Here is a 288,358-nt window from a genome sequence, read left to right as displayed (position 1 = left end):
CTGCTCGGTGTAAATGTCAAAACTTGGTATAGTTCCGGACGTATCATATAAAACACAACGAAAAGTAACCCTAGAACTTCTCTCCAAAATATTCCAAAAATACTGTTTTTACAGACATGTATTTTGTCTCTGAAGATCAAACTGAACCAAAAAAAAAAAAAAAAAAAAAAAAAAGGAAGTTAATGTCAAAATCTTCCCTCACAGAATCTCCAAAGGCCTTCTGACCAAAAGTTTGTTCTCCACTTAAAATATTATTTTTGCAGATTTGTCATATTTTGTAATGTACGAGCCCACTAAGCACAAACATGTGTTTTATAGTTCTAAATTTGGCCTTGGGTCTTAGGAGGCTAGAACTTTCTAAAATATTTTCAAAGAACATGTACATTTATCCAGAATTTTCCTTGATAAATTATTCAAAGCCCTTATATCTATTTACCTGAGTTTGTCCTCTTGAATTCCAACTTTTTCATCTCTTTGTTACCTTTATAAACTCCACTCAGGCTTACCCGTATACTAGTGTCCTTCCACGCCATCTCTCCACCGACAGTTTTCAAACTCCAGGTATAAGTTGTTGCTATGTAGCCATATTACCTTAAGGTACCTCGTAGCGTAATGGCTAACGCGCACAGCTCATATTACGAGGTTTTCAGGTTCGAGTCTTCTTTATGACGAACCCTTTTTTTCTCATTATTGGCGTTGTATTAATCTGTTTGCCTCTTTTCATACGTTCTTTTGTTAATAACATATTTCATTGAAATGTTTAATCACAATATTATGTCTACTAGGAAAATGCTTTATATGTGTGCTACTTAGGCTATAGAAAGTGATGATACGATTAATATAGCATACCGTATAGGACTGTCGCCCAGGTAGCAGATTCCCTATCAGTTGTTTACATAGTCTTCTTGTAAATTATTTCGAAGAAATTGGAAACTATTCCATTCCCGAATACATCTTCCTATGATGGATATTTACCCCGATTAGTTCTTTAACAGTACGGTGCCTTCCAACTTTATCTTCATAAACATTAGAATGAAATGCATTATAAATAAATGGAAGCATGTGGAACTAAACGAGGTCACAGAGCTAGTTGCAAATAGAGCATCGTGGAGATACTTAATCAATTCACAGAAGCCTGCAGATAGAATGCTCAAAGGCAATAAGTCCGTAAGGAAGATGTTGGGTGTTTATACGTATATGGAAGCGCGTGAAAAAGAGTTAAGAACAACGGCAGGGAACGAAAATATTTTTTTAAATGTAAATTAGAAATACGATGAAAGCCTGCATACCTTCTATTACGGAGCGAGCGACTTGACCAATCTACTACGAGAATACTTTCCAGAAACGCTGCCTTACATGACAGGTTATAACTGGCATAAGAAAATGTAATCTCGAGATACGAGAATACTTTCCAGAAACGCTGCCTTACATGACAGGTTATAACTGGCATAAGAAAATGTAATCTCGAGATTTTAATCCCAATTAGGTATTGATTTTGAAGCTCATACATTAAAATCACGAAAGCTTGACACAAATCGTTGTCCATAACTCTTAAGACTCCCCTTATTAGGCTTTTTGAAGATAATCAACAGATGCAAGCACAGGAAAATAAGACAATCGAAATGAGCTTCATACACCTGACGATAGATAGCAGCACACTCGAAAGCGAGAAGTCGCTAAAAATCAGTCTAGCCAACTCCGTATATCGGTGTATAGCTCCTCATAGCTACCCAGCGCTTGCGCGGAGGTGGTTGCACGCAACGCAAAGTACCAGCTGCTTTACACCCCCAGGTAGTTTACCTCCCGGGCAGCTGCCAGCCACTTTACCAGCAGATGGTAGAACCGGCCCTTAGTCGAGCACCTCGTCTCCTTGCTCCCAAGTCTTCCCAGCTGAAAGTTTGCAACATTTTCGTAATGCTACTCCTTTGTCGAAAATCTCCCACAACTAATTGTGCTGCTTGCCTTTGGATAGTTTCCAGTTGTCGTATCAAGTCACCCCGGCGTGTGTCACGTACAACGGAACCATACTCTAATTGGATCTTACCAGTGACTTCAAAGACGGTCAGATTATACCTAGCTATAAGGTCGCTTACATCCGAGCTATTGGAATATTTTACAAATTTAATATCTTTATCTTTCTCTCTTTTAAAATTTTCCCATGCCAGACTGTCAAACAAAGTCAATTTATAAGTTGAGATGAGGAGTGTGACTTACCTCACTATTCCGCCTCGTCAGTGATAGTGATCCTGGGCGACATGTAACTGCTGGTGGCGAAGCTTTAAGGATCCAACCTGCGTTCCGGCTGAAGATGGAGACACATTATACATACATACTGACCACCACTACCACCACCACCACCACCACCACTGTGTGTGGTACACGCATGCACAGAAATGGTGTCTCGATATAAACAAAGCATGGCGTCCGTCCACCTCTTCGCTTAACGCATTGTTGCAGGTACACAGCCCGCTACAAGACAAGTAGTGGATGCATAGCAATACACTTACTGTGCCTTCACCACTACCCGTTCACTCCCTTCCCCTCCTTTTCGGTACTGGAGTGGCCTTCAATACTACGCCTTCAAAGCCACCACACACAGAAAGCTAAGCTAATCTACGCTATGCTACGCACCCCCAAGGAAACAAATTGCTCCATTGAAGATACATGGAATGGCACACACAGACTGCTATGCGAAGGTACGCTAACCTAAGCAATACAAAGCTAAATTTTACAGATCGCCAAGGAGGTGATTCATAGCGCATACGCACGATCACTTCTTTGCCCGGCATGTAGCAAACAGTCGTTTCATGTGTTTGGCATTCGTGAATTACCTCGGTACATTAGCTATTATATTGCTTAATTGATTTTGTGTTTGTTAATTATTGTGGAAGGGGCACGAAAGGAAGAAAGACTGATTGAAGAGATACAAAAAATACACTTGTCTGTCAAATTATTGAAGATACCGGTAACCAGGAAAGACAATAGTTGGCAAGAAATAAATGAAAGTCTGGAAATTTATTTTACTTATAATTTATTGTTTTTACATACATTGTTCACATTCATTTTTCTTAATATCATCCTCATTAATACAGGGTAGTTCATCTTCCTCATTTAGCTGAAAAAATTATTGAATTCTTATCATTCCCATGTAATGCTTGGTTAAAATTCTGGGGTTCACCATGAATTATTCTCTTTCCAATTCCACATGTAGAGAATCTTCTTCTCTTTGTGTTTCTTTCTCTTTCTTAATCTTCCACGGCAGTGGCCAATAAAAAAGCCGCCTCTTCAATTAATCCGCCAACTTTAAACGGTTGCCTAGCATAGTTTAGCTAAGCTTTTTATTCGTGACATATTATACCATAGCTTGGCATTACTTAGCGTAGCGCAGCTTATCATAGCTTTGTGTGTGTGGTAGCTTTCACTCAATCCCCTCCTTTTCAGTACGGAATGAGGCATTGTTGATTATTTATGTCGGGACGCCATTTCTGTGCATGCGTGTACAATTATACTGTCGAGTTAACTTCGATTTATATTCTAGCGTCCCGGTAGGAAAGTGATTAAGAACTCGTGGATACATACATACATACATACATACATACATAAAACATTATATCGTCCTTGCTCTCGCGAAAACCGCTGTGTAAAATGTTTCAGCTTAGAACTTTCCCGATGAGGTTCAATATTGTGTGATGAATATCAAATACTTTTCGCTCTAATGATATATGTGCTCCAGGTCGATATTTCTTCCACGATATGATCATATAGAGGTTTTTTGCAGCCGCAGCAACTATATAATATTGGCTGTTACGCCTTGCAGTGTTCAGTCTACAAAACTCTGTAAACGAACTTGTGCCTCTCTAATACTGCGTTTGCAACTAGCCCTGTGACTCTTGTGCGAATATGAATATGGAGATAAGTCTACGAAAGTTCTTTCCTATCCTGGTTCAACAGGCGAGTAGGCCTACATCAGATTCTGTCCGCTGTGGTATACCACGAAGTTACCTTCAACAAAATATGTGACGGAAGTGACGTTACATTAGTGGTTACCGTGGGCCTTGGTCGCCAGAGACGCTGCGGCTGTGGATTTGTTTAAATAGTGTGTGTTGAGACAGAAAGTGTACCGTCAGTGACGTCACATTAGTCGTTGCCGTAGACCGTGGCCGAAAGACATATTCATGATCATTAACTTTTCCTAAAGGGAAAAGTTCGTTTTTAACATTTTCTCCAATATTTCGCGCGCTCGGTATATTTTCCTTCCATGCCTCCAAATGACTGCAGATCTGCCACATTTCCACGTATTATAGAGGCATCCAGTTGCCGCAAACTGCTCACATAGATTTCAGAGTGGAAAGAAAGTAGTTCTTTAGGATTGGTGGTGTGGAACCGGGACAATCGTAATATACGATCTGTGAATTATTATTCATGCCTTTGCGTGTGAACTTTTAAATAGTACTTACTGGATTACTAAACAATATCTGTGTAACTTTACCACCACAGTACAGTTTGTTCTCATAAATAGTGTGTGAAATTAGATACTACGCAGGACAACAAAAATAAATTGGACACGGATACATTGATTGCCTTCTCTCAATGCAGTATTTCGTGCGCTTGATAATTGGAGAATTCATTATCTGAGCTACGCCGCGCAGTCTTTCGGCATAAATCCTCTTCTTTCTCACTCTGTTTACCAGCGGAAAGATAAATATTATTCGCACAGCTCTGCACTTCATAAAGAACGTGCACTGACTAAACATCCTTCAAATTCTTGACTTCACAGGCGTACGATAAAAGGATTATACAGTGCTCTGGGTTTTCTGACGAGATCTATTGTATTCCAATATTCAAGTTACACTGTTTTAGATTGCAACTGTTTCCTCTTTTGTGTATTCACAAAGAATCTGAAGGAAAAAAACAAGCAATGAATATCCTCCGTTGTATGTTGGATTACCTGTCAGAATTTTCAAAAGCGGGACAAATTTTCATATTTAGACTAATATGAACTGACTGGCAGAAAACCCGGATGACTTCAATTTCTTAATGTTAGTGGCTTTACGTCCCACTAACTACTTTTACGGTTTTCGGAGACACCGAGGTGCCGGAATTTAGTCCCGCAGGAGTTCTTTTACGTGCCAGTGAATCTACCGACACGAGTCTGACGAATTTGAGCACCTTCAAATACCACCGGACTGAGCCAGGATCGAACCTGCACCGAGCTCGATAGCTGCAGTCGCTTAATAGCGGCCGGTATCCAGTATTCGGGAGATAGTAGGTTCGAACCCCACTATCGGCAGCCCTGAAAATTGTTTTCCGTGGTTTCCCATTTTCACACCAGGCAAATGCTGGGGCTGTACCTTAATTAAGGCCACGGCCGATTCCTTCCCACTCCTAGCCCTTCCCTGTCCCATCGTCGCCATAAGACCTATCTGAGTCGGTGCGACGTAAAGCAAAAAAAAAAAAAAAAAATCTAACCTGCCACGTTAGGGTCAGAAGGCCAGCGCCTCAACCCCTCAGCCACTCCGCCCGGCCCTTCATTTCTTATGTAAAATCGTAATTTTATTCCGCTAAAATATATCGTTTCATCAATCATCAAATTGATCAGCATTGATCTGCATTCAGGGCAGTCACTCAGGTAGCAGATTCCCTATGGGTTGTTTACCTAGTCTTTTCTTAAATAATTGAAAGGAATTTGGAAATCTATTGCACATCTTCCTTGATAAATTATTCAGATCCATAAGTCCTCTTCCTATAAACGAATATTTGGCCCAATTTTTCCTCTTAAATTCCAACTTTATTTTCTTCTTGTATATTTCCTGCTTCTTTAAACGCCATTCAAACTTACTCGTGTAATAGTGTAATTCCACGCCGTCTCTCCACTGACAAGTAGGGACATACCACTTAGTCAAGCAGCTCATCTCCTTTCTCCTAAGTCTTCTCAGCCCACACTGAGCAACATTTTCGTAACGCTACTCTTTTGTCGGAAATCACCCAGAACAAATTGAGCTGCTTTTCTTTGGATTTTTTCCAGTTCTTGAATCAAGTAATCCTGGTGAGAGTCCCATACACTGGAACCATACTCTAGTTGGGGTCATACCAGAGACTTATATGCCCTCTGCTTTCTGCAACCCCTAAATGCCCTCATAACCATGTATCCTTTATTCACAATCCCATTTATGTGATTACCCCAATGAAGATCTTTCCTTATATTAAGACCTAGGTATTTACAATGATCCACATAATGAACTTTCACCCAATCACCGTAGTAATTAAAACCGAGAGGACGTTTCTTCTTTGCGAAACTCACATCCTCACTCCATCATACCATTGTCTGCTCTCCGTCTCTCAACATAGTCGAGGTCGTTTTTGCAGTCGCGGACAATCTTGTAACTTATTTATTACTCTATATTGTATAACATTACCGAGGGACTTGGCCGTACGCTTAGGGTCGCGCAGCTGTGAGCTTGCATTCGAGTCACTTGTCCCGTCCACCGTAATTGTCTCAGTACCTAGTAAGTTTGTCCTTCGAAGTACGTAAATATTTGACTCGGTCATTCCACTGATGCGCAGGATTGATCTGACATTTCAGGTGGAAACGATCTAACATCTTGATGTGCAGTACCCTATGTTACTTCCTCTTAAAACTATAATTACCATCACCAGTTAAGCACACGCGACCGGGAATCGAATCCTGGATCTCTCAACCGATGGGCCAAGGAGCCCGTACCTTACGCTCAACAGTAAGAGCTATGATAATCTTGGAAACAACAGTCGTTGTAATGAATGGTTATAGGTGTCGTTGTGATTCAACCTGGGGAAATCTTGCTGCCCTACTAAACAGAGTTCCGCTGCGAGCATTGATTTGTTCCTGTTCTCGCTATAAAACAACAAAAAGAAGAAGCCGTGACCACTCTGTTAATCTGTATGTAAATGTAATGCAGGCTCGCCGAGTTTGTATATTCATGAAGTGAAAGAACTCCTTGCGCTTTACATTTATATGAAGTTAGATGGATTATTATTAATGTTAAAACAACCGACCTGAAACTGGAGAGAATGTGTTTTCGTAACATCCTCATTTACCATGCATCATATTTTGGCATAAATATGTCTTATGGCTGGGGGTCATCCGGAAATTTGTGCAGCGTGCCGCGACAAAATGTGTGGCGGAAGTGTAACCATAGCGACCGTGCAGGCAGTGATGTAAGGTATTGTTACGTAGCGACCGTACAGACTATGTCTTGTGCATTGTTGCCATCTGAATTAGCAGCCATGACCGGGAGCCATTTATGATCATTTGATTTTCGCAAAGAGAAAAGTGGTTCCTTTTTCTGTGGTCCATATATGCAGTGAGCTAAGTCAACTCATGGACGAAACTGTCTTTTCACGGCCTGTTTTCAGGCCGACTTTGCTGTACGGGAGTGAAAGCTGGGTGGACGCAGGATATCTTATTCATACGTTAAAGTCAGTCTTTGCGTAGGTGAACTGGTGAGCATACGTGTGTGGTAACGAACCGGAAGTCCACGGAAAGCAGTATGGTTGTAACCGTACAGTAGTATAGGAGTGCGATAGGGCGACGACACAGCCGGGTCAAATTGATCAAGACGGAGTGAAAAATAGGAGATAATAAAATATTAGGCCTGGCAGAATTGTTGCTGGCAGCAGCTACAGAGGCTACTTCATTAGTCATTGAAGGCATAGAGATGAGCCCAGGTCCGTTGTCATAGAAGGACATCGAGAAAATCAAAGAAGCTATGCGGAAAGCTTCTCAGGTTGACCAGACCAAAGAAATGCTCGAAGTACAGTCTCAGCAAATTAAAGAAATGAAGAACTGTTTAACAGAACTACTAACAGCAATAAGGGAGAAGATGAGAGAAGAGAAAGAAGAGCTAAACTGAATCAGAGGGTGGTAGAAGAACAAGTTCAGGTACTTTAATGGCACGGTAGCAGAAGAACGGAGGTGGAGAAGAGAAAAAACATTATTTACGGCCTGGAGGAAACTGAAAGAGAGTCCACGATGAAATTGATGAACTTGGTCTTAATAAGGGAAAATTTAGGCATTGACTGTATAGAAAGGAATATAGAAGATTTGTACAAGTGTGGAAGGAGTAGCGGAAGACGACCTGTCAGAATTTTGTCTCGTTACTAATGGCAAGCCGAATATTCTGAATAGTGCATGGAACCTGAAGGGCAGTAAGGTTTCGATAAAAAGGGATATGGACAGAAAAAGCCTCATAAGTTAGAAGTAACGGGCTAAAAGGTACAGAGATTGATCGCTGATACAAACAGATGGCATCAGTGACAGGAGGATACTCGGAATGAGGAAATAAAGGCTGTTAGGAATGAACTGGATTGACAAAACTCTACGCATAGACCGGCTTTGGTGGTGGGTTTGTGTGAGCTGAATGGAGGAGGAAGTAGGTGGGTCACGGAGGGTAAGAGATATGGAGGGGAACCAAGGTGAGTATGGTTCTGATGATTTAAAGATAAAATAAACGAGGCCACGGACCTAATTACTTCTGGACTTCTGGAAGCATTAAGCTAATTCACAGAGGCTTGCAGACTGAACGCTGAAAGGGGTAACAGTCTGTAATGAAGATGCATGTATGTACGTACAGGCTGTAACAATAAAGTAGGCCTAACTTTCAGGACGCACTCCTCACGTGTAGAAAAATAAAATGTAATATGGACATGAGTCCGGAAGCGCTTTGTTTACACGTTAGAACTCATTTTCTACAACTCGACATAATACATTAATGAGTGGAAATACACAGGAACAGAGCGAACCCCATAAAAGTTTCTCATACACGACAGATGCCGCCCGCCCTCGTCGGAGGGTCTGTCTTACAAGGGCTGCACCAGGCTAACAAAAGCCACACGAAATTTGATTATTATTAATAGTTGTAAACACATGCTACTGAAACCTACATCCGTAGCAAATTTTGTTCTATATCGTATCGTCGTTGCGCCTGGATAAATACTGACCCGCAGCACTTATAGTGATTATGAAGAATATTATCACAATATTGAACCGTAGATGGCAGAATCTTACCGGCCAAAGTTATAAGCTAAAATATTTCACACAGTGGTTTTTGCAGGCTCAACGACGTTATATAGGTGGACATTATTTAGCAGAAAGAAAAACTATTGGAAGGATTTTATGTGTAGGAAGTGAAGGACAAGGAACACTGAGTGGATTTATTCTTTCAACCTTCAAAAATGCGACTACCTCTTACTTTTTGAACCTGTTATCTTGGAATCTGGAGCCCGACATTGTGCCACTCGGCCGAAGGTAGACCTGCAGGGAGCAGTTATTTAAGGGTGAAAGCAATACAACCATTGGAGCTCGTTTAGGCGACGGCTGTCTAGACCTTTTCTTTCTTGTAACGTTTTTCAGTTTTGTCATTTTATGTCTTTTGTAACCGTAAAATAAACGCAGACATTGCATGTAAAATTTGTGATGTGAGTGAATGTTCATGTAACTCAGAATGTACAGTTAGAAATTCGGGCTGTAGCCTCACAATACTTCTTCGACATGCATATTTCCAGTTAAGTTATAGTACCCGAAGCGTGCAGTAACAACGCTGTGCTCAGGAAGTTTAGGAAAGGAAGTTCCGCGCTTGTTATGTTATATCCCGTGAAGAATCTGTTCGAAGTTGTCGGTAGTGTTAGCTGCGACTATCTGAGTATTGTGTGATTGGCCTCGTTATTCATTGTGTGGTTCTGTTGCGTGGCGTAGCACATGCAAGTGATGGCATGTTCTTCTTGTTACCTAGTATGGGGATTGTATATACCTACTCATCTGTCTCATCAAATGTGTCACATTAGAGGAAAACGAACATCTTTTTGATAAACTTTCTCGCTTACTTTCAGCTTCCAAAATCAGAGTCGAGCTTAGAAATCGTGAATTCTGGCGATGGTGTAAAGGAAAATGCAGAGTGCTGTTTGAACATTATAAACCCGCAGATAACTGGGTTAGAAATCATACCGGTTTATCAGTCAGTGAATGGTGTGGTGGAATAAAAATGAGTGCGTTGTTCGATCTATTCCTGGCAGGTCCCAGAATGGAAAACTCTGTCGGCATTGCCGAAGAAAGATAGAAACCCTTCCTCATGTTTTGGGATTTTGCCGTCATGGAGAGATGCTGCGGAACGCCAGGCATAACAATATTCGGTCCTTTGTAGCAAATTCCCTCAGAGAAAAGTTACAGGGTCGCCGAAGAGGTGTCCGGATTTACTGATAACGGTAGCTGCAGGAGAATGGACATCATAGCCTTCAAGGAATCAGAAGGTGTGGGATGTGTAATAGACCCCACAATTCGTTTTTAAATGTCCACATACCAACCAGAAAACGTTGATATGGAAAGGAAGCTGATATATGAACCGTCCATAATACTTTATTATAAATTTGGATTGAAGCATCCCTCCGTATAGGGTTGGCGTCGGGAAGAGCATCCGGCCGTAAAACAGGACGAAACCCACATGTGCGGCACAGTTCGCACCCGCGACCCCACAGATGTGGGAAAAGCTGTGGAATAAGAAGAAATTTGGATTGAAGGACATTAAAATGGCAGGATTAATGGTAGGAGGTTGAGGGGCTATTCCTCGATTGATTGTAAATTTTTGGAAGCAGTTTAATTTAGACGTTCCGGAACAGCTAACTATAGCTTTGTGTTAACTTTACGAGGTTCAGTTTCATTGCTTGGAAATGATTATGATGTACTAAAACGGTTGTAATTTAATGACATAAGAATAATGTAAATAACAAAATTACCACTGAAATCCGAAATGTCATTGTGTCTTTATGCTTTATCCTAAGTGGGAGCCGAGGGAAGTTTAGTAAATAAATTCCTTGTTATTGAGAATAAAGCGGATATATGAATGAGTTCCTCGCAGGTTCTCATTTATCAGAAACAATTTGCTTAATGTCTGTTGTGGGTCTCTACATGGGAGGTGAATTATATGTTAATAATAATTAAAATTAAGTCTGAGGCAATACTAAATGTGAGAAACATGCAGTGCCATGTCCTGATCCTGTTTTTGGGCGACATGACTACTTAACTAAGCTACAACCCTGTCCCGGTTAACTTCTGATATGGATAACAGTGGATATTTATTAGTATTTAGAGCATCGATCTCCGGGATTGGAGGTCGGTGTTGTGTAGTCGGATTTTCACACAGTTATTTTCTTACCTTTGTTTTACAAGACTGATTTTACCACACTTTTCTCCTTATTTTTGCTTTATAAGTTGTTTTTCACACGTTATCATTTTTGGTTTTATACGACTGGCCTTGCCATCGTTTTCCCTTATTTTTGCTTTATTTATAAGACCGGTTTTCCACGTTATTCCTTATTTTTGCTTTGACACCAGTTTTCCACTCTTTTTTCATTGTATGACTGTTTTTCCTCACTTTTGTCTTTATTTTTGCTTTATAAGTGTTTTTACACTGTCTTTTCTTACTTTAGTTTAATAAGGCTGGTTTTTCCATGTTTTTGCTTATTTTTGCTTCATAAGACTGGTGTTTCCACACTGCTTTAACGTTTTTGCCTTATAAGTCTGCTTTTCCAAACTTTTTCATTATTTGTGCTTTGTAAGACCATCTCTGCCACCCTTTTCCACTTTTTGTTTTGTAAGACTTTTTCCACACACTCTTCTCTTATTTTTACTTTGTAAGACTGGTTTTTCCACAATTCGTTTTCTTATTTTTGCTTTATAAGACTGGTTTTTTACACAGTTCTTTTCTTCTTTTTCAGGTGAGTGCCAACGCGACAGAGAATACTGAACCAAGAAATACAGAGTTGGTATTTTAATATTAATTTGTGATTAACCAAATATTGACGCTGGTGCTTGTCGTACACGCATACGCTAAGTGATTCATGAGTCATTCATTGTTCTGTGAAATCCTACTCGACCCATTCATTTTTCATCTGTAAATAGTTCATTATTGGTTATTTAGTGTCTTTAATTCCCCTCATTGTTCCATCTAACCCCCACTCCTGCTACCATTTTTCCTTGCAATATTAATTATAATACTTGTTGTTTAAATCACCGCTGGGTGTGTGGCACTCTTACGCTGCTTAATGACAACGAGTCGTTTCTGGCTAAATCGCACTCTCTGTTTTGTATGTTTTGCATTCATAAATGTTCCATTATATTGATGAAAATTGTGAAACAGTTACTACGAGCGCAAGTCAGCAAGTATCTGCAGCTTTGTTCTAATTGTCTGTTGGTTGGCTCTATGACTAGATGGCACCGTTGTCTACGTCTGTGGTACCTTTCAGCGTTATCAGGTCCGTACAGCTTGCGCTGTTGCTACGTAAAGATGGTCGCGCCAATCTCTGTTTCAACAAGGAAGAACAGCGATCCGTAATCCGTTCTTTGTGGTCTGAGGGTGTACCAGGAACGGAAATTCATAGAACAGTCACTTGTCTGTTATCCGGGATCATATCACACACTTTTTCCATTTTGGCAGACGCCCGGATCTTCCCTCATCCTTCGCACTGTTCAATCCACTGGCAAACACTTCGCTGTGACAAAACATTGTCACCGTATTGCGCTGAAAGTCTCCCGTGAATTTCCGCTCCTGGCACACCCTTAGACAAAAAAAAAACAACAAAAAAAAAAAAACACCCGGATTACGGAACGTTGTTCTTCCTTGTTGCAAACAGAGAGTGGCTCGGCCATCCTTACGTAGCAACAGAGCAAGCTGTACTGACCTGATAACGCCGAAACCTAGCACAGACGTAGACAATGGTACCATCTAGCGGCTGGTGTACACACAGCGCCATAAAGCCAATCTAAAAACAATTAGAGCAAATTAGCAGATTGTGGAACTATTGAGATCATCATTCGAGTTTTTTCCGGTCTTGCTCGACCATGCAGCCAGACTCAGTTTTGCATTTTTGATCTTGTCAGTGAAACTCATGTCTGCATGATATTCTACTGTTGCATGTATTTTTCTTATTGATTGTGAATTTGACGTAATGAAATGAAGAGATAAATACGAACACCCAGCCACCTCTCTTCATCCCCAAACCGAAGGCCATATCGAATTATCGGAGGTCTATTTCGGTGCGGCGTATTCCACAGTGATGCGACTTCTATATGTTGCCACTTTGTATAGCCCTGATGTTCCTAGAATTTTCTTCCATTCACGTGATGGGAAGACTGTTAATGTGAACTTCGTAGCTCCGTTGGTTAGTAATGCAAGGAGCATGGTGGTGTTACGTATTCGGCTATTTTTGTTATGGTATGCGGAGCTCTAATTAAGAGTAGTTTGTGAAGAAGTAATAATTTCAAGTAAGGTATGTAATAAAAGCAATGGAAGGACCGTAGAAGTTCCTAGAAGGAAACTATAATTTAAGTTCATCGATTGAAATTTTTTATGACGAGAAACTGTTGAATCAGTTTGCACGTGGTGATAAAAACTCATGGCTTGGTGATGTAACTTTTGCTTGTAAAAGTATATTCGCCCGACCTCCTGCAGACAGAAATGTGATTTTTAGCTGCCTGCGTCTCCCGGTCTGTGCAGTACTGCTGGATCGAGCCTAGGGTCCCGCCGGGAGCTGTTCTTCCCGAGACTGCTTGCCCCAGTTCATGTGTCTTGGGACCGTTAAGAGCAGTATTTCCTTGTTGTTTCTCAGATCCTCGCCAGTGTGCCTCATCTTACGTAGTAGCAATAGCTGTAGTCGTCACGTCATTGGATACCCAGCCGGCGTCAAAGTGAGCGGAGGGTCTTTGAAACCCGGCCACATCTTGCTTCCCTCTAAGCGATACTTGTGGACTCGTTCGAAACAGGCATTGTTGCCGAATAGAATACTCCCATTTCTCTAGTTCCGCACTAGCTGAAACTGGGGAGAGGACATTCATTTATTGCTTTAAATTATACTTACAGTAAACCGCCGGGCTGAGTGGCTCAGACAGTTGAGGCGCTGGCCATCTGACCCCAACTTGGCAGATTGGATCCTGTGTCAGTCCAGTGGTATTTGAAGGTGCTCAAATACGTCGGCATCGTGTCGGTAGATTTACTGGCACGTAAAAGAACTCCTGCGGGACGAAATGCCGGCACCTCGGCGTCTCCGAAAACCGTAAAAGTAGTTAGTGGGACGTAAAATATATATGTATATATAAAATGAACTATTTTATACATAAACACAATAGTGTTTATTGCCTCTTCTACTAATTATCAATTGTTTCCTTTTGTCCTAGATGTTGCTTATTCTACGACAAGAAACTCGAACGTAAATAATGTACTAGCATATATCCAGAACTTTGAAAAACTAATAATGAACAAAATGGGCATAACACTAATTATAACGTTTATCTAGACATAGTAACGTGAAGGGTTTGGGTACCCATCACACTACGTAAGAGAACATCATAGTAAATATCGTAAGACTCTGTCAGCATCCTAAAACACAATCTCTCTTAAAAGTAGGTCACGGCATCTTACAGATTCTGAATTGTGCTATTCACAGTATTGTTGTGGACCATTTTATTCTATATAGTAGGATGTACCTTTCTAATAATTTGGCCTCTATTTAGACATCAAGATCCACAGGGTCACTCACAATGTGTGAACTGATGTCTTGGAATATGTTGTCCAGAGACTGGCTTGATGCAGCTCTCCATGCTGCCCTATCCTTTGACAATCTATTAATTTCTACGTAACTAAATCCTACAATCTGCTCTAATCTGCTTGTCATATTCATATCTTGGTCTATCCTTGCCGTTCTTACCGCCTACACTTCCTTCAAAAACCAACTGAACAAGTCCTGGTTGTCTTAAAATGTGTTCTATCATTCTACCTTTTCTCGTCAAATTTAGCCAAATCGATCTCCTCTCACCTTCAGCATTCTTCTGTAACAACAATTCTTCGAAAGCTTTTATTCTCTTTCTTTCTGACATTGAGCTAGTTATCGTCCATTGTGCACTTCCGTACAATGCCGAACTCCATACGAAAGTCTTTAAAAACATCTTTCTAATTTCTATATCAGTGTTCGAAGTGTGAACATTTCCTTTAAGGCTCTCCTTGCTTGTGTTAGTCTGCATTTTGTGTCGTCCTTACTTCTACCATCGTTACTTATTATACTACCCAAGTAACAGTATTCATCTACTTCCTTTAAGACTTCATTTCCCAATCTAATATTTCCTGCATCACCTGATTTCTTTCGACTGCACTCCATTATATTTTTTTTTGCTAGGGGCTTTACGTCGCGCCGACACAGATAGGTCTTATGGCGACGATGGGATAGGAAAGGCCTAGGAGTTGGAAGGAAGCGGCCGTGGCCTTAATTAAGGTACAGACCCAGCATTTGCCTGGTGTGAAAATGGGAAACCACGGAAAACTATTTTCAGGGCTGCCGATAGTGGGATTCGAACCTACTATCTCCCGGATGCAAGTTCACAGCCGCGCGCCTCTACGCGCACGGCCAACTCGCCCGGTGCACTCCATTACTTTTGTTTTTGACTTACTTTCATCTTGTAACTCCTTCCCCAGTACCCTGTCTGTACAGTTCAGCAATTTCTCCAGATCTTTTGCAGTTTCAGATAAAATAACATCGTCTGCAAATCTCAGGGTTTTGATTTCGTCTCTTTGGATTGTGGTTCCCTTTCCAAATTCCTTTTTGATTTCCTTTACAGCCTGTTCTATACAAAGAAAAGAAGTGGGGGGGGGACTGCAGCCTTGCCTCACTCTTTTCTGGATTAGTTCTTCTTTTTTAAAGCTGTCGATTCTTATCACTGCGGACTGATTTTGGAATATATTTAGCCATATAAGGATAATTCTTCGGCTTTCTGAACCCAGCACCTAGGTAGCCCCCACATTGGATAAAATAGGAAAATTATTTAATATGATGCTTTTCTGTTCATCTAATGGATTTGTACTTTTATTTTTCACGATTTTGCACATGAAGGTTAATGCTCATCATCCCTTGAACCCGGCGACCGGAACTCCGTCGTTCAGCTCAAATGAACCAGTAACGCATCATTTATCTGCGTGGGCCTCAAGGAGAGGCAGTCGAAAACCGAAATAAATATTAATTGATCCTCTATATTCTGTTAACTCTTCTGTCTTTATTTAGAATGAACTACTACCTTTTTTGACGTGCTGGAATGACCTGTGGCTTTTTTTGTTCTGGTTTGACAGGTGACAGTTAGAGGCGATTTCTGTTATTGCTTTGTTAATCCTAATTGGAAGTCAAAGGGAATTTCTGTCATACCTCAGTGCAGTGGTTGGTAATTACTGTGGCCTGGTCGCTGAGAGGAGGGAGCTCTGTTATAATCTGGCTTGGTGATTAGCACTTGCCATCTTATTAAAGACTTTAATCTCCAGTGCTGAGAGCTGCTGTCAGCTGACTCTCAAATCGGCATCATCAGCCGTAATACTTCTGGGAACTCTAATCCGAAAAACAACGCGGATATTGTAATTCGTAGAACTTCAATGTTTTTCGTTTGTTTTCCAAACTGTACACAGGAGATAAGTGGAATGTTGGGAGAATGATAGTAGTACGTTTCGCTGGCCCTCTTTGCTCACTCACGTTGGCCTTTAACTGATCTAGCGCTTGGTTTCTTGTTCGAGTCCAGGTTTGGCCATGGATTAATGTATTGTCCTTGTGAGATGGGAGATATACCATGAACCAAACACGCACAGAGGGGAAGATACTTGCTTCCCCGCCTGTCCGCACCCCTCCCCTCCCCTACTGGCTCGACTCTGAAGATGCGCTAGACAGGGGAATGAGGGGAGGAACCACCCAATTTGCCGCCTCCGCTTTGTCCAGCACAAATCTCACATGGAGTGGCCGGGATTTGAACCACGGAACTCGGCGATGAGAGGGAAAAACCATACGCAGAATAACCGCTGTCTGCACGAGGACTGGAATCTCGGATCATTATACTGTACGAAGGTGGGTATTTAACGTTAGAGCGGTCTCTTTTGAAGAACGTTTGGTGCAGCCTTTTAAACGTAATGCTTTGGTCTTCTTGCGCATCGATCCTGGAGGGATGAATACATTTTTCCAGCCATCTTGAGCTACAAGTGGTGGATTGCGCATCGCTAATGAGGATATGTGCTCGCTACTGCAGAGATACACATGTGAAGAGGCTTACCTCAAAATATTTTATCTTTGCCGTCGTGCTCTGGGAATAAAAGCTTCCATGTTCAAATGTCCTTTTAAGTCTAAAATAACTACTGAAACCATGAACTTAAAATCCTCGAGCTAGGCATCCCGTATTTGGAGAAGTAAAAATAATGGAGGGTAATGTTGGAATAAGAAAACCGATATTATATGCGGTAGAAATTGAATAACCGATGCCTAAGTTTTATATTGTATTATGTTTGAAACAGTACAAATCTTATGTGGAATACCGTGTAGAGGAGAGATGTGTATACTGCAACAGCCGGGAACCCACCCTCCAGACCCCAGAAGTACATTTACTGTTATAACCTACTGTAATTTTGCACGCGCCATTCTCATTTGCTGAAGCACGCTGTAGCATTTCCATTGACTGAGATGCAATCGGATATGACGTCATTCCCAGCAATCAAGTCAAATGCATTCAGTTGCCAACCCGCTCACAATAAAACATAACTAAATGCAACCTCCAACGAAACGAAACACGTTATTCTTTTAACATTAGCTGCTCGTAACCAACGGCTACGTCAGTGTCAGCTTTTCGCTACTGTCCAATATAGAATGCGCTTGTATCACCCTACGGGATGCTAGAGGCCTAACAGCTGCATCCCCCCCCCCTCCCTCCCTTTTGTACCGCTAGTTAGTAAGTTCGAAAGTTGCGCTGCCGCTCCTAACAGTGTGCCAATACTTCTTACGTTAAAACGTTGGCAGCCTTGTGCACTGCATGATCATGTCGATCGCGAAAAAGAAATAAAGGACAGTGAAATCGCGCCTAGATGTCTGCGCTGAAAGAAGGCTGCAGATACTGAACTTATGCTTTGAATGCAAAAATGGGTATGTTCGTACCGTCTGCACACTTACTACATTATTAAACGCCATACTTCTCTTCTGAAGCTTGCACCTAAAGAAAAAAGAAACAATGCGATTTGGATGTGTCGTACGGGTCACGTAGTTGTAAACCTGCATTTGGGAGATGGTGCGTTCGAATACCAGCATCGGCAGCCTTGAAGATACTTTTCCGTGGTTTCCTCATCTCCAGATCATGAAGATGATGGAGCTGTACCTTAATTAAGACCTCCGTTACTTCCTTCCCATCCCTTTCCTATCCTATCGTTGTCTGAAACCTACCTTAGTGCGACATTAAAACACGTGCAGACAAATACATCTAATCTGCTAGAATCAAGCAACTAATTATTGAGCTACCTTGCACCGTGCATAACAATAAAGTTAGACATCTTTAGCCTAAGGAATCACAACGCGAATCGGCATCAATCGCTCATCCTTCTGGCTGTACAGCAGAATTTCGTTATAGCGACATCGGTTACAACGACAGTTCGTCAATAGCGTCAGCTATGAGGTTTCCAGTCGGCGAGCTTTGGTGTTAGAGTACCCAGAAGGGGGTTGGAATGTTAATACAGTAAAAGGAAGGCCTCCCGGCCAAGAAACAGATGTTGCCAATTCTATTATCTTTCACTCTGCAAACTAACAACTTTTTCTAAACTGAAATATGTCTGACATCAACTGACCAGACCGGAAGCCACTTAGAAGGGTTTGAGGGTTTGCATAAAATAGTGGCGGTATAACAAAAGGCCAAGCCCTGGAAATGAGAAAGGACACGGCATAGACTACTATACTAACATAGAGCCTATACAGTTGGGATGGTGAACGTATCCCCCGGGTGACAGCTCCCGATCCCAAAATGTGGCATGCCCTAGTGATAATTAAGGTTGTCAGTGGGTTTCTTCTTCGCGTTTCGTTTAAAAGGCAAGTGAGCGCTGTCAAGAGCATCGTTGCCATATTTTTCGTCGATTATGTGAACATGGTAGCATTTAATTTATTTTAAGACAAAATATTAATATAAAAAGCTGAGCAGGGACCACAGCACAAACCAATATCGCAAAATATTTTGTTTCGTGCATAACCTGTGCGGTGGTCGCAGATATTAGAAGGCAGACAGGCAGGCATTGGCAAGAAAGCTGTGAGGACTTCTGTTGGGGAATCAGAATTTCCGTTTTAAAGCCAACGTCTGTCATAAATCACCCCCGTGCCAGGCAAGGGAGGGGTCAGGAGATGAAACGTATGCCGTTTTCTTTGCTGCCGGCTGAGGGTCGATTGCCCTTCCCGACTCCAAGGAAAGCAATTCTCAGCCTTGCTTAATACGACACACACATAACCTTCTACCCCCTATATAACGAAATTTTATACCAAAGTATTTGAATATCTCTGTTGTGAGTTGATCATTCACAAGTCCAACATAGGTTGGGGGTTGGCATCCAGATAAATTCCTTACTCTCCCCTTCTGTCATTGACCTAGAGGCAGGCTCTCCATCCCATCGACAAGCTGGCTATTCGCACATTCTAACATCATAGTCAAGGTTGCAACGCTTCCCTGAAAAGTCCAGCATTGACACAAAAAGAAAAGTTTTAACTTTGTTACAAAAAAGTTGAAGTGACACGTGAAATTGAGAATAGAAGAAAGAAAGCTGACGTGTATAGACAGTTCGGTCTGAGTAATTTAGAAGACTAGAACTAATATTGTCGTGTATTTGAAGTGAACGGCTCCAAAAGCGCCGCTGTGAATTTGTACAGAGAACGTAATTGAGTGCATACATTGGTCAAGCATGAGTATACGGGCGATTTGTTATTCCTAAAATGAAGAAACTTCCTGAGTACTGGAGGATCTAAATATTTTTTTATTAAATTTATGCTGTGCGTATTTCAATATTGCGCTTTTTTTTGTCAAGCTTATAAATATATGTGTACAATTTAAAATAAGCCTCATTAAGATTTGTTCCATATCATTTCCCACCTCACTCGACTGATCTTGGTTACAGCGACACCCTTGTTTATAACGAGACAATTTATCTCGTTACTTGAATGTCGTTATAACAGAGTTTTTTTGTAGATACAATACGGGATCTGACAGTGCGGAAGTTTTAATTGGCTTCAGGTATAAAACCAAACGGCCAGCTACAAATACAAAGGAAAAATATGAAGTACAGTAAAATCTTGTGATAAATTTCATCTCATCTCAACCCGGAACCCATATCAGGAAACGAGACTGAGGGATAGGCATACGGCTGATTTGATCCGCTCTTGGAAATTTAATTAATTACTGGATTTATGGTAAACACTTTTCAATAAAAGGATACGTCGTCTATGTACAGGTCATAAAGCCCCAGAAGGAGTGAAGTGTAAAGGCTTCCATTCATTGGCGTATCGTGATTTTCGATCTGGGGCGTGCAACATATAGATCCTATTTTGGTTTGTATAAAACGTTCTTTTTGGGCCTGCACATCACGGAACGTCGCTGACATAATTGACTGTAACTATTAGTATTGTGATTGATCATCACATTAGTACCCACCTGTCATTCCACAATCAGCCCTGATGGGCCTTGGCCTACCAAGTGACCGCTGCTCAGCCCCAAGGCCTGCAGAATACAAGGTGACGCATGGTCGGTCAGTGCGATTAATCCTCCCGCTCGTTTTCCTTGGCTTTCTATGCGGGATTTCCATCTCACCCTCAGATAGCTCCTCACTTGTAGTTACTCGAAAACTATCCTCAGGTCCAAAAAAAAAAAGCTTATCCGTGCCAAGAATCAAACCCGGGACTTCCGGGAGGGGGGTAGGCATGCTACGCCTAGACCACAGGGTGGCCCTTGCGCGAACAACAGCAAGTGGTTCCAAACACGGTACAAGAATCCAGATAACTCGCTTTGCTTGCCAACTTCCAGTCTTTCAGTTCACTTTCCTCGTGTTCAACAAAGACTGAATTTTGTAACACTCATTTTTTTTGCTCGTTGTAAGCATCCTCGAGCTTATTTCTGTTCTTAAGAAAGTTGCTGACACGCCCACCATGACCAAAGACACTCCCTCTGGGAATTAAATCGATAGCGGAACAGTCTATTGTACCACGGGGTTCTTACGGCTGACTTCTCCCGCCATTACTCCAGTTTTGTAAATAGAAGGCGTGCCTTTCACCAGTCGTAAAAGACTAATCTACCATCTGTTTTGGAAATTATTGATTGAGCTTGTTTGAAGGAATTTGTATAAGTGACATGTCTTAGAATAGATAATTTAAACATTAGAATCTTAGAAATTGCTTTCGGGGGTAGCTTTTCTGAAATAAGTTTGTCTTAAAGCTGAAAAATGAGACACCCTGCCGACTGAGGTTCTGCAACTTGCCTATGCTTACCCTCGATATTGGTACTTCGTGAAACTGCACCTAGAGGGCATACTGTACCACAGTGCGGTGTACACGCAGTTCTGTCCACAATTTCACAGGAAATATTATTAGCTACCTAAACTACATAATACGTTGAAAGTTTATTTCTAGTACAGTGCGGTGGTGAAAATTAAATATTCAAAGAATAATATCACAAGTCATGGGGGCCGAGATTTGAAAATTAATGTACTCTGGCAGTCCAAAAATGGGGAATGGCACTGAAAATTTAACCTTCATGAAAATGCAGTTTTATGTGTTTTCGAATGAACAATACTTGTCGGAAAATATAAACTATTCTTTTATTAGGCGCTTTTTCAACAATACTGAATGAGTAGCCTAAAAAGGAATGTCCAATAAATCCACCGAAAACCTACATAAAAGGGAGAGGTGTGTTTTAATCATGAAAAAGTAAGAGATTTTACAATTTAAATATTTGTGAATTAAAAGGATGGAAGTTAAAGAAATATTGGTCAATTTGTTTTTTATTTCTCGATTCCGTTGTTTAATTTTCAGTGAGTCATGTTACCTCTGGATACCTCGCTTGTGATTTAGAACAAAATAAATATGGGCTCCTCAGCCCCGCCGTTGGTAACGTACATGACAAATATACCGTGGTATTGTTAGGGTTAAGACCTACGACGGAAAGATAAGATTTTTTCTTTTTCCTTCCTTTATTTTATTTTATGTTCTTCTGTTATTTAATTTTTATCTTTCTTCTCTTTCTTAGGGCGGGGTTGGGGGTGGTGCTGAACAGCCCTAAAACACTTCCACAAAATTTTGGGGATGTTCGAACACCCTTGCACCCCAGGAGTCGACGCCACTGTCACAAGTTGTTCTGATGTTCGTGGCCTGATTAACTACGTTTCTGCGTTATGGATGGTTTACCAAGGATTGAAGAATGTAATAGTGATAATAATAATAATAATAATAATAATAATATAATCACTTATTGGTCAATTACTAATCCAGAGAAAATGTAAGTTAGCTGTTGAAAGGAAAATTGTCAATATCGTTGCTGTTACAGCAGATGTCTCTAGGAAACGTAACACGATATACGTATGGGGCATGAAATTCATGTTAAGGTTACCGTTTATGTTAAAAATGAGAATATGTAGTTGTAACTTTTTATTAGTTTCGCACTTGATTGCTTGTGTACTGGTCCGTGCTTGTGTAGTGGTGTGTGTGTCCGTTTGGAGCTGACGGTCGTTCCAACTGACAAGAGAACTGTTCGGTTTGGGCCTGGCAGATTTCAATGAAGCTGTAATGAACGATCAATTAACATTTCTTGTACCTAACGGCAATACCCTCCGAAACTCCCGGCACTAAGCGCCATACGATAAATAAATAAATAGATCATGTTGAAAAGTGCAGTAACAAATGTCAAGTTTATTATGTTTTACTTGATAATCCTACCAAGTTTTTAAGGAGTTTTCTGGTACAAACCAAAAATGGCGTGCGATTGTGCTTAGCCTTAAAGAACTCTACTCTCGACATATGCGTTAACTCACGAGAGAATCACATTTAGCTCTCTTGAAGTTAAATTAAGTGTTATTCCCAAGGGCGATCATATGTTCAGCTCTTTCGATTTAAAATTACCGGAGGCACACGAAACATATTTGCAGTTCGTACAGCAGACTAATTACATTCCTGAAACTGTCACTTGTAAGTGCCAAGTTTGAAGCTTTTAAACCATTGATAAGCGAGAGAGTTGCGGAAAACGGAGAACTGGAGCGCATAGAACTTGATCTCTTTCTTGAGTGACTTGGTAATGTCAGTCCAGCTTTATCTTGGAGTGCAATTTACCGTCTTATGAAGGAATGGAAGATGAAATTAAGGTTTCAGTTACTACAGCAGTTCATAAATGTCTACGTTTATTGGAAAAACGAGAAATAATTTATCGTATATTGAATGATCACTAGGTTTCGTTTCGCGTGTCGTAGTAACGGATACGTCTGTAGTCGTGACATTGAAAGATTCGTTCTGACAGTTCTTAAGAGGAAGGTCCGTTTACTACATGCCTGTGTGGGGAGAAGGGAGTAGGGGTACGGTTGCCGTGGAAACGTGGGCGGACCCCCTGCGGTTGCCATGGAGATAAGCCTGTTGGTCGGCTCGTGCCGCTTGGAGTTGCCAAACCTCTCACGTCTGAGTTACATACAACAGAACACAACAGTCTGAACGAACGAACAAGTGAGTCGGAAGGGAAGGGAAGGAGAAAGGATTGCAGGAATGTGGCAACACCGTCCAATGACACGTCCTATCTTTCAAAACCTTCTGTTAATATTACGGGTATGGGGTATCAATGATGACCAATGGAGGGGTGTTGGGGATCCAACTATCCTTCGGGTTGAGTGCTAAACGAGACACAGAAGAGGTCTGAGGCATTCGAATAAACGGGAAAACTTTATATAACCCTGCATTGACTAAGCAGTTTTCTCAGCTTGTAGTGTAAGAGAAATCGGCGACAAGACAGCCTATGGCTCTCTTCTGGAGTTGAATATTGTTTTAAGAGACAAAAATAGGATGATATTGGGTAACGGTGGATGGAAAGTGATCATAATTGGACAGCATTAAGCAGAAATGTACCTACCCTAATAAATTAAAACAGAGGGAGTGAGGTTTACCATTGCCTATTTTCAGCAAAAGGAACCAGTCCTAAATTCATTCAATACTAAATAATATGTTTCACTATCTTCTAACATTTCAGAAGAAAACTTCCTACTCGTACGTCCCCCTCTCCCCCGCACTCCGCGGGAAACTATAGAACCATGGATATCGTCGTTGCGCCTAGAAAAACCTAGAACTCTGCCCAGAAAGGTTCTGTCACCCGAGATTCAGTATCCCTTGAACTACATCAACGAATTTTCGTTCTATGTGATACATGTGCTGCGGGTCAGTATTTCTCCCCTCAACATTGTCACATGATTTTGGGCTTAGAAGAGGAGGACGCGAGTTTATATCCACAAGTCAATGCTTTTCTGTGTAGAAAGTGTACGAGTGCGACGTGCAAGTGTCTCTAACAGAGTACAGGAGTATAAAGGTTCAATTAAGTACTTTATGAGAAGAAAAAATCCAGTGCTGATGCATTGAAACAAAAATGTACGGTATTTAGACATTATTGTACAGGTATAGATTTGGATACATTAGTTATAATCAGTAATGGGCGATGATAGGAAAAGTGTGAAAGGTACATTCATATTCGAAGGAAGACCTCTGAGTTTGCATCCGGGAGATAACGGGTTCGAACCCCACTGTCGGCAGCCATGAAGATCGTTTTCCGTGGTTTCCCCATTTTCACACCAGGCAAATCCTGGGGCTGTATCTTAAGTAGGACCACGACCGCTTTCTTCCCACTCCTAGGCCTTTTCCCTTCCATCGTCACCATAAGACCTGTGTCTGTGTGACGTAAAACAACTTGTACAAAGAACCACTTGTCGGTATATTGGAACTCGTGTTCCTGCCTTCTTTCTTCACGAATAAGAAAAGCTACACCCAAACACTACGCAGGAATTCACAATTCCGCCATTCTATACTTTGATGAAAAATAAATTGGATATGTTACTTGGGTAGTAAAATAACTAACCACGGCGGAAGTAAGGAGGATATAAAATGCAGACTAGCACAAGGAAGGAAGGCCTTTCTTAAGAAATGAAGTGTTCGAAGACTTTCGTACGGATGTGAAACATGGACAAAAACTAGCTCAGAAGGAAATAAAATAAAAGCTTTTGAAATGTGGTGTTACAGAAGAATGCTAAAGGTGAGATGGATAGATCGAATCACGAATGAAGAGATACTGAATCGAATTGGTGAGAAGAGAACGATTTGGCTAAATTTGACGAGAGAAGACGAGATAGAATGATAGGACACATCTTAAAACATCCAGGACTTCATTTTTGTTTTTGAGGGAAGTATAGGCGGTAACAACGGTAGAGGTAGATCAACGTATGAATATGAGAAGCAGAGAACAGATGTAGGATGAAAAGATTAGCACAGTATAGGGAGGCATGGAGAGTCGCATCAAACCACTCTGTGGCGTGATGGCTCAAACACAACACATGTGCATGAAACAACAGAAACCAAAGGTTCGCTTAGCACAGTAACTTATCTGTTTACAGTGAATTTGTAGTGACGTAAGATGGCGGCGGGCGCATATTTCCGGCTTCATTAGCTGTGTCTTGTCTATATTTACTATATGTCTGCGATTTTCAGACTTTGTTCTTGCTTGTCCCCCAGTTGACAGAGTTCCTCGCTGGAGTTATCGCCGTCGGCGGAAGGAGGAGAAAATGGGGGGACTTTCTTCGCAGCACCCTACTTAGCATTGCGGTCGGGCTTCTGACGTCAGTGGGCGCGGTCCGGTAGGTCAAGGGCGCCCTGGCCCTTTGACATTCATCTGCTGTCGGCCTTCATGTTATCTGGTTACTCATTGACTCCTCCTTGTGTAGCTATTCATTAAACTTACTGAGCTGATCGGGCTACATCCCACCCCCTCACACCGCTGGTGCTCCACTTACAAAGCTCCGACCGGCTAACGGAACACTGTAATTTGTCTCACTTCTGGTAGAATTTCTGAAAGGAAATTTGAGAGAAAAAATATTTTTTCCCTTGAACATTTCTGTACTTATGGACTTCCCTCGACGAATATTAGCTCAGAATATTTCGGTAATCAAACTTAATTGAATTCTTAGTTCCATTCTTGACCGTGCAAGTAGCTGACAGCTTGCATTTGGGAGATAGTGGATTCGAATCCCACTATCGTCAGCTCTGAAGTTGATTTATTTTTTACTTATTACGGCAGATCTGCATTTAGTACTGTCGCCCAAGTGGCAGGTGCCCTTATGTTATTTCGTTTTGTTACTTTTAGTTTGTAACCGTAGCTTCTAAGATAAAACCATGGATATTTTTCGTGTATGTACAACGTTAAAGAAGTGTGGTTAAGTGTAAGAGAAGACTATTAATCCTAAATTCGCCGCTGCGAATAAAGGCGAATATAATAATAATAATAATAATAATAATAATAATAATAATAATAATCAAATAGGTGAATACCAAGGAGTGTACAGGAAAGGTCGCTCAACAGCTGAACAGATCCAAAATCTCAAAACGGTCATCAGATATTGTACACTAAGGTCCAAGCAGTATGTGTCTGTCTTTGTGGACTTTTAAGAAAGCGTACGATTCCATTGACCGGGAAGTCCTGCTAAACATCTTAAATGAATTTGGAGTTGATTTGAAACTGCTGGCATTAATTAGAGCCACCCTGACCTATTAAAATCCAAGGTGAAGTTCCACGGATGTCTCTCGCATTCCTTTGACATCAAAACAGGAGTCCGACAAGGTGATGGGCTATCCCCGATACTCTTCAACTGTGTTCTTGAAAAGATCATCAGAACCTGGCGGGTGAGATTACAGGAAACCAACTACAGTCCATTGAGAATAGGAACCAAATCCAAGGGGATCGCAACAGACTGCTTAGCATTTGCCGATGATATTGCTGTTCTCTCAAAAGACATAGAAATCGCTAGAGCTCAAGTTGAAATTTTAAAGGAAATTGCCGTACAAACTGGTTTACAGATATCGTTTGAGAAAACAGAAGTAATGAGTAACATCAAAGAGGCTCCACCAAAACTCCATACAAAATACGAGGACATCAGCCGAGTAGACAAATTCAAATACCTGGGTGAGATCTCATGAAAAATGGACTGGACAAAGAAGCACTTCAGGAGCGAGTACGCAAACTTGGAAATAGCCTACCAAACATCCCGCACAATCTACAACAAAAAATGCCTTTCCCAAAACACCAAGATACGTCACTATGAAACAGTTCTGAAGCCGAAACCCTGTCTCTAAATGCCAATAAAGGACTCCTTGAAGAACTGGAGAAAAGAGAACGCAAAATTGTGAGAGGAATCTTGGGATCAAAGTACAGAAATGGAATCTTTCAAAAGAGATCCAACAAGGAAGTCTACACCAAAATAGAGAAAATTACGGACACAATCAGAAAAAAGACGGGCACGATTTTACGGTCATCTGAAAAGAATGGACGGAAGAAAGTTAACTAAAGAAATCTTTCACTTTTTTGATTCAAACCCCAAAATCACAATTCCCTGGCTTAGAAATACCAAAGAAGACCTGCAAATGCTACATATCTCAGCTGAAGACGCCCTTAACAGAGATCTCTTCCGCAAGAAAATATTGACGAACGGGCTAAACCGAGACGAGCAGCCGAAGAGAAGACACGGTGCCCCTTGGACAGAGGAGCGTAAGCAGGCCCACTCACAAAGAATGAGGGAAATTTGGGCTTTAAAGAAGGCCAAGTTCAGTGTCAAATGCAACAAGACTTAACGTGGTCCTTGGTGGTCCGAGCGAATTATATATTATAATAATAATAATAATAATAATAATAATAATAATAAAAAATGACCTCATAGTTCTCAAATAATGTCCTAAAATAACCTGAAACACCTAGTGTGTATTTTAAATTAAATTATATACATTTCTGGGTATGCACAGTATTCGTAATTTATACCTTTTTGTAATTCTTACATAACAATATTTCAGTTCTTTGTTTTGGAATCTTGGTTTTCCTTACAGGCAAAATGTATGAAGATCTCTAGGTCGTAATTGTTATGGCGCCGTGTAGTCCTTACAGAGAAATGATCTGAAAAGGAAATTAACTTTCCTATAAAGATAATCGTACTCCAGACTTCCGAAAATGAACATTCACATAAAATTTCTACAATAATATTAATAATGGCATGTGGCCTCCGAAATGGCCTTTCCTATAATGAATTCTAATGCTGAAGACCACGCAGCCCTCGAGCCGAGGAATTAACTAATGAAAGTTAAATTCCCCGACCCGACCGGGAGTCAAACGCGGGACCCCTTGGACTGAAGGTCAGCAAGCTAACCATTTAGCCATGGAGCTGGACAACTTTGTAGTACTGTACGTAGATAGACAAACTGGTGGGATGATGACGTAAAAGGTTGATAAATGTTAAGAAATAACCGCTAAGAAACAACAAACGACTAAGAAATGACAAAATAATGACCCATAAGGTGAAGGAAGTATCATAAAAGAAATTCTTATTAAACTGACGGAAAAATGATTGCATTTCTGCAATATGCGGGCCATGGGCAGGATTTATACTAAGTTAGCAATATCTGTGATGCACCAATTAAGAAAATGACATTTCATCAAATTCCATAATTATGGATTATAAACATCATATGGCAAATTAAAAAACAGACCTCAGCAAATATTAATAGGCAGACAGTTATTGTTAAGCTGTAGTAGGCTACACATTTTACACACGGAGCAAGTTGGCCGTGCGGTTAAGGGTGCGTAGCTGTGAGCCAACCCTGAATATGGTTTACCGTGGTTTCCCATTTTCATACCAGGCAAATGCTGGGGCTGTACCTTAAGGCCACGGCCACTTCCTTCCTACTTTTCTAGCCTTTTCCTCTCCCTCAATAAGACATATCTGTGTCGGTGATACCTAAAGCAAGGTGTAAAAAAATGTAAAAAACCTGTGTATTACATCAGTATGTGCGGCCATGTCCCGGACACAGCTCCGTTCGATTTTTTGAAAGTAGAAGCACTTTGAGATATTTAAAGTTGTTTTAAAAGTAAATGAGAATGTCATACGCTGCACATTTTAAAATGATTTTTCTTTTTGCTGGTATTCTGACGTAGACGTACCCACTCGGTTAGGTTCTTTGACGACGATGGGATAGGATTGAGAAGAAAGCGACCGTGGCCTCAGTTAATGCACACACGTGTGTGGAAAGAGGAAACCGCGGAAAGCCATCTTAAGGGCTGCCGACGTTCGGGTTCGAAGCCGCTGTCTGCTTGGTGCAAGCTCAAGGCTACATGGTCCGAGCCGCGAAACCAACTTGTTCGATATTTAAAATGAAGACGTGTTTATCTGCAACGATGTACACTATGGCAAGTAGTTTGATACATACATACATACATTATCATTATAGACTGTTATGCCTTTCAGCGTTCAGTCTGCAAGCCTCTGTGAATTTACCAAACGTCGCCACAATCCTCGATTTGACACTAGTGTTGTGGCCTCATTTAGTAGTTTGATATATTTTGTTAAAGAGTTCGCGCTAAACTTACTTGTTTCGGATTGTTCAGATAAGCTGTTTTAGAGAGCGTGAACTAAACAAGTAATTTTCATTTAGAATTAGCTGGTGTGCAGCCTTCGTTGACGGGTTAGTTTTTGTAATTTCAGCCACCTAGGGATGAGGAGTGTTGGGGCATTGAAGGTTTATCCTTTACACCTACGGCCCGCCTCGTTTTTTCCCTTGTTAAGATGTCTTTTTCTCGCATTCTTTGAGTGGTCCTTCATTCTTTTCTTTTCCTCATATATAGTCATCTTCATTATAGTTCTTTTCATTGATTTCGCGAAGTTCATAGAAGACAATCGCGACCACTACCTTCGCCAATTAGTTCGTCACCGTAACTACTAAACAGTATTTCTACGTCATTATTGCTCACCATTTCAGCGTTCTGGCCTTCAGTTCAGATGTCCCGTGTTTTCGATCCCTGCCTTGGTGACTCTTCGTCTTAACACTCATTTCTAATTACATGCAACAAAACACACCATCTCAGAAACACGCAGTAGTGAATAAATCCCTCCGCGTAAGGGTGACTTTCAGGAAGGGCATCCGGCCAGAATTCTGGTCCAAATCCACACCAAGTGCCGACCCCAGTAAAGTGGGAAAAGGACCAATAATAATAATAATAATAATAATAATAATAATAATAATAATAATACCTCATCCTCAAATACGCCAGCCTCGTGTCGGTTGATTTACCATCACCTAACAGAACTTCTGTGGGACATTATTATTATTACATACCTGCCAAGTATTCCGGGTTTTCCGTAAAATGTACGGATGTTGAGTGTGTTTTACGGATGAACGACGTTATTGTACGGATTTTGAATATCCGCGGTTGGTTTCGCTTTCTGCGGTCAAATCGGATTTGTTTGACTTTCTATAGTAGCTGGTAATACGAGATGCAATGTTTAAAATTCGACCGGCAAATGAATCGATTATCACCGTGCTTTTGTCACCTGTTCGACCTCAACTGCTACTTTATTTACTGATATGTTCCCAAACAAGTAGCAGGCTGTGATTTTGAAGAAAAGATATCCGTGAAAAGTAGCAGGCTGTGAATTTATATATAACAATTTTAGTAATTGTGTCGTGCTTCGTAGCATCTGCGAAAGGCTTTGTCTGTGTGTGGGTGTGGGTAACATTAAGGTAGTTATGAAACTTGTGGAAATGTGTGACGAATTTGTAAGCGATTTAGTACTTTTAGTGGTGTTCGTAATGAGCTCAACTAAGAAACCATATTATCAGTCTTTTAGGAAGGCGTATTCTGCTTAATTTCTTTGTTATACGATTACAGAAAGTGTTCCCAGTGTTAAGTGGAAACAGACGAGCACTCTTGAAGATGTAAGCTTGTGTAAGTATTTCATTTCACGGGTGATCATAACATATATTTGACTTGTATTAGTATTGTTTCTAATCTCCCCTCTTGCCGTCCTTTTTCATTATGTTTGCAGACTTTGCGGCGCATAGGTGTGTTAAAAACTTTCCACTTTAGGAATCTTCCGGATTTCTCTCTTTGAAAGTTGGCAGGTATGTTACTATTATTATTATTATTATTATTATTATTATTATTATTATTATTATTATTATTATTATTATTCCGGGGATTCCGTAGACCAGAGGTGTGTAAGAAAGTACCGGAGTGAATGGGTCGACAGAGAAATTACCAGAGCATAAGTTAAGAGTACTAAATTTTGAAATTGTATTTCTTTCCTTTTCTTATTTTAAAATATATTAGAAAATCTGAATGAACAACAACAACAGTATTATGATGAGCTCGCCAGCTCGGGTCACAACAGTGGACTATTAGTCCAAAAATAAGCTACAATAGAGAAAATTATCGACACAGTACTTTAGATGGGATGAGCATTGTAGCTCTGAAGGTACACTATTTTACAAGAGTATATTTGCTCCGCTCATTTACATTCCAGGAGACTGATCTCCAAAAGGTTAGTGCCCATATTAAATGGCCTTAATGTAAAATAAAAGGTTTAATAAGACGATCGGCCATGAACAAAAGACTAACAAGGAAACGTCGGCAATGGGTAAGTCGCCGATCGCGATGAAACTTGGAAAACACATTGAGGTGCACAAAAATGATGTCGGCATCAATTTTGGGTGCCAACATTCATTAGAGCGTTAACTACGGGGCCTAAAAGTTGCGGCATTTCAAATTCCGCGCGATCAGTGCTGAATACCTGCTGGCCAATGCTAAGCTGGTATACTGCGTACTTGGAGACACGCCTCTGCACCTCCTCCCCTCCCCGCTCCAATTGGTTCGCCACCACACGTTTCCCTTCTCCCCGCGCTTGCCGGCTGCGATGGTGAACCAATTGGAGCGGGGAGGGGAGGAGGTGCAGAGGCGTGTCTCAAAGTACGCAGTGTGCCAGGTTAGCATTGGCCAGCAGGTATTCATCGCTGATCGCGCGGAATTGGAAATATCGCAACTTTTAGGCCCCGTAGTTAATGCTCTAATGAATGTTGGCACCCAAAATTGATGCTGACATCATTTTTACGTGTACCTCAAGGTGTTTTCCAAGTTTCATCGCGATCGGCGACTTACCCATTGCCGAAACACTTGCACTCATTTTAAGAAAAAAAACACTTAAAATCCTAAACAGGCTTATGGCCCGAAGTTGCAGAGGCTAAGCCTATACTACAGAGGGGTGACTAAACGAAAAATATTAAGTATCGAAGCAGTGTGAAGAATTTAGAAGTTTAGAAAATCTTAGTACTATTATTATTAATTTTAGTCATCTTCATTACCTTCCTGATTAATATGGGAGAGCATTTTCGGGACTGGAACCAGTTTCACTGTTTATACAGGGTCTTTATTTATGCTTGGCAAACCGAGCTCGATAGCTGCAGTCGCTTAAGTGCGGCCAGTATCCAGTATTCGGGAGATAGTAGGTTCGAATCCCACTGTCGGCAGCCCTGAAAATGGTTTTCCGTGGTTTCCCATTTTCACACCAGGCAAATGCTGGGGCTGTACCTTAATTAAGGCCACGGCCGCTTCCTTCCCACTCCTAGCCCTTTCCTGTCCCATCGTCGCCATAAGACCTATCTGTGTCGGTGCGACGTAAAGCAACTAGCAAAAAAAAAAAAAAAAAAAAAATATGCTTGGCAAGGACTTTCTCGCTCGACCTTGGTCGCCGATGACAGGCCGCTACCGGCCGCTGGCGCGCGCGGTTTCCGGCACTCTGCAGTTGCTGAGAGCTGAGCTCTGAGATAGTAGGGTGTTCAATGAAGCTACTGCGGACTGTATGTCGTATTGTATAGTGTTTTGTTGTGATTGTGTATAGTGCTGTAATGCATGTGAAATATTCGTTACGTGAACGTGTATATCTGCACAATACTTACATTAAGTGCAGAAAATCGTGCGCTAGGACAAGATAAAAGTTTCGAGCGAAATTTCCAGGGAGACCCATTCCTATCATTCGGACAATAAAACAACTGGCCAAGAGATTCAAGCGTACAGGTTCAGTAAACAATAAAAATAGACGTAAAGGTCGTGATCTCCTTACTGAAGCGTGTTTGGTACGAGGATCATAAGTAAATATCTGTGGCCCCCTCGTAGCCCAGATTTAACGGCATGTTTTTTCTACTTGTGGGGAATGTTAAAAAACGTAGTTTATGGGAATAACCCTCACACACTAAACTTAAAGACAATATAAGAGCTGCAATTGCATCCATCAGTACTGAACAAACCGAGCTCGATAGCTGCAGTCGCTTAAGTGCGGCCAGTATCCAGTATTCGGGAGATAGTAGGTTCGAACCCCACGGTCGGCAGGCCTGAAAATGGTTTTCCGTGGTTTCCCATTTTCACACCAGGCAAATGCTGGGGCTGTACCTTAATTAAGGCCACGGCCGTTTCCTTCCCACTCCTAGCCCTTTCCTGTCCCATCGTTGCCGTAAGACCTATCTGTGTCGGTGCGACGTAAAACAAGTAGAAAAAAAGTACTGAACAACTTGGTAGAGTAACCGAAAACTTCATTAGGAGATGCCGATTATGTTTGGCAGCGCATGGAGAACATTTTCAGCATAAACTGTAGAAATGATGAGGATAATGTATGATAATGATTTTGAGCACCTATTCTACCGTACATACGCACGTGCGTTAGCCGGCAAATGAACCGTCACTGGCGGCCAAGGTCGAGCGAGAAAGTCCTTGCCAAGCGTAAATAAAGACCCTGTATATGAGACAAGTGTATAGACAGAATTATAAATTTAAGTAAACATCATATGTGAATTAAGTTCAACGTTTAAATAATTGCTGTTTCATGTGTTACGAAATCCGACATTCTCAATATAACTTGTACCTACAATATACTGTACGCATGGGTAACGCTTTATGCATGCAGAAGTATTTAGTTCCGACTTTACAGTGACGTAGCTACTGACATACTACCCTTCAGGATCAATTACTTTCTAGCTGTGGACTTTTGCGGTTTCCCCAGTCTGCGACATAAATTAGAGCTGGCGGTCCTCTGCTGTTCAAATATACATTGTAGTGAACGCGCTCGAATTATCTCGTATCAGTCTGTTGGTTACTCGCTCATGAAAGTTGAAAATTACTCTGACTGTACTGAAGCAGAGGACGAAATGTAATAACAGTAATTGTGAATGGGGAGAATGTAGAGCAAAAATGTTTTCTTTCATCGGTTATGTTGTTTTCATTATTACTGTACAGTATATACAGCGCATTTTCATTTAAAACACATACTGAAAGAACAAATAAAAAGGTGTTGTGTAAGCGTTTACAAGCCATCTGTCAGTACACATATTAACGCAAAAGCTGGCATATTCCAGAAGACCAAAAACAGTAACATTATTGAAGAGGGATAAAATAATGTTTAAATCAAATTCTAAGTTGTTCCAGTAATGTATGATATACATATCATGCTGTATGGCCGAGGCGGTAAAGGCGTGCTCGGTTCAACCGGAAGGACGTGGGTTCGATTCCTCTTCATGAAATGCACATTTTTAAGAAACGAGATTTCCACTTGTGGGACGGCACATGATCCTGAGGTTCACTCATCCTGCACAGAATACTGGTACATACAATATTCTCTGTGCTTCTACCATTCGTCCCTATCTTTCAAACGATCTTGTCCGAGATAGTGCAACATACAGTTAATTGCCATCTGTTGAGCATATTCAGAAGTTGGAGAAGGTCAGCGAATCAAATAGTATCTAGCAGAAAATGGTATTCTTCCGTCATCAGAGGAAGTGTATATTGAAAGTTAGTCGCTTAGCAACCTGCTAAGTACAGAATGTATTACGGGTTAGGCTAAGTCTTCTCCTGCAGTTATTGGAGCCATCATTTAATGGTTTGATCTTGAAAATATATTTCCGTTGACTTTTCAAGAAATGCAAGATTCTTCCTGAATTATTGAGACTATTTGGAAGCTGTGGGTACAAACCGCACCTTTTAACTCCTCTGGTTTAAGAGCTTGGGTTTTGTGAAACATACAAGTTAGTTTTTTATATTTAATACTGCAATTATTATATTTCAAAATTATACAGCCGTACAATACGCAATATTATGACTTCACGTCCATACAGCAACACACGTCTAACCTAGAAAATGGAATTGACAACCTTGCGCCCTACTGATGAGGGTTGTAGGGCAGTTGGTCTTTGTTTACCGTGTGTCCGTAACCATATATCAGAACGGCCAGGGTAGGGTGGATAACTCCTTTTCGACTCTTTGGTAACGGCTACATCTTAAACAAGTTCAGAACTAGAGAACCATACGAACGTACTATATTGAGCTTGTTAGCGTCGCGCACAGTCACGACTTCCATGGCAACAAACTGTGCGTTAGCACGTCATCCAGATGTTTTCGCTACAGCGCAACTATTCAGACTGCACTACAATCACTGCGCTCTTACTCGCATCGGCATGACCTCACTGACTGCAGGGACAACCAAGGAAGACAGCTGTCGGTCAGGTGGGCTCTGTGCAATCCGTGACATGAAAAAAAAAAAAAAAAAAAGAAAACACGCTTTCCTCTGAAGTACATTTCTTGACACAAAAAAATAATCGGTAAGAATATAAAGTACAAACTCGACCGAGAGAAAATAATAATAATAATAATAATAATAATAATAATAATAATAATAATAATAATAATAAACGTAAACTGGCGTCCTCATCCCGAGGTGGTGCAGCTCTTTTCAGGCACAACCCGAATGGAGGTGAGTTCCATGTACCATTTCAACCACATACCAGCTCTCTCTCCAAATCTTAAATTTTTGGCAGTACCGGGAGTTTAACCCGGGCCCTAGAGGACGACAGTTATTTTTTTGCTAGTTGCTTTACGTCGCACCGACACAGATAGGTTTTATGGCGACGATTGGACAGGGAAGGGCTGGGAGTGGGAAGGAAGTGGCCGTGGCCTTAATTAAGGTACAGCCCCAGCATTTGCCTGGTGTGAAAATGGGAAACCACGGAAAACCATTTTCAGGGCTGCCGACAGTGGGGTTCGAACCTACTATCTCCCGAATACTGGATACTGGCCGCACTTAAGCGACTGCAGCTATCGAGCTCGGTAGGACGACAGCTAACACTAACCGCTATATTACGGAGGTGTACATATTAATAATAATAATAATAATAATAATAATAATAATAATAATAATAATACATTTATTATTTTGGGATTTTCTACAGTACTACCTGCTACAGTACTGCAATACTCCTTACGCCTGCACAGTGCTCTATATTATCTGCACCCTCACTTAAAACTCTTCCAGCCATGCTTCTTCGTATACCATCTACACACTGTTCCGTAGGTTTTCTCAGTTTCCTGTTACCCTCGACTTTCCAGTTTAGCATCATCTTGGGAATTCTGTCATCTTTTTTGAGAATGAAAACCTACAACCTGTTTTCCAGACAATGACCGGGTCAGGGATGGGATGAATGCAGCCCCCGACTTGCGGCGAGGATAGGAAGAAGTTAAATTATAGTGGAGAGTGTTGCTGGAATGAAAGATGACAGGGAAAACCGGTGTACCTGAAGAAAAACCCGTCCCGCCTCCGCTTTGTCCAGCACAAATCTCACATGGAGTGACCGGGATTTGAACCACGGTATCCAGCTGTGAGAGGCCGGCGCGCTGCCGCCTGAGCCACGGAGGCTCTACCTGTCATCTTTTATACGTGTCTGAAATATTTTGATCTCATTTCTTCAGTGAGCTCCAACCCATTCTTCTCTACCTCCACAGTTTCTCTGATTTTAATGTTCCTAACTTTAACCCGCCTTGACTTTCAGCCGCTTCTTCCAAAAGTCCTTCTCCGTGGCTGATAATTTGTTTGCTTGTTGTCTGTTAATTGTCATAATTGATCTGCATTCAGGGCTGTCGCCCAAATGGCACATTCCCTATCAGTTGTCTACTTAGAGTTTTGTTAAATTATCCCAAAAGAACTTGGAAATTCATCGAACATTTCCCGTGATAAATTATTCTAGTTCCTAATTCTTGTTTCTATAAATTAATTTTTGCCCAACTTGGCCTCTTGAATTCCGATTTTGTCCCTTTCTTTTCTACTTTTAACAACTCCAGCCAACTTAATTCGTGTACTAATATCGTTCCACGCAATCCCTTCAATGCACTGACAGCTCGGAACATACCACTTAGTCGAGCAGTTCGTCTCCGTACTCACAAGTCTTCCCAGCTCAAAGTTTGCAATATTTTCGTAACTCTATTCTTTTGTCGGAGGCATTCAACGCAAATCGTGCTACACTCCTTTGGATCTCTTGCAGTTCTCTTATCAAGTAATACTGGTTAGGGTCGCATAGACTGGAATCATAATCTAATTGGGTCTTATCAGAGACTTAGATGCCCTCTCCTTTACATCTTTACTTCAACCCCTAAATACCTTCACAACCATATGAAGAGATCTGTAACTAACCTTTTTTTTACAAGCTCGTTGATGTGATTACCCCAATCAAAAGCTTTCCATATTAACACGCAGGTACTTACAGCGATCCCGTGAGGTTTTCCTTACCCCATCAACACAGTTAATAAAGCTGCTCTAGACAACACTACTGCTTCTACTACAGTCTCAGCTGCCGTGAGCGGCGATTTGTTCTGACGCCATTCAGGCTGCGTATCAAATTCTGCGTTTCGTTTTACTCAATTAGATTGGTGATCTGTTGCTGTGTTTTAATTCATTTTTTCGGTTGAACATAGATTGTGTTTTTTTTTGCATACCGACATCATATCAAAGATGAGTAGAAACTCCTGCTCGCGCTCGACCCGCCCTGTCAGTAAGTACTGCGGGCTTGTGCAGCCAGTCTCGACGCAGGCGAATTCCGCTCACACGCCTTACACACACGGACTTGCCTAGGAGACGTGTTATACGGTTTAGTTCCATTCTCAAATGTGTTACATCCAGTTAACATAGGAATAGCTAGAGGTGAAAGAGTGAGCGGAGATTCTATTAAGGTTGTCGCTCACGTTTTCCCATTCATTGTGCTGTTGATAGCTCAAGCAGTAGAGTGCTGGTCTTCTGAGCTCAAGTTGGCGGGTTCAATCCCGGCTCATTTCGGTGGTATTTGAAGGTGTTCCCCTCGAGTATTTTTATTTTTCACAATTTGCTTTTCTTCGCACCGACGCAGATAGATCTTAGGGCGACGATGGGATAGGAAAGGCCTAGGAGTGGGAAGGAAGCGGCCGTGGTCTTAACCCGTAACTTACATGGTTGGGTCCCTGCGACCCAAGACTATTTTCTTGTGTGAATAAATGTTAATACGTTGGCCGCACTGCGCTTAGCATCTCTTTACTTTCCTCCCTCTCAGTCCTCTGTCTGAACTTGACAGCTGCTGACACGTTTACAGTTTCCTTGTGTGCGCAATTAGTGTTCGGGTCCCTGGAACCCATCTGTGTAAGTTACGAGACATTCCGTAAATGTGTGTGTCTTAAATTCTTGCTTGTGTTTTGGGGCATATAATGGCACTAACTAACAATGAAGCTCGTGTTTTATTAGAGGAAGGTATAAGTGACATTTCGGACTGTGAGATGTTTCCAATGTCCAGTAAAGAAAGACAGAAAAGCCTGCCGAGCATGTGGCAAGTGCGAAACTCCACTCCATGGGTCTTGTAGAACTGTGGTTTGTTCAAAGTGCGCTGAAATGTGAAGATATTTTCAAATTGGTTTTGTTATTTGTTATTCCAATGTCACTACTTTCATGTTTGTTTTGCTTTTCTCATTGGTTGTCTGTATATCACCTCTGTTGTGAGAATACATTGAAATGTAAAAATTTCTAGTATGAAGAAAATGTTTGTTATTTTCTTGAGATATACTGGGTTATTTCAAAGACGATCTAAAACTTCCGTTATTTTGTGACAACATTTTGTAAATAATATGAATTTCAATCAACAAATGACTCCAGGAAGTGAATTTTTTATGGGCATGGTTTTCAAAATGAATATGTAACGTAAAAATTGATTTTTAAAAATGTGAAAAGAGCCTCTTCCTTAAACACCTCCATTTACAACTGACCTAATTCTACATTCCGAATTTCTTTTGCATTGAATAGGTTTTTTAAATATTCTTTTCATTTATCTAGATATTCGCTAGGATTAAAATTATGCTGAATTATCCTGAACCTTTTTACTCCATTTTTAAAAGTCTTTATTATCTCAAGGCAAGCTTTCTCTGAAGCCTGATCGAATATCTCCAAATCTTCAAAGTCGCTCCACAGTTTCATTTACTCATGGTTAACAATTCATCCTTCATGAATTGGCACCCTTTCAAACACGTCAGGGGCCGATGACCTTCGATGTTAGGCCCCTTAAAACAACAAGCAAGCAAACACGTTAGAGTTACCCTTAAGAAAGTTAGTGTGCTAACTGTGCACGTTTTTTGTGTGTTGCTCACTATTAGCCGTTCCAGAAAACCGTCCTCTCCGATCGACTGAAAATAGTTTAAGCTTATTGAGAATTATGGCTGGGTTGTACTGAAATTTGCTGCTATAAATTGTCGTTCTGTTTGAAACAAATCTGTCAGTTGATTTTGATATATGTCGATATTAATGTGCTTTTATGTAATTACGTATATCTTGTAAACTGTGTTTCGATTTAGGTCAATTAGTACATCATTTCATGCGTCCAGTGCATGGTGGACATAATGAGGAATTGAAGCATGAACATTTTGTTTCGGTCAGTTGATGACAGCAACTTTATGGAATGAAGTTGGATTCTGTGTGACAGTATTTGTGAATTGTGTTGGACAAATAATTGTATGACCTCTTACTAATGGGCTCTTGTGCATACAGCTCGCTGTAGAACTATCAAGTTTAGAAACCTCTGCAGAATGCGGAATTATGTCGCTTAAAGTTTATATAATAATAATAATAATAATAATAATAATAATAATAATAATAATGATGATGAAAAAATTAAATGGCGTATGGCTTTTAGTGCCGGGAGTGTCCGAGGACAAGTTCGGCTCGCCAGATGCAAGTCTTTTGATTTGACTCCCGTAGGCGACCTGCGCGTCGTGATGAGGATGAAATGATGAAGACGACACATACACCCAGCCCCCGTGCCAGTGAAATTAACCAATTACGGTTAAAATTCTCTACCCTTCCGGGAATCGAACCCAGTACCCCTGTGACCAAAGGTCAGCACGCTAACCATTTAGCCAATAATAATAATAATAATAATAATAATAATAATAATAATAATAATAATAATTAGTCGTCACAAAATCCCTGAGAAAATAGGTCTTAACGTGTCCTTTGAGAAGACAGAGTACTGTACATGGAATATAGACGCCAAGGGGAGGGAGGGAGAGAGAGAGAGAGAGAGAGAGAGAGAGAGATGGAACCTTCAAACGAACTGAGTTCAAATGTCTATGGGGAATGGGCTCGATAAGCAGGCAAATAAGGCAAGAGTTTGTAAACTGAAACTGGCCTTCATACTAAGTCGGAACAGAGACAACAAGTGACCAATATCCTCCTACACAGCTAAACTCAGACAATACAGCACAGTAGGCCTACTGTAGTAAAATCAGAGGGTCTGCGTGGCTTAAGAGTGCGTAACATCGAATGAGAAAGAGGAACTGAAGAAACTCAAAAATAGCATTATCGCTAAATGAACGATATATGTAAATTTCTCCGCAACACGGGAAAGCACACCATGGAGAGCAAGTACAGATTCTTTGGTTGTACCCTCTTGGTAGCCTCTTACGACATGCAGGGGGTACAGATAATGCATCTTTTCATTCAGCCAACAGGGGAGATAAAGAGTTCCATTAAATCGAAATAAATATTTAGCATCAAGATCTACGTCCAGCAATCTGCCAGCTGATCCAGCACACAACATTCTCATGCCATGTCACAAGATACGTCCAACAAAATGGCGGCCGATCCAGGACACAACATTCCCATGCCATGTCACAAGATATACCCACCCATAAAGATCTACGTCCAACAAAATGGTCACTGATTTAGTACACATTTTTATGTTCATAGATATTCGCAAGATACGTATCATGTGAAAAATTAAATTCCTCCGCTACACAGAGAAGCATACAACCATGGATATATTTTTCCTGTCCAGGTACGCTGGTTGCCATGGTTACTGTGGTGTCAAAAAATTATCGACGTAAAACTCTCAACTCTAATTCTATATAGACCCCAAGCCAAAAAACTATCTCTGCCGGGCTGAGTGGCTCAGACGGTTAAGGCGCTGGCCTTCTAACCCAACTTGGCAGGTTCGATCCTGGCTCAGTCCGGTGGTATTTGAAGGTGCTCAAATACGACAGCCCCGTGTCGGTAGATTTACTGGCACGTAAAAGAACTCCTGCGGGACTAAATTCCGGCACCTCGGCGTCTCCGAAGACCGTAAAAGTAATTAGTGGGACGTAAAGCAAATAACATTATTATTATCATTATTTTAAAAACTATCTATGTTATAAAAGAAAACAAAATCATGAGAAAAATTCTAGGATCACCGAAAGATGGTGATGGGACATGGAAGACAAGAAAGAATGAGAATGACTGTCTCAACGCGGAAACGAAGGTATGGTATGTTAAAAAGAAGGGGGCTGAAAATGTTCTTTGAAATCGGTTTCTAACGTCTGTGACATCATGACGACTGGTGAGCCCGTCCAGCATTTTTTGACATAAATGTCTTATGCCTATGGGTCATCTGAAAATTTGCGTTACGGAAGTTAGCCTCACGGAAGTGTAACCCTAGCAACCGTGCGGGCTGTGATGTAAAGTATGGGTGGATGGCCAGACAGTGTTACCTAGCAACCGTGCAGGTTGTCTTATAGCTGATGGTCATCTGAAATTAGCAGCCGTTGATGGACGGTCATAACCGAGAGACATTTATTATCATTCGATTTTCGCAAAAGGAATTTTCTTTTATCGCCGTTGTTGAAATTGGGATTTTCATGACGTAGTAAAATCAGGATAGCTCGCGCCTCCTTGGTGTTGGAGAGTTGTAAATGGTACCGTTACATTTGTCTCGTAGAGCTCCGTGATATTAGCTACCACTGATAAATTTGTAAAATGTATATATATCTTCGGTCTAAATTGATCAGGAACTATAGTGTTTATGAGGATAGAGGGAAATCTGAGGAACTGAGTAAGCCCAGGAAGTCTGCAGAAGAACGTACCAGAGAGTACCGGCAACGCAAGAAAGTGTCGTCCGTGCATCAGGAGGACGTACACCCTAGCACTTCTACCGCGCCTGTCCAGTCTACGGGCTGGGAGTCGGCTGTAGATGACGAAGCAGTCGCCGCGGACCTCTCGCAGACCACCAAACAGCTCGTCGAGGAGGTGCGTTGGGCGTTCGAGTTAGATAGGATTTGACAAGCTGTCACTAAGCACTTTGGTGTTGTATTTATAGAAAATAAGTTCCGTTTAAAAAATCCAAACTCCATGCGTAACAGCCCCGAAGGGCCTTGGCCTACAGAGCAACGGCTACTCAGCCCCAAGGCCTACAGATTACGAGGTGTCGTGTAGTTGACACGACAAACCCTGTCGGCCGTTGTTTTTAGACCAGGGCCGCTATCTCACCTCAGTTGTAATCACGTAGGTTGAGCCGGAATCAAATCCGGGGCCTCCGGGTGAAAGGCAGGTACGCTACTCCTACACCACGGGCTCGGCTGTGAGTTCGGTTACGGTTGTGATGTGTGCGGACAGGCTGTGGTACCGGTAGGACATGAGGCCCAAACAGCCTGGACAACAGACGTATTACTGCACGTCGTGTTTATCTTCGAAGATGTAACTTACTAGCTCCGTCGTATGCAGCTACTGCCGCACTCACCTCGTGAAAAGGAAAGTGTCTTCGCTTTCTAGTGGGTTCTATGCCTGACCACTTTCCATCTCTGCTCGCAGTATTGTTTCGTTTGCTGTTATTTTCGAGGGATAGTCTGTACACTAAGGTAAACTTGTACTTTTTATAGCAGTAACTATAATTTAAAGCCAGAAAATCTTTGCTTATGCAACACTGTATTATTGTGGCCGCTGGTTTTTCGGAAGTGACGCCTAGGTCAGAAGAAAATTTTTCGAGCCCTTAACTTAAGTGACTCACCACGTTGATCTAAGAAGGTACTGAACCTATCTGCTTTCGCTATTCACATATTTTGGGAAGAAACATCACTCGATCCCGGCTCAGGCGGGTGGTATATATTTTAGGTGCCCAAATACATTAACCTCGTGTCGTTAGATTCACCGACATGTACAATAACTACGAGCAAAATAATTAGGAATATTGCAACAGAAATTAAATTTTACGATTAACAGATAAAACACACTCTCCTCTACGAACTTCTGATATTTATCGCGGCAACCACCTCTAATGAACCTGTGTGAGGTTTCAAAGCGCGGGGCGACTGTGAACCCCTTGCATGGTAGACAGTCCCGTGAGACGGTTGAACCACACGGGATGCTTGCTACTGTAGCCTTCGTTAATATATTGATACTCACTAATTTCGGAGAGCTCTTCGACTTAAAACCCGATGCTCTCAAAATAACTTCAATATTGTGAAGGCATGAAATATACGAACATTTCAGATAATTTACAAACATGATTAAGGATATGTAATATTTTAAAATAAAGTTGGAAAAGTAATGTAGTTCTGCCGTGTACCATTTTGAAACTTTGGTTAAACAAAACCTATTATTGTTTTAGTCCAGAGCTAAACAATGGATTAATCACTTACGGATTTCGTGCATCCTACGTCGACCGCCACGATCAACGTTATTGGTGATCATGCTTATGTACAAACATTTCTGCGCCAAAGCTAACAACACAAATTGAAGTTTGGGAACTATACCGAAACTTTTAAATGGCTGTTTTGCGCACTGCAAATGATTTTATATGAATGAACAGAAACTTTCATAGATCTAATGTAACAGCGAATGAGTCTGTCATGCGGCCTCCAGATGATCATAGAGTACTAACCTTAATATGAAATACGACACTCTGGTGATTTAATACTTAGTTTCACTGTGGGGAAAACGTGTGGGTGGAAAGGGGGGTGAGTCCTAAGACTGATTAGTTGGTATAAAATGTTTCCAGATCATCCACTTGTTTTCCGCTTCTTTCATTGAAACATAATGTTATATCTGGACGTCAATTAGAATGTAAGGAAGGTATTTCTAGATCTTTCTCGTGAATGTTTTCCTTCAGAGAGCCTTTCTCATTAAATTAGAATGGTGCATTGTGTGACGTCACCATAGGAGACGAATGTTACAGGTGGTGCGAAGGATTGATCTCCGTTGTTTTACAGTGTCCAAAACTCTGACGTTTGGCATATTGTCTCCCCATGTCACATTTATCATCTTGCGATAGCACCACGTCTCAAAAGCTTCAAGACTGGTCTTTTCGTTTTCATTTAGTGCCCACATTTCACACTAATATAGTAGTCAATAAGTGTTCTCTCATTAATTGGAAAAATCTAAGAACTGTGTAGTTAATGGAAGAGAGGGTCAAGAGCCATAATTTCAAAATATAAATAAATAAATAAATAAATAAATAGTTAGTTAGTTAGTTAGTTAGTTAGTTAGTCCGCCTGGTGACCATGATCGTTAAGGCGTGAAGTCTAGGCTATATGGTTTAACATCGTGGTTATCCGGTTGGAGTCCTGTTGGTCGGAAGACTTTTCACCATCAGAATGTTGGTCAGCAGGGTAGGAGAAGTGGTGGTACACAATTTCTAATCACTAGACTGCGTGTCAAAAGCTTCGATTCAATTCCAAACCTCTCCGCACTGTTCATATGGCGTGGGGGCATATGACGCTGTTGATGGGCATTCGTCCGTCGGATGGAGACGTAAAGCCTTGATACTATTCAACACGAGTAGGCTGTGTGCCGGCACCTGATTTCACCCTCTTCCTTCCTGCTGTCATATATCACATCGTTCCTTTCATCTCATTAACTCCTCTGATGAGGTTGACGTCAGTAAGGTTGGCATCCGGTCGTAAAAACTCGCTACGAAGATTCATCTCGCTTCACACCCGACCCTGTAGAGAAACGGAACAAGGGTTGGACATATATACTTACATATAATAATAATAATAATAATAATAATAATAATAATAATAATAATAATAATAATAATAATAATAATACTTTTGTAGAACAAAAATTAACTACCCGTAGTATTATTAAACATCGAGTTGTACTACTACCCATTAGGAAAGGACCTAGGACCTAGGGGGATGTTTTCATTCCCCTTCCCTGCGGGCCTCCTAGAGGGTGACGCCCTCTCTCTGGCCATGAGAGGTGACGAGGTTGTGAATAATTGATGGAGTTAGGAGATGGGTAAAGGAGAATATATATTAAAGAGATGTAAAGATGTGGCGTCTTGGCTAAGGGGTGTAGTTTGTTCTGTGCTTTTTATTAAGATATCGTTACAGATACAGTACAAGTACAAATTATGGTTTCAAATACATGTTGGTGAGAAGGGGAGATTTAGTTTAAGGAAAGGACGCCAAGCACGATAAATAGAGGGCTGATGATGAAGCACTTCACGAGTCTTGAAGTGACGGGTTCCTTCGGATGAGTTCGTCACATTACCATACAGCACGTTTGTCGTAACATTCCACCTCCAGAAGCTCTGTTCAAACACAGCCGGGGTAATTGGAAGTGAATATTTTAGCTGCAACGGTCGAGATATTCTTTTTGTAGTGGTAAGCTCATACTTAAGTGAATTGAATCCGTGATCGACTTAATGTGCACATTGTTCTATTGTAATGAGTTCACTGAAGCTCTTTGTTTGGACAGCAAGAAACTCGCTCTTTAAACAAGACCAGAGTCCTTCTTTATTTTAATTGCCGTTACTACGATTAACCTGTATTTCTTGTTTGCGCAACGATTTAAAATGCATAAAAATCTGAGAAGCCTTCCTTTCCCCTTATTATTCCCCTTTTAACGTTCTAGCTTTAGTATTTGTAATCAAACATTGCTAGATGGTGTTTTCTAAGCATGTCCTCTCTTACGAAGAGGCACATCTGTGTTGTGTCGATCTACAAACAACAGTATATTTTCTTTTATACAGTGGTATACCAAGCAAACGCTGCTCAGCGCAAAGGCCTGTAGATTACGAAGGGACTCGTGATCAGGGCGACGTTCTTAGCTCTTTGGACCTGGACCCAGCCCACAGATACAGTCAAAAATCTTTGGGCTGCCCAGGAATAGAACTCGTGGTCTCCTGGTGTCAGGCAGGCTTGCTATCCCTAGACTACGGGCCCGGCATGTCCGGAATGTCTTTCATTTCCTCATAATTCATGAACCTTACCTCTTCAGTGATGCCTAAGCCATCGATGACAGCTAATGGTAGAACTGTTTGAGGATCCAACCAGCCTTCGGACTGAGGACTGAACATATATACATACCATTCTTTTGTGGGTACGCTGCGTGTTGTAAGAGGCTACTAAGAGGGGAACAAGCGAAGAATCTATACTCGTTCTCTCGTCTTCTAAGACAAGAAACATCCATTATTCAGTGCTTTTCCGTGTAAATGAGAAAATGTACGAGTGTGTTTATTTTTTATTTTTTTTGGCAGGTGACCGTTTTTATTTTACAGTCCCTTGTGGTATAAATTCCACATTTGATCTCGTATTAGAAACACATTAAGAAGAGGTTTACAGGTTGTAAAAAATGATAATAAGAAAGTACACGCGTTTATACATATTTCTGGTATTATGGCTCTGGCTGTGGGTGAGGGCGGTAGAATAACACCCACGGTATCCCCTGCCTGTCTTAAGAGGCGACTAAATGGGGCACCAGGAACTCTGAACTTTGGAGCGTGGGTTGGTGCCCACGGGACCCTTCTCTGAGTACTGGCATTACTTCCACTTACTTGTGTCAGGCTCCTCACTTTCATCTACCCTATCCGACCTCTCTTGACCAGCTCTTGTTCTTTTCTGACCCGACGGTATTAGAGCACTCTAGGCCTAGGGAATATTTCATTTTCACGCCCTTCCTGGCCCTTGTCTTTCTTTGGCCGATACCTTGCATTTTTCCCTATGATTAGTGTTATGTAGAAGAATGGTTGCCTAGTTGTACTTCGTCTTAAAACAACCACCACCACCACCACCACCACCACCACCACCTCTCTGGCGGAAAATCACCCTGTGGCTCGAATGATGGGTAATAGGCCTAGAGAATTTAAGGCAATTTGACAACAGTTTTCGTGGCAGTTCCTTTTCTTTATCGTTTGCTCGCTCTGGTTATCTTGTGAGTCACATCAATCGCCTGACCACGTCTCTCTCATAAATCACGGTACTTAGGTTTCGATCAGAGCTTTCAGATCTCCACGGGCTTGAGGCGTGCGACGAACTTTAACTACGTTTCAGAGTTGTGTGTGTCTGGTTTCATTTCCTTCTTCCCTGCCATCCAACCTTGCTTTTCATTCGGACATGGAAATACCGATCGAGGACGCTACGCAGATCGGGGCGTGTTACGTTTGCGAGTTGGTAGATTCGAACCCTACTGCCGGCAGTCGTGAAGATACAGTAGTTTCACGAAGTTTTCCATTTTTACACCGGGTAGCAGTATCTTAATGAAGGCCGCGGGTGCTTCCTTCCTAGTTCCTAGCCCTTTCCTATCTCATCGTCGCGTGGTTATAAGGTCTGTCTGAGTCAGGTGACGTAAGACCAGAGGCCTGTTCCACGAACGAACTTTGCAACTTTTCAACTTTGCACTTTGTACTTTTCAATGATTGCAAAGTGCAAAGTCTTTCTATTCCACTATTATCTAAGTATTACTTTTCAGTTTCTTCGCAAAGTGAAAAATCTTTGCGTAATACTCCATGATTTTAACGTTTTGATTTTTGATCATGGGAAAGAAGGATAATTTCGAGAAGCTGGCTGTGCTAGCAGTTGTCAAGGAGAAACGGCAACTTTAAAAATAGTATTGAGAGAATGATGGCCAGGTCTATCAACATAAACCTCTTCGTGCTCAGTAGGAGGATAAAAATGAACGAGAATGCCGTCAACACACCCACACACAGACGGAAAGCCACCCTTCATTAGAAATTATTTCGCTATATTATGTGGATTATCAGGCCAACGTACTATGTTAGGAAATGTTACAGTTAATATAGCATCTACGACTTTAGTAACAGTTCTGCAAATAGTTGATTCTGATGTCCCATGCATTACTGCTACACCTTGCAGCTGGGCACTATTTCCTCACAAATGTAAGCGTATACGAATTTGATCTTTTTCCGAAAGGGATTGGCTTCTTTTTGCTGCAGGTTTCAATAAATGACCAATCATTTTAAGAATATAGCCCGCTTGTATTGGGGTAACACGAAAACAGTCGCGAAATTCCGTCGAAGTGAGGTTATGAAAATTTATCTTGTCTTTGTACATTCTCTTGTTGGATTCTTCATCACTGTTCTTACTTGATAATAATTTTCACACCAGGCAAATGCTGGAGCTGTACCTTAAGGCCACGGCCGCTTCCTTCCCACTCCTAGCCTTTCCCTGTCCCATCGTCGCCATAAGACCTGTCTGTGTCGGTGTGACGTAAAGCAACTAGCAAACTTGATAATAAAAGCTCTGGTCGTAACATGTTTATATCAGTAAATCAAATTCTACGCCAAGGAACTAGTGTAGATACTTCTCAATTAACAGCTGAAAAGGTAATCGAATCGGCTCTTTGCAAGATTTCTGAAAACTTTTCGCTTCATGTCTTTGCACTTTGCATTTCTGTACCGATGGAGGAACATAACAGGCTTGAAGAGTGAAAAGATTTCTAACTTTTCACTTTGAAAGACAGATCTGAAAAGTGATGGTGGAACAATATCTGAACTGTAAAGTGAAAAGTTGCAAAGTTCGTTTGTGGAACAGGCCTCAGTAGGTAAGAAAACCTAGGCCAGTCTGGTTCCTTGGCTGAATCGATCCCGGTCGAGGTGGTGGTGATTGTCTGAGGAGGAATACAACTGGACAATCATAATCTGTTAACACTACTCAGAGGAGAAAAATGAAATGAATCAGACACTTAGAAAAATGAAGACCCCGTCTGATGGCCATGATCGTTAAGGCGTGAAGTCTACATGATCTGACACCGTGATTAACCGGTTCGAGTCCCGTTGCTCGAAAATATTTTCACTATCAGAATGTTGGCCCGCACGGTAGGAGAGGTGGTGGTATACAATTTGTAATAATTGGATTGCGTGCTAAAAGCCCAGATTAAATTCCAAAGCTCGCCGCAGTGTTCGTATGGAGTGAGGTCATATGACGCTGTTGATGTGATTGGTCCGTCGGATGAGTTGAGCAGACCCGTTGGTGCTATTCGACAGAAGTAGGCTATGTGCCGACACCGGGTTTTACCCTCTCCCTACCATCATATACTATATCATTCATTTCATCTCATTAATTTCCCCCGATGAGGTTGACGTCAGGAAGGGCATCCGGTCGTAAACACTGGTTACGAAGATTCACTTCACTTCATACCCGAACCCGTAGAGAAATTGGACAAGGGTTGGACATGTATATAATAATGTCACCACAGCCACCACCGTTAGAAAGTGTTCTTCAGTTCTGTGCGCATTCATAATTTTCTTGAAAAGATCAAGCAATGTCACGAGTCGGTTGTATCTATATAATTACTGAAAGAAAGAAGGGGGAAGCGCCAGATGGTAGCTAAGCTTTTAGAGAGAGACTTCAGATTGATTTCCCTTGTCGATCCAATCCCAAGTGAGCACTAGCGGTGTCTCCTTGCTTAAACGCCCCAGTGCTCTTCTGAGGAACTATCACCGGATTACAGTCAGGTTGGCCTGTCCTTAATGATTAGAACATCAGTTGGTTCAAGGAAAGACTTTACGGCAATCACTGGTGAGATTCCGTGAGTTTCTGTCTCAGCTTATTGAGTCGACTGCAGGCTTAGCGGGAATGAGGAACTTCTGTCTCGATGATATGTACTGTACATAGCGTATAGCTGTAATGACAGTTATTCCTTCCTTCTCTGTTATTGATAGGAATGTGTCTTATAGTTGGGTGTCGTCTGAAAATTTGTGAGCGTAACGCGACAAAATGTGTGACGGAAGCGACGTCACATTAGTCGTTACCGTAGGCCTTGGTCGCCAAAGATGCTTCGGCTGTGGATTTTTATAAATAGTGTGTTGAAGTAGAGTGTGTGCCGTCAGTGACGTCACATTAGTCGTTACCGTAGGCCTTGGTCGCCAAAGATGCTTCGGCTGTGGATTTTTATAAATAGTGTGTTGAAGTAGAAAGTGTGCCGTCAGTGACGTCACATTAGTCGTTACCGTAGGCCTTGGTCGCCAAAGATGCTTCGGCTGTGGATTTTTATAAATAGTGTGTTGAAGTAGAGTGTGTGCCGTCAGTGACGTCACATTAGTCGTTACCGTAGGCCTTGGTCGCCAAAGATGCTTCGGCTGTGGATTTTTATAAATAGTGTGTTGAAGTAGAAAGTATGCCGTCAGTGACGTCACATTAGTCGTTACCGTAGGCCTTGGTCGCCAAAGATGCTTCGGCTGTGGATTTTTATAAATAGTGTGTTGAAGTAGAGTGTGTGCCGTCAGTGACGTCACATTAGTCGTTACCGTAGGCCTTGGTCGCCAAAGATGCTTCGGCTGTGGATTTTTATAAATAGTGTGTTGAAGTAGAGTGTGTGCCGTCAGTGACGTCACATTAGTCGTTACCGTAGGCCTTGGTCGCCAAAGATGCTTCGGCTGTGGATTTTTATAAATAGTGTGTTGAAGTAGAGTGTGTGCCGTCAGTGACGTCACATTAGTCGTTACCGTAGGCCTTGGTCGCCAAAGATGCTTCGGCTGTGGATTTTTATAAATAGTGTGTTGAAGTAGAGTGTGTGCCGTCAGTGACGTCATATTAGTCGTTACCGTAGGCCTTGGTCGCCAAAGATGCTGCGGCTACAAGATTGAGTTTCCTTTATTGACAGACGAAATGTGTGTGTGTGTGTGTGTGTCAAATGTGGGTCTGTCGCAGTTTTACGGCCGGATGCCCTTGCTGATGCCAACACTACGTGGAGGGATGTATTCACAATGGAGTGTTTCTATGAAGATTAGTAGTGTGGTGTGCTGTGCGTGAATGAGGAAGAGTGTATTAGGACGAACAAAAAAGCCTAGTCCCCGAGTCAGAGGAATTATGCTGTCATCGGGGGCGGTAGAATAACGTCGACGGTATCCCTTCCTGTCGTAAGAGACCACTAAAAAGGGTCCCAGGGGTTTTAACTTGGAGGCGTAGGTTGGCGACCACGGAGCCCTTAGCTGAATCCTGGCATTACATCCACTTCCTTCTGCCAGGTTCCTCACTTTCATCTAACTTATCTGACCTCCCTTAGTCAACTCTTGTTCTTTTACGATCCGGACTGTATTAGGTCACGAGACCCAGGGTATCTTCATTTTCACGCCCTTCGTGGCCTTTATCTTTCTTTCCCCGATACCTTCCATTTTTCCTCTGGTCGCCCACTCGTACTTCTCAAAAAGAAAAAAGGAATAAGAAGTTAAGTGATTATTGATGTTCAGTTGTATTTCTTTAAACAATCACACACCGCCTACAGGAGTATTATCCAGCTGTACGTGAATGTACTAATTTATTTTCAAAAGATCAAGCCGAGTTGCGAGTCGATTGTATATGTATAATTATTGAAAGGAAAAGTGCGAAAGCGCTAAATGGTGGGTAAAGCTTTTACAGAGAGACTTAAGATTGATTTCCCTTGTCTGTCTGTCTTTGCCGTAATACAGACCTTGATTTATATAAAACACATCGCTCTACAAACCACCAGAGAAGCACAATAGAGACTGCATCTCTCCATGGGAGGAAGTGCATCCGGCCTTAAAACCAGCGCTTAATCGAGCCGCCAGTTGCTTACTTGTGAAACATTGCTAGAAGGAAGAAGAATATCGAGGATGTTTTCATGTAACTTACTATGTTATTTTCTGACACTCTGTGTTCTATTTTGGAGGTTTTATGGTCAGCAGTCCGGGACTTTGCTGGAGAAAAGGGACACGTATCAAAGACAGACGGCGGTGGGTGGTGTTAAGTTGCATGTGCTGCCGCTCTAGTACAAATAAACCCAAGTGCTGGCAGTAAACACTCGCATGCACACACATAGCTTCCAAGGTCGTCAGCAGCTCCGTACTCGTTCACAGATGTTGAGCTTAATGGCATGTCGCCCGTCACGTGCAGTGAGTGCTGCTCGCAGATTTCTCGTACTCTGTATCAGGTTTTATGCAGGAGTCGTGTTTCCCTCGTCACATTCAGTGTACTCAGCCATTGGACTGTTCGCTCCCTCTAGAAAGTTTTATGAATGACAGATATGCATGAATATACAGGTTGGTCGGAAACAACATGAACCGAGTTATGAGAGTTAGAAGGTTGGCCATACTGATAAGTAATTTTTTAAAAAATACGTCGATATCTCGCGCCGTTGTCATTTTATTAGTTAATCAGATCGCTTCGCGGGTAAATTCAAATGGGCTTCACGATGCGGTCTTACTAAATCTGCAGTGGGTTAAGGTCGGCTTGAAAGCGCCAATAAAAGAAATGAACTGCTCCAGGGGAGGCACTAGAACAAGGACTTCCCTGCTGTTAGGCTCGGCCCACAGCAAGCACGCTACGGTGGCATTGGCTGAAGACCACGGCGTGTTAGTGTTCGATGCTCATTTCGATCCCCGCGAAGCGATCTGATTGGCTAAATTCAGCAACTGGTAAAATAACGCCGCGAGATATCGACGTATTTTATTTCAAATTACTTATCAGTGTGACCAACGCTCTAACGCTCAAATACTAGGTTCACGTTATTCCTGACCCCCCTGTGCACTAAGCACAAGTAGAAAGTGAAGGAATTACGACCCTATCTGTTATGTCTGCACATACCAATTACAGAGCTGCCAACTATTACGGATTTCCCCTCACGGTTACGGCATTACGGTGAAAGGGAAATTATTACGGAAAAGTGACATTATCACGAAAGAGGATTTCTGCCGAAAAAGGAAAGAAGGAAAAATTAATCGTTTCGAGCATTACTGCTCAACCCTCCTCGTTTCAGTGGTTGTGAGTGTACTTCAATAATAATTTCCTTTTGCTACACGAAATTCATTGTGAATGAAGGAGATCTGCTCTGCTCTTTTCCACTATAGAACCTTAAGTAATGTTGTATTATTGAAGCATTAAGTATACTCATAGCAACTCTCCCACAGAAGGAGTTTTCAGTGTTAATATGACAAAAACGGGACTTCAGGCGGAATCGCTTAATATTCAGAAGGCGAAAATGTCATCACAGGGGGAAGGATGCTTTAAGAAAACCCACTCTGAAAAGCAGATGCTGGGTGCGAAACAAGCTACAATGTTTTAAGCTGAGTCTTGGCATTGCTTCTAACTATTTGTGCCAGGAACCTCACTTTCCTCTATCCTGTCTGACCTCCCTTTGTCAACTCTTGTTCTTTTCCGACCCCGATGATATTAGGTTGCGAGGCATAGAGAGTCTTTGATTTTCACGACCTTCGTGGTCCTTGTCTTTTTTGGCCGATATTTTAATTTTTCGAACTGTCGGATCCCTTCCATTTTAACCTTTCTGATTAGTGTTAATAGCTGTACTTCCTCTTAAAACAATAATCACCACCAATCACAAAACTAATTGGTAATGTGCAAGTTTAATTGCGTAATATGGTATTTTTTAGAATAGAATGCTATCGGGAAGGGCAGGGATAGTATCATTATCGAGAAGGGAGGACGATGCTTTGGATTTGACTCGAAAATTTTCTGAAAGGAGTGGGGGGATTAGTGAAAAGCCACTTCAAAGGTTGGCATCTCTGCAACTATCAGGTTCACTAGCTCAGATTCATTACTACATGGTCTGACTTACATCAGAACAAGTTAAACGCAAGCTTTGCATTATGCACGGGTGACTGTAACCTGAAAAGAAGAAAAAGGCATCTGTTGGATCAGAATTGAAAACTATTTCATTTTCATTTACTCTTACTCTCTGAAAAATAATTAAGATGCAACGAAGCTAGTGCCGTGAGCTGTCAGTTGCTATCAGTAGTATTCTTTATTAAAGAAGTCAGCCTTGGGACGTAATTATCTTTACATTTTCTGGAGTTGAAAACAGGACACTTACCAATGCAACCCCATCGTACAATATTTATTATAAATTTATTATAAGTTCTTCCTCCACCTACAGGATGCCCGAAGACAGAGAATACAAAATACAGTGAATATTGATTTAAATAGAAATAGTTTCTTAAGAGCTCACAAATTAAAAAATATTGTGAAATTCAAATCTTAAACAATACTAAAAAGCAATTAGTGTAAAGTTATAAGGACAATTTGAGAAATCATTTCCACAAAACTTAAAAATAAGTATGATTCGGGTTCGAGGCCATTTGGTCCTGTTTCGATGTGTATAGATGACGTCTCCCTCGAGAACCTTCAGCCTCCAGTCCAAGAGTTCATCAGTGCCCCTTGCAACAGTGATAAGACCCATTGCCTGAATATCCTCTAGCTGGTGTACAGTAGCCCATAAAAGGAATAAGCGCATGGTACTTCATAAGTTCCTCGCGGGAAGACTTTCCTCAGATTTAATGTTTGTTCTGGGTATCCATATGGGAGGTGAATCACAGTTTCTTCCTAAACATGTAGGAAGTAATCTGAGGGTGGATATTATACCCCAAAACAACGTATTGACATTATGTACGAAGGCTAGTTCATTCCGCAACAAGTCCACCGCCCGGTGTAATTGAAGACTAAGGATATGAAAAATGAGGTAGCTTTCCGTTGCTTTCCGTATTAATTTAGAATATACTGTTAGATCTCTGTCTCTCAAACATATTGAAACTTGCACACTAACTTACCCTATGAGCGGACACTTTCACACCATCCATCACAGGAACTGTCTTTGTGGGGAATAGTGTTTCTTGCATTCCTTTGCTGGCAGGACGTAGTGTTTACAGTGCACTATGTCTTCTGGTATGGACTAGAGCAATATTGTTACTTTCATTGATCTGTCTCAGCTTTATCGTTGGCTTTGACAAGATGAAAGTGACTGAGGTATGAGCGATGCTCGTAATGCCATTCCTTATGCAGCCAGTCCCTGCTATGAATGGTGTGAAAATGTTGCTCATAGGGTCAGTTGGTGCATGCATTTCAGTGGGCTTGGCTGGCTCGGTGAGGAAAGCAACGGGAAACTACCTATCTTCATTTCCCTAGTACGCCTCTTCAGTGATGCCTAGGCCATTTATGACAGGTGATGGCGGAGCTGTTGAGGATCCAACCAGCCTTCGGGCTGAGGACTAAACAAACATACATACATACATACATACATGCATAGTGTTTCTTGCATCACTTCTGTAGTGCCACACCCAAAGATCGCTCTAAGACGAATTGTTGAAACCAACAGGCTTGTTTTTGCCTAGCCGAGGTAGCAAAGACGTGCTCGGTCCACCTAAGACCTGGCTTCGATTCCTTCTCAGCAAGGCGGAATATTTATAAACGATATTTTCCACTTCTGGGGAGGCACACGGCTCTGAAGTTTCCCCAACCTACAACAACTGTGCGCTCACATTTTGCTTTGTATGCTGCGGAATGCGTTGACATGAACGAGAAAGACCTGGTAGAAAAATTGGAAATTTAAGAAAACTTAAGGAAAATTATTGGTCCAATTAAAGACACAAATGACTATAGACGTCGGCATAACCATGAGCGGTGTGCTCATATCCAGAAGATCTCTGATGTCAAGCAGAGAAGGAGATTTGCATTTTATGGCCACTTGTTAAAAATGAAAGCAACAGGATCATCGAATCAGATCTTGACCTGTTTTAAAGATAAGGAGATGAAAAGGAACCTACATGAAGATAGACAAGAACGCAACCCACTCAATAGAAAATAAGACCACCAGGGTTTTCAAGAATGGCCAAAGTTGAAGACGGGAAAAACGTGGACGGAGGAAAGAAAAAAAAGTGCAACACCGGCAACGAATGAAGGAGCGAAGCCCAGAGAAGACAGTTGAAATAACTTGGTCTTTAGTAGGCAGATACGAATAATAATAATAATAATAATAATAATAATAATAATAATAATAATAATAATACAACCACCAGCACTGTTTTTTTAATGCAATTCTTTGGTATTCTTTGATAACTGCATGGAGATTGCACCAGGAAGACGATATCTCAGTAAAGATAAATCTACAGTAGGTTGTGACATTCCATTCTATATATAACCAATGTATCTCAAAGGATCCTCGTTCACTGTGTATGCTGAATTGCCTTTGAAGGTTGACCAGTGCCAAAACCGGGAGACAGAGAGAGAGAGAGAGATATATAAATAATAAACAGGCTTCGAGACCTTACATTCGCGATTCCAAAGCTGGAGGCTATGAAAGATGCAGGTGATGAAAGTATATTTTATTCAGGCAATACCTGTCGGCCTGTTAGGTTTTAAAATGAGGCGATCTGGCGTCGTCGTGACGGCCAGTGTCATACATACACAATATATTGTCTCTCTCTTACCAGACCATGTGAGCGGATATGGTGATGTACTCCGTCTTTTGGATACATTTACACAGTTTCCTCCTCATCCATAAATTGGTACAAGAAAACCTTCCTCAACTACTTCTCAGTCAAGAGTAATTCCAGTATCCCCAGACCCCCCGATATTCTCTCCAGTGGAGGTTTGGAAAACCATGTTCTTAGAGGGACGAACCAAGCTGTTGTTTAGTGCGTTTATTAATTTACTAGTTGTTACCCACGGCTTCGCTCGCGTGGTTTTCGTAACTTGATAAAGGTAATTCTTCCTTGGTAATGTACTAGGACATTATCTGAACATTCCGAAAATATTAAAACTCACCGAAATATTGTGTTTCAAACCGCGTTTGTGGTAATGCCTTTTGAAGCTAAGATGATCAGGCTACTAGCAGAGCCACTTCTGGAACGTAGGACTCATTTTCCGAAAAAAGTAAAAATAAATGAAAAATGCGTATTTATTTTTAAAGGAGATTCCAAATAGCAGTCTTTACGTCTATAAACCTTAAGTTTCAGATATATAAATAAATGATACTTACTATTCCTGAACTGAGAAGAGATTGATATATACAGTTAACAGAAGAGGTCCTAGCACAGATCCCTGTGGGGCACCTGTTTGCATCGTCTTCCAGTCCGTGGTCAGAAAGTTTGTTATTATTATTATTATTGTTATTATTATTATTATTATTATTATCAGTGGCGAAGTTAGGGGTCTTGGCTCCCTCTTATACTTAACCATAACATAAAAATATGATCATGATATTCTTCTGTTCGATTTTGGCCACTATGGACCACGGAGTAACAGCTACGGTATCCTGGATCATCTTTTCCGTCCCCTAGCTTTGATCTTCTGCCAATATAGCTTCATTCGTTGGCTTATCTGATCGTGATATGTTAGAAACAAAAATTAAACTTAACTACGGTTATAATCTTACGTTACAAATGCAGCTGAATGAATGTAAATAGGCCTACTGTAAGTATATCTATATACTATAACTTAAAACTTTATGAACAAATACAGCCATTTACTCTCGCAGTCATACATCATTCATTCAGGTTGTTCTATAGTTTAGGAAATAATTTCGGCAAGTAGTTCTAGAGGTTTTCAAATTTGTAGATTTTCTTGGAAGGATCGTTTGAAAATATTAGTTTTGTTGTTGAGAATGACGGTAGTATGGGAAGTGGAATGTGTATTACGGTCATGAAAGAAGGAAAGTGAGGTAAACAAAGACGAAAGGTAGTAGGATTGTGGTTCATTGAACAACGATGCGTAGCATACGTACTTCGTCGAATTTTAACCAGCCTAGTCAATATGGTGTTAGTTAAGCAGAGTAATTTAGTGAAAACATGAACTTTATACAGTACATCTATTTAATGTTTTCTGTAGCTTACTGGTCTGTTCAATAGTCGCATCGATAAGCACATCATCCCAATAGTTACGTCATTTTTCAACACTTATTAGGTCATCAAAAGCCGTGCCCTGCAAATGACAAATGTATTCCTTAGATTAACACAAATAACTTTTAAAATAATAAGAAACAACTGTAGTATACAATAGAAAGTGCTGTTGTTGACTGAAAAGGAACGCTGTGGTGTGATATTAAAAAAAAAGACTGTTGGAGAAACGACGGGTCTAGAATGGCAGGAATTCTTGGTTTAGACCTTGCAAATATGAGGTTAGACATGAACAGTGTGAAAGAGAAGTCTGGTACTATATTTCCGGACCCAGCTAGGGGGCCCGTGGCCCTCCCACGCGTCTTGCTAGACGTAATGTAATCCCGTATTATGGCGTATCCTTCTGGCAAAGGAATATTTCTGCCATTAAGAGACGTGTACCCTCTTTCTCTATTGTGTGTGGACACTAGGGAGCGGTAGTTGTCAGTGAGGAGAAAACTCGCTCTCTTGAGTTAAAAGGACGCAATTCCGATTGCATCAGTGTTGGATGCAGACGGCTTAGAAAAGAAAAAAGCTCCCTTCATCCATCTGTCTAGGTGTCAGGCAACAAGACTGATTGCTTTGAAAGGGCGAGCCCTTATGCGCTCACACTTGGCTGCCTTCCACTCGCACTGCACACCAGACACTCTGCTCCCCCTTCGTAATGATCTTGTATTAGCTTGAGAGCAAATCTGAGAAGATTCTAATGAATCCACTTATCGCAACATGCTTATAAGGACTTGGGGGGACAGGCATTAATTCGTTGATTAATTTGTAAAGACTTCATTTCCATGTGAATGTTCGGAGTTTTAACAACAATGACAGTATCAAATTATGTGTGTCAAGTTTCTCTTGATGAAGGAAACATCAGCTACATAAGTAAATCGCGCACCCTAGTGGAGTATAATGAAAATGAACATCCACAGCCTGTTTCCAGTAATTAGACCGAGTGAGGAATGGAATGAATGAAGCCCCCATCTAGTGGCGAGGATGGGAATTGTGCCGGCTGCCGAAGCCTGTCGCACTCCTCTGGGGCAATGGTTAATGAATGTCAGATTAAACGAGATGATATTGGAGAGTGTTGCTGGAGTGAAATATGACAGGGAAAACCGGATTACCCGGAGAAAAATCTGACCCGCCTCCGCTTTGTCCAGCACAAATCTCACATGGAGTGACCGGGATTTGAACCACGGAATCCCGCGGTGAGAAGCCGGCGCGCTGCCGCCTGAGTTACGGAGGCTCTAGTCGAGCATAACGATTATTATTATTATTATTATTATTATTATTATTATTATTATTATTATTATGTGCGTATGGACCCAATGGATCACGCAAAGCTCTAACGATTCTGTTTTCTGAGTTGCCAAACAGCTCTCATCCTTTCTCCGTGGATCCTTCGTTCTTCTGTCCACTTTGCTCGAGTCTTCTTTTTCACTTCGTTCTCTGGTTGCACTTTCCATCCATTAATTTTTTTCCTGTAGAGGTTTCTGTCCGCGGTGTCATTTGAGTTCATCTGGGCTTTTTCCAGATCCTTCTTCACTTCCAGTACCCATGGAATATTTTTTAGATGTTCTATGTAGGTGAGAATCTTGTGTGTCAGTCTACTTGCCGGCAGTCTGCGGACGTGCCCATAAAATTTCAGACGTCTTTTGCGGATGTCTGCTGCAATGTTGGAAAGCTCTTCTGTCACTTTGCGTGACCTCAGTCTATATCCATCTTCTGTTTTTCGGGGGCCGAGAATTTTCCTCAGGATTCTTCTTTCTTCTTTTAAAATGTTTTCTAGGTCACCTTTCCCATTTTCGTATTTAGTAATCGAGACTTCAGATATTAGTTGCATGCAATACCATGCCCATTACAAGAAATAAAGCTGTAAACATTGTAATTTTTATTTTCAATAAGCGAATTTAAGTAGCTAAAAATTGGCTTAAAAAGTTTGTCAACCTCGTTATAACTCATAAACTTTTTTCTGTTAGCCCATCTAGTAATTTCGTTTTTCATTTCGAGAGCGCTCCCCTCACACCCAATATATTGCGGTGTTTACGGGTGTGTTTTATTACTGTAACGTAGCGAAGGTGCTCTTCTGTGATGCGGACGGAGTATTTACGGTTTGGTCTCTATTTATTAATGGCCCCGGTGGTAGCGGTGGACCGTCAGTGGCAGCATGAAGAGTGGTTGCGGGTCACGCGTCCCAGCCGTTGACCTCAACAAATGCAACAGCTCGGCTTATCTTTGTGGGTCGCACACCCAAACACGCTACATCGTACTTCACGAGTGTGGAGTGTTTCCATTTCCTCAGGCCGCTAAATATACCAAGTGTTGTAATCTTCTGACTAAACTGATAGATTGTGTGTTCGTTTGAGCCGAGCGGAGTGAGATGAGTCGGTTCGAACCCCGCCTTCGGCTGTCCTGAGAATGGTTTTCTGTATTTTCCCATTTTCACTTCCAGACAAATGCGGGACAGTTCCTAATTACAGGCCACAGCCGATTCCTTCATCTGCTTAGCCAATTGCATTCACCATGATTCATTTCTTCTTCATTACCATTTCATTCTAAACGTTAACTACTTTTGCGCCGGTAGACTAAGGCCCGGTATTATAATAGAGGTTTAAACCGTTGGTTCAGTTTAAACTTCGGTTTATCTGTTAGTCGCGTATTATAAAACTTAAGTTTAACTAGAGATTAATTTTACTACCACTCATCTACCGTTTAAACTAAAGTTTAAGAATACATAACCTTACAACATGGCAGAACGAATGGATCTCGAAGATATTTTTGAGGTGTTTGAAGAAATACTAAGCGATGAAGAAGAAATGGTTCAAATCATTGAACGACCACGGGAACCACGAGTTTTTCGAGCAAGGGCACGTCACTTTCATATATGGAATGAAACAGAGTTTGTAAATAGTTTTAAGCTTATAAAACAGACTGTCATAACCCTATTTCAGCAAATTGGTGCTAGAATAAAACATGCAACGAAAAGGTAAGAATGTAAAAATGACTTTTTGATATGTTTGAATATCAAAAGTGTAAATTTTAGAAAATAAAGTAACTTCCTTCTATTTCAGAAATAAGTTGTAGAACCCCTCACTCAGCTAGTAGTAGCATTGCGGTTTTATGCCTCGGTAGTATGTTTATTGCAAAGGGAGATTTCGGAGGAATTCATAAGACCACTGTTTCACGGACTATATACATATTTCTGTACTAATTGCAAAAGCAATTCTATTTCCTTAAAAGTAAAATTAGGACAACGTTTATTGCTTTATCCGCCATTTTACCTACAGGAACTAAACAAAACATTATCGATAGTCATCTTTTTTTTCAAGTCACTGCTACCAAGATCGTGTATTTCCTCCTTCACCTCAGTTTAACTTAGGCCGGCCATTATAAGACTCAACATCGATTTAAACTCAATTTACAGTTTAACTCAATCTTCACTTTAAACCTTCATTATAAAACCGGCCCTAAATAATCAGAAATAAACCCAAGTTATAAAGACTTAATTTTCCTAATTTTGTACATTTAACATGTTTTACAGCAGTTTCCAAGAGTGTGAGGGACAGTAGAAGCATAAATCCAGTTATAAAAAAGTACTTCACACTATGACGTAGTTGCCTTCTTTCCGTACGCAAGACAGTACGGAAAATACCGCTTAACCGTACTGTAATTACTGTTTTATTAAAAATCGTCTGATTGGTTGAACTCCACTTCATACGAATGTAAACACTGATCATCAGACGGAATATGAATCACCGAACACAAAACTTGTCGAATTGTTTCTCCGTTTGAATGCAGCACTGTCGATACGTACACATCTACACCAAAAATGTCACCTGTCCATTACCAGTTTAAGTATTCTGGCACCATCACCATGTTGACTGATGTCTAGGTTAATCCATTTCCGACATAAATATCACCTCCATCACAGTGAATCATAAAGTTCGTATTACCTTCATTAATCCACGACCGGAGGACCATGCTTACGACTCTGGTAGCCTAGTGGACTGTTCACTGCTTCAAATAACATTAATATTGATGTTTCATTACCACATAATTCCATGTACACACCTCTCATAACTTTCATAGCAATACACAACAAAACAAAAAAGTCACTGCATGAGTCAAACCTGGATGATTTGTTTGGCGACGTGCCAAAATTATTTATAATTATATATGTAATATAAAATACGTAAATTCACCATGGTATAATAAAATATTGTTGGCAACAGCCACTTAAGTGACAAGATTACGTTACTAGTTTCGAAATTCCGTAACTAAAAACATCACTTTCCGTGACAGTCGATTAAATTACAATTACAGCACTCCGGAAGGGTGTGAGCGACGGTACTAGAATACGTACACGTATACATAAGTTTTTACAAATCCCGGTCACTCCATGTGAGATTTGTGCTGGGCAAAGCGAAGGCGGGACAGGTTTTGTTCCGGGTACTTCGGTTTTCCCTGTCATATTTCATTCCAGCAACACTCTCCAATATCATCTCATTTCATCTTTCATTCATTAATCATTGCCCGTACGGAGGCTACGGCAGCCGGCACAATTCCTATCCTCACCGCTTCATTCCATTCCTGACCCGGTCGAATGACTGGAAACAGGCTGTGGATTTTCATTTTCACTGATCTGGAAATATCAATAAGGTGTGTTTTTATATTGTACGAATCACTTAGAATTTTTGTCTTGTCTTGTTTTGCTTTACGTCGCTGCGACAAAGACAGGTTTTAATGGCGACGATGGGACAGGACGGCACTAGGACTGGGAAAGTAGTGACCATGGTCTTAATTAAGACACAACCCCAGCATGAAATTGCAGGACAGTGAGGTTCAAAGCTATCATCTCCCGAAATCAAGCTCATACCTACGTGACTCAAACCGCGTGACCAACTTGCTCAGTAATTTTGTTTTTAAAGTAGGGAAAAACGAAACATGAGCTAGTAGCACATATCCTCTGCGATTGGAGTGAAGCTTCGTGATACTTCTTGAAAATGTTCGAATTTATATCTGGTCATTTATTGGTTAGGCTCTGCAAGGTTTTTGAAATACCTAATTTAGAAAGTGAAAGCTGTGTCGACTCTGGGTATCTTATTCATAAATTAGAAGTAACATACAAGAAAGTAGCGAGAATGATCGCTGGTACGAGCCGGTGGGAGTAGTGGCAGAATGTACTTAGAATGAGGAGATAAAGGTTAAGTTAGGAATGAACTCGATGGATGAAGCTGTACGCATAAATCGGCTTCGGTGGTGGGGTCATGTGAGATGAATAGAGGAGGATAGGTGACATAGAAGAATAATAGACTTGGTCGTGGACGGTAAGAGAAGTAGAGGGAGACCAAAACGACTGTAGTTGGCGTCAGTTTCCAATGATTTAAAGATGAAAGGTATGGGAGTAAACAAGGCAACAGAGCTACTTACAAATGGACGATTGTGGAGGCGTTCAGTAAATTCACAGAGTCTTGCAGACTGAACGCTGAAAGGCATACCAATCTATAATGAATAATAATACGTGTGTATTAATGTACTGTATGTATATACTTAGAATCGGGACAAGTCAGTGTCCTTGTCTAAATCTAGCCTTCGAAATCCCTTAAGGCCTCCTGCTAAGCAGGGCTTCGCTCGGATAACCTCGTTAGGTGAGCAGTCCTAAAGAGTGTGAAAGCAGTCCTGGAGAAGTGTGTTCTACCGGTAATGCTTTATGGATGCCAAACCTGGTCATTAACTTCGAAGCAAAGAAAAACGCTGCAAATAGCCCAACGCAGGATGGAAAGGAAAATCCTCAACATCACGCTGAAAGACAGAATGAGGAACGAGGAGATACGCAGAAGGACCGGTTTAAGAGATGCACTTAACCTAGTCGACAGATTGAAGCGGAAATGGGGAGGCCACATAGCAGGAATGGAGCACAAGAGGTGGACACACAGACTAACATTGTGGTATCCTAGAATCGGCAAGAGAAACGTGGGGAGGCAGAAGATCCGATGGGCTGATTCGTTCAAGAAAATGGCTGGTGCACAGTGGACAAGAAGTGCAAGAGACAGTGAAGAATTGAAGACCCTTGAAGAACTCCCCTAAGTGTCCTTGTACCGTTCCTTAATACCACGCCATATTTCGATGGCCGCCTGATGCTATTTCTTGATGTATGCAGCCATTTTTTGTCCATCTCTTGGTACAGACCAGAACAAAGTGTAGTTTCCACTGAAGTCCCAGTCTTATCCATGGCTGTGACAATATGAAGCTGCTGGGGTATGAGTGGTGCTGAGTGAAGACATTCAGAGCAGGACCAGTGTATCTGATTTTTATGAAAGGTGTTTACTCATAGGATCAGTCGTGCTGCAATACTACTTTCTCGTCCAGTGAGGAAAGCAATGGCAAACTACCTCACTCCTAATCTTGCCTAGTAGGACTCATTTTATCACCGCCATTGCGGTTTCCGTTATAACCACAACCGAGTAGCCTCTGGTATGATGAGCTGACAGACACATTGGAGATAGAAACCTCGCCCTGGAACGGAGCAAATTAGCCGTGCGGTTACGGACGCGCAGCCGTGAGCTTCGAATTCCACCGCCGGCAGCCCTGAAGATGGTTTTTCGTGGTTTCCCATTTTCACACCTTAATTAAAGCCGCGGTCGCTTCCCTCCAACTCCTAGCCTTGTCCTATCCCATTGTCACCAATAAGACCTATGTGTGTCGGCGCGACATAAATCTAGTTGCAGAAAAAAAAAACCTCCCTGAAGACTAGAGAATTGTAAGTACGCCTCCGAAAGCGTTACTTCACGCTCCGATTGAAGTTCGCAAGTTTCCTTTTCCCCGAAGGGGAAGAGATGAAGTTTGAATGTGCTCATGGTGCACTCTGTGAAGGTTCGAACTCTGACGCGCACATCTCAGCGGGATCAATAGGAACTGCAGAGTGGAGTAGAGAGTTGTGGCCGGTTGGGAGAGAACTGGGACACATCGCCTGCGGGGGTGGCCTCCGAACTATCGATTTTGTTACATTCCTGCTCCACTGCGCGCTGTCACACATTCCCGACTCATTAATCTTCTTTCGTAAATAAAAATTTGAAACGTAACCAATAAAATGAAATCTCTCTCCCCGTTAAGCGGATTCAAATTCTCGTGAAGTATTGGACATTATTGCTTTGTGCTGTGTTTTGACACACGTCAAGGAGATTTTTAAAATCCATCCGTATCAGCATTGGAATACAATGCTGGGATTGTATCCTACCTGCCTGTAGTCCGACGAAAGTGTAGAATATGGACATTTATTTTTACGGGTAACATAGCGATTGATGAATCAAGACGAGAGTTCCAACTCGTCGAAGAGTGATATTGATAATCTTTACATCTCTCTCTCCAGATTGCATTCAGTCAATCTCCGACATACAGGATGTCCCAGGAGGAATGGTCAATATTCAGGGATATGACCAGAACGATCATTTAAAGCAAAAAGCTTCATATGCCCATATGCCCTTGTCCGAATTTCCGAGATAGAACTCATTTAATGAAGATAAAGTTGCAATTCAAGAGGATAAAATGGGGCAAATATTAATTCATGGGACGAGGAATTAGGAATTGGAATTATTCTTCAAGAGAAATGTTCGATAAATGTCCAAGTTGATTTTAAATGTTTAAGAGAAGGTTTTGTAAACAGGTGATAGAGAATCTTCCTCCTGGGCGACAGCCTTCAATACAGGTGATTGATTGATTGATTTATTGATTTATTGATTAATTGATTAATTGATTAATTGATTGACTGATTGATTGTTTGATTACTTAGCTGTAGAGGCAACGTAAAGTGGTCTTGTGGTCCTCCTGAGTGGTGCCCGTTATTACCCATTTGTGCAGCTGTGGTGTAGGCGACTCTTCAAAAATAAACAACCTTGGCAAGGTTCGAACCCCCTGGCTTGATATTTAATTATTCTTTCACTGTTCGACCAAGGTATGATCATCAACGTAACAGCACAGTGAAGTACGCCTACCTAACTGAAAATTACATTACAGTATAGACATGATTGGCTTTTGGGCTTATGCCATGTCAAGAAAATAAGGTGAAATTCTTTACGTTTCGCAGAGAACTGTGCTCTGCGTCCTCAGAAGAAATCTCGACTGCCCACGAGAAGGGCTTCTTATACAATGACACTTTGAATTTAGACGTTATAATAGAAGTGGAAATGGTACGTTCATTCGCCACCAGATGGCTATCAAGTAATATCTGGTTGCCAGCCATTAAGAATTTACGTAGGTAGTCCCCTTCAGATTGAAGATGTACTGGGATTCCTGTGTTAGCAAACGTGTAGTTCGTTCAAGATAAAGATAGGCCTATGAGAATGCATTGCTCAGAGGCAGCAGTACAGTCACCCACATTTCAAATCTAATATTATTTTTACCGTTTACTTAAGCCCGCCTGGTGGCTGTGATTCCTTGGAAACGAGATGTTGAGCAAAAAAAAAAAGGAATAGTGTAATTCGAAATTCTACTCGTGAGATAATGAAGCGCCACACAAATCATAGTTTGCTAATTGTTACTATTTTAACAAAAAAAGTACGGCCACAAAACTTATGTAAGAACTTCGAGAGGGAAATTATTAGCAACTCAGTCCTTTAACTCGTGTGCACTTCGAATAATATTAATGATTAGTTTACTGGTGATTTAAGAGTTAAACATGATAGATTATCAGCTAAATGCATGTTTCAGCTATTATTGTTTAGAAATACTTAATCAAATGAGATACTCTGCTTTCCGTAAGAACTACCGGTTAAATTCTGTACACCAAAACCGTACACATGGGGGAGGTTAGGAGGGTTCAAACCCCCTCCAAAATAAAAGTGAAATTGGCACATATAACAACAAACTTTGCAAAACCCAGAAAATCTGTGCCATCTTTGTTTCTCTATGAATATAGTTAACAAAATTACTGAAAATATAAATGACCGGGCGAGTTGGCCGTGCGGTTAGGGGCGCGCAGCTGTGAGCTTGTATCCGGAGATAGGGGTTCGAGCCCCACTGTCCGCAGCCCTGAAGATGGTTTTCCGTGGCTTCCCATTTTCACACCCGGCAAATCCTGGGGCTGTACCTTAAGGCCACGACTGCTTCCTTCCCATTCCTGGGTCCTTCCTGTCCCATCGTCGCCATGAGACCTATCTGTGTCGGTGCGACGAAAAGCCAATTCTTTTAAAAAAAGTAAATAAATGGAAATTTTAATTTTGGTGAGATATACGGATTGTTTGCTTTTTATGTTCCACATTTTGCACCACAATAGTTTTCAATAAACATATAGAAGTATATTCATGTTATTGAGCCACTAGAAAATTTAAAAAATTATCAAACCTCTAAATATTTTGTAACTCGTCTACCTGCAAGTGAAACCTATTGTTACCTTCATTTAAAAATAAATCTTTGTGTTGCGCTGCTGCCATGTGTTAAAGCGTGTTCTGTCCACCAGACCGCTATTACCTTTCTCCTTCACCCGTTAAATTGTTACAAGGTTCTGCTCTAAAAATCAGACTTCTTTCTGTAAGATCTATTTGAAAGTTTTAAAAAGTTACTATATTTTTTGTTTTGTTTTCGGAAGCACCCACGCAAATCCTAACCCCTCCGAAAAAAAATCGTTGGTACGGCCTTAGTCTTCAGTGTCGGAAAGCCAGATCTAGTGCTACATAATGATAACTAAATTAGATGTTACATTAGAGGTACAGTATTGTGCTTTGACATTCTGTGGACGGAGAATACTTGTGATTCATCCCTCCGTCTTAAGAGGACAAGCATAAGAAGAGAATTGGACTGGTTTCCCTGATTATTTTGCCAGTAACAAAGAAGGGTTTTGAAGAACTCTTTAAACACCGTCGCAAGATACTTGTAATCAAAGAGGGTGTTTTCTTTTAATTTCCTCAAAGCCATCCTTCGCATAAAAGTACGATCTTATTATTCGTCATGGAATATTAAATAGATCGTTGAAGTGGCTTGGCTACTCGCTTCGCATCATGTAGCTGTAAACTTGCGTTCAGGAGACAGTGGATTCGAACCCCACCAACGGCAGCCAAGATGATGATCTTGCGTTTCTCATGTTGACATCAGGCAATTGCTGGAGCTGGACCTTAATTAAAACGACTGCCGCTCGCCTTCCCAGTCCATCGCCATAAGCAAAGTGAAAGAATTCCATGTTAAAACAGTATTGCTCTTACGACAACAGGGTTGCCATATCGAACGACTCTGCTAAACACCATCACGGGAAAACGGCGGCACATAAATTTGTGAAATTTAGTATTTAAGTTCAAGACAAAAGGCGAAAGAAACTCAGCTACAAATCGTTTTTATGAACTAAAGGGGGCAGGGGCTATTTTTGGTTTGTACAGAATCAGAGGTAAACTGCGGCACATAAAAAAAAAAAAACTCAGCATTGAAGTGTAAGGCAAATTGGGGGAGAAAATAGACAAATAATATTTATGGGCTCTAGGGGTGAGGAATGCATTTAATTGCATTTAATACATTTCTCCAGGCAATAAAGGCTAGAAAACCGACGTATGACTGTACGAAACATCACAGTATTACTGTTAAAGACAGAAATCACACACGTAGGCTTATCGCATAACTCTTATCCTACACAAGACAATTACTCGCTGAATTAAAGCCTAAAAACACACACGCAACAAATAAATACTGCACATGACTTCACAGAGTGAGGGACTACACGAGGCTTGTACCAGAGCAACACAGAAGAAGGAACATGAAGGAAGGCAACGAAGCGCTTCCTCCCTACAAATGTATTTATGAAAATAAAATGTTACGTAGTTATTTTAATAACTCACGGGCAAAAATGCCTCATCCTTTTTTTATCTATCTTTCATAATACATTACAAAGTACAGTATAATATCCCTTAATCACGAGAAATTACGGGTGTCTTGGGGGGGGGGGGCCTTGTAGGTCCATAAGAGCAATACTATTTTTTGGTTCTTAACAATAACGAAAAAAATAAAACAATGTATTGAACTCCACCACATTCTTGCACATTATAATACACGAGACGACGACGTACGGTAGTAACACGTGTCCGTTGCTATCGCATTCTAATAAACAACTGTGTCTTGATATCCGCTCCCTAGCACAGAATGTGCTGAGCTCGCGTTCTGCCCGCTTTGTCTTGAATTGAGGCTGCATGTGGGCAAATTAAAACTTGCCCGGGAAAAACAGGATGACCCAAAAGTCTGTTAAAATTTGACGAGGCAATAATGCACGGAATGTTGGAGGTAGAGAGGTAATAATTCACACACATGATTGGCGTGACATGGGATTTTATTGACACCCAAATATAGTACACATAAAGTCTACTGCGATCGTCCGACCTCATTAGGGATGATAAGACAACATCCGATGGCATTTTCTGACCATACCTACAGATGTGCTGTACAGTGCTGTTCACAACATTGTCCCTTGACTACAGGTACAGCTGCTCGCATACGTATTTGTCCACGTACGTCATGTGAGGACAATAGCCAATAGCACCAACATCATGAAAATGAAAACCTACAACCTGTTTTCCAGTCATTGACCGGGTCAGGAATGTAATGAATGAAGCATATATAGGCTGTTAGTACGATGGGGTCGCCACTCCCAAAGTGATATATTAATGACGGATAGATGCTATGAAATGAGAATGGAGAGTGTTGCTGGAATGAAAGATGACAGGGAAAACCGGAGTACCCGGAGAAAAACCTGGCCCGCCTCCGCTTTGTCCAGCACAAATCTCACATGGAGTCACCGGGATTTGAACCACGGTATCCAGCGGTGAGAGGCTGACGCGCTGCAGTCTGAGCCACGGAGGCTTCAGCACCAACATCCTAAAGAAGTTAATTATCAACAAATATAATAATAATAATAATGTTATTTGTTTTACGTCCCACTAACTACTTTTTAAGGTCTTCGGAGACGCCGAGGTGCCGGAATTTAGTCCCACAGGAGTTCTTTTACGTGCCAGTAAATCTACCGACACGGGGCTGTCGTATTTGAGCACCTTCAAATACCACCGGACTGAGCCAGGATCGAACCTGCCAAGTTGGGGTTAGAAGGCCAGCGCCTTAACCGTCTGAGCCACTCAGCCCGGCTATAAACAAATAATAGTATGTTTTATTTGCCTTCTGAACATCTGAGACCATAATGTATAGCACTGTAAGCACTGGCATTCTGAAAAACAAAACAAAAAAAAACAATCACACGGCTGGCAGAAAGGTCACGTTGCAAAAGTACTCGTCGACAGTAAGAACTCGAGGAACGTAGTAATTTCCTAGGTATCAGCAGCTGTTCGAGTGCAGGAAAGCCTGGAATGAAGACCAACAAAATCTCAACGCCCTTTATCTGTTCAAAGGGGTTTAGGGGATCGTCGTGTCGAAACATTATCTGCATCTGTATGAAAATTCACAGCCTGTTTCCAGTCATTCGACCGCGTCAGCAATGGAATGAATGAATCCCCCATATAGCGGTGAGGATAGGAATTGTGCCGCCTGCCGAAGTCTGTCGCACACCTCTGGGGCAATGATTAATGACTTGACAGATGAAATGATATTGGGGAGTGTTGCTGGAATGAAAGATGACGGGGAAAATCGGAGTACCCGGAGAAAAAGCTGTCCCGCCTCCGCTTTGTCCAGCACAAATCTCGCATTGAGTGACCGGTATTTGAACCACGGAATCCAGCGGTGAGAGGCCGGCGCGCTGCCGTCTGAGCCACGGAGGTTCTATCTGCATCTCTATCCTTACAAATTTACTCTTACACATAGCTCGGTGGCCATGATCGTTAAGACGTTGAAGTCTAAACGGTCTGACACCGAGGTTAACCGGTTCGAGTCCCATTGTTCGAAAAGAAATTCACTCAGAATGTAGTGGTATACAATTTCTAATCACTAGATTGCGTGCCAAAAGCCTAGGTTAAATTCCAAACCTCTCGTCAGTGCTCATATGGAGTGAGGGCATATGACGCTCTCGATGGTGATTAATCCGTCAGATGGAGATGTTAAGCCTTGAGCAGACCTCTTGGTGCTATTCGACAGGGTTAGGTTTTGTGCCGGCACCGGGTTTCACCCTCTCCCTTCCTACTATCATCTATCACGTCATTAATATCATCTCATTAACTCCTCTGATGAGCCTGGCGTCAGGAAGGGCATCCGGTCATAAAAACCCGCCACGACAAATTCATCTCATCTCATACCCGACTCCGTAGGTGAACGGGACAAGGGTTGGACAAACAAACAAATAACAGACGAACCTTCGCATGTTGAGTTCTGTCGGTGGTGTCGGGGTGAAGTGGAGTCAGGACTTTTGGAATCCCTCTCATTTTTTTCATTTCAGATGAGGCCATTTGCAGAATTTTCTGTGATATTTATTAACAAAGGCCAATCCCGCGTCAGTGCTATTTTAAATATTTTTCGGGCCAATTTTATTTTGTACACCCGGTGTTATGGTTTCTCTTCATAGAATCTACACAGCACATCATGATATTGATTAACTGCCTGACCACGCTAAGGTTTCGAAAAAGGGAATTCTTTCGTACAATGAAATCTCACCTGGCCGATATTATTAACAGTTTTGAAAATTTTCATGTTTTAACAGTACTGTACGTTGTACCAGTCTCAATTATCGCACAGGTTTGCATCCCTTCCCGGCCTACTTTCGTCTACATGCAGAAAAATTATGTCGTTTCAGTGTTGAGAACATTTCATAGCAGACAGAGAAGGACCCCTCATTCTTCGACAAGCGTAAAATTAAACATTTTCTTCAGTTGTGCCGAAAGTTGAAGGGCTAAAGGGCCCGGAAAGGTTTCGAATTAAGAGTCTTGGATAGCTCTATCAAATTAAAAAATCGAAAAATAACTTCAGGAGTTTTTTGATTTTTGAAAAACGTCCGCACCGAATGTAGTTATTTAGTGAAACTTTGCATTGACTCACATTAGCGCTCGTAGTGGTAGAAAAAGGCAAACTGCTAATCTAATCGACCGGATAAACAGGATTAAGAAAAATATTGTAATTTTTATAAATAAATAAGTAATATATTCGTATACTTTATTATATTTCATTTATCTAGAATTCGTAGCTCGTATCCCTAGGACGTTTCCAACATTGTGTTGCTCACCTGAAGGGCTGAAACTGTGGATTTTTGTTTCTGGGAGCGTGGTGGTACATTCTGGCGGGGATACACCCCTGCTGTTAGAGGTGGATGGGAGTTTTGTGGTTGTGGAATTGTACGTAACATCATCCTGTTGTCCTCGGTGCTGGCATTTTCTGAGTAGGGAGGTTTTGAATGCGATGTGAATGTGACGTTGATGGTAACGGAATAGCAGCTCACTAATTACTGCAGTGGGTGTGGACAAATGTTGGGCGATTAGCTTACAGTGGCAACCTTTTATTTTTCTGGTACAACACTATTCTTTGTTTTACCGGTGAAACAAATGAGAAGTTGTATTAAAGTTGATTTGTAGATAAATGGCCTGCATTTAACATTTTGTTTAAAACGAGTTGGTGTTTGAATTAATTAATGCATGATTAAATAGAATACTGTTATCTCCCAGTTGATCTGCGCACGGTACTATCACCCCCATCACCATACCTCGTAGCTTCCTCACCCTGACCGTTCAATGAGCCTCATTTTGGTGTCTCATTTGGTGCCGATGCGCTATACTTTGAATAATAAACACCAAATCCCGTTGTACAACAGCTCCGAAGGACCATGATCTACCAAGCGGCCGCTGCTCAGTCCGAAGGCCTGCAGATTTCTAGGTGTCGTGTGGTCGGCATCACGAATCCTCTCAGGCCGTTATTCTTGGCTTTCTAGACCGGAGCCACTTACTCACCGTCAGATAGCTCCTCAGTTGTAATCACGAAGGCTGAATGGGCCTCGAACCAGCCCTCAGATCCACGTAAAAATCCCTGATCTGGCCGGGAATCGAACCGGGGCCTCCAGGTAAAAGTCAGTTACGCTACCCCTACACCGCGGGGCCTGCTGTTGAATAATAAAATAACGTATAATAATAACGTATATTAGAATATTAGCCTAGGCTGGCCACCTCTAATATCGTCTAAGGTCTTAACCATCTTTTTCCACCTAGCTAAATGGTAATAAGGTACATCTGATTGAATTTAACCACAGATGTAGCGATTCCTTGAATAAGAAAGTTCCTGATTTTCCTTGTCACCATAATTATTCTCAAGATATTTCGACGGGCGAAAATTAAGCCAAGAAAAGGTAGTGGTGATGATCATTATTGTAAGGAGAACTACAATTAAATAACATCCGACTCGTAAGATTAATCAGAGGAGAAAACAAGGTCCGACCCGTGGAACATGATGGTATTCTTTAGCCGATACCCCCATTCTGCAAAGTTTGGTAGTGTTAAAGATAGTGCCTTTTCACTGTCCTTCCTCTGTAAACAATCACCACCATCACCAGACTGTCATGACGAAGTGGAATACCGGGCGAGTTGTTGGCCGTGCGGTTAGGTGCGTGCAGCTGTGAGCTTGCATCCGGGAAATAGTGGGTTCAAGCCCCACTGTCAACAGTCCTGAAGGTTGTTTTCCGTGGTTTCCCACTTTCACACCAGGCAAATGCTTGGGCTGTACCTTAATTAAGGCCACGGTTGCTCACTTCCCACTCCTAGGCCTTTCCTATCTCATCGTCACTATGAGACCTATCTGTGTCTTTGCGACGTAAACCAAATTGCAAAACAAAACAAAAAACTATAGTGGAAGCAATGCCAGATCGCGCTGAATATTTTGTTAATATTTAAGAATGACATTACCGTAAAAAAAAATTGACATACATTGCTGTCTTGTGGAGGTAAACTTTGATGTCTACTTGAATTGTGATACAACGCGACCATCATTAAATACACGTTATTCAGGATTATAGGAGTGAGTTTGTGTCACTACGTAAAGCTAACGGCTCTATTACGCCCTAGAGACGATGCTGTTAAACACTTTGCTGCTCTCCCCAGCTACTTTCCGTGGGCCTTGAACTGGCGCAGTCTGGCATCGATCTCTCGGTCCGCTTACTCCCTTTCAATGCACCTGCTACCCCCTAGCAGTTGGTGTCCACCACTGAATTATTTCACATTTAAATGAAACGCTAGAGACCTGCTGTTACAAGTTCTATGGGGCTAATTGAAAAAAGAACTGGTGGGTTGGCTGGTGTTCCAGTGAATTATTCGAGAACATTTGGGAAAGTAAATCGTAATGACTACCGAAGTTTTAATTGTAATCGAAAGAATCAGCGTCAAACTTTGCGTGCCTCGCTTCGTGCTATGCTCTTTCGTGATAAAGTACGTCTTTCCAAAATTAAGTTTTCTGTAGGGAACCGTCATTTTTATCACCGATTGAGAATGTTAATTAGTAAAAATGTATGGTGTTCAAAGTTTCTCACCCTTCAAAAAATCTAGTGTTTCGATGGAAGCGGGCTTGTCAGTTTGATTGCCACAACTTTCCAAGACACTGGCTAGCATACTATTTAGACAGCACTGCAAGTCTTTATATTGTGCTAGAACAGTGGCCTCCCCTAGTATACTGTGCTACAAAGGACGCTGGCGGTGCCTCTTGTATAATAATTTCGTGTGGCTATTACTAGCCGAGTGCAGACCTTGTAAGGCAGACCCTCCGATGAGGGTGGGCGGCATCTGCCATGTGTAGGTAACTGCGTGTTATTGTGGTGGAGGATAGGGTTTGTGTGGTGTGTGAGTTGCAGGGATGTTGGGGACAGCACAAACACCCAGCCCCCGGGCCATTGGAATTAACCAATGAAGGTTAAAATCCCCGACCCGGCCGGGAATCTAATCGGAACCGAAGGCCAGTACGCTGACCATTCAGCCAACGAGTCGGACAAATGCCTCTTGTAAGATTGTAACAATCAAACTGAAGAGCCCGCTGCCACACTGGGGCGAAGCGCTGGATTTTTAAGATAGAGAAGTCTGAAAACTATCAGTTGTGATTGAGCTATTTGTCTTCCAATAAATTTGAATAGTTCCATTGTATTAGAAAGTGAGAATCATCCTTCAGGGCAAATTGCAGCCAGTGTTATCGCACAGAGTAATTCCTACCGCGTAGAAGTGGTCTTTATTTATTGGCAAGTTGTAGATAAACCTCGTTGTATTACTTAGCCAGGAACATTCTGTGATAGTGTGCGCCTTCCTTTCACCCGTGCTTGTACTAAGAGTTTTACAAATTTTCATTTGATCACTTTTTCGTTCAGGAAGTGTACAAATAAAATGTTAAATTTAAAACATCGTTATATGGAGAATTTCAATTTTGAATATAATTTGTCACAAATTGCCACTGTGGCCAATAAGCCTTTTTCTGTAGCATCTACATTGAGTACAATAACTTTAAGGCTACGTGGAAGAGAAACTTCTACTAAAAACTTTATAAACTATAATATTACAAAATCACATGTTTTTTAAATGAGGAAAAATCGAAATGTGAGGGTAAAAAGTAAATTTTGAGTTAAATCAAGATCCAAACTGCATATAAAGACAAATTACTGCTGGTTGATTTCGAGAGTATGTAACAAAGATCTTCACTAACTCATGCCGTGAAGAGCACGTAGGTATCCCAATTAATGCACTTACCAGCTAAGAGCTGTAGAATAAAAAACTGACCGAAGTTTGGCTGGTTCCGGCTTGCTGTATAGTGAACATCTCTCCCTTGACTGCGTGGACTCCAGGCGGTTTCTTCGATACCCACGTGATGACATATTTCGAACTCATTCCTAAAGGCGGAACTGTCACTAAGAAGACGTTCTTCGGCGTCTTCGTAATGCAGTGCGACGGAGACGACCTTATTTGTGGCAGGGACAGAATTGGGTTCTTCATCGTGACAACGTCCCAGTACACCAGTTGCTCCTCGTGAGGTAATTCCTTTTCCTTCCTATTTCCCTGCGGTTACTATGTTTTTCCAACTTAAATCCTTGTTCAAGGAGCGGAAGGGTCTCGTCGCCTGTAGAGGTGAAGACAAATGGGACATGTGTTTTGCTAAATGATGAGAGATGGACTATAGGTCTGTTTGTGTATGTGGTACGGACACTGACAGAATTGTATTACTGTCCAAGAGACTTACTTTGAAGGTAGTGTTTTGTAAAATGTTCCACGACCTCTGTAATAAAATGGAATCACTTTTCCATTTGCGAAAATCTATCACGATCATACAAATGTCTCGGGCCATCCGTCAACAGCTGCTAATTTCAGATGGCAAACAGCCATAAGACATAGCCTGCTCGGTTGCTAGGTAACATTGTCTGACCATCCATCCGTACCTTACAGCACTGCATGCACGGTTGCTATGGTTACACTTCCATCACACATTATGTCGCGTTACGTCACCAAAATTTTCGGATGATTCCCAGTCATAACACATTTATGTCCGAAGTTTCTACACATATTCGTTTACTTTCAGACTCCACTGGTATTCCACCAAGAAAACATAGTGTGCGAGCTTGACAAACGTGTACAGGCAATGCCGGGATCGACTGGGATCCGTGACCGCCATTTGTGTGCTGATGAGGGTTGGTTACAGTGACTGTTGTGGAAGGCTTGTCGATAGTATTGCGTGCCGCTTTGAATTATTGATTAGCATACCTATTAAATATAATGAGAGGCAGTAAGCTGACATATTTTTCCAGTAGGACTGAGCCGCCGTAAATAAAGTCGAACAGTTGTCAATTTTTGTGTGAAATTACTACTCATGTACCTGCAAATAAACATTTCCAGAAACATTTTGTTGATCAGTATTCCATTTCCTTAGACTTCCAGTAAGAGGTAATATTTAGCGATCAATTTACTTCTGTAATTAAGGACTCAGATAATACGTCCCCTTGGATTTTGATATCGCACTGCCTACTAGGTAACAGCCGCCACTTTGTTTTCATTCCACCGTTTTCTATATTAGAAACATATTCAAATAGCCACAAAGACTTCGTAACATTCTTCATACCGGGCGTGTTGGCCGTGCAGTTAGGGGCGTGTTGGCCGTGCAGTTAGGAGCGCGCAGCTGTGAGCTTGCACCCGGGAGATAGTGAGTTCGAACCCCACTGTCGGCAGCCCTGAAGATTGTTTTCCGTGGTTTCCCATTTTCACGCCAGGCAAATGCTGGGGATGTACCTTAATTAAGGCCACGGCCGCTTCCCTCCCACTCCTAGGCCTTTCCTATCCCATCGTCGCCATAAGACACACATGTGTCGGGGCGACGTAAAGCAACTAGCAAAAAAAAAAAAAAAAAAGAAAAAAAAAAAAGATAAATCTTCACACAAGCTGGTGCTGTGGTTATTGTTTAAAGGGGAAATAGAACCAGACAATCATCCCCTTCCGGTTGCGGCTGTGGCCTTAAGGGGCTTCTGTGAATATTCGTTCGAGGTGCCAAAACTTTCACTTGTTGAATTTCTTCTTTGTTTATGGTAATATGGAGTACCTGTGAGAGTTTACTTATTGGAATTTCCTTCTTTTTGAAGCTGATTTTCATATCAAATTCTGTGACTTTATTATTCTCGCACTGTGTCAATTTTGTTAGTGTATTTAAATTACCTGCCAACAAAGCCAAATCATCGCAAAATTTAATATCTTGAATAATTCTACCTCCCAACTTTATCACCGTTATTGGTTTTCTGCATTTAGTGAATCGGAATGAACTCCGGCAAGAGGGATAGGAGCAAAATATGAAAATCCGTTAATACGCAAGGGCATCATACAAAAGTATTTTCTTCACTCTGTGTGAAGCGCACAGTAATAGTATACAGATTATCCCAGGAGGAATGGTCAATATTCAGGGATATGATAGGAACGAGCATTTGAAGCAAAAAAAAAAAAAAAATCCTATGGACATATAACCTGTTCCGAATGTTTTCTGAGATAGGACACATTTAATGCACATTTGTTTTTGGGCTAGTGGTGCGCACGTGTGTGTGCCTTATCCACCCAACCTCTTTGACTTTTTATTCTAGTCCAACCCACTTCGTTGCTTTCAACCTCTTTGCTCGGGATGTATTGCTGCCATTAAACTAGCCCGTTGAACGTGCAGTTGTCCATGGTGTGTTGTGAGTGAAGTAGTGCGAGGGATTGAGAGCAGCCACAATTCTCATCGGTGCCGGGAAGTCCCGGTACTAGTGAGTAATTTTAGCCCGTCGACCGAAATTGGGTCTTGAGTGCTATTTCTTGGTATGATACTAGCTAATAACTGCATTTTTGTTGGTGTGGTTGTGGACCTTGAAATTTTAAATCACGCTGATCAGTGTATGGTCTGCACCCCTCTATGGGCTGGGGTTTAGGTGAGGATGTCCTTAGGTCTTCGGTACCGAAGACCTACGGTGTTCCTGATCAGCGGATTTTTGCTCTCAGTGAGCGCGTCATAAAATTTCGTGGCTGTGATGCGAATCCTGCTATGAATGGTGGGGAGCTGGTATTCGTTCATGCAGGTTGTCATTTGTTTCGTACCAATGGGCACCTGTCAATCGGCGCAGCGCACGGTTCTGCAGACGCTGTACCTTTAACAGGTGCGTCTTAGCTGTAATGCCCCAAATAGGGCTGGCATACTCTAATATCGGTCTGATAGTCGATTTGTAGAGCAGGAGTTGGTTTTCTATTGTTAGCCCATTGTCGGCTCTAATCATCGGTAGTAATTTAAATAGGCGCACATTTGCCTGCGCAGTGATATTAGAAATATGAGAGAAGCATCGGTTAAAGGTGTTTATACGAGCGCTGGCTAAAATGCCACATGTCTACACTAATGAAGAATATGCAGATACGGTGTGTGTTTACGGCTTCTGCGATGGTAGTGCTCCTGCTGCTGTCGAGGAATACTGTCGGCGCTTTCCGACACGTCCAATTCCTGATCTTAGAGTGTTTACCAGTTTTCAGCAAATTGCGTGGAACAGGTATTATTCCAAGTTCCCATTTTTTTTCTGAACGTATAGTTCAACAACCTGTGCAGGAAAAGCTACACATTGTTGAAATGGTTCAGCACACGGTGTCTTTCTGCATATATCAATGTCCCACGAACACGTGTATGGTGAACAATAAATGCTGAAAACTTGTACCTATTTCAATACGTCATAGACGTTGGGTGGGTAAGGCACACACATGTGCACGTTACTAGCCCAAAAACAAATGTGCGTTAAATATGTTCGGTCCCGCAAACCATTCGGAATATATGTCCATATGAAGTTTTTTGCTTCAAATGATAGTTCCTGTTATATCGCTGAATATTGACCATTCTTCCAGGAACACTGTATAGTCGCTCAAAAAGAGAATGAGTGCATGGTATTCGATGCTCCTCGCATTTATTATCAGACTTACATCGTGATATTATTAATGTGTAATTCACGTACCGTAGATACAAACTCTGTGGATAACCACGAACCAGTTCATTGGTTCAGTCTTTTTTAGAAGTGTGTCTGTGCGAGGAACTTGTACCATAACCTGCGTTTTTTTGAGAGAGAGACTGTACATAAGGGCTACATTTCGAGAAACAAATTTACGGCAACCACTGACCAATCGTACCAATATTTCCACTCATTAAACATGCAATAATATTCCTTCTTTCGCTCCCGAACTAGCCATGACTGATAATACTCCTCCAGTTCCTCTGTTCCACATGCGGTACTGAATTGTTATTAAGACCGCGATGTTGATGCAACGATGCAAAAATCTTCTATCCCGGCTTGATAATAATACGTTTAACTCAACACCCACTGTGGGTGGGGACGGTAGAATAATACCCACGGTATGCCGTGCCTATCGTAAGAGGACACTAAAAGGGGCCCCAGGGGTTCTTAACTTTGGAACGTTGGTTGGCGACCACGGGGCCCTTAGCTAAGTCTTGATATTGTTTCCACTTACTTGTGCCAGGCTCCTCACTTTCATCTATCCTATCTGACCTCCCTTGTAAAACTCTGGTTCTTTTCCGACTCCGGCGGTATTAGAGCATTCGAGGCCTAGGCAGTCTTTCATTTTCACGCCCTTTATAGCCCTTGTCTTTCTTTGACCGATACATTCATTTTTCGAAGTGTCGGATCCCTTCCATATAGCGTTATATAAAGGATGGTTGCCTAGTTCTATTTCTACGTTAAAACCACCACCACCACCACCACCACCACCACCGCCGTTTAACTCAACCTGATAACGTCTGGTAAACGAATATGGATACATTGTTTGAAAAATAAAATGTTATATAATTATTAGTGGATGTGACTTAATTTGTAGGGATATTTATATTCTCGGGAGAGGGGAGATTACATTTGATTTCGGGAGATTCCTGGCCATTTCGGGAGAGTTAGCAAGCCTAGTATTGGCATTAAGCACTTTTTCGACATAAATATGTCTTATGTTTGGGGGTCATCCAAAAATTAGTGTAATGTAACGTGACAAAATGCCTTTGCTAGCAAGACGTAGTGTTTACAGTGCACTGTGTCTTCTGGCATGGGCTAGAATAAATCTGTTACTTCCATTGGCCTGTCTCAGTCTCATCCTTGGCTTTGACAATAGGAAAGTGACCGCGGTATGAGCGATGCTTAGTAATACCATTCCTTCTGCAGCTAGTCCCCGCTATTAATGGTGTGAAAATATTGCTCATAGGGTCGGTTGGTGCATGCATTTCAATGGGCTTGACAGACTGACATGTAAGAGCAACTTCTGGCTCAGAGAGGAAAGCAACGGGAAACTACCTCACTCCTCATATCCCTAGTATGCCTCTTCAGTGACACCTAGGCTATCTATGACAGCTGTTGGTGTAGCTGTAGAGGATAACCAGCCTTCGGACTGACTGAATACCCAACATACAAACGCGACAAAATGTGTGACGGAAGTCTAACCTAGCAACCGTGCAGGCAGTAGATGAATAGTCAGATAATGTTACCTAGCAACCGTGCAGGCAGTAGATGAATAGTCAGATAATATTACCTAGCAACCGTGCAGGCTATGTCTTATGCCTGTTTGCGATCTAAAATTAGCACCCATTGATGATGGCCATGACAGGGAGACACATTTATGGCCCTTTGATTCTCGCAAAGGGAAGAGTGGTTTCTTTTTTGCTAGTGGTTTAACGTCACAGTAACACATTGAAGGTTCTCGGCGATGCAAGGATAGGAAAGGAGTAGGATTGGGGAGGTAGAGTCGTGGCCTTAATTAAGATACAGCACCAGCATTTGCCTGGTATGAAAATGGTGAACCAAGGAAAAGATCTTCAGGGCTGCCGACGGTAGATTTCGATCCCACCATCTCCGAAATGTAAGCTCACAGCTACACAACCTTACCCACACGGCCAATTCGCTCGGTTCACTTGTTTTAACTAAAAACATTCTTAATAGGAAGTTTCGAATGTTGGATGTTTGCATTTTTATTTTATTGAATACTATTGTTCATATCGTGAAATATCCTTCTACTTCCTAAGAGGTCAACATCTGCAATGAATTAGAAGTTCGAACTTGTTTCGTATTCACTCTGTGTAGGCAGAGGAAATGAGAGAGTAATTATTCCCGAAAGCAAATGTTGGTTCTTGAGCGGGGAAGTGAGGGCGCGGGCTGTACAGTACTTGTGAACCTTCCACTCGAGCTCGTCTGAGCACTGGAAATCCTTTTCTAACATAACAGTAATTTGTGTGGATGGATGCACCGTCGTTGTTCCACGGTTCGCTGGTTTCTCGCTGGGAACGGTATGACTCAAGAGGTCGCAAAGGCTGGCGGTCTGTCTCTCCTCTTGTTTTAACGGTAATTAATATAAGAGAGAACTTTGAGAGATGTAGCCTGTCAGTTTGGTGGAGCAAGGTGGATGCTGTAAACTGTATAATATTAAGTGGTTTGTTCTGTATCCCTTGTTTTCATGTGCAAGTTCCAGTGAACCTGATGATAGATAATGTTACTTCTTACTTTCCTGTAGGCCTACGTGCTTTAGTAAAAAAGGAAAAAAAAAATAGAAATAGACTCCTCATATAAGGAAAAAATATGTCGTACCAGCGAGGTCGCCGAAATGCTTAATTTTTGAGTTGGCACTCTGTCTAGTATGAATTTAGTGTCTGTTCGGGTTTATCCCACTGAATCTCAATTTGTAGTGTTCCAGCAAGGTATAGCAGATATCCTAGATTTAGGAGGTCAAATGGACTGTATTCTAATGTTGCCAACTAATAATTTTTCCCCGTCATACCAAAGAGAGACCGGGCGAGCTGGTCGCGCGGTTAGGAGCGCGCAGCTATGAGCTTGCATCCGGGAGATAGTGGGTTCGAACCCTAGACAAATGCTGAAGCTGTAACTATCTAAACCAGTTGATAGGTTAGATCAAGGGAGACTACTGGCAAAAATAAGTGCAATTGGACTAGACAGAAGAAAGTGACTGAAAGGGTGGCTAAATTTTTAGAAAATAGAACTCAGGTGAAGCATTATCTGATCCTTTAACCATTAAAAAGGGAATCTTCTAAGGCAGTATTATTGGACCGAGCTCGATAGCTGCAGTCGCTCAAGTGCGGCCAGTATCCAGTATTCGGGAGGTAGTAGGTTCGAACCCCTCTATCGGCAGCCCTGAAAATGGTTTTCCGTGGTTTCCCATTTTCACACCAGGCAAATGCTGGGGCTGTACCTTAAGGCCATGGCTGCTTCCTTCCCACTCCTAGCCATTTCCTGTCCCATCGTCGCCTTAAGACCTATATGTGTCGGTGCGACGTAAAGCAAAAAAAAAAAAAAAAACAAAAAAAAAAAAACAACCTATTATTGGCTCTTCGTGTTTTCTTATATAGCCAGCCCCACGGTGTAGGGGTAGCGTGCCTGCGTCTTACCCGGAGGCCCCGAGTTCGATTCCCGGCCAAGTCAGGAATTTTTACCTGCATCTGAGGGCTGGTTCGAGGTCGACTCAGCCTACGTGATTACAATTGAGGAGCTGTCGGACAGTGAGATGGCGGCCCCGGTCTAGAAAGCCAAGAATAACGGCCGAGAGGATCCGTCGTCCTGACCACACGGCACCTCTTAATCTGCAGGTCTTTGGGCTGAGCAGCGGTCGCTTGGTAGGCCATGGCCCTTCGGGGCTTTTGCGCCATAGGAGGGGGAGGATTATTATATATAAATGATATGAGTAAAGAAGGCTTGTTGCGGAAGACGTTCTACTGTATAGAGTAATAAATAAGTTACAAGATTGTGTGCGGCTACAAAAACAACTCCATAATGTGAGACGGACAGCAGGCAATGGTATGATGATGAACGGGCTTAAAAATCAGGTTGTGAGTTTCACAAAGAAGAAAAGTCCTCTCAATGATAATTACTGCGTTGATGGGGTTAAAGTTCCTTATGGGGATCACCGCAAGTACCTATGTGTTAATATAAGGAACGCCGGGCTGAGTGGCTCAGGCGGTTAAGGCGCTGGCCTTCTGACCCCAACGTGAGAGGTTCAATCCTGGCTCACTCCGGTGGTATTTGAAGGTGCTCAAATACGTCAGCCTCGTGTCGGTAGATTTACTGGCACGTAAAAGAACTCCCGCGGGGCTAAATTCCGGCACCTCGGCGTCTCCGAACACCGATAAAGTAGTTCGTGGGACGTAAAGCAAATAACATTATTAATATAAGGAACGATCTTCATTCCGGTAATCACATAAACGGGATTGAAAAAAAAAAGGCTACGGAACTCTGCACTAGTTATGACGGTATTTAGGGGTTGTGGTAAGGATGTAAAGGAGAGGGCATATAAGTTTCTAGTAAGACCCCAAGTAGAGTATGGTTTCGGAGCAAGGGACCCACACCAGGACTACATGATTCAAGAACTGGAGAAAATCCTAAGAAAAGCGACTCGATTTGTTCTGGGTGATTTCCGACAAAAGAGTAGCGTTACGAAAATGTTGCAAAGTTTGAGCGGGGAAGATTTGGAAGAAAGGAGGCAAGCTGCTCGACTAAGCGGTATGTTCCGGGCTGTCAGTGGAGAGATGGCGTGGAATGACAGTAGACGAATAAGTTTGAGTGGTGTTTTTAAAAGTAGGAAAGGTTACAATATGAAGATAAAACTGGAATTACCGAGCTCGATAGCTGCAGTCACTTACGTGCGGCCAGTATCCAGTATTCGGGAGATAGTAGGTTCGAACCCCACTGTCGGCAGTCCTGAAAATGGCTTTCTGTGATTTCCCATTTCCACACCAGGCAAATGCTGGGGCTGTACCTTAATTAAGGCCACGGCCGCTTCCTTCCCATTGCTAGCCCTTTCCTGTCTCATCGTCGCCATAAGACCTATCTGTGTCGCTGCGATGGAAAGCAACTAGCAAAAAAATAATAATAATACTGGAATTCAAGAGAACAAATTGGGGCAAATATTCGTTTATAGCAAGAGGAGTTAGGGATTGAAATAATTTACCAAGGGAGATATTAATTAAATTTCCAAATTGTTTGCAGTTATTTAACAAAAGACTAGGTAAACAACGGATAGGGAATTTGCCACCTGGGCGACTGTCATAAATGCAGATCACTATTGATTGATTGGTTGATTGGATTGTCATGCGTTCTTTGGCTGGATTGAATCCGAGATATTGGTGTATTACAATGTGTGTTTATCTTGGTTGGATAAAGCCTGAATTTTCTTGTTATATCTTAACATTATTGGTATTTTAAATATGTTGTAATCTGAGAAAATGGTGTTTGGTCATTTGACGTTCTACTGCGGTTCTTTTAGTTCTTGTTTTGCATCGCTTACTAACCAACAAAGTTGCCATTTAATGATTCGATTCGAGTTTAAAAATTCAGTGTAGTGTAGAATATGGTATTTTTTAACAAATTTTATTGCTCATTTAATGTCAGTCAGTCACGACTTTTCTGCATTTATGGCAGTCGGACAGGTGGCAGATTCCCTATCTGATATTTACCTATTCTTTTCTTAAATAATTGCAAAGAATTTGGAAATTTATTGAACATCTCCTTGGTAAATTATTCCAATCTCTAACTCCTTGTATAAACGAATATTATATTGTAATCTTTCCTACTTTTAAAAACACCAGTCAGACTCTACTAATATAATTCCACGCCATCTCTCCAATGACAGCTCGGAACATACCGCTTAGTCGAACAGCTCGTCTCCTTTCTCCCAGGTTTTCCCAGCACAAACTTCGCAACATTTTTCTGACGCTACTCTTTTGTCGAAAATGACCCGGAACAAATCGAGCTGTTTTCTTTTTTTTTTAATTTCTCGAATCAAGTAATGATGATGAGGTCCCATACGCTGGAAATATACAGTACTCCAGTTGGTGTCTTGCCAGAGACTTATATGCTCTCTCCTTCCCTAAATACCCTCATAACATATGTGCAGAGGTGTGTACTCTTTATTTTCAATGTGTTTACCCCCAATGAAGATATTTCCTTATATTAACACTTAGGTACTTAGTGATCCCCATATGGAACTTTCACTCCATCGGTGAACAATATGTGAAAATAACTCAGCTGGTTGTGTGTGTTACCATGTGTAATATTACAAATCACACATGACAAGAGAGTATCGTTCTGCAGTTCAAAGGTGGCTCCTAATTAGGAAAACAACTAAGAATGAAGTCGCGTTGATACAGAGGCAACTTTCTGTTTTTACTCAGTATCGATAATTTCCAGTAAAATGAATTAGAAAACATGATGTCATACGGGCTGGGTTATGTTGTACTTATATTTATTGTCTTCTTTGTATGCTTGACATTGTTCACCTCTTTGACATTCACTTTGTGTGTGGTGCCTCAGGGACTAGCCCAGTTCCTTGTGTGCTGGTTGAATCCAGAATGACCTCTACGTATAGCGTACGAATAATACAGCACATTATTTCATAAAATGTTCGATAGTGCATTTTAACACACGATCTCCTTTCTAGCGTCGTGCTCTACTGCACCGACTTACTTCACTCTCTTCGAGCTGCAAATGTGCCCGTTGCTAATTAAACAGCTTCTAGCCTCAATTGTTCTGATGTTAAATAAGCTGTTTCCGTAATGTTCATTGAATTTTGTATTAATGTACTTGAAGTCACGGAAATGCTGTAAAGGGTGTTTCCCTAATCGAGTTTGATTATAAACTATGTTAATTTTTGTAATTGACGCTTGCATTTCACCTTCCACGACCCCGTATCAGGAAACAGGACTAACGGGGAGACCAACAACAACTACGTCATTCCTTATTTATTTATTTATTTATTTATTTATTTATTTATTTATTTATTTATTTATTTATTTATTTATTTATTTATTTATTTATTTATTTATTTATCGTTAGGAAAACCAGTGATGAAGTGCTTAAAGAAATAATCATTCCGAGGTTCTTCTGGCAACAGTAAGGAAGAGGAAAACCTCGGCATTTGTTTATCTTCTCCGCCATAACAATTTCCTGCAGAGTATATTTGAAGGGAAAGCACTGGGTAAGAAGGGCAAAGGAAAATCAGGCGAGAAGATCACAGAGAGGCAGCGGAGGTCATTGGGTGCCAAAGTTACGCATATACGAAACGAACTGAAGACAAAAGAGATCAGTGGTTGCAGCGACAAGGCGTAGCTTTTAGGAAATTATGATGGTGAATTGTTTTTGAGTGCAGAATTTAATCATGTAACCAAAAATCAAGGAAACCGTTAGGTTTATTCTGGCACTAAATGCTTTTCATTCTAAGTCTGTACCGCAAAGAGCTTTGAGACGTCGTGACGTGACTGAGGAAGAGTGGTTCTCCTTTCAAATCAGAAAATGCAGAGATTAGTTTCTTTTGAATGGAATTGGTACTAAGTCCAAATAACGCGCATGAAGAATATTGTTTTTGCTTTTATTAATAATAATCAAGTTATATTTATTCAAACGAACTCGTACGCGTGACGAAATTACAGTAATACGAAGTTCCAAAAGGCCCGACTTAGAAGAGCCCTCACGCACGTGCTGTTATCGCCACACATTTCCTCGTGAGTGGATGAGTCGTGACTGATCGGTTTGTGTGCATCTGCCCTATTCATGTCTCCGTGAAACTAATAAAATGGTGTTAAATATCAAAATGCGGCCGGTAAGCAGCCACGCGCTAATGCTGCTCCATTACTTTTTCGTCTTTTCTCAGTACTATCGTTGTAGCAGTGATCTTTTTGAGTGAAAATTTTTGTACATCATCTGTCAATGTGAGTGAGTGGTGCTTCTCAAAACGTAAATTAGTATAGGAGCGACCATGTCTTCAGCACTTCCGCCACTTCTCCTAATATCTGGTGATATACATTTAAACTCTGAGCCAGTGAACATCTATTACCAGAATGTTCAAAGTTCGAAAACAAGGTATCTGACATTCATACGCTTGCCCGATTTGTTGATGTCCACTGAACATAATTGAACAACGCAATATTGAGCCCAGAAATATGTTTCGGTGAAGACTTTGAAGTATTTCGCCGGAACAGACCACAACATGTGTGACTTACTGGTCACAAATAAATAAAATATTAAAATATTCATGAAATAAAGTACTCAATCGCCGGACTGTGCACTCACACTTAGTGCTTACCTGATTACATACACATACAATTGTTGATGGGCGCCAGCTACAGATAAATGTAACGATAATACAATTAGAATCTTGAATATCTCTAGGGTGTGAGGTAATAAGCTTACTTTGACAGCATAACATATAGGTTCTGGGAAAAGGAGATTGTCGTTTGGTTTCCCCATTGAAATTTGAGGTTATCTGATCTACTATTGAAATAAAACAGTTAATTGTATTTGATACTAAACAAAATATATTCTTTAAATTCTTTAAATGACATCACTCCCACCCAGCTCCAAAGTGTTACAGACTGTGATGAAATAGCCTCAGGCAAAGTACAAACTCCCCAAATTTAAATTTATCACTTGCTGTGATAATATAGATGATAATATAAACTGAAATTACAACTGAAAGAAACTCTAGGCATTAAATTTGAAATCCTCTTGACCGGACGTTTAAAAGTTGTACAAGAAATTTATCCCTCACGGGTTCACTTAATTGTACCTTGAACACTTTTGAGTATTATTATGACGTATTCCTTTGAATTGGTATCAACTGTAGGCATCTCAAACCTAATTTGGTGATGTATCCGGGTACGATGCGCAAAGGTATCACCGAGATATCACTATAAAATTTGTCACAAATGGAACCTAGCAATTGCTTTTACACATATCAAGTGAAAAATTCCTGGCACATTAAGAAATATTTCATTTTTGGAGTATATTATGTATGCGTACTTTACCACTTTACAAGTACATTTGGTGTTACGCTCACAGTGACACACGTATGTCTTTTGTCTCACACGTTGAACAATTTCGTGTGTAATGTCTTTGTTCGCTGAAGTTCTTTGATCACGACGAGTTGTGGACTTGTGCCCTAACTGATTCATTAAGTTATTTATTGGTCCAGGGATCATGCTACTTCGGCAATAGCTTAAGGTCTTGTAATTTAACAATAACCTGTTCATTTGCCTCATCGAAAAATGAATACTGTTCACCTCCATTTTGCTTTTTGAACTAGCCGCTCTACTCATAATGGACAAAGATAATGAGAATCCACAGACATAGCACTCGCATTCCTCGGTGCTAGCCCTGGACCTCAAGAAAAGAACAAAAGACGGCATCAGCAGCGGAATACGACATAAACCAGTCCTGTCTACAAGCCTTAAGTATGTTTTCATATTTCTCAAATAACGACGGTATTTCTTAATGTGCCAGGAATTTTTCACTTGATATGTGTAAAAGCAATTGTTATGTTCCATTTGTGACAAATTTTATAGTGATATCTCGGTGATACCTTTGCGCATCATACCCATGTATCCTTTCAGTTTCACAAACGAGATATAGCATGGCTTTAAATTATATTCACACTTCGCAATCAACTTGACAAGTAATTCACTATTAGTCTGCATTACGACGACTCAGTATTCGGCTGTCACCGAACTGACACAAGAACTCGACCGAACAGATACATGAAACACACTACGAACATTTAATCCATTTGGTCACTGACGTTTACGTATCCATGTGACTGCTTCTTCATCTCACTGACTCACTGACCAATTGTGACCTCACTCCCCATACGACTGTCTCACTGTTCACCATCTGTCCCCTTTTAATTGGCTCCAGTTGACTACAACACTCCATGGCAAGTCTGTCCTTCCAACTGAACTGCCGCTATAGGATACTGCAGCTTATATAGACATTAGTTGTCACACCCACGTCATCTCTAAAAGAGTACATGACATCACTCCCTCCCAGCTCCAAAGTGTTACAGACTTTGATGTAATAGCCTCAGGCAAAGTACAAACTCCCCAAATTATCTCATTCTAAATGCATACAATGACAGAGCGATGACTCTACAGTTACTGTAACAGTATTGCACCATAGTAATGTTTTAAAAGCAGTATCACAAATAATGTATCCATATCCGATATTAGGCAGCAACTTTCACTCTACATAATTTTAATGCTAACATATACACACACACACATCTATATTTATACATAATAATCGCTTGCTTCATTGTATTTAACTTATTAATACATAGCGAAATCAGATTAGAGAATTGAACCAAACAATAATAGTTACAATAATAATAATAATAATAATAATAATAATAATAATAATAATAATAATAATACAGATGAATATTTGTAACGGGATTTGAACCGTTACACATGGCAGAACAAAGCAAGGGGGTGGTACATTAATAATCGCCGCTAAGGATAGTTTATAAGCTAAAATTGGGACAGATATCGAAACTGCGAAACCATATGGATAGATATAGGCACTAGCCCTAAAAATATACTTATTTAATTTGAAAAGAACTTGTTAAAATTTTAAGTCCCTTCTTTGTTAAATATTATTGTTTTTCTTGTATGTATGTATGTATGTATGTATGTATGTATGTATGTATGTATGTATGTATGTTGGGTATTCAGCCCGAAGGCTGGCTTGATCCTCCACAGGTACACCAACAGCTGTCATAGATAGCCTAGGTGTCACTGAAGAGGAATACTAGGGAAATGTGTGAGGTAGTTTTCCGTTGCTTTCCTCACTGAGCCAGAAGTTGCTATTACATATCAGTCTGCCAAGTCGACTGAAATGCATGCACCAACCGACCCTCTGAGCGATATTTTCACAACATTCATAACAGGGACCGGCTGCATAAGAATCAGTATTACTAGACTCGCTCATACCTCGGTCACTTCCATATTATCAAAGCCAAGGATGAGACTGAGACAGGTCAGTGAAAGTAACAAATTTATTCTAGCCCATACTAGAAGACATAGCGCACTGTAAACACTACATCCCGCCAGCAAAGGCATATTGTTTTTCTTACTTTTAATATTTTATATTGTTTTACAGCCAGTGTAAAATGGTTTACTTCGTAAGTGTATCTGACTACTACTACCCTCTGCCATGGAGACCAACGCAGAAAAATCGAGCCCTAGCATTTCTTGAGGTGATGCAGCTCCCTTTTGGCCACATTCCCAATGAAGGTGCCTTTTGATTAATCACATAAATGCGAGCCTTCCTGCCAATCTTAAATCTCTGGTAATACCGAGAATCGAACCTGGGCGTGTGAGGACAGCAGCTAATAGTGCTAACCGTTCCGCTGTGGAGGCAGATCCTTTGTAGATAAGACTGGGGAACTTCGATGTACACACTGACCAATACATAGCTTGCCACCGAGCTTGAACTTAAGAAATATACGGCACCATAGACTAAGAAGAAGGATGGCTTTCGAAATACAAAAACCACTTCGAAGTTTATGGAGAAGTAACCTGTACCATGTCCATGACCAATAGAATACCTAGTGTGATCACCCCGCTCTCTCAACGTTGTCGTTGGTGGCCCCGCCAGTTTGTGGCGCTGCAGTCGCAACGAACCAGCTGCAACGACACGTGCGCCAAATTGTGGCGTGCGTGCGTGAAGTCATGGTAATAATTTTAAAGCCTATCGAGGGAATGCGTTTGTTTTGATCTTCTACGAATGTCTGTACTAATATATGTGCAGTGTTTTGTGTAGGCAATCAACGACTTCTCTATTATTTCGAGAAAATGTCGAACTGTTTCGTTCCTAGTTGTAAATTGGGTTACGGAAGGAAGCCTCGTGGCAGACGATTTTTTTAAACCGACAAAATAAAATAATGTTTGCGAAGTGGACGAGACTTATTCGGCGGAAAGATAAAAAATTGTCGGCCAAAAGCAGAATATGTGACCTGCATTTTTCGGCAGATTTACTCATACTTATAAAGCGGACTGTTTCGTTGTGAACGGTGAAAACGCTGAACTTCCTCGTGTGAGATTGGAATTAAAACCAGGAGCCGTGTCTGATATTTTTCCCAATTTGCCGAAATACCTATCCACTGAAGTAAAATCGCGAAAGGCATCCAAGAAGAAAAGGAATGAAGACAGTATCAAGAGGAGAAGGAACAAGAATCACGAACCGGGAGAGTGGCCGTGCGGTTTGAGGCGCGCGGCTGTGAGCTTGCATCCGAGAGATAAAGGGTTCGAATCCTACTGTCGGTAGCCCTGAAGATGGTTTTCCGTGGTTTCCCATTTTCACACCAGGCTGTACCTTAATGTTTTTGCTATTTGTTTTACGTCGCACCGACACAGATAGGTCTTATGGCGACGAAGGGATAGGAAAGGCCTAGGAATAGGAAGGAAGCGGCCGTGGCCTTAATTAAGGTACAGCCCCAGCATTTGCCTGGTGTGAAAATGGGAAACCACGGAAAACCATATTCAGGGCTGCCGACAGTGAGGTTCGAACCCAATATCTCCCGAATACTGGATAATGGCCGCACTTAAGCGACTGCAGCTATCAAGCTCGGTGTGCACCTTAATTAAGGCCACGGCCGCTTCCTTCCAACTCCTAGGCCTTTCCTATCCCATCGTCGCCATAAGACCTGTCTGTGTCGGTGCGACGTAAAGCCACTAGAAAAAAAAAATCACGATGTGAGTTAAGCAGTGGTGGCAACAGTGAGCGGTAAGGTTCAAGATCAGCCTGGTTGTAGTCAAATTCACGGCCAGTCTAGTTCTCTTAGCGGTGTCCTAAAGCCAATGGTGTCTCTCAAAAGGTGCCTAAAGAACGCAACTCGTAATTTAATGCCAGCTAAATATCTTTGCACAGCTATAGCTAGGATTAATTTCCTATGGGGGTAGATTAAGAACACGGAATGTTTAATGTGCTCTGTTAAAAAACTCATTTTTTAAGTTTGTAAAACGCAATTCCGCATTCGTTTTTCGTAAAGTTCCTTTTTATCTCGCGTTTTCTCTTATTCAAGTCCGAAGATATTTCATCGTGGGGACTCAGAATATTATTGACAACTCTCTGACAAATTATTCATAAGTCTAAAGAATTGGGTGTTGAATTTGGTTATTTGCGTATCCACTAAAACAGCTGACCGTGTAGCGTTGGTGATTGACTCCACTAGCGCCGTATTGCGGGAGCGCGCTCGAACTCTGTGAGTGATCTCACTATAGGTATTCTATTCGTCATGTCTGTACATCAACTGAGCGGACATTGTAGTCATTGATAGTAAATCCAACAAAGGCGTAATTATCGATCCAACAGTCACACCTGAGCGGGATGAAAAGCAGTCCCAAGAAGTTGATACAGAAGAGAAAAGGCACCATGAGCCTTGTTTTTGTGACTTGGTACAAAAGTATAAAATTAAAAACAAGAAAGTTATTGATATGTTGTTCGGTGCGTGCGGAACAATCACAAATGTATCTGTGAATATTTTCGAAAGGTTTCGACCCCCGACTACTATTCTACAACAAATGTCAACTGCGATTTAGAGAGATTCACTCCAAATAGTACAAAATCTTCTGTATAACTTAAAAGTAATTTGAATAAATAGAATCCATCGGGGATTAGCTGCCCTAAAATTAATAAATATTGCAACATTTGTAAAAATTCCAATGAAATCAATTAAAAGTATTTTTTACTGTCCTTCTGGATTAATCAGTAGGCTGAACCTTTGTGGTTCCAGTTTCGAATCCTGCCCAGGTTGGGTTTTTAGTCTTCGTTGGTATTATTTTTTAAATAAAATTGTTGATGGCGCTTGTTCCTCGCCTGATTACAAGCCACTTTTCACTGTCCATGAGAGCCATGGAGGATGTGTGAGCTCACTTCTTTCAACACGGGCAGCTCGTAAGTGTGTGCGTTGAGAGTATATATCAACGGACTATATTGACTACGTGCTTCCATATAAAGGCATGAATTAAACTTTAATTCTCGCTGCCAGCTCGAGGTCCGTGGGATTTCTTTATGATGTAGACCAATTTTTATCACGTGTGTTCGCTATTTTTTCCCGGCACCATATTTTCAGTTCTTCTAAAATGTGACTTACCATGTGTAACCATACTCGAGAGTAATGCCACCTTTTGTCATTGAGAGTGTGTTAATAGTTTACTACCGGGCGAGTTGGCCGTGCGTGTAGAGGCGCGCGGCTGTGACCTTGTATCCGGGAGATAGTAGGTTCGAATCCCACTATCGGCAGCCCTGAAAATGGTTTTCCGTGGTTTCCCATTTTCACACCAGGCAAATGCTGGGGCTGTACCTTAAGGCCACGGCCACTTTCTTCCAACTCCTAGGCCTTTCCTATCCCATCGTCGCCATAAGACCTATCTGTGTCGATGCGACGTAAAGCCCCTAGCAAAAATAGTTTACTATATATTTATCACGTAAAAGCTGGCTCGCTAGGTGAGTAGTAGTGTTCGACGTACGACCCCGAGTTTGCGGATTTGGTACAAGCCGAAGTTTCCAATGTATGAAAGGTGGGCAGTATATGTTGAAACAAATGAAACCTTCGACAAATAATAATCCTATTTACAATATGTATGCGAAGAGATGACAGTGATACTGACTAATCACAAATCATTTTATAAACATTGGGTAACTTACAGATTGTTCCTTAAAGAGAAAGCAGAATTATAGGATGACCTGTAAAATTGGTGGAAATGAGGACAGTCGCCTATCGAAAAAGAAACTCTTCCCTTTTCGAAACGTTAATGATCATGAATATGACTTTCAATAAATGGAATTCAGTGTATGAAGGAGAACTCTGCAACACTACGTCAAAGGAACTTGTTGCCGCTGCATCTTTGGCGATCAAGGCCTACGGTAGCGACTAATGTGACGTCACTGACGGTACACTATTTCAGCACACTCAATGTATACAGATCCACAGGCGCAGCATCTTTGACGACCAAGGCCTACGATAACGACTAATAACGTCACTTCCATCCCACATTTTGTCACGTTATGTTACACGAAGTTTCGAATGAGCCCCAGCCATAAGACATATTCATGTCAAAGTAATCCTTTGCTGGTGGAGTATGTGTTCACTTTTAATGATGAAGGACCATTTGGAGTTTTTGATCTGCAGCAAAGACGGGATCGTCGTCTTAAGATCGTAGCTGTAGCTGTGAACGCACTATATCCAAATGGTCATCCTGTCAAATAAGAGGAACTCAATGATTTGTTATACATATCCTTCTGTTCATTCCTGAGAACCCTCATCACAAGATGTTACAGGTTTTGGGACAGAATGGGCTTTCAGTCTTAAAATTGGGTTAAATCAACATGTAGTGCTGATCTTAATAAATTGGAGAAAAGTCAGGAGAAGAATCAGAAGAAGAAAAAAGAAAATTATGAAAAATGAAATGGCGTATGGCTTTTAGTGCCGGGAGTGTCCGAGGACATGTTCGGCTCGCCAGGTGCAGGTCTTTTGATTTGACTCCCGTAGGCGGCCTGCGCTTTGTGATGAAGATGAGATGATGATGAAGACGACACATACACCCAGCCCTCGTGCCAGCGAAATTAACCAATGATGGTTAAAATTCCCGACCCTACCGGGAATCGAACCCGGGACCCCTGTGGCCAAAGGCCAGCACGCTAACCGTTTAGCCATGGAGCCGGACAAGAAAATGATGAATTATCTGAGGATTAAAATCTCTGAGCAGAAACTTTTAAGTCCATTTCTCAAAACTAGAGTAATGCGACTTGGTCTAGTTGTGTATTCAGCGCTTCAAATTAAAAGAACACTATAAAAATGAATTTCAATCTGTTAGTTTACGCATTCCATACCCATCATGACGGTCACGGAGAAAGTCGTGATACTTTATGCACACTTGCTTACTTTAAGCACTAGACCTCACTCACTATACGCTCTGTTAACAGTGCGTAAACTAATACTTTACGCACTGTTGTAGAAAAATAAGTATTCTGTTCCACACAGTTGAACGTTTCACGATGACTGCGGTTTATCTGCCCATATCATCACTTACGAAACAATACTGTGTAGCAGGGACGTGGTAGTTGAGGGAGTATGTCAGTGACTTCTCGCCAAGACGACTGCCCGCCAATGCATGTATGATTTTGACATAAATATGTCTTATAGCCGGAGAGTCATCTGAACATTAGCTATACGAAATGAGTGACGGGATATTACCTGGCAACCGCGCAGGATTGATGGATAGACATGTCTGATAGACATACAGAAGGTTCTTTAATGGGGGATGAAAAGAATTTTGTGTCAAAAATCAATTTTTTGGAAATGTGTTATTTGTAATCTACATAGTGTAATTTACATTGTGTATAAATTTTTTAGCTATCGGAGGCATGGAAGTTCATTAAAAAACATATTTCATATTTGCATTTTTCATATTTGAATATGATAACCAAATGTTCAAAAGCATTTTTCTTTAATATGCATTTTTTTGTAGAATCTGAAGCCTTTTCTCAAAAACTATAAATCGCAGAGCTGTGATTTTTTCAGGAGTTGTTCATTACACATTTTGGAATATATAGAACTATAGTTGTAATCATTACTCAATGTATTTATAGGGTTTTATGTGATGAAAAAATGTCTTATTTCTGCAATAATAAGTTCAAGATTTTTTAAGTAAAAAACGAATATGCATATGTAATTGATTTTAGTTCAGTATTCATATTGAAGTGATAGCTTCATACAGTAAAAATTTCAAAGTGATTGTATCATTAGAATTCCTGTTTGGCTTTCATGCGCAAAGGGCATAACTGTTATGTCTTATAATATTTATGTATATGCCTTACATCTAGGTCTCTAATTATATTTTTCATTTATTACAGTTACTTAAAAGCTTGCATTTCCGATTACATCCCCCCTTAATCATAGAGGCCTCATTTCATCATATTCGAAAGAGCTAATTGTTTTTCATGGTAGTTTCTCCCTTTCATTGCTCTGAATCCTACAGTTGTCGACTCCAAATTCCATACAGATGCCTCTTAAAGACGATTCGTTAAATACAAAATAAACGAGTTTCATTTATTGAAAGACATAGGCTAGTTATAATTTTATTTTCCCAAAGGGAAATTTCACACCATTTTTTGTAATGAAAAGTAATGTCGCTTTCGTTCGTATTCTTTGTAAACTGGAGATTTCTCAGCTATTATAAGGAAAAGGCTGGGATATTCCTTCATTTCGCACTATGTCGATGTTAAAATGTTTAGCACCCCATGTTGGTGGGGGACGCAGACGAAGAATACACCCACGGTATCCCCTACCTGTCATAAGAGGCGACCAAGGGATTATATTATTAGAACCATGAAACTACTTGTGATTAGTACCATCTCGCGGGGAATACCATGGGTCGCCTTTAGTTGCGAGTAGTACTACTATGTTAGGTACATAATATGTTTGTGATTAATAGCAACAGAAGGGGAGTCTGTATGGATTTTCCAGTACCCGTGATTAGTACCATTGTGAGAAACACCACGGGTCTGGGCGTTGCCTGTGATTATTACCACTATCAGCGACACCGTGGATCTTCGTTGTCTGTGATTAGTACCCACTATACGAGAAACACCATGTGTTTGCGTTGCCTCTGAGTGGCGCTATTATGTGAGAAACACCATAGGTCTGCGTTACCTGTGCGAAGTACAATACTTGTGAGTAGTACTATACTGTGTGGAACACCGTGAATCTACGATACTTTTGATTCGTACCACAACACGACAAATACTTCACTAGCCATAAGTACAATTATGAGGGGCCGTTGACTTGGATTTTGGACCCCTTTATTCAACAAGCATCTTCGATGCAGGATTGTGCTTTAGAAGCAGTCCCTTGGTTAGTAGTGCTATTGTTTATTATAGTTTCTACGTCAGATCCACTGATTGCTTTAAATTCGTATCTATCCATTCATCCATTCATTCTTCATCACATTTTTATTCTGGTAAGTGGATGATCTGAAACTTTTGAATTGTCATTAGTCGTCTCATTTCGTACCATTAGGGGCCGACCTAGATGTTAGGCCCCTTTAAACAACAAGCATCATGATGATCATCAATATGTTTTGCTTCTTCAAAATATTGTTCAAGGTGGAACTTTAAGAGTGGTGGTGGTGATTGCTGTTTTAAGAGGAAGTACAACTAGGCAACCACCTTTTGTATGTACTAATCGGAGAGAAAAATCGAACGGATCCGACAAGTTGAAAAATGAGGATACTGTTACAGGCCAAGGACAGACAAGAGCCACGAAGTGTGTGAAAATGAAAGACTCCCTAGGCCTCCTTAAATAATACCGTTGAGGTCGAAAAAGTACAAGAATTGACCAAGGGAGGTCGGATGGGATAGATTATAGTGAAGAGCTTGACCCAAGTAAGTGGAAGCATTGCCAGGACTTGGGTAAGGGCCCCGTGGTCGCTGACCCCCGCTCCCAAGTTGAGAGCCCCTGGGACTCCTTTTAGTCACCTGTTCCGACAGTCAGAGGATACCCTGGATATTATTCTACCATCCCCAGTCACGGGGGGAGGGGTCACTTTGCAAAAATCAAACGATGATAAATATGTCTTTTGGACATGGCCATCCATCAACGGTTCCTAATTTCAGATAACCACCAGCCATTAGACCTAGCCTGCATGGTTGCTAGGTAACATTGTCTGGTCATCCATTCATACCTTACATCATAGCCTGGATTGTTGCTAGGTTACACTTCCATCACACATTTTATAAATGTAATTTCGTAACGCAAATTTTCAGATGACGCCTAACCATTAGACTTGTTTATGTGAACGAAATAAAGAAGAAACCACCCTTTGCCTTTGCGAAAACCAAATGTTCATAAACATATGTCCCTCTTATTGCCATCCATCAACGGCTGCTAATTTCAGATGGCCACCAGCCACAAGACATGGCCTGCACGGTGCTATTTAACGCTTTCTGAGCATCCATTCACTGCCTGCACGGTTGCTATGGTTACACTTCCGTCACACATTTTGTCGCATTACGTTACAGATATTTTCGGATGACCCCCAGCCAGGAGACATATTTATGTGACGACATGGTCCGGAAATGAATAATTACACAGTTATCCGACCTTTACTTGGCCACCTCGCTCTCCTGACTTAAACGCCCTACTCCTCTACTTGGGGACACGTACAGTCGTGTATTTCACTGATGTTGATCTGTCCGTACGCATTGTGACAGCCTGTCCGGCAGTACTCACTACACCTGGCATTTTTTTATCGTGTTTGGCACTCAGTGCAAAGACTAGTGGAGGTCGCTTTGAACATTTCGAATACATGAACAAAGTGTCCGAGCTGGCGTTAGTCATATTGAGTACAACAGTGTTGGGATACCCTTGTGTCATACTATTGTCATCACTCGGTATGAGAAAACCATTCCAGAAGTTTTGCCGCTAAATTTTGATGCACCTTGTATTGTACATTACAAGGAGGAAGTGCTTCACGGATTCGTTTCGAAATTTCTCATCTCTTAATAACTCTTTCTGCCCTTGTAACGTAAATATTATAAATACAGTGCATTTTACCCACTGAGAGTCAGGACGGTACACAATACAGACATACACTACGTTGAAACCTTAGCACGATCTTGGCTCCTGCCAGCGTTAAGAACTCCTGCAGAATACAAGAAGCTGGATAGTGTCAGAACTGGCTTTCAAGTACTTTGGGGTGTTCAAGAAAATACAATTAATTTTATTTTCTTTATGTCCCACAAACTACTTTTACGGTTTTCGGAGACGGCGAGGTGCCGGAAATTATTCCCACGGGAGTTCTTTTACGTGCCAGTAAATCTACCGACACGAGAAAATACAGTGGGTCAAAAAAGTTAGTAGTTTAAGATCACTTGTAACCTGTTTGTTTGGAAACTGCTGTTTTCTCTTCAGTGTTGACTTTGTTATAATATTTAAAATACACGAGTGAATTTTTGTCAACTTTTTTGTTCAACTGACAGGAAGGTTTTTTACCTGTAACTTTTAAAAATGTTTCTGTTCCAGTGCTGCATTTCGGCTTAAACATTTCAGAAGGAAGGCGCGAATACAAAATACAGTCTTCGAAAACCGGAACATAACAGACCACGTCACAAGATGCAGAAACAAGATGGGAAGTGATACCCTATCGGAGAATATTTTCCCACATCTCAAATGGGACAAGTATTATTTAAGCCTCTGTTGTGCACGGATTTAACCACCGACTGTAACACCCCGATATTCTTGCGAACATCCCACACTGCTCTTCCGTCATGCGGACGCTTTGAACACAGGCACTGGTGTGACGTAATAACAATTCGGTAGTGCAGGGCATGGATATGAGGATGTTACAGTCGGTGCTTAAACTCGTCCGTAACAGGCGTAATCCACGAAAATACTGTTTGCGGGTCGATGACCTAGATGTTAAGCCCCGTTAAACAAGTAACAATATTTGCCCCATTTGACATGCGGGGAAAATTGCAAAATAGGATAATAGTAGACTGTATTATTTCTAAAAGTTTTGACGTGGTCTGTTACGATCTGGTCTTCGACGACAGCATTTCGTATTCACCTTATGTATTCTATACAGTCCTCGTAATTTGTAGAACGTTTTGTAAACACATGTTCTCTTCGTAAACCTATTCATAGATTGTTTTGTAGTTTATTGTAATTACAAAGCGAGTTGTCTAAATAATTCGGGTCCTGCAGCTATGAGTTCGCATTCGGCAAATGGCGCGTTCAAATCCCACCGTTGGCAGCCCTGGAAACGATTTTCTGTGGTTTCCACATTTCCCCAAAAGCTGGCTGGTGTTGTAACTTAATTAAGGCCACGGCCGCTACTTCTCAATCCTAGCCCTTACCCATCCCACCTTGGTTAGTGCGACGTTAAACCTAGGATGAATAATGGTTTAAATTGAGTAAGAAAACTTAATGTCGAGATAATTTCACACGTTTTCGCGGACGTTCTGGTTTAACAAATGTTTTATTAGCCACTATCAGAAAAAATGATATTCTCTACTCTCAGCGACTTTCGCTGCGATAGAGGGGTCATTTGAAAATGCCTGTTAGAGGCAGATTTCGAAGTACGGAGAGCAGCCAAACGAGGCGAATTAATTTGCCTTTCATAATGTCTTCCCTTTCCCGAACAGCGAGTTGAAGCGAGCTCAATTATTGAGTGTCGGTGGGAATGGCCTCTGGGGACCCTCCCGCTCTCAACATGGAAGGGAGGGAGGTCATGGGTTTGACGTACCCGTCATGTTAATTGGAATGAGTGCGTGATGATGTGTGGATTGTGATTTGAGCTTGTTTTGTTTTGTTTCAGGTAAGCCTGGTTCAATGCCCGTCTGGTCGAGACCCTGACACCTGAAATGGCTGGACGTGAGTTTGTTCCATATGATACTCTCTGTTTACTGTTCATAAATTAACTGAGTGAAGCGTCAGATTTCGCTCAGATCTGGTTAACAGGTTTAAATACTCGTATTTTGTTTCACAATACTTTTCATATTAAGTTTTAAATAAATCTGTGCTTGGTTCTAAAAGGCCCAATGCTATTTGCTTTACGTCGCACCGACATAGATAGGTCTTACGGCGACGATGGGATGGGATAGGCCTAAGAATTGGAAGGAAGCGGCCGTGGCCTTAATTAAGGTACAAGCCCCGGTATTTGCTTGGTGTGAAAATGGGAAAGCACGGAAAACCATCTTCAGGGCTGCTGACAGTAGGGCTCGAACCCACTATCTCCCAATTACTGGATACTGGCCGCACTTAAGCCACTGCAGGTATCGAGCTCAGTAAAAGGGCCAATGTATCTGATAAATATTAAACGAACAGTTAACGTTGAATTAAATACGCCTGTGGCTATAATGTTAATTACCGACAAAGATTAGAGGCCCGGGAAATTTTAAAGATTACGATTAAAAAGTATTTAATCAGTTGATTTCCAAAAAGAAAGTGTAACCTTATTTATAGTTAGTTGTTGAAAAATAGTTCGAAAATTATAGGCAAAACTTCAAATGCTCATAGCTCGAAAACAGTTTTTTTTTTTTACATTGGCCTTTTTTTTAACAAGCCACAGAAATCCTTCTGTCTTCAAGAGAAGCCTTTCCTTACTTCTCTTGCTATTCTCTTGCCTCGTTCAACAGTTTGAAACAGTTGCAAGATTAAGGCTTGTGTAGCGAACATCGGTCATGCGCTTGATCATAGAACATTTGTAAACTACTACAAAATGGCAGTATAAACTGTTAGAACATTTAACTTAGCGACCTTAAGGGGGTAATGTAAATTCATAGAGCTATTCTGCAATTACTACATTATAATCTCAGAAAAATATAGTTTACTTTTTAAATAATATGGTCTTTCATATTGTTTTATTATTTGTACCATGCACGAACGCGGTATCCTAAGCATTGAAAGTAGCAATATAATTCCAAATAAAATAATGCAATTCATGTAATTTATGTATAAACTGTGTGTGTTAAAGTTTTTTGTGTTCTGTATAATAAATAATCCAGCCCCGTGGTGTAGCCTGTCTCTTACCTGGAGGCTCCGGGTTCGATTCCCGGTCAGGTCATGGATTTTTACCTGGACCTGAGGGCTGGTCCGAGGTCCACTCAGCCTACGAGATTAGAATTGAGGAGCTATCTGAGAATGAGATAGCGGCCCCGGTCGAGAAAGCCAAGAATAACTACCAAGAGGATCCGTCGTGCTGACTACACGACATCTCGTAATCTGCAGGCCTTCGGGCTGAAAAGCGGTCGCTTGGTAGGCCAAGGCCCTTCAAGGGCTGTAGTGCCATGGGGTTTGATTTTTTTGGTATAATAGTTTTAAAACATCTAGCGGTTGGATCAGTAAACGCGGGTGAAGCTGCTGTTACCTGTCAGTAGTAATAATAATAATAATAATAATAATAATAATAATAATACTGAAATGTAGAAAGGGAAGTGGGGTGTTCAGGGTCAAGCATCCCAAAACCCGATTATGTGAAAAAATTGGTTGTGTTCTGGGAAAGGGTATATAGTTGTATAGAGAACAAATGAATGAACATTGATATTGAATGCTTACACCGGCCCGGTGTTAATAGGAGTAGCGTGCCTCCCTCTTATTCAGAGGGGCCGGGTTCTATTCACGGCCAGTACAGGAAATTTATTTCTGGCTTGGAGGCTGGTATGGGGTTCACTTCGTCTCGTGAAACCAGCTGAGGAGCTATCTCGTATGAGAGGCAGCGAACACGGTCAGAAAAGATTACTCTATTATATTAGTCACATTGTCATAAAATATTTGCACTAAGTCATACGCTAAATGAGAATATTTGACAGAGAATACTCGGCTACTGGCAGCGACAGTAGGACCTGCAGCTTGCTGATTGAACTACATTTCTAAACCGAAGCCTCTGTTCTCGTTGCTCTGAGCTCCCCTGTCCGAGGGGAAGGTAATAGGGCAATCTATAGCAGATAGTGAAAGGAATGCAATTGGTTGTGAAGGTGAAACGAGGTATCGCATTTTCTTGCTCGACAGCAGGGTCCGAGTTCATCGGCTCATTACCACGACCAACATACAGGGGGAAGCTGCTGTAGAGAACTACGCACTTTTCAGAAAGACGGCCTAATGGCTTGTGTAACATTCACAGGCAAAGGGGCCAGGTATAAATAACGCGCTGAATTCATTCCACTTGTATTAACTTCAACTTGCAGATTTCTTCTTGTTGATGTAGCTGTTTCTGGTGTCTTCTGTTCCATTTTCTGCACATGTAATGTTTTATGCAAGTTTTACAGCTTCTGTTCTGCTTAAGGCATTTAAACATTTATTGACAATTATCACATCCTTAATTACCACAATTTAATTTCTATTCATCTGTCTACGCTCGTGAATGAAGTGTTATACTACATATATAAAGGCAAAAAGTTCATTTTAACTTCTGATCACTACACCATCACCACCTCATAGTCCGCCGCCATGGCTAAATGGTTAGCGTGCTGGCCTTTGGTCACAGAGGTCCCGGGTTCGATTCCCTGCAGGGTCGGGAATTTTAACAATCATTGGTTAATTTCGCTGGCACGGGGGGCTGGGTGTATGTGCAGTCTTCGTAATTTCATCCTCATCACGGCGCGCAGGTCGCCTGCGGGAGTCAAATCAAAAGACCTGCACCTGGCGAGCCGAACATGTCCTCGGACACTTCCGGCACTAAAAAGCCATACACCATTTCATGTTTCACCACCTCATAGCACGTCCTGTCCATTTCCTTATCAGGGTCTTAGCTTGAATCAATGCGTCCTTCACACCTGTTCTGCTACGTAGCTCTGTATTTCTGAACTTACAAATATGTTACATAAACATTTATTTTATCATATCATCCGGCTCCATGGTTAACTGGTTAGCATGCTGGCTTTTGGTCAAGAGAGTCCAAGGTTCGATTACCGATTGTGTAGGAGATTTTATCATTCATTGGCTAATTCTACTGGCTTGGGGACACTCTGTTTTTAATTTTTTTTTTGTTTTGTCACAGACGCGAAGATCGCTCATGCTCGTCAACTCGAAAGATCACCAAGCTTCTCCAGGAGCTATACTTATTATTATTATTATTATTATTAACTGGTGGGTTACAGCTACTCACAAGGCGATTCCAGTCAATGATCGTGGACTTTTTTGAAACAGAAAATAACGTCCCGTTTCTTCGCAGTCCTCGTAAAAAATTGAGGTCCCGTAGCGGTTATCACAATATTAAAAACCGCTTAAAACTTCAAGCATGTTTGTTGTGCTTGGTACTCTGTTATGTAATGGTAAGCTAGATTATGAATGCTCCAGAAAGAATTTATTTAAATGTAAAAAGAAAGAAACAAGTAACATAATACGAGGATCAGTCCTGGAAGTCGCGGCGTTTTATGGATTAAGAACCATCCCCCCCAGAAAGGAAAGTTATATTCTCTTGCAGAATGTGTTTTGGCTCTTCAGTTTTAAGAACACGATGGGAATATTTCTTCGCTGTGGGGTCCTCCTCTTCACCCGATCTGCAGCGTTCGATAGTTGGACGCCTGCATATCGCACGTCCTACCTCAGAAAATCCATACGCTGCATTTTCGATCGTCCTCGGTGTCGCCGTCTGTCAGGACTAAATTAAAGTGGCCGTTTCTCAGTTGATTCTCCATCAGCTTTGACTGCGTGTTCATACCAGCATAGTCTCATCTTGGCCGCTATTGGGATGATCTTGAAGTATTCCTAATGTTCTCGTTCCTTGGTGGTCTAGTCGTATAAATGCACAGCGATCATCTTAGCATCCTCTCCTGCCTCTTCGTCACAGGTCAACATTGCACCCCATGGTGCTACTGGTTGAAATACCATGCGATACACCTTACATCTGCTAAAACCTCTGCTGTGTAATAAGTATATTTCTACGCCAGTTAAGAGAAATATTTATTTAGCCTGTATTAGGCTCATGCTACTGTATGGTTATGAGGCCTCGGTGCTATATTGCCAAAACTCCCTTTTCTAAATTAGAAATTTTTCAAAACAAATTATTACGCAGAATGACCAAAGCCCCAGTGCTGAGATCTCATAAACAGATTCGATCCAAAGTGAATATTTCGACTCTTAGATCTCATGTAAAAAAAATATATCTAGTGTGACCCAGTCTAGAATACTCCAAGTTCAGTCAACCGACCCGGGCGTCTCTATTTTATTACAATTGGCTTTACGTGGCGCTGACATACATAGGTCGTATGGCGACGATGGGGTAGGAAAGGGCTAGGGGTGGGAAGGAAGCAGCCGTGGCCTTAATAAAGGTACAGCCCTAGCATTTGTCTGGCGTGGAAATGGGAAACTACGGAAACCATCTTCAGGGCTGCCGACAGTGGTATTCGAACCCACTATCTGTCGAATGCAAACTCACAGCTCACAGCACGGTCTCTATTCTTAAACAGGACCAAGGACCCGAACACACGATACAAACAACAAACATCGTTGTCCTTGGTTCACTTTTGGCCTGGTTTAAGTCCTCTTTCGGCCTTTCCCACATTGGAGGAAAATACCGCCTCCAAGCCCGATCGTTTTTCCCCGTCATTGCAATGAAATTGAGATTTTCCAACTCATCGTGTAATCCTAGGAAGCAGATAAGTAAGAGGGCAGAAGTTTCATCCGGATACTCTCCTTTTACTCGCCTCCCATAACAAAAATTTTCTGGTCGCAGAGTATAGTTGATAATGGCCCTGGTTCACCTGTTTCTTCTCTGAGTAATTTAGTCTAATGACTGGTTTGCCCCTGCGATGAGTTCTTCTGCAATTGGTCTACCCTGTGTAGTACGTTTTGCGTCTGCATAGTTCCTGCATCCTGAGTTCAAAAGAAATATCATGAATGTCTTTCTTGATCATCCACGAGGGCCTTTCCCTGCTATTTTACCTTCCAACATTTCCATCAACACATTCCTATGTCGAAGCCTATGTCCCATTCAAGAAAGCTGTCTCTTCCCAATTTGACTCAACAGCTGTCTTTTTCTTGGACAATGTTCAATACCTCTGTTTGGGTCTTCTTCTCCACCCAACTTATACGTTGCAGTCGATGCCAACAATACATCTCAAAGGCTTGTAGCCTTTTAATATCACTCTTGGTTAACGTCCAGGTCTCAGCACAATACAGCGCAACAGACCAAACTTAAGATTTCATTACTCTTCCATTATTCATTTCATTATCATGTAACATGTTCCATATTTCGTGCTGCTTTTCCCTTAACACTCAAAACCCTGTGTACCGATAGTATTATCTAAAATAAAACTTTAAAATTAAAAAAAAAAAAAAAGAAAACAAGTGTCTCAATAAAATATTGTAATATCTGAAGCCATTTATTTTGAGTTTGGACTCAATTTATAACTGTTAGGTTCTTCAGTCTGGAATTTATCTTCCAAAATTCAAGTTTTTAAGGATTTAAATAGAAATAAATGTTCATATTCATTTCTAAATATATTTGAGTGTGATTTCATAGAATCTGACCCCCTGTGGGTGGGAGTCGCAGATCAAGAATACACCCACGGTATCCTCTGCCTGTCCTGAGAGGAGACTAAAAGGCGCACCATGGGGCTCTCAACTAGGAGAGCGTGGGTTGGCGACCACGGGGCCCTTAGCTGAGTGCTACTTACTTGTGCCAGGCTCCTCACTTTTTTATTTATTTATCCTGTCCGACCTCTCTTGGCCGACTCTTGTTCTTTTCCAACCCCGATGGTATTAGAGCATTCGAGGCATAGGGAGTTTTTCATTTTCACGCCCTTCGTGGCCCTTGCCTTTCTTCGTCCCTTACTTCATTTTTCGAAGTGACGGATCACTTCTCTCTTTCTCTCTCTCTCTCTCTCTCTCTCTATCTATCTATCTATCTATCTACGCCCTGTGGATGGGGAACGCAGGCGAAGAATGCACCCACAGTATCCCCTGCATGTCGTAAGAGGCAACTAAAAGGGACGACCAAGGGATGATTGTTTTACCACGCGGGGAACACTATGGGTCGCCTTGCGAGTAGTACCGCTATATTAGGTACACAACAGGCTTGTGATTAGTAGCAGCAGAGAGTGCCTTGACTGTGAGTTTAGAGTACCTGTAATTAGTACCACTATATGAGCGACACCATGGGTCTGCGTTGCGTGTGAGGGACACCACGGGAATACCGGCGCCCGTGATTAGTACACCTATGGGTGAGGAACACCATTGGTTTGCGTTGCTTATGAGTGGCGCCATTATGTAAGAAACACCATAGGTCTGTGTTACCTGTGTGAGTAGTACCATAATGTGTGGAACACCGCGAGTCTACGCTACTTTTGATTAGTACCACAATATGACAAATACCATGGTTCTACTTTACAAGCGATTAGTAGCATTATGGGGGGCCGTTGACCTGGATTTTGGACCCCTTTAGACATCAAGCATCATTGTTTCAAGAATGTGCCTTAGAAGCAGTCCCTTGGTCAGCAAGATAGTTTCTGGGAAGGTGGGGCATTGCGGGTCGGATGCACTGACTGTCTTAAAATAATTTTCATCCATGCATTCTTAATCTCGTTTTGAATTCTGGTCAGTGGATCATTTTGGACTTTTAAATTTGTCATTACATTTCGTCTCATTTCGTTCCATTAGGGGCCGATGACAAGTGTCATCACCACCATAGGATCTGATGATGTTCTTTTAAGAATGAAATATGCCATTCTAGTATATTTAAATTGTTTGTTACATACATACATACATACATACATACATACATACATACATACATTATCATTATATACTGTTATGCCTTTCAGCGTTCAGTCTGCAGGCCTCTGTGAATTTACTAAACGTCGCCACAATCCTCGATTTGCAATTAGTGTCGTGGCCTCATTTAGTTCTATACCTCTTATCTTTAAATCGTTAGAAACCGAGTCTAACCATCGTCGTCTTGGTCTCCCTCTACTTCTCTTACCCTCCATAACAGAGTCCATTATTCTCCTAGGTAACCTGTCCTCCTCCATTCGCCTCACATGACCCCACCACCGAAGCCGGTTTATGCGTACAGCTTCATCCATCGAGTTCATACCTAAATTACCCTTTATCTCCTCATCCCGAGTACCCTCCTGCCATTGTTCCCACCTGTTTGTACCAACAATCATTCTTGCTACTTTCATGTCTGTTACTTCTAACTTATGAATAAGGTATCCTGAGTCCAGCCAGCTTTCGCTCCCGTAAAGCAAAGTTGGTCTGAAAACAGACCGATGTAAAGATAGTTTCGTCTGGGAGCTGACTTCCTTCTTACAGAATACTGCTGATCGCAACTGCGAGCTCACTGCATTAGCTTTACTACAACTTGATTCAATCTCACTTACTATATTACCATCCTGGGAGAACACACAACCTAAATACTTGAAATTATCGACCTGTTCTAGCTTTGTATCACCAATTGTTTCTTTTTCAGGTATAATTCTGTTACCATGTTTCATTTTTTCAGATAGTTTATAAATGCATTTATTCAAAATTAGTTTGGGCAGACTGAAGATCCTAACCTTTATAAGTTAGTGAAAGAAGCGAAAACCTTGCGGTTCTTTAAATCGCCATGTCTCTTGGAATACTGTGATAACTTTTATTGTACATTCGAGTGTGCTTGAAGGATGGAACCATGGTGCGGTTAGTATTACCGACCTTGGACGAAGCACACGAACGTCGAGATCTGCAAGTTAAGTAGATAGCTGGTAACTTGCATCGAGCCAGGAAAGTGACACAGTCAGATCGCCAATGTTAAAAACCTAAACCTCTTGACGTTGGTCACGAAGAACACTGTAACACAAGGGCGAAGTAGATGTAAACTTGTAGTAAATCAAGTCACACACTAATGGGACGGCCTCTCCTTGACACAAGGTCCTTGTAGCTTCCGCTCATCCGACGTGTGGTGCGGAAGCGTTGTTCTCTTATAGGTCCTGGCACTCGGACCCCCGAGTCAGTCGTCTAGTCTCAGGCCACCAGTTCACTTGTGAAGGGTAGGACCATGTGTACCCGGTGGTGTTTCGGCAAGATGCTCTTCGGGCCCAAGTTTGGCGTACCTGACGTGTCGGGCTGCAAGTTCCTCAACGACCAGGTACGTACGTGTGTGTGATCATTGAGCTCGGGCCAGACGGAGCTAATGTGTGTCGCAGTGGGTAGTGTCATAATCACACAAGGCTTACATTGCCGTCAGGATGGGATGGAATTTAGAGATGAATTTATGAGTGCTACAAATGCAAACAGTAGGATTAATTCAAAATGGCATATGTATGTTAAAAAATAATCCCCTGCCGCTACCGGCCCTTCAGTGTCTTTGGTGTACCAAGCGATATGAGGGTGTGTATGGTCAGCGCGACGAATCCTCTCAGCCGTTATTCTTGGCCTTCTGGACCGGGGCCGCTATCTCACTGGACCCCAAAACCAGCCCCCAGGTCCAGGTAAAAATCCTTGACGGCTGGGAATTGAACATGGGGCCTCAGGGTATGAGACAAGCCCGCACTGCACTGCAAGCATTGCGGGGCTGCTGGCATAGTGTGTTCGAGGTCGATGGAAGCCCAGGGAACGTTAAAGCGAAAGGAACCACTGTATCGCCGGGCTGAGTGGCTCAGACGGTTGAGGCGCTGGCCTTCTGATCCAAGCTTGGCAGCTTCGATCCTAGCTCAGTCCGGTTGTATTTCAAGGTGCTCAGATATGTCAGGCTCGTGTCGGTAGATTTATTGGCACGTAAAAATTTCCTGCGGGACAACATTCCAGCACCGCAGCGTCTCCGAAAACCGTAAAAGTAGTAGTGGGACATAAAGCAAGTATTATTATTATTATTATTATTATTATTATTATTATTATTATTATTATTGAGCCACTGTATCACTAAGGACTTGCCGAAAGACTCTCACTGAGAAATCATAGATTTAGCGCGCCACTGTACCTGGCGACAGCGTAGGATGAGAAAGCACAGGACGCAAGCGAGCAGGAGTCCCTGGCGTGATAAGAGTTCAATCATATTTTGTGTGGTTAGACATGTAAAAGGTCCAGACATCGAATTCATGTACCTTAGCTAAGATTCTAATAAATCTTACCCTTAGTTTGAATAGAAAGTTTCATGAAATTTCTCCGAACTGTTAACCCGTGATGCTGTAACTGACCCAAATTGAACCCAACATCGGCCATTGCTTGCTCTGTCCTACGTAAAAACCAAGTCGTCTTCTACGACACCCTGGTGGGTTGCCGGTGCGATTTGTGTCGTACATGTGGACTGGGTTTTTTTACGGCCGGATGCCCTTCCTGACGCCAACCCCAGGTGGAGGGATTTATTCACTATTGCGTGTTTCTGTGGCGGTTGGTAGTGTGGCGAGTTGTTTTGTCTGAATATTATGAGAAGAGTCAATACAGTTATATACTGACCCTCCGATTTATGTATTTATTTATTTATTTATTTATTTATTTATTTATTTATTTATTTATTTATTTATTTATTTATTTATTTTTAGCTTATGCCATTACAGAAGGAAGATCATTTTTATATCACTACAGAACAACAATATATACAAATAATGAAGTAGAGTGTCGGCCTCCGGATCCCAAGATAGTGGGTTCAAACCCGGCAGAGTTAGTAGAATTTTTGAAGGGCAGAAACAATGTCCATTTGACACTCCATATCGTACGATGTTGGTGTTTGAAAGATCTCTGGTGACACATTTGGTGTTGACCCGACAAAACTCGTTAGCATCTCAGCCATCGACACCCAAGAGTGATTCGGTATACTCTACCATCCGGTAGGCCTAGGGTAAAACGGAACGTCGAAATTGACGAGGAAGCAGCCAGATGGCGTAAATTCAAATGCTTGCACACGGCAGCCGAGACTATAAGATTATTGGTATTTTTTATATTAATGCAATAACACAAAACCGAAGAATGTTATAGTCTGACGTCCAGTTTAAGCTATCCACTCAAGGCTCGATGGTGTACCTCTCAAAAAGTATCCCAGATCACCCTTGTAGGCTCTCAACTTGTACTCCTCGATAATGTGCCGAGTGGTTTGGTAGGGTGCTTCACAATCACAGGCTGGGCTTGACTGGTTACCTCACTTGTGTAGGATGTACGCACATTTTTACATATTTCGTGTCCTCTTCGAATGCGATTGAGACTTTTCCACATACGTCTCGGAAGTTCAAAGCCCTTGAGTTTGTGTGTAGGGTCGATAAGTTCACACGCACACCAGATGAAGCACTCTCAGTCCAGAAGTCATAACACTTAACATCAGTGTTGAAATTATCAGCAAGCTGTTGGACTAGTCGCATGGGTGGATTTCTGGAACGAAGCCGGTGTATTGTCAAATATGGAATGTCGTCATGAATCCGAAGATTGGGACTATATAAAACTTAGTATCACGTTAATATGAAGTATACAGGGTGTGTCGTTATTAATAGCGCAAATTGAAAGAGCTGTAAGTACACGATGCTAGAAGCAAAACAAGTCTTAGTAAACATGGGTTCGCAAACGAGCCGTTTGTGAGATGATTTGTGACTACCAGCCACCACTGACTTGATTGTGTGTAAACGTCATCCTAGTTAGGAAAAGGTACCAATACAATATTAAGAAAATTTATTAGATACTTAGAAGTGCAGTTGTTTTTAATGAACAAGAAAATAGTACAAGGACGGCACTTTGAACACTTCCTTTAACTACGAGTAAGTACACTGTACAGTCATTGTAACATGTAATTTTAACATACTAAGTAAGACTGTTTTCTAGTTCATTAAAAGCAAGTGCACTTCTACCAAAGCATTTGATCACTTTTATTAATGTTGTATTGGTACCTTTTCCTAACTAGAATGACGTTTTCACACAATCAAGTCAGTGGTGGCTGGCAAGAACAAATTCTACATTATCTCGCAAACGGCTCGTTTGCGTACCCATGTTTACTAAAACTTGTCTTGCTTCTAGTATTTTGTACTTACAGCTGCTTCAGTTTGCACTCTTAATTATGACACACCCTGTACACTGAAAGATAATTATATACTGAAGGAATCCGCGTTACGGTTACATGACCCACATATTTGTATGTTCTCGAATTACGAGAGAAAAGTCATTTTTTGTCTCTGTGGCAACCTGTGTTCATCAACATGTTCGACAATCTACAAGTTAGTGCAACTATCATGGCAGATATTTACTCTTTTGCAAAATACTGCGAGTTCCATTATGACCCTTATTATCATGTCCAAGATTACGATATATTTAACAGTTTGAGTAATTTGAGGGCCGGACTGAGTGGCTCAGACGGTTGAGACGCTGACCACAACTCGGCAGGTTCGATCCTGGCTCAGTCTGGTGGTATTTGAAGGTTCTCAAATATGTCAGCCTCGTGTCGGTAGATTTACTGGCTCGTAAAAGAATTCCTGCGGAACAAGATTCCGGCACTTCGGCGTATCCGAAAACCGCCAAAAAGTAGTTTGTGAGGCATAAAACATTATTATTATTATTATTATTATTATTATTATTATTATTATTATTATTAATTCGTTAGGGTCTTCTAGGGACCACGAGACAATTTAAATGCTTCATCCTTTGGTGTTCCTTCTCCCTCCTCCAATACTCCTTATCTTCTCACTATGCCTCCTTTTCCTTTCCTTAGACCATTTGGAGCCTGTTTTCTTTCCCTCGCGAGCTTGGAATCCTTCCATTTTTAACACTTCGTTTCTAAAAATCTCTCTCTGTTGCTTCTTCTTCCCTATGTTGTTTCTTTCCCAATCTGTCTTGACCTCATGAATCCAGATTGTTGTTGACTTCTTGTTCCAAAGATGTTTGAAGATCTGTTTGGTTAATCTGTTCCGGTATATTTCATCATTACTTCTTGATTTCCTTGCAGTTCTTAGCGGAGCGACTATTTTCCATATAATTTACCCTTCCAGTACTTCTACTAATGTATTCAGCTTGTAATTAAATACTAGACATTCACACGCGTATAGGCATTCCGGTTTGATTACTGTGTTGTAGTGTTGCATTTCGAGGGTTTTAGATAAACAATTTTTGTTGTAGATATTCCTAGTTATACCTTCTGCTGTTCCATCTTGTGTATCCTTTCTTCTGGAGCGGATTTTTCCAAACCATTTTGTTGAATTGTTTCGCCCAAATATTTGAATTTCTTTACCTTCTTTATTCGACCAACTTCTGTTACTAGAAATTCTGGAGCATTTTTTAAATATTTGTCATAAATTTGCTTTTTAATACAGAAATTCTTAAACCTGTTCTGTTGGCTATTAATATTATTATTTGAGGTGAACATGTTTTCTAACTATTTATTTATTTATTTATTTATTTATTTATTTATTTATCGTATGGCAGATTAACAGTTAATACTTATACAGGAAGTATGGTGCACAAATATTTACATTAGTTATTCTAAAAATTGCTATTTAACGCTGTTTTAAAATTCTCCCTGACAGTGAATTTCGATATTAAAGCACGTGTTTGCTCTGTTGAGTTGAAGGTAGGGCAATATTTTCTAACTCAGCCCACAATACTTGTGTCCATTAACCGAGTGACCGCAGCAGTGGATGCCATGTAAGTTGACGAGCGAATCAATTAACCGCCTGTCGTAATTGTCCTGTGTGGTAATGCGAGAGCGTGTTCCAGATTAAGAGTTGTGGTTGATCATCCCCTTGTCATATGCTGGAGGGGGTGAATCTGTAATCACGGTACCCCCTTTGAATTGTGGCGAACCGCATAATCTCTGTTGTGTCGTGGTATCAACGCTTCCCCATACCATCGCTATTGGTTGTGCTTATCCCCTTATATCAGGAACAGTGCCAGCTAATTACTGCACAGTCACTTCGTCGTTTTTTCATATGTATAGTCATCAGCAGGGCGTGAATTTTGATGACGTGTCATATTTTAATTGGTCCATCATAGACTTACACACAAATCCTGTTGTCACCGAGCAAGTTGACCGTCCGGGTATGATCGCGTAGCTGCGAGCTTGCATTCGGGAGATCGTGGGTTGTATGAGGCAGCGAACAGTCCACTAGGCTACCAGAGTTCTGGGTTAATTAAGGTAATACTAACTTTATGATATACTGCGATATATGCGACATCTGTCGGAAACGGATTAACCTAGACATTAATCAGTATTGTGATGGCGGCAGCCTTACTTGAGCTGGGAATGCAGCGACGCAGTTTTGTGTGTAGATGAGTTCGGAACCACGGTGCTGCAATCACGCGGAGAAGGTTAAGTTTGGTGTTCCTTGATACATGCTCTCTGACTTATTCGTGTTTACACTAGTCTACAGCGGAGTTCAACCACTCAAGATTTATAATAAAAGGGTGGGGAAAGTAATTACAATTCGCCAAAGCGTCATTTTCCGTACTTTTTTTTGAGTACGGGAAGAAAGCAGTTACATCATAGTATGAAAGTTATTTTCCTTTCCATTTCTCTTTACGGACTACATGGTGTTAAAACAATTACAACCTACATATCTTCGCGCGTTTTGTTTCTAATGCCTGTTGCTCATGGTAAAATGTTGTCAAATTTATTGTACAATAATTTAATTTTATAAAATTTCTGTTGCTTACGGTCAAATTCAAGTTTTATAAAATCTTTTATAAAACTTTTCGTAAAATAGGACATGTTCTATTCCGTAAAATTAATTTTATGAAACGAACCAATCAGCGAAGCTGACATCACGATGATACTGGCGCTACATCGTGAGAAGATTGTGAAGCTCGATTGTAAACAAACACTTCTTTCTAAAATGGCAGGATCCTGGTGGACTAAGGAAGCTGTTAGTGTTTTACTGGACGAATGCCCGAAATATCCTTGTTTGTACGAAGTTAAAACAACACTTTACCACAACAGAAATGCAAGAAGAGGGGCAGAAAACACAATCGCCGAATTCTTATATGAATGCTGGTCTTCTAAATTTTCGACCAAGGACAGCAATCCTCTACTTTCTTCTCTTTTTTTGATCCAACCCGAGTCCAACATTTCCTGGCATTTCTTTTCTTCCTTTCTATCACTGTACAACATATAATTGCAGCTAAAGCAGCAAGTTTTGCTGTGTTTGTTGGAGCAATACTCTCAAACACACTGTAAGTTGAACAGCTGATTCTTGGTTTAAGAGTTTATCGATAGATGGTAGCACATGCACATCCTAATTCAGGAGTGAGTTCATAGATGGCCATCCTGATGCTTCAACGGATTTTATAAAATAATTTTACCGTGAGAAACACAACTTGTTTTCACCATATGTTTATCAAATTAATTGTACAACAAATTTTACGAAACATTTTACCGTGAGCAATAGGCTTAAAGAAAACTGAGCCTTAAAGTAAATTGAAATATTGTAATGTAAAAATTACATGAACTAAAAATTATGAATATTGTGCATACCTAGAAACTATATAGTTCAGTTTTTAACAATAAACAGTTGGTGTTTTTTTGGTAATTTTCTGTTCGTTTTTAGGACATTATTTTATTTTGAGGTACTTTTGTCTTTTTTTTTAGCATTTTTAGGACAACATCATGCTGGCCCTGTTCATTAGTCCCTTGCACTGTGTGTGTATAACTTGACGTGAATATGTCTTATACATCGGGATGTCATTGTGAAAAGCGCAGTGCCCCGAGTTCGAGTCCTGGCCGGGTAGGGATTTTTATGGCGTGCGGTTAATTCCTCTAGCTTGGGGTCTGGGTATTTGTGTTCATCTTAATCTTAATTTACACACAATATATCACACTGCCAGCCTCCACAGAAAACGAAGGGTTGACGTCATGAAGGGCATCCGGCCGTAAAACTGGACCACCCACGTCAAGAGACGACCCCGTTAAATTGGGAAGAAGGCCAGGAAGACGACTGTGTGATGTCGCCTGAAGTTTAAAACTTCGGCAGCGTGCTATCACATGTTAAATTTGGTGTACCGGTACTTTGTTCTGTAGTGTCGAAGTTTGGACAGTACAACAGGGCACCATCAAACGGCTGGAAGCTCTAGAACTTTGGTTTAATCACACCTCGAACTTTACAGTGACTATAACTCTAACCCTTAAGTGTGAAAACAGTGTAGTTCAGCGTTTTTTTGTAAAAAAAAAAAAAAAAAAAAAAAAAAAAAAAAAAAAAAAAAAAAAAAAACAACCCGCTCCACTTAGTACAGTTACCAGGCAGATATTTACTGTCTGGAAAAGTCCGGCAAGTTCGTTTGTGTATTTTAATTATACACCTGTTCTACACCTTACCATCGGGGGCGTGATTAGCGTAGTGGCTCAGCAGCTGGTTTTCTATTCGGACGACCGAGGCTCCACCCCGGTTTGGAATTCTTGCCTGAAAAATCATATGGTATCAAGGAGGGCCATCCGGTCTTAAACCCATAGCCAAAACCCAGAATATCGAGCGAGTTGGTCATGCGGTTAGGGTCGCGAAGCTGTGAGCTTGCATTTGGTAGATAGCGAGTTTGAATCCCACCGTCGGCAGCTCTGAAGCTGGTTTTCCGTGGTTTCCCATTTTCGCACCAGACTGTACTTTAATTAAGGCCACGGACGCTACCTACCCAATCCTTTCACAAAATACATAAAATAAAATCAGAATGAACCAGGTATCTTTAGTGACCTCGAAAGTACATGAATAAGCTGAAGAAAGTTCGCCATTGCAGAGGTCTGCATCCGTTCGTACGCTTACGGGGTACGTCATATTGGTGAGAGACATGGATACTTTTTGTTCATAAACTAGATGTTTGTTCCTTATGAATGTGGAGCACTAAGGAAATAAACGAGTGTTTGGAGAGATTTGTGTTTATAAGACATTTCTGCTCCACTTTCCTCCTGGCCGCAGTCTACAAATAGTTGTGACGCGTTCCCTGAAAATGCTCATAACTTGTCACTGTAATGCAATTTCTTGTGTATTTGTGTTGTTTGCTGCAGAGCTCGCACGGGCTATAAATGTATTTTAACCTAACTTTACGACTACCATGGGATTCGAGAGAACAATTTCATCGTTCATTGCTGTTCAGAAAGCGTCGTAGATTTAAAACGACGTGGAATGAATTATGTGTCAACCATGACTGCAAGGTCTTGTCGTGTCACATCACTGAAGGTCGTATAGCATTGACCTTAGTCGAGCAGGGACGCAGGTAGTGCCATCCCAGCCTTGAACTGGACTCTGGAAGTAGAGGAGGAATTGCCATTAGTTTGATGGAAATATAACATTGTTAGATGAGGCCAGGTCTGGCTTTCTAGCTGATTAGCATGCTAGCTTGTGATCCAAGGGATCCTAAATAGGCTTATTTTCAAATAATAATAATAATAATAATAATAATAATAATAATAATAATAATAATAATAATAATAATAATAATTGTCGCCGTTGTCGTATGAACTGGTATCTTCCAGGTGACTTGTTTACTAGTTTGGAGATTCCAATTTACTGCCATTTAACAGCGAATCGGAGTTCTACTGGACGGTTTTTATTGTTGAGTTAATTTTGTCGGGTAAATTCAGAGTACACCACTTGACATTTTCAACATTATGATATGGAGTACCTAACAAGATTTTTGCCCGTCCTTCAATCATTGGCTACGTCGGTCGGAAATGAACCCACGAACTTGCGGTCGTGAGTCTGACACATTACCTGTAATCCAGTTATGGGGAGCTCAAATGCCACCAGAACCCGAAAGTTCAGGCCAAATGATGCGAAATCATTCGGCTCCGTGAGTAGAGAGAAAGCACAGCACGGCGACCACATGGCTGTATCCGAACCCTGTTCCAAAAGTTTTTATTCGATAAATGTAATCATAGGATAACATAGGACAGAAGCTGGTAGTCTGTTTTTCAGTATTTTGTACACAACATTCCCATGCCCTGCCGCAAGATAGCCCCACCTACCAAGATTTCCGTCCAACAAAATGGTCGCTGGTTTAGCACACATTTTTATGGCCATAAATATTCGCAAGATACTTATTATGAGAAAAAAAGAAACCCAATTTCCCCTTGCGAAAATCAAATGATCATATAAGCCTATATGGCCATCCATCAACGGCTGCTTATTTCAGATGGCAACCAGCCATAACACATAGCCTGCACGGTTGCTAGGTTACATCGTCTGACCAGCCATCCATACCTTACATTGTTGTCTGCACTGTTGCTATGGTTACACTTCCGTCACACATTTTGTCGCGTTACGTTACACAAATTTTCGGATGAACTTCCAGTCATAAGACATATTTATTTTTAAAATTCTTTAACTTCACTGAAGGCAGCAGAATTATGCGTAAGGAGATTTGCTGTGACCCAGACCAAAGGCCAGTCAAAGCACGTTAAAAACACGGCGCCATGTGTGCGTGCTGTATATGGAAAACGAGTTCTGGCACACGGTATTAACGTGAAGAAGATTATGACGAAGACTTAGTATGTATAGGTAACTAACCGTGGTTGCAACTGTGACGGTTTGCTGTGCACACAAAAGTGCCTACGCTAAATTGATGACGCTAATTCCAGGTATATCCCGCAGGCTAAAAACATATCCATGTTAATAATACAACAAACCACATTTTTAGCGCGGGAAAATGAAACTCGAAATTAAATACTGATCACTTCTGTTTCACAAATGTAATTATACCTAATTATTTTAATAATAACAACAAACATAAACCACATCCAGAGTTGTGCGTGAAATTGCAACACAAAAATCCTAACAATTTCAACAGGGGCACTGCCTATTATTTTAAGCATTACATGGTTGCTAACCATTAAAGATTTACGCAGGTAATTCTCTTCCTTATTCTTCACTACTGTTACTTCGTTTGTGTGTTTTATTTTAATTTCTTTTACCAAATTCGTTTTCTCATCACTAGATGGTTTTACCGAGCGTAGTTTGCGTCACGTAGCTGTCGGCTAGCGTTCGGGAGGTAGTGGATTCGAACTCCACTGTCGGCAGCCCTGAAGTTGATTTTCAATGGTTTCTCATTTTCACACCAGACGAATGCTGGGGCTGTACTGAATTAAGGCCATGGTCGATTCCTTCTCGCTCCTAGCCCTTTCCTACCCCATTGCCGCAGTAACACCTGTCTGTGTCGGTGCAACGTAAAGCAAATTATAAACACTAAATGGTTCACTCGAGGCCATGTGTCATACTTTCGTAACATGTGTACGCCTGTTACTGTATTAATCCTTCTTTTCACTCTCGTATCCTCAACTTCGTTGTATTAAGTCTTTCTTCTGCTCACCCCTCTGTTCAAGCCCGACTGACATTTTTCTCTTTTATCCCCTTTTAAACACTTTTTTTTTTTTTTCATCTTCATCTCTATTCTGTCCTTGTCAGTCTTTCGTTGCACTTTATTGTATTTTATTTATTTCTTCTACCACATTGCTGCCCCTTGTCTTAGATTCAACTGATGACCTTGCTGTCCGTTTCACAACGCACTTACGTATTGAACAGGAAACCGTAACTGGAGGTACGATGTCGTCGTCACTTCCCACTCAGAAAGCTAGCGCACGGTGAGTCCTGTGGTGACGAACGAGAGAACCACTTTCAGTAGACCACGGCCGACTTGATGCGTCGCTCAGTCGGCCGTCAATAGACCAACAGTAAAGAATTTTCAAATTCAAATCGTCATTAGAAGTCTCCCTCGTGGACAGACATATTTTCTCTTCTGAAGACGGGGAGTAAAGTTTGCGAAACGTAGACTACAGAATTTCTCATTGTTTCCTTGGCACGGCGAAAGCTCAAAAGCCACATTATCATGTACATGATTACAGGCCGCGAAAGTATTAATCCAAGTAAAAACGAAATGTTAACACGTGTTTTATAATTAATGTTCTTATTTATTTATTTATTTATTTATTTATTTATTTATTTATTTATTTATTTAGTTGGTTAGTTAGTTAGTTAGTTAGTTAGTTAGTTAGTTAGTTAGTTAGTTAGTTAGTTAGTTAGTTAGTTCCGTTTGGGCCTGCTATGGACCACGTGGTTCTTATCTCTAGCAGCTTTCTTCTTTGACCAGTACTCCTTCATCCTTGCACTGTGAAAGTCTTTTCGCTCCTGGGTCCATTTCACACCTCCTCCCGGACGTACTGTTTTTTCTGTTAGTGACTGGAGAGAGTTTGATGTTCTGATCAACGTTCTGTACCTATTCCTGTCATAAATTTCACTGGGAGCAATGTCCAATTCTTGAAGGTCTTTTCTGACGAGTCCTGCCCACTTGGCATTAATCGCTTTCCCTCTAGAGATGGTGTGGAAGATTCTGGAGGTGAGCCTCTGATTGTCCATTCTCATGATATGACCATAGAAGTTCAATCTCCTCTTCCTCATAGATGTTGTAATGCTCTCCAATTGTTGGTACAGTTCGTTGTTGTGCCTGATTCTGTACTTGTCTTTTTCTTTAATAGGGCCCATGATTTTTCTCAGGATCTTCCTTTCCTTCAGCTCCAGTTTTCTAAGTTGCCCTTTTCTTACCATGTTTAGGCATTCTGAGGCGTATAGTACTGATGGTCTCACTACAGTAGTGTAATGCCTGATTTTGAGGTTGAGTGAGAGGGATTTGGATTTGTACATACTCTTACATAGGTGGTAGGCATTTTCCAATTTGATGCATCTGCTGTTCATGGCCTGATCTTCATTCATGTTTGGGGTTATCCATTCTCCTAGGTATTTGAAGGAGTTAGTCCTTTGTACTGTTTTGTCCCCCAGTGGGATTGATTTGGGTGCATCTTTGATATTGGTGATAAACTGTGTTTTGTTGATGGCGATCTTCAGCCCTACTTTAGCTGCTATGTGGTCGAGAGAGGATAGTTGATGGATAGCTTCCTCCACACTGGATGCCAGGAGTGTAAGGTCGTCTGCGAAGGCTAAACAGTTAACTGTTAACTTGTCTTTCTTGTAGCCAATTCTCAATCCAGAGCCATCCTTTAGCATTTTCGTCCACTCACGAATGACTTTCTCAAGTAGGCAGTTAAAGAGGATTGGAGATAGGCCATCCCCTTGTCTAACACCTGTTTTGATCTCAAAGCTCTGGGACAGTTCCCCTCTGAATTTGATTCTGGCTGTAGTGTTGGTAAGAGTTGCTTTCACTAGATTCAAGGTTTTCTTATGTAGTCCCAGTTCAGCAAGTGCCTGGAAGAGTGACTATCTACTGAATCGTAGGCCTTCTGAAAGTCAACAAATGTTGCCACGTAGGGTGAGGCGCTTAGGTTTTTGTAAGTGATGATGGTTTTGAGGTTCAGGGTTTGTTCGGCGCATGACCTTGACTTGCGAAACCCAGTCGGGTACTTTCCGATGCAGGAGTCTAGTTGAGCCTCTACTCTTGTGAGTAATACTTTGGAGAGTATCTTGTACGTCACTGATACAAGGGAAGACATAAGGGGCCTGGCTTCAGTGAGGTAGAAAAAACCTACAAGAGGTGCTCATCACAATGATGACATCCAAGTTTATTTATTTATTTATTTATTTATTTATTTATTTATTTATTTATTTATTTATTTATTTATTTATTTATTTATTTATTTATTTATTTATTTATTTATTTAAACTGCCTCCTTCCCGGGGCTTTTACATATACCCATTACTCCTGCATTCTTTGCCGCTGTTATTTTCTTGCTTCGGTCCGCGCCTTCCCTGTTTACAGCTTCAGCTTTTCTTGGAAACTTGGATGTCATCATTGTGATGCCCACCTCTTGTAGGTTTTCTCTACCTCACTGAAGCCAGGCCCCTTATGTCTTCCCTTTGGTTGACCTTGCAGGCCTCATTCTTGTCACCTGACCATAGAAATTAATCGTCCTCTTCCGCATCGTATCGGTTATAATTTCCACGTGGAAATACAGCTCCTGGTTGTATCTTCTGTATTCATCCTTATCTTTGACGGGGCCGAAGATTTACTTCAAAATCTTTTTCTTTCTTTCTTTCTTTCTTTCTTTCTTTCTTTCTTTCTTTCTTTCTTTGACTTCAAGTTTCTCAGTAATGCATTTTCTGTTCATTGCAAGGCACTCCGCTTCATAAGAGGGTCTCCAGACGAATGGCGGTGTGGTAGTGTCTGAGCTTGGCGTTCAACGATATTGATTATTAGTTGTAGACATCCTTGGTTACATAGTGCGCCCTTTCCATTTTTTTCATGCGTGACACGAGGGCTTCTTTCTCGGTCATGTTGGGTTCTGTCCACTCACGTAGATATTTAAATTCGCATACCCGCTAGAATTTTCCCTGGTCCACATCTAGCTCTTTTGGTGCCGGCTTTATCTTTGTTATAAACTGAGTTTTCTCAAAGGCGATCTGAAGACCTGCGTTTGCTGCCTGTGTCTTAAGCTGGATTATTATTATTATTATTATTATTATTATTATTATTATTATTATTATTATTATTATTATTATTATTATTATTATTATTATTATTATTATTATTATTATTATTATTATAAAAGCAAGCCATAATCCATTTAACGCGTAAAACTGAAATACGCAACCATTACTCACACATTGTCAACATCCGCTTACTTCTGTTTTACTGACCTTTGGACGTGGGGCACAAGGTGCTGTGGGGCTGGCTCTTGGCAAAACGATGGCCAAAGCCAACAGTGGCCGTTTGTTGAGAAGAACAGAGCATGGCCGTCAAATTGTGAGCCGTCCTGTAGGCCTACATGCATACCGGAGGTAGCTTCCCATCCCGAGCAGGCAGCCAATAATCAAACCACGAGAGCACAACGCTGGATTCCCTTCTCGCAAATGATGTCGCATTAGTTCAGCTTGGGACTGAGGAACACATTCCAGAGTGAGAGAACATTATGGGAAATGGCGGCCATCAGTTAGCCAAGGAGAGGGATCTGTTTACATATGTATCCGGCTAAGCTGGCTTAACAAAGCCAGCCACCACAGCAATATAAATGTTGCCAAAATCCCGTATCGGAATGTTTATCGTGGGCATTATAATGAGATCGGTTGAGGGCTGACCCTAACAGGCATATTACACACTCAACAAGCCACGCCATCGATAATGCACTGACTATGCTAGCTAGAGGCAAGCCTATTGGAAAATAATCTTGCAGTGTGAACATATCACACTAGCAGCAACATAATTAGGAATGTGTAAAGACCAGAAATGCTCGCATTGGCAGTAATGTTATGGTGTTGATTAAAGGGGAAGAAGTGTGTGTCTTTGCAAATGTGTTTTTAACCTATGCAAATAAAATTAGAACTTTTTCTATACTTTGGTTAGAATTTTTAAAATGGTGTTTGTGTGTTAGTCATGTCCAGAATAAGAAGAACATGAAATGTTAACATACATCTTTATGCACACGGTAGCTTCAAAAATGTTAATAAATTTCCATTTGGGAAAATATGATCATAAATATGTCTTTCAATAAAATCTGCGATACGATGTTGCCTAGCAACGGTGCGGGCTGTGATGTGATGTATTTAAGATGGCCATGACGTACAGATCCAGGACGGCTTGTGCAGCTCTCTTGATGTGGATACAGGGCCTATGTAGCACTCAAGGTACTGTTGCTAGGTAACACCGCCTCACACATTTTGTTACATGACTTCATTTCGTTACACAAATTTTCGGATGACCCCCAGCTCTAAGACATATTTCTTTCGTGCCAGGGCTAAAGAGTAGAAGTCAAAAGTAGTTGCATTTCAGGACATAAGTTTGAATTTTAAAAACAGACACAGTATTAATTGTAGAGGGTTTGAAATGAACAGGCATACATCAGCATAATTCAGAAACTTATATTTTCATTTTTTAATAATCGTTTTCTTATGCTAACTGTTGAGAATCAAATTAGTAAATTATACTATGAGGACCACATGAGTCTTACTCCCTGGCACGGAAGAGTTATGTCAAAGCAAGATAACAAGAACTCGCACAAATAAACTTGATTTTACAGGCAGATAAAAGGATGCACAGTGCAGAGCCTCCGTGTCTCAGGCGGCAACGCGCCGGCCTCTCACCGCTGGGTTCCGTGGTTCAGATCCCGGTCACTCCATGTGAGATTTGTGCTGGACAAAGTGGAGGCAGGACAGGTTTTTCTCTGGGTTTCCCTGTCATTCGTTCCAGCAACATTCTCAGGCATCATTTCATTTCACCTGTCAGTCATTAATCATTTTGCCCCAAAGGATTGCGACAGACTTCGGCAGCCGGCGCAATTCCTATCCTCGCCGCTAGATGAAGGCTTCATTCGTTCCATCTCTGACCCGGTCGAATGACTGGAAACAGGCTGTGGATGTTCATTCATATAAGGATGCACAGTAGTAGGACACTGATACGCACCATTCTTATCCAAACTCTTCCTCCAACGGTACACCAAAGCATCGATGCCGGTATGGAAGAAATCTGCGTCAATGACGGCATGTTCTTTGAACGGCCCTATTGTGGTTGAATTGCGTACTAGCCAGGTGCTTCCTCATCGGTGCTAAGAGATGGAAGTCTCTGCGTGCCAGGTGGGGACTGTAGGAAGGATGGTCCAGTTCCACCCACCGGAAGAGCTGTAACAATTCACGTGTGCTGTTGACTGCGTGTGGCCTGTCGTTGTCGTGCAGCAACACGACGTCTAATGAGAGGAGTGCAGGGCGTTCTCTGCAAATTGCTACTCGCTAACGCTCCAGTATCTCTTAGTAAGTGACAATATTCACTGTCGCTCCCCTGCTGAGCAAATCAATCGTCTGGACTATTGAGTACATCTCAGTGTTTGTCATGTTAAAACTATTCGACTGATAGAGCTCAAGTTTGGCAACCTTATAGCCGGTACCTTGGTTTAATAAACAGGCTAATTATTATCAAGCTACCGAGCGAGCGGCTGCGCTCGTTGAGTCAGGTAGCTGTCGGCTTGCATTCGGGAGATACTGGGTTCGAATCCCACCGTCGACAGCCTTGAAAGTGCTTTTCCGTGGTTTCCCTTGATCATTGTGTAAATGTTGGCTGGAACTGTACGTTAATTAAGGCCACGGTCGCTTCCTTACCACTCCAACTACTTTCCTATCCCATCGTCGCTATGGGGCCTATATGTCGGTACTACGTAAAGCAAACTGTAAAAAATAAGAAAAATATCAAACTGTCTCTGAAGGAGATCGTACAGCGAAAGAAAATGTAAGTCAGAGGAAAATACACACCTGGGCCCCTTAAGATGGAATGAAGCCCATCAAATGTGTTCAGAATGAAATTTTCTAGGGAAAAAATGCAAGATCTAACGAGTAAAAACACACATTTTATTGAAATTTTACAAATATTCTTGTTTTATTAATGCCGCTTGAGCATAGTCCTTGGAGTCACACGTCAGTATTGATGGTATACAAATGCCACGTCAGTAGTTGAGTCCGGTGTTATTTAAAAACAATGTTCCAAGCAAGATCACACAATTAATGTTTGTCTCCCGGATTGCAGAAGGGCTGATGCAGCTGTGATACAGGCCAGCCACAGGATGTTATCATACAGATAGCATTGCCCGTGTCCTCATGTTTTTCTTTTCTCGTTTTCTCTGTGAGAAGCCCAAGGAGCTGTTGGACTCGCAGTGAATTATTCATACGTGGTGTAGTTTATTTGGCGCCCGTCACTGCTCGCTCGCCTTCTTGCAAAAGGTGAACGCTGAATTGTGTTGTGCAGTGTTGCCAACTAATTTACGATCGAAGGACAGACTTCGCAAAGGAGAAGAGTTTTGAAAGAATTTAACTCCAACCTGTTTACGTGCTGCTTTTCTTTCTCAACGAAGAACGAACGAAACCCTTTACTTGTTTTATTCACCGGCGAGTGAATAATGATAAAGATGATGATCACAAAGATCACATTAGTAAGACCAAACCAAACCAAACACCATGGCGCAACAGCCCATGGCCTACCAAGCGACCACTGCTCAGCCCGAAGTCCTGCAGATTACGAGGTGACGTGTGGTCGGTATGACGAGTCTTCTCGGCCATTATTCGTAGTTTTCTAGACCAGATTAGTTAGACTAGGACGACAAAATTGCCACAAAAGTCTCCTCCTAGGTGATGTCGACTACATGCATTTTTGTAGCCTTTATCACTGTTCTGCGCCTCCACAGAATGAAAGCTGTCACGCGATTGTGTACCTGTTGTTGTAAGAAATGTTAGTTTTTTTACTTTTATTTTAATGTGTTTCACATTCTTGCGTTGGATTCTCTGCCGCTGCACTGATTAAGTAAGATGATGCTTGTTTATTCTTTATTATATGCCGCCAATTTTAATGTATTCAAGGTTATTAAATGCAATTTATTTACTACAGATTGTTGTTTTATCCAGAGTCCGGAAGTACTTGTGTAAAAGTGATGGAATTACTCGTAACCACTTTAGGTCCTTTTTATTTGTATTCGTCACGTTTTACAACATTTAATTTTTATTTGTAATGTGCTTGTATGTCTTTCCCTTTGTCCTGTTTCGTAATACGTTGTCGGGGATGAGGTGAGATGAATTTAAATTATATGGCATGTTTTTCTGGGCGGATGCCCTTCCTGCCGCCAATCTCAGTTGATGACCTAATTAAGATGAAACTAGGGGACCCATGCGAGAAATATCGCATGTTCATAAAGTATGTTATGGAGTAGCCCGCTGGCGAACTAAGGAATACGCAAATCAGTACAATGTTAGACCGTCTTGTAACCTTTGAATTCTTTTAACATTTATGGTATCGACATGCCCGGAAGCAAATGCAAGTGCATTATTATACTGGTAAATGTTTCGGAAGTAATTTTGGGTTTTACTATCATTATTTTCTTAGCTGATAATGACAGCATATTATGACATAAAACAGGCGTCCCAGCGGCAAAAATGTGAAGTGGACAGAAATGATGGCACGTGTTTCCCTACAGCAACAATATTTGCAAATCGCACACTTCGTATAATTTTAAACTCATTTTTTAAAGAAATTTACGATATTCCTGAAATGAGAGTGAAATTTGTCGCTGCTAATGTATTTATATCTTTCTTTTGAATGTTCATTTGTCACGATCGGTTACTCTTGAGCGCCGCGAAAGGGATCTATACTACTAAAATAATATATATGATGACGCATTTGCTTGGAAGTGAAAATGGAAAGCCCCGACGTGCGTGGCCACCTCGCTCGGTATACTCTTTTGTTTTACGTCGCACCAACACAGATAAGTCTTATGGCAACGTTGGGGCTGGAAAGGCCTAGGAATGGGAAGGAAGCGGCTGTGGCCTTAATTAAGGTACAGCCTGGTGTGAAAATGGGAAACCACGGAAAACCATCTTCAGGGCTGCCGACAGTGGAGTTCGAACCCACTATCTCCCGAATACTGGATTTTGGCTGCACTTAAGCGACTCTAGCTATCGAGCTCGGTCTACTCATAATTTACTTCTTGGAATAAAATTGTAATTTTTACATTGTAGTGATCGATATACATCACATGGAGGCAGGAATGGGAATAAAAAGTGATGAACATATTTTTTTCAGCTCTACTACGGCTGAACCAGTAGCTGGATGAAGTACTTTCCTACCTCTCCAGTGCTTCCAAAGACATCAGACTTATCCTAAAATATCCATCAATGCTGGGGATGTTGTTAAAATTAAACACATGTAATCCTTTAAGTGAAGTAAGCGTCTTTTCAGCAAGTGCAAAGACGTACTTCGGTTTAGCGCTGAGAATTTTAAGAACCAATTTATTGTTTTATAAAGTAAATGGCAAAACATTTGAACTAAAATAAAAATTATGTGAAAAATAACTGCGAAAGTTCCAAGCGATGACAGCTACTGAATGTTCTGTGCTAAAAAACGAATACCGTTTTATTTTCAAATTTTATCATCATTCCATCCTCACGCGAAAAAAGATGCCACTGATTTCCTTTAAGATTGGTGTTCCGTGAAGAAATTGTAATTATTATTAAATATAATTTTACCGACTGTTTGTTGAAAAAATGTAATTGAGTACGGTATTTCTTACATAACTGTAATCAGTCTAGTTACTTTTTTCTTGTACTTTTCTACCCACTGGATGTATCATAGTTTCCTTATTGATATACTTTTTTTTCTTGCCTCTACCTCTGCGTTTTGCGGTTTCTTTGTTAAACTTGCCGCATGTTGACATAAATATGTCTTATGGCTATGGGTGATCTGAAAACTTGCGATACGAAATTAGAGGTACAAAATGTGTGACGCCATATTACCTAGCAACTATGCAGGCTATGTTATTAAGTATTGATGGATGGCCATGACTGAGAGACTTACAGAAGGCTCTTTTATCAAGGAGGCCTCATCTCATCATACTCCTTACGTACGTGCTTTTGCCTAAATTGCGGGGATTAGCAACATTTATTAATATATTACGTTGTTTAAATATCTGCCCTTTTTTTTTTTTTTTTTTCAGTTTTTCCTCTTTTTTGATAGTTTTCCTGCTCCGATGTACCACCCGTAGTTGGACTATTTTAAGTAAGTCTGTATATGATGTCCCTCTTCTTCCGCCTGAAGGGTATAGGTTCCGCTTTGTACAGTTATTCAGTTCTATCATGTGATATTACTTAATACCCGTAATGCCAATATTTTGCGTACGCCGCTGGTGTTCACTGCGGTGTGAAGTACTCTTCAAGTATCCCGTAACAGTACTGCGAGTACTTTCCCTGCCCTTAATGAGCGATCATTTCAGGTGAAGTGGACTTCCGGTGTCACACCCTCTCTGTATTCATTGTGAGAGCTCGGGCCGACTGCCGCTTGAGTGTGCTGTTGAATGAGTTGAGCGTGAATGGCTGGCTTGGGGGAGTTTAGATGACTTCATTTGTTTCTTCCACAGTACTATCCACCGGGGCCGTGCGCGTTTATGCTAAGGTTCCATCATAGCAGGTCATTTCCAGACAACGGCGACTATCGTCAAGAGGTTTTGATTTGCGGATTATTTTATTCACGACTGCAAAATTATCTGCATAGCGTAGTTTAAATAGCTGCCTTGGTGGATCAGTAGTAGAGTGTGCGACTGATGATCCGAAGTTTGCGGTTCGATTTCGGCGGAGGTCGTCCATTATAACATGGATATGTTCTTGTGCTCTGTGGTATATCTGGAATTGGTCATCAATTTCGCGACACCGTTGTTACCATGACAACTACTGTTCGTCTATGTATACAAGGTCAGTAGTGCCTTCTTCTCACTGTGTGCGTTCTTCCTGTAACTAAGAGCTTGAGAAAATCTCTTATCAAGAGAACCCCGTTCTACTCTTCAGTCCAGAATTAAACTACTTGAACTAGCTCGAAAACGAACCAAGGGACTTGAAATAAGAGACAGGCCTCCACACTACAGGGATGGCTAATAAAACTAAGATTTGTATTATATTTTCGAGAACTAGATTGTCTCTCATTTTCTTATCATTCTTTTATGGAATCACTAATTTTTCTTTCGATTCAAAGGATGCAATATCTGTAACACCTGCATGTCGTAAGAGGCTACTAAGAGGGGAACCGAAGAGTCTGTGCTCGCTCTCTCGTCTTCTAAGCCCCAAAATATAACAATGATTATATGCTCTTTCCTTGTAGCGGAGAAAATGTACGAAGGACGGTGAAGAATGTTGGCGCTCCATGTCATTGTTTGCATGCTAAAGGTTTCTGGTGGCTCACGCACTGTTTTCAGTGAGAACATGAGATTTTCAAACGGTTTGTAATATAAACCTCAAATTTCACCAAATAAAAATGAAACCGATATCGTGCTGTTCATACAGCGTGATTCTTAGATGTTCAAATGGCCCCGCGTTCGATTCCCAACGGGGTTGGGGATATTAACCACATTTGATTAATTCCCTTAGTTCAGGGGCTGGGTGCTTTTGATAGTCATAATACACATCATAAGTTACACACAGTGTATCAATCACACTACAAACAACTCACATAAACACGCAATAACATAGGATTGAAATCAGCAAACCCATCCGCCCGTAAAACTAGGCTTAATCCACATGTACCGACCTCAGATAATAGAGAAGAGGCCTTACTTTTTAATATGCAATACATTCGTCCAATACACATTTTACCAATAAACTTGCGAAGTTCTATTAGAATTAGTCCATATCTAAGGAAAGTGACAAGCGATGTTTATGGCGATGTGTATCAATCATTTACCACTGATCTGCATTTAGGGCTGTCAGCGGATTCCCTAACAGTAGTTTATCTAGTCTTAAATGATTTCGAACAAGTTGGAAATTTATCAAACATCTCCCATAATAAATTATTCCAATCCCTAATTTTTCCTCCTATAATTGAATATTTGCCCCAATTTGTCCTCTTGAATTCCAACTTTATTTTTATCAGTCCTACTTTTGAAAACACCACAGAAGCGTATTCGTTTACTAATGAGATTCCACGCCTTCTCTCCACTGACATTTGTGAAAATTTCTCTTAGTCGTCCTTTCTCCAAGTCTTCCCAGCCCAAAGTTTGCAACATTTACGTTACACTATTCTTTTGCCAGAAATCACACAGAAGAAATCGCGCTGCTTTCCTTTGGATGTCGTCGCGTTTTCGAATCAAGTAATCCTGGTGAGAGTCCCATGCACTAGAACCATACTCTAATATTGGGGTCTTGCCAGAGACTTATACACCCTCTCCTTTACATCCGTACTACAACCCATAAATATTCTCATAACCATATGAAGAGATGTGTAACCTTTATTTACAGTCTCGTTTATGTGAGATCTTTGCTTAACACCTAAGCACTTACAGTGAGCCCCATGAGTTACTTCAACATCAACAGTGTCAAGGTCATTTTGCAGTCACTCTCAATCGTGTAACTTGTATAGTAGGGTCTGCTCCATACATAACATCATCCGCAACAAGGCTTACCCGTGAATCCAGTTCTTCACTCATACAATGAAATATGTAAGAAAACAAAGAAGACAAATAATACTTCCTTGCGGAACATCTCTGTTAATAATTACTGGGTCAGATAATGCTTTCCACCTACTGTAATCCCCTGAGTTCTGTTTTCTGGGAATTTAGCCACCCATTCAGGCTATCTTTTGTCTAGCCTCCGGGATATTTCGCAGTCAAATGTCTTAGATAGGTAAATCGCGATACAGTCCATTTGACCTCCTGAATCCAAAATACCTGCTGTATATATTGCTGGAACCCAATAAGTTGAGCCTCATAGGAATAACCTAAACCAGAATTGCCTTCTATTAAACCAGTTCGTAATTTCACAAACGTGTTTTAATGTTGTCAGAAACAATGCTTTCCCAGAGGTTACAAGCAACACATGTCAAGCTGACTGGTTTGTAATTATCCGCTTTTTGTCCATCACCCTTTCCTTTTTAGACTGGAGCTACTATAGCAACTTCGCCTTCATTTGGTATAGCTCCGTGCTGCGAGAAAGTATTCATATAAGTACTACAGATGTGGTACTATATCTCAACCCATAGCCTGTATATATCTCCAGAAAACTTATCAATTCCTGTTACTTTTCTAGTTTTAAACTTTTGGATCTTTTTTTAAAATGTCTTCATTATTATAGGTAAGTTTCAGTATTTCGCGAGTATTAGTCCTCTGGACATTATTCTTATATCCAGCTAGCTTTGCATTCTGCTGACTAAATGCTTGTGCCTTCTTTAAATCCTTGCTCATTAATCATTCCTGTAATGTCCTTCCTGGAACCCGTTTCTCCCGTCAATTGTTTCCTAACATTCATGTGTCTGCTTCCTTCATGTTATCCTTAAGCTGACTTCTTCGCTAAATTCAATTTCCTGATAAGTAGAGAATGTTGTCATTTACACTCGTTCTAAGAACATATATACAATCACTTAGCCGCGCTGAGTGGCTCAGGCGGTTGAGGCGCTGGCCTTCTAACCCCACCTTGGCAGGTTCGATCCTGGCTCAGTCCGGTGGTATTTGAAGCTGCTCAAATACGTCAGCCTCGTGTCGGTAGATTTACTGGCACGCAAAAGAACTCCTGCGGGACTAAATTTCGGCAGCTCCGAAAACCGTAAAAATGTAGTTAATGGGACGTAAAGATAATAACATTATTATTATTATTATTATTATTATTATTATTATTACATCAGTTAGCGAAGACATATTTGTGATAATGTGCTCCTTTCTCCCATTCGTGCTTGAACTTGGATCTTTCCAGCCGATTACTTTCATTTGGGTCAGGAAGTGTACATGCATGTGTTTTACAGAAATGTTTATGCCCTAAAATTTCTTGTATATTGTTCGACAGACAGAAAGCGAAATGTTCTTACATTTTCAGTGATACGAAGTCTTTGTTGAAAAGAATAGCTTCTAACCTGTCATGAGTTCATTTCTCAGGTTCCCTTAGCATATGTCTTACATTCTGCTTCTCTTTAGTTCGTTGTATGAATACAAAATGCTCCCATTAGTACTCCAGATTTCCCTAAGGCTTACAACAAAATGCTTTTACATTTTCACTTATAAGAGGTGTGCGCTGAAAAACGTACAACTTCTAACTTGTCGTGAGTTCATTTCTCTGCAGACATAGTCCTCATAATTATTTACTTACCACCGAGCTAGTTGGCGGCGCGGTTAGGGGCGCGCAGCAGTGATCTTGCTTTCGAGGGATAGTGTGATCGGAGCCCACTGTTGGCAGCGTTGAAGATTTTTTGCTAGTTGTTTTACGTCGCACCGACACAGATAGGTCTTATGGCGACGATGGGACAGGAAAGGGCTAGGAGTGGGAAGGAAGCGGCCGTGGCCTTAATTAAGGTACAGCCCCAGCATTTGCCTGGTATGAAAATGGGAAACCACGGAAAACCATTTTCAGGGCTGCCGACAGTGGGGTTCGAACTTACTATCTCCCGAATACTGGATACTGGCCGCACTTAAGCGAATGCAGCTATCGAGCTCGGTACGCGTTGAAGATTATTTCAGGTTTTTTTTTTCCACATCAGGCAAATTCTGGGGCTGTACTTTAATTAAGGGCACGGCCGCTTCCTTCCTACTCGTACCGCTATCCCTATCCCGTCGTCGCCACAGGTCAATCGCGATACAGTTCATTTGACCTCCTGAATCCAAGATATCTTCTATATATATATCTATCTTGCGGGAACCATATAAGTTGAGTCTCATAGGAAAAACCTAAACCCGAATTTCCTTCGATCAGTCCAGTTCGTAATTTCACAAACGTGTCTTTCCAGCCGATCATTTCGGTCAGGAAGTGTGCGTGCATATGTTTTACAGAAATGTCTATACCCTATAAATACTAGCAGTTTCCCGCTGGCTCTGCCCGTAATGTACAAAGTATGGTGGTGTTCGTTACTATCCTCACGGATGTATTTGCAAAGTTTTGAGTTATTGAAATAAAGCACATGATCTGATGTGGTAATAAAATGTAATATTATGTTAACAAAACGCTTGAAAATACATCACACAAAGAAATTGAATTAAACGTTCCTTGGAACAACACTACGCGCCGAATTGTTAAAAAGTCCTGAGAAGATGGAGACAAATGTACTCATAACTTTTCTCAGAATCTACCAGTTTAAGTAGGTAATACCTCAAAAGAAAGTGCTTCTACTGAGTGTTTTCCAAAACGAACTCCGTACCTCAATTAGAACCAAAGATATAAGTGCTTCAAAGAGACAAAAAATTGAAAAAAGCAAATAATTTGAGGAAGGCGGAAGTTAAGTGATTTGTAGTACCTGGTGACAAATTGGTGCATGAATACCTTTCAGTTTTAAAAAACATGAAATCGACCGAATAGAATGGCCGGACCGACTGACTTTAGTTTTCATGAATTTTTGTAATATATATATTGTTCGACAGACAGAAAGCGAGTTTTGCGACGTAAAGCCAGTTGTTAATATATACTTAACCTGCGAGGTTCCATTAGCAAAAGTACGAGGGTTGAGGCATACGTTAAGGCAATATTTTTTCCTTGACATTTGCACAGTGTTACCAAACAATGGCCATATATCGTGGAAAGTGCGACACTCATAGTACATGGGCACAGCACGAAATGGCGGTGCGATGAACAGATACCACGCACAGTGCGATGGAAATGCAGTAGTGCAGAATAGATGTGACGAGGCAAGAACAGCGCGGGAAGTACTGGAACACCCGCCGTATTTACCGGATCTGTCTCCGTGCGATTTGAAAGAACCATTGCGTGGGAGATAGAGACACTAGATGACGTTGCCGAGGCTGTGAAACATGAGATTGCAAAATTCACATAATGTGAGGCGACTGGTATCCGACGTCGCCCGCATTGTTGGCAAGGTGTTATGGACAATTTAGGGGACTACTTTGAGGGTTTACCGTAAAGTGTAGGAATGAGCATTATAAGTACCGTAGCACAAGAATTTCATGGCTGACAGTTTCCCATATCCCACATCTGGTAAACATAGTCCACATTATTCATATATTCGCACCACCTTCCGCTCCTCACTCGTATTTGCATATTTTCATTTGTTTGGTAGATCCCACATTCATACGGAAAAGAAAAATACTGGGTGTGACTTCTGTCTCAACCCTCGTAACAAATTCTGCATTTCCTTAGCTCGTCATGTGAACACAAAATCCTCCCATTAGTATTCAGGTTTCCCTAAAGATTTAACAACTATTTCAAGTGGAAAGCTATAAGGATTGGGAAGATCTTCGCTAAAGACTCCTGGTATGGGAACAACAAAGAAAGGAGAAGGTCTCACACCGCACCCTACTTCAATTAGTGGCGAGGTCCCTGAGTTAGACACGCACCACCACGTCCAAAAGACCACACACCAGCGCCCCTTAATTTCCTCAGGAATGTGTGAACACACCGCTGGATAGTCAGTTGCAGTAACAAAAAGACCCGGTTTACTTCAGATTGTCCTGTCGCTGCTTTCTGAGGGAGCAAGTATGTTTTCTCCCAAGTTGCCTGATTCCGTAGTCTCAAAACAGACTGTTACTGTTAAATATCTTCTTTTACATGACGAGACTCAGGCTGTTCTGTGCCATTAAATTGCAGAATATCAAGTGACTTATGGAATGACCTCTAGTTGCAGTGGATAATGATGCCGACTGCTGCCAGAGTTGTCCTGTTCAGTTCCCATGTTTGTGTGATGAATTTGCCATAGTTTGAGATTCATTTCTTTTGAGCAGCTCAACTGGCAGATAAGAAAAAAACGTCATCATGAGCTTGAATTTTTAACTATGGTATAGGGTCGAGCCTCCAACCTTTTTTTTAAAAAAAAGGCTATTTGTTCGGGGCGTCGACCTAGAAAGATCTTTTGTCCCTACTTGCACCATATGTTATGAACCTGCGTGTATTTGGAAATTGCGGAAGTATAAAGTGTTGAATGTGAGGAAAGAAACGTTAACCAGGCCAGGGATATTAATCATTTACAATTAAAACCCCTGAATCGCCGGGGCCGGGCAGCCTCCAACCTTAGTCAGAGGCATTTAATTCTATGTACGACTCATACAAGGATTCGAATCCTCGTCTGAACTGAAGGTTGGAATGGCGGTTCATTCAGCCTCGCTAGGTCAACCGAGGAAGTATCAAATACGAATGTGGTCTTTGAGGAAATCATTACACTGAGCATCTATCTCGTGCTGATTGCTATTGTTCGATGAAAATCCTCATAGAAAAACGCAGAGAGTTTAATCTGGAAACACATTTTGCACTGATTGATTTCTAAAAGACTTTCGACAAAATCTAAATTAACGCACATTTTATCTAAAGACGGTGTCAATCCACGTAGTTTACATAATGTATCTGAGAGATATCAGAACAATGTAATATCAGTTACGATTGGGGACAGCCAGAATGGAAATCAATCAATAGAGGTGTCAGACAAGGACTTCCGCCTCTGCTATTTATAATTTCCATGAAACTGTTATGAAATAGGAGACTTCATTCCTTTTGAAATAGCTGTTTCAGGGTATCATGAGTCTACTACCAGTGGTCCACTGATGCAGCCATGTCCAATAAAACCGCATTCTTCTTCCTCTTCGTGTAACCGCTTTTCCCACAACTGTGGGGTTGCGGGTGTGAATTGTGTTGCACATGTGGATTCCCCCCGTTTTATGACCGGATGCCCTTCCTGACGCCAGCCGTATGTGAAGGGATGTAATCACTATTGCGTGTTTTTATGGTGGTTGCTAGTGTGGTGTGTTGTCTGAATATGAAGAGGAGTGTGTTGGGATGGACACAAACAGACAGACCGAGCTCGGTAGCTGCTGGCGCTTTAGTGCGGCCAGTATCTGGTATTCGGGAGATAGTGGGTTCGATCCCCACTGTCGGCAGTCGTGAAGATGGTTTTGCGTGGTTTTCTATTTTCACACCAGAGGCTGTACCTTAAGGCCACGGCCGCTTCCTTTCCACTCCTAGCTCTTTCCTGTCCCATCGTCGCCATAAGAGCTATCTGTGTCGATGCGACGTAAAAGCAACTTGTAAAGCAAACAGCCAGTCCCCGAGCCAGAAGGATCACACGTGATTAAAATCCTCGACCCGGCCGGGAATAGAACCCTAACCGAAGGCCTCAACGCTGACCATTCAGGTAAGGAGTCGAAGATGAAACACTATTTTATAGAAATATATTTAACAGCAAGGTGTATAAAGCTGGAATTGGATGTCGGGTCTTTCTACTCTGTTGACTGTTCCTTTAATCCGTTTACTATCCTTAACATTTACATATGCATGTATTGCCGGATGCTGAGGAATGTTCCCAGCAAGTGACGTGAAGTGTTCTTGGCGTTCTATAGTGAAGCTGAGATCACGATTAGTCTGCGTGGGAAAGTCCCGTTCGTGTGCACCCCCATTACTGCTGGGAAATCTTCTTTTGACCATTCAGTCACGTTCTGTTTGAAATAATATTGTCTTTTCCGGCCGCTGGGCTGAGTGGCTCAGGCGGTTGAAGCTGTGGCCTTCTGACACCAACTTGGCAGGTTCGATCCTGGCTCAGTCCGGTGGTATTTGAAGGTGCTCAAATACGTCAGCCCCGTGTCGGTCGATTTACTGGCACGTTAAAGAACTCCTCCGGGACTAAATTCCGGCACCTCGGCGTCTCCGAAAACCGTAGAAGTAGTTAGTGGGACGTAAAGCCAACATCTGCAGTCGCTTAAGTGCGGCCATTATCCAGTATTCGGGAGATAGTAGGTTCGAACCCCACTGTCGGCAGCCCTGAAAATGGTTTTCCGTGGTTTCCCATTTTCACACCAGGCAAATGCTGGGGCTGTACCTTAATTAAGGCCACGGCCGCTTCCTTCCCACTCCTAGCCCTTCCCTGTCCCAACGTCGCCATAAGACCTATCTGTGTCGGTGCGACGTAAAGCAACTAGCAAAAAAAAAAAAAAAAAAAAAGCCAACATCATTATCTTTTCTGACCAATGAAATATATCTCCTTTCAAGACCGCACCCTAGTCCATTACTGATTATTTCCATCGAGACTCATCGAACGAGCAGAGCTCACAAGTTGTTTTAAAATAATTGAATAGGTTTCTTTAAGAAAATATCAAATATGAACATCGTTAATGTTAGAAATGAAGCTTCCATGGTGTGTAGAATTATGTAGTCCTTTTTCTGGGTTGAACCATGTTGTTGTGTTCTGCTTACCGACGTTTCGAATACATTGCTGCATTCTTTGTCAAAGCGACTGGAATACCCCTACTCGTTCTGAGGTAATCGGTCTCCCAGGCAGCAATCACACTGCTGCAATGTACTCGAAAGTGCGGAATGTACAGAAAACAACTCATGGTTCTACCCGGAAAAAGAACTTCTGTAATGTTTCCCGAAAGTAATTAAGTATCATGCTTTCCATACAATTGTATAATTGCCACCAGAAATTCTATAAATGTTGTAACAGTTTTATCTCGCATACTTCGGTCCAGTCTGTACGTTTGCCCCATTCGGCAATATTTCTGGGGACGGTCCCTCTAGCACCCAGAAGCCAGTCCTCTTATTCGTATGTTGCGGACATTATAGACTCATTGGAAGTAGAGTATTGTCGGAATATACTATTACGATTTAATCGTAATAATTACGAATTACCCATCATAATTACGCCTTTACGAATCACACACCACAAATTACGATTTTTTGTTGATTTTTAAATCTAAGTGTATGATGTGTTCAAAAGGATACACAAGGCGGCTTGAGTTCTCAGATTATTATTTTCGGATTTCTCAGTAATAATTTATACCCCTTTCCTGTCCCTCGTTTAAGAATATTTCGAGTTTTCACGCGCAGAACGCAGTGTGTGCTGCCAGTTCCGGAAATATAGGCATCTGTAAAGTGGTATATCTTGCGGAGTTGTTGTCTTTGTTCGTCCCATAATCAGACTTCCATGCAAGTATGCGAGTTCTTTTGTCTTTGTTTTGGCGGTAAAGTGGTGACAAACTCCGTTTAATTGTGCATACTGTGTGGGTGACTGTTGAAGATGTATTTATTGCGATTTTGGTTGCCAAATTTACATATATTGCTTTTCTAGGATATATGCTAATTGTGTGTTACGAAATGCGAAAGGTTTGAAATAATGAAGCGATTTCTTTGCAGGAAAATACGTGTGATTACGTTACCGTGATTAGTGACGCTAGTAATAAATATAGTTGAAAAATTTAGGGAGGTATACTCGGAAGAATGGCCTTGTGTAATGCATTCCTCAAAATCTCATTCACACGTGTTTTGTAGTGTGTGTAGCCGCGGTGTTTCGGATGTGCATGATGAAGAACAAGACTGAATTTCGTGCTAATATGAACTCCGAACTGTTAAGTGCTCTGTTAGTGCAGAGGATGCACATGATATGAAAAGAAAAAGCATGTCACCAGTGTACGTTTACCAAACAGTAACTACAAGCTTTAAATTAAATAATATGTAAGTTAGTAAGATTACGAAAACATTCTATGACCGCCCCCCCCCCCCCTGCCCTAACGGCTGCATTACGAATTACCTTTCTTGAAAGTTGGCATCTCTGTGTCCGACATATATCCCGAATATCCCAATACTACTCGCCATAAATATCTGGCAGGACGTAGTGTTTACAGTGCACTATGTCTTCTAGAATAGGCTAGAGCAATTTTGTTACCTTCATAGATCTGTCTCTGTCTTATCGTTGGCTTTGACAACATGAAAGTGACTGAGGTATGAGCCATGCTAGTAATGCCAATCCTTATACAGCCAGTCCCTGCTATGAATGGTGTGAAGATGTTGCTCATAGGGTCGGTTGGTACATGCATTTCAGTGGGCTTGACAGACTGATATGTAATAGCAACTTCTGGCTCAGTGAGGAAAGCAACGGGAAACTACCTCACTCCTCATTTCCCTAGTACGCCTCTTCAGTGATGCCTAGGCCATCTATGACAGCTGATGGCAGAGCTGTTGAGAATCCCACCCGCGTTAGCGCTGACGAACTGAACATACATATATGCAGTAGCGCGATTGAGAGTTAGAAGTGGGAGGCGCAAAACATTATGCTCAACAGAAAATATCCGGGTGTGAGAGCTATAGCCGAAGGAGCGGGGTGAGAGGGAACATCAAAAAAAAAAAAAAGTACAAAATGGTAATTTTTTAATGCTCTCTCAGCGAATTTCGATAGGGACGTAAAGGTTGAGTCTACCAACTTTAGTGCGGTAATAAATACAGTTAAATTACATTAAAACTTTCACCAAAGGAACAATAATTTTCACATGTATTACAATTAAAATGTCATTTATTATTTACACAGTAACAGACACTAGATAGAACTGCACAGACACATTTATGGAGTAAGACTGACGGTTACGTCTCAAAACTCACGACTACAAACTTTCTAATGAGTCTCAAAATTCACGAATGCGGAGAGCAGGTGCTTGCGATGACTGCAGGAGGGATGAGGTGCGTGGTGACTCACGTTTCCCTTGAACCCATGTTTTTCTACCGACTTAGGGTAGTCACCCAGGTAACAGATTCCCTATCAGTTGTTTATCTGCCACCCCAACCCACAGGGGAAAATAATGGTTAGTGAATGGAAGAGACCGAGGTGTATTATTATCCTTTTAAAAAAATGCTTTGCTGTTGTCTTAAAGCTAATATAATGCATTTTTGCCCTTTCATATAAATTTATAATAATGACGTGTGGCCTCCGGGGAGGTCTGGTGCAGGTCTTTAGAGTTGACGCCGTGACCTGCACGTCTATGAGGATGAGGCCCTACCTAAGATGAAGTCTAATGTTGAAGACGGCACCAACACCCAGTCCCCGTGCTATAGGAATTAATGAAAGTTAACATCTCCCACCCGACCGGAAACCGAACCCGGAATCCCCTGGCCCCCTTGGACCAATGGCAAGTATGCTAAGTATTTATGCATACAGCCGGACGACATAAAATTAATGTAGGTACATTGCCCGCCCCGCCTGTTGTCATTTTTTGATGGATGCAGTATTTTTGTATCCATCTCTTGGCACAGGCCAGAGCAAAGTGTAGCTTCCACCGAAGTCCCAGTCTCGATGATGATGATAATAATAATGCTAATTGCTTTACGTCGCACCGACACAGATAGGTCTTGTGGCGACGATGGGACAGGACATGGCTAGGAGTGGGAAGGAAGCGGCCGTGGCCTTAATTAAGGTACAGCCCCAGCATTTGCCTGGTATGAAAATGGGAAACCACGGAAAACCATTTTCAGGGCTGCCGATAGTGGGGTTCGAACCTTCTATCTCCCGAATACTGGATACTGGCCGCAATTAAGCGACTGCAGCTATCGAGCTCGGTAGTCCCAGTCTCATTCATGGCTGTGACAATATGGAAGCTGCTAATGACATTTGGAGCACAACTAGTGTCTGAGTGTTATGAAAGGTGTTGCTCATAGGATCAGTCGTGCTTCAGTGGCACCTTCTGGTCCAGTGAGGAAAGCAATAGCAAACTACCTCACTCCTCATCTTGCCTAGTATGCCTCATTTGGGCTCTGCCATAGGTTTTTGCAGTTTCCTTATAACTGCATAGCCTTTGGTGTTGCTATTTGATGATCCAACCAGCCTCTGGGTTGATGACCTAACAGACAGACATTGCCCGCTGCTAGTTAAAAGAAACTGTCAGTTGGTGGTGCTGGGGCTTAGTTCCATTATGTGGCCAGAAGGCGGCATTTACTTGAATAAGGAATTTTATTTACAGATATTAGAGACCAAGACAGTTAATTCACTCAATTAGTTTCAACATATGGAGATTCATTTGGAAAAAGGCGTATTTCTATTTTTTGTAAGCGTTCATCAATTCGCTTTCTTCAATCGATACCGGGCGAGTTGGCCGTACGGTTAGGGGAGCGCAGCTCTGAGCTTGCATCCGGGAGATAGTGGGTTCGAATAAGGGCATCACAGACCCGTTATTGCTCAATCTCGTGCGGCTAGAAGCCGCCTGTCGCCGGTAGCACGAACGGATACCGGATGCGACTATTTAGCAGGCTAGAGTCTCGTTCGTTATCGGAATTAACCACACAAATCGCTCCACCAACTAAGAACGGCCATGCACCACCACCCACCGAATCAAGAAAGAGCTCTCAATCTGTCAATACTTCCCCCGGAACCCAAAAGCTTTGGTTTCCCGGGAGCTGCCCGCCGAATCATCGGAGGAACTTCGGCGGATCGCTAGCTGGCATCGTTTATGGTTAGAAATAGGGCGGTATCTGATCGCCTTCGAACCTCTAACTTTCGTTCGAATCCCACTCTCGGCAGCCCTGAATATTTTTTCCGTGGTTTCCCATTTTCACACCAGGCAAATGGTGGGGCTGTAGCTAAATTAAGGCCACGGCCGCTTCCATCCTAGCCATTTCCTATCACATTATCGCCATAAGACCTAGCTGTGTCGGTGCGACATAAAACAATTTGTAAAAAAAGTTATCTCTTCTTGAAGGTTTTTATTCTATGGTAATGAATATTCCTGGATATTAAATGATTCCTCCTCCACTGGTTTGCTCCTACTGATTTTAAATTTACTTCACTTTCGATTAATAACTATTTAATGATAGTTCTTAAAGCAGTGTTTATTCTTTGATCTTATTTATCATCGGATCGTAGGCATGAAAGGAGTGAAACAAATTACAGACGATTAGTTTGCAGGATTCAAGAGATTATGTTCCAGTTTTGTTTCAGATTTAGAAGTTCATGGCTTAGTGTAATTTTATACTTTTGAATTGTACGGTATTTCTATTTCGGATAATTTCTTGTACGAATAGCTCGAATGGGATATCAAGTCATTTAGGAAATATTTTCTTCATTTCTTGATGGATGCAGTACTTTCGCATCTGCCTCTCGGCACAGGCCAATATCTTGTCCGTGGCCGTGACAATAGGGAAGCTGCTGGAGCAGAGCGGTGCTGCGTAAAGGCATTTGGAGCACAGACAAGTGTGTTTGATTGTTATGAAAGGTGTTACTTATAGGGTCAGTCGTGTTGCAAGAACATTTTCAGGCTCAGTGAAGAAAGCAGTGGCAAACTACATGACTCTTCATGTTGCCTAGTACGACTCATTTTGGCGCCGCCATCGGCCTATAACGATGGCCCTGTGGTGTAAGGGTAGCGTGCCTGCCTCTTACCCGTAGGTCCCAGGTTCGATTCCCGACCAGGTCATGGATTTTTACCTGGACGTGAGGGCTGGTTCGAGGTCCACTCAGCCTACGTGATTAGAATCGAGGGGCTGTCTAACGGTGAGATAGCGGCCCCGCTCTAGAAAGCCAAGAATAACGCCCGAGAGGATTCGTCGTGCTGACCACACGAGATCTCGTAATTTGCAGGCCTTCGGGATGAGCAACGATCGCTTGGTAGTCCAAGGCCCTTCAAGGGCTGCAGTGCCATTGGGGGGGGGGGGGGGGGGTGCGATAACGCCTATAACAGCATAACGTCTGGTGGTGCTCTTTGAGGATCCAAGCAGCCTCCGAGCTGATAACCTGACACACACAATCGTGCTCTTTTAGGCCGGCCCCGCGGTGTAGGGGCAACGTGCTTGCCTGTTACCGGATGGCTCCGGGTTTGATTTCCGGCTAGGTCAGGGATTTGTACCCGGATCTGAGGGTTGGGTAGAGGTAAACTTAGCCTACATGATCTCAGTTGAAGAGCTATCTGACGGTGAGGTAGTGGCCCCGGTGTAGAAAGCCATGAATAACGACGGAGACGAATCATCGCACCGACCACACGACACCTCCTAATCTGTAGGCCTTCGGGGTGACCAGCGGTCGCTTGCTAGGCCATGGCCGTTCGGGGTGGTTGCGTTCGGGATTTAGTTTTGTTTAATCGTGTCATTGTCATGTTTATAGAAAGATCACTTATTGCTCCTGCAGCGTAAGTAGGAATTCATGGACTTGTTAGTGAACATATTTTGAAGCACTCATATTATAGACCCTGTATATACAGAATGTTCGCAAATATGTGTAAAGTAATCGAGGGGTGGGTAGTACATCCCAAAACAACATACGTCCCTATGAACACCTGCCCTACGGTCGATCGTTTACGAGCTATGCCAGTTTTGGTTATTCCCTAGAGTGGGGAGACACTGCTGCAGCGATGGGATAGGCCAAGGCTAGGATTGGTAAAGAAGCGATCGTGGCCGTAATTAACGTACAGTCCCGCCATTTGCCTGGTGTGAAAATGTAAACCAGGGAAAACTATATTCAGGGCTGTCAACAGTGGGGTTTAAAGCGTGCGTGTCTCGAATGCGAGCTCACGGCTACGTGACCAAAAGCACCTTTTAGCGATATTTCTTTGTATGGGATTGAGGAGTAAGGAGGGAGCCCTCCCGGTTTCGGTAATATTGCCAACTGAATGGAAATGATATGTGAATTGAATCGATAATATGATCGATCGATATGAATTTTCTAAACCTTTATTATCTTAAGCCAACAACTGTGTCATACACACATTATATAACATTTCTTGATGCGAATCTTGTTCCTAGCATAATTTCTATATTTTGGCTTTGCTGTATAAACAACAACAGTACTGGTACGTAAAGTGTACGCCAGATGTCGCACAGCGATTCATAAGCGATTCATAGTTCGTGTTTCAAAGGTTGCCAATACGAATCTCGAAGATACCAGAGGTCGACCGATTCAGCACTAGGGTGTCCATGTATCGCTAAAAGGTGCGCGTACTATATTGTAGTGTTCCCCTCCGTAGAGTAGCTGATAGCTGCATCAGCTACCTTCCTCAGGGACCCTGGTTTGTTTCCTCGTACTTCCGTAAATTTAAAATTGGCGTGAGAGCTGGTATGTTGTTTTGAAAAGAAAAGGAGTTGTAAGCAGCCCGCTTCAATTGTGGAGAGGGGTGCCGGAAAAGAGCTGAACAGACACGACTTTATTTTATGTACTGTAGTCATTTACTCGTAGCTGCCGATGCTGTGTCAGTTGTATTAACTTGTGAGGTTCGGACGTTAAGAGACTGATATTTACTTCGTGATGGTTCCCTGACTCCGTCTAAAGTAATTTTATGTGCATATAAATGCATATTTCGGCCATTTTTATTTTGCTCATTTTCGTAATATAAGGTTACAGTTGGTTATATTTTGAGAATTTTTGTTAAAATCGAGGTGTCGTTTTTAACAAGGTAGATGTTATCTGCGTCGATTTTCTGACACAGGATTTTAAAATACTGTAGTAGATGTGCTTTTCTTTCTTTCCCCGAAACAGATAGTAGGGTTTGAAGATTGATTCCGAGAAAGAGATGTACGAATGTACGCCGACGGATACCGAAAAGCACGCTGATACTTTTTTTGTTATTTTTTATGAAAAACAGAGTGAGAACTACGCTTCAGGGCTATAATACTGCATGAATTTATAAAGCGATAACTGGTAAGTTACCTGTTGTTGTCAGTTTGAATGATTAAATGTGTGTGCTGTATTCTCACATCGCTTTTTGCCACACTTAATGTTGGTAAAACTCATGTACTTGCTACCTGTCTCTAAAATGCTTAAGGCATTTTTTACCCTTTTTAGGTAATATTTTAGGGCATATTTGCTTGGATATTTTGTACTTGTTTAGCTCATACACTTCCGAACCCTATTAATAATACACGTTAACATCTTCATTTCAATTTGCCACATTCAAATTTTCACATACTAATTTTGTTTGTTGAAGACTGTTTACGTTCCAGTATTTCATAATTCGTTAGGCATTTTCGAGATCTCTTTGCTATCTGTATGGGATTCTGAGTTTCTGTAACAGCTTACTGTAAAGAACTCCAAGGATAGTCTTTGAGCGCGATTAATATATAAGTGAATTTCTTAGTGATACAGTGTTTTAAAACACACATTTCTTTCCGGGCAGTAGGTTAGAGTCGCATCTAAGCTAATTATTGCAAATCTACATACATGTGCTCTGAATTATTCATTATTTAATGAAGTGAATTTGCTATCAACCAATATGTAAATGGCACCAGCGAATGTCATTTGTGTAAAGTGTCTCGTGTATTTTAATTTAAGTATTACAGCAGTAATTTTTATACTCGCAGATTGTTATATGAATAATAGTGACTACCTCCTCAGTTTGCCAAAAGGTTGAAATTTGCACATAGATTGTATGCTAATTTTGTTCAAAGCTGTTAGTATCGATGTACTGACAAGTGTAAAGTATTAAAAATGCGATGTTGAAACTGTCATAACCGGTCACTGTTTCTTTAGTACCTAATCAACGTTCAGCACATTTTTTCCCCTCGAGATGGGAAGAATATAATATTCATATTACATTTATCTTCGTCCAAAACATCGTGTACACTAGAGTAAGGAGTTACTACATTACTATACATAGGTAGTTTACGTTCTCTTTGTTGCGTGGTAGTTGAAATATTATATAAGTCTCTCCTGGAGATTTTGTTGCTCTTGTTACTCTAATTTAATTAACTGATGAATGGTACGACACTTTGTGATTCTGCAGTTGCAGTCTTCTGAACGTTAATTAGTTTGTGATTTTTTTCATTTTTTCATCTCCCTCAAATAATGCATGTCCCTTAAAACTGTCTGCTTTAACCTCGTTATTGAAAACCAATAACGAAAATGTTCAAATCAGTGCCTGTGATACGTACAGTATTTCGTCGCTGAAAATACTATGAAGTGGAGTAACTTTTAATGTTGCAAAAACTTATAAATACCAATCAAGAATGAAACATACGGTGTGATTTAATGCTTAAAATTTGGCGAACAGATGCGAGATTGAACAAAAATACGTGGAGTAGAGAAATATACATTTTGCTAATTATAAAATTTTGATCACTTTTAAACTGTGCCCAATATAAGAGGAGTTCTAGAATTGCTTGCTTACAAAGGTTAGGCAACAAAGTATTAAAATGTTCTTGCTCCTTTACAAACTGACCCTAGACCCGAGTAGGGTGTCAAACTCAAACTAGTGTGTGAGTCAGAAAACTTAATCACGAAAACTTAGTGGGACATACCAAATGTTAATAATTTATGAGTTTGTATGTCCTGATTGTATGTATTTTAGTTATAGACCTGTATATTACATTCAATTTTAGATTTTTTGAATACCCTGAGGTTTGTTAATTCTGGAGAATTGGTAGAGGAATTGTCCACCTTTCAATACAAAATTAAATGGAATAACTAAATATTGCCGGGCCGAGTGGCTCAGACGGTTGAGGCGCTGGCCTTCTGACCCCAACTTGGCAGGTTCGATCCTGGCTCAGTCCGGTGGTATTTGAAGGTGCTCAGATACGTCAGCCTCGTGTCGGTAGATTTACTGGCACGTAAAAGAACTCCTGCGGGACTAAATTCCGGCACCTCGGCGTCTCCGAAAACCGTAAAAATAGTTGGCGGGTCGTAAAACCAATAACATTATTATTATTATTATTATTATTATTATTATTATTATTATTATTATTATTATTATTATTAACTAAAAATTACACCATTTCATATGTATGGGACCGGTTTTGACCCTTGCTTAGGGCCATCTTTAGCCATGTAATTTAAAATCGGCAAGTTACTAAAAGTATACAAAATATGATTTTTTTAAATGTGATTAAATGTGATCAGGAAGGTGCTTTTATGACAACCATTCATGTGGGACTTCAAAATAATTTCAGATAAGTTAACATAAATGAAATTTGACAAAGCTTTCATCGGCGTGTTTTTAAGTCGTGTGTAGTATTTTAACGTGTTTTCGTGTTTTAGACGTGTTTTTTCTAAGTTTTTAACGTTTTGTGTACTTTTAACTTGTCGATTTTAAATTACATGGCTGAAGATGACCATATATATGAATTTAAAATGTTTAAGCAGGACCTCTCCTTGGCCTCGCCTACGCTCACGCACGTGCCTACTTTGAACACCAGGCCTGTATTCTACTGTAGAATCCTTGAGCTGGCGTTTCCATGGTTACGGCCGGTCATTTCCTCATCCGATTCCTAGAGCGGGGGTAGTGTGGTGCCAATATATCCATAACGGTTAGTTATAGGGCCTTAAAAACATGGTTTTCGGTCCGATTGAGTTTTATTCTTCACATCGTGAGGCTTAAAATGAGCTTCGTCTCGTCCTTGTACAATAAATTCGATATTTTGGCTATATCAGCGTATATATGTGACAGGGGACTAAATTTAGGAAATCCACCCACGGTATCCTCTGCCTGTCGTAAGAGGCGACTAAAAGGGGTTACCAAGGGATGATTGTATGATAACCATGAAACTACTTGTAATTAGTACCATCACGCGGGGAACACCATGGGTCGCCTTTACTTGCGAGTAGTACCACTGTGTTAGGTACACAATAGGTTTGTGATTAGTAGCAGCAGAGAGTGGTTCACTGTGGGTTTCCAGTACCCGTGATTAGTATCATTGTGAGAAACACTACGGGTCTGGGCGTTCCCTGTGATTAGTACCACTATATGAGCGACACCGTTGGTCGGGGCGTCGACCTATAGAGATCTTTTGCCCCTACTTCCACCATATGATATGAACCTGTGTCTTGAATGCGAGGAAAGGAACGTTAAGGACGACACAAACACCCCGTCCCCAGGCCAGCGATATTAATCATTGACAATTAAAAACCCCTGACCTGGCCGGGAATCGAACCCGGGGCCGTCGGGTGACAGGCGGACGCGTTGCTCCCTACACCGCGGGGCCGGACGCAGTAACAGGTTAGAATGCAAACTAATTTGGTTATGAGGAAGTGTAATCTATATAGAGCTGATGGGCCAAACCCCTAACGTTTATGCAAAACGCATAACATGACCGTTGTGCAGATTAGACTAGTTACCGGCTTCAGTAAATTTGCATTCTAGTCTATCACTGCTTAAAAATGTCCGACTCGTTGGCTGAACGGTCAGCGTACTAGCCTTCGGTTCAGAGGGTCCCGGGTTCGATTCCCGGCCGGATCGGGGATTTTAACCTTAATTGCTTCGTTCCTACGGCACGGGGACTGGGTGTGTGTGTGTTGCCTTCATCATTTCATCCTCATCACGACGCGCAGCTCGCCTACGGGAGTCAAATAGAAAGACCTGCACCTGGCGAGCCGAACCCGTCCTGGGATATCCCGGCACTAAAAGCCATACGGCATTTCATTTACTGCTTAAAAATCCTGTCTCTAGTAATTGCACGCGGATCCAAGGTTAGATGTCTGTAACCAAGCTTTAGTCACTTCACATTGATCGAGTGCGAGAGACTCAGTCTCAGTAGTATGTTGAAGAAACTCCCTTCGGAAAAAATGTTCTGGCATTCCGATAGCAGTTGAAGGATATGCCGTACACGCGCCGTTATTGTTACTATTCACCACAGGAATACAATTTATCAGACAGCAATCTTGTGAAATGAAAGTCCTGAAGCTTATGATTGTTTGTATCTTTTAAATACAGCTGTAGATAAGCGTCGGCACTCTCCTGGTGTTCTTGACATTACGGTAATTGAGCGCGACGAAGCAGAGATGACGTCCCTGTTACGTAAATCGTGGATTTATCAGTGTTTTATTCAGTGGAAAGGTATGACGTCAGCACACCTGCGGAAGTCTTCTTTCTTATTGTTCATCATTCGCAGAATAACTGTTTCAGAGGGGCCGATGACCTAGATGTTGGGCCCCTTTGAGCAACAATAACAATCATCATCTGCTTAATACCTGTCAGGTCAGTGCATTGGATTGCCTTCGAAGAAAATATAAAAGATGCTAATGAAGTTGTGAAAGTTTAGATGAGAGATATTTTCTACTTTTTGTTTTGCTTTTTGCTTTACGTCGCACCGACACAGATAGGTCTTATGGCGACGATGGGACAGGAAAGGCTAGGAATGGGAAGGACGCGGCCGTGGCCTTAATTAAGGTACAGCCCCAGCATTTGCATGGTGTGAAAATGGGAAACCGGAAAATCATCTTCAGGGCTGCCGACAGTGGGATTCGAACCCACTATCTCCCGGATGCGAGCTTACAGCTGCGCGCTCCTAACCGCACGGCCAACTCGCCCGGTAGTATAATCTACGAATTTGCTGGAGTACATGAATATTTATCATTAGATGGACTTTGATAATAATGTATCATTCATTTTCTGTTATGAATGTATTTTCTGTTATGAATGTTGTAATGTTGAAAACTCTTCTTAGCAGGCAAAGAACGGGACCACATACAACGAAAAACATAAATTAAGCAATCTCCTCAATTGCGACGAAAGTTGAAAGGTTAAAGGAGCCCGGAAAGGTTGGATAGCTCTATCAAACTTTAAAAAAAAAAAAAATCGAAAATTACTTCCGGCCTAAATTAAAAACAGCCTAAAATCGCTTGGTCCTTCACTCATTTTCTTTTTTATTCAAATCCTAGCCAAATTTACATAATTCTTTATGTAATGTGTTCCTTGGTAAAATACCCCCAGGTGTTTTTTGTGAAAAATATCCACACCGAGCTTTATTGAAACTCTGCATTGGTTCACATTAGCGCTCGTAGTGGTGCTTAAGTGAAACAAAGCATTGACCCTCACATTAGCGCTCGTAGTGGTAGAGAAAGGCAAACTACTAATCTAATCACGGCCGACTGGATCCCTCGCTGCGCTAAGGAGCTAGCTAGAGCGACGCATCAAGTCGGCCGTGATCTAATCGACCGGGTAACGATGATTAAGAAAAAGATTCCAATTTTTTGGAATATATTCTCATACTTTATTATATTTTATTTACCTAAAATTCGTAGCGCTAATCCCTAGGATGTTTTCAACATTGAGTTGCTTGCCTGAAGGGCTGGAACTGTGGATTTGTTTTCAGTGCTGGCATCTATTATGCTGTTAATTTCAGCATTTTTATAGACTTTACCCATTTTTCTAATGCTTAGCTTGTTGAAGTTAAGCATGCCCACCTAGTCCCTGGAGGTTCTAAAGCAGAGATATTCCATCGTTGCAAGTGTATCGACGCGTTTTTCTCTAAAGGCGAAATACTATATTTTCTTGTTCCATATAGCCTAACAAGAAGTATGGTTTCGCGCCGCTATCGACAAGGAATCGTAAACAACAAAATTGAGCGATTTCGATTGGTATTGAGTCGGATAATGAGCTTTTGACCAGTAAAAGTGATAGGAGTACAGTTTGTAGAAGTCTCGTGCATTTTTTTATTTATACATATACAGAATGGTCTGGCGTTAGAAGGTTGGTCATGCTGATAAATAATTTGAAAAAATAATTCGATATCTCGTACCGTTGATATTTTATCAGCTGCTGAATTTAGCAAATCAGATCACTTCGCGGGAGAATTCAGATGGACTTTGCGAGGCGGTGTTGCTAAATCTGCATGTGGATTAAAACAGACTTGAGAGTGCCAGTCGAAGAATAAAACTTTGCCAGGGGCGAGATTTGAATACAGACCTCATAGCTCATGGCTGAAACCAACGCTGTGTTTGTGTTTGATGCTGATTTCTCAGCATGGCTCGGGAGCGTTCTTAGGTCACTTGCAGAATGCCGCGCATTAGAGGCACGTTGCGAAGTGATTTATAAAGATCTTAATGGAATCTCTTTAAAACAATTCATATTAGCAGAGTTTTTATATTTATGCTAATTGCGAACTTTAAGTACCGACGTCATTAATGTGAACTTGGCACTGCGTAGCATCAGCCAGTTTCATGTAGTCACGACTATAACAGGAGACCTCTGTACGTAAACAGTTATCAAGATGAAAGGCTTGATCTGTATTTTGACTTAAGATACTTCAAGGTTAAAAATACCGATTCGTATGTGTACGTACTGTAAATGTACAATAGGAGTGGCGTTTCAAAGCATACTTTCTCAACATGGAATAAGATTTTTATCTGCCAAGTTTCACAATATATCTTCAGTAGAATGAAGTTTTAGGATGATGTCAGTTTGCAGGTTTATTATTTTCATTTTAAGAGATTCTGTATCTTCAGTTTGTGAGCTTCTTGAAATCACATTTAAGTCAATTGTGGCAAAGGGGTTAGAAAAATGTCAATACTGGTTCCAGTATAGATATTTTTAAAATATGAATTATTATTATTTGAGAGTCTCAAGGTGAGCAGTGAATTGCAAAGTATTAACATTTACTTCATGTGTACTTCACATCATAATTTTCCACTTTGGGAGTTACGTGAGGATTTTCCTGGAAGGTGCCCTTTCCACAGCTCAGGTTTTCATTTAAATCGACTCAGTGCATGTAGCAGTTTCGCAAAGCGATGCAGTTTATGAAACGGAAATATTTATAATAAAATGTACAAAATTACAAAATATGAAGCGGGTGCCTAAAATCTGTAATAAGTATGCGGGCACCTCGTTGTCGACCCCTGCTCTAGAGTAAATACAAGGTTGTCATGTAATATATCTTGTGGAGCAGGTAGCTATCTGATCACCAACAAGTAGCCAGTGATTAACTTGTGAATGGCAGTGGATGGGGAAGTTGATTGGAGCATTTTCACCAACAAAAGCTGATAATTGTTTACTGTGGATATTGGTGTAATGGCAACAGCGGTTTGGTGAGTTAGTTGGCACAATATGGCGACGGAATACAGTCCATTTTTCAATTACGGTGTTTTCAATCATGCCAGTCAATAAGTCCTTCAATGTAAAATAATCTATTAATGACCAAGAAATCTCCGTGATAATGTCCTTTCAATCGTGATTATACTCGAGGACTTGGCGTTTTCTGCCGATCACTTCTTGTGTCTGTCTCCTGATGAAAACATTTGCTGTTAGTAACATTAAAAGATATTGTTTCCATGAAATCTTCCTCAGATCAGTTTCTTCGCGTGTATTACCTTGCGTGTTCTCAGCGGAATTGCGAGTTCCTAGCAACCTGTCTTCACATTCTTAGATAGGTCTACAACAGGGCCAACCAAGAGTTGGTGTCTGAAAGTCAGAATTTGGCACATTTGTGAAACACCTTGTTCACAGTAATTTGAACACGTGTAGAATGTATGTTGAGAAAATCCTTCTGTATCAGTAACTTTTCTGGAATATGAAATAGTGTAAATGGTATGTACGAACTGCTGGGCTGATGGTTCAGATGGTAGAGCACGGCTTTCCGTGCCGAAGTTGGCCGGTTCGATTCCGGCTCATTGTGGTGGTATTTGAAGGTGCTCAAATACGTCAGCCTCGTGTCGATGTAAAAGGACTAATACGGGACAAAATTCCGGACTCTCAAAGTGTCTCGACAAACTGTAAAAGTAATTAGTGTGACGTAATACTAAGTAGTAGTAGTAGTAGTAGTAGTAGTAGTAGTAGTAGTAGTAGTAGTAGTAGTATTTGAAAACTCGAAATATGTCCCTGTCATTGAGCTGAACTTTCCTGGAATGTTCGCATTCTGCGTTTCTTCTTCATCAAAACATATGAGTCAGCTTCTGCTGGCCATCAGCAAGATGCATTATCTCTATAGAAAAAAGTTCCGGCCCGAGAAGAAAAAGAGAAGGATGACATTTTCCCTTCAAGTATCAACTTTTTTGGTCCGTCTTAACGAGATCCTAAATTGCTAGCGCGCTGCAGTCTGTGTTCATGACCTGGCGGAGCTCCTCTGCCCAGTGTGTTGCCCCCGTAAACCTGTCTCTTCCCCTCCTCTTTGTGGCTCGGATTGAATCACGACTCGCTACAGGCTACCCCGAAATGTACCTCACATTCCTGGATGCCTACAGCACTAGGTCGCGTCGTCTATCGGGTTTGAACAATTAAAGAAGGGAGCGTTCTAGGGTTCGCGCGCTATTGTCGCTAGAACAAATGAAAATCGGTATGCGAGGTGCTTGCTGTCATGGTAACGCCACATGTGTCCAAGGGGCCTCGGCTCGGGGATTTTAACCTTCATTACTTTATTCCGATGGCTCGGGCGTTGGGTGTGTGTTGTACCTTATTGATCATTAGAATTCATCATAGGTAGGGTCCCGTTCTCACAGATGCGCAGGTCGCCCGTTAGGTGTCAGCTCGAAAGACCTTCACCCGGTCTCTCCGGAAGCCGCACGCCATTCTTCTTATATCGATTTTGGCCATCTTGCAACCACCTAAAATAACCCACTGCATTCATTTGTTTGTTTCCTGCTTACTTTATTGCTTTCAAATTGTTAATTGTTTCACTGGATTTTTCCTCCTATTATTATTATTATTATTATTATTATTATTATTATTATTATTATTATTATTATTATTATTATTATTATTATGGGAATTTCGTGACTCACAGGGGGATAAGAAGCGTGTGGGTTGAATGGCATAGAGAAGAGTCTTATCGCTCTTGGCAGGTACAAAATTTACAAGAACACAATTTTCTCCGATCATTTACACTACATGGGAGTCTGCGCTCCTAATATTGTCCAGCCTCCCAAAGGGATCTAACACCAGAAAAAACTTTAGACCCAGAAATAAATGTACAGGTGCATAATTGCCCATACTAAGTGGCCTTAGTATAAAAAAGAGAAGGTTGGACATGGCCTGCAATAAACAAACTGCTAGGAAACGAAACACTTGCCCTCCTTATAGAAATAGTTAAAACCCTAAGTGGGCTTATGGCGCAAAGATACAGAGGCTAATCCTGTACTACACCAGGGTGACTAAATGTGAAACATTAATGCCAAATAAGTTTTCAGAAATTTAGAGGTTTTGAATGGGAATCGACAGAGGGTCATCACTCTTTGTTTCCTTACATTACATATTTCCCAGAAGGGAATGGGACCGATTCTTCAGTCTTGCCGAAAATTCTACATTTAAACCACCAAATTTAGAAATTACATTAAATCCCGGGGCCACTACTTCAGAGTCAGATAGCTCCTCAATTTTAATCACGTTGGCTGAGTGAACCCGGGGCCTCCTGATAAGAGGCAGGCACGCTACCCCTACACCGCGGGGCGGCTTAAGATATTTGGGGTGGAGAAAATTGAAGCATTTAGTTGTCTTTAAACCTTTATATCATAAGTAGTAGACTCGCATGATATGAAATGGAAAGGTCACGCGTACTGAGGACGGTAGTAAGGTAAGTTATTTAGGTAGGCCCTACCAGCCACGGAAAGCGGAAACGTTACGTATGAGATGCGAATTTCGAAGCGAGTAACGTAAACTTAGGCCTACCACTTAAGTGCCTGTTGCCGTACAATATTTTATTTCACACTGTGATGAATTTAGTTATTTTAAATTTAGTATTTAAATATACATTTTCATTCGTTACCACGCAAATCGTGTTTGATCCGTGCATTAGGTTATGTTATAATAAAATCTGATCGCTGCTTCAAATAACATTAAACTACCAGGGTGCTAAACATGGTCCCTCTGGTCCTGGATTAATTAAAGTATTATCTGCGCACTTTTCATCGATAGGTTTGTGTACGGCTTTGAGGAGTAAGGAGAGAGCAATTCCGGTTCCGTAAGTACTGCCAACTGAATGGAAATGAAATCTGAATTGAATCGATAATACGTTCGATCGATATGAATTTTGCTAAACCTTTGTTATCTTAAGCCAACAACTGTGTCACACACACACATTATATAACATTTCTCGATGCGAATCTTATTCCTAGAGTGAATTCTATAGTTTAGCTTTGCTGTGTAAATAACAACAGTACTAGTACGTAAAGTGTACGCCAGATGTCGCACAGCGATGCATAAGCGATTCATAGTTTGTGTTTCAAAGGTTGCCAGTACGAATCTCGAAGATTGCCGAGGTCGACCAATTCAGCACTAGGGTGTAAATCTATCCAGAAAAGGTGCGCAGATAATGATATGAACTTTATCATATATGTGATATTTATCTGTTGGAAATGGATTAACATTTACATTAATCAGTATGGTGATGCCGGCAGATAATTTGAGCTGGGGATGTACAGACGCCATTTTTTTGGTGTAGATCAGTACGGAATCACGGTGCTGCGATCAGACGGAGAAAAAATTCAATAAGGTTAAGTTCAGTGTTCCTTGATTCATGATCCATCTGTATCTGACTATCTGTGTTTACGTTACTGTAAAGGGGAGTCCAACCAATCAGAGATGATTTGTAGTAATAGAGTGCGGAAAGGAGTTACAGTACGGTCAAATATCACGGATGTATTTGCAAAGTTTCGAGTTAATGAGATAAAGCTCATGATCTGCTTTGGTAATAGAATGTAATATTATGTCAACAAAACACTTGAAACTACATCACACAAAGAAATTGAATTAAACGTTCCTTGGAACAACACTACGCGCCGAAATGCTAAAAAGTCCTATAAAGATCTTCGTCATGGAGACAAATGTACTCATAACTTTTCTCAGAATCTACCAATTTAAGTAGTTATTACCTCAAAAGAAAGCGCGTGATCCACTGAGTGTTTTTAGACCAAAACGAACTGCGTACCTCAATTAGAACGAAAGATATGATTGCTTCAAAGAGACAAAAAAATTGAAAAAATAAAATAATTTGAGTAAGGGGGAATTTGAGTGGTTTATAGTACCTGATGACAAAGCTGTGCATGAATACCTTTCAGTTAAAAAAAAGAAGGAAATCGATCGGATAGAATGGCCGGACTGACTGACTTTAATTTTCATAATTTTTTAATATACAGATATATTATAGGTGTTACACTGTTAATAGGAAACACTGGCTCATTTCACTGTGCAAGATCTGTGCGTGAGTTTTCAGTGCAACTTCATGCAATTAATATAAAAACATTTGAAAATGACAAGTTTTAAACATTATTATTTGAATTATGGAAATCTTTTGACAACACAGGAATCTCATCACCGGATTCAGAGTCATGCACGAGTAATGGTGATCTTAGTACAGATCATTTTGCTGAAGTCATCGTGAGCCACCCAGTAATACTTCACTTTATGAGACCATTAATTAATTAATTAATTCATTCATTCATTCATTCATTCGTTCATTCATTGAGGGGGTGGTTGTCAAGTTGTACTTCCCCTCAAAGCATAATCACCTCCACCTCTCATTGAGCCGCACTTCATGCACAGTTTTCAAGGATTTTCCCGCTTGAATTATTGACTGTCAGTGTGTAGGTGGGAGTTAGTGGGCTCTAAAAGGATATTTGTGGGAAGAACAGTTCAAGCAATCTGAAAATAGTCTGCCCAATCACCCTTAACATTTCAGATGAGAGGTGGGTCGGTATCAATATAGTGTCCTTTCCATTGCATTCTCAGACTTCTAGACGAACTGCTAGAATGAGTACGGTATGTTTCTGGTTTAAACTAATTACGATTTTATCACGTGTTTGTCTGGCTTCATGGCAATGGTCATTGTACTGACCTTCGGTTCAGAGGGACCCGAGTTCCCGGACGAACTGGGGATTTGAAGAGCGTTTGGTTAATTCCATGGCTCGGGGACTGAGTGTTTGTGATCGTCATAATACACATCTTCATTTAATACAACAAATCATACTACCAACCACAACAGAAACACGCAGTCGTGAATACATTTGATGTCAGGATGGGCATCTGGCCACAAAACTGGGCTTGATCTGCATTGGTGCCGACCCTAGATAAATAGTGAAAGGGTCAGGAAATAAGAAGATATTTATTTATTTATTTATTTATTTATTTATTTATTTATTTATTTATTTATTTATTTATTTATTTATTTATTTATTTATTTATTTATTTATTTATTTATTTATTTATTTATTTATTTATTTATTTATTTAATTTAATTCGTCTCTCCCCCTTGGCTTCCATGTTTGCGCGTAGTGCTTTTGTGTGTGTGGGGGGGAGGGTTGTTTTTGCCAATCCATTAAAAAAAGAATTCCAACTGCGTTATAGAATTAGGCACTTATCGGGATCATCACACTTGTTATATGATTAGTTGTGTATTTTGTCACCAACCTCTCCAAGAATCGAAGTTGTGATTTTGGAAACGGTAGTTACCTAGCTAACCACTCAACCATTCACACTTGCTAAGCACAGTATTCCTAATCCCTCACTATTTCGGTCTAAAGGAGATAAATTCTGATCCCGGGTTTTTCGAAGCTCGGGAAGACAGAATGTTTGTAAGTCGCACACTCTCTCAAGCTACAATAATGATACACAGACTGCGTATCTCTGTGGGACATACTATGTAATGGTAACTAGGTGAATATGCAGTTCCTACGGTGTATAATATGAAAACTGCAACGTCATAACACAAGTGCACAGGTTGTTAAAAAATATGTAATGTTGAAACGATAACGCAATACAAGAACAGTATGTATGCCCTGAAAAGTCCAATTGTCAAACTTAACTTCGAATAAGCTTGAGCAGTCATAAAATGAAGTAAGAAGTATGGTAGCATCGTGAATGCATTAGACCAGTTATTGGCATCTGCTGTTTAAATCTACTACTTTATGATCCACAGCAAGCCGAGACACACTACAATGTTATGGTGATGCCACAATGGTGCTATCATGGTTTCAAGAAGATAACTTGTTTGCCTCTCTTTCATTCCAACATTATACTTTTCATTGTCTTCAGTGTGTTCAAGGATTTTTATTATAATTACAGCGTGGTACAGTATCATGGCCTTCAACAATGGGATGAAACGTTAGTGCGAATTATTACGAATTTTGAAATAGTCAAGGATTACTTTATTTACTTTACGACCGAGCTCGATAGCTGCAGTCGCTTAAGTGCGGCCAGTATCCAGTATTCGGGATATAGTAGGTTCGAACCCCACTGTTGGCAGCCCTGAAGATGGTTTTCCGTGTTTTCCCATTTTCACACCAGGGAAATGCTGGGGCTGTACCTTAATTAAGGCCATGGCCGCTTCCTTCCCACTCCTAGGCCTTTCCTGTCCCATCGTCGCCATAAGACATATCTATGTCGGTGCGACGTAAAGCAACTAGCAAAAAAAAAAAAAAAAAAACAACTTTACGGACGTAGGTATGTTTCTTTCACAAAATCCATCAGCCAGAATATTATCATACACACGCGAGTGTATTCGAACATCTGTCATGGTTAAGAGTTTTCACTAGTAAACATTGTTTACAGACTTTCAGCTGAAGTTTTTTAGAGATTCACAACTTGCCGAACACCCTGTAGAGCATTGTTCTCGACGTAAAGCAGGTCAGCCAGTGGTCAGGCCAGTTCTCCCAGCAGCCACCTTATGTGGCTACACCAGTTGGAGGAGTTGCAGCCAAGACTGCTCAAATCCTGAGTCATCCTCATAACAAAGATAGTCTTTTCTTGGCGTAGATGATAGGCGGTTTTCAACACCTGACTTTGTTATAGTGTGGTTGGACTGAGTGCAATAAAATCATGAATATGTGTAAACGTTTAGGCAGTAAACTTTTGAAAATATGATCTAAAATCGATAAGTATCTACAAAGTTATAATACGAAAGAGAGTGAGTAGGTGTGGTTTGAACTTCATTAGACAAGTTACTGCTTTCTGTTACCGGTGCATGATAATCTATACCTGTAAAATCAAGTTTGTTGTTTTCGTTATAGAAATCTACACGCCTCCACTGTTCAGTACCAAAATTTGCATTGGAGGCTCTTGGGCGGTTAAAGATTTGATAAAATAAAATTGGTCAATAATATGTGATCACACGGGTAGGAGGCTTTGTATCGACGCTATTCTTACCAAAGCTCTTAAGGAATAATAGACTGGACACTCGAAAAGCATGGAACTTAGAATAGCAGTGGCTGGGGGTCATCTGAAAATTTGCGTTACGGAAGTTGGTGACGTAAGTGTAACCCTAGCAACCGTGCACGCTATGTCTTATGACTTGTAGCCGTCTGACATTAGCATCCGTTGATGGATGGCCATGACCGAGAGACATATTTATGATCATTTTAAATTCGCTAAGGGAAAAGTGGCTTCAATTTTTGTAGTATACGGGCTGAACGTTATTTGACACTGTTTTTGGTTGAATATAGCTTTCCCTTGCCTGGAGTAGACCATGCCAATGCAGGCAACCACCTCTGAAGGTTGGTATCGTTGTACATCGTTATAATCACACCATCGCAGTGCTGAGTACAAAACTTGCTGCGTGGAGAAGGAATTAATATTAGAACTATAGTCCTGCTGTAGATACTGTATACAATGGAATACATGTCTGCTCTTTGTGCAATGCCTTCACTCACGTTACAGGCTATTCAACGTGAAAAAAAAAGCCACTTGTGCGTTTGGGAACGTGCTAGTCTCTGTTGACATTATTTGAAGCCAGTTTTCTGGTAAATATTGTTTTTCCTCGCTTCAAATTCATGCGTTGTTAATCCAGCAGAGCAAGCGCCAGACAGCTCTTTCGGAGGGAAAAACTAGAAGCGCTGCTTTCGCACTCCAAACATTTCTTCAGTAGTACGCAATGCGTTACTTTATTTAAGAGGCCGCTAGTTCGTACTTTATGGTCGGCACGTATCGGGAATTTTATCAGGTCTGGTTGTATTAACACCGCCTGTGTGTGGGGTGATTTAATACATCTACTAGTCGCTGCCTGTCGTAAGAGGCGACTGGAGTAGGTAACTTGCACGAGCTCTGATCCTGGGAGAGTAGGTTGTCGATCACGGGGTCGCTAACTGAGTCTGTTGTGCCCGTCTCCTCACTATCAACTTTCTTATGTGAGCTCTCGTGGTTAATTCCTGGTCCGACCTCGCTAGTATTCGCTTTGCGATACCTTCATTTTTCGAAGGGTCGAACTTCATGCAAGGCGTGTAATTATCGCAGTAATAGTACAGTATTACCTAAATGGTAAACAAGTATTAATATCCTTTAAGAATTCTGTTAGTGTATTAAAGCCGGCCCCGCGGTGTGGGGGTAGCGTGCCTGCCTCCGGAGGCGCCGGGTTAGATTCCCGGCCAGTTCAGAGATTTTTACCTGCATCTGAGGGCTGGTTCGAGGTCCACTCAGCCTACGTGATTACAATTGGGGAGCTATCTGACGGTGGGATGGCGGCCCCGGTCTAAAAAGCCAAGAATATAACAGTCGAGATGATCAGTCGTGCTGACCACATGACACCTCGTAATCTGCAAGCCTTCGGGATGAGCAGCGGTCGCTTGGTAGGCCAAGGCCCTTCGGCGCTGTTGCGCCATGGGTTTTTTTGTTTGTATTGTGTATTAAACATAGAATTAATGTACCTTTTATTTTGGAAAATGATCGGTCCCAAGCAAAATTTGCTTATCGCTTTCGTGTTTTCTTTATTTTTAAGGTTGATAATTTAAAATATTTGTTCAAATAGGCGAATGCCTTGTCACTTTCATAGGCAGTTGCTTATTTCGGCTCAGTTCTCAAGCACATACCCCTCTGGATGGGGAAGGTATCACCTGATTGTCGTAAGAGGCGATTAAAAGGGAGATCAAGGACTCTCAAGTAGGGAGCGTGGATTAGCGACCACAGTTCCGCTAGGTGAGTCTGGCACTGCTTCCTTATATGTGTCAGTGTCCGTGGTCAACGCTTGTTCTTTCTCGACTCCGGAGTTATTAAGTTTTCGAGGGTTGGGGGTGGGGGGGTCTTCCATGTCCACCCCACCTTCGTGACCCTTCTTTTTCTTTAGCCGATATCCTCATTATTCCAAGTGCCGGGCCTCCTCCGTTTTCCCTTTTGATTAGTGTTAATAGAGGATGGTTGTCCAGTTGCACTTTCTCTTAAAACAATAATCACTACCACCACCACCGTATGTCCGTCTCCATGGTTGAATGGTTAGGGTGCTGGTCTTTGGTCACAGGGGTCCCGGGTTCGATTCCCAGTAGGTTCTGGAATTTTAACCATAATTGGTTAATTCCGCTGGCACGAGGGCTGCGTGTATGCGTCATCTTCATTATTTCATCCTCATCACGACGCGCAGGTCACCTACGGGAGTCAATTCAAAAGACCTGCACCTGGCAAGTCGAACTTGTCCTCGGACACTCCCGGCACTAAAAGTCATACGCCATTTCATTCCACCACGAGTACTACCATCGGGAGGTCAAGCCTTGAGCGGACCCCTTAGTGCTTTTCGACAGGAGAAGGCTATGTGGCGGCACCGGGTTTTACCCTCTCCCTTCATATATCACGTCATTCATTTCATCTCGTTAATAACTCCTCTGATAAGGTTCACGTCAGAAAGGACATCCGGGCATAAGAGCTCACCTCATACCTGGCCCAGTAGAGAAAAGGGGACAAGGGTTAGGCAACCACCAGCACCACCACACAGTGCACGATTATCTAAATCTCTACCAGTAACGACCGACAACCAACGAGTAAGTGAACGAGTGCTCGTCGTATCCTGGAATTATGCCCTTGGCGCCACGCCTCGCTAGTGCTGGGGCTGCAAAGTTGCCCTGCACTCGATGAGGTATATATCGATTACTAGAATGTTAAGATTAAAATGTTATTTTCAGAAGCAAATTACGAGTAAAAATCGCATTTCGTGAAAATTAACGATTACAGTAAAAGTTACTATAAAAGTTACTAAAGAAGTAATCGTTAGAAGTAATTCAAATACCGTACTGTCCAACTCTGATAGTAACCAAGATGTCCAAACTTCTAAACACAAAATCTATACGCCAACACACATTCCGATGGTCATGATGATTGAATCATTGAAAAATTCTCGTTATATATTTTGCGCTACACTCTTTTGAAACAGTGAGATTTACTGACGCTTCTCCCCCTTTAATGTGAGATGGTATGTACCCCCGCTGCTGAGGTCTGCATTAGCAAGTTGATGTATTAGTGTGCTCTCCCTAGGGTCCATAATATGTAACCAGACATGCCAGTTCTTCGAGTTATGCAAATTTCCATGGCTGGAGTAGAGCGCTCTCTCCGATGACTCACTTCTCGACCGGAAGTTGTTTGTTGAATATTCAATGTTAACTGTGACAACACGGGGACCAGATCGGTTTCGGGAAGAGGAACGAGAGCCGCATTGTTTGTTTAAGTCTTGCTGCGTTTGACTTTTTCTTGAGAACCGAACCTGCCTGTCTGTCGGGATGGGAACGAGGGCTCCATTGTATGGCCGGAAAACGCTTTGGTGGTGTTCAACATTTCTGTAATAATTGTGGAGAGTTGTTTCCATCTAAGTTTCTCACGAAATAAGTGCAAAAGCTCCTAAACCATCATGTTTCGGTGTGAGAGAGGTGAACGTCTTTCACATCTGCTGGATTACAGTAGTTTTTATGGTGCAAACATACATTACGGTTTTTTATAACCTGTTTGGGGCGAAATTCTGGTTCTCTGGAGGCTCGTAAAATCTGACAATGGCATGGACGTGGAACACTCATTCACAATCGATGTTGGCCAATTATGTACCACGTAAATAACTCTTCATGATTTCAGGTTTCTTTGGCGCCAGTATTCCTTCATTACCAGTGTTGCCAACTCATAAATTTCTCCGCTAAATATTAGTTGAAAATACGGTAAATTCCGCTAAATTTCGAACTGAAGCAAAATATCATATACTAGCTGTGTTAGTAAAAGAGATTAACTCAACAAAGCAGACCCGGCCAACAGCTGGAAACTGCAGATGATGGTGATGATTAACTCAACACTCATCAGTTTCAGAACAGGAGATCATCATCATCTTCTCCACGCACTATATGCTCTGAAGCAAATGTGCTGGGTTGCGGTCTTGAACCACACGGTACGATTCTTTTTCAAAATATATGCTGGCAGTTCACAGCAGCAAAGCACGTACGAAAATTTTCAAATCTATTTCGAAAGTTATTACTTTCATTACTGTTTTCATTAGCCGGCCCCGTGGTGTAGGGGTAGCGTGCTTGCCTCTTGCCCGGGTTCGATTCCCGGCCAGGTCAGAGATTTTTACCTGGACCTGAGGGCTGGTTTGAGATCCACTCAGCCTACGTGATTAGAATTGAGGAGCTATCTGACGGTGAGATAGCGGCCCCGATCTAGAAAGCCAAGAATAACGGCCGAGAGGATTCGTCGTGCTGACCACACGACACCTCATTATCTGCAGGCCTTCGGGCTGAACAGCGGTCGCTTGGTAGACAAGGCCCTTCAAGGGCGGTAGTGCCATTTTTTTTTACTGTTTTCATTGTTTTTGATAAGTGCGGAGAGAAATAATGTCAAAATCTGACTACTTTTTAACTTTTTCTTTCGACATATTGACTTGCGAAAAAGAACCTGATGTCAAAAGAAACACGATATCAAACACGACACTATCCGGCTCATCAAGAGTACAGTACCGATTGTAACAAATTCTGACTGAGGCTGTAGGCCAAAGCTGATCTAGAAAACGAGTGGTAGTATGCACCATAAGTTCAATACAATGGGAATAAGCAGACTATTGCACCGTAGTAAGTTCTGTATTATTTTTTCTCCTGGTGATGAAAGGTGATATTTTTACCGCTGAAAATCGCTAAAAGAAGTTTGAACATCCTTCAAAAAATTCGCTGTCCGCTAAATGGAAAATTTATCCACTGTTCCATTTAAAAATGCCAAATTTGGCGGAAAATCCGCTGACTTGGCAAGACTGTTCATCACAGCTTCTTTCTTTTCAGCCGTCCGAAGTTGTTTCTTCTTGGTCGTTGTTTCTGGCACTAGGAACCACTCAAATGTGTGTATCTTGTTCCTGAAAGTGGTTCTTTTGTGGATGTTTTGACCAGTGATGTTCATTTGCAGATGATATGGTTGTGATGGGAGAAAGCGAACGTGAAATGATACAAATGTTAGATAAACTCAACATGAAACTAGAAGAATATGGAATGAGAATTAATAAGAAGAAGACCAAAAGTATGATAATTGGAGGAAAAGGCAGAAGTTGTCATATTAGTATAGGAGGAGAAGAAATAGAACAAGTCAATAACTTCAAGTATTTGGGAAGTATGATCAGATATGATATGTATTGCACAACAGAAATTAAGAAAAGAATTGCCATAGCAAAAGAAGGCTTTAGGAAAAAATCAAAATTATTTTGTGGACCACTAAACAAAGATTTGAGGAAAAGACTTGCTAAGTGTTACATTTGGAGCATAGCGCTGTATGGCGCAGAGACTTGGACATTGAGAAAGAAAGATGAGAGAAGATTGGAGGCGCTAGAGATGTGGGTATGGAGGAGAATAGAACGAGTGAAATGGGAAGACCGGGTAAGGAATGAGGAGGTATTACGAAGAGTTGGAGAAGAACGAAGTATGTTACAAACCATTAGAAGGAGAAAAATGAACTGGATCGGACATTGTTTGAGGAGGGACTGTTTACTGAAAGGAGGAGTAGAAGGAATGGTGAAAGGCAAACGAGGAAGAGGAAGGAAAAAATATCAACTGTTGGACAATATCCAAGGAAATAAATATTCGGACATGAAAAACTTGGCGCAGGACAGGCAACATTGGAAGAGGTTCATCCCATGACAAGACCTGCCATAAGGCAGAATACCTAGTTAGATAGATAGATAGATAGATAATTTCTAGCAGATCCTTCTTGGTGTTAACAAACCATATGTCATAAGGATTGCCTTTCCTATTGGACATCGGTAAAATGATTTTTTTTAAATTCTTAGTTAGTCTGTCGTCGGTCATTCGTGAAATTTGTCCAAACAATTTAACCCTTCGTTTGCGTATGGTATCTGAAATCCTGCTGCATGTTTTAAATACTTCTTTGTTACTGCGTAATCGGTATGTCAGAATATTTATTTATTTATTTATTTATTTATTTATTTATTTATTTATTTATTTATTTATTTATTCCCAGAATTTTTCTTAAAATCTTTCTTTCCTTCTCGATTTCTTCAGTGTCTTTTCTGATAGTTAATCCTTGGCATTCTGAAGTATGCAGGTACTCTGTTTGGGTTACCTGTTTTATAGTGCCGTAGTTTAATCCTAATAGAAATCGCTTTCTTGTTCTATGTGCTGCACTTTTCTGACTCTCTCGCGGTTTCCTTCTTTATCGAGCACGTTATGCTGTAGTATCTCACCAAGGTACTTGAATTCAACATATTATAGTATTGCAGTTCGCTGAGTTCGATTCTCGGCTCTACCAGAGATCTAAGATTGACAGGGAATGATACATGGTTAACAAAGTACACACGACCGTTCTCCTTTTCGAGATGTGTCTAAAAAATATTTTGGATAATGCTGCAAACTCGTTGTGTTTGATATCTTCGAGACACACACACAAACATATACACAGAGAGAGAGAGAGAGAGAGAGAGAAAGAGAGAATGGGCTACACGAATTTGGAACAGCCTACATGGAACAATAACTCTTCTGGTTTATAAATGGACGGTTTCTTTCGACGAAAATTGTGTAGCACTAGCTGTTCAGCCCGTGGTAACTTTTGTGATATTTCCGGAGATATTTGGAAGCGTGAAAAAATGTAATAATCGCGAACATAATAATAATAATAATAATAATAATAATAATAATAATAATAATAGCGTTGGCACATTCGTTAACGTACCGTTGCATCGAATCCGGGAACCCGGAGCGCATTTTAAATATTTCATTTAAGAAAGAGTTTCATGTGGTATACTGGCACGTTCTGCTTCTGTGTCTTTCCCCATGATTAATGTACTGTACTACGTAGAGTTGTAGAAAATGAATTCTAACATGGGGAAAGAAGCGTTCCCGGACTCATGTCCTAACATTTACTTCTTCTATATGTGAGAAATGTGTCCTGAAAGTTTGGCTGTGCCTTATTATTACATCCTATGAAGGCAGCTGGGGTTTGCACGTGGTTCCCGGGGGCTCTTATCTTGGGAGCATGGATTGGTGACCACGGGATCCTTATCAGTCTCTTAGCATTGCTTCCATTTACTTGTGCAAGGCTCCTCGCTTTATCTTTCTCTATCTGACCTCCCTTGATCACCTCTTATTCTCTTCTGACCCCGACAGTATTAGATTTGAGTGGCCTCGGGAGTCTTAATGTTATGCCCTTCGTGGCCCTAGTCTTCCTTTTGCCGACACCTTCATTCTTCAAAGTGTCGGATGTCATCTATTTTTGGCATGAACGTGTCTTATGGCTGGGGGTCATACGACAATTTGTGTAACGTGACAAAATGTGGACGGAAGTGACGTCACGTTAGTCCTCACCGTAGGTCTTGGTCGCCAAAGATAATGCCGGCCGTGGATTTGTATTAATAGTGAGTGTTGAAGTAGAAAGTGTACCGCCAGTGACGTTACATTAGTCGTTACCGTAGGCCTTGGTCGAAAGACATATTCATGATCAGCTTTTCGCAAAGGGAAAAGTTTCTATTTTTTTTTCCCTTCTGATTAGTTAGTATTTCTTTTAAAATCAGTAATCACCCCCACATTTCCGTGGTTTCCCATTTTCATACCAGGCAAGTTCTGTGCTTGTTGCCACTGCGCTTCATTCCCACTCCTAGCCCTTTCCTATCCTATCATCGCCATAACACCTATCTATGTCGGTGCGACGCAAAGCAAATTGCAAAAATAAAACACCACCGCACTATCACGATCTGTCTTCCCGGCTACATTTTGCTTTCTTTGGTTGGGTAGTAACAAGATATGTTGAAGGTCATCTTTTTGTTGCAGGACTTTTAACAAACGGTCTAGGCTGCAAATTGGGAGACGCCCTCTATACTGTCTGTTCCGAAGCTGACCTGGTTTATATTGTACTTTATTTCATTCCGCTATGCTTCGTAAATTTATTACCGTAGCATTTCGCGTGGGTCTTTTGAAGGGACCCTGCAGTTGGAAACAAAACTTCGTAAATCTTTGTTCGTTTGGCATTTGACGAGCGCGAAGCAATGCTTTTAACGACAAAAGGAAGCAGTAACAAACAAAGGTTGTTGATCATAACTTTTCTCCTGCTTTTGAAGTTCACAAGAGGAGTCTCTGCCTGGAAAACTACCTAATTATTTGAAGTGTGATGTTCAGCCTCAGGTAACACTGTTGAATAGAGAGTACTACAGTTTTGCCAGTGATCCTGTCACTATAAAGTTAGGTTAAATAACAATGTTTTTAACTTTTAATTAATAATGGGAAACGAATACTTGTTTCGCCCAAACTAGGCTCTTTTACGACGATGGGTACACCTAGAAAATTTTACATATTTTTAAGTAAGCAAAACATTTTGCCTTTTGGGCAATAAAATGCAAAATAACTGAATAATTCTGATGCCGTTTTAATTTATTACTGGATTGTTTCTAACACACTATATTTAAATGAGCAAGGATGAAATGTGCCGTGAAAAATTATTTCGCAAACTGCCAAGCATTTTCCGATTTTTTGTTTTACACAGACAAGGGCGTGTAGGGCAGAGGAACGTGTTATTTCATATAACTTTCCAATGAAAGCATCTAGCGCACGCAGAACATGTCTCACCTACAGAGCGAATCCTAAGGAACGGTGCTGTGTAGGCTAAACCTTTTCCCCACCAATATCACCAATGGCGAGAAATGTCATAGATTCAAATGATAAGGCGCAACTCCTACCCAATTCCGAGAAAATGTCATTGTAATATTTTGAGAGTACTACACGAGGCCAGCCCGCGATGCATTTCTGCAACAAACTTGCAGCGCAACAAGCAGGGTCTCTCCTTCACAAGTTCGTGATCTGCGGATCATATCTCGCCTCCGCAATGTTTTTGTTTGTTGCTTCTTTTCACAGGCCTGCGGTATTCCCCTCTCTCGTCCGCCACCTCTCTTCCACTGCACGACATCAAACGAATTCCTCCGAACTGTACTACATACGGTGTGTATTTCTAGTGACACAATTGTGCCTATCTCGACGAAAGCAGCGGGGACAAAATCTAGAGAATACAATCAGTTGTTCACAATCATCTATCTGCATCAATATTTTGTAATATTTTGTGGTTTACGACCGGACTTTGTGATGACGGAGATTGTGAACCAAGTCTTCTATTGCGATGGACGATTTGAAAACTCCTTGTGGATTCGAAAACGCGGCCTTTGTTCGGTTTGTTACTTCTTTTGTTTTATCCACCGAGTACAGTAGGCTTTGGCGTAACAGCGGCTGTTTCACTAGCCTTGCAGCTGTACAGTGGTGAGGCGGAAGAACTAGTCCCCACCGTCAGCTGTCCTGAGAATGGTTTTCCGTGGTGTTCAGTTCTCCTGCAGTAAGTCGAATGCCGCGACAGTTCATATTACAGGCCACGGCGGCAGCCACCCTACTTTATCGGCAAATCACAGGGCACGCAAAGAAAACTTTTAATTCGCAGTAGTTGTTTTATAACCATTACCACTCTGCTTCATGTTGCAATCCGTAGTCACAACGCAACTCTTACAACGATGAGTATCGTGCTATAAATAATACACACAGCAAGTACCGGGTGGGCAAAATAAAAATGGCTCTGAAAATATTTACAATAGGAGGGATTGACCCTTGTTAATAAACATCGCAGAAGATGCTGAAAATGTCCTCATCTGAAGAAATGAAAAAATGACGATCCAAAAGTCCAGGCTCCACTTCATTCAGAAACGACCAGCAGAACTCAACGCGCGAGGTTCGTCTCGACGCTGTAACATTTGTAAGGATCCGGATGCAGGTTCATTTTGATAATGTTTCGACACGACAATCTCTTAATTCCTACTTGCACCGATAAATGGCATTAATTACTTTACATTTTCTTGAAGAGTGCTTGTAAAATATGTTAAAATATGCTTAATGAAAATCGAAAACATTCAATAATAAAGGGTAGGATTCTCCACCTGTTCAGTACAACTTAAAATGTGATATAAATTAAAATGTCACATTTTATTAATAATTTGTAGGTACCGGTTTCGGCATTTTTATGCCATCATCAGCCTAGGTTTAGCAAACAAGGACATTGAGTAAATTACATATGTATATACACAAATAAACCTTCTAAAAGTTAGCAATTTACAATTGCGTCACAATATAAAACATTTGACAGCATAAAACTCTCATATATACATCATAATAAAGTTCTAAACAAAAGGTAAAATTGATCTGTGTACAGCTCTGTGCATTTCTATCACTTGGTGATGTTAATGCTACGATTGTGTATAGAGTTACAGTAGCCAACAAGTTTTTGTACAATCTTCTGTCTAGACTGTCTACACAGCTGATTAAAATTAGAGTATTGACCTTGAAGCAATATAACATCTTTTTGAACGTTCTATCAAGAGAGATTTCAGCATATATACATTATTAACTGAATTTTCAAAGTATTACTATATAGTATAAGAGAGAAGAGCATTTATTGTCCGATGTTTGTTAAAGATAGTTCCCCAATGGATTATAATCGGAGAGCCATCATAAACTGGTCGGATTTTTTAGCATCAAGTAAAAGGCTTTCATGGCTTGTATCTTGCTTGAATCTTACTGAAATAGCTTGACTATCAGGATATAAAAGGGTTTTTAGACCTATAATTTCAGTAGTATATTCAAACCTGTGAATGGACTAAGGCCGTAGGTTAACGGGTGCGAGTTCATAAGAAACGATGTTTTCAGGTAGTCAAATGCAATTCTAGAAGGATATTGATTCAAAACGGACCTAAAAGAAATTGAAAACTGTATAAGTATGACGTAAACGGATCGAGAAAGGAATTAGGCAATTTTAAAAACTCACCTCAAGCACCACGTTACCGGCGAGAAGTTAAAGAGGAACTGGCGAGCGGGCCAGTTATGAAGTTTTTGACGTTAAATCGAAACATGCAAAAAAAATCCGAAATTTGAAGTGTATACAGTAATCTCAAATATATGCACATATATAACATATCGGTAAACAAAATATATATTTGCATAAAAGTCATATGTTTACTTATTAAATAGTTTTGGGATAGTAATGAATCCCTGATTCATTTACTAGGAAGTATTTACTCGTCTGATGTTTGAATGTAGGTTAATAGGACTCAGCGTCTCATTCTCCACGATTTGTAGTGGTGTCATAATCCTAAACTTAGTACCATAATTTCTTATGCAGAATAGTGTTGTTCCGTAAAAGATCGATTTGTCGTCGTTGAAGTAGCGTGTGGCGGCTCACAGCAGTGTAATGAGATTTTCTGCTGTTTCGTAAGGCCTCTTGCAATGTCTCGGGAGGGCTTCAAGCTATCGCTCGAGTGAAAGCCGAACGAGTGAAGTGTCGCAGCAGTTGAATCTCGGGAAAACTACATTCGTGGAGTAATGAGTGTCCAGTTCAGTGTGGCAGATCTGTAGCCACGATTTTGATTCGAGCTGCCCAGTTTCGGGAAGAAAATAGTTTTCGTGTTCTTTTTTCCGCAGATCTTCTCTTAAATGGGGACGTTACAATATACTGAAATATCGATATTATATTCGGTTTCGACACTTAATGAGAGTATCGATATGTCGACATTATCAAAACAAAATATTTGATATCGATATCAAATGGCATTCCCGGGCTGAGAGGCTGAGACGATTGAGATGCTGACCCCCAACTTGGCAGGTTCGATCAGAATTTTGGCCGGGAGGGTAGGAGAGGTGATGGTATACAATTTCGAATCACTAGATTGCGTGCCAAAAGCCTGGATTAAATTCCAAACCTCTGTACAGTGCTCATCTGGTGTGAGGGCATGCCACGCTGTTGGTGATTCGTCCGTCGGACGGGGACGTTAAGCCTTGAACAGACCCCTTTGTGCTACTCAACTAGAGTAGGCTATGTACCGTCACTGGGTTTCACCCTCTCCCTTCCTACTATCATATTTCACGTCATTCATTTCATCTCATTAAATCCTCCGAGGTTGATGTCAGAAAGGGCATCCGGTCGTAAAAACTCCCAACGAAAATTCATTTCACTTCATACCCAATCCCGTAGAGGACGGGACACGAGTTGGACATACAACCTCCAGTAGAATTATTATTATTATTATTATTATTATTATTATTATTATTATTATTATTATTATTATTATTATTATTATTCCGTGTGGCTTTTGCAGCCCATACAGTCCTTGTAAGGCAATGAGGATGTGCAACGTCTGCCGTATATGGGAAACAGCATGTTAATGTGGAGGCAGATAGTCGGTTGGTGAGAGTTTTGATGAGTATGGTGGATGAGGAAGAGTTTCATAGTGCGAATTGTGTTGTTTTTGGACTGTTGTTCTTGACAGACGTGGTTCCCTATTGTCATCACGCAGTATAACTTCATCTCTGTTTACTTGCGTAAACCGCTTAGCGCGTAGTTTCTGGCGCATTTCATCCATCCGGAAGCAATACTCTTCAGTTTTAATGAGAGATGGGCAAAAAATAACACAACAGTTACTTTGGAATTCTTCCAGACTCGGAACTGATCTTTAAATGAACAGTACGTCAAAACATTGTGTTCCGAAAGAACGGTGTTCCATGTTGCTTGCATTCCAGCGAGATTGGTCTAGCAACATCCTGTTCCGAAAGAAAAGTGTTCCTTATCGGCTGCACTCCAGCGATATTGGTCTAGCAACATCCTGTTCCGAAATGTGTGTGTTCCGTATCGCCTCCACTAAGCTGGATTGTTCCAAGAGCGACCCCAACGGTCTTGATTGGTCTAGGTGTTTGAGAACCGCGCATGTTCCGCTTGTTGGCTGATTGTTCCGAGTCCGGGCGAATGTGAGTGCTAGTTCTGTACACTGGTTTCCATATTCTTTGAAACTAGTCATTGGCTGCACTGAACAGCAAGTGAGCATCTACGGCAGGGAAATGAAACCCACGAAATACACTGACTGACAGAGCAAATGCAACACCAAGAAGGAGTGGTTCGAAAGGGATGAAAGTTGGGGGAAAAACAGAGACGGCACGGACGAATAATTGATGTTTATTTCAAACCGATATGCAAGTTACACAATGCGCACGGCATCGACTCAGTAGGATGTAGGACCACCGCGAGCGGCGATGCACGCAGAAACACGTCGAGGTACAGAGTCAATAAGAGTGCCGATGGTGTCCTGAGGGATGGTTCTCCATTCTCTGTCAACCATTTGCCACAGTTGGTCGTCCGTACGAGGCTGGGGCAGAGTTTGCAAACGGCGTCCAATGAGATCCCACACGTGTTCGATTGGTGAGAGATCCGGAGAGTACGCTGGCCACGGAAGCATCTGTACACCTCGTAGAGCCTGTTGGGAGATGCGAGCAGTGTGTGGGCGGGCATTATCCTGCTGAAACAGAGCATTGGGCAGCTCCTGAAGGTACGGGAGTGCCACCGGCCGCAGCACATGCTGCACGTAGCGGTGGGCATGCATTTTACGTGCCTTGAATACGCACTAGAGGTGACGTGGAATCATACGCAATAGCGCCCCAAACCATGATGCCGCGTTGTCTAGCGGTAGGGCGCTCCACAGTTACTGCCGGATTTGACCTTTCTCCACGCCGACGCCACACTCGTCTGCGGTGACTATCACTGACAGAACAGAAGCGTGACTCATCGGAGAACACGACGTTCCGCCATTCCCTCATCCAAGTCGCTCTAGCCCGGCACCATGCCAGGCGTGCACGTCTATGCTGTGGAGTCAATGGTAGTCTTCTGAGCGGACGCCAGGAGTGCAGGCCTCCTTCAATCAATCGACGGGAAATTGTTCTGGTCGATATTGGAACAGCCAGGGTGTCTTGCACATGCTGAAGAATGGCGGTTGACGTGGCGTGCGGGGCTGCCACCGCTTGGCGGCGGATGCGCCGATCCTCGCGTGCTGACGTCACTCGGGCTGCGCCTGGACCCCTCGCACGTGCCACATGTCCCTGCGCCAACCATCTTCGCCACAGGCGCTGCACCGTGGACACATCCCTATGGGTATCGGCTGCGATTTGACGAAGTGACCAACCTGTCCTTCTCAGCCCGATCACCATACCCCTCGTAAAGTCGTCTGTCTGCTGGAAATGCCTCCGTTGACGGCGGCCTGGCATTCTTAGCTATACACGTGTCCTGTGGCACACGACAACACGTTCTACAATGACTGTCGGCTGAGAAATCACGGTACGAAGTGGGCCATTCGCCAACGCCGTGTCCCATTTATCGTTCGCTACGTGCGCAGCACAGCGGCGCATTTCACATCATGAGCATACCTCAGTGACGTCAGTCTACCCTGCAATTGGCATAAAGTTCTGACCACTCCTTCTTGGTGTTGCATTTGCTCTGTCAGTCAGTGTATGAAATTGTAAGAGGCGCGCGTCTCATTGAGCATTTTGTCAAACAGCGAATCCGTGTGACACTGATTTTTAATTTTTGTTCGAAAGAATGCCCACTGCGTTAAACCACGTGCATCGTCAGAGCATTCTTTGACCGTGATTTACGGCTGTTTATGTTGTGCTAGGTAAGGGTGTATTCTGCCCGAAGGCAGGTCCGCCAGAGGTGTGCCTGAGCCGGAGTTTACGTACGGTAGGGTGGCCAGTTCCTTTCCGCTCCTCGATTCCCTTACCCCCACCAACAGCACGTGGCAACCCATCCAAATATTGACCACGCTCAATGTTGCTTAACTTCGGAGATCTCACGGGATCCGGTCTTTCAACATGGCTATGGCCGTTGGCATGTTGTGCTATTCATTGCAATTTCTTTTTTTTTTTTTTTTTTGCTAGGGGCTTTACGTCGCACCGACACAGATAGGTCTTATGGCGACGATGGGATAGGAAAGGCCTAGGAGTTGGAAGGAAGCGGCCGTGGCCTTAATTAAGGTACAACCCCAGCATTTGCCTGGTGTGAAAATGGGAAACCACGGAAAACCATCTTCAGGGCTGCCGATAGTGGGATTCGAACCTACTATCTCCTGGATGCAAGCTCACAGCCGCGCGCCTCTACGTGCACGGCCAACTCGCCCGGTCATTGCAATTTCTTAGAAATAGGCTATATGCATACCGGGGTATAAAAACATGCCAATGTCAACATACCAAATGTTATTGAACTAGGCCTACATGCTTCATTTTCCAATACCTACCTTCTTTTGCCAAATAAAAACCTTAGTTAACTAGAAATAACATTCAGGAAACTCAATCGTCAAAAGTTACCAGTGTTCCGCCCAGAGTGCGGCATGGGCTCATCAGTTGGATACCGCACCATTTCCAAGACACTGGCCGGCCGATGAGCCCATGCCGCACTCTGGGCGGAACACTGGTAATTTTTGACGATTGAGTTTTCTGAATGTTATTTCTAGCTATCTCAATAGGAAGCCATATTTTGGCCTTAGTTAACTAATATATGATTCAATAAAATTTATAAAATTCCTGAAAAATAAATCATTTAACAACAGAACAAACCTGAATATTAATTTAATTAAGGTGTTCTTTTTCAGGTTTCATTACTACGCAATTTGATACAACCATGTTTTAGCGTTTTCTAGAGACATTAAAATTAAAGCCTACAACTAGCAGTGTGGAAACCACTTTCGAATTAGCATTTATGAGGTTCGTTGATATTTTCTTAATTATGCGCTGCCTAAACCTTTGACTGTTATCCTGGAACTGTTATTCGGAAGGTAGTATTTTTTTTTTTTTCGGAAGAGGAACAACCGGAACTGTTCCAGAAAAAAAAACCTTCGCCCATCTCTATTTTAATGTTCTCACTATATTTCAAGAAAGAATGCGGAATAATATCCACTGCACACTATCAGTTACTTATTACGAGATGAAAGTTCGGTTTTTGGCATGTGTTTTAGAGCCTCGTATGTTCGGCGACGATCGTATCATATGAAATGCCATTATTCGGATCAAAAACACTACGTTTCTGGCGGTGTTGTAAAATAGAACATCTCTTCATCCTGAAGTCCGACACATCTTGTCCAACAACATAATTCGACTCGTATTGAAGGTGAAAGTGTTGTGCCGGTCTGAGTGGTCAGATGGTTGAGGCGCTGGCCTTCTGATCAGAACTTGGCAGGTTTGATTCTGGCTCAGTCCGGTGGAATTTGAAGGTGCTCAAATACGTCAGCCTCTTGTCGGTAGATTTACTGGCATGTAAAGGAACTCCTGTGCGATTAAATTCAGGCTTTTCGGCGTCTCCGAAAACCATAAAAAGTAGTCAGTGGGACGTAAAGCCATTATTATTAGTATTATTATTTATTGAAAGTGTTGTGTTTAACGTATAGTGAAGCAAGAAGTGGACGTTCGACAACCAACTTCCCTTTGAAGTAGCGTAGAAACACGACTGAACTTGGCGGGCGTGCAGAAGTTTTAAGACGTGGTCGATTCTTGGTCTCGGTGTGAATGTTTTATTGGTATGCCCGAGGGACTTCAGGACGTCACTCTGGCCGTTCGCGCTCCGTTAGTGTTCGGTGCATGCGAGGTTGCGTGCGAGGACCCTAGGATGTGGAGGTCAGCGCGCAACGAGTTTCGAGTGTCCATTAAATTTCGTCCAAGTACTAAACTTAAATGGCCATCCCCGTGGTGTAAGGGTAGCATGTCTGTCTCTTATCCGGAGGCCTTGTGTTTTATTCATGTCTAGTTCAAAGATTTTAATCGTGAAGTGGGATCTGGAACGGGGGTTTCTCAGCCTTGTAAATCCAACTAAGGAGCTGTTGATACGAGAGGTAACGGTCCGGTCACCAAAGTCAAGCAATAAAATCGGATATACCATAATACTGATTACGACTCCCTCGTGGGCAGGGGTGTTAGAATGTATCCACAGTGTAGCCTGGCTGTCGTAAGAGGTGACTAAATGGGAGCTTGGATTGTTGATCGATGACCCACCGTTCGTATCTATCATGTAGTTCCACCCATTCCATGTCGAGGTGGGGAAGATACAATTTTGTTGATAGCTTTGAAAGTGTCTCATAGCGTCCAGTTAGTATTCACGATGTTAGCTGCCAATAGAAAACTTTTGAGCAATGTGAGACGCATTTGCCTCTGAATCAATAAATAGATAGATATAGTCTTACCGAGCGAGTTGGCCATACTGTTAGAGGAGTGAAGCTGTGAGCTCGCATTCGGGAGATGCTGGGATCGAACCTCACTGTTCGCAGGCCTGTAGATGTTTCCCGTAGTGTCCCATTTTCACACCAGGCAAATGCTGGGGCTGTATCTTAAATAAGGCCACGGCCGCTTCCTTCACACTCGTAGGCCTTTCCAGTACCATCGTCACCATAAGACCTATCTGACGTAAAAAATGGTAAAAAAGGATGATTCACTTATTGCTGACGAAGTTAGACCTTTGGATCCTTTCTTGCACTTAACCACTGTTTCATAGTTCCACTAAAATTAAACTTTAGCTGAATATTATTATTATTATTATTATTATTATTATTATTATTATTATTATTATTATTATTATTGATGAGGAGAATAAGAAGTTTGTCTCCTCTCCTTTTTAATATTTATATAGACCAGACTGGAAAGGAAATTTCAATCCAAGAGAAGAAATCAAAACTCTGAAAATCGCCGATGGTAGTTTTTACCTGAATCTAAACAAGATATGGAGAAATTGCTAAATGGTATAGATGAAAATTAATTAATTCAGAACTAAAGTATTAGAGTGCAGTCGAACGAAGTCAGGTAATGCAGGAAATGTTAAATCCGCAAGTCTGAAAGGAAGTATATGAATAATGTAACTTTCATAGTAGAATAACTAACCATGGCAGAAGTAAGAACATGAAGTGCAGAGTAGCAAAAGCAAGGAAGGCCTTTTTTAAGAACAGAAATTACCCCCTGTGGGTGGGGGACGCAGACGAAGAGTACACCCACGGTATCCTCTGCCTGTCGTAAGAAGCGACTAAAAGGGGCGACCATGGGATGATCAAATTAAAACCATGCAACTACTTGTGGTTAGTACCACCACGCGGGGAACACCATGGGTCGCCTTCACTTGCGCGTAGTACCACTATGTTGGGTACCAAATAGGTTTGTGATTAATAGCAGACGAGGGAACGACGGCTTTTACAGTACCTGTGATTAGTAGCACTATATGAGCGACACCATGGGATGAAGGAACTCATGGTTCTGACCTATGATTAGTACCCACTATATGAGGAACACCACGGGATAGTACGAGTCCCTGTGGTTAATACACTTAGGTGATGAACACCATAGATTTGCGTTCCCTATCAAGGGCGTCGCATTGTGCGAAACATATTAGGTCTGTAATACATGTGCGAATTTCATTACCTGTGAGTCGTACCATAATGTGTGGAATACGGCGAGTGTACGCTACTCTTGATTTGTACCGCAACATGACAAATACCATGGTTCCACATTTCTAGCGATAAATACAATTATGAGGGCCGATGACCTGGATTGTGGACCCATTTCGACAACGAGCATATTCTAATCGATTCAGCATCGTGCTATAGAAGCAGTCCCTTGGTCCGTACTATTGTTTTGTGCCAGCTTCTGTGCATGTGAGGCATTGCGAGTCGGATCCACTGATCGTTTTAACTTCATATCAATCCATCCATTCATTCTCCGTTCTCACGCTTTGAATTCTGGTCAGTGGAGGATTTTGGACTTTTAATTTGTCATCTCATTTCGTACCATTAGGGGCCGATGACCTCGATGTTAGGCCCCTTTAAACAACAATCATCAATCAAGAACAGAAATTTGCTCGCTTCGAACGTGGATATAGGAATTAGAAATGCGTTTTTGAAGACTTTCCTCTGGAGCGTGGCATTGTATGGAAGTGAAACATGGACAGTAACTAGCTTAGAAAGAAAAATAACAGAAACTTTGAAATGTGGTGTTACAGAAGAATGCTGAAGGTTAGACGGATAGATCGGATCGCGAATGAAGAGATAATGAATCGAATTGGTGAGAGGAGATCGATTTAGCAAAATTTGACCAGGAGAGAGACAGAGAGAGAATAATTGGACCCGTCTTAAGACACCGAGGACTTGTTCAGTTGGTTTTTGAGGGAAGTGTAGGCGGTAAGAATGTTAGGGGTGCACCAAGGCATGAATGTGACAAACAGATTAGAATAGATGTAGGATGTACTAGTTACTTAAAAATGAAAACCTTAGCACAGTATAGGGTGACATGGAGAGCTGCATTAAACCAGTCAATGGACTGATGACCCAAACAACCACACCTACTGACGTGCTCATGAGCTCCTCTCCGGTGTTAGACTTTCCGTCATATTCTTGTGGAGGATGTTTTCCGTTAGCAGTTAATATAGTGGTTGTGAACTACATTATAACTTATGCTTCGTTCGATATTAACAGTGTGCTTTCCCGCTCTTGAAGTGAGATAGGTTTCTGGTGATTCTGCAGAGTATTTGAAGGATTCGCAGAAGTTTTACGAATACTTCACAAAAATGAAATTACGCCGGCTTATCGGTATGATGTAAGCTCTTAAAAATGAGGAAGCTAAATTATTTTGTGGTCAGACAATCCTTACAAAGTAAGCCGTAATATGTCTCATATCGCTATTGTGTACAACCAAGACAGACAATGTTGACTGATGTGATAATCTCTCTGCTGGATTAAAGAACATTACATGCAGAGAAGATTAGATGATACAGTTTTCTGCGGTTAAATGAACTATTTGTACACTATCTTTTGCTGATGATTCGAACATATCTGTTCCCTCTTCAGCCTCGAGACGAGTTGTATCCTCATATAACTCCACTAAGGGGTATGTAGGCGTAGGAAACCACAAAAAACCGAGGGGCTTTGCAGTAGTAGGCGTAGTAGGCATGGCGGGGTAGTTTGCCGTTGTTTTTTTTTCACTGGGGCAGGAACTCTTACTGCAGCAATATTGGCCCTATGAGCAGCACCTGTCATAACATTCTCACTAGTCCTGCTCGAAGTGTCATTACCCGACTTCGTATAGGATTCTGATGTCATATTAAATGGCAATAAAATGACCTATAGAATGACCTTAAAATTAGTAACAAGCGACTCAGTCCAGTGAATATGGACGGAGCCGAAATTACCTTTCGATCGGTCAGTCAGTCACAGACTCATGATCTGTATTTAGGCGGATGCCCTCCCTATGTGGAGGGATGTAATCAATATTACGTGTTTCTTTGGTGGTTGGTAGTGTGGTGTGTTGTCTGAGAGTGTTGGGAAACAAACGGCCTGTTCCCGAGCCAGAAGAATTAATCACACGCTATTAAAATCCGTGACTTGGCCGGGAATCGAACCGGGGACCCTCTGAACCGAAGGCCTCAACGCTGAACATCCAGCCAAGGAGTTGAACAAAAACCTACTTTCTCTCCCGGTTTAAATCCATAATCATCCGATGCGGAGACCGACATATTGACACTGATCTAAAGAATGAACTAATTCGAACAAAGACACCTAGACATATTTTAAATATTAATCTAAACTGGGGTTGTGTAAAAGACTCGAACATGAACTTCACGGATTTGTCTATGAACTGGACATCGTCAGATCAACAAAGATCAGAAAGAATGCGCTGGGCATCTGGGCATGTTAGTGACAATACCAAAATGAACTAGAATACGTTGCCAAGGTAGGGAGGCATACTTACTTTGGAGCTTGGCTCAGAATTGAGAAGAATGGCGAAGGTTTTTGAAGAAGTAAAGGCCACGTGGAGGGCAATCGTGTCGATCCTGATGAACGTCAAAACTACGTTGACTAAAGTAATGTTTGAGTACATGTTTCGTAAATCATATAATTGTGTTGTTTCTTCCTAGTTTGATTATTATTATTATTATTATTATTATTATTATTATTATTATTATTATTATTATTATTATTATTATTATTATTATTATTATGTTAAAGGAATAGTATGGCAATTGTCTTTCTGGGGACCGTGATTATTTTTATAGTAGGTTATACTGTATTATTTACAGAACGATGTTGTTATAGATATTTGTAATGTGGTATAAGTTACGTATTTTGGATGTCGATTGATAATTTAAATTGAAGACCAGTGACTGAGAAGATACATAAAAACGAGAATTGATAACAGTTGGAATGGGGAACTCTCTGACTGAAGAGTCCGTGGTTCGAAGTTCCGCCTCAAAGAATTAAACGCACTGTGAAATAGGCACCAAAATAAAGTACATGAAATTGAGTGTCGGATGGTCAAAACGTATGTACAGTTTTTCCGGTTATTGAATGGAATGGTACGAGAGCCAATGTCCTAGTTCGGGAAGAGCATAGGAGGACACCAATTTGACGTGTTTGGAGAGTTTGAGGGCGATTATCTGAGCTCATGAAGAAGTATGAGTACAGGAAGTGCCCGCATGTGGGCATGCGGCAAGCGTGCGCTATCTGATGGATTTTTTTTTTTCATGGTATTCTCGCTGCTACGGCTTCCTTCTCATCCGAAGCGAGCCCTTGTTTTTAGCCATGACTTTAACAATGAAGATTATAGCTGGGCTGCGTTGGGTGCGTGAGCCTGCGTGGAGCCCACACACCTTGCTATCGATTGTGTCCGGTTCCGCTGCCTGCCTGGCTTACACACGCTCTGTTATAATCCCAGCCACTGGGCCCATTGTACCATGAGTAGTAGTCCTATTTTTAGATATAAATTGCTATTTCTAGGTCTTTAAATGTACCTTTTCCAGCCACGTAGTAAGCTCGGCCAGTCTAGTTTGCTTTTCAAAGTATACATAGAGCTGAATGAAGATCTATTCCAATTGTTGTTGTTGTTGTTGTTGTTGTTGAATGAATAGTAGACATACATAAACTGGATCAAAGTTACCACTTAATAAAAGTGTTTTCTATTTAAATATTTGTCGTCTCCGCAATCTAGCGGAAGTGTACCTGCGCAGCGACGTAACTTCAGGTCCTACAGTGCAGGCGGATCCAAGCCTTCAAGGGGCCCGCACACTCCTCGCAACTAATAAATATCTTGCCTAATGTAACTCTGTACAGGTATGGCCAGCAGATCAGATCACGACGAAATACAGAGCAACCTCCATATCTTGACAAATTTCTCGAGATATAGAGAATACCGTTTTTGAGCATGTAGAGCACATAATTGAATCATATGTATCTACGGGCTTATACTGAAGATATCATTTTCAACAGTATTTAAAAATATGTCCGCCTCTGTGGTGTAGTGGTTAGCGTGATTAGCTGCCACCCCCGGAGGTCCGGGTTCGATTCCCGGTTCTGCCACGAAATTTGAAAAGTGGTACGAGGGCTGGAACGGGGTCCACTCGGCCTCGGGAGGTCAACTGAGTAGAGGTGGGTTCGATTCCCACCTCAGCCATCCTCGAAGTGGTTTTCCACTTCTCCTCCAGGCGAATGCCGGGATGGTACCTAACTTAAGGCCACAGCCGATTCCTTCCCTCTTCCTTGCCTATCCCATCCGATCTTCCCATCCATCCATCCATCCATCCATCCATCCACAAGGCCCCTGTTCAGCATAGCAGGTGAGGCCGCCTAGGCGAGGTACTGGTCATTCTCCCCAGTTGTATCCCACGACCAAGAGTTTGAAGCTCCAGGACACTGCCCTTGAGGCGGTAGAGGTGGGATCCCTCGCTGAGTCTGAGGGAAAAACCGAACCTGGAGGGTAAACAGATGATGATGATGATGATTTAAAAATATACAAACAAACTCAATTTTACGGCATCACTTTAATTATAACCCTCATTATAGTAACTTTTTAGAAGACAGGGTACAGTACATACAGTAGGCAAACACACCTTAGTTAATACCTCTTCTGTTTGTTAATGTTAACCTCTCCTACATTCTCGTCAGTACCATTCAACAGAGATTCATAAATGGCGCTTGTCATCCGTGACTTCGGGGGTTGCTTTCGTACGTGACCGGTAATTAATTCACACCCAAGAAGCAGCGAGGCTTCGCCGATTTTCCAATCACTAGAAGTTTCTTTTTCAGTTCCCGTCATGTTAGCTCCCAGCATCACTGTAACCCTTTCTTTACTTGTTAATTGTTCCTCTTCTTCTTATAACGCCGTCTCTCTTCGAAGGTTGGCGATCCAATTGATTATGATTACACGCGAAACGGCAGCACGGAAGATTTCTATCGACGTATGTCCATACCACCGCCGCAAGTCTTTCAGCCAGGAATTTCTCCGACTTCCCATCAATCTTCCCTTGAATGATCAGTTGGAGAAGTTCGTATCGTTCACCTCTCATGATGTGCCCGAGGTAGCTGAGCTTACGCTCCTTGATGGTTATGAGAAGCTCTTTGTTCTTGTTCAATATGTTGAGGACTTCTTCATTTGTCTTCTTTTCTACCCAAGATATTCGGAGTATTCTTCTGTATAAGTACATTTCAAAAGATTCAATACGCTTCTCCAATAAAGGGCTAAGAGTAGTATAATTGGACAGTTCTGCGGCCACCGCCACCTCCGGCTCCCAGTGGCCACCTCCACCTCAGCCAGTGGCCTCTTCCAGTACTGCCAACTTAACCTAACTAGCGCGACAGTACTGCCAACTTAACCTAACTAGCGCGAAATTTGAATTTGTAAACAAAGCCACGTGCTTTTTGACAGCTGTCATCGACAACAACGCATCGCTAACCTCAGTACTGCCATCTTGACGGGCCTAAACCTCAGTAGTGCCAACTTAACCTAACTAGCTCGAGATAAACAAAGCCACGTGCTTTTTGACAGCCACGTGCTTTTTGACAGATTTGTAAACAAAGCCACGTGCTTTTTGACAGACAACAACGCATCGCAAACCTCAGTACTGCTATCTTGATGGACCTAAACCTTAGTGGTACCAACTTAACCTCACTAGCGCGAGGTAAACAAAGCCACGTGCTTTTTAACAGCCACGTGCTGTTTTGACAGCTGTCATCCGCCATCTTTAAACCACAAAGCACTGTGCTGCCCTCTATATCGCAGTAGCTGCAAAATTCGTCACCTGTCATCGACAGTGCTGCCATCTTGACGGGTCTAAACCTTAGTGCTACCAACTTAACCTAACTAGCGCGAGGTAAACAAAGCCACGTGCAGCTGTCATCCGCCATCTTTGAGCACAGTGCTGCCCTCTTTAGCTACTTACCTTTGAAATGTGGTGGCGGATAATTTGAAAAATGCTTTTTTGACAGCAGCCATATTGCATCGCAAACCTCAGTGCTGCCCTCTTTAGCTAGATACCTGTGGTAGCAGACAATTCCACGTGACAGCAGCCATCTTTAATCAAGAGAGCACCGTGCTGCCCTCTATGTGGTGACGGCAAATTCCACGTGCTCTTGTTTGGAAACAAACCCACGTGCTTTTTTTGACAGCTACCATCCACCATCTTTAATCAACAGAGCACAGTGCTGTACTCTTTAGCTAGATACCTTTGAAATGTGGTGGCGGCAATTTGAAAAATTCTATGTGCTCTTGTTGGGAAACAAAGCCGCGTGCTTTTTTTGACAGCTGTCATCCGCCATCTTTAATCAATAGAGCACTGTGCTGCGGGCAATTTCGTTAGCTGTCATCCGCCATCTTTAATCTAGAGAGAACAGTGCTGCACTCTATGTGGTGGCGGTAAATTCTATGTGCTTTACAAACCTATGTGCTTTTCTGACAGCTGTCATCCGCCATCTTTAATCCAGAGAGAACAGTGCTGCCCTCTATGTGGTGGCGGCAAATTCCACGTGCTCTTGTTTGAAAACATACTCACGTGCTTTTTTGACAGCTGTCATCCGCCATCTTTGAGAACAGTGCTGCCCGGTGACGGCAAATTCCACGTAGAAACAAAGCCATGTGCTTTTTTGACAGCTGTCATCCGCCATCTTTAATCCAGAGAGAACAGTGCTGCCCTCTATGTGGTGGCGGCAAATTGAAAAATTCCACGTGCTCTTGTTTGAAAACATACTCACGTGCTTTTTTGACAGCTGTCATCCGCCATCTTTAATCCAGAGAGAACAGTGCTGCCCTCTATGTGGTGACGGCAAATTCCACGTAGAAACAAAGCCATGTGCTTTTTTGTCAGCTGTCATCCGCCATCTTTAATCACCGTGCTGCCCTGTGACGGCAAATTCCACGTAGAAACAAAGCCATGTGCAGCTGTCATCCGCCATCTTTAATCACCGTGCTGCCCGGTGACGGCAAATTCCACGTGGAAACAAAGCCATGTGCTTTTTTTGACAGCTGTCATCCGCCATCTTTAATCACCGTGCTACACTCTATGTGGTGACGACAAATTCTAAATGCTTTACAAACCCATGTGCTTTTCTGACAGAGCTGTCATCCACCATCTTTAATCACCGTGCTGCCCCGGTGGTGGCAAATTCTACGTGCTTTACAAAGCTATGTGCTTTTTTGACAAAAAAAAATTCTGCTCTCGAGATACTTACCGAACTATACTCACGAAACTGCTCATCACCTTCTTTCTTCTATGAGTAATAAACAAAAACTCTATCCTGCAAATAAGGAGCGGGAGGAAGGTGATACCTAACCTAAAATAAAAGAATATGCCAATTCTACATTATTTATTTACATCTTGTATGTACAAGTTTTATCTCGAATCATTTCACCCTAGCGTACTTCTCGATGCAATTCTTGAATGTACAAGTTTAGACTTGCCGTACCAGCGTTCCTCTCCCGAATTGTGATGTAAGACAGCGTAACATAAGTACACACACCTCTAGCATAATGTTTATGTAAAGTAGTACTTATCAATACTACTATGCCCCCAGGCTAGCGTGTTGGTAGAATTTGGAATGACAAACCGTTTACAATCATCGCTATTAAGGGCTACCTTACTAATTAAATGAGTGTACAACTGGTGCTTCTTGCTTCTAATGACAGACATTTGCTTATGCAAAACAGGTGGATTACTTTTAATGCAATTGTTATAGTTTTCAAAACTTAGCTGATTCTGAACGACATTCTTTTTAACCCCCTTCAATCTCTTTATTTGTAATTCATTTAAGAGTTTTATGCAATATGACTTGGATTTAGTACCTACAAATGAATCGATAATATTCCCAGCACATTCATCTTTCATTTTACCTAGAACCTTTTTGTTCACTAGCGGTAGATGATATTGATTATCTGCAGGATAGTTACTCGTATCAAACCTACCCAAGTCAGGCTTTATATCATTGTAATAGTCATCAGTTTTGATTTGATAAATAAACGAATCGGTATCTGTGTAGAGCAATTGCGCATTATGCGCGTACTTCTTCATCATATAATCGTAATGGAATTCATACATGAGTGTTTTAGCCAATTCAAGTACTGTGAAGCCGACGTAGGTAGGTTTGTCATACTTAACCTTGACACGATTCATCTGTATAATAACTAAATTCTCATGTATGATGGTGCAGCTGTGGAAATTTGGTTTACTTATTAAATAGTTAGCACCATACCTTTTCTTAATATTATCCCAGTTTGTAATCAATTTTACATCAACGCGTTTGTCAACATTCTCCATAGTCTTACCAAACACACTGTTATTCATGAGCTTGTAGAAATCTTTTTCAAACTCGTTAACCGCATTCGTTCTTAAATTATTGTTCAGATCGATATATGGCTTTAGCCACGGTGACTGATTAAATTCTAGTACGCGATGAATTTTGGATAACTTCAAACCATGCTGCAAACACTGTTTTAAATTTCGGTAATGAATGATATACTTAGATTTATCGCATAAATTAGCAATGAGCATTTTCGTCGTTGATGCAATGTACGGGGACTTCATATTTTCAGGGCAGAACGGTAGGTCATTATGAGAAGTGTGTAACTCTTTAGGATACTGTAAGTCAACTTCGAGGAAATAACCTTTATCAGCTTCATCACCTAGGGCGTGTAGCTGTAAAGCATCAATTTCGCACTGCGTCAGCCAGCGGAAACCACTCACCGGTAGATGCTGACTCATCGCCCACCCATACTGATTATTAGCATCGAGGTAAACGATATACCGAGATTCCTGACTGGAATCGAAACTCGGCATGTACTTATTATTTGCCCTCGAATACCGGCCGCTGCACTGACTCAGACCGCCTCGAATGGATGCTTTTATAAAGTGCACCATATCAATATCAGTTAGCAGCTCCAAATTCACACGCGTGTATTTTAACATCGCGTCCCAACTTAACCCAGGTGCAGTAAAATACTGACATGGGTCAAGGCTGTAGGTGTTCATGCAAACACAGCGAAAATTTTCAAAAACATCAGCTAACAAAAGTACATCTGTCTTTAAATATAAATCGGAGTATTCACCCAGCGTTTGAATGTGGAACTGCTCCCAGATATGTTGTGCATGTAAATAGTCATCATCACTAATATCTGCTGAATTCAGCGAGCTGTAAAAGGATTGTTTCGATGGTAAGGCACGTTCTTCGAGGCGGTCTAAGCAGTCGAGATATTCGTAACAAAAAACACCCTTACGCCGAAGTAAATTAAACTGCGCTTCTTCAGGGAAAACGCGTCGAATTTCTGTAAATTGTTCAGGCTGTAAATGACTAGAAAGTTTATCGAGGCTACTCGCCATAAAGCGAAACGAGTCAAGGAATCTCAGTTTTATAGAATGCTCAGCATCTACTTTTACAGACTTTGCAAACGCAATGTACCGCTCTTTATTCTGAGGGATTATATCTACTTTTTCATCTGAAGCTCCAAATTGTGAAATGATGAAATGAGAGTCGTAACCGGATAAGTTATGAAAAATTACAGGGATAAATTTAGGAACTCTATACTTAAGATTACAGCTATAATGAGCGGCACATCTGTAGAAACCAGTTAAATGATCATGATCAAAAACTTTAGGGTCATTTTCGGAAAATTCCCCATCACAAATGCTACACTTTGTAGCACGTTCATGATCATTTAACTGAATGTCGGTGAGTGGCTTCATAGGAATATTACTATTCAGAATACGACCGAGACGAACTGCATCACTTTCAAGTCTTTCTAAAAATACTTTAGCAGCATCATGTCCTCGATACAGCTCTAACTTGTTAAGCGTACTATCGTAACTACACTTGATGTAATACGCAAAGCTATACGGGACATGCATGTGCGTAGTATTAGTGAAAGAGTTGTCAGGATTAGGTGAGCATGTGTTGCATGGCGTGAGGATGGCTTCAAAGTCTGCATAAATCACGAACGGTACCCACATCTGCTTGTGAAAATTTGTAAATTTTAAAACATTATTGCCTGTAGTAGGTATCTCTGTACGTACATGATTGCAGTCATTCTTGGAATGCTTCGTTAACTGATCTTCATTTCTGAAATACTGCAAGCATCCATCACATAGCCACTTTTTACCATCATGTTTTGACAACTGACTGCCAACAAGTCTACTCAGATTTTTAATCCAGCAAAAGTGGCTATTCTCACTGTTTTCAATATAGAGTAAATTAACGTGAGTACTCTTCTTATGACATGTATAATACAGAGGACCTACTACGGACTTTTTCTCTACACCATACACATTGATACTAATGTTATTTAGTTCCTCAAAGCGCTTAATATCCTTTAACTGTACGGGAAATTCTATACTATCGAAATTTAGCTGCGTTGAATAGTGTGGATAGGATGATGTTCTCTTAGCTACGTCTGATTTCGCAGGATTTAAAGCCGACATCACCGCCCATGCGAAACATGCTTCGTCATTGTTTTGGATGTTTACAACAGCTTTTCTTTGTTGAATCCATGTCGGCAGCTCGATGTACGATGAACCTCGCATGGGATTGTACTTATTGATGTTAACTTCTAGATACATTATCTCAACTAAAGCCCACCCCGATTCCTTTTCCTGAAATCCCTCGCTCTTAGTTGAAAAAAATGTTAGAGACATCCCTAAGTACATCACCAAAATTAGTCGACTCACTTATGACAAAATTCTTCGTATTAAATGATTTAATGTCCGTTATTTCGGATTCATCCGTGCTTTTAATGTACAAGGCGAAAAGTTCAAAATTAACTTTAAATAAACTATGATTGGACAAAGATTTAGCAAGAAGCTGTTGTACATCCGGTTGAACGCAATTTAAAAAGTTTGAAGTGCTCTGAAACTTTTGACTGGTGCGAATTCGGTAACTAGCAATCCTACTTTTAAATGCTGTATTAATTTCCTCGATGTTTGCGTTACTACCACTTCTACACGCATTATTTTTATGCGCATTACTCCGTAAGTGTCCCTGAAAATGCGAAGATGGTACATCAGTGTTACAGTGCTCGCAGTGAATAGTTTGAAGTTCATTTTTCCTAGGTTTTTTACTACTAGTACTTTCTACAGCTACATCAGTAGCTGCACGCTTTTTCCCTACTACTACCTGAGGGCAAGTAGATATTTGATGTACCTCTGCTAAGTGAGCCTGGTATTGCTCTACATTAGCGAAGTACAGCCCGCAAACATCACATAAAGCAGATGTTATGCTAGGGTGTTTTGCTTTTATATGACGTGCGAGGTTATCCTGTCTTGCGAACGTTGCCTTACACTGTTCGCAGGGGAACATAGTAGGGTTATAGTCGCAAGCAGATAGCTGATGATGTTTTGTTTTTACATGGCGTGCAAGGCTGTCACGTCTTGTGAACATTGCCTTACACAGCTCGCATGGGAACATAGTGTCTTCTCTTTCTTCGAATAAAGTGTTTAGGTGAACAGCGTATGCAACAAGTTCTGAAAAGAGAACAACCAATAGAGATTAGCCTAAAGTTGCGATGCTCAACCTATAGAGGTTGGACATGGCTGTGAGTTAGGCCTATAGCATGAGGATTGAAGAGAACGACTAAAGTTACGATGTTCGGAAGAAACCAAGTTTCAACCTGTTGAGGACAGACATAGCTACGTGTGCGTGTTTGAAATTATACTACGTCTATAGTATGTAGATTAAAGAGAACAACTATTTATCAATAGACTAAAGTTACGATGTTCGGAAGAAACCAAGTTTAAGCCTGTTGAGGACGGACATAGCTATGTACGCACCTCGTCTATAGTATGTAGGTTGAAGAGAACAATTATTTATGATTAGCTTAAAGTTACGGAAGAAACCAAGTTTAAGCCTGTTGAGGGCAGACATAGCTATGTACGCACCTCGTCTATAGTATGTAGATTAAAGAGAACAACTATTTATCAATAGACTAAAGTTACGGAAGAAACCAAGTTTCAGCCCGTTGAGGGCAGACATAGCTATGTGTACGTGTTTGAAATCATACCACGTCTATAGTATGTTGATTAAAGAGAACAACTATTTATGATTAGCTTAAAGTTACGATGTTCGGAAGAAACCAACTTTCAACCTGTTGAGGGCAGACATAGCTATGTGTGCGTGTTTGAAATTATACTACGTCTATAGTATGTAGATTAAAGAGAACAACTATTTATGATTAGCTTAAAGTTATGATGTTTTAGAAGAAACGAATTTTCAGTCAGTTGAGGGCAGACATAGCTATGTACGCACTACGTCTATAGTATGTGGATTAAAGAGAACAACTATTTATGATTAGCTTAAAGTTACGATGTTCGGAAGAAACCAATTTTCAGCCAGTTGAGGGCAGACATAGCTATGTGTACGTGTTTGAAATTATACCACGTCTATAGCGTGAGGATTAAAGAGAACAACTATTTATCAATAGACTAAAGTTACGATGTTTTAGAAGAAACCAAGTTTCAACGAATAGAGGTCAGACATACCTTAAAATCTTCGCGCTGCAAACTGTTACTCGGATGTATAAAATGCGTGCGTTCAAGCCTGAAACTCGAATGATAATATTCTGGTCGTACCTAAAAAAGAAGAAACATATATGAATGTAGTGTAGGGTGCATCATCTAACCTAATTATCTTTACAACTCAAAGTTCGAAAACATACCTTTTAAAAAAAATGCACGTGCTGCAGACTGTTACTCGGATGAATAAAATTGCGTACTTTCGAACGGTACCTAAAAAGAAAAGAACATATATGAATGTAGATGTCTAGCGTAGAAGTTGCTTTGCAAATAAAAAAAAAGGTAATTAACAGTTCTACCTTACCTTAAGCTGAAGAATAATATTCACTGCAGACGGGAGATGCGTGTGTACGTAATAAACGCATACAGAGAACTGTGAGCACTTCGCTGCTTGTTACCAAGCGGATATGATAATCGCTGAGCTGACAACTGCGGTACAGTCGGAACGAATGCAAACAAGAGCTCCTACCTGCAGGCTGACGTATTCAAACCTCCTGTTGATGCCGAGGTGTCAGAATTTAAGAGTTCGAGCCTTGGAAAGTTAGCGCGCGATCCTCGACTTCTCGAGGGTACATACGCGGTATTCCTTACCTGTAGGTATTGAGCTAAAGCTAGATCATGTAATGACGATCGCGCAGGCCCCCCTCGCCTAGCATTTACGGCTTCTAGTTCGAACCCGCTATCCCCCGAAGTAGTGAGAATGATTGGAGAGTGTTGAGGGTGATTCATTCGTCGGATGGAGGCGTTAAGCTATGTGCAGACTTCTTCTAGTCAGGGTACGCGATTCAAATCCTGGCAACTTATACCGTCGGGAAGGGCATCCGGCTAGATCATGCAATGACGATCACGCAGGTCCCTCGCCTAACATTTACGGCTTCCAGTTCGAACCCGCTATCTTCCGAAGTAGCGAGAATGATTGAAGAGTGTTTGAGGGTGATTCATTTGTTGGATGGAGGTGTTAAGCTGACTTCTTCGGTAGGAGTAGGCTATGTCGGGATATCGATTTAAAATCCTAGTCAGGAAGGGCAACCGGTCGTATAAAACTATGGTGTGAGGCGGGGTGTGTGTAAAAGCTAGCAATAAGTAAGGGCTGTTGATGGGGACGTTAAACCTTGTGCAGACTCCTTCGAAAATGATTTTTGAGTACATGACTTGACGGTGATTCATTTGTCGGATGGAGGCAATAAGCCTTGTGCAGGCTTCTTCTAGTCAGGAGTAGGCTATGTGTCGGTACTGGGATATCTAGTTATAAAACCCGCTACAACAAATTTATCGCGTATACTGCGATTTAAACTCCTAGTCAGGAAGGGCAGCCGGTCGTATAAAACTATGGTGTGAGGCGGGGTGTGCAAAAAAGCTAGCAATAAGTAAGGGCTGTTGATGGGGACGTTAAACCTTGTGCAGACTCCTTCGAAAATGATTTTTTGAGTACAAGACTTGACAGTGATTCATTTGTCGGATGGAGGCAATAAGCCTTGTGCAGGCTTCTTCTAGTCGGGAGTAGGCTATGTATCGGTACCGGGATATCTAGTTATAAAACCCGCTACAACAAATTTATCACGTATACTGCGATTTAAAATCCTAGTCAGGAAGGGCAGCCGGTCGTATAAAACTATGGTGTGAGGCGGGGTGTGCAAAAAAGGTAGCAATAAGTAAGGGCTGTTGATGGGGACGTTAAACCTTGTGCAGACTCCTTCGAAAATTATTTTTTGAGTACAAGAGTGTTGATGCTGATTCATTTGTCGGATGGAGGCAATAAGCCTTGTGCAGGCTTCTTCTAGTCGGGAGTAGGCTATGTATCGGTACCGGGATATCTAGTTATAAAACCCGCTACAACAAATTTATCACGTATACTGCGATTTAAAATCCTAGTCAGGAAGGGCAGCCGGTCGTATAAAACTATGGTGTGAGGCGGGGTGTGCAAAAAAGCTAGCAATAAGTAAGGGCTGTTGATGGGGACGTTAAACCTTGTGCAGACTCCTTCGAAAATTATTTTTTGAGTACAAGAGTGTTGATGCTGATTCATTTGTCGGATGGAGGCAATAAGCCTTGTGCAGGCTTCTTCAGTGGAGTAGGCTATGTATCGGTACCGGGATATCTAGTTATAAAACCCGCTACAACAAATTTATCACGTATACTGCGATTTAAAATCCTAGTCAGGAAGGGCAGCCGGTCGTATAAAACTATGGTGTGAGGCGGGGTGTGCAAAAAAGCCAGCATTAAGTAAGGGCTGTTGATAGGAGGCGTTAAACCATGTGCAAGCTCCTTCACCAGGAGAAGCCTACATGCCGGTACCGTGCAGGTTCTTTCGATAGGAGTAGGCACTGTGTGTGTTTTAACCTCTCCGTACAATCATGATAGTTTACGTTAGGAACTTACATAGGCTAAATGCTACACATTCCGTGGCAGAGCCAGGAATCGAACTCGGACCTCCGAGGGTAGCAGCTAACTACTGCACTACAGAGGTGGACTATTTCAGAATATTTTACAACCTTAATTAGTACTGTGTTTTAAGAGCTTGAATGGTACTCACATAAGAAGACGTTCGCGAGTTACAAGCCGCTTATCAGTGTCCTCGCTCAAGGTCGAGCCGGAAGATACGTATACAATTTCAGCTAATACATGCATTCCACACAACTCGCTCAGAATGACTGTGCCGATACTTCGAGGACTGTAGAACGAATCTATAGCCTCCAGTATGCATGCCTCTCACCCGGTAGTCTCGGGTTCGATTCTCTTGGGGATAAAAATGTGTTTAAATCACATGAATGTGTTGAGTTGTCCTTCCTGATGCAAAACTAGCAGTATCTAACCTCATAGTTTTACGACCGGTTGCCCTTCCTGACAACTCGGATTAAGAATCTGTTTTACAACGTCTAACACGGGGAATCGGGGATTTACAGCTAGATGCACTTCTTAGATTTTAAATCACGAACTATTGTTTTACGGCCGGATGTCCTTCCTGACGCAAAACTAAGATTTTAAATCGCAAGAATTTGTTTTTAAGACTAGTCGCCCTCCCTGATGCAAAACTAGCAGTATCTAAGCTCTTGGTTGCCCTTCCTGACAACTCGGATTAAGAATCTGTCGAGAATCGGGGATTTACAGCTAGCTTAGATTTTAAATCACGAACTAACAAGAGCACGTGGAATTTACCGCCACCGGGGCAGCACTGTTCTCTCTGGATTAAAAGCTTTGTTCCCAAACAAGAGCACGTGGAATTTGCCGTCACCGGGGCAGCACGGTGATTAAAGATGGTGGATGACAGCTCTGTCAGAAAAGCACATGGGTTTGTAAAGCATTTAGAATTTGTCGTCACCACATAGAGTGTAGCACGGTGATTAAATATGGCGGATGACAGCTGTCAAAAAAAGCACATGGCTTTGTTTCCACGTGGAATTTGCCGTCACCGGGCAGCACGGTGATTAAAGATGGCGGATGACAGCTGCACATGGCTTTGTTTCTACGTGGAATTTGCCGTCACAGGGCAGCACGGTGATTAAAGATGGCGGATGACAGCTGACAAAAAAGCACATGGCTTTGTTTCTACGTGGAATTTGCCGTCACCACATAGAGGGCAGCACTGTTCTCTCTGGATTAAAGATGGCGGATGACAGCTGTCAAAAAAGCACGTGAGTATGTTTTCAAACAAGAGCACGTGGAATTTTTCAATTTGCCGCCACCACATAGAGGGCAGCACTGTTCTCTCTGGATTAAAGATGGCGGATGACAGCTGTCAAAAAAGCACATGGCTTTGTTTCTACGTGGAATTTGCCGTCACCGGGCAGCACTGTTCTCAAAGATGGCGGATGACAGCTGTCAAAAAAGCACGTGAGTATGTTTTCAAACAAGAGCACGTGGAATTTGCCGCCACCACATAGAGGGCAGCACTGTTCTCTCTGGATTAAAGATGGCGGATGACAGCTGTCAGAAAAGCACATAGGTTTGTAAAGCACATAGAATTTACCGCCACCACATAGAGTGCAGCACTGTTCTCTCTAGATTAAAGATGGCGGATGACAGCTAACGAAATTGCCCGCAGCACAGTGCTCTATTGATTAAAGATGGCGGATGACAGCTGTCAAAAAAAGCACGCGGCTTTGTTTCCCAACAAGAGCACATAGAATTTTTCAAATTGCCGCCACCACATTTCAAAGGTATCTAGCTAAAGAGTACAGCACTGTGCTCTGTTGATTAAAGATGGTGGATGGTAGCTGTCAAAAAAAGCACGTGGGTTTGTTTCCAAACAAGAGCACGTGGAATTTGCCGTCACCACATAGAGGGCAGCACGGTGCTCTCTTGATTAAAGATGGCTGCTGTCACGTGGAATTGTCTGCTACCACAGGTATCTAGCTAAAGAGGGCAGCACTGAGGTTTGCGATGCAATATGGCTGCTGTCAAAAAAGCATTTTTCAAATTATCCGCCACCACATTTCAAAGGTAAGTAGCTAAAGAGGGCAGCACTGTGCTCAAAGATGGCGGATGACAGCTGCACGTGGCTTTGTTTACCTCGCGCTAGTTAGGTTAAGTTGGTAGCACTAAGGTTTAGACCCGTCAAGATGGCAGCACTGTCGATGACAGGTGACGAATTTTGCAGCTACTGCGATATAGAGGGCAGCACAGTGCTTTGTGGTTTAAAGATGGCGGATGACAGCTGTCAAAACAGCACGTGGCTGTCAAAAAGCACGTGGCTTTGTTTACCTCGCGCTAGTGAGGTTAAGTTGGTACCACTAAGGTTTAGGTCCATCAAGATAGCAGTACTAAGGTTTGCGATGCGTTGTTGTCTGTCAAAAAGCACGTGGCTTTGTTTACAAATCTGTCAAAAAGCACGTGGCTGTCAAAAAGCACGTGGCTTTGTTTATCTCGAGCTAGTTAGGTTAAGTTGGCACTACTGAGGTTTAGGCCCGTCAAGATGGCAGTACTGAGGTTAGCGATGCGTTGTTGTCGATGACAGCTGTCAAAAAGCACGTGGCTTTGTTTACAAATTCAAATTTCGCGCTAGTTAGGTTAAGTTGGCAGTACTGTCGCGCTAGTTAGGTTAAGTTGGCAGTACTGGAAGAGGCCACTGGCTGAGGTGGAGGTGGCCACTGGGAGCCGGAGGTGGCGGTGGCCGCAGAACTGTCCAATTATACTACTGCTAAGCGTCCACCCTTCGAAACCATACAGAAGGACAGGAAAGACATAACACCGTAGCATTCGAACTCTGAGCTGGAGGTTGAGTTCTCGGCTGGTGAATAAGGTCCTCATGGTATTGAACATATTTTTTGCTTGTCCAATCCTGGATAAGATTTCGCATTTTGAATCGCAAACCACAAATGCCGTATTGCACAGTTAATGTTGCACAGAATTCGAGTTACAGAGTGTGTTTTGCTTAACGAGAGGAAATGTTTGCTTCGAGAAATTCGTGTAACCGAATTTCGAGTAATGGAGGTTCGAGATATCGAGGTTCGACTGTAGTTTGTTTTTACAATTAGTACAGTACATCTGTAAACAATGATTGCCCCTGTCTCTCGCAACACCGCGACACGCACCTCACGAAAGACCTGCACCAAATTATTAATAAATAATCACAGCAATGAAAATTGATACTAACATATATTTTGGTTAGGAAATGGTATTTTCTTGGTGTGCAATGTATCTGAGATCGTATTATGCACAAATTTTGCTTATCATTTAACTTTTTTCACACATTTGGCAGCAGTGTATAATTCCAACAATAACTTCGTGGAGTAACAATCAGTCAGCTCAGTTTCGAACGAGCTCTCTTTGCGCGAAGGTAATAACATTGCGTACTTACACCGTGGGTAATCGGTTGTGCGGTCTGATATTTTTCAAACCTTGTTTGAACAGTTTTTGATTCAATTTTGTTCGTGTACTTTTCTGTGTTGTAATCGAATGGATTATTACAACTGTGACTTAAAGTATCGGTTTCAGAAATGAAATTTGATACTAAAATATCATATTTTATGTAGGAAATGATATTTTCTTGGTGTGTAGTGTACATGAGATCCTATTATGCACAAATTTTGCTCATTACTTAACTTTCTTCACACATTTGGCAGTCCTGTAGTTAATGAAAAAATGATACCAATTTTAAGCACGGATATCTAAGTGGTGCCAACGGCCGTAGCCGTGTTGAAACACCGGATCCCGTGAGATCTCCGAAGTTAAGCAACATTGGGCGTGGTCAGGAGTTGGATGGGTTACCACGCGCTGTTGGTGGGGGGTAAGGGAATGGAGGAGCGAAAAGGAACTGGCCACCCTACCGCACGTAAACTCCGGCTCAGGAACACCTCTGCGGAGGTTCGCACCTGCCTTCGGGCAGAATAACCCTTACCTATCTAAGTGGTGTACGGTTAGCATTTCTGCAGCTTAGCTGTTAAACCACGGAGGCAGTCAAACAAAACCCATTAAAACATTATTGGTAATAATCGTACAATAATGAATAATCTCTTTGTTTATGTAATTTGACAATATATTGTGTTACTTCTACTTGCTGTAATTATGTTTTATTAGAGGGGGCCCGAATTTTTATTTTGGCAGGCGGGCCCGTATCACAGTCGTTACGCCCCTGTGTCTGCTTCTTACCCGGAGCCCATGGTTTCGATTCCCAAACAGGACGTGGATTTTTTACCTCGACCTGAAATCATGTTCGAGGTACACTCAGCCTGCGTGAGGACAATTGAGGAGGTATCTGGCGGTTAGATAGCGGCCCCGGTCTAGAGAGCCAAGAATAATGGCCAAGAGGATTCGTCGCACTGACCTGCCCATTCAGATGGCCTGCATATATTGGATTGTCAGGTGGTCAGCGCGAGAACTTCCTCTGCTGTATTTTGTAGCTTTCTCGATCGGACTCGTTCCCTTTCTCGTCATCTTCTGAATTCAGCTCACAAGGCTGTGTGAACCCAATTTCAGTCCTCAGTCCAAATTAAAATCCTTGGACAAGACGTTATTCGAACTCTTAACGTAAGCCTCCGGGTACGAGACGGACAGCTAACTACCATTTTTACACTGCCCTTAATTCGAAAAGATGGATATGTGCACCATGGCATTACAACTTAATTACAAATAATATATCTAATACCAGGCAGTTGAGTTCTGAAATTTCGTCCTCAAACATACCTGTAACATAAGCTTACCAATTGTAATTGTATACCTTTCCAACACGCGAACCAGCGGGCCTGACAGTGAAAATTGCGGAGCGCCTTGAAGTGGTTCAGTTAGACCACCCGCTATTGTGCCGAGTGCAGTGAGTTGCTGTCGTTTTCGCCTCGATATTGTCAAAGCCACCTGTTACGCGCTGTTCACAGGATGGAAATCTACGTAAATGTCCAATCGCAATAGGTTTCTCTGCTTGTGCAAAAAACTTGAATCGATTATTTCAGAAACGATATATTGGATTTTGTATGTATGTATGTAGTGCATGTGATATTTTGCAGCTTTTGAGAAAATGAACAAGTTTTATTCCACCATCTCTGGTTCTACATACATACATACATACATACATACATACATACGTACATACATTATCATTATAGACTGTTATGCCTTTCAGCGTTCAGTCTGCAAACCTCTGTGAATTTACTAAACGCGGCCACAATCCTCGATTTGCAACTGATGTTGTGGCCTCATTTAGTTTTATACCTCTTACCTTTAAATCGTTAGAAACCGAGTCTAACCATCGTCGTCTTGGTCTACCTCTACTTTTCTTACCCTCCATAACAGAGTCCATTATTCTCCTAGGTAACCTATTCTCCATTCGCCTCACATGACCCCACCACCGAAGCCGGTTTATGCGTACAACTTCATCCTTTATCTCCTCATTCCGAGCACCCTCCTGCCATTGTTCCCACCTGTTTGTACCAGCACTCATTCTTGCTACTTTCATGTCCCTTACTTCTAACTTATGAATAAGATATCCTGAGTCCACCCAGATTTCGCTCCCGTAAAGCAAAGTTGGTCTGAAAACAGACCGATGTAAAGATAGTTTCGTCCGGGAGCTGACTTCCTTCTTACAGAATATTGTTGATCGCAACTGCGAGCTCACTGCATTAACTTTACTACACCTTGATTCAATCTCACTTACTATATTACCATCCTGGGAAAACACACAACCTAAATACTTGAAATTATCGACTTGTTCTAGGTTTGTATCACCAATCTGACATTCAATTCTGTTTAATTTCATACCTACTGACATCAATTTAGTCTTCGAGGGGCTAATTTTCATACCATACTCCTTGCACCTATTTTCAAGTTCCACAATATTGGACTGCAGGCTTTTGGCACAATCTGCCATTAAGACCAAGTCGTCAGCATAGGCCAGAGTGCTTACTACATTTCCACCTAACTGAATCCCTCCCTGCCATTTTATACCTTTCAGCAGATGATCCATGTAAACTACGAACAGCAAAGGCGAAAGATTACAGCCTTGTGTAACCCCTATCAAAGCAAAATCTGTATGGTGAATTTAAGGTTTCCGTATGTGATTCCTGCAGTAAACGGTTATTTCTCAAAATGTTGGAGTTTTCCACGTTGAAAAAAATGCCGGAGTAGGCCTATAAAAGGCCTAGGCCTTTTATTTGTTTCAGTACTTGTGTTGAACATTTTAAATATGAACATTATGTTCCATTATTTTCAATAGTATCAGTCACCAGCACTTTTTATACACAGTTGTATTACATTTGTATTCCTTACATAATTCCTGGTCTTTATTTTGCAAATTCATAATGGCGCGAAATGATTACGTGTATGCGAAATAAACGCGAAACGTAACATGTTGTTCGTGAATTCCTCTCCAAAATAATTCGGAATTCTATGTTCTCGACCTATGGCAGAAGCAGCTGTTCAACTTGGGAGTTACTGCTGCCCGTTGAGCGTGGGTATGATGTAGAGATCGATGCGGTGGCCCAAATAAATTGATACTTTCGTGTTCGTACCATTCAGCATTAGGAGCGAATGCAATCTTGAGCCATTTCCTTTGAACAGTTTAACAGTTATGTGTTATTATAGTTTTGTTGATCTTACAAATGGCATAGTACAACATTTCTCAAGGTTCTTTGACCTGCGACCTCCAAAACGAAATAAATAAATAAATAAATAAATAAATAAATAAATAAATAAATAAATAAATAAATAAATAAATAAATAAATATACTTTGTGACTCTGAAAACTGTTACTACTAATAATAATATAATTATTATATGTGCAACTAGTTCGAATTGTTCAGTTTCCTTGTTGAAATTCGGCCGTTTAACAGTGTGTATACTACACCCGCACAAGTTTTGACATGTTCAAACGTAAACAGTCCCTGTTTCTTTTTTGCAGTTTGCTTTACGTCGCACCGACTCAGATAGGTCAGGTCTTACGACGACGATGGGATAGGAAAGGGGCTAGGGGTGGCCTCAGTTAAGGTACTCTGACATGACGACCCAACTGGGGGTCGGGACCTCCAATTTGCGAAACACTCGTATAATGTATGAGGAATGTATGCTTCCGTTTTGTTATTAGATAAACTGGTATGTGTGTGTTTTTGACGAATCTGCCCCAAGCACGCAGACCCACGTAGGGCGCTACGCCCTAGTATTTCTCGCAGCAGGTTGCTAATGGAAGATCAGCTTCAGGAGTGGCTCTCAAATAAATGGTCAAGTTTATTTCGTCGAATGCCTGAACGACGCGATGTTGCCTGGGGTACTTCGCTGTTATTTCACTGGTAGTCGGCTTCTGTCATTTATATTTTAATAATGATAATGGTTTTACGCTCCACTAACTTCTTTACGATTTCCTGAGATGACGTGCTGAAAATTTCTCCCTCGAGAGTTTTTTTACGTGCCGATAAATTGCAGATGGACAGTCAGGCCGAGTTGAGTCGATCCTGGCTCGGTCCGGTGGTGTTTGAAGCTGCTCAGCCTCGTGTCGGTAAATTTACTGGCACGTAAAAGAACTGTGGGACAAAATTCCGGCACTTCGGCGTCTCCGAAAACCGTAAAAGTAGTTAGTGGGACGTAAAGCCAATAACATTATTAAATTACAGACACGAGGCTGATGTATTTGATCACGTTCAGATACTTGAGTTCGTTCCTGGTTCAATCCTCAATTAACTCGAGCTCATAAGGCTAGCGCACTACAGTTTAAGCTGCTCAGCCCGGCTGGCTCTTCATATTTTATTTTAATTCATGTTCCTCATTCTTCCTTCAACGTCTTGTTACTGTCTTCTGAATATTATTAATATCAATTGATTGTCAGTTTTGTTCTCTTATGTGACACCATAGAGTTCTCCTGTACATACTCTCCTCATTTTCCTCTCAGCGTTAATCTGGTTTTAAATATCGTACTGATACAATTGTCCTGCATTAAATATTTTCATACGTAGTTGAAGTGCAGCTGTGGGGAATCATTATTTTTCGTCGTTCAGGTGATTCGCCGGTCAAGTTAAGCTCTCGTGAATTGTAGGATATGAGGAACGTTCCATTAAGAATGGCAGTCTTGTAACTATCTATTTAAAAAAAAATCCTGGTTTTGTTTCAAATGTGTTCGAAAGAGTTCCATTGATATACTTAGGCTGCATTTTCCATGTACAGATGTAACGGTAGTACCAGATCTGTTACCATTTTCGAGCGAGTTTCCCCACTTCACGGAGTGGAATATTTTTTCTTTTCTACAGGCCACCCGAATGTTTGCGGTTCCTCTCTGATTATTTGTGGAATATGTACGACGAAAGAACTGATAAAATGAAGTATGTCAAAAATAGGACACATTTTACAATGACTGTGCTATGGAAACGGTCGCCAACTCTCAGAAGTCAGTCGGTGTATGTGGGAGTATCTAGGATACTTTCTATTTCGTTTAGCCCGCGTTCACTTCCTGGCTCTGCCAGTGGTTGAAGGTGTGTGTACTGTGTAAGTAACTTGAATGATGTGTATCTAGCCTCCGGTAGCATACAAAGGGCACTAGGAAAGTTTTGCAATACGCAAAAACGGTTAGCTGGACACCCCTGTTATGGTGAGGGATGAAAAGCGGTCTAAAAGACAGCAAGGCGCGACCTTCACACCAGTTGTTACCAAGCAGTAGGATTGAGAGCAAGTTAAGATGTCAGTGTGGTCTAAAGGTGAATATCGCGCAATCATCCGCTACAATTTTGCTCGAGGATTAACTGTTGACCAGTGCCTGGAGGAAATGACTCCTGTGCTGGGAAAAACTGTCCACATCGGACAACAATTTTCCGCTGGTACAAAGAGTTCCAGAGGGGAAATTTTGGGGTTGAAGACGATCCTCGTTCTGGGTGACCGTCTGAATCAGTGATTGAGGAAAACGTTGAAGCTGTGAGGAAAATGTTGCAGCAAGAGAGGCGGTTGACATATCAGCAGGTAGAAGAGACCCTCCACATCCCTGCACCAGCTATTCTTTCAATTCTACATGACCATCTCCATGTTAGAAAGGTTTGTTCCCTTTGGGTGCCCCATTCACTTTCAGAGGAACAAAGGGCATACCAATGTTAAAATAGTTTTATTTTATACTCGCAGATCTTCCGCATCTGCTAGGCCAGTTGCAAAATTCATAGTATTTTTAAGAGGTTTTCAATAACTGCCACTGCCACCTCTGTCTGAGGTCGTGGTAGTGATTATTGTTTCAAGAGGGAGTGCAACTAGGCAACCATCCTCTATAGAACAAGACAAGGGTCATCAAGAGCGTGAAAATGAAAAACTCCCTAGAGCTCGAGTGCTCTAATACCGTTTGGGTCGGAAAAGAACAAGAGTTGACCATGGGGGCTGGATAGGATAGGTAAAAGTGAGGTGCCTGGCACAAGTAAGTGGAAGCAATACCAGGTCTCAGCTAAGCGCTCCGTGGTCGCCAACCCACGCTCCAAAGTTCAGAGCTCCTGAGGCCCCTTTTAGTCGCGTCTTACGACAGGCAGGGGATACAGTGGGTGTTATTCTACCGCCCCCACCCACAGGGGGCACCTCTGTGTGAGCTGACAAGCTTACTCTTGACGTTCACTCTGCGGCAGTTCAGCAGTTACTGTAAAGGCCTCGAGAGTTTGATATTTAAAACTCTATCGCCCAACGCTTCATTTAGCTCCACATGAATTAACCTCCATTTCTGCCGCGGAAAACTTCAAACGTATGACCGCTGTTGAACTTTGAGCTGGGTTGATTGCACACTAACTTTTTCGTACGTTGTTAACTGACCATCAAAGCACAAAAAGCCCATCTGTCAGTGGTATTCAATGCAGTGTTACACAGGTTCAAATGTATATAGTGGGTTTACCGTGTTCCCACATGTTAGGTAAGTGCGCGGACCTGGGCTATCTCCGCCATAGTCTAAAACGTCCGAGTACAGGCTCCTTCATTCTGCGAGATGACGAGGAGTCGGTAGACTTAGTTGTCCGTTTTATGAGGTTAGAGGACTGTTTGTTTAAAGTGAAGTTTAATTTGAATGTAACTATTATTTTATTGTAAACTCAGTTTTCATTCTTTTGATTCTGTTTTCATCTATCTTTTTGAGTTTTTAAGTTGAATAAAATACATTATTTCCGTTCAAAGACGAGCCTTATTCAATTTTCTTATTTCTAATGTAATTTTGTTTGAAAATAAGGCATTACGAATTAAGGTACACTGATTTTTTAGATTAATAAATATTTCCCTCATCATTATCACCTTTTAAAAATTCTAGTTAGTGGGTAAATTGTTATCTATATTTAATTTCGTCTCATACTATCAGGGACCGATGACCTAGATGTTAGGCCCCTTCAAACAACGAGTATCATACTATCTTTGGTCGTTGATGTTCATGTCATCATAATCTTCATAATCATTGAAAAGTAAACTAGTGTCCTCGTCCCGAGGTGGTACAGGTCTTTGCAGGCACACCCCCATCTGCATCTGCTATCAAATACAGTAGAGACAATACGCGACACTCAGCGAGATATCGAGGGACAGCTATTAGAGCTCTCTCTAGCGGGTAGACCTGAGAACTACTGATTCTATCATAAGAGCACGTGAATTTGTGTGTGAAGTGTTTGGTGTTATTTATGCGTTTTCAGTGAGTTGACATAATTAAATAGTAGCGTGTGTCATTCCTTGATATCTCCTCTCAACATGAGAGGAAAGGTATGTGCTGTGTTTGGCTGCAGTAACTATGAAGTAGAGAAGAATGCGCAGCCTTTCTTTCGCTACCCTCGTGACAAAAAAATGTAATATTGCGTTTGCATAAATATTCTTCCAGTGACAAAGAGATTTTTATAGTACTTCATAATCTTCTGACCTGCTCGACCCATATTTTAAGTGGCTTAAAATATAATACGCATATTTTATTGTATAGTGCAGAAGTTAACCTTTAATACCGAGGTGGTGTTGTAGATGTGATCTGTGGGTTTTGAAATGTCACAGAAGTGATTTGGATAATGAGTACAAGAAAGAAGGACGTTACGCTTATATAAGAATTGTAAGATCTGTTCAGATCATTTCCAGGCCAGCGACTTTAAAAATCCTCGACTATACAGCCAAGGGTATGTTACATTTTTATAATTGTACGTAAATATTCCTCATAGCATCACTATCGACAACATTTTCATACTTTTCTTTCTTTTATCCCTCTTCTCAGATTAAAGCCGGGATTTTATAGATTTTCTTTCTGTTCGTAGGCTTCATGTTAAGAGGAAAATTGCCCAGCTTTTTAAATGTTAATTCATTGCACCATGTGTCTAAGGAATGTGTCTTAATGTGATGATACAATGGTTTTTAAACGAGAAAAAAGACAAATCTAACCGTAAAAGTTCAGGCACGTATGCTAAAGCAAAAAAAGTAATGCATAAATGAAAGATCAACCCATTTCTCAGCAGTCAATTTCACATCTTGTTTATATGTCTAATTTCAGTCTTTAAATAATAACCTTTTAAATAATTCTTCATTCATTTATCCAGAATTTCTTTAGCAACTTCGAAGTTAATATCTCAATAACACTTTCTTTCTAGACGTAATTTATTTATCCATTTTCGTATATGCATTTCGATTGATATTTGAATTTAGCACGACTTTTCAGGTCAAGTCACTAGGAGCGCCACCGTCGAATTGTCTCCCATTTTATCAAGGCTAAATCCGTAAGTGTCCCGTATTGTCTCTACTGTATTTGCTGCTATTTAAACCATAGAGTTAGTAAATAATACACTAGAGGTAGCACTGGCGCTGCAGTCGCGTGCAAAGTTGAGTGAGCGCGCTGTGTGGCAAAAGCTGGATTGTTTGGCACTGTCACTACTGGAGCTTCCCGATAAATTGAAGTATATACTTCTGTGAAGGAAAATGCCAGTCTCCTGTGTAGCTTATGGCTGCATAGAGAGGTTCATGAATTCATTTCCGTCCGTATAAAATAATAATTTGCCTGACACTTTTCATGTGAACTGGCTTACTTGGGCTTACTTCGCAACTGATTCCCCTGTCGGCGTGAATGAAATTATTTGGATCTACCTTGAAGACTGATATAAATGTTTTATGAAATATAAGGGATGACATTTTCTTTTCACTGAATGACCATGCCTTTGAAAGCGAATATCCAGAAAAATCATGTGCATGATGCCGAGCGAGTGGCTGCAGGCTTTAGGTCACATAGTGTCAGCTTGCATTCACGAGATAGTGGGTTTGAACCCCACTATCAGCAGCCCCGCAGATAGTTTCCAATTTTTACACCACGCAAATGCTGGGGCTGTACAGTAATTACGGCCACAGTCGTTTCCTTCCCACTCCTAGCCCTTTCCTGTCCCATAGTCATCGTAAGACCTATGTGTGTCGGTGCGACGTAAAGCAAATTGGTACAAAAAAGAAAATAAGAAAAGATGTGCGTGATAGCCTGGAATCGTGCTCCGTTTTTCACTTTTTGTGTGTGTTTATAGTATTAAAAGCTATTGAATATATTTTCTGTATATGCAGTTTGTTGCTTTCCCTTCGTACAATACGTGTACCAGTCCACTTTCATACTTTCATACGGGCGCTTCCCTTCCACTCCTAGTCCTTCCCTATCCCTAAAAACTCGCTCATCCGCTCCGTACGAGAGAGGACATTTTCGGCCGTTGAGTAGAATTATTCCAAAGTACTGCTTATTTACACAAAAGATAGCGAAATATACGTAACTGCACCTGAACACCGTCCTCTTTTATCACGCATTTAGTCCTGTATTTATGCTTTTGGGGCTTTCATTTTCACTGAAGAGAAGCATCGCAGGCATACTGTAGTATCTGAGAATGTTTACATGTAAGAATTTTAAACCTTATCAATATACACACAGTTTTAGAAGTCCCCTATTTACAATTGATGAGTACAGCGGAGTGAGCTTTTTGCCAAACAGCTGCGATTTCAACATGCTCCGCCTGCTACAGTGATTCTCTCGTAGACAGTGGCGCCAATGCTACCTCTACTGTATCATTTACTAACTCTGTGATTTAAACAAAATACCAGCCCTCCTGCCATTTTTAAATATCTTGTAGTGCGAGGAATCGAACCTCGGCCTCCGGGGACGGCAGCTGAAAGCGCTATCCATTACGCTACAGAACCAGACACATGTTCGGAATATATGACACGGTTGCAAGGCCTCTTAAAACGATCTCCCTAGCACTTCTGAAGTCAGAGCCGCTCGAAATGCTAGTGGCCGCATTGTTCAGGACAAGTGCGCTTTTTTTCTCATATTACTTGGAGGATTATTGCACATTGATTACGTGTGTACGAACATAACGTTTCGATCGAGGAGTTATGATCACAAATTACAGGTTTTATGGATGTCCCTCATACATAGTAAGAAGGTAAAGAAATTTCGCTGTTAAATACGGCGTTTTTACTTTCTCCTCTCGTGTTGGACGGCTGGTAGCACATTCCTGAGAACTTAGCTCTGTAATTGTGGAAACACTGCGAGCCCATCTCCTGCGGGCACGGGCTGGCGGGACCGTGGGAAATCGCCGCGCTGCGGTCACGCGAGAGACCAAGTTTTGAAATGCAGTAATTACTCTCCTCACACGTAACAATACTTGAATAGAACAATATAACCTTATCTTCGAGATAGAGGTGTTTTCTAAAGTTTGTTACATGGAGATTTTCTTTGGTAATGGCGAAATCGCTTAATGAAGCATTCCGATGAGAATACTGAGTAATGTTGTATTTATTCTGGCAAGATTAAGGACAGGTGGCCTTTTCTTGCGTTTAAGCAGATTAACGTTACGTATCTATTATGTACAAGGTTTAATAATAAGGTAGGCCAAACTTCCAGGAAGCTTTCCTCACATATAGAAGAAGAAAATACTGATGTTATACGGACGTGAGTCCGGAAAGGCTATTTCCATGTTAGAAGCACACACGAACAGAACGTACATTTTCCGTTTCCGGACTCACATTCTCATACTTCCTTTGTTTAACATCGCACTAACACATTGTCGGTCTTTGATGGCGCAAGGATAGGAAAGCGGCTGTGGCCGTAATGACTGTACAGCCCCAGCATTTGCCTGGTGTGAAAATGGGGAAACCACGGTCTGCCGACGGTGGGATTCGAACCCACCATCTTCCGAATGCAAGCTCACAGTTACGCGATCCTAACTGCACGACCAACTCGCTCGGTACATCTTTTCTTCTACGTGTGAGGAATTTGTCGTGAACATATCTGCCCTATTCCTACAGTATATACCGTAGTAGAGTCATTAAGTTCGCAGACTGGCCGTCTAGTGTCGCTGTGGTGCACTATAGCGGAGAGTTTCCACCACATGTAGCCGTGACAGTTCTTCGCTAACCCAGCAAGTAGTAGTTGCGTGCATGCAGTATAAGTAAAACTACGGTGTCTGTTGTGAAGGGTAGTTGAATGTCAGGCAAGGAACTTCAGAATGTCGTAGTTTGAACAACGGGTAAATTTCAACTTCTGCCAAAAAGAAACAGGCAAATTCGCTAGCGAAACGTTTGAGATGATTAAGTCGAAATCGGCCGAATCACCAGGACAGGAAAGAGACGCGAAAAAACAGGTCAAAACCGCCAGTCCACGACCATTTTGACTGTAGTACGTACATGGGTGTACACTGTGTTGCCTACACTGTAAGCACCAGTCCAAGAAGTTATTGACTGTAGTACACGAGTGTACGCCGTTTTGCCTGCACTACAGGCGCCAGTCCTCGAAGTTATTACTGTAGTGTTATAAACACTATAACAAAAACCTTGTTAAGTATGAGATTAATAATAATAATTGCTTTACGTCCCACTAACTACTTTTACGGTTTTCGGAGACGCCGAGGTGCCGGAATTTAGTCCAGCAGGAGTTCTTTTACGTGCCACTAAATCTACCGACACGAGGTGGTGGTGGTTATTGTTCTAAGATGAAGCACAACTGGGCAACCATCCTCTATACTGACACGAGGCTGACGTATTTGACCACCTTCAAGTACCACCGGAGTGAGCCAGGATCGAACCTGCCTAGTTGAGGTCAGAAGGCCAGCGCCTCAACCGTCTTGAGCCACTCAGCCCGGCTGTGTGATTAGTGGGATGGCAGATAATTAATTACTTATATATAATTTGCACGTAGAAAAAAACATACAGAGTCACATTAAACTCAGTGCGCTTAACCTAAATATAAAATCCATAAGCATAATATTGTAATAGATTACGCGTAAATAATCACAATTAAGAAATAGTGAAATCATTAATTTGCATGTATATAAGATATAGTACATGCTAAGATACGAGATATGTACAATATCAATGTTCAAGTGTGAATTTAACATTCGTCATTGGATGTACATTTAGATTATGGGATAATTATTGAAACGTCTGCCGGATAAGAATCGATGTACCATGGATCGTGTGGTTCATGTACCAACCCACCCTCTCGGGCATATCGATAACTCAATAAATCTGTACATAGGCAGCTAAAAATGTCAACAAATGAACGTGTTACTCCCCTAGAATGAGCCAACTCACCTACCCGGAGAGCGGGTGTTAACGAACCCGAATCCTGGAAACGGCCACGCATTTTCAGCCTGTTTGGCCGTTGATAACGGCCCGTTAATGGTGTGTTTACACATTGTAGTAGTGATTATTCTTTAAAGGGGAAATGCATTGATACGACTAATCATAAGAGAAAACGAAAGCGTTCTGAGCCTTCGAAGAACAAAGGAATAAAAAAGGGAAGGACTATGAGGTGCGTGAGAATGGGACCTCTTAGAGAACAAAAGTTGAGCATAGGAGATCGGATTGAAAATATAAGAAAGGGAAGTCTAACAATAAGTGGACTCAGCTAGGGGCCCTGTGTTCGTCTGCTCACGCCCCCATATTTCTAAGTAGTGAATTAGAGATGGTCAGACATTTTGTAAATTACATTTACGTGTCTCTTCATCATGGTATGCCTTTCACAGCACAGCTTTAAGTCTGTGAACGAACTATGCATCTCCATAAATATACTATTTGCATCTCATACTTAGGCATCTTCTGCTTCTTCGCTTCTTAGCTTGAAATGAGTAAAAATGATTAAATTTCCTCTTGGGAAGATCAAATGATCATAAATATGTCTTTCAATAAAAAGTGTTACCTAGCAACCGTTCAGGCTGTGATCTGAAGCATTGATGGATGGGCATGACATACAGATCCATGGCCTGCGCATTTACTGTTGCTAAGTAACATCGCGTCACGTATTTTGTTACATGGCACTATTTCGTTACACAGATTTTCTGCTGCCCACCAACTGTAAGACATATTGTCAATTTAATCCAACAATAGTTCTCCTTGATCTCCTGCTGCTTCTCTCATACACTTTGTGGCCGAATGTTTGCTAACCTGTTCTTCCACCATTCATGTTCCATAGCGTCTTCACTGGAGACAGTAAGAGATGTTGCTTCCCAGCCATTGTTATGCACGAGCGATAATACTCGCTGTGTCTGTCTCCATCTGACAGGCCAAGTGGCGGAGACTGTAGAAGCGCAAGATTTCTGAGGTCTATCTTGACCCAATCTGGTGGTATCTGAAAGTACTAAAATACGTCTGCTTCGTGGTGGTGTTGTAAGGAAATTCATATGGGACAAAATCCTGACATCTCTGGGGAATTTGAAAACCCTAAACACAGTTATTGGGGCGCATTATTATTATTATTATTATTATTATTATTATTATTATTATTATTATTATTATCTCAGGCTTATGAAAGATCGGTCTGTAATTATACTGCAAGTATTCTTGTCTCTTGTCATAGTGATGTGCAGCATCTTACTCCCGGCATTCGTTAAGTTTAAAAAAAAAATATGTATTGTAAGAAATTCTTCCATTTCCTCGCTGTTATATTCTGAGAAACTCTGTTCGTTGAGCCATAGCCAATGAGATGTTTACTGAGCGAGAGATGATTACACACAGACTTTGTGTTCTTGTTCTCATTTCCAGGTCAAATAATTTGTGTTTCTTTTGAAGATGGCAACATCTAACGAGAAAATTATCAGAGTGAGACAGTGAAAAGAAGATTGCCTGTGCCTTAATTTGAGACGTGGAGAGCGAATTGGAGAAACTTCTCATGGTGGACTTTATTGTTAGAGAGAGAGAGAGAGAGAGAGAGAGAGAGAGAGAGAGAGAGGGGGGGGGGAGTGCGAATGAGAACTACGGGCTGTAATGGATTCTATTCGCTAACCTAGGGCTCGGTACTAACACAGTGGATTCTGGAGTGAGTGGAGAGCGAGAGAGAGAGGGGGAGGGGGTGACGACCCTATGGATGGGATACTAGAATATATCTAGAGTATACTCTGCCTTAGTTATGGCAAACTCATATGTCGCAACCGAGCGAGTTCACTTCGCGGTTCGCGTCACGTATCTGTAAGCCTGTATTAGGGAGGCAGGTAAGTTGGAACCGGCAGCCCTGAAAGTGGTTTTCCTTAGATTCCCATTTTCCCTCCAGACAAATGCGAAGGCTGTACCTTACTCAAGGCCACAGCTGGTTCCTTCGCGCTCCGAGCACTTTGTCACCAGTCACTAGAACGCAAACAGTGCAAGCGTGAAAGTTCAGAGCAAATCAGGCAACAGCAACAAGTTCAGCGTACCAGTGCAGGATAATGAGGGAGAGGACATGTTAAGCGTACGCTGCCATTAAATTAATAATATAATAAAAAAGAAAATTCTCCGGAAAATGTATGGTTCGACGAGAGAAAGGGAAAGTGGATTAAGAGAACAGCGGACCTCTGCTCATTAACTGACAGGTTCACTGATGCCTTGCGCAAGAGACGCCTGAAATTATATGGCCATATCTGTACAATGGACAGTGACAGACTCACTGAAAGATTATTAAAAGTAATCAACTGGAAGTCAAAATAAACTGGCTAGAAGAAACTAAGGCGGACCTCCAAGAAATGAACATCACTGATGACATCATAGAAGGTCGTGGAGCTTTTAGTACAATAGTAGCTAAGCACAAATTCGTGGAGGAAGTGTTCCACAGAACGCAAGATGCAACACAGTGCATTCATGAAGAGATTTTGGGAGGATAAGAACGCGAAAACCACCAGGCCAACGAACAAGTTCTAACGCGCTCTCTGAATGGGCATAACGAAGAAAGAAAGAAAGAAAGAAAGAAAGAAAGAAAGAAAGAAAGAAAGAAAGAAGAATAGCCCGGTTCCTTGGATGAAAGGTCACCATATTGTTCTTCGGTTCAGAGGGTCCCGGATTCGATTTCAGTGGGTTGGGGATTTTAACTGCGCATTGAATGTCGTATGCGCTGATGCGGGGGGGGGGGGGGGCGTTTTGATGCATGTATCAATGTCAATGGAGGGTATTTTGAACATTTCTTATTGTTACACTCTGTAATCACTGACGGGCGAAGTCCGTTGTGAATTGTAATATACGAATGATATAGGCCTACCCCTGGAACACATGAGATTATACAGCTATGCGGAGCGTTCGCTGGCTTGTGATCGCGACATTTGACGGGAACACTAAACAGTAGACCGAAGAACAGAACGATAACACATTAGCCTCACAGGGGAACAGCACTTACGGTCTGATTACATGGCCAACAAAAGTCAAATGAAACTAGCTCTGTCGCTTTTGAAAATAATTGAAGTGTTACTTTGACCTGTGTGCTAGTAACTAAAGGTAATGAACAATATCCAGATCGATCTCTAACAATTTGTGTACTTAAAAAAGTGACGGTGAATCTGTTAACGGGTAGCGTTCCTCATTATTTCATCGGGGTGGTGGCAAAGAACCATTCACACACAACCGTAAATAATAGTGAATGTTTCCGGTCACTGAATGGTCAGCGTAATAGGCTTAGATTCAGAGAGTTCTGGGTTCGATTGCCGGTCGGGTCGGGAATTGTAACCGTGTATGGTTGATTCATCTGGCTTGGGGCTGGTGTTGGTGCTGATCTTATACAGAGCTGGGTTGCTATTGAGTACAAGTAATCTAATTACTTGCAATAAATACATTTTTAGTAATGTTTACTTTTAATCATACCGGGTGAGATGGCCGTGCGGTTAGAGGCGCCTAGCTGTCAACTTGCATCCCTACTGTCGGCGGCCCTGAAGATGTTCTTCCGTGGTTTCCGATTTTTCACACCAGGCAAATGCTGGGGCTGTAACTTCATTAAGATCGCGGTCGCTTCCTTCTCATTTTCCTGTCAACTTTTACGGTTTATCCGTAAAATTTACAAAAATGGATGGTGTCATGTTACGATTTCGTGGACAAAAATTTGAAACGTTAACATTCGATAATCACTCCACTTCCGTACAATCGATTGTTTGTTTGGGTCGAAGGCAAGTCCACGATAGTCGATAACACATTCTTTAATATGATTGGTATTTTTAACAGTGTGATGTTTGTGTCATTATTGGAATTGAATTTAAAGCCGGAATAACAGTTCTTCCGTGTGAATCTTCGATGTCGGCAGGCTCTGCTCCGCAAATTGTTTGTTCTGCTCCGATCGCTTGTTGTGATTGAACCCATATTCTTTGACCACGTGAGTGTTGTTCGTGAAGAAAGAAGTTGGCGTTCCTTTAATGTTTTGGCCTTTTAAGGTTATGACATATTTTAATGAAGTGTTCGAGGTTTTTTGTTATAACTTCCTGCTTCGCACTTTCCGGTATTCGTTGGACTAGTTCCAGTGACTGGGTACACCGCTATTAGCGAAGCACATTATAAATAAGAAGAAAAAGAAGAATTACATTCGTTCCACGTGTGTGTATGCTTTTTACCATGTGCATATTCTTTATTTGCGAGGTTAGCGTCATGTTCATTGAATGGTTTAAGACGTTGTGGCTTTGACATTTTTTTAATGAAGTGTTTGATTGCATTGAGTGTTTGTTATAATTTTATGTGACGTTCAGTGATCCAGGTTAATTTCGATATTTCATATTTTGTTCTCCGACATTTTCATACGCTATATTCCTATTGTAGATTATCATGAATAAATCCAATAAGAAACAGTACTTCCAGACATTTAAAGAGTCATATTCTGTTGTTTTTCCGTGCGTACTAAAATCAAGAAGGGTGAAAAATTTGCCTTATGCACGGTATGTGGGTGTGATAATATTACACATGGTGGAAGAAACGATTTAAGTGATGAGTTAGTTATTGGCATTCAGACTTCGAACATAGTTAATGATCTCCAGCATACAGATAAATCCCTTTTCTTTTCATCAGTGAGAAGCTACTTTTGCACTGCCTGTGGCTACATCAACAAGAATGATATGTTAAAGCAGAAGATGCACAGTTTGCTTCCATTCGCTTTTTCGTGGAAAAAGTTTTCTATCATGTTATGCAAGGAAGAGCATGAAACTACAGATGAAGTGGTGAATGAGCTTCTGAGGCAGTTCACAGCCCTTCAGATAGATGATACTTGAGTTACAGATCATGATGCTGCTAGCGATTCCAGTTGGGCACAAATATCAAGAATTCGTGGAGCCGATGGGCTTCTTAAGTATAACAGAATTTCTAGAGTAATGCTCTCTATTCTCACCATACCCCGTAGCAGTGCAGACTGTGAACGTGTTTTCAGCCCTGTAAATTAAAATAGACCAGAGTTCAGATCATCCATGTCCAATGAATCTCTGAAGTCTACTTCTATTTTGAAGACTAGAAGTTCTGGTCCCTAGTATGACAAAACATTCTCAAGACTTTTCGCAGGAAGCTAAAAAGGTCACAACTATGACTTTAAGGTCGAACTAGCGTGTGATTTGCCTGTTATTATATATTTTCTTGCTTGTGTTACGTTTAACAAGTTTTATTGTGTAAAGCCTTTTTCAGTTACCGCATATCTGCTTAATTTAAGAGGGAAGTCCTGTCATGTATGCTCCAAACTAATATTTACCACGCCTGCTGCTCTTTAACATGGATTTCTTCTTGATTGTTATGTTCATCTACAAATCATTGGCCTAGGATGTAAGTAGATATGATTTCATTGAAGAATACTGTTTAAAGCATGATTTATTGTATTTTGTAGCCCAGACGTATTTTTATATTCGTCAAGGCGGGATATGTAAAAAATTGTTAGATATTTTGTCGTGCGTGAGTTTTACTGATAGCCCGTTTCAAAACTTGACAGGTATGTAAATGTGTACAGCCCTGTGTAAAATTTGGAAAATTTGTTGAAAATGTTGTGGTTCAAAGAGGTCAATTTTGGCTTAACAGCCTTGACGTTACGTGAGTGGTGCTACCAAACTGTTCATGCCGTATGATGACTGCATATTCCAAGGTCTTTCGACCGTATATCTCAGAAGCATAGGTCATCTTATTTGAAGACATTACAGCATACAGTTGGACTTCGATATCTCGAAATGCTTGCGGAGGCTGAAAATATTTAAGAGTTATCGAAAATTTGAGGTACCTCAAAACACGCAAACTTCTTCGGTTCAAAAAAAAAATTGGCTGCACTGTTACTTCCTAAATTGTTGTCACGAGTACCACTATATTTCCCTACATCTACAATTTTAATGCTGTATTGTTAGACAGGCCTATAGTATTGAAATTTGGGTGTTTTGAAACCAGTTTTATTATACCTTAATAAGGATAAATATCATTTTAGCATACTTACAGGTCCATATCTTCGAAAAGAAGTTCGCCGTTTTCCTATATCATGGATTTCCTATGACTCTACGCTCTAAAATTTGGAGAATACTTTTTCTACTATAAGGAAGCGATTTACGTTCAGGTTCCTTCTACAGGAATTAGTTTTACGAGGGGATAATCGAGTACACGTCAGCATAATTTGCTGCATAACTTCGAATTACGAAAAAAAAGTATTTTACATCTGGGCTTAAAATATCCTTCGAGATATGGAAGAATTCGAGAAATAGAACTTCGAGTTTTAGGAAATACATAACATACAAAATATAAAAGATTCCGTCGGGAAACAATTCCTTCGAGATGTCGAAAATTCCAGTTATATGCGTTCGAGTTATCGAAGTTATAGAACAACCCAGCAAATTGCTGAGACCATTTATGCAAACATTCAGGTGGCTAAGGGCAGACAGCCGAGATATAACCTACGTCACAGTACTGCACTATGAAATGTGTTTTACGACCTGAGTTGGTCTCTTTGAACGTTCTAGACATAAAACTCCAGAAATGCGAAATCTCGGATAAAAATGTGTCATTATATCCTCGTTTCCTGTGGACAACGAGCGAGCGCCGCTCCCGCATTCGGCAAGTTCACATCCAGTGGACCATTAAAGACCGCTACTTGTTTGCCTGACTGGTGAATGTGTTAGTGACTGCGGATAGAGCAGTTTCTCAATGACGAGGTTAGTACATCTTCCGGTCGGTTGTAAGCATTATGGATCATCTCCACATTATAATGCCATAGGAGAGTACCATGAAGCACACAGATTTTGATCAAATTCCAAGTGTTGTTGTTGAGATAAACACAATAATGAAATGCAGCTGAAATCCAGAATGTAAATATCAAGTCAAATGAGTAACCAAGAGTCACGAGAACACGTCACCTTCTTTCCTGGTGATATAAATTTAAACTGAAATGGAAGGTTATATTTTCGAAAAGCAACAAGTCAACAAATTCTCACTTAGTGAGATAACAGTTACAAGCAAATTAAAAACAAGACTTCAAATCCTTAACACACTGGGCTACCAGCCCCTAGTTTTACAATCTTTGAGCTTCCAGATCAAACTTTACAGAGGAGCATAAATTTACAAAAGGGCAGAAACCCCCAATACGTGCTCCCTAATTTACAATATCAAGCCTCCTAGAGACACTTTTACAATACTAGAAGAGAGCAGACACGCTCTCAGCTTTTCTGGCCTTCCATGGCCATGCTCACAAATTGAAACAGGGGTATCTCGTACCCAACCTATAGGGCCTTCGAGTAAAAGAAATAACCGTTAAATAAATGGCCCAAACAAAAAGGAAGGAGGCGGATACTTGCACTCCTCTATGTAGCTTCTTAAAACCTAACGGGCACAAGGCCGATGAAACAGGAGCAATTCCCAAACTATGGAGGTGACCCGTATAATAAAGAAATTTTAAAACATTAAGGAAGACAAGAAAATCAGTTACCAAAACGTAGTCACCTCAAACCAAAATGAAGGGGAGCTCGAGAGGGTAAATCTCTCTCTATCCCCGAATTACAGTTACAGATTTATTTAAGTTTTTACACAAGCCGGCAGAAAATTACATGTTTAGAAAGATAGGTTACATGGTAAAGGTTTCGGACCTTTCCCGCGGGTGTGAACTGCTGAGCTAGCAAGAAATAAAGATGTTAAGTAGCCATTACCTTGCTGAAGACCTGCTGCCTGATGAAAGAGGCGCCTCCCGCCTCCTGCTTCACATCCACACACTTAGATAAACGTTGATCAAATGGCCAAGAGACGTGAAAATCCGCAGTTTATAAACCCTCGGGGAAAGTTCGAGACCTTTCATGAATAAACAAGCCACACCCTCTCACTTTTATTGGTAGATGAAAAGTTACACACAAAATCGAAGAAGAAACCTGTGATAGGCTGAAAATTAATTACAGAAATTAGGTATTGGCTGAATTCAAAACTGGCCGAAAGAAAAGGTCAATATTGCCAACCCAAACATGAATGAACGTAATTTAGTAAAGGACAAACTTATGAATACAAAATATCTTCAAAAATGTCCTTAACTTCGTACCAAGGTGCATGATCATAGTTTTTTTTGCAGAGACATCTATGAGAGAATATCCACAATTCTTGAAGAACGGAAAACAAAGCACGTTGAAATTCACACAGTACGGCAACTTCATAATCACAAAATTAAGGTAGTGACATCTTCTGAGCAAAAGATTAAGGAGGTTTAGTTTTAAGTTCAGTGTTTGTCCTGTAGAGGAGATTTTCTTGGCGCAAGATTTAAAAGTACGGCGTAGGGGTGTGCCACTCGGTGCAATAATAATAATAATAATAATAATAATAATAATAATAATAATAATAATAATAATAATAATAATAATAATCATGACTGCAACACAAGAAATGAATGTGCTGAAAGAGGTAGCAGAACAAACAGGCTTCCAGATATCCTTTGAAAAGGTGGAAGTAATGTCAAACATCAAAGACAACGCGACTCAACTCATCACCAAATATGGAACAGTAAACCAGTGTACGTAAGTTTGAATACCTTAGTGAGTGAATCCAGTCAAACGGACTAGATACAGAGGCCTTAGCGGCCTGAGCAAAATAAGAAAAAGCTGGAGGTAGCTTTCCAAACCACGGCGTATTTACGCGAATAATACCCGCATATTTAAAAAAAAAAATGAGCCACGAAATTGGGGTGCGGGTTTTATTTGAGTGAATGTTGGCATTTTTTTTCAAAATCAGCCTTCGTCAAGTTAGGGTGAGGGGATTATTCGCGTAAATACGGTATGTAACAAAAGGTACTTTTCTATAAATACCAACATTCATCATTATAGCGCTGTCGTCAAGCCGTTATCTGGCCATGCGTCAGAATGCCTTATCCTCTCTCAGAAATGTGTGCTCGCTGAGTTAGAACAAAAAGAGAGAAACATTTTCCATAACATTCTTGATCCAAACTATAGAAACGGGATGTACGTAAGAAAATTCAGACAAGAAATGTTCTCTAAGATAAAGAAGATCACGGGCATAATGCGCAAACGCAGGGCTCGCTTCTGCGGTCACCTACGACGGATGGACGACTCTCGATGAACAATGCTCATTTTTAACAATTTCGACTCAAAACCAAAAACAATAATTCCCTGGTATGTTAACGTCAAGAAAGGCCTCGAAGAAATAGGCCCATGACTCGCACAAACTAGGCAGTTTCAGAACAGGCATCGTGACTTTTGGGGCTTTCCGGGATGTGAAGTGGACAACTGGTGCCAAGTTGTCGGATGAATTCTGTGCTAATGAAAACCTGCTGGATCATTTCAAAACTGAGTAAGCGCCGGAATGTATAATGAAACTTATCGTGGTCATAATTGACCGATTACGTAATAATAATAATAATAATAATAATAATAATAATAGTAATAATAATAATAATAATAATAAAGTAATGCCACCGAGCGAGTAGCTGCGGGGTTATCGTCACTCAGCTGTGAGCTTGCATTCAGGAGGTAGCTGGTTCGAACCCTACTGTCGGCAGCCCTGAAGATGATTTTCCGTTGTTTCCCATTTTCACACCAGGCAAATGCACCTTACTTAAGGCCAAGGCCTCTCTCTTCCTTAAGAGTCATAGCCTTTCTCCATAAAACCTACCTGTGTCGGTGTGACGTAAAGCAAATTGGAGGGGGGGGGGGAGAAGAAATTAAAGTTACGTCATTTGGGAAAAGCTAAAAGTTCGGATTACGAAACTGGGACAAGTGGACCACTTCAAGGGTATTTTCCAAGGATGGTAGTATGGCAAATGAAATCGAACCAATGGTGTATTCTTTAAGAATAAAGTGAAGAGCCTAACGAAAAAATATTTACAACGATCTGTTTTGAGACCGACTCCGCTGTACGGAAGTGAAAGTTTGGTGGACTCACGAAATCTTTAACAGGCTCGAAGAAACAGACGTGAAGGTAGCGAGAATGCTATACGAAAGAGTGACGGACGAGTGATCCCCGCAGTGCCATCTCTTGAAGTTTGCGCGAATCTTGAAGTTTGCGCGAAGAGGAAGAACCAGTTCTGGTTTGCGAATCAGTAAATTCGTGTGGTTGTATTAAGGTATACCCACTTTTTGGAACGGAAAATTCTAGGAAGAAAGGGAGAAGACCGAGGAAGGAACACCTTTACTGTGTGAGCTTTGGAAGTTACGTGAACCTGAAGAGGGCAGCAGAATACAATAACCTCGGGTTGCCTTTAGGAATTGATTGATTGATTGATTGATTGATTGATTGATTGATTGATTGATTGATTGATTGATTGATTGATTGATTGATTGATTGATTGATTGATTGATTGATTGATTGATTGATTGCTAATTCCTTTATTATAAGTCTCTCCTTGCCAACGCAACACATGCGTGTTGCTGGTGGTGATAGTGATTATTGTACCAGTGTTCAGCTGTAGTGCACTCAGTTTCTGTTCGCAGACCTTCACGTTCAATTAAAGTGCCCTTCTAATCGGCTCTCGCATTGACAGCCTGTTCAAAACAGTTACTCCTTAGTTTCTGACTTGGAATCGTACCTGTAGTTTGTTTTCGACTTAATTGGATTGCGTTTGTATTTATTTATTCATTTATTTATTTATTTACACTGACTGACAGAGCAAATGCAACACCAAGAAGGAGTGGTTCGAAAGGGATGAAAGTTGGGGAAAAAACAGAGATGGCACGGACGAATAATTGATGTTTATTTCAAACCGATATGCAGGTTACACAATGCGCACGGCATCGACTCAGTAGGATGTAGGACCACCGCGAGCGGCGATGCACGCAGAAACACGTCGAGGTACAGAGTCAATAAGAGTGCGGATGGTGTCCTAAGGGATGGTTCTCCATTCTCTGTCAACCATTCGCCACAGTTGGTCGTCCGTACGAGGCTGGGGCAGAGTTTGCAAACGGCGTCCAATGAGATCCCACACGTGTTCGATTGGTGAGAGATCCGGAGAGTACGCTGGCCACGGAAGCATCTGTACACCTCGTAGAGCCTGTTGGGAGATGCGAGCAGTGTGTGGGCGGGCATTATCCTGCTGAAACAGAGCATTGGGCAGCCCCTGAAGGTACGGGAGTGCCACCGGCCGCAGCACATGCTGCACGTAGCGGTGGGCATTTAACGTGCCTTGAATACGCACTAGAGGTGACGTGGAATCATACGCAATAGCGCCCCAAACCATGATGCCGCGTTGTCTAGCGGTAGGGCGCTCCACAGTTACTGCCGGATTTGACCTTTCTCCACGCCGACGCCACACTCGTCTGAGGTGACTATCACTGACAGAACAGAAGCGTGACTCAACGGAGAACACGACGTTCCGCCATTCCCTCATCCAAGTCGCTCTAGCCCGGCACCATGCCAGGCGTGCACGTCTATGCTGTGGAGTCAATGGTAGTCTTCTGAGCGGACGCCGGGAGTGCAGGCCTCCTTCAACCAATCGACGGGAAATTGTTGTGGTCGATATTGGAACAGCCAGGGTGTCTTGCACATGCTGAAGAATGGCGGTTGACGTGGCGTGCGGGGCTGCCACTGCTTGGCGGCGGATGTGCCGATCCTCGCGTGCTGACGTCACTCGGGGTGCGCCTGGACCCCTCGCACGTGCCACATGTCTCTGCGCCAACCATCTTCGCCACAGGCGCTGCACCGTGGAAACATCCCTATGGGTATCGGCTGCGATTTGACGAAGCGACCAACCTGCCCTTCTCAGCCCGATCACCATACCCCTCGTAAAGTCGTCTGTCTGCTGGAAATGCCTCCGTTGACGGCGGCCTGGCATTCTTAGCTATACACGTGTCCTGTGGCACACGACAACACGTTCTACAATGACTGTCGGCTGAGAAATCACGGTACGAAGTGGGCCATTCGCCAACGCCGTGTCCCATTTATCGTTCGCTACGTGCGCAGCACAGCGGCGCATTTCACATCATGAGCATACCTCAGTGACGTCAGTCTACCCTGCAATTGGCATAAAGTTCTGACCACTCCTTCTTGGTGTTGCATTTGCTCTGTCAGTCAGTGTATTTATTTATTTATTTATTTATTTATTTATTTATTTATTTATTTATTTGTAGTGAAAGAAACAGAGAACTATGTTAGTACGTCTGTTATGAATGACGGTAGTTTTGATGCTTACCTCTGTCGGTGTTATATTCCTGCTTTTTTTAATTTAAAAGTTTTTAAAAACATTTGCAATGCGCATAAATGAGTATTATCCGCGCACTTTTTAGTGATAGATTTTTGTACTCGTTGGAGAAGTAAGAAGGGTTCCGTCAATACTGCCAATTGAATGTAAATGAAATCTGAATTGAATCGATAATATGATCGATCGATATGAATTTTATAAACCTTTATTATTTTAAGCAAACAACTGTGTCACACACACAATATTTAATACTATATAACATTTCCCGTTGCGAAACTTGTTCCTAGCATGAATTCTATGGTTTGGCTTTGCTGTGTAAACAACAACAGTACGAGTACTTAAAGTGTACGCCAGATGGCGCACAGCGATGATAAGCGATTCTTAGTTTGTGTTTCAAAGGTTGCCAATACGAATCTCGAAGATAACCAAAGTCGACCGCTTCAGCACTAGGGTGTAAATCTATCACTAAAAAGTGCGCGGATAATACATGTATTTTCTTAACAAAGGTCTACCTTGCTCGTGCTAGTCCGCATTTCCTTCTTACTTCTACCGTCGTTGCTAGCCAAGTACCAATATTCACCTATCTGCTTTAGAAGTTAATTTCGTAAACTAATATTTCCTGCATCTCCTTTGATTGTATACCATTAATTTTGTTTTGGATCTATTTATTTATTAAAAAAAGAAAAGCACTGTGTTAGCTCATCTAAAATGACTTGGTAGTTTCGATGTTTGCCTCTGTAGATATGATATTCCTATGTTCAATGGTGCTTTTCTCCCCTTTAGTTTTCATGAGAAGGTCCTTATCATGTTGTGGTAAATATTGACACAGTACATTCATTTCGCTATTGTGAGGTTAAGTACCCGCTGTGGTGTGACGTCCCTTTTCCATTTATAGCAAGTGTCGCCCGTATTTGCTCTGGCATTACCAGCCCATGGGAGTGAGCGCTCAGGAGTTGGTAAATAAAGAAGGAGCTTAACATTAAACATTTCCCTCTTAAATGGAGTAGAAATATGTGTTTTGCTAAGACAATGTCCTTCCCAGTCTGGCTTTCGTCTGCTAACACACTCGCTTTGTACTCAACGATATAGATGATGATTGTAATTCAACTTTTATGTCGAACAAATAGCGCGTGAAATAATAATAATAATAATAATAATAATAATAATAATAATCAATGCGTTATTTAAGGCTCTTTTATTTATGTGTGCTCGTTCTTTAATTCATAATATGAAGGATTCTCAAGACATTCGATTTATAGGGAATATTTGTAATCAAATACCATTAACGGCTGTGTGTTGTATGGAATACCTTTTTAGCTGGGTTTTATTGTAAGGATTTAATTTTAGAGATTGTTGAGCTACCGTATATTCATATACAGTATTTAGTTTTTATATTTTTTCTCTACGGGTTCAACAGTGTGTTATTCATTACGATTAGTGTATTATTCTCTAAAGGGTGAGTTTAATTCTATTTCATTTCACCCCTGAAATGATGAAGGTTGAATTATGTTAAAAATAATGTTGGTGTTAGTGATGATGACGGGGTGTATGTTGAGTTATATTTCCAACACCTTCTGTAATTGGCCTTAGCTGTCAGAGTGTTAGGGGGCTGATTTGGTTAATATTAATATTATGATTATTATTATTATTATTATTATTATTATTATTATTATTATTATTATTATTATTATTATTATTATTATTATACTTCCCATTTACTTCTACGGTTTGCCGGGCTGAGTAGTTCAGACGGTAGAGCGCTGGCCTTTTGACCCCAGCTTGGCAGGTTCGCTCTTGGCTCAGTCCGGTGTTATTTGAAGGTATTCAGATACGTCAGCCTCGTGTCAGTAGATTTACTGGCACGAAAAAGAACTCCGACGGGACAAAATTCCGGCACCTGGGTGACGCCGTACGCCGTAAACAAGTAATTATTAATTATTACTTTTACCGTTTTAGACGCCGAGGTGCCAGAATTTTCTCCCGGAGGAGTGTGTGACAATTGATTTAATTTTCTATGATAATATTACAGTATTATCCAATAAAATAGAGGCCAGAAGAGCTCCACTGAAAGGATTTGAAAGTTATTTGACTAGTGGACGTAACAGGGGTAAAAATCGATCATGTACACCGTGGCCGGAAACAACGTGAGCCTGGTATATGAAAGTTAGAGGGTTGGTCCAAGACCAACTTCAGTTACATCAGACTGTAACCCAGAAGAAACATGGCGGACATCGGTGGGCGATATGAGAGGTTAAGGGTAATGTTATGTATTGTTATTCTGAGTCAACTAAAGAAAACATCACAAGTCAAACGTCATGAAATGCAACTCAACTCAAAATATGAATAGTTATGCACCAAAAGCAACGTTATCGCGTAATTGTAATTTCAGAGGGAAAATAACAAAGGGAGAATTATTTTATCAACGTCACGTTGAAACACACACAATAAAAATATTTTACGTATAAAATTCCGGGCAGCAAATAAGATGTGTATATATATATGTCAACGGATAACATTATTACCCTTACGTGAAATAACATGTAACATCATTAACCACAGACCATTTTGTAAAACAGGCAAACAAATGCATTTCTCGAAAAAATTTCAACTCGCCACAATCCACTTCATTTCAACTCACGAAAAATGGGATTCGATTTCGTACCTCCCTTGTAAAACAAAACTAAAAAGATAAAATTACATAATTCTTGTACCCGTTTAAAAATATTTCATATCTCAGTCGTAACTCTGAGTCACGATTTTTCGGATATTTCCGGGACTGATTTCTTTTTATAGTCGGGTACGTTGGCTGATTGGGGTAAATGCTAGGATAGGCATCATTAGGTAATCTCAGAAGTTAGCGTGGCACCTGAAGTGATAGGGGTATATAATCTTCCCTAACAATACATTTGATATGAAATTAAGAATGCACACAACATTAGTATCTCTTGCTTCGAAGCTTTCCCTGTGAATGCACCTAACCGATTTACCTTAATACTTGGTCTTTTGGGAATCTGAACAGTGGAGTGTTTGCTCTGCCCTTACAATTGGACTTATATCTAGGCACAGAGCACGTACGACCCGTAAACATACCCACAGTAAGTGAAAATATAAAGAAGCCAAGTTCTGAGAAGAACATGAGGACAATCACCTTATCACCTCCGGAATTGTTCGAATGCATACGCTTTTTATGAATAAACAGCTTCTTACGGCATTGAAAGAGGCCCTGTAGCATTTTTGATGTTATAAATGGGTATCATTTTTTATTAATAATAATCAAATTTCCGTAAATATCTGGTAACACCGCCACTTCCACAAATGAAAACAAACACATGCTAGTACTCCAACTGCCACCATTGTGGGCAGTTTGGATAGGTCGGTTAAGGTCTGAGGTATTGTAGTTGGTCTTGGTTGGTCATACTGATAAACAAATTTAAAAACATACTTCGATATCACGCGCTGTTGTCTCTTTTATCAGCTGCTGAAGTTAGCCAATCAGATCTCTTCGCGGGCGAATTCAGATGGGCTTTGCGGGGCGGTGTTGCTGAATCTGCTCGTGGCTTAAGACCGGCTTGTGCGCCGTGCTGAGAAATCACTTGCTGTGGCGCGATCCTGTCAGTTAGAAGCTCCGTGTTTAAATCCCTCCCATGCCAAAGGTCTTATTTCTTTGATTGGTGCTTTGAAGCCTTAATGGGCAGGACTTTATATTTTTCAGTGTGCAGTTGTTTAACCTTTTCACTCCCAAGTCCTTTTCAGCCTTAAGCATGTCCCATAGGGATCAGATTTTTTTGGATGTTTTGACGATGGTTGAAATAGGCTAAAAAATACATTGTAATTACACGGCTACTGAACACTGAACAGTTACGGTTCGTCAACATTGGCTCTTACCAGAACTTGACAGAGGCGTGATAAATACAACCTGTGACAAAGTTCGGTGAATGAAGTCAGAACGGTCGATCCGGCAACACTGGCGACACGCAACGTTGCACCTGCGTAGCAGCAGGTTTTGACTACCTGCTCCCAACGTTGTTCAGTTGAACATCGTGTGTGTGCCGTGTAAGACCTGTTTGACACAGTGCGTGTTTAGTGTGTTGATCCTGAACTGCGAGTAGGAACATGAACGACCAAAAGATCGATGTACATTTTTGTTTTAAGCTTGGCAAGGCACTGAAAGAAACGCATGCGATGCTGGTACGTGTTTATGAAGATCAAGCACTTTCCTTGAAGTGTGTGTACGAGTGGTTCGTCCGTTTTCGAGGAGGCCGGGAAAGTGTTTCTGACAACCCCCGTAGCGGAAGACCGGCGACTGCCGTCAGTTACGAAAACATTGAGAAGGTGAGGACATTAATCACGAACGATCAGCGATCAACTGTGCGCAGAGCCGAAAAGCCACGCATCAGAACGATGCTCATCACCTTTTTGATAGTCAAGGTATTATCCACAAGAAATTTCTACCTGAGGGAACGACGTTGAATGCTCCACGATACATTAAAATTTTGACCCGTTTCATGAAACGTCTACGCCGGGTACGACCCCAGTACGCACAATAAGGTTCATGACTTTTTGTCCATGACAACACTCGCCCACACACAGCCAGTATCGTTAAACAGTTAATGGCAAAAACGGGAGGTGGGGGGGGGGTGCATTTTGAACACCCCTCCATACTCTCCAGATCTTAATCCTCCAGACTTCTTCGGATTCCCACGTCTCAAACTCGCTTTGAAAGGAAAGAGATTTTATGATATTCCTAACATCAAAGGAAACGTGACGAGGCTTTTGAACATTATCCCAAAGGAAGCCTTCTTGCAAAGTTTCCAGGACATGTATCGCCGATCTCAGCAGTGCATAATTATGGGAGGGGACTATTTCGAAGGACAGTAAGGTCAATGTCGTGCATTGTTCATGTATGTTGATAGTAGAGGACTATTTACCGAACTTTGTCACTGGTTGTATCGACAGCTTGTTTCATTGTAACTTATCTTCACTATACTCTTAAGTCAGGCTCATCATCATCGTCATTTCCTGACATTTCTAAGGTATAATCTTCCTTCATGCTTCCTTTACACTTCTGCTTACCAATCTCAGAAGACGGCTGTCAAAGAAAAATACAAGACATATAAGTAAGGTCAGGCGATTTATGAATCGCCCGTCGTCTGAACAGACCATGTGATGAACAACAAAACTACAGCGTAAGACTGAACTCGGACGTGCAGAAGAGCGCATTGCTTGAAATCAGAGTTAACTCGTGTTTGGAACAGCGGGAGACATGTTGACATTAGACATGGGATGCAAAAGGTTTATGATATTATACGCCCTATTTATATATACAGCGTAACATTTGACGAGGCAATACTTAACGGTAGAGATGTACACATGATTGGCATGGCATGGAGATTTATTGACACCAAAATAAAGTACACGAAATGACCAGCAAATAGCGCTTCATACGATACACAAACAATAATTAGCATAATAATCGAGGTTTAGCTAAGACCATGGTCTTTATAACACATGTTTAACATGTCGGCCATCATTCATCAACAATGCCTGTAGTTGACGGACAATGTTGTGAACAGCACTGTACAGGTATGGTCAGAAATTGCCGTCGGATGTTGTCTTTTAGCATCCCTGTCCAGCGCCATCTGTTGGTCATTTTGTGTACTTTATATTATTTTTTTTTTTGCTATTTTGTTTTACGTCGCACCGACACAGATATGTCTTATGGCGACGATGGGAGAGGAAAGGCCTAGGAAGTGGAAGGAAGCGGCCGTGACCTTAATTAAGGTACAGCCCCGGCATTTGCCTGGTGTGAAAATGGGAAACCACGGAAAACCATCTTCAGGGCTGCCGACAGTGGGGCTCGAACCCACTATCTCCCGATTACTGGATACTGGCCGCATTTAAGCGACTGCAGCTATCGAGCTCGGTGTACTTTATTTTGGTGTCAATAAAACCCCATGTCATGCCAATCATGTGTGTCAATTATTTCCTCTCTACTGCCAGTAATCCGTTATAGCAATAATTTAGGATTTACGAATAAGGTAAGTAAATTATGAAATTTACGTATCCTCCGGTGGATGAGAAATCTCTGGTTGAGAAAATTATTCCCGGTTGAGATGGCTCGAGACAGAGGGAGGGAAGGGGTTCTTCCTATCCGTCCCGCCTTTTTTTAGTTCGCAAACTGCTTAGAACGCACGACTATGGAGGTAAATCTTATACCTTTTTAAACGATACTACTGCATACTTGATCGCTTTTTGAACAACTTTGTTATAAATCAGTCCGGATGGTTCATCAGTCATCCCGTATTGAATTTGCAGGAGAGCACGGTGTTATTGGTTATCGGTATTACATCTTCACTACTTGCGGAGAAGCTGCATTAATCATACATCATCTCTCTGTTAGCATGGCGCCAGCCAGGTTCGGGCAACAATGGGATTTACACGGGCTTGATCTATAATGCATTGCCCTTTCATCAAGGCTTAGCTCCCGCTGGCTTATATCCGTGCCAGACTTTCAGTTTCGAGCCTGATTCAGCATCCTAGCTTTCATGGAGAGTGTCTAGAAGACATAGTGATGAAATAGAATGGAGTTGCTTAATATGTATTCTCGATACATTTATGCACTACTTTCTCCGGTTCTTACGACTGAAATTGTCTGTATTATGTATTGCAATCTCTAATAATAATAATAATAATAATAATAATAATAATAATAATAATAATAATAATTGTACCGGGGGTACACCTCCCCCCGCCAGTTAAAACTGCGCGCCTTCTATAAGGCCATCTAGGTAATCTACATTGACCTGATGCAGTACAATGTAGTTTGGTTTTCAACTGTTACTGTAGATTCATTTATCATCGGTCTGAGTGCCCTCTCTGGCGGGATCAACGATAATTAATTACTAAGGAAAAATTTATTTTTACCATTGGCTAACCTTAGTTTTTTAAGATTGTTTTGTTCATGTATCAAAGTTATCAACACTTCTGCTGGTTCCTTCTCCAATATCAGTCAACCTATCAGAATTTTGTAAATACTTTCTCTAGCCAATTAAAATCGGGGGTGTGTACAATAATTCAGCCTATCAGTAAAGAGTTCTGGAATCTTCCCTTCAAAAATACTATAAAAGCTGGGCGCTTTAGAGCCGTATTTTCTTCTTGCTCCAGTTTATTGAGTGCGCCGAGTTCTAACGGAGGCAGGGGCCGAGGGCGGCGTTCGGAAGGCCCAGAAAGCAAGGTAATGACAGAATTTTTATAAACATGTGATAGCTCCTGCAGGTAGCTTGAGGGGCAGGTTTCAACTTCTTTTATTTAATATAAATTTATAAATATTGTGGTTGAAATGTAGAATTTTCTGCAAGTCTGAGGACCCTGTTCTATTCCCTACTGGGAAATATGTAATGTAAGGGAACAAAGAGTGATTACCCTCTGTTGATTCCCATTCAACTTGGTATGGGGTGGCTAAAGTTTCTAAACTTTTAAAATTCTTCACTCTCTTTTCTTGGGCCGATGACCTTAGATGTTAGGCCCATTTAAACAACAAGCATCATCATCATCATCATCATCTCTTTTCGTATTTAATGCTTCTCTTTTAGTCACCCCGCTGTAGAATAGGCTCTCTGTATCATTGGGCCATAAGCCCACTTACGGTTTTAAGTATTTCTAGAAGTAGTGCATGTGTTTCGCCTCCTTTGCATTTTGTTTATGGCCGGTTACAACCAGCCTTTTCTTTTTACATTAAGGCCATTTAGTATGGGCTCTCTTGCCCCTGTAAATTGATTGTGGTGTGTAGAAATGAGTCTGGGGCGAAGTGCCCTTGAGGAACAGAAAGTTATAAACTGTTGAGCAATAGGTAAGCCCACCTCGGGGCTACTTTCTGTAAATACTTCAATCAAGGACAACCGATGGATTGTAAGTGCGCTATTAAAAACGCATGCCTCTTTGAGGCTGGACCATGATATAGTTGGAGAGCAGACACCCTTGTAGTGTAATGGATAGGAGCAAATTGTGCTCTTGCAAATCTTTGTAACTGCCAAGAGCGATCCAGCTCTTTTCTGTCTAAATTAGCATTTGTAATTCTCTCAAGTTTTATACCTGATTTTAAGTCATTGTTGTTGCAGCTGACAAGCTCGATGTAAGATTGTTATTTTTCATTCAGATCTATTTGTCAAATTTTAAATTCAAAATAGGAAAAAAATAACATTTCAAAATGTAAAATTGTGATCTAGTTGATTCCTTGTCCGCCCATTCACCCCAGGTGCTTCTTACACCTCTGTGATCCACGATATTTCCTTAATAATAATAATAATAATAATAATAATAATAATAATAATAATAATAATAATAATAATCAGTGCTATTTTTCTGGAAAAAAGGTGCGGGTACTCACCGTGTAGGTGCTATTACAGCTACTTCCACAGTTCAAACGTGCCCTCCCCCACTGTCGGCAGCCCTGAATATGTTTTTTCCGTGGTTTTCGATTTTCACTCCTAGCAAATGCTGGGGATGTACCTTAACGCCATGGTCGCTTCCTTCCCTCTCCTAGCCCTTTTCCTATCCCACCGTCGCCATAAGACCTATCTGACCGAGCTCGATAGCTGCAGTCGCTTAAGTGCGGCTAGTATCCAGTATTCGGTAGATAGTAGGTTCGAACCCCACTGTCGGCAGCCCTGAAAATGGTTTTCCGTGGTTTCCCATTTTCACACCAGGCAAATGCTGGGGCTGTACCTTAATTAAGGCCACGGCCGCTTCCTTCCCACTCCTAGCCCTTCCTTGTCTCATCGTTGCCATAAGACCTATCTGTGTCGGTGCGACGTAAAGCAACTAGCAAAAAAAAAAAGACCTATCTGTACCGCTGCGACCTAAAGCAAGTAGTAATTTAAAAAAAAAAATACACACTCCGACATAACCTCGTCATCATCCACTCCTTTCTCTCACAGAAGCCATTTATTGCGAAACTTTCCAACGATCTGGCGAGCTTCCTGGAAGCTTCCTGCTTCCTATTTACACCGTGAATCTGTGGTCTTTGTGATCCTCTTCACCACCTGTTTTTTCTGTGCTAGTTTTGTGTTTTACAGGATCACATGTAGATTTGACAATTTCTATTTCTTCAGCCTTCCTTATTTAACTAATTGACATAAAGTTTTTTGCTTTACGTCGCACCGACACAGATAGGTCTTATGACGACGATGGGATGGGAAAGGCCTAGGAATGGGAAGGAAGCGGCCGTGGCCTTAATCGAGGTACATTTGCCTGGTGTGAAAATGGAAAACCACGGAAAACCATCTTCAGGGCTGACGACAGTGGGGTTCGAACCCACTATCTCCCGATTACTGGATACTGGCATTGAATTGACATAAAGTAGCTACATATTTTGCTGGCCCTGTGGTGTAGAGGGTAGCGTGCCTGCCTCTTACCCGGAGACCCCGGGTTCGATTCTCGGCCAGGTCAGGGATTTTTACCTGGACCTGAGGGCTGGTTCGAGGTCCACTCAGCCTACGTGATTCGAATTGAGCAGCTGTCTGACGGTGAGATGGCGGCCCCGGTCTCGAAAGCCAAGAATAACGACCGAGAGGATTCGTCGGGCTGAGCAGCGGTCGCTTGGTAGGCCAAGGCCCTCCAAGGACTGTAGTGCCATTGGGTTTGGTTTTTAGCTACATATTTTACTCCCTTTGAACGATGATTGCACTGGTGTTATTTACAGTGCAATAATTCAAAACACGCGATAACACCTGCATTTCGCAGAGAGGATATAGAACTGATTTTGACACTGGAAACAATCAGAAGTGAACATAACTTCCTGTTTCTGGCTGCGTTACCAACTTATGAAGCCTATGAAACATACGGCATGATACCAACTTGGGAGATTTAAAACTGAAAATTCAGTTCGTGAACATCTGCTGGAAAATTTATAACAAATTTCTCTCTCAGTCAATCGCAGTTCTTTTCTTTAAAAACTTGAGGAATGAAGGTGGTGGTGCGTACCGTTACGATAGTAAGGATAATAATAATGTGGCTCTTGAAATGTCCAGAAATTGAAAGAACGTTAAACAAGTTACATTATTATTGAGTAGAATGTTTCATGTATGCCCTTAGTTTGGGCTTTATTTATTTAATCAATTGTATCTGAAGTCAACGTGACAAAAGAAAATAATGAATAAGTATAAATTCTATGGACATTAAAAAACTGAAGGTAAATACAAATTAAATGCGTTGTGATTAACGCTTTGTCATATCAGAAGCTTCAGGCGTTCTGGCCGACAACATACACTGATGAAGTAAGAACAAGCAGCTCCAAAATGCTTCACTTTCTGAACAGCCGGTCGATATGCTGTGTGTACACAGAAAGATTACATAAATTAATTGCTAAAAAAATAATAGGAATGGGAAGGAAGCGGCCTTGGCCTTAATCGAGGTACAGCCCCAGCATTTGCCTGGTGTGAAAATGGAAAACCACGGAAAACCATCTTCAGGGCTGACGACAGTGGGGTTCGAACCCACTATCTACCGATTACTGGATACTGGCATTGAATTCACATAAAGTAGCTACATATTTTGCCGACCTCGTGCACTGCCGCTGAGTGCTTCATGTTTTTTCTTTTCATTTTCGTCAACTTGTAGAGTTTGAGGAACAAAACTTCCCATTCGTACATTTTCTGCGCTACACGGAAAAGAATAGAACCATGGATGTTTTCGGGCTTAGAAGGCGAGAGAGCCAGTGCAGATTCTTTGGTTGTTCCCCTCTTAGTAGCCTCTTACGACATCCACTGACTCCACCCACAGAGGAGAAGAGTCGTCCTGATAAATCGAAAGAAAAAAGTTTGTATTCACAAAATAATTCTGAGAAAATGAAAGATATTATAAACGTCATAAATATATTCGTATTAGGTCCGGCTCCACGGCTAAATGGTTAACGTGCTGGCCTTAGGTCACAGGGGTCCCGGGTTCGGTTCCCGGCAGGATCGGTAATTTTTACCATCGTTGGTTAATTCTGCTGGCACGGGGGCGGGGTGTGTGTGTGGTAATCATCAGCACCATGACGCGCAGGTCGCCTACCAGCGTCAAATCAAAAGAATGCACTTGGCGAGCCGAAGTCCTCGGACACATCCCGGCACTAAAAGTCATACGCCATTTCATTTTATTATTATTATTCAGCCCTGTGGTGTACAGGTAACTCCTAGGCCCTGGGTTCGTTTTGCGGCCGTTCAATTATTTTAATTCTGGACTGAGGAGTAGAACGGGATTAATTTGATGCGGGATTTTCTCAAGTTCTAAGTTACAGGAACAAAGCGCACAGTGAGAAGATGGCGCTACTGACCTGGTATACATAGACGAACACTGGTTGCCATGGTTACTATGGTGTTGGAAAATTGATGGCTCTAATTCCAGACATACCCTCTCCCCAATAAACGTATCCATGTTAAAAATTGGAATTCAGTTGTGTGATAGCAGTGCAATAGGTTCCTTATAGAATGTCAAGTTTGTCCGGCTCCTAGTCTGAATAGTCAGCGTCGAGGTCTTGGTTTTAGACATCCCAGGTTCGGTTCCCAGTCGGGCCGGGAATTTTTAAGCGCGTATTGTTAATTTCTCTCGCTCGGAAACTGGGACTTTGTGTTCGTCTACCTACAACACACAACACTAATAACCACAACGGAAACACGCTGTAGTGAATATATCCTTCCACGCACGGTTGGCGGCAAAACGGGCACCCAGTCGTAAAACTGGGCCAACCCCAATAACTCAGGGAAAGGGCCAGGGACCGGACGAGTTGGCCGCGCAGTTAGGGGCGAGCAGCTGTCAGCTTGCATCCGGGAGATAATGGGTTCTAGCCCCAGTGTCTGCAGCCTTGAAGATGGTTTTGCGTGGTTTCCCATTTTTACACCAGGCAAATGCTTGGGCTGTACCTTAAGGCCACGGCCGATGCATTCCCTCTCCTAGGCCTTTCCTATCCCATCGTCGCCATAAGGCCTATCTGTGTCGGTGCGACGTAGAACACGCTGTAAATAAAGGGCCAGGGAGAATATGAGAAGAAAATATACATTATCCATGGAGATCATAATTTTCCTTGTGGCTTTCTTCGTGTCTACTGTAAGTGTTTTCTGGATAGGAAAGACACTTCTACGTTACGTTCTGAGAAGAACTTTAAGTGAAGCTTTTTGTGCTGGTATTTTTTTCGTAGTAACTTGCTCCGTATTAATCTGCCCCTGATTCGTTCAGCTTGTCATATCATGATTATTATAATAATTGCATTAAGAGTGAAAGTAACCTTTCAGGAAGGATTTCTGCATCGGTTGTTCGTGTCGAAACACAAGACTAGACAAGAACATCAGACTTGATCATGTTTTCAGTGTTGCAAACATTATTCGTGGCGCTTCTTCATTAGTCTTTCCGTGTCGCATATCACTCCTTACATGTTCCTTCCCTTACTAGAGCTTCAAACGTGACTCTTTCTCTGATGTACGCAAGAATTTCGTAGATATGTAATTACACAGATTGTCAGATATTTGACACGTGCGTACACAAAGTTCACGGGGCCTTGACGGTGGTATTCCATGGAGCAACAACTTTTCGCGACAAAGTGGTGGTGATTGTGATGATGATGATGATGATGATGATGATGATACACGTTAATAGCAAAAGAACACGCCGCTACAGCCTTGATGGGTCTTGGCCTACCAAGCGACCGCTGCCCAGCTCGAAGGCATGCTGATTACAAGGTGACGCGTAGTCAATTCGACGAATCCTCTTGGCTTTCTAGACCAGGGCCGCAATCTCGCTGTCAAATAACTCCTCAATTGTTCTCATGGAGGTTGAATGCACCTCGAACCAGCACTCCAATCCAGGCAAATATACCTGACCCGCTCGGCAATTGAACCCAAGGCCTCGGGGTGAGAGGCAGGTTCGCTACCTCTAGACCAGGGGTCTCCAGCCTTTCTTGTTTAGGGGGCTATGTTATCTAGGCAAGTGGGTATTAAAAGAGTATTTTGTAGTACTTTACAACTACTCAGAGTCGAAGCAAATACAAAGAATAACACTGCAGTAAGTGCAGGCTAAGTGTCGGCAACGCAACCGAAATTGCAAGGAAGCGTATTCTAGAGCTTCTATTTAACCCATTGCATCGTAAGGACTACAAAAAACAAACTACACTGATGACTGCTGATGGTTTGAGAAACAACGTCTGCACTGTCTGGTGTATTTATTTATTTATTTATTTATTTATTTATTTATTTATTTATTTATTTATTTTAATTCATATTATTTACAATACAACAGTTCAGTCAACATTTCAGTGAATCCCACATAAGCAAGCTTGTGTATGGGCTTTATATACATGACTTACATAACATACATTGCATCATAAAAATAATTTCCATGACAAGTGGCTAAAAAGTGGTTTAATGGGAAGTAAAAATATAGCACCCGTTCAGTCTTGATTTATTCACCTGTTCTTCCTTCACCATTCGAATAGTTATTGGATTTTTTTAAAAATATATGTTCACATTTTACTTCAATGAAATATCAAAAATAACTTTAATAAATAATAATAATAATAATAATAATAATAATAATAATAATAATAATAATAATAATAATAATATTTGCTTTACGTTCCAGTAACTACTTTTACGGTTTTCGGAGACGCCGAGATGCCGAAGTCTAGTCCCGCAGAAGTTATTTTACGTGCCGGTAAATCTACCGACACGGTATGACGTATTTGAGCACCTTCAGATACCACCGGGCTGATCCCCAGGATCGAACCTGACAAGTTGGGGTCAGAAGGCCAGGGCCTCAACCGTCTGAGCCACTCAGCCCGGCAAAATTATATACGTTTACATTGGTTTTCCTTTCTTTAAAGTCCTATATTTACATGGCAAAAGAGCACAACAAGATAGATATTACTTGTTGTACAAAGGGGCGTTATTTGTTTTACTTAATATGATTTAAGTACTAAAGTTATTACAGTGGTAACTAATTATTGGGCGTGGAGTAGTTCCTCAGTTGATCTCACGAGTCTGGGTCAGTCCAGGATTAAAATTGGGGCAGGAACCCGGAACCTGCAGGTTGGAGGCAACCTGATTACCCCTGCACGACGGGGTTGGCAAATGTTCCATAACAAATGCAGGTCTCTCGCATTTAAACCTGCTGGTTGTACTGATTCGATCCCGCAGCATTGAACATGGTAAACTGAGACACACAGCCCGCTCAACCGAATTCATTTACTAACTTTTTAAGCTTTCGTATAACTAAATTACTGAGCATTAAGTTGCTGTTATTGACATAAATATGTCTCATGGCTCGGGGTCATCCGACAGTTTGTGTAACGCAACGCGACAAAATGTGTAATGGAAGTCTAACCATAGCGACCGTGCAGGCACTGGATGGTTTGTCAGACAATGTTACCTAGCAACCGTGCAGGCTATGTCTTGACTTGTCATCTGAAATTAGCAGCCGTTGTTGTAGATGGCCATGACCGGGAGACATATTTATGATCATTTGATTTACGCAAAGGGAAAAGTGATTTATTTTTTATTCTATATTTCTTCTTATTGACCACGTATTGATCTAAACTGCAAAGCATTGTATAGAGGGTTTCCGAAAAAATTGTGAGTAATCGGGACGTGAGTAGTAAACACGAAAAAATATACCCCACCACTGCCCTTCGGTGCAATATAGAGCAAAACACCTTGAGAAAAGTTTTCTCAATAAGTCTGTGTTCATAGGAACCTTTTATATTGCACCTCAGATAAGAAAATAGCATATTTACGTCCCACATTTTTGGAACATATTTTATATCGACTTTTGAGGGTACTTCGTATTTAATTGAATACCAACAGAGAAAAGATGTTTGTGAAGATTATCCTGTGACACACATTGTTTTATGTTAGAACTTCTTCTAAAATACGTAATACTTTTCAAGTCGTTCCAACTGCTTGTTGATAACAATCTGCAAGTAAACTTGTTCTTCTAGTACTGTGTTATGTATAAAACCTGTCTCGTAAAATGTTAATTTTATTCTGTGGTTATTGAAAGTGATCTTACTAGACGCATTTAATAATTTCATTAATATGTTTTTGCTGCTTTAAGTGTGTCACAGGTAGCATGTAGTGGGAAACTTGTAATTTCTCCTCACACTTGCACTCGTTTTAATAAAGATCTTTTTCATTTAAAAGTGTCTTATATGGTTGGTTCATTGTTCCAGATCAACCTTCGACTGATCCTGGTGAGCGGCAAGACGAAGGAGTTCCTCTTCAGTCCTAGCGACTCGGCGGGGGACATAGCCCAGACAGTATTCGACAACTGGCCCGAAGGTAAAGACCCGGCATGCATTGACCTTAGTAAGCCGCTAACTAAAATGTGAAGTATACAAATATAAAGAAAGATCTGTTAGCAAGCTCATTTTATATGAGGGAAAAGTTACCCAATTAAGTGACCGAAACGTTACTTTTGGGTGTCTTTCAGAGCCAGGATCTTTATTGTGGGGTAGGACTCGCATTAGAATCGAAATATGTTTGTGTAACTGAAGTCGGACCTTCCCTGCATACAGAGTGATTCTTACCACTCACTCTGAGTCTTCCGGTTCATTCTGATCGTATAAGATTGGCGACTGTCGTGGAGTATTTTTTTTTTTTTCCTACTTTCTCACATCGTAGTTGTATTGTGGATGTCAACGGTCGGAGGTTCCGCGTCCAGGATAGTCTTCTCCACCTATGATGAAGTTGTAGCAGGCTTTGATTATTTCGAAAGATGTGGAAAATAGGCTGCTCTTCCACGTCTAACTTGGCAGCTTCGATCCTGGCTCAGTCCGGTGGTATTTGAAGGTGCTCAGATACGCCAGCCTCTTGTCGGTAGATTTACTGGCACGTAAAAAACCCTGCGGGACTAAATTCTGGCACCTCGGCGTCTCCGAAAACTAAAAATACTTAGTGGGACGTAAATCAAATATTATAATTAATAAATAATAATAAATGCTTTCCTACGTTTGAGGACTTCCCATGGTTTCCGGGCGCAACGGAGTACCTCGTTGTGTCGTGCTCTACCCATTGTATCTTCAACATCCTCCATAGATAATTTTTTTGGGGCTTTTCAGAAGTATCTGGGATCGGAATTTTATATGGAATCAGCCTAGTTTTACGACTGGATACTTTTCCAAACCATCCCCATGAGGAGGAATCTATTCACTATTGTCTGTTTCTGTAGTGGTTTGCAATGGAATCTGTTGTGTGTAAATGAAGATGCGTATTAAGACGAACACAAACACGTTGTCCCGAGCTAGATTAATTAATCAGACACACTTAAAATCCTCGCGCCAGCCTGGATCGATCCCCAGGCCCTCTGAACTAAACCAAAGAGCCGGACAGCATCCTCCATACATCAACGTTTCAAAAGCCTGTCGGTTCACTGACGAAGAGTGTAGTGCCCTGCCTTCGATACCGTAGAGCAACACACAACACTAACGAGTTTCTTGGTTACACACAGGACGTTTTAACTTCAGGATCACACATCTTGTAATGCAGATTTTGGCCTTGCTTTCTACGTCGGTGTTCCATTCTTGCGTTAACCAGCATCCTGTGTACTTGAAATATGACGCCCCTTCAGTGCTGTTTCCATCCTGGATGATAGCGTTATAAACCAATTACCACTGATCTACATTTAGTGCAGACGCCCAGGTGGCAGATTCCCTATCTTGTTTATCTAGTCTTTTCTTCACTGCAAATAATTCGGAAATTTATCGAACATCTCCCTTGGTAAATTATTCCAATCCCTAACTCCTCTTCCTATAAACGAAAATTTGCCCCGGTTTGTCCTCTTCAGTTCCAACTTCATCTTCATATTGTGATCTTTCCTACTTTTAAAAACACCAGAGAAGCATGGTAATACCAGAAATTGCTTGAAAAACCACATCCAGCTTGCAAAAATTGAATAATTAAAAGAAATGTAAAACAAAGTTAAATATAAATGTAATCCAACCATATTGCCTGTATGCTTCAGAATGCCTAGGATTAACAACCCGAAAAGAGATAGAAGAAATTCAAAAGAAGGAAAGACATATTTTAAGAAAAATTCTCGGACTAAAAAGATGTACTGACACATTCCGATTACGCAGTAACAAAGAAGTGTATAAAACATGCAGCAGGATTTCAGATACAATACGTTAAATATTTCAAGAATGTCCGACGACAGACAGACAGCTTGCATCCGGGAGATAGTAGGTTCGAATCCCACTGTCGGCAGCCCTTAAGATGGTTTTCCGTGGTTTTCCATTTTCACACCAGGCAAATGCTGGGGCTGTACCTTCATTAAGGCCACGGCCGATTCCTTCCAACTCCTAGGCCTATCCTATCCCATCGTCGCCATAAGACCTATCTGTGTCGGTGCGACGTAAAGCCCCTAGCAAAAAAATATGTTTTTAACCATTTCAACGAGCCCAATAGGAAAGACAATTCTTATGACAAATGGTTTGTTAACACCAAGAAGGGTCTGCAAGAAATGAACATCATGGATCAAGACATCCACAACAGAACCACTTTATTTTTACCTTGCTGATGACCCTGTATTTTGTCTACAGAATGTTCATTTTGAAGCCAAATGCCTTACTTGCTTCATTGATGCTACTCAAGAAATATAATATATCGTTAGAAGTAGCCCACAGATTAAGAATATGCACTGTAGAGGGATTACATGTGTAAGATTGCTATACAATCGTAGATTTATTTCTTATTTTAACCTGTTTCGTGTTCAGGTGTTTAACCAAACATAGAGAATGCTAGATCCAGACACTCGGAGCACTGAGAGGATGCTCAATGTAGGTCAGGCGGGGCGTACCGTGGGAGGTGACGCATTAATCACGGCGTCAGGAACAAAGTGCGCTCGGTTACACTACTGTGGGCGGTGATTAATTGTCCAGCTATCGATTGAAAAACAGGGTGTGCTGTGGCCATGTGGTGTACCGAGGTTCGATCCCGGATGTGGAATTTTCACCATTGAAGGTTACTTTCTCCCGGCTGAGTAGCATTTAACAATATTGCCTTCGGTTGTTAGAATACTTCGGATTTCCACACACTGTGCTCCTGAACTATGGATTGTCACTTTATCTAATTTTTCTCCAATAATAATAATAATAATAATAATAATAATAATAATGGGCTACAAAATGCTATTTGCTTTACGTCGCACCGACTCAGACATTTCTTATGGCGGCGATGGGATAGGAAAGGCCTAGGAATGGGAAGGAATCGGCCGTGGCCTTAATTAAGGTACAGCCCCAGCATTTGCCTGATGTGAAAATGGAAAACCACGGAAAACCATCTTCAGGGCTGCTGACAATGGGATTCGAACCCACTATCTCCCGATTACTGGATACTGGCCGCACTTCAACGACTGCAACTATCGAACTCGGCGACTGCAAAATGACGGTTACACGAAAGCCCATGACGTCACCAGAGCATGACGTAACAAAAACCTCAACGATCACACGCACCTAAAAGATTTCCCAATCTTCACTCTTAATAAATTAAATCACATATCAAGAAAGCACAATAATTCAAACTCCGTTAAATTATATAGGGCCTACCGGTAATCTCATTAAACGTGTTCTAAATTATTAAAAACAATTTAAAATACGATAATAATAATAATAATAATAATAATAATAATAATACACTATAATTGCGATTCCGCGAAGGACGGAAACGTCACCGGAACGAGACGTAACGGAATGTTGCGGTAAACAAACCAACTGGCGCAACGTCGGTGCCAGCGTATGTATTCCGCAACATTGCATTCCCAGATGGATCAGTGGGGAGTGGGTGGTGGTGATTTAAGAGGAAGAACTACTAGGTAGAACCACACGAGGAGTACTGGATTAATTTATAAGTTATAACATTTCACTAGTTATTAGAAGAGCAGACAGACACAGGTTTTAACATAAACGGTTTTACACTTCTTAATAATAAGAATTCGCAATAAAAAAGTAAGTAGCCTTCGTGGCTCAGACGACAGTGCGTTGGCCTCTACTGGATACCGTGGTTCAAATCCCGGTCACTCCATGCGAGATTTGTGCTGGACAAAGCGGAGGCGGGACAGGTTTTTCTCCGGGTACTCCGGTTTTCCCTGTCATCTTTCATTCCAGCAACACTCTCCATTCTCATTTCATAGCATTTATCAGTCATTAATAAATCACTTTGGGAGTGGCGACCCCATCGTACTAATAGCCTATATCTGCTTCATTCATCACATCCCTGAACCGGTCAATGACTGGAAAACAGGTTGTAGGTTTTTCAGTAAAAGAGGGTGATTTATGGAATCTGATGTTCTTGTAAGGACGAAGCATGCCATTCTTATTTAAGTAGGTAGTTTCTTTTACAAACTTTTTTTTTTTTTTTTTTTTTTTTTGCGGCGGGGCATTTTCTAAATTGTATGTAATCAAAATTAGTTTTGACAGACTGAAGAACCTATTAGTTACAGTTTAAGTCGAAACTGAAAGGGAAAGGCTTCCACTGTGTCAAAGTTTGTAGCTCTGTGGTATTTAATGGTGACAAATTTCGGGCTTTGCTGACTTGCATTACAGTATTTTCCAGCGTGAAAACATTCACTTCGTCAGCGTAGAACGTTCTTATACAACTTACGCATACATACTACCTGAAGCAGCAGTGCAGTGATGTAGGCCTACTTGAAACTGCTCGTTACACATTTCGCATGCATACTGCCTGAATCGTGGTACGGCGGGTGGAATAAGCTGAGGGGCAAACGAAGCTACTACCTACCTCACAAACATCGCACTGCACTGAAAGGTCCCTCGTCGGGCAAACCATTCGCTAAATGTGTAACAAAATCATATTATACGAACTACGGGCATTCATCCCTGGCTATCCTTGAACAGTAATACAGAGTTTCGAGAAAAGTCTGTTTAGCCGTTTTCCCATGATGACACACAAAAAAAGAAATTGAACTGGACCTACTTTCGATTTTTTAATACCAAATGCGAGAGAAGAACGAAGTATGAGGCAAATATCTGAAGTACACAGAAAAAAAAATATTTATACAGTAGTGATGTGACGAGTCGAATAATTCAATTCCCTTAACTCGACTCAAACATTTATGAGTCAACTCGAGTTACTGCTGAAAGTCGAGTCAAGAAATTGCTTGCTCGCTGGAGCGTGAAGTCACAGACCCGCAATGGTCCCGATTGCAGCCCATTGCTTTCTCTTCATTGAATCCATCCTAAACAAGAAACTAGTTCACTTTTTTTTTTTTTTACTAATTATTGAGATGTTTCCTTTAGTTGTATTATGTTGGCCTTCGTTATAGATTTAGTTATCATTACAGAGGGTTCAGATTATTATTTGGTTTATGTTCGAGAATAATTCAGAATTATTTGCGTATTTATTAAAGGTTTTTTTAAAACTGCCAGCATACATTTCATTTGTAGAAAATACATGTTAGGCCTACTAAATGAGTTCTACGAATAAAATTGCTTTCCTTTTCATACCTCAAATATGGTACCAATCTTTTCAGTCATAACATGGCTTTGATTAAACCCTTTGATTACAAAACATATTCGAGTTCACATTCGAGTTCTCTCGCTCGCCTCTTTCATAGCCAATGTGATGATCTCGCTGTCCATCTAATGCCTGGTCCACTCGTCGACTCGAATCCAGGCTCGAGTTCGTACGTAGTTTGCGATTACGAGTTACTCTTGCTGACGATGTATTCGACTTGTTGCATCATTGTTATTACATACTGTAGATCAAATTGGCATATATGGCATATTTTAGGTTAGTGCGACCTCTACTGGTGTGGATGAAAGTGGATAGCTCACGCCCGACTTGATGCGTCGCGCGTAGCGTAGATCTAGCTGGCCATGGATGGTTGCGAGCTAGTTCCGCTTCAGTGACGCGGTTCGGCCTTCTTCCTCTCCTCACACCATTCATCACTCACAATTACGTGGTAATTTGCTAAAAGCCCATTACCGGCTTTAGTGTCTTCTACGAGAATAGAGCAGCTGAGCCTCGAGAGAAAATTGAACCAGTAACTTTTAGTTCTTCTTGGCAAATATTTTAGATAGTTAAGACTTTTAGATGAATATCTCCTGTAACTGAAATCCATGCTGTTAATATCGTTACCTACTTGAGGGAGAAAAAATACTGTATTGCAGGCTGCTACTGTTGATGTAATAAAAATAACCCTAACGAACGTGTCTGTTTTCACTCTTACAACCTTTCACGCGGAAGGTGACGCCTAGCTAACCGAAAATTACCAACTGCTGCGGAACGAAGATGAAGAGGTTGCCAGCTCCCACGTATTGACTTGGAACCGTTCGCTTCCGTAGTGTAACGGTTAGCACTATTAGCTGCCGTCCCCGGAGGACCGGGTTTGATTTCCGGTACTTCTACAGATTTAATAATGGATTTAATAGTGCACATAGCTCACCTCCATTGGGGATGCACCTGGAAAGATGTGTACCCCCTCGGGACGAGGACACAAATTTACTAGCATGTTGAAATATGTTTTTGGAAAATGGATAATCAGTCTTGCAGACCTCGGGAGCGTCAATGAGAATGAGAACGAATTAAAGCGATTAGTTAACGCTGAATCGTTATTAGAAAATCCAAGAGAAATGAGATAGAGGTGACTGGTGGTGATAGTCGTTTTAAAGGGAAGTACAGCTCGGCAACCCTTTCGTCTTAATTCTAAACAGAAGAGGAAAGGAAAACTTCGGACCCTTCAAGGAATAAAGGTATCGAGTGAAAAGAAACCACGAAAGGCGTGAAAATGGGACTCCCTGAGCCTGGCATATCCGATACTGTACTAACGCAAAGAAAAACCAACAAAAGCAGTGTCTTCTCTGTGCAGGTAATGAAGGCCCTTTGCAGTATCCGTAACCTCGGCACTTGGTTAGGTAGAATGGTTAGCTCTACGCGCGCTGGGCGCCTTTGCCCCCAGGAATTAATCTAGTACTCATTTGGTATGGCCTGAGTGAACCTCAGGAAGTGGAGCACACCTTTTCCGCCTCGGCCAGACAGCCCCTTAATATTTTAGTAGGGGTCAGAATTGAAGAAGTTGATCCAGGGAAATCGGGTAGGATATGCAAAAGTGAGGGGTCTGGCGCAAGTGGAAGCAATTACAAACTCAGCTAGAGGCCCTTGATCGCCATATCCACACTCCTAAAGGAAGAGTCTAAAGATGAGAGGGAGAGAACAAGTGAGACACGTGTCGAAATGTAAAGGAGAGAATGCCAACGGGTTTTAGCCATCGCATGATCTTCCGTACTTTGGCACATTCTCTTTCTCTTTTTGCTTGGCAAAATTTTGTGGCTGGTATTTTTCATAAACTTAAGTACATATTTTGAGTTCTCGGCTGGTTAAAACAGTCATCTGTTGTCACAGGAGGCCTAGGTGTCCAAGAAGAGGCATGCTAGGGAAATGGGGTAGTTTCCAGTTTTTTATTTTTTTATTTATTTATTTTTTTATTTATTTATTTATTTATTTATTTATTTATTTATTTATTTATCAAATGGCTTTCAGTGCCGGGAGTATCCGAAGTCATGTTCGGTTCGTCTGGTGCAGGTCTTTCTAGTTGACGCCCAAGGGCGACCTTCACGTCTGGATGAGGCAGGACAGTAATGAAGTAGGGATAGGGTGAAATCAGGTGTCGACACACAGTTTACTCCTGTTGAATAACACCAAGGAGTCTGCTTAAGGCTTAACGTCTCCATCCGACGGACGAACCACCATCAGCGTCATAAATGTCCTCATTCCATATGAACACCGCGGAGAGATTTGGAATTTATTCCAGGTTTTTGGTACGCATTCTCGTGATTAAACATTGAATACCACCTCGCTGGGCAACATTCTGATGGTGAAAATATCTACCACCAACGGGACTCGAATGGGCTAAACATAGTGTCGGACCATACAGATTTGACACCTTATCGAGCATGGCCACCAGGCGGGCTGAAAGTAAACTCTTTGCTCGTCCTGAGGTGGTGCAGCTCTCTTCAGGCACGTCCCCAATGGAGGTGAATTGCACATCCCAGCCCTCACCGGGCGAGTTGGCCGCGCAGTTGTGAGCTTGCGCCCGGGAGACAGTGGGTTCGAACCCCCTTGTCGGCAGCCTTGAAGATGGTTTTCCGTGGTTTCCCCATTTTTACACCAGGCAAATGCAGGCCTATCTGTGTCGGTGCGACGTAAAGCAAATTGTAAATAATTTTTTTTAAAAAATACCAGCCCTCCTGCCATTCTTAAATCTCTGGCAGTACGGGGAATCGAAGGCGACAACTAAAAGCACTGACCGTTACGCTACGAAAGCGTACAGTTTCCCATTGATTTCCTCACAGACCTCGAAGGCGCTGTTACATATCCGCCTGCCATGCACACCAACCGGCCCTATCAACACTCATTGTTATGACTGGCTGGGAAAAAAAAATGGCATTACTTGCGTCGCTCGTATATTTTGTTTTGCTTGCGGTTTACCGTCGTATTTGCACTGGGATACCGAAGGACTTTTTTTTTTAAATTTCGAGGCTATTTCTAGCCGAGTGCAGCCCTTGTAAGGCAGACCCTCCGATGAGGGTGGGCGGCATCTGCCGTGTGTAGGTAACTGCGTGTTATTGCGGTGGATAGTGTTATGTGTGGTGTGTGAGTTGCAGGGATGTTGGGGACAGCAACGAACATCCAGCCCCCGGGGCATTGAAATTAATCAATGAAGATTAAAATCCCCGACCCGACCGGGAATCGAACCCGGGACCCTCTGAACCGAAGGCCAGTACGCTGTCGGCCAACGAGTCGGACACTAAAGGACTAAGAAGGTAGCTACCGGGGCATTAATAAAGTACATCCCCGGGGCATTTACCTGGCGTAAAAATGGCATCTTCATGCTTACAGACGGTTGGGTTCGAACACACTGCCCTTCATGAGTCGCATGATTTATAAGATATAAAACACGAGCAGGGCTGAGTGGCTCAGGGGGTAGAGTGCAGGCTTTCCGAGCCCAAGTTGGCGGCTCCGATCCCAGCTCCATCCGGTGCTATTTGAAGGTGCCCAAATGTCAGTAGATTTACTAGGGCGTAAAGTAACTGTTGGCGGTACAAAATTCCAACATCTCGACATCTCCGAAAGCTGTAAAAGTAGTTGGTGTGTCTTAAAACTTATTATTATTATTATTATTATTATTATTATTATTATTATTATTATTATTATTATTATTGTGTCCAACTAAGGAGTGCGCTTGACCTTTATTTACTACACAAGAACCTCGTTTATTCGACCCTCTTTATCCGGATCGAAAAAATGTATTTTTACTTGTACAGTGTTTCTTTTACGGAGTCGGGACAGGAATTGCAAGTAAGTCGGCCTCGGTCTATCAAAGGTACCGTTCCGGCATTCGTCAGGATTTGAGAATAGCAAACCGTGGACTTTTCTGTGTTCCTTGACACATTTGCACGCATTCCCAGATGCTCGGGCGTAGATGTTAACGACGTAAGTGACTAGTCGAAAAATGACTGTAATTCAGGCTACGACATGCCAGGTGAATATGTTATTGCCTCTTCTTCCTCGGCAGGTAACGACAAGAGTGATAGTGAATCCGAAAATGAAACTGGTGCTCCATCAGAAGCAATGACTCGTGGAGATGCAACAATGCAGCTGAACAAACTGATGGCCTACTTAGAATCCCAGACTCAAAACCACATCGGCAGAACTGATGTTAGTAAAACGTCTTCGTGGTCGTGCTGCGCGCAAACGCTATACAAATGTAAAACAGAAAAAGTTCACACATTATTTTAGTGCATAAAACAGAGTCGTAACTGAAGTGTTCTTATATTGTTTTCTACAATTGTAAAAAGGTATTACTGTACAACTTACTATATAACATGTACTGTATTTCATTTTCCTGTCTCGAAAGCCAAGAATAACGGCCGAGAGGATTCGTCGTGCTGACTACACGACACCTCGTAATCGGCAGGCTTTCGGGCTGAGCAGCGGTCGCTTGGTAGGCCAAGGCCCTTCAAGGGCTGTAGTGCCATGGGGTTTGGTTTGGTTTGGTTTGGTATTTCATTTTTTGTTTTTATGGATTATCTGGATTTTCGAGCATCCGGATCAGTTCCGGTCCCACTTAATCCGGATAAACGAGGTTCCTTTTCTTCCCAATATCTCTTCATTCGTTTACAGAGTTTCTTTCTGCGTCCTTCTATCCTTCCTGTATACGGCATTCTCTTTTAAGTTTCTACGCAAATTTTGTTTTATCGGTAGGCCTGATACCAATTTCTTCTATATCTTCTTTTATTTCCATTAACTAATTGTTGCGATTTAACGGGGATAGTGCTGTGTTTAGAAGTGTCTTTGTCAAGCATGTTTTTATAGGCTAAAGTCAGTGCAAATGTTAGAATTTCCTTCTTTCTCAATCCGTTTACCCTCCAGGATTGGTTTTTCCCTCGGACTTAGTGAGCGATTCCACCTCTACTGCCTCAAGGGCAGTGTCCTTGAGCGTGAAACTTTGGGTCCAGGATACAACTGGAAGGAGGACCAGTACCTTGCCCAGGTGGCCTCATCTGCTATGCTGAATAGGGGCCTTGTGGGGGTATGGGAAGATCAGAAGGGATAAACAAGGAAGAGGAAAGGAAGCGGCCCTAGCATCGCGGTATTTGCTTGGAGGAGAAGTGGGGAAACCACGGAAAACCATTTCGAGAATGGTTGAAGTGGGAATCGAACACCTCTCTACTCGGTTGACCTCACGAGGCTGAGTAGACTCCGTTCCAGCTTTCGTACCACTTTTCAAATTTCGTGACGGAGCCAGGAATCGAACCCGGGTGCCCGGGGGTGGCAGCTAATCACACTAACCACTACATCACAGAGGCGATCTGCTAGAATTTTAATTCCCTGTTTCTAATTGTATCATTGTTTTTTCTAAGTTCATAAATTTATGTTTCTTTTCTATCCAAATTATATTTTCTTATTTTGGTCCTGGGATTTTTCTGAAAATGTTTCTATTGTGTTTTCGGTGTGATTATTATTATTATTATTATTATTATTATTATTATTATTATTATTGTTACCGTGTTTTAGCGGTAGGTAGAGGTGTAAGAAGGTGCGGGCGTGAATGGGTTTTCAAACTACGGAATCAAAGTTAATGTAAAATTTAACGAGGTTATATTTTCTTTTCAATATTAAGTAATAACAAAGAACAGGTACTTAGTAGCCAAAACACAATTTGAAATGTACAATTACAGGGGTTACAGAGTTTGGGCTTCGAGCCCAGAGTTCACAATTCTTGGGCAACTAGCCCAACTTTCCGATATACAAATTTTAACAAAGGGGCAGAAGACCCCAATCAAACCCTGGAGCACTTGCTCCAAATTACACAGTTAAGCCTCCTCGAGGCACACAACACTCCGTTTCCAAAAGAGCCACCCGCTCTTTAATTTAAGCCTCTCCCAGGCCACACCAAACTCCACCTTCAAGTTGTCCACAACGGACACAAACCCAGGGGTAAAATACCCAATCTACTGAGGTCTATTAAATGAAAAGCAGGTTAATTAAATGACCTCTAAAACAATTTGAGAGGAGGCGAACTTGCACTCCTAATACACTTTGTTTTTAAAACCTAATCTGGCTCTGGGCCGCTAACGCAAGGGCTAATCCCATACTACAGAGGTGACTTAGAGAAGAACACTTTACATTACATAAACGAAGAATAGTTTGAGAAAATAAGTTCACCTCAAAACAAATGTGAGTGGGAGCTCGAGAGGGTTAGCACTCTCTATCCCAATATGTAGCTTTACAAGAAAAAGATGAAAAGAGTAATTACATTTTAGGAAAAGGTTACATGATGGAAATGCTTCGAACCCGCCGCGAGTGTTAAACTGCCGACCTAGCAAGAAAAGAAGTTATTAATAGGCCATTACCTGGTGTTGAACGGCTGAAGAAGAAAGAGGCGCTTCCCGCCTCCTGCTAGGTACTTAACACACTGAAAGATGGAACAGAAGTGGCCCAGAGACCCAAAAATCAGCAGTTTAAATACTCTCGCGGAAGTTTCTAGGCGTTAGGGGAAAGAAAACACCCGCCCACAATGTTTTTATTGGATAGGACCCCGCAACAGATACAAGTTGGGGGAAAATACACCAGATTGGTCAGAAATTACTAAAAGAAATTCGGGATTGGATAAATCTAAAACAAGGGGAAAAAGAGGGGTAAACAGCCAACTTAAACCATAACAGAAAGAAATTTAACAAGAAACAAACTTTTGAAATAAAAATTTCTCCAACAAAATAGTTCTTTGACTCCGCACTAGGGTGCACTATTGTTGATCTTCAGTAGTGTCCTCTAGAAGAGAAGGTTCACACTTCTTACTTCAAGCGAAACAAAAACACATCAAAAGTGACACAGTTCAAAAACTCAAAATTTTCCACGTGGTGACATCTTCTGAGAAAGTAGAGAATTAATAGAATAGATAAAGTTCAACCTTCCTCCAGAAGAGGAGTTTCAACTGGCGCAACTTTTAAATAAACGGTGTAGAGGTGTACCGCCCGGTACAATTATTATTATTTAAAACGCGCGAAACAGCGAGCTTGCTTTTCGGTCCTGGTGGTCGTATTGTTTTAAGGGGAAAACCGCTTTTTTACATTTGGAATTAAGACTTGTTTTTGTAAGTGGCTGATATTGCACAGTACAACTTCAGTCAACTCCAGTAAGATGTGTCGGGAAAAATGTAAGACGAAGAAAACATTCCTACACCTCAAAGTTGGCCGAGAGAGAAAGAGAGAGTACGTAGGCCTATATGTTTTCACGAGTAATTGTTTGTGCCGTCCTCTGGGAGAGGATATTTTTACCGGGTAAACGTTTTCGCTGACTGTTTTACGCTGCATGTTGGCTGTATGCCTGGTCTCTTGTGTGTAAACCGGTTTGCCGTCTGCTGGAAGCTAGGTCTGTCATGTTGATAATTGCATGAGACATAACAAGCCAATGTAAATATTGCAGCCTGCCGTTACTTTCTGCAGCCAGCTGGAACTCAACAAACGGGATTCTGTTTTTCAGGTTCTGCGAATACGGAGTGCATTCACCGTTCCGTTTCCTCACGGTCAGTCGAGAAATTAATTGGCCATTGAAGATAAGTCTTCTTGGTGCAAAGTAAATTGCCAGTTCTCCATCCTTTTCGCTGAAAGTTTATTTGGCTATATGAAGCTCCCAGCAGCGCAGCCATTGCGGTGTTCAGCATTAGCAGGGACCAGCTGCGTAGCTCATACGGTTACATGCTTGCCTCCTGTGCTTGAGGTTGCGATATCAAATCCCGAATCGAATCGCTGGCATTTAACTGTGCCTAATCTTATAATTACGCGAGGAAACTAACACCATATATTACAAGGGAGTGTCGCCATCGCAATTAAAGGGTAGCATGTCTGCCTCTTTCCCAGAGGCCCCGGGTTCGATTCCCGGTCATGTCAGGGACATTTATCTGAGTTTGAAGGCTGTTTTGAGGTTCACTCGTTAGCCTACACGATTACAATTGATGACGGTGAAATGGTGGTCCCGTTCTAGAAAGACAAGAATATTTTTTTACTAGCTGCTTTACGTCGCACCGACAGATAGGTCTTATGGCGACGATGGGACAGAGAAGGGCTAGGAGTGGGAAGGAGGCAGCCGTGGCCTTAATTAAGGTACAGCCCCAGCATTTGCCTGGTGTGAAAATGGGAAACCACGGAAAACCATTTTCAGGGCTGCCGACAGTGGGGTTCGAACCTACTATCTCCCGAATACTGGATACTGGCCGCACTTAAGCGACTGCAGCTATCGAGCTCGGTAAGACAAGAATAATGGCCGAGAGGATTCGTCGCGCTGACTGGGCAGCACGTCGTCATCTGCAGGCCTCCGAGCTGAGTAGTAGTCGCTTGGTAGGACAAGACCCATCAGGGCTGTTTGTATTACAAGTGAAAATTGACGGTCGTCCTGGAATTGGGACGCAGGAGGAAGTTGTAGCTAAATGACATCGAAGAATGGATAGGCCGCTATAATGCCCAACAGCTTTTACATCTGGCACAAGATCGAAGAGCGTTTGTCACAGTGACCGCTAACGTCTGAGGGACCAGGCACGGGAAGAAGAAGAAGAAGAATCTCATAATGCCCCGTTAGACCCTGTACGAGGTCATGCTCATAAGAATTTCTCTTACTATCCATCACTCAGAGAAGCTTGTGGCACACTAGTCATAAGCGGCCTGTGGTGGAAATTTTCGTAACTTAAATCTTAGATGATGCCCACCAATTTCCTAACGTTAGATCACTTTTGACATTCAAAATATGAATATATTACAATTCTGCTTCACTTTGCACCGACACAGATAGGTCTTCTGGCGGCGATGGGGTCTTCAAAACGATGCTTGTGACTGAACATTATGTTAACAGTTGTTCGTGGTCTGCATCCCTGCCCTCGCCGTCGGGCCGGCCCATCCAGTTGAATGTACCCGTCAAGGTCTTACTAGGGACGAACCCGGATCTTCCCCGTTTTAGTTGTTACAATAATGCTACAAGCCCGACCGGTCAGCATTAGTGGTCATTCTTAAAAGAAGTACGTTCGCAGCGCTACTTATTGCAAATTAAAATGAGTCCAAAGTGATCACCTTTTGCCTTAAAAATGTTTTGTCAATGTCTCTTCATTGTTTGCTCTAGTAATGAAAAGTGTCGTCCATTCACTTCATTTCGGCGAGACTTCATTCTTCGGAAGTCTGGACCTCTCCATTGTTCTCTTTGGATTTGCTTAATAGGAATGGATCCCTAGTTGAAGCCTACATCACCGGCGTATAGCAGAGTGGCAGGGTGCCCTTGGTTCGAAACCCGCCATGCATGGAAGATTTTTGAAACGAAAAGTCATGATTTGGTTCCAACGTAAAACTGGAGGTCCCGGGTTTATGACCGTGTAGAATTGCAAGCTCTCTTGCTTGTTTAAAAACTATGACCGATCGAGTTGGCCGTGCGGTTAGGAGCGCAGAGCTGTGAGCTAGCATTCGGGATATAGTGGGTTCAAACCCCACTGTCGACAGCCCTGAAGATGGTTTTCAGGTGATGGGAATGGCGCTTATGAGCAATGAAACAAAACCTGAGGTCCATTTAATCACATAAGGCCTTTGGCTTCAGATGTTTGGAGTGTCACGTGCCCAAGAATACTATTGTTTTGCTTTCTTGACCGGGCTCACTGACAGCTCCTATTTGCCATTTGGCTGAGCGTTAGTCGTTTCGGACCACGGCACGTAATAAGTTGTATATATTATTTTGTTTATTTTGTCTCGTTAGTCTGTGTTTTAGTAATCCAAGTTAAGTGAATTATAAGCAGGAATTATAAGCAAGAATAAAATATTCGAAAACCTGTTTAATTTTTTAATTTACATGATTATTCTCGCTAGTTTCCCTGCACTATTCATAGAGCACTACATCTTCGTACAAAGTAGCTGTGAGTTCAATCAGTTCTACTCTTTAAGAATGTTCAGGTAGTTTCTCATTCAAGTGAAGTACTTGCAATAGTCAACAGAAGGGACACCAAAGAGAAGCACATAACACTTCAGACAACTGCGGGGTATGGCATGAAGCGATCTTAGCTTTTAGTGTGTGAAAGATAAACTTCGGTTCTGCGAAAATGGATAGGATAATACTCTAATGAACAGTAATGAGGTATTGGCTTACTTAATTTATTTGGAATAAAACCAGCAAACATGATAGAATGGTTAAAGTTTGAAGAATATCTTGATTTGTGACTGTGATTCATTGTGTAGTGATCGAAGAACCACCACCACCACCACCAGCCGAGAGAGTGGCAGCGTGGTTTGTTTTACGTAGCTGTCAGCTTACATTCGGGAGATAGTGGGTTCGAACCCCACTGTCGACAGCCCTGAGCAGTGTTTTCCGTGGTTTCCCATTTCTTCCTTAAAATCTTGCTAACCTCCGAGTTTGGTCTCATTTTCTACCTTTGTATTACTGATTTTCGAACTATCTTTTGAACGTTCGTCCTTTGCCTGCTGTACTACTCTCGACTGTTCGTCTCCAAACCGATCCCACAGGAGCAGTTGTTCGTTAACGTATGTCTGGCTGTATGGTCGAAGTTGCATGCCCTTGCTTAGTGGATGGTTCTTCCGGCCTTAAGCGGCCTGTTGGAAGGTGCTACTGTTCGTTTGGCTGTATAGGGATTGCAGCTGTGGCCAGCAGATTTATATCCCTCTCGTTTGTTCGGCACATTGAGCCATTAAGGTTAGCGTTTTAATGTATTGTAATGTATTCATACGAGCGACCCTTCTATTTGAACAAGAGCTCAGCGTGTGGAGGGATGGGACACCTGTATTGTGTAGTTAGCCTGCGGGATGCAGACACTTGCTACAGCTTCCAGAACAAACTCTTGTTGTAATGATGTAGCTAGTTAAAAATAATTCGTGCATGGAAGTGAGGCAGTCAATTCTGTATTTTCATTTAATGTAAAATACATGTTTTGAAGGTCCCTAAATATAACCTAATACGGATTGTCAACTTAAAAACCGAGCAAATTTGTTTCTTGTAACCCGTAACTTTTCATTTTAAAAATACCCACTTACATTGACCGGGAATCGAATTGTGTCCGCCATGGTGAGAAATGTCACTGGATATCGCACTCTCACGCCCTTTTCCCACTAATTTTATCTTGTGCGTAAAGTTGTCTCCAACTATTTTCTTGTTGCAACTTCTGACATTAAGTATGGTACACACCCTGACTTTATAGTTAAGTTTGATTCCCGCGAAATTCATTTGAATAAATTGAGTGTAAGACTCTTGCTATTGGCTGTACGTCGCACCGACACAGATAGGTCTTATGGCGACGATGGGATGGGAAAGGCCTAGGAGTTGGAATCGACCGTGGCCTTAAGTAAGATGCAGCCTGGTGTGAAAATGGGAAACCACGGAAAACTATCTTCAGGGCTGCCGACAGTGGAATTCGAACTCACTATCTCCCTGATGCAATTTCACAGCTACGACGATTGAACGAGTTAAGAAATGGGATACGCTTGCGTCACGTTGCCGTGGTTACTGACATTGTCGTATCTGTAGCGTGGCAAAACAGTGGACTGTAGTTCTCACTACTAGAGTGCATCGTTATCGTGGTGATTGTTGTGTTAAAGAAGAAAAGAATGAGGTTATAAGCCTCTCCTGATCCTAGTTGAATCGATGAGTTCGAAACCAGTCCTGACCTGCAAAACTAATTTTAAATAATAATAATAATAATAATAATAATAATAATAATAATAATAATAATAAATGTTGTCAAATTTCCTTATGGAAAAATCAAATGATCATAAATATGTTTGCATGTCTCTCAGTCATGGCCATCCATCAACGTTTGCTAATTTCAGAGATCGCCAAGACATAGCCTGGACGGTCGCTAGGTAGGGTAACGTTGTCTGGCCATCCATCCACACTTTAGGTCTAAGTATCGGACCCCACGTAGATTTACGTCCCTCGGCAACGGTTACATGGAAAGACAAATTTTAAGATTCTAAATGTTTGAGTAGAACACGTATATCACCGAGAGTATTTAATGTTGAATGTCTAAATTGACAGATAAAAGAGGAGGCTACGTGTTGCAAAACAATTGAAAATCTGAAACGTAGTTTTCATGAAACAGCGCTGCATGTGCTAAATATGTAATGTCACTCGAATACTCTCTGATAAGATGGCGCCTTGTTGACGCGTGCTGTCGTTGTGTATCACAGACGTATAGATTTAGACGGGCAATGAGCAGCAGGATTCTGAAGCCGGAAGCGTGCGGCCGCCGCCATCTTTCGTCACTACACTATCCCGATGCATTAATGTAAAATAGTAGCCGAGCTGAGAATATTGGACTGGAGATAATTAAAATAATTAAAAGCATATCGAAATAATAACGATAATACTGATTAATTACACCTATTAGGTCGTTTATTTTACGTTAAAAAAGAAGAAACATTGGTATATCAATTTACAAATGCTTACAAATAGACAACCCCTTAAGACCGATCTGTGGTCAGATCTGTTTCCATTCAACTCTCTTAAGCCATGAACAGACGAGGACATTTATTGTACAACAGATGGCGCCACGCGATGGTGCAACTTTTTGCTCCACTGCCTTGTATGCAATCTTGCACGGGAGCTTGTACACACGCTTACCAGTTCCGTCGCAAGTTATTGCTAGAAAATGGCTGACGCCAAAGATACGAGGACGATAGCCGCTGCAGCTGCAGTTATTATTGCCGTGATTTCTCGACGTCGAAGGAGAAGAAAGTTACGATGGTACAATAGAAGGTGGTGGACTCGACCGTGGATTCAGAGGCGTGATGAAGGTAGAGAATTGCACAGCTTATTAAATAACGAGCTACGACTTGAAGACTCAGAATCCTACAAAAATTTCTTGAGAATGGATGAAGCACAGTTTACGAAGCTTTTAAATCTGGTAGAACCCAGAATCATAAAGATGAACACCAACATGCGAGAAAGCATTTCAGCATCAAGGAGGTACGTATATGAATGTTACATGGTTCCTTAAAACACACTACCGGTACATCTTATAGGCCTATGTAACCTAAAACCGAAATATTAACACTATTTTCCCTTTCAACAGATTAGTGCTGACCTTGAGGTTCCTGGCAACTGGAGAAAGCTACAAAAGTTTGATGTATTCTTTTAGGATTTCTGCGAGTGCTATCTCAACAATAATTCCAGAAACATGTAAAGCTATATATGAAAGCCTGAAGGATGAATACTTGAAGGTAGGCCTACAGATTTAATTATTCTCATGTTATGTTGGTAGAGTTTAGCATGCTTAGTATGTACCAGGGATATATGCTATAGTATCTATATTTTTCATCAGCTTATGGCAACTATAGCCTACTGTACAGAAGGCATAATTTCTGCAACATGTAAACCAATATTTTTCAAACCAGATTCTGTCTTATTTAAACTGTGATATAAATAAATGTTTCATGCTACAGGTTGATAGCATTATTTGTTGAGTTTGTAAGCCCCATTATTATATTTATACTCTGCATTTTAACTTTCACATGGCACATTTTCTTTTTCAGATGCCATCAACAGAAAATGAGTGGCTTGAAATATCCAAGCAGTATGAAGAAATATGGAACTTTCCCAATTGCCTTGGTGCTCTTGATGGAAAACATGTTGAATTTAGGCCACCAAGGTGCATAGGTTCATACTATTTTAATTACAAAGGAGGAAATAGCATAGTGTTACTTGCTCTAGTTGATGCAGGATATAAATTTCTGTATGTAGATGTAGGATGCAATGGACGAATAAGTGATGGGGGTGTGTTGAGAAATAGTACATTACATACAATAATGGACAAAAATTTAGCCAACTTCCCTTTGTCAAAACAATTACCAGGGAGCACTGTCAAAGTTCCCTATGTGATAGTTGCAGATGATGCTTTCCCTCTACAAGAAAACATCATGAAGCCTTATAAAGGGAATCTCACTCAGCAGCAGAAAATATTTAATTATCGCTTGAGCAGGGCTAGGCGCACATCAGAAAATGCATTTGGCATACTGTGCAACAGATTTAGGATATTGTTGAAAAAAATTGAGCTTCCTGTGGAGACAGTGGAAATAATAACATTATCTGCCTGTGCACTGCATAATTTTTTATTAACTACAGGTAATAAAAGATATGTAGGACATCTAGAAGAGAGGGAAGATACAGAACAGTGTGTAGTTGTTCCTGGTGGATGGAGGAAGGAGAATCTTGTAGGATTACAGAGGGTAGGGAGGCAGAGGTCTGCAGAGGATGCTAGGAAAATAAGAGATACTTACCAAGAATATTTTAATACTACTGGTTTTGTGCCATGGCAGTGGGAGTCGATAAAGAATTGTAATTATTGACATTTCAGAAGTATATTTTGAAATACAATAAATGTGAATAAAATAAATTAAATTTAAACTATGTGGAATGTGGTGTTCCTAGAAATTTGACTAAAGTTCATAATGTTTAATTTATTGCATTAATTAAGCTGTAAATGTAAAATGTATCATAATTCATATTTTTATCTAAGTTATGCTTCTGTCATTCCATATGTAAGTGCTAGTATTTTATTTTTTAAGTTAGCTTTCACTATGTTATACTGTATGTGAAAATAATACCAGTGTGAATTACAAAAATTAACATAATAAATAGGAAAGAAAACAAGGCAAAAATGTACTATAATTCAATCTCTGCTTCTGTCATTCCACATGTATGTGATAGTATTTTAATTTGACTGTGTTGTATCTGAAAAATCATATCAGTGTGAAATTACAAGAAAGTAAAGTAAGAAAGAAAAAAAAATTGCAGTATTAAATTAAGAACATCTAAACCAGTCTTCCTTAATTACTCACACAGCCTGTGGTCTTCTTCTTGCAGATTCAATATAACATCAAATATTTCTCTCTTCCCTTGAAAGACAAGGGATTTTTTCTTTAGTTGTTTTAAAGCACTAGAAACAAACACACCAAATGCATCCAGATCAGACAGCTGCTGTTTTTCCTTTGCCACAGAGTCCAGAACTGAAGTGGCTTGTTGAAGGAGTTTGTCTTCCTCTTGCACGATTAGTTTCCTTTTCTGGCCTCTTGATATGCTCCTTTCATGTGGTGATGGTTGATTTGGTGATGATGGTGACAGTGAAGCAATTAACTGTGGTGGTAGATCACTAGATGTTGATGGAACTGGCGTCATCACTTCCCAGTCTCCAACTACAGGAACTTCATCAAGGGTTGGAACAGCTTCGCATGTAAATTCAACCTGAAATGAAGAATAACTGTTAAATGTTGGATTCATGTTTCAGTTTCCATAATTTATCATAATATAATACTAGGACATAGACAATAGAATGTTAGTATTAATTTTATGAACATTATAATGGTTTCTAGTTCAATTCAAATGTTACTAGGCCTACTGTATTGTAAAATGTTAGCATAGATACTGGTATACTCTATATATCAAATAATAATAATAATAATAATAATAATAATAATAATAATAATAAAATAACCAAGTCTTACAAATTTCCGTACTTACTCTATTGGCTGTTCCTTGGGAAGCATCGTGTGTTCTGGAGAGAGCTGCACTGCTGGTCCCTTTTCTGGGCTGGACATAGTCCTTCAAAAACATAAGTTTTTCGAAGTACCAAATTGAAGGTTTGTATACTTCGTCCATCCCAGCACCACTTGTCTTCGAATTATTAACTTTATTTAGTTCTGCCACGAACGTGGTACGTAAACTTTTCATTTTATTAATTATGTCACCATTTGTTGTCGATGGTCTAATTTCTTTTAAAGCCTCGCGCACATTATCCATAGCCACGTGTCTCGCATGTTTATTCCTTCAAAAACATAAGTTTTTCGAAGTACCAAATTGAAGGTTTGTATACTTCGTCCATCCCAGCACCACTTGTCTTCGAATTATTAACTTTATTTAGTTCTGCCACGAACGTGGTACGTAAACTTTTCATTTTATTAATTATGTCACCATTTGTTGTCGATGGTCTAATTTCTTTTAAAGCCTCGCGCACATTATCCATAGCCACGTGTCTCGCATGTTTATTGTGGTACGAGGGCGACTTGTTGTTGTAGAGGCACGATTCTCTGCTGTAGGCCTCAATCAGGACATCTATCGCGACTTTAGACCACTCCATAACAATTAAAAAGGAATAAAAATAGAAACAACTACAATTTATAGTTAATTTAATAGTTAACGATAAAAATACAGCAGAGTTACACGGTAATGTAACACACACTTCACACTTCTCACGTCAGCTCTTGCTCGAAATGGCTACCAGATGGTAAGGAATATAGCATGCTCCAATGGCATGCCATTTACAAGCAATTCCCTGGTATGCCAGTAGATGGCATGCAAGGTGAACGTACACACGGAGACATCTCGACGTGGCGCCATCTATTGTACAATAAATGTCCTCGTCTGTTCATGGCTTTACAGTATGTTTCACACGTATTTTCCAGAACGGTGATGAAATTGTGCTAATAAGGCGATAAACATGCGTGTCCATTGGGTTTAGATCTAAAGCATGTGAGGTTAACCTTGAAAACAAATTTTACCGGGCGAGTTGGCCGTGCGGTTAGGAGCGCGCGGCTGTAAGCTCGCATCCGGGTGACAGTAGGTTCGAATCCCACGGCCGCTTCCTTCCCAGTCCTAGCCCTTTTCTGTCCCATCGTCGCCATAAGACCTATCTGTGTCAGTGCGACGTAAAGCCAATAGCAAAAAAAAAAAGAAGAATCTCCTGTTCCTTTGTTCCTCTTTCTTCGTAAATAGGAAAAATCACACCCAAACACTACGCAGGTATTCGCCATTCTACCACACAGTAGTTTGCTGAAAATACACTGACTGACAGAGCAAATGCAACAGCAAGAAGGAGTGGTCAGAACTTTATGCCAATTGCAAAGTAGACTGACGTCACTGAGGTATGCTCATGATGTGAAATGCGCCGCTGTGCTGCGCACGTAGCGAACGATAAATGGGACACGGCGTTGGCGAATGGCCCACTTCGTACCGTGATTTCTCAGCCGACAGTCATTGTAGAACGTGTTGTCGTGTGCCACAGGACACGTGTATAGCTAAGAATGCCAGGCCGCCGTCAACGGAGGCATTTCCAGCAGACAGACGACTTTACGAGGGGTATGGTGATCGGGCTGAGAAGGGCAGGTTGGTCGCTTCGTCAAATCGCAGCCGATACCCATAGGGATGTGTCCACGGTGCAGCGCCTGTGGCGAAGATGGTTGGCGCAGGGACATGTGGCACGTGCGAGGGGTCCAGGCGCAGCCCGAGTGACGTCAGCACGCGAGGATCGGCGCATCCGCCGCCAAGCGGTGGCAGCCCCGCACGCCACGTCAACCGCCATTCTTCAGCATGTGCAAGACACCCCGGCTGTTCCAATATCGACCAGAACAATTTCCCGTCGATTGGTTGAAGGAGGCCTGCACTCCCGGCGTCCGCTCAGAAGACTACCATTGACTCCACAGCATAGACGTGCACGCCTGGCATGGTGCCGGGCTAGAGCGACTTGGATGAGGGAATGGTGGAACGTCGTGTTCTCCGATGAGTCACGCTTCTGTTCTGTCAGTGATAGTCACCGCAGACGAGTGTGGCGTCGGCGTGGAGAAAGGTCAAATCCGGCAGTAACTGTGGAGCGCCCTACCGCTAGACAACGCGGCATCATGGTTTGGGGCGCTATTGCGTATGATTCCACGTCACCTCTAGTGCGTATTCAAGGCACGTTAAATGCCCACCGCTACGTGCAGCATGTGCTGCGGCCGGTGGCACTCCCATACCTACAAGGGCTGCCCAATGCTCTGTTTCAGCAGGATAATGCCCGCCCACACACTGCTCGCATCTCCCAACAGGCTCTACGAGGTGTACAGATGCTTCCGTGGCCAGCGTACTCTCCGGATCTCTCACCAATCGAACACGTGTGGGATCTCATTGGACGCCGTTTGCAAACTCTGCCCCAGCCTCGTACGGACGACCAACTGCGGCAAATGGTTGACAGAGAATGGAGAACCATCCCTCAGGACACCATCCGCACTCTTATTGACTCTGTACCTCGACGTGTTTCTGCGTGCATCGCCGCTCGCGGTGGTCCTACATCCTACTGAGTCGATGCCGTGCGCATTGTGTAACCTGCATATCGGTTTGAAATAAACATCAATTATTCGTCCGTGCCGTCTCTGTTTTTTCCCCAACTTTCATCCCTTTCGAACCACTCCTTCTTGGTGTTGCATTTGCTCTGTCAGTCATTGTAAAAGTGAAATGTGCATAAAAACAACATAAACCAGAACTGCACGTAACACAGTAACATACAGTATACGTTTACAGTGGATCTGTAGTGACGTAATATGGTGGCGGCCGCAAGTTCCCAGCTTCACTAGCACCAATGCTACGAGATACAGCGCTGCCTGTCCATTTACTACATGTCTGTGTTGTGAATACATCGTGGTCACTTGCATAGAATAAAACATTTAATAATGGAAAAGACATCACTTTAATTTGAATATTGTGCCGAGCAACTCTTCCAGCACAGTGGGCAATTCATTTATTGGTCTTACTTTTACCCTGTAATAAGTTATTACTTCCGAATTCTTAAATTATGTCTCTGATTTCTTATATCGCAGATGCATGCTACACAGAGTTATTACCCATATCCCAAGTGTACCGCGCTCTATTGCATAGAATGCATTATCCACATAATATTTGTCTTTTATTTCTAATAAGCAAGTCTACGAAACCCTCGTAACTCCGCGACCTTCACAGTAGTTACATCCTACCGCCAATTGTTTTCACTCTGATTAGTGTAGAGGATGGTTGCCTTGTTGTACTTCCTCTCAATACAATAATCACCATCACCGCCAGCACACGGTTGCTAGGTTACCCTTCCGTTACACGACGGTTGAGGCGCTGGCCTTCTGGCCTTAACTCGGCAGTTTCTATCCTGGCTCAGTTCGGTAATATTTGAAGTTGCTCAAATACGCCAGCCTCGTGTCAGTAGATTTATTGGCACGTAGAACAACTCCTTTGGGACTAAATTTCGGCACCTCGGCGTCTCCGAAAGCCGTAAAAGTAGTTAGTGGGTCGTAAAGCAGAAACATTATTATTATTATTATTATTATTATTATTATTATTATTATTATTATTATTATTATTATTTCGTTACACAAATTTTCGGATGACTTCAAGCTCTTAAGATATATTTAGGGCCGATGACCTAGATGTTATGCCCCTTTAAAAATTATCAAGACTTATTAGTGTCAATAACATCAATGGAATAAGAATACTTAGGTGGAAATAGGCGTTGTTATTTAAAATACTTTTCTCTTAGTTGTAGACTTACATCATTCTTACATCACTTTTTTTTCGGCATTGTGGATGTTGTATTTTGTGCTAACTATAGAGAAATAGGTTGTTTTTTTTTATTATGGTGAAACTTGCTTTTCACTGTAAGCAAGCAATATCCCCCATTAGTGAAATGAAAATCCACAGCCTGTTTCCAGTTTCAGCCGGGTCGTGAATGAATCCCCCATCTAGCGGCGAGGGTAGGAACTGTGCCGGCTGCCGAAGCCTATCGTACTCCGCTGCGGCAATGATTAATGATTGACAGATGAAGTGAAATGATATTGAACAGTGTTGCTGGAATGAAAGTTGACAGGGAAAACCGGAGTATTCGGAGAAAAACCTGTCCCGCTGCCGCTTTGTCCAGCACAAATCTCACATAAAGTGACCGGGATTTGAACCACGAAACCCAGCGTTGATAGCCCGGCGCACTGCCGCCTGAGCCACGGAGGCTATAATATCTCCCAATAGTGGCTGCGTAATAACAATAAATATTACAAATATGGTGCATTACAACATATTCACTCGATCTTTATCAATATATTGTAACATACCACGCGTATCTCGGTTTACTGGTTGCATACCTTCAAGAAGTTTTTTTTTTTTTTCTATTTCCTTTACGTCGCACCGACACAGATAGGTCTTATGGCGACGATGGGATAGGAAAGGCCTAGGAATGGGCAGGAATCGGCCGTGGCCTTAATGAAGGTACAGCTCCAGCATTTGCCTGGTGTGAAAATAGAAAATCACGGGAAACCATCTTCAGGGCTGCCGACAGTGGGATTCGAACCCACTATCTCCCGGATGCGAACTCTTAGCGGCGCGCTCCTAACCGCACGGCCAACTCGCCCGGTCCTTTAAGTAGTAGTCAGGCGAACACTCATTCTTCCGCCTCTACGCAGTGGCAGCTGTACTAGCTCACGAGAATCTCGTGTAACGGGAATGAGTGCTCGCTCCACCACGGGATGACTCGGAACTCGCCGACAAGCTGAAGGCCGCATATGTAATGTCAAGAAATCCCACACGAGTATTTCGACACAAATCCTCCTCCTTTCATGATTATACTTGGAATTCCATTTGTAACCCTTCATCCAGAATATGTTGAATTAATGTAGTGCTAATAAATTATTTAACTGACAACATAGGGTGTAATGCCTGTTCATTTTTATATGTAGATAATACTGCACCTTTTAAATGAGGCTAACATATGAAAAGCTCAATGTGCTATGTAAACAAACATTGAACTTAGCAGCTGAATGGTTGTTTACGAATAAGCTCATTGCAAATGATGAAGAGTCGGTCAATTATATTTCATTTTAAAAATCAATGAAATTTTATCAATCAACGTGTGATTGTGAATACATTTGAGGAGCTTCTGTTCAAAACGGCGCCATTTCTGTCGTGAGAAAGTTGTAGTGAAAATTCAAGAAAAGTATAATAAAAGGCCCATGGAATATGCATCTATAGTCTGGAATCCACCATGTAATAAACGTATAACACAAATAGAAAATGTTCAAGCTAAATGTCTTAAGATATCTGTATTTCTGTATCTCTAAAACTAGTGCAAAATATGTGGCATATAGTGGTTTAATAACAAATTTTGGGATAGATAAGTTGCTTAGAAGGAGTACATTAACGAGTGTAAAATACCTACATAGAATTCTCAAGCAGATAACCGAGAGTTACTCCACCAAATAAACCTGTATGCACCGTATGGAAGTAATAGAAATAATTTAACTTTCTTTATTAAAAGATCAAACACAAATCACCATATGAATTCACTATTAAACAGAATATGTCAGTCAATTAATAAAATGCCAAACTCGGACATATTTTACGAGGAGAGTGTCTTGTTGAAGTCAGTCAGAGGGGAACTCGCACAGAGAGAAGACATGAGTAACATGAATAATTTAACCTTAGCTTAATTTAGATTAACAGTGTATATTTTAGGAGAAATTAAAATAAGTTGAAACACACACTTACCACTGTCCATGAGTATGGTATTAGGTGTCATATTTTAATTTATATTGTAAATGATTTTTAACATTAGAAATAAATGTAATGTTCTGTAAGTGGACAGAAATGCCTGTTGAACAATAAATAAAATAAATAAAATAAAACACCCATGATCGGGTATGGCACAACTTTTAAGGAATTATATCTAATCTGAATTGCACACGTCATTCGATGTAATGCATGCGGACGAAATACAGATATTTTTTTTCCTTCTAGAAGTGGAAATAGCACCTTTTCAACAGACACTCATCATTTAGATCCAAACTTGAACTGGAATGCTCACATAAAATAAACTGTGTAGAGTAGATATCTCTTGAGAACTATCAGAGATGAAGTTCGAAGTAAATGTCTTAAAAATGCTAACTTTGCGTTATTTCACAGTATTCTTCAGTACGGATTTCTACTGAGAAACTGCAGCCGGATTTATGCAATTTTACTTCTCCAGCAATGTACTGTATTAAAATCACTGTAGGCCTCTTTTTATTAAGCTCTTTGTCATGACTTTTGTGAACACAAGTATTTATAATTCACTTTTAAAGTATATGCAGAAACGGACGAAATCAAGCTCACAAGTGACGTTTATAAATATAATACCAGATCAGCTAACAAATTCGATGTACCTCGTCATAGGTTACTAAAGACGGGTTCCAGCCATTTCATTGCTTATTTGAAGATGTTCAATGAACTGCCATCAGATCTGAAAGAACGGCCATCTAATATATTCAGAAATAAGCGTGAGAAGTGGTTACTAATACGTCCCTGTACTCGGTGCGGAAATACTTTGAAATTAGTTATCCTGCTCCATGGCTAAATGGTTAGCGTGCTGGCCCCTAGTCTAGGGGGTCCCGGGTATGATTCCCGGCCGGGCCGCGGATTTTAACCTTCATTGATTAATTCCGATGGCTCGGGGACTGGCCGCTTTTATCATAATTCATCATAGGTAGGGCCCATCCTCACAGAGGCACTGGTTGCCTCTACGGCGTCATTTCGAAAGACCTTCACTAGGCCTCTTTGGAGGCCACGCGCCATAAAATGAGTTTTATACACTGCCTGACAAAAAAAAAAGTATACATGCATACCGGTGATGTGTGAGTAAATGATTACATTTACGATGATCTGTAATGTGTAGAATGCCCACCAGAGTGCGTTCGTGATGGCACCATCCTATTGTTACCAGTCAACTGCTGCAGAGAGGACTACGTACAGTACGAAGCACCCGCGATGTCTCGCAGAGGCGAGACAGCATATCCACCAAGTGACAGAGGCCGCATAGTGGGACTGCATCAGGCTGGTTGGTCGTATCGTGCAATTGCTAGGCATGTAGGCCATCCAGATGTCACAGTGACCCGATGTTGGAGTCAATGGGTACATGAGGGCGCCCAGTTATGTCGCGCAGGTTCGGTCGACCAATAAATACCGCCCTGAGGGAGGACCGTCGTATGGTGCGGCAGGCATTGCGGGATCCCATAATTTCGGCACCCGCCATCCGCGAAGATGTACTGGAGATTATACAACACATCCTGTACCGAGCTCAATAGCTGCAGTCTCTGAAGTGCGGCCAGTATTCGGGAGATAGTGGGTTCGAACCCCACTGTCGGCAGCCCTGAAGATGGTTTTCGTGGTTTTCCATTTGCACATCAAGCAAATTCTGGGGCTGTACCTTAAGGCCACGGCCGCTTCCCATTCCTAGCCCTTTCCGGTCCCATCGTCACCATAAGACCTATCTGTGTCGGTGCGACGTAAAAGCAACTTGTAAAAAAAAAAAAAAAAAAAAAAAAACATCCTGAGAGTTCCCGCAGTGTCTCGACGACTCGCATCCGCCGGATTGGGCGGTCGCCATTGACAACAGCACACCAACGTCTGCATTTGGAGTGGTGCCTTGCTCGGGCGGCATGGACGGAGGACGACTGGCGTCGCATCATGTTCAGTGATGAGTCCCGCTTCTCCATAACCTTCGATGACCATCGTGTGCGGGTTTGGCGGCGTCGAGGGCAGAGGGCAGATCCTGCTCATATTGTGGAAAGACAGACAGGCGTAATCCTTGGCACCATGGTGTGGAGAGCCATGAGATATGCGTTCAGCTCACCTCTAATAGTTCTTCGGCAGACTTTGATAACACAGCGATACGTCGTAGACATTCTGCGTCCGCACGTCCAACACCTTATGGCACAGCACCCTGGGACAGTGTTCCAGCAAGAACATGCACGTCCACACACAGCATGTGTCTATGGACTGGCTAGCAGGGCCTCTCAGCGTGTATGCGCCTGGTGCATGCACTGTGCACGGTGCAAAAGACGACTTCGCTTTGTTGACCAGAGTCCAGACCCCCACTCCTCGATTTGCACCAATAGCGCTGTCTCTCTCTTTCCCCGCGCCTGTCTCGCACGCTCCCCCTGTCTCCCTCTTCCTCACTTGCTCCGTAGCGCTCCAAATCGGAACCGAGTTGAGCCGAGCTTAGCCGAGTAGCCCAGAAACGAAGCGTTGGTCCGAGCCGAGCCGAGCGGGACCGATGCACAGTGTACGGAGCTCTTGCGCCTCTATTTGCACGCGTGAGATTTTGGGCGTTTGAGAGGCCCTGGCCTAGAGCATGTTGAGGCCTTCCCGTAGCCAGCAAGATCCCCGGACCTCTCCATCATTGAACACGTGTGGGATGACATTGGAAGGGGACTCCGTCCAAGTACTAACCTGCGGGATCTGGAGGGACAGCTGCAATAACTGTGGACGAAGTAGCCTCAGGCTGCGGGGGGGGGAGGGGGCGACACCCTACTGACCTGGCGCCAACACTCTCCCCGTAACTGCCACGGCCTTGTCTCTTTCATCCCATATGTAATCAGTTCAGTGAAGGCACATGGTCTTACAGCATATGTAGTCTCATTCACTTTCAAACACTCCTGGGTGCTTAACTTGTTTTTTGTCAGGCAGTGTATACTGACATTACATATTGTTATTAGCCTCTGAATATTGTGATTGTATTTCTTGGCAATGTCTCTTGTATGCATTTTTGTTATTTGCTTTACGTCGCACCGACGCAGATAGGTCTTACGGCGACTATGGGTCAGGCAAGGCCTAGGAATGGGAAGGAAGCGGCCGTGGATTATGGTACAGCCCCAGCATTTGTCTGGTGTGAAAATGGGAAACCACGGGATCTCTTGTATATAACATTATTAATGACTGAATAACAATTCTATTCTAATTGTGTTCTGTACTTGAATTCGGAGCTTTAGAAATGCTTGAACAAGAATTGTATCTAGTTGTAATAGAACTGGTGATCTACAGGCACTAACAAGATGTTTTATATTCTTATGTGAATCTGTTTTCAGCGACAGAAATCCGCACAGTTGAAGGGTGTGATTGCGAAGAGGCTTAGTTGTTGGCTTTCCACCCTGATGACTCAGGCTCTAACCCTGTTAGTTGCGTTGTGTCGGGAAAGACGAAAGTGACGATCCTGACACAAGTGTAAACAATAACAGACTCAGCTAGGGAGACCGTAATTGCCGTCACACATTCCCAGTATCTCGTTGTAGTCACCTCCGACAGGCAAGCAGGCGATACTGTGGTGTATTGTAGCACCCTCACCCACAGGAGGGGCGGTTGGTGGGGTGGGGGATCTGCAATTGATGTGACCATTGTACTTTCAGAATTCAATGTCTTGTACTACTACCTTCCCAAGTTCCAGAACGAGAGCCCAGGCTAATTCGCAGGGGTTCCACTTACTAAGGTTTCGCGGGGCTTGCGAAGGCCCACCATCGCATAGGTGTCGATCATATATTCTTTTATCCTCCATCGTGACATAATGAGCATGAAGCGAGGCGGGGCGTTCACAGCTCAGCCGATCACGAAGCAACTGTTTAATTAAGAGTAATTTGTAATTACTTGTTCGTCAATTAATTTTCTGTGTGTAGGTGACAGTCTCACGATATTCTATTGTCTTCCGAGTGAGATCCGGGATCGGAACAAACGTGCTAGTAGGTACTATTTAATGATGTTCAACAGAGCTGGAAGAATTTAAACATCTAAAAAATTTCAGGGCCGCATAATAAATAATACATCTTCATTATAGGCTGGTATTCCTTTCAGCGTTCTGCCTGCCAGCCTCTTCGATGGATTAAGTGCCTCCACAATCCTCTATTTGTAACCAGCATTTTCGCTGCTCTAGTTATACGCACCACATCTTCGAATAATTAAAAACTGAGTCGAACCAACGTCGCTTAGGTCTTCCCCTGATTCTCTTACCCTCCATGACAGAGACCGTTAATCTTTTAGGTCATCGTTTCTCAAACTGATTCATTTCTGATTTTGTCTCTTCTGGTCTCCTGTATGCTCGACCTAAGGAACTTCAATTCTAGACATGAAATAGGCTTTTGGGCTTACGCCGTGTCAAGAAAATAAGGTGAAATTCTTTACGTTTCGCAGAAAACTTTGCGTCTTCAGAAGGAAATCTCGACTGTTCATGAGAAAGGCTTCTCAAACAATGAGGTTTGAATGTAGACGTTATATCATAAGTGGAAGTGGTACGTTCGTTCATCACCACATGGCTCACCGGACGCGGTACAGCGCTAGCGTTCGAAGCGGAACCTGGCGGAACCATCAGAATCAGTCTGAGAGGGTCACATAACAGGTGTACACACATATGAAAGTATGACATTGACACAAACCTGGAATGAAACATCTATCGATGAGGAACGTACGATTTTGGAAAACACCGAAACGTCAGCTTCCGCTTCGAACGCTACCGCTGTACCGCGTCCAGTGAGCCATCTGGTGACGAATGAACGTACCACTTCAACTTCTATTATAACGTCTAAATTCAAACCCCATTGTTTAAGAAGTCTTTCTCGTAAACAGTCGAGATTGTCTTCTGAAGACGCAGAGCAAAGTTCTCATCGAAATGTAAAGAATTTCACCTTATTTTGTTGACATGGCATAAGCCCAAAAGCCTATATCATGTATATAAGTACGGGCCGTGAAATTAGCAGTGGCAACTTCAATTCTGTTGCTTGTAGTCGACTGTTATTCCTACTGGTCAGGGTTGCAGTCCATAGGTCAGAATGAGTAGCAAGCAGATCTTATAAAGTGCCACTTTGGGGAAAGCTTTTGTCATTGTAACATCGCTGTCGTTTCGCTCGTGGTAGAGTCAATGATGGGTGGATAATACGTAATTCTTTGATAGGATTTACGAGTCACACGATACACTAACTATTCTCTGATTATAAATAAATTTACAACTGAAGCTAGAGAGAAATACATTCACTCTGTGGAGTGGAAAGTAGAGAGCTGGGAAAACTCAATGAGTAACAAGAATTTCGCTGGTTAACAACACACACATACTGTATACAGGATGGTCGGAAACAACGTGAACCGACTATTCGAGCGTTAAAGCGTCGGTCATGCTGATGGGCAATGTAAAACAATCACGTCGATATATCACCCTGTTGTCATTTCATAAGTTGCTGAAATTAGCCAATCAGATCGCTTCGCGGGCGAATTCAAATGGGCTTTACGAGGCGGTGTTGCAAAATCTGCACATGGCCTGGTCGGGCTTGAGAGCCATGCCGAGAAATGAACATCAAACACTAACACACAGTAGGCTTCAGCGTGCTTGCTATGGGCCGAGCCTATCAGCCGAGAGGTCCTTGTTCAAGTCCTTCCCCTGGAGAAGTTTATTCTTTCTGTTGGCGCTCTCAAGCCAGTCATAAGCCACTACCCCCTCTACTCATTTGACCTCCTGAGGCTGAGTGGATCCCGTTCCAGTCCCCTGTCACGAAATTTGAAAAGTGGTACTATCCGAGAATCGAACCAGGGCTTCTTGGGGTGGGAGCTAATCACACTAACCACTATACCGCAAAGGACGACACAGTTTGATTTGCAATGAAGAAAATTCGTACAATGACTAGTGAATTAAAATACCATAGCTTGTTCTCGTTATACTTTTTTTTTCTTCGATAGTTTCTAGGTGATTCTAATCTCTGCAATTCGAAACAGATTCTTACGACAACTATCCTGCAGGAATTTAAGAATGATGCTGAACACTTTGACTTACAGTAAGGTAAGGTAAGGTAAAGGTGTATTCTGCCCGAAGGCAGGTCCGAACCTCCGCAGAGGTGTGCCTTTCCTTTCCGCTCCTTCATATCCTTACCCCCCACCAAACAGCGCGTGTCAACTCATCCAAATCTTGACCACGCCCAATGTTGCTTAACTTCGGAGATCTCACGGGATCCGGTGTTTCAACACGGCTACGGCCGTTGGCTGATTTAGGCTTCGATCACATTGGAGGCACGCTTATGCAAGTAATTTGATGGCGCGCGCGTGCGCAAGCATGCACATATAAACAAAATCTGCAAGAGAGTGACAGAAACAAGTGGTGACTTGTCCATCGCAGTTCACACTGCCCGCCACAAGCAAGTGCACACTTGCGCAAGCTTGATCCGACTCCACTTCGAAACAAAAATCTTTGTTTTGTAGTTGCAAGCGTGCGTGATCTCAGTTGATTTCTGACCATCGTGGCTTCTCTTCAGGTGATACACACTTTCGGAAATTAGATTGCCTCTTTATTCTAGGTGTGATTTTGTCCAGTATATAGTAGAAAGTGTCTGGTATCATTCTGAAGTATTCAAAAAAACTTATCAGGCTGTCTAAGCAAATCGTTGAATATTCGTGCATACTCTCCATCTTCCTCTCTGTCCAAAAAATACTCGTTTACCCACTCTTCCCTGATTTCCTGCTCATCCGAAAATAAAAACTTTAAAACACCATTTTCCAAAACAATGTCATCATCTGACATCTCCAGTTCGACTGACCTGTTTATAATAATTAACTTGCACCAAATACGGTATTTGCTTGCAGCTGCTTGCATTTAGTGTGAGCACATTGCTGTTCACGCCAGCTTGCGCACGCGCGCGCCACCAAATTACTTGCACAAGCGTGCGTCCAATGTGATCGAAGCCTTACAGTAAATCTCATAATAGTTGGGAAACGGAACTGTAGAAGGGTGCTTTAACCCTGCTTCATCCTAAGGAATAATGTGTCAGCTTGCATAATCTATCAAGTTGTATCCTAATAATGTATTTTACTGGCTGATTGTTAAGATTACCTTTTTTTTATCAGTGCTGTGACGGAGTATATAATTATTAATTATGCTGGTTAGTTTTCAGTGAACTTAGATGTACGAAACTCTCCATGTATGTTACAGACTGGGCCGAGGAGGCAGTGGCCAAGGCGGAGATCCTGCGACTCATCTACCAGGGCCGGTTCCTGCACAGCAATGTGACGTTGGGAGCTCTGGGCTTGCCGTTTGGCAAAACCACTGTCATGCACCTGGTGCCCAGGGAGAACTTGCCAGAACCCAACTCGCAAGGTACTTAAACTTGTTATGAATCTCTAGGATAGTTTGACGTAACTGAGCAGTAAAATGTTCGACAGAAGAAATACTACTCTTCTCATTAATTCTCAAAATTAATATTTTAGGTACACTAAACTATCCTCTGAATTATAAACTTAAGAATCCTTACCTTTAACTTCCTCAATAGCTTCGTCTTTGCCCTAGTTAGCCACCTCGTACTATTGTTCAAATATGTATTGCCTCAATGACAGTAGGAAACATATCATTCTCTTTCTGATTCTCCATTATATGTCTAGTGGGAACACTAGTGCGTTTAACTGCATCACAAGTTTAGCTTCTATTGAACTATTCTATGCTTCTATCAAAAACCGTGTGATTATCCTCTTATCCATTAGGCCTACCATCATTCTAGCAATCGCTTCCGTTACAGATCCATATTTTTGAAATATACTTACAAAAACATGGACCTAAAACCTGCTCACGTTACAACTGTCGCCTACAGTTCAGAAGCAACCCCTCACCTATTAAACTCTGTAATAAGCCCCAAACCGGGCGAGTTGGCCGTGCGGTTAGGGGCCCGCAGCCGTGAGCTTGCATCCGGGAGATAGGGGGTTCGAACCCCACTGTCGACAGCTCTGAAGATGGTTGTCCGTAACTTCCCATTTTCACACCAGGCAAATGCTGGGGCTGTACCTTAATTAAGCCCACGGCCGCTTCCTTTCTACTCCTAGGCCTTTCCTATCCCATCGTCGCCATAAGATCTGTGTCTGTGCGACGTAATACTAGTAAATTACTTATTTCTTACCCGAATTTTTATCGTAAAAATCACGAACATTTTCGAACGACCCTTACGACAAAAAAGTTAATGGCTAAACCTATACGTATATCCCATTCCTTATTTCAAAATAGCAGACAACGTCCTGGTTGACCTAGCCGCTCCTTCCAACATTTCCGCCTGATGAAACTTAGGGTTGCTCCTTGAATTATGCTTAATTCAAATCGCAACTGGCCTATTTTTAGCTATGCACTACACTGCCAACCTGGCCCGCTGTCGTGCAGACATGCATGTACTGTGCGTTTTGAACTTTTCACCAAATCTTCACCGACGTAAATTGGCGTCTGATATTACTTCCGAGTGTAGCCTCCGTGGCTCAAGCGGCAGCGCGTCGACGTCTCACCGCTGGGTTCCGCGGTTTAAATCCCGGTCACTCCATGTGAGATTTGTGCTGGACAAAGCGGAGGCGGGACAAATTTCTCTCCGGGTGCTCCGGTTTTCTCTGTCATCTTTCATTCCAGCAACACTCTCCACTATCATTTCATTTCATCTGTCAGACATTAATCGTTGCCCCAGAGGAGTGCGACAGGCTTCGGCAGCCGGCACAATTCCTATCCTCACCGCTAGATGGGGCTTCATTCATTCCATCCCTGACCCGGTCACTGACTGGAAAACAGATCGTAGTTTTTCATTTTCATAACTTCCGAGTGTGCTGACATTTTTTGGCTACACATTGGAACTTCGTTCGAACCTGTTCCATCATCTGTCGGAACTTCATTTGATTTTGTTCAGACATCCGACGCGCACGAGACTGTAGTGGTGTTCGGATATACAGTTTTGTTATGTTACGAGACTGGTTTCCTGCAGATAATAGCTCGTCGTTATACAGAGTAGGAAAGGTTTTTAATAAGTATAACAATCCTTTGAAAAATGGCATAAAATAATTGTACGCTCTTTAAAATCTATGACAGACTTATAACTATCACAATTGCTATTTTAATATTTAGTTTTGTAATATTCATGTTTAGAAAATAATAAAGTATATACATGTAATATATTTTCTTTCCGTATTAACAAAAATTGTTCAAAGGGTTATTTATCCAATTCACGTGTTTCTGTATCGAAGTAGTCAAATTCGTAATTCAGAAACAAAATATTCTACATCTTAGAAGTGCAGCTTCCACGGTGTGAAGAATTATTAATTTAATTTCCGGGTTGAACCGTGTTGTAGTTGTCTGCACATTACGTACAGTTTGCCGACGTTTCGAATACATTACAGTATTCTTTGTCAAGGCGACTGAAATACCCCTACTCGATCCGAGGTGATCAGTCTCCCAGGCAGAAATGCTACAGATTGAGTGGCACTGAATGAGGCACTTCGACTGCCTAGATGAGACGGTAAAGAGATGTCTTTCGCCCAAATCGACCTGGGTTTGATTCCTCTTCAGGAAATCAAAATAAAAAATAGGCAAGATTTTCACTTCCGGAGAGGCACAGGAACCCAAAAGTTCATTCGGTACAAACGAAGGATGATTACAAGGTTGATTCCTAGGAACAAAGGTGACCTGGCTTAAATCTAATCAGAGTTACGAATAGTTTAAGCCTTTACTCCTCCAAGAACCTGTACGGAGCGCTTTGCTTTTGGCCATTCACCTACTGTTTAAAACATGTCACAAAATCATCGAGAGATAACATTCCTTATACCCTTCACCCATCAATGTTCGTGTATAAAGCATTGCCTGAGTTGTGCCTTGTAATTTTCATAATGAGCAGTATAGCTGTTTAGATTGAAAGATTGCACAAATAGCCGTATCAAAGTTTTCATCATACCAACTAATCGATTTAAGAGCTCGCCTGGTGGCCATGACCTGTATGATATGACACCGTGGTTAGCCGGTTCGAATCCTGTACAAGAGATGTTAGATATTTGTTTAATTAAATACTTTTTTACTGATTTTGAAACTGTAAAGGTAAATGAGCCATTTTATGTTAAAAGGACAGTAATATCTCAGTTATAAACGAGTTTAAAATGCTTTCCTTTGTATTGTGTTAAAAAGTCTATTGTCGTGGGCATCTGCCTCTAACAAAGTACTTGTACGATTGAGTTGGCAGTACATGTCAGGTCAAAGCCTGATATGCTGTTTGAAATTTGCTTGTTATAAATTTCAAACCTTGGAAAGCAACATTAAGCATAAGGGGTACTTCGGACGAAATGAATGTTCTCGCGGAGGAAAAAGGAAAGCCAGTCCTTAAAGTTATAAAATAAGTAAGACTGGATCAAGTTCTATACGAGAACAGCTGTTTCTCTCGAAGGTTCATCGAAACGGACGGATAGTAGGGTATTGTGTTTGTTTTGTTAGAGAGGAAGAAATTTCCTTTTCGGTTTCAACTTTGTTATAAATTTTAAGTTTGTCAGTCTGTCGAACATGTATATCTAAAATCAGTACACATTGAAAATAATAGCAGATCATAAAATTCCGCGTGATTTATCCTTTGCGGGACCGTTCCACGCTCAGCTCTCCGAACTCTGGAGTTCTCATCTTGCACGTCTTTTTCCCATGATCGAAAGCCAGCCGGAGGGGAGGAACCCAGTACGAACAGGAACGTACGCTCATGTTCTTGTGTGTTAACTATCCGTTAGGGGATAGTGTATTAAGTTAATATAGCTCAGTTCAGGTATTCTGTTCCTCAGGGTATTTATTTACAATAAGTACGTGCGTACCGAATAAGCTCGTATTGTACAGAGATTTCCTGATATTCAGCTTTCAAATCGAACTTCGATTAACAGATTGGTAAATATTTTTCGTCAAAGGGAAAATATTCGTGAAAAAGCGTACACAGCCACGAACGGTACTCGCAGAAGAAACCGTAAATGACATTGTATATGCTGTGGAACGTTCCCCAACAAAATCACTTCGATGTCTTTCTCAGCAAACTGGAATTTCCTATTCCTTAGTTCGGACGGCTCCAAAGTTACTGAAATAAAAACCCTGTAAATTGCTGTTGTACTATGTGACCTTGCGTCCAGGAATAAATCTTGTGGATGGATTCTGAACAGCGTGAATGATGGAGAAACTGACCCCAATCTAATTTTCTTTACGGACGAAGCTTGGTTCCACTTAAATGGTTTGTTAATTCAGAAAACAGCCGATACTGGAGTTCAGAAAAACCTCACCTGCTTCACAAGCAACCCCTGCAGGATCAGAAGATATGAGTGTGGTGCGCCACTAGTGGCGAGAGAATAATAGACCCTATTTTTTAAAACAATCAGTATAGTGATACGCGGAATATTTTGCAAACCTTTTTCCATTAATTAACAGTGGAGTAACGTAGTATTGCTACTTTCCAACAGGATTTTGAAACAGCACATATAGCCTGTCTCCCTGAATTAAATAAAATATTCCACGATAGAATCATCACTAACATATTACCCCCCTTGGTCCCTTGATTTAGCCCCCTGTGATTTTTACCTCAGGAAAGTGAAGGGGGGGGGGGGGGAGGAAAAAGTATACAAGACAAATCCACACACTTTTGATACTTAGAAAATAACATTCGTGAAGTAATTCCTTCCATTTCTCAAAGGAATCTGCTTGCTTGTTGTTTTAAGGGGCCTAACATCGAAGGTCATCGGCCCAAAAGGAATCTGCAGAAGGTGTTTAATTTCATAAGCTAGTGGGACGTAAAGCAAATAACATTATTATTAATTAATAAATGTATGGAAAATGGAGTGAGGCAGTTCCAGCATCTTCTTGCTTGACAGGGGTGAGTAAATATACCTTTTTCCGTGGCTTCTATTTTACACCAAGAAAATGCTGGGGCTTCACCTTAATTAAGGCCATGGCCTCTACCTTCCCAATTCTCTTTCTCATCCTGGCGTCGCTGGAAACCTTCAGTGTGTTAGTACGACTTTAAACCGCCACCGAAAAAAAATACGAAAATTACCTTTAGTGTTTGTTATTGTTATTTATTAGTAATAACTTACGCGACAATCGCAGCTGCGGACATTTCGACTCCCGTTCACCGCAGTATCGATCGGCCGTTACGCTTGGAGCGGTCTCACAAAGGAAAAACGCTCACTTTGTTTAACCTTGGAACCGTACACCGGGGCACTGTATGCCCCAGAGAATTTTATTTCTGTAATAGTTCGCTGTTGGCAAGCCTTACGGTCTCCCGCCGCAGTGACTTCCCCTTGACCTTGACAAGCTTTCAGTTTCCCTCTAGTGAGCGACGGTGTGGGGCATACAGTACCCCAGTGTACGGTTAATGAAACATTTTAATTATGATAACCACTTTGTTTTAAAGTGCTCTCGAAAGAATAACCTTTTGTTTGGTGTAATGAGCGTGTGAAATGGATTGCCTAGAAAATGAAGAAATTTTGCAGGAATTGTGCAGGCCTGAGCCTCATACCAGTGATGATTTTGAAGATATCCCGGATGATGATTGTAAAACAGACTTCATTGAAGATGATGTGGTAGAAGATATCTTTTCCCCTGATACTCCAGAAGATGAATACGTCCCTGATTCAGGCAACCAAGAAGAGGAAGAGGAAGAAGAAGAACAACAGCCCAAACGATATGAGAGGAAGAAGCCTCGAATTATGGACACTAATATTCAGGCCGGAAACTCCACTGACCCATCTTCTAGTCGTATGCAGGTGCAGTGTGCTCAGGAAGAGCAGGTTACAAAGACTCTACCTGATCGCGTAGTGCCAGACAAAACTTCTCTAAAAGGCAAGAATGGTTATGGGTGGACATCACAAACCCCTTCAAGAACTTGCAGAACCCCCAGAAGAAATATAGTTGTCATTAGGTCTCACCCCGAAGGAATTGCAAAGGCTGAGATAAATGAAGTAAATATCTTTGAACTGTTCATAACAAAAAGCATGATTGATGATGATGATGTAAAATTTACTAATCAGGAAATTTCAATTCAAAGGGTAAAATATAATGATCAAAGTTGTACTGGAGAAACATCAGCAGCTGAGATCAGAGCCTTGTTCGGTCTTGTTCTGTACTTTGGTACACAAAAACAGAATCACACCTCAGCGGAAACTCTTGGACTTTGTGTAACGAGAAACGTTATGTCTCAGAGACGCTTTGAATATTTGGTAAATACATTACGTTTTGATGACAAAATGGCACGGCATGCTAGAAAGTAAATTGACCCTCTTGCTCCAATCAGTGATTTATGGATAGAATTTGTCAAGAATTGTACTGTGACTACTACTCATTGATTTTAAAATATGAAACTGAATTAAAATGAAAAATATTAAAATAAAATACAGTAAAATACTCAATCGTTGGACTATGTACTCACACTCAGTACTTACCTGATTACTTACACATTCAATTGTTGACGGGCGCCAGCTACAAATAGATGTAACGATAATAGAATGAGACTTGAATATCTCTAGGGTGTGAGGTAATAAGCTTACTTTGACAGCATAACATATAGCTTCTGGGAAAAGGAGATTGGCATTCTGCTCCCCATTAAAATGTGAGGTTATCTGAACTGCTATAGAAATAAAACAGTCAATTGTCTTTGATACTAAACAAAATATATTCTTTAAAAATTGACTTTAATGAGTGATATTTACTGTGATAATTCAAAAGAATATAAAACTCTGACATTATAACTGAAGGAAACTCTAGGCATAAAATTTGAAATCCTCTTGTCCGGACATTTAAAAGTTGTACAAGAAATTTATCCCTCACTGGTTCACTTTATTGTACCTTGAACACTTTGAGTGTCACTACGACGTATTCCTTTGAATTGGTGTCAGCTGTAGGTATCTCAAACCTAATTTAGTTTCACAAATGAGATATAGTATGACTTGAAATTATATTTACACTTCACAATCTACTTTACAAGTAATTCACTGATAACTGTTAGTCGGTATAACGATGACTCAGTATTCGGCTGTGACCGAATTGAAACAAGAACTCGACTGAACAGATACATGAAACACACTCCGAACATATAATCCATTTGGTCACTGATGATTACGTATCCATATCACTGTTCCCCATTCGTCTCCTTGCAATTGACTCCAATTGACTTCATGGCAAGTCTCTATTCATCTCCTTCCAACAAACTGCTTCCAACTGACTGACCGACGGAGGCCTCTCCATCCAAATGACTGCCGCTAAAGGATACAGCCCATATACATAGCCATTAGTTGACACATGGTATAACACCCCCGTCAGAGCTCCAAATAGATATGTCACTCCCACCCAGCTACAAATGTTATATATTGTGTTGAAATAGCCTGAGGCACCCTAGGAGTTCCCTAAATATGTCGTTGCTAAATGCAGACAATGACAGAGCGATGACTCGACAGTTATGTTAGCAGTATTACACCATATGTTGCAATGTCAAAAGGTTTCACAAAACATATCCATATCTGATATTAGGCAGTTGGTCTCACTTTACATGGTTTTAATGCTAACACACACACACAATAAATTAAATACAATAAAGCAAGCGATAATTAATACATAGCAAAATCAGATTATAGAATAGAATCAAACAATAATAGTTACAATAATAATAATAATAATAATACAGACACAATAATGATGATGATGATGATAATAATAATACAAATGAATGCTTGTAACAGGATTTGAACCTTTACAATACCTAACAAGCCTGCGAAGTATGGACTGAAGATAGTTATGATGTGCAATACTTCAAATGGGAATATGATCAATGCTATATCATATACTGGAAGAAAAATGGATACTGGAGGCAAACCTCAAGCAACTTTCTTTGTAGAGAAATTGTCTGAAACCATTCGTGGCAGTAATCGGAATATCACAGTAATAACTGGTTTTCGTTAACTCCCTTGTTCATTGACATGCTCCAACAGCATAAGCCGACATTGGTGGTGACATTGAGAAAAAATAAGCCACAGATCTCACAGGAGCTTCTTCAGATCAACTATGTTTATGTTTTCTCCAAGGTACTCGCATTACTTATGTGCCAAAAAGAAATAGGAATGTACTACTGCTTTCAAATATGCATCAGGGTCGTTGAATGATGAAAGACTCAAGCCTGTCAGAAGGCATCCACTTCTATAACTGCACTCAAGGGGAAGTTGATGTTCTAGATCAAATGACTGCAACATACACCTGCAGTCAAAAAAACAAGGCGAGGGCCACGTTTATAGTATTTTGAACATTGCATGTGTGAATGCCTATATCATCTACAAAGATAATACTGTTTCTGCAGACCACAACGCAAAACCAAGAGTGAAATTCCTTTTTACATTGGCAGAAGAGCTAATGAGACCCTGGATGTTGCAACGTCTGTCCAAGATTCAAAGACACAAAACAACAATTGTCTGAGAGGAATGTGTTTGTGTGCAGAAACCATATGGTGGTGATATGTCCACATTGTGCTAAGTAAAATCTCAAACTGCAAAAAAGTGGTGAAGGCCTTTGAAAAAATGGTAAACATCTTGATTTTCTGTATTTTTAGTGATTGTAGTACTTTTCTGATTTGAAAATGGGTAATAATGTATTCAAAGGGATTTATTCCTTCTGTTTTGAGCATCTCTTTTAATACATCTTGGATCATAATCTATAAAATGAATTTTCTTTTTGGGGTACCCAGTCCCCCCGTGTACAGTTGGTGATACAAAAATATAGGTGTAACGGCACCAAGGTTAAAGGAGACAATAGAAATACACATCATTGGAAAAGCTAATCAAAACAACCTCTACGATTAAACACACCGGAAAAAATTTTCTGCTCTTCACTCTACTAAATTGAGCCAACAAATTACAGTACGACTATTCACACTCCTTTCAGCTTTCATTAATTCAGAATGTACATTAAAACATTAAACAACAATATTTCTGTAAACAATGTTAATAAAAAAGGAGAGACAGTAACTGTATTCTACCAAAAACCAGTGACATTGTAGGTGCTTGTCACAAAAAACAAAAACAAAAAATATATATTGACAACAACGTGGTGTGACGCCAAGGATTGCATGATTTAGTCAAGGCTAAACAGCTGAGAAGAGGATGTGCAATTTTATACTGTAGTCGGTTATATTTACACAACATAAACAGTACTGAAATTATATGTGTATAATAAGTGATTTGATAGAATCTTATGACATTCTATCAGGAATGAAACATTTCATTCTGTTATTAATTAAATAGTTTCTTTTCCAAGCATTTTCCAGTGTTTTCTTAATCTTGCATTAGTTTTGGCAGACTGAAAAAAATTTTTGCATTTTTGAATCCGTTGTAGTATAACTTCAGTACATCGCTTCATTTATAATTCAGATACTAGATATATTGTGGGTATGTCATAATCTACGGGCTATTCAAGCATATATTGAATGTTTGTCTAAAAGAATATATTGAACTACCTAAAAATATAAGCTATTCTATTGGTACCCTTGAAAAGGAAAAAAAAAAAAAATCTTCAAAAATGAGTCCCCCTGTGGGTGGGGGACGCAGACGAACAATACACCCACGGTATCCCCTGCCTGTCGTAAGGGGTGACCAAGAGATGATTAAATTAGAACCATGAAACTACTTGTGATTAGTGCCATCATGCAGGGAACACAATGAGTCGCCTTTACTTCAGAGTAGTACCACTATGTTAGGTACACAATAGGTTTGTGGTTAGTAGCAGCAGAGAGCAGTTCACTGTGGGTTTCGAGAACCTGTGATTAGTACCGCTATATGCAGAACGTCACGGGCTTTTGTTGCCTGTGATTTGTCCCATTATGTGAGAAACCCCACGGGTCTGGGCGTTGCCTGTGGTTAGTACCTACTACCGGTATGTGAGAAACACCACAGGATAGTGAGAGTCCCTGTGATTAGCCCACCTATGTGAAGTGCACCATGGGTTTGCGTTGCATACGAATGACTCCATTATGTGAGAAACACCTTAGGTCTGCGTTACATGTGCGGCGAACAACACTCGTGAGTAGTACCATAATGTTTGGAACACCGTGAGTTTATGCCACTTTTGATTAATACCGCAACTTAAGAAATACCATGGTTCCACTTTACTAGTGATAAGTACCATTATGAGGAACCGTTGACCTGGATTTGAACCCCTTTAGACAAGCATCATCAATTCAGGACTGTGCTTTGGAAACAGTCCCATGGTCAGTAATATAGTTTCTGGGAAGGTGAGGCATTGCGGGTCAGATCCACTGATTGTTTTAAATTCATATTCATCCATTCATTCTTCATCATTACGTTTTGAATTCTGGTCATTGGATGAATTTTTTTACTTTTAAATCGTTATTGAATTTCGTCTCATTTCGTACCATTAGGGGCCGATGACCTAGCATCATCACCATCATCATAAAAGTCATTATTTGCACGATAGCCTCTGGGAATCCAATAGTTATCAGTGAAGAAACAACTTTGCTATGCTTTCAGTTTGAAGTTTCATCTTTAAATACTTCACTAACGAGTTGCTGTTATAGAACCACTAGAAGAAGAAGAAGAAGAAGAATAAGAATTATCAGTTTTTTATTTTTTTATTTTTGTTAAGAGTGCAAGTCTAAATGTTTCAAAAGTGTAATTGAATAATTGAAGTATCAGTTTGTTCAATTTAATAGATTTTAAGTCAGTGGTCATCATCAGAAAGGGGAATAAGAATTAGGCAATAAAGAAGAAATTTGCAAAATAAATCAGGCTTTTGTTAATATTGAAAAGTTAAGCGATGATGGAGGTATGCCCTTTTAACAAATTATCATTCTTATATAATTTTAAATAGATTTGAGATTATCTACTATGACTATTATTAATATTATTAAGAAAAATGCACACAATGTGCAAAATGCAAAAACTACATATTACATGACTCTAGTCCTAGTTTTGTTATTGATATTTGTCTTTTACTGGTGGTATTTGTGTGATATCTTTCACAGTGTTCATGCACAATTCACACACGCACGCACACAGCGCTTAGTTTTCATGCTGGTGATGAAATCTCTTTTGGCAGAACCTGTGATGAAAACCATGTGTTGCATATAGCGTTATTACTAGAGCTCGGATTTCCATGCAAATGCATGTTTTTCAATAAGCTAGCTACACTTCTCGAACTTTGCAAATATTCGTTTTACGACTTAACAATTCCAAATAACCGTCCTTTTTCTGTGCATGTTTGCATGTTTTGGCCATTTTAGGAGAAAATTCATGCATAATGCATATTTGGAAGATTTTGGGTTTAATAACAAATATTTGGACGTTTAATATTGCATAATATGACTTTTATTCTGATTTTGACGCATATAAATTGTTAACATGCATGATAGTGCCATTTCTGAATGTTAGTGTGCAGAATTTGGGACAATTTTTCCACGTTATAGGCTATAGTATATCTATTACTGAGGGACGGAGAGAATGTATTCCTGGCATCCTATGTGACAATCAAAGTTAGTAGCCTACATACGGTACAAGTCCTATAATCCAATTAACCAAACACTTTATCTGTTGCTTGAGTAAATAATGATGTATTTCGGAAGTCCCCACGTCGATATCTAATGCTTAGGAATAAGGTGTCCCAGTTTTACAGTTGTGCATTGCTATAAATTGAACCGTAAATTGTGCATTAATCATTGACGGCTCATTTTTCGTCTGTTAGACAAACAAAAGAAAACTTGTATCGCACTTCTGTGGCACCGCATTACTGGGATAGCAGCTTACAAACTCTGGTTTTTACAAATTAATTAGTTCAAATCCTGATTTTGAATTCGTCAAGCTTATAGAAGACGTATTGTGGTGAAAATCCAAAAGATGTACAATTTGACCTCATTTTGTCCAAATGTCTTTATTGAAGTATGCATCTGTCACTTCCTGTGATGTAAAAAGATCATTTTCTGTGCTTAAGAATGTGCTGACTGATAAACAGATGGGCTTAAATCAAGACAATTTAGAGAAATTAGGGTAGTTTCTGTATAATGTTTCTAAAGGAACTGGATTTTGATGGTGCATATTTTTCAGTTTATTGTGCATGTTTTGCCATATGATAGTGCACGAATGCATGCATTTGAGAGTTGATAGTGCATGGAAATCCGGGCTCTAGTTATTACATGTCGAAGCTCGCAGTTTTCTTCTTTCCAATCATCCATTATTATGGCATCTGTTGAATAAAAGTCGCGTCAGACATAGCTGCGTTTGGATATCAGAATTTGGAATGCGTTCTCGTAGGCTTTAATGTTTGGCAGGTGTATCTGCATTCTAATGTCTTCCATGAAGAAAGTTCCTGTTAGTAAGATATAGGTCAGTCTTGATGGTGCTGTCTTCCTGATACCTAGGATTCGTTTCATATAACAAGCTTTAACTTTCTCTAGCATTATCAGATGGTTAATTTTAAGTTTATCCCAGATTATAGGGATTCCATGAGTTGTTGGTCCTATAGCTGTTTTAAATAGTATCATTGCTGTTTTTGTTGAAAGTTTTTTTGGTTGTTGAATGTTGTAAATTGCATTTATTGCTGATGTTGTTCCTTCCTTGGTATGATTGTTGATTACGTGACCTCTTTATGGGTGATGTGTTTCAGATCAGCGACAGAAGAGCAAGGGCGGCGGGAGCAGTTGCTGTTCAGCGTCGTGCTGCATATTGTAATGCAAGCGTGTGTTACCCCCCTCCCTCTCATATCAGTGCATGCAGGACTGCTGTGCAGGCTGCCCCCACACCGTGTGCGAGACGAGACGTGACGTGACAGCCTCTGAGATTTTCATATTGTTGTGATATTCAGGTAGTATAATGAAATATTAAAAAAAATGAAGAAGAAACATTTTGAGTGTGCCACGGACTTTGACGACAGTGGAATTTTGTTATTGTGCCACTTACGTGTAGAGCTATGGAAATTGTTTCTCAGTTATTTTCCATTGAATTTCTCCACTGTGAACAAAGAGAGCAAGAAACGAAACATTTCTTCCTATATTTTTTTTAAGCATTATGCTCATTTTGGTAGATTTATATGTATATTGTTTGAAATGTATTATTTCAACCCTTGTTACTTTGTATTATACCAACGAGACATTTGTTTTACTCTTTCTTGGAACCGCAGAGTAACTTCTGGACAAGATGTGTTTTGCATGCTATTTATCTGACTGCTTTGACTGCCAAAATGTTACATTTCATCACATAGCATTAATGTGCATATTTCCGGTGCATGGTTGTAGAACCGCCCGTATTGGCTAACAGATGGTTTCCTTAAGTGTACCTTGAGATGGGTTTCGTTATGGATAAATAATTATATGTATAAAGAAATGAAACCTGTCATCACAATATTTTAAAGTTTGCATCAATACTGTGTAGATGCTATTTAAAAAGAAAAATGTTCGCTCGTTCAAAGAAGTATCTAAATTATGACGTTAAACAAAGGTGTAAAGTCCAGGTAGACATTTCAACATTCTTTATGTTGGTCTTGCGGCTCATCTTGTGACAACATGAACATTTTTTCATGGTTGTGATATCCTGTATTTAAGAATCTCATATTAATTGTTAATTTCTGTTCATATACATTATACTGGTCAGAGCTTATTGTGTATATTTTGTGATTATGCTCAAAGAAGAGGCAGAAGGCTAAAACTCTGTATGTTTGTATGCATGTGAATTTAATTAATTATAGTAATTGAAAATTAACACCAAGCATAAATGTGATAAGTAATGAATGTGTTGAGTTTACAGTTACGGAGTAGGCTTGGGCATATGCTCTAAGCATGGAATGTGTAACGGTAGAATTTTTCCCTCTGGACACTAATTCTGACAGATTCTTATAACATACGCATTTTTATTTTAGTGACAGCCGAAAGCATATCAGGAAAAAATATTTCTCTAGATCTCACATTCCTTTTTGTTGTAGAGATGCTTCAATCTCCAATTCAGGTATAAACTGAGGTTTGATTCAAGTAATCCTAGAAAATACAAGCTCCCTGTTTTCCTTATGTGGAATGTGGAATATTACAATGGTGATTGGTGTTTTATGGGGTAAAACAGTGGAAATGTTTAACTGTGAATGAGTGCTGTGGTGGTGCTTGCCTGGAGTGGTCGAAGGGGACAAACATAAGAGTTTCACACCATTCAGTTCATCCACAGCATTCACAGCTTTTCAGCAAGTCGTCATAGTAGATATTCCCAAGTGTCCTTGCTCCAAAAATTGAGATGAGATAGTCTAACAAACAAGGAGTTATTGAAGTACGCCTCAGATCAATCTTCAGGAACTTGAAATATAAGCCTGACATTGACCTCTATACCCTAGAGACATTTCTTGTGCATTACTACACTATATTATAATTTTATGAATTTTATTTTCCACTGAATTTTTAATTTCTTCCTTTAATGGCCCCAGAAATGTTAACTTCCATAGAATTTATTTTATAGTGTTTTATAATAAGATCCAATGGATCAATATTTTCCTTTATCCAGAAATATTTTTGGAACCAGCTTCTGTCTATTTTTGCCTGCGATCCCTTCTTGAGAGCAGTAATTTCTTCTTTTCAACAAAGTTTTTCCTGTTTCACCATATACTCTTCATGTAGTTTTGCAGTTGCATTTCATTAATAATAAATTGTATTATTAATGAAATGCAATAGCCAAATCTTACCAACGCTGCTTAAAAATGTTCAACGGAATCAACTACATGAATATATGATGAAACAGGAAAACCTTCCTCAAAAAGGAAGAGGAAGTTGTTGCTCTCGAGAGTGCAACACAGACAAATTGTAGCCAGAAAGAAGCTGGTTGTCAAAACATTTCTGGATAAAGGAAAATATTCATCCGTAAAACATTATCAAGTTAATTCTGTTGAAGTTGGCAATCTCTTTTTTCATTTTCTTCAATCTTTTTTCTTCATTTTGGTCAAAAACCAGATGAGAGACCTCGGTTCATTTACATGCCTACTTTCTGCCTGTAACAAAGGTGCATGCTCCTCCTCCATTGGAGATTGTAACCTTTTATTTTCTCTCTGCATATTAGTCAACTTGCGTTCACATTCTTCACGGACCTTATGCATCTGATAGATTGTTTGGACCACCTCTGACACTCGTATTTTCATCAGCCATTGTAATTTTAACTGTATCCAACAATCTCTCCCTTCTGCAGTTGGACAGGAGCAAACAACAAACAACGCAGCACTATAACAAGACTGGCAGTGCATGGATTTCATCATAAACTTTGCAGGAGACCAGAATACCTTGAACCATCACAGGATTGTACATGTAAACTGTGTGCCAGATACCGTTTCAGTGTATGTATGAACAGAACAAAATCATTACTGGAATACAGCACGGAGAATTGATTTAAGTCTGTCTAATGTGTATATTTGTGCGCATTTATCATATTAAATTAGAAATGTTTTTGCCACTTAGTGTTTGGTTTAGACAATAATGTTTAGGCAGTTTCAAGAAGTATGAACAGTTAAATGTGGATAAACCATTAGGCATAATTTTTAATGCCCTTCAACATATTAGCTGCATGGAATTGCTGGACCAAGTGGTTCAGATTGTTCAGCACTGGTCTTCTGAGTCTAAGTTGTCGGGTTCAATCCCTGCTCAGTCGGTAGTATTGGAAGGTGCTTAGATACATCAGCCTCGTGATGATAGAGTTATAGGCAGGTAGAAGAACTTCTGTGGGACAAAATTCTGGCACCTCGATGTCTCCAAAAACGTAAAAGTAGTTAGGTGGGACGGAAAACCATTATTATTATTATTATTATTATTATTATTATTATTATTATTATTATTATTATTATTATTATTATTATTATTATTATTATATGGAACTCTTGAAGGTAGTAAGAGTCTCAAAAACTGATGAAAGGAAATCTGTTTTGTGTTAGGGATAGTAATATTCAACACACAACATTATTAATGGTATGAGTTTTCCAGGAAGTTACAGATACCTTAATTTGGAGCTTGAAGTTCATTAACGTTTTATGTTACTGTAAGACTAGGGGTTAGAGATATCGTGATCATCAGCCTTCACTTCAGCTTCAGAGTTTGTAAACCAACTTCTAGATAATTAGTAAAAGTACTAATTAAATGGTAGTGCATACTGGTGCAGGCTTTCACAGTTAACGTGACCTGACAAGCTTTGATGTTTTTCAGAGATGTTAGGCTGCATAGACATTTTAAATATGTTGACTACTTTACCACTCTTTGGTAGCCCTAGTCAAGGTCCAACGACATGGGCTGGTGACCGCCCGTACGTTCATAAGGGCAAAAATGCTTGGTGGTTGCGCCTAGGACATGCAGTGTATGAACAAGAACTGTGCTTTTCTCAATTTCACTTTGTAATAGAGGAAAGAGAGACTGTGTGCTCTGCTTCTGCAGATTGTTCTGGTTGGATGCGAGGACAATGACATGCACTGTATGTTCTTTCAGCCTGATGTTAATGCTGTGTTTGGTGGTCCCAATGAGAAGTTCCCCTCGTGAACAGGGAATACGGTACACCGCCTGCACTGAAGAGAGGTCAAGCTCCATGGCTAAATGGTTAGCGTGCTGGCCTTTGGTCCAGAGGGTCCCGGGTTCAATTCCCGGCCGGGTCGGAGATTTTAACCTTAAATGGTTAATTCCCTTGGCTTGGGGACTGGATGTTTTTGCTGCCCCCTACATCCCTGCAACTCTCACACAACAATAACATGCAGTTACCTACACATGGCAGATGCCGCCCACCCTCATCGGATGATCTGCCTTACAAGGGCTGCACCCGGCTAGAAATAGCCACACGATATTGAAACTGAAGAGAGCATCCCAAGGGTTCTTAGCTGAGTGTAATTGCTGCAATATTTTTGTTGTTGTTATTATTGTAATGGTGGTCTTGATGTTGTGAGACATAAGGCAACATATTTAAAATATCAACACAGCCTAATATTCTAGCAAAACATCAAAGCTAGTCAAACAGAAAAGAGTTTGTTTGTCGACAAATCTAAGCAACAGTTTTTTGAGTTCTGAGACAAATGAGTGATAATTTCTTTTGTGTTGTTAGGTGCTCATTCCATAGTGGAGGAAGGTTTGTGATCTTATCTACGGAGAGCAGGACTTCTGTGTTGATATGCAGTTATATAAAAGTTCCATGTGGATGATAACTTTTCTTTTACTTTTCTGATGTTCTATGTTTACAATCAAGATGATGTCTGCAAGGGAACATAAATGCTGTTTACATGTTCTTGGGCTGTTAATGATGATTTACATCAGTTAATTGAAATGTAATAAACTCAAGACTAAATAAATCTTGTTAGGAGATGATTATTTGTTAACCATGATTGTGTATTTAGGAAGATGTAGAATATTTGATTATTTAATGTTCGTTGTCACAAGGCCTAGTTACAAGTTTGGTGCTCCAAAGAGCATTATTACATCATGTTGTTTTTGGCTGATTTAAAATATGTCCTAACCATGAAATGGATAAAAGCATAAAAATCTAATGGATTCTTTTGTATTGCATTATATTAACTGTAACAACAACAAAAAAAGAAGGGGTCTGGTATATAATTCACAGTCCACACTTGCATAAAAAAAATTGGAATAATCATCGTTCATTTAATGTGGCAGTAATTTTGTGTAGTTTATTATTTTGTTACAATAATGCACTTATTGAGAAATTGGAATACCTTATAAAGGAACAAAAAAAAAAAGAAGCATAACTAGTGGCCTACTTATGTGAAAAATTAATTAATCCAGTGTTAAAATGTCCGTCGTAATAAACTAGAGAAACTGTTGAGTGGAAAAGTTGGTACATTATTATAAATGCAGTTCATAAATATTATATAAAAATAAATATACATATAATATATACAGATATATTATCAGTTACAGCTGTACTTTTCATGTGCATGATATGTCCTCTTATTCCTAATTGTCAGGGATTAATAATTTTATAGGCAAAATCAACTGTAATTTTATGATGATTTTTTTTCTTTTCCTTCCTAACATGGAGAAACCTCTTATTTGCTCTGAAGGAAAAGAGTTATGTCATTTGTTATACACTGAGCATCAACCAAAATGAGCTTCAGAAAAATAAAGTCAGAATGTTATACATTTGCTTTTATAATTTTTCGTCTGTACAGAGTTGTTGAAGTTCAAGTATGCAAAGACTATGATTCTGTTTGAGGATCTATTTCATCCAAGAAATGCAAAAATATTCAGCTACAAAGAGTAAAATATGTTACTGAGACTATAGAGGGCCTTGTCTGTTTTGTGGTAGACAACCCTGGTTAGAATACTGTAATTTTTGTTACCTTTCATTTTTTTAAATTTGTTTTAATATATATATATATTTTTTTTTTTGCTAGGGGCTTTACGTCGCACCGACACAGATAGGTCTTATGGCGACGATGGGATGGGAAAGGCCTAGGAGTTGGAAGGAAGCGGCCGTGGCCTTAATTAAGGTACAGCCCCAGCATTTGCCTGGTGTGAAAATGGGAAACCACGGAAAACCATCTTCAGGGCTGCCGATAGTGGGATTCGAACCTACTATCTCCCGGATGCAAGCGCACGGCCAACTCGCCCGGTTTTTAATATTTTAAGGGAAGGCAAGCCTCTCTGGAGCTTCTTTCTTTCTTTCCGTTACTGTCCTGAACTGGACATGTACAGTCTGTAAAAAATTGACATTAACCCAAATTTGGCATGTGGGCATATTGTACATGTGATTAATAACCCCTAAAGCTTCTGTGAAGTTATAACATGTAGAAAGGCTGAGTGAGAATTTCATGAACTGAAAAAAAATGAAATTTCTGTCCTGTCAATAAACCTATTCTGACAATTGGCTGGGGAAAATTTTCTGTAGCAGCTAAGTTTTTGGGAGAGATGTTCTTTCTATGGGAGTGATTAAGAATGTGAACTACTGCTGGCTAGTCGGTGAGTTTCACATTATGCCATTTTTATGTCTATTACTGTATTATATGATCAACAGCAAAGTTGCTAATTTGCAAGTATTAGGAAGCACTACCTCTGTGCTGAAGGACCGTGTACTGTACGTGCAAGATTTGTTGGGCATTGGTTTTATGGGGAAGTGAGGACTGGAGAGACACAGTAGTGCCAACCATAGAGAAAGAAACAGTTAGGGAAAAGTAGTAACTCAGACTTTTATGGCAGTATTTACTTATATATAAAGAAAAAATAAATTGAAATGAGCAGATTAAATTCAGCAAACAGAACCCTTCATGCTTGTAATAAACTGATGGGTTTCGAACTGTTGTCTCACCACAGCAAAATTCACATGTATGTCCAGTACCAACTTATGGAGCAGAGGGCTGAATTTTGAATAACAAAGAAGAAAGAAAGATCATATCATCTGAAAGCAAGGTATTGTGGAGGATTTTTGGACCAATACACAAGGAGGGAGAATTGAAAATCAAGCTTAAATGGGAGATTACAGAACTGTTTAAAGATCCTGATTGAAAGAGGTTAAGAGCAGGAGATTGAGATGGGCAGGCCAAATCATGAGAAAGGAAGGGAATACCATGATCAAAAAAGAGTGGTGTAGTGTACTAGAGGGAAGGCAGCCACGAGGAAGACCAAGAACATGATGGTGGGATCAGGTCTGGAATGATACAAGGAGGGTGATGCAGCAGACATAAATAAATGGTGGCAGTGTGTTGAACTGGGGGTACCAGTGGCCACAGCAGTAAGTACATCAGTAAGACATGAAAAGAAATAGAGGAAATTATTAAGAAGTGTGGTACTGTAGATATTTATGCATGTTTTGCATGCCCTGTATGGTCTTGAGAAGCATTTGTTGTGAAGTAAAAAAAAAAGTATGTAGGGAATCATTATTATATGCTATAATTTTTCTCATGTTAAATAGGAAGTCCATAAACATACAAACAATTCAAGATATTAGACTTCATCACCTCACCAAGCACCATTAGTAGATTCAGAGATATTTATGCAAGCTCAAAATCCTTTGTATTAATTCATCTTTCCTGTGAAATGTAAAGTATTACATGCCAAAATGAAGGCAAAAACATGAATTTTTCTTGTTAATGTATCAGCATTAGTGATATTTTAAATATATTATCATTATCTGAGATAATAGAGTTTGGTTCAATTGATGCTTTACAGTGGTTTCTTTAGTTTTCTTGTATTACATCACTTACAAACCAACAAAATTGTCATGTAATGAT

At 41.3% G+C, this 288,358-nt stretch overlaps 3 protein-coding genes across 3 annotated transcripts; 2 read left to right on the top strand and 1 right to left on the bottom strand.

Moving 5' to 3' along the window:
• Positions 1-108,606: 108,606 nt before the first annotated feature.
• UBL3 (ubiquitin like 3) lies at positions 108,607-286,046 on the top strand. Its single transcript, XM_067143768.2, has 4 exons — positions 108,607-108,669; positions 234,450-234,558; positions 268,319-268,483; positions 280,787-286,046. Exons 1-4 carry the CDS (start codon positions 108,607-108,609, stop codon positions 280,849-280,851), a joined length of 402 nt encoding a protein of 133 aa, XP_066999869.1. The 3' UTR covers positions 280,852-286,046.
• Positions 252,425-254,120, top strand: LOC137498864 (uncharacterized). Its single transcript, XM_068226532.1, has 3 exons — positions 252,425-252,741; positions 252,848-252,995; positions 253,308-254,120. The coding sequence occupies exons 1-3, from the start codon at positions 252,425-252,427 to the stop codon at positions 254,118-254,120; spliced, it is 1,278 nt and encodes a 425-aa protein (XP_068082633.1).
• On the bottom strand, positions 254,605-255,570 carry LOC137498863 (uncharacterized). Its single transcript, XM_068226531.1, has 2 exons — positions 255,292-255,570; positions 254,605-255,015 (listed from the first exon to the last, which is right to left on the bottom strand). Exons 1-2 carry the CDS (start codon positions 255,568-255,570, stop codon positions 254,605-254,607), a joined length of 690 nt encoding a protein of 229 aa, XP_068082632.1.
• Positions 286,047-288,358: the final 2,312 nt, after the last annotated feature.

The sequence above is a fragment of the Anabrus simplex genome, chromosome 3 (genome assembly GCF_040414725.1).
Source record: "Anabrus simplex isolate iqAnaSimp1 chromosome 3, ASM4041472v1, whole genome shotgun sequence".
Lineage (NCBI taxonomy): Eukaryota > Metazoa > Arthropoda > Insecta > Orthoptera > Tettigoniidae > Anabrus > Anabrus simplex.
The sequence above is the reverse complement of the archived record's forward strand: the minus strand, read 5'-3'. Positions and strand labels throughout refer to the sequence as shown.

What these genes read in the sequence shown, in the direction of transcription:
- UBL3 (XM_067143768.2), top strand. Translation starts at nt 108,607, where the DNA reads ATGCTCTTCGGGCCCAAGTTTGGCGTACCTGACGTGTCGGGCTGCAAG. An exon ending in GCAAGTTCCTCAACGACCAG is followed by an intron (nt 108,670 to 234,449) that starts GTACGTACGTGT and finishes TCATTGTTCCAG; the next exon opens with ATCAACCTTCGACTGATCCT. An exon ending in ATTCGACAACTGGCCCGAAG is followed by an intron (nt 234,559 to 268,318) that starts GTAAAGACCCGG and finishes TGTATGTTACAG; the next exon opens with ACTGGGCCGAGGAGGCAGTG.
- LOC137498864 (XM_068226532.1), top strand. Translation starts at nt 252,425, where the DNA reads ATGGCTGACGCCAAAGATACGAGGACGATAGCCGCTGCAGCTGCAGTT. An exon ending in AGCATTTCAGCATCAAGGAG is followed by an intron (nt 252,742 to 252,847) that starts GTACGTATATGA and finishes CCCTTTCAACAG; the next exon opens with ATTAGTGCTGACCTTGAGGT. An exon ending in TGAAGGATGAATACTTGAAG is followed by an intron (nt 252,996 to 253,307) that starts GTAGGCCTACAG and finishes TTTCTTTTTCAG; the next exon opens with ATGCCATCAACAGAAAATGA.
- LOC137498863 (XM_068226531.1), bottom strand. Translation starts at nt 255,570, where the DNA reads ATGGATAATGTGCGCGAGGCTTTAAAAGAAATTAGACCATCGACAACA. An exon ending in CCCAAGGAACAGCCAATAGA is followed by an intron (nt 255,016 to 255,291) that starts GTAAGTACGGAA and finishes TCTTCATTTCAG; the next exon opens with GTTGAATTTACATGCGAAGC.